Source organism: Strix aluco, chromosome Z (assembly GCF_031877795.1).
Source record: "Strix aluco isolate bStrAlu1 chromosome Z, bStrAlu1.hap1, whole genome shotgun sequence".
Taxonomy (NCBI): Eukaryota; Metazoa; Chordata; class Aves; order Strigiformes; family Strigidae; genus Strix; species Strix aluco.
The window spans coordinates 93,868,882-94,154,584 of record NC_133971.1 but is presented as its reverse complement, the minus strand read 5'-3'; the positions used below and the strand labels follow the sequence as shown (position 1 = coordinate 94,154,584).

The 285,703-nt window shown below is 45.4% G+C and overlaps 5 protein-coding genes across 6 annotated transcripts; 3 read left to right on the top strand and 2 right to left on the bottom strand.

The window, feature by feature from the left end:
* Positions 1-1,686: 1,686 nt before the first annotated feature.
* Positions 1,687-22,083, bottom strand: SKA1 (spindle and kinetochore associated complex subunit 1). The gene is made up of 7 exons (XM_074812569.1): positions 22,058-22,083; positions 21,089-21,192; positions 20,055-20,179; positions 19,264-19,355; positions 15,036-15,173; positions 8,498-8,667; positions 1,687-2,259 (listed from the first exon to the last, which is right to left on the bottom strand). Exons 2-7 carry the CDS (start codon positions 21,183-21,185, stop codon positions 2,111-2,113), a joined length of 771 nt encoding a protein of 256 aa, XP_074668670.1. The 5' UTR covers positions 21,186-21,192; positions 22,058-22,083; the 3' UTR covers positions 1,687-2,110.
* An 11,749-nt stretch (positions 22,084-33,832) lies between these two features.
* On the bottom strand, positions 33,833-61,347 carry LOC141918178 (tetraspanin-36-like). The gene is made up of 7 exons (XM_074812302.1): positions 61,247-61,347; positions 40,163-40,354; positions 38,636-38,710; positions 37,568-37,663; positions 36,873-37,025; positions 35,441-35,524; positions 33,833-33,936 (listed from the first exon to the last, which is right to left on the bottom strand). Exons 1-7 carry the CDS (start codon positions 61,304-61,306, stop codon positions 33,850-33,852), a joined length of 747 nt encoding a protein of 248 aa, XP_074668403.1. The 5' UTR covers positions 61,307-61,347; the 3' UTR covers positions 33,833-33,849.
* An 8,017-nt stretch (positions 61,348-69,364) lies between these two features.
* CFAP53 (cilia and flagella associated protein 53) lies at positions 69,365-94,861 on the top strand. 2 transcript variants are annotated; one of them, XM_074812511.1, is made up of 8 exons: positions 69,365-69,544; positions 71,487-71,713; positions 74,926-75,099; positions 82,814-83,117; positions 86,700-86,918; positions 90,848-91,064; positions 92,164-92,266; positions 94,483-94,861. In XM_074812511.1, the coding sequence occupies exons 2-8, from the start codon at positions 71,673-71,675 to the stop codon at positions 94,697-94,699; spliced, it is 1,275 nt and encodes a 424-aa protein (XP_074668612.1). In that variant the 5' UTR covers positions 69,365-69,544; positions 71,487-71,672; the 3' UTR covers positions 94,700-94,861. The 2 variants fall into 2 exon arrangements, with proteins under 2 accessions (XP_074668612.1, XP_074668611.1); XM_074812510.1 differs by lacking the exon at positions 69,365-69,544 and adding an exon at positions 69,937-70,013.
* A 7,046-nt stretch (positions 94,862-101,907) lies between these two features.
* On the top strand, positions 101,908-267,017 carry MYO5B (myosin VB). Its single transcript, XM_074812741.1, has 40 exons — positions 101,908-102,070; positions 134,710-134,820; positions 138,680-138,851; positions 141,690-141,834; positions 158,735-158,891; positions 161,829-161,972; positions 163,409-163,490; positions 167,613-167,720; positions 169,852-169,961; positions 172,557-172,822; positions 177,793-177,874; positions 179,429-179,569; positions 187,850-187,972; positions 189,266-189,349; positions 194,562-194,711; positions 195,362-195,459; positions 200,289-200,375; positions 209,581-209,692; positions 210,887-211,098; positions 213,718-213,874; positions 216,144-216,383; positions 221,159-221,398; positions 226,537-226,618; positions 228,026-228,174; positions 228,965-229,084; positions 230,222-230,359; positions 232,943-233,005; positions 239,495-239,734; positions 241,373-241,470; positions 247,778-247,855; positions 250,751-250,952; positions 251,786-251,879; positions 253,076-253,219; positions 254,317-254,468; positions 254,794-254,883; positions 257,083-257,233; positions 259,015-259,300; positions 260,422-260,596; positions 261,543-261,623; positions 262,391-267,017. Exons 1-40 carry the CDS (start codon positions 102,044-102,046, stop codon positions 262,541-262,543), a joined length of 5,544 nt encoding a protein of 1,847 aa, XP_074668842.1. The 5' UTR covers positions 101,908-102,043; the 3' UTR covers positions 262,544-267,017.
* Positions 267,018-268,219: 1,202 nt separating this feature from the next.
* Positions 268,220-285,414, top strand: ACAA2 (acetyl-CoA acyltransferase 2). The gene is made up of 10 exons (XM_074812503.1): positions 268,220-268,289; positions 272,416-272,582; positions 274,513-274,641; positions 276,326-276,442; positions 277,825-277,972; positions 279,423-279,598; positions 280,569-280,698; positions 282,965-283,035; positions 283,666-283,820; positions 284,743-285,414. The coding sequence occupies exons 1-10, from the start codon at positions 268,274-268,276 to the stop codon at positions 284,825-284,827; spliced, it is 1,194 nt and encodes a 397-aa protein (XP_074668604.1). The 5' UTR covers positions 268,220-268,273; the 3' UTR covers positions 284,828-285,414.
* Positions 285,415-285,703: the final 289 nt, after the last annotated feature.

The following is a 285,703-nucleotide window of genomic DNA, read 5'->3' as shown; positions in this document are numbered from 1 at the left end:
TCTGTCACCTCCCTCTGTGCTCTTTGGGCCTTGAAATGGTGTTTTGTAGAGTTGGAAAAAATAGGAAACATCTTCCCCAGCCACTTTCACACAGCCCAGCTTCTCCCTGCACTGCCAAAAAGCTTTGACAGGATGAAAATATCCCAACCAAAGGCAGATGAAATATTGAAACCGGTATCAAAAAACCTGCGCTACCATCGCAGCAGCGGGCTGAGCAAAGCCTTCAAAAACCTGCATTTTAATCTTGATCTGCTCCAAAAGTCAGCTCTGCAAAGCCCAGCAGCTTTGTATTCCCCACCACCCCCACACAGCGTGCTTCCACCTTGGAACAAAAGGGTGTTTTGCAGCATTTTCTGCTTTTTCTAATACTATTTTGTAGAGCATCTCTCCTACGCTCTACGTTTTCAGGTGAGCTTCCCAGGATTAATAAATAATATGGTCACGGGGCTGAAAAATAACACACAGGGGAGTAAAGCTGATGTGCAGGTGGGAGAAACATGGACACACGTGGCTTCCCATGGGGAATGGCTCCTGCACGGGATTCCTGAACAGAATCTTCAGGGGATTTGGATGTGGGGAGCCATGGAGACAGTGAAGTTTCCCATTTCTTCCCTGTTTCCGATTTCTTCCCTGCTTCTGGGCACAGACAACCACAACCAGAAGTGTCCCAACATGGAGAAAACCCCAGAATCACAGAAAATGCACATCCCCTGTGCTTAGATAAAGACCCCAATAAAAAGCTGCAAACCGTTGCTAACAGAAGGATGCTGGTGGGAGATTCAATGCTTTCAGCCTGGTGTCTGTGAGCAGGAGTTGAGGCTGTAATGTTTGGCCCTAGAATGGTGTCACCAAACCTTGTGGAGCAGAGTGGGAAAGGCAGATTCCTGGCAGTTTCTGGCAGCAGCATCGCCAGCTGAGGAGATGCCAGGACAGGGAAGGAGACTGGGATTGGCTTAAAGAGGGCAAAATGCAGGGTGAGAGCTTGGACTAAGCACATCCCAAGGCCAGGCACAAGGACAAGAGATTTTTCTCAGCCATGACTGGAATTAAGCTGGATATTAGGAGAGGTTTCTTTCTGTTAAGGGAGAAAAGATCGAGAATTCCAAAGTCAGAGGGGCGAAGATGAAGCCGAGTGGGTTTAGCACGGAGCTCAGCAAGTCAACAAGCAAAAGGCATCGCTCCTTAGAAAGGGATTTGTAAGGTGAGAGCTGGGGGGAGCGTGGAGAGGTGGTGGCCAGGAATGAAGAACTTTGCCATCTCCACCTTCAGCTCATGGAAGTAAGTTAAGGCCCTAAGGACTCATTTTCCTTCTGTACAATAGGGATAATAATACTAATCCATGCTTAGGAACCACGCCAGACGTTAAGATTAAGGCATAATTACAACCAAAGCCCTCCTGGTTCACATCACAGCACAAAATGTTAATAACTTCAAGGCATTTATGACAATTTGCTAGTGGGAAACATTGAGAATCTCATATAAGTGATTGACAAAGAGAGCTCAGCTCAGGCCAAAGCAGGAAGAAGCCCCATGAGCACATCACTGCGGGTGATGGAGCAGCCAAAGTATCTCAAAACCTTTAAAACCCCTCCAGGAGGGAGGGATGAGCAGCCCAGGGGCCAGGCAGGGATGGAGGAGCCCTAGAGCCAGCCCAGCCCCAGGCACCCTCCACCACAGAGACATCCCTTCGCTGCTTTTATACTTTATTAATAAACCACAGGTCCCAGGCCTGGGCCTGGGCTCGCTCTCCGCAGCGCAGGCTGTTTAAATTTTAATTTATTCATTCATACCCAACCAGCTCCTGCCAGAGATGTTGCCATGGCACCTCCCAGCCCCAAAGCACCCGGCATTCGGCTGCCAGATTATTTGCTCTCAGCCCCATGGAGCGAGAGCAGGGTGGGTCCACCAGGGCAATGCACCAGGGCGAGGAAAAACTAAGCTGTTTTTTTACATTCATGGAGCTTTAAAGAATGGGTGGAATCACCACCGTTTTGCCTAATTACCCACTTCATTATCAGCGGGGGAAAGCAACGCTGCAAGTCCAGCAATTTCCAAATTTCCCAGTTGCTGGGAGAAGCGAGGAGCTGGGTGAGGCTCGGTGGAAACCTCATTAGCAGATGACATAACGGACACGGCCCACGCCCCGAATTTCTCTCACTCTGTGGCAGTGACGTAGGACAGTGAGGATGGCGTGGAAGCGCTTGTCCACTTTCAGTTGGGTGAACTCACCAATATCAGCTTCCACAACAAAAAAAGTACCTGGAAAACAAATAGAGAAGCAGCAAAGTTGCAGGATACAATTAACATCTCACAAGTAACAACACAACTTCTTCACCATTCCACACACTGAGGAAAAAACACAATCAGCAGTAGGACGGCCTCATACTACCTCAGGAATTTTGTTTTATTTTTCAAATTTGTCACCTGAAAGAAGAATTACCAGCTTCCCCATGAAGTTCAACTGCCCTGCATTGTCCTCAGGCCCCATTCAACGAGCTCCGTCCGTTCTCAGCGCTATCTACTAACATCTCTCACCCCGCCCCCCATGCTCCTCTATCACTATAGAAAGTCTGTAGCAGTCCCAAAACCATCCAGGGCCAGACATGAGACATTCCACAGGCGTGCCAGAAGATGTGGCTAGTAGAAAAATCACCTCACAGCACACCTTGACAAGTCTTGGTGCCTAACAGTCAACTTCCCTTTGAGGAAGAACGTTCTTCCTCCCACAAAATGTCCTTCCATGTGTCCTTCCACCCATAGGTGTTCTGCTCTTAGCAACACTGACCTGAGCAAAACCAGAGAGATGCTCAGGGTCTGCTTAAAGATGGTAGCACAGCTTTATGGAGGAAAGGCATCATGCTTCAGTGGTTCAATCACAGAACACAGCTGAGTAGCAGCATAATTTGAATCCTAAGTAATTGTTTTGCAGTGCCTGAAATAAGCTGTTGGACTGGCAGCAGGCACTCGAGTTCTGGAATTGGCCTTTTGCAAACAAAAGGATGGAGCCTTGCATACCCCAGAGCTATGCAGCCCACCATTCCCTTGACTTCCATCAGATATAGAAAAGAATAATTCTTCACTAATTAAGAAAATGCAAGAAAAAGATTAACCACTTGGAACAGCATCCTCCCCGTGTCTCTCAGAAAACGACGTAGGAAGGTCCTGCGTTGGAGCTGGCAGCCCATCCCTTCTTGCAGTTGATTAACTACTTCTAAAAGGAAATTCTCATTATCAAGTGTTTCTAAGAAACCAAGGCCTTCACTGGAGTCGAAAGTATTTCAAATACCTGTGACAAAATGCCAAGAGAAAGTCACCACAAGCCAATAGTATCACAGAATCATCTCAGTTGGAAGAGACCTTGAAGCTCCTCCAGTCCAACCATGAACCTCACACTGACCGTTCCCAACTCCACCAGATCCCTCAGCCCTGGGTCAACCCGACTCTTCAACCCCTCCAGGGATGGGGACTCCCCCCCTGCCCCGGGCAGCCCATTCCAACGCCCAACAACCCCTTCTGCAAAGAAATCCTTCCTAAGAGCCAGTCTGACCCTGCCCTGGCGCAGCTTGAGGCCATTCCCTCTTGGCCTGGCGCTGGTTCCTTGGCTCAAGAGACTCATCCCCCCTCTCTGCACCCTCCTTTCAGGGAGTTGCAGAGGGCCATGAGGTCTCCCCTCAGCCTCCTCTTCTCCACACTAAACCCCCCCAGTTCCCTCAGCCGCTCCCCATCACACCTGTGCTCCAGACCCTGCACCAGCTCCGTTGCCCTTCTCTGGACACGCTCGAGTCATTCAATGGCCTTTTTGGAGTGAGGGGCCCAAAACTGAACCCACTCATCGAGGGGCGGCCTCACCAGTGCCGAGCCCAGGGGTAAGATCCCTTCCCTATCCCTGCTGGCCACACTATTGCTGATACAAGCCGGTAGCAGACACGAGGAAGGAAGGAGTTATTTTAAGTGCTCCGTAGCTGTATTCCTGAGCTGTGATTTCATATTCAGTCTCTATAGACTGCTCAGATAGGAGATAATTATAGATCTAGTAGAATGACTGTACATTTAATACTTCCTGTAACATGGCATAAGGTTTTAACCACGCATCTTCACAGAGCTGTAAGAAAGAAAAGCGATCTGAAACCAGGAACATGTTAATTAAGGTATAAGAAAGAAATGTCCAATTACCTTTAAGGAGAGGAAGTAGAAATAATATTCTTCTGGAGTGTCATGCTCCCACGTCTTATGAGAAAGAAGTCGCAAGGCTAGGGATGTTCTAGCTTGGAAAAAGAGGACAGAATTCTCCCTCCTCCTTTTACCCTTAGAGTAAGGCAGAGGCAGCGTCATCTTTGACAAGATGGAGCTTCTCTTCTTTCTATTAAATTCTTGGATAGTCCTTCTAGTTTAAGTGAGAAAGCAGCTGATGCTAGCTGGAAAGCCAAAGCTGCCAGAAAAGCTTTTATTTACTTGTTAAATAAGTACAACTGTAGTTTTACACAGGCAAATCTGTGTTGTTCTGTAAAAATCTTCAAATTTTATCTTCAGTGTGATCTAACAGGACACACGCTCCACTCCAGGGGAGCATCCAAGGATGTGATGGCCATTAGAAACAAGGTCCCAGAGTGCTGTTTATAAGCATACTGTTCCCCAAAATAGTGCTTAGCCAGGGCTGAAGAATAACAGATTATGTTTTCTCACAGACTGGGCTATTTTGAGAGTTGGTGACACCGATGTCTAATAAGCAGTAGAATCTTCCAGGGACAGTAACTGTCAAAAGCTGGAGGTCTTTCCCCACCTGGGAACTACTCTGGAATCTCAGAGCTCGCAACGCTGCTGAATTCGCATACAGACAAGAAGTGGAAAATTTATTTACTAGAAAAAGACAAAAACCTGTCTGACTGCTTAAAATATAACTACAGTTGGAGAGAGACCATTCGCAGTTTCCAGTAATAGGGCAGAAATAGGGTTTTGCAGTCTGTTATATCTGGGAGAGCATCAGAAAGTCCTAAATCTGTGCAGAACAAGATTTCTTCCTCTATTTATCCAGAATTCAGGGCAGCAACATTCAGATCTTTTTTGTTAAGAAACCAGAACTGGATAAAGGGTGGTTGGTTTGGTTGGAAACAGATCCATGCACTAAATAACTTGCTAAACTAAAAGTTACCTCACTGGCTGGAAGGTTACCCTGATAAACCAGGCAGCATCTTTTTCTCATCTTGAAATCAGAGGAAGAGGTCAGCTGGCAATCAGCCCAGGCTGAGAAACTGTGGGAATTCTAAGCAGAGACACACTCACAGTAGAAATTTAAGCAAACAAATCAATGAATGCACAACCTTACCCTAAAAAATGCAATGGATAAAGACATTTAATCATTTTGTGCTGGCCAGACAAGAACTGTCTGACAGCCTGCCAGACCTTTTCTCCAGACTTTCTAGATGATTAGTCACAACAAACAAAAACAAAACAAATCTACCACATACACACACGCTCTCATACGCTGAATGTCCTAGTTTCCTAACTGCACTTTCCAACACAAAAAAGAAAATAAAAGACTCACAGGTACCTGAAGAAATTAAAAGCCTCCATTTTTCAGACTTCGAAAACCAACTTTCTGGGACAAAATTATCTCTGAGTAGCTGTAGATTTCTCAAGTTGCTAGAATGGCTCCTTCACTGCAGCAGAGGCTGCCATGATCAGGGCCCTTCTAGCGTTTAATGCCTCTTCTATAGCCATGGGCTCAAACTCTTGACTATCATCCTGAGGACGTGGTTTGAGCCCAGAGGGTAGCTGAGAGCCATGAGCAGTTCACTCCTCCCTTCCCCCTCAGCACTGGGAAGGAGAAAAATGAATCCAAAGGCTCAGGAATGGACATAAGGATGGGGGGTGTGTGTGTGTGTGACTCACCCATTATGGTCATGGGCAAAAGACAAACTCATTAGGGGAAGAAAGAGAACATCACTAATTCAAAACACTAACGATAACGACACTTCACAGACAGAATGAGACAGTGAGAAGCATTACAACAGCTTAAAACCACCTCCCCCCACCCCTCCCTTCTTCTGGGACTCAGTTTTGTCCCCAATATCTCTACCTCCTACCCCAGGGGAGGGGGGTGCAGTCAGTGCTGCTGTTCCTTCCCCCAAGGCTGGGGGGAAGCACTCTTCTGCATTCCTCCCCCTGCTCCACGTCACGTCCCTCTCACAGCAGACAGTCCCCCACAAACTCTTTCCACCGTGAGTCCTCCCCACGGGATGATTCTTCCCGAGATGCTGCGCCATGGGTCACCCCCACGTGTTGCACCTCCCAGCGCTGAACTACAACAGCGGGGGCTGCTTCTCCCCACAGAGTCCCAGGGGTCCCCCACAGGCGAATCTCTGCTCCTCCAATGACCCCCATGGGTGATGGGGTGGGCCCTGCCCTCTCACCACAGGGTACAGGGGGGCTCCATGCTCTGGTGCATCTCCCCCTCTTCCTCCTCCTTCCTCACACTGACCTCGGTGTTCACAGAGGCGTCCTTCTCCTAACTCCTCCTCAAAGTCCTCCCAACCTCTCTCAGGTTTCCCTTCTTAAATACATTATCGCAGAGGCTCACCACCATCACTGATTGGCCTTGGCCAGAGGTGGGTCTGCCTTGGAGCTGGGGGAGCTTCAAGCTGCTTCTCACAGGGGCCACCACTGTAGCCCCCTCCCCTGCTACCAAAACCCCACTACATAAACCCAGCACACAGTTAAATCAAAAAACCCCCTGCGAATTAAAAGTGATGAAGCAGGTATTTTAAGAAATCCCAGATTAAAATGAGTCGTTGTTAGACTGAAGCAGAAGTTCCAGGTTGACCCAGCGCTGAGAGATCTGGTGGAGTTGAGAACGGTCAGCGTGAGGTTAACGGTTGGACTGGAGGATCTTCAAGGTCTTTTCCAACCGAGATGATTCTGTGAACTTGTCTAGAAAAAAACAAAACTATCCGAGCCCAAATCAGAAGTTAGTCCCGTGAAGCAGTCTAGCTGTACACCTTTTCATTAAAGTCCTTTACAACTTGTTTATCCTATAGGTCTCCAAATAAAGTGCCAGGCATGTCCATCATATCAGAATTCCTTCCCTACAGAAGAGGGCATTTAGCATCTAGAAGTTAGTGACATTGTCACCACACCTTAAATATTGAGAGAGCCTTGATCAGTGACAAATCCAAAGGAAGGAAGAAAAAGTTGTAGTTTGTCATAAGGTGAACTCCTGAGTACCCAGGGAATGTGCTTAAGGCAGAATATTCTTACATTCTGTCCAGGGCAAAAAAAATTAAAGAGGCAGGTGCCAAGGTGTTGTCAGAAAAAAGAGCTCGCTCTGAGACAGGAGAGAGTTTGCTCCACGCTTTATGCCTCAACTTGGAAATATGAGGACATTCCAAGGACATCACCAAGCCTGATACGTGCAGTACACCCCTCCAGGAATAATTACATACTTGTTCTCCAAAGGAATGTCAAAAAGGAGATTTTAATATTAGAGATTTACTGTGCCACATATCTTTGGGAAAACTAATCTGTAAGTAAAACTTGCTTTTAAATTGGGACACGGACATTTTGGTGCATTTTCACTCCCCCTATGCTTTTAGGAGGAGAAAACTTATGGTTATCAGACAGCCCTGTCTCTGCAGTGGCTGATTAGTCAGATTTCCCAACTTTAGAACAAGTTTTTAAATAGCTCATGTCCATTCTAACTTTAAAACTGAAAACACAGTTTATACAGTTTGGTTATCAAACTAGGAGCTTCCAGAACTTGTAGTGATTTCAAATTAAATCTTTGTGCCCTCAAATTTTTTGCTAAAACACGCCATGAAAGTCACGTTTTCAGTGAATAACATATAAAAAGTAACCAAATCAGTTATGGGAAAAACTCTTCAGTCACAACAATAACCCTTGTTGCTACTTTCTATGACTTTATCCAGAAGAGGTGATGGGGTTTTATACTGACTACCCAGTTCTGTGTAGTAATAAGATATTTATTTTCCTTATGGCCTAGAATTTGATCTGAAGATGAATCTCATTTCTGTTCTCCTTCCCTTAGATCAAGGGAGAACCAGACCTTTCATCGCTCCAGACTGCTAAAGCACTGTTCGTCCCCCGTAGCAGGAATTTTTCAGGTCCAAATCTGATTTAGACTGTGGCACCCCATGCTGGAAAGGGAGGGAAAGCCCTGCTAAGTCTACTGATCTTTTTTTTTTTTTTTTTTTTTTTTTTTCCTTTCTCCCCCTCCTCTCTGTCTGAGAATAAGCAATAGCAGGTTTTCTAAAATTTTTCAGGACTGATGGTTTTAAAGACTCCCACAGGTTAGACCATTCCACCAACTACCAGAGTGCCTCAACGGACTATTTTCTGAGAATAAAAGGCTGTAAGTTACACTATAACACGAAAAGCACATGCTGTCATTAGTCATTCAATATTTTGTCCAGTATTTTTATACTTGTGCTGCCATATCCAAGTGCTACGAGTTTAGTACTAACAAAGGAAAAAAATAAAATACCTTTTGTTTCCGCAGTTTCTTCCTCCAGGAACCTGTGGTAGAGTTTCCTCGCTGCTGGTTTCATAGATTTCAAAGGCTGATGCAGGATCTTGTACTTGTCTGCCACAGCCTTGTTTATACCTTTAACCACTGCATTAATCTGATCACATGTTAAACGACCTTTCATATACCTACAAATAAAAATAAAAATCAGTAACCAGAAAGTCACAAAGTTCCGTGTTTATTCTTCTCTTTCAGCCTTAATTGAACACGCTATTCCTAGTTAGAAGCTGTTTCTTCTGCTTTGTGTTAATAAATAAAGGTGTAGTTAATTTTGTTCATTTCCTTGGTGGTTTAATCATCTTGAAGGTGAAGAAGCCATGATAAAACCTAAACCAGAAAGACAAAAAACATTAGAAAGCTAAATTAAGAAGTAAAAAAGAATCCAGTGCTTAAAACTGTAAAGAGCCTTCCAAAATGGAATAGAAGTTGCTTTTATTGCATACCACAAACTACAAATGCAGAAAAACCTAGCAGCTTTGCAGAAAACAGAGCACGAGCCAAAACTGAAATGAAATGTTTCTGCCTAAAAGAGTGCAATTTAGTTCTTATTATAATCATAAATAACCTGTGCTTGATCTTACAGCCATTCCTTTGGTTCTTTTGAAGAAAAACCAGTTTTGTGTTGTTTCTTATATTTTATTGTGCAGCCTACTGAGCTCTACAGACACAGCTCTGCACTACCAACATCTGCTACTGAACTTTCAGAGGATTTCATAAAGCTAGTACTAAAATAATAAGATCTGTTGATAACAGCCTGGAGGTACAGGAAGCACAGAAGATAAAAACAAAGTGATGCGGAAATATTAGAACACTGGAATACTTGCAAGTAAGGCTACCCAGTATTTATAGATGTAAAGGCATGCATTCAAAGAAAAGGAAATGTGCTACAAATTGAGAAGCTGTTACACAAAAAAGAAATCCAAAACTTGTATGACAAGCAGTAAGCTAAAACCAAAACAAAAGCTCAGAAAACACTGCAGTAAAAGCCAGGGCAACCTTCCAACTGGAATTATCCTGAATTATCACTGAAGGGTGATCACAGGTTAAACCTGGCGGGTTGTGTTTGGTTGCAGCTGTGTGGAATTGAGAAAAAATTGTTACATTTTTAGGAATGAAGGGGGTTCTTGAGGTTAGTACAGCTAAAAGCTGTAGGACAATAAGCTTGAAAATATCAATGAACAGGAAATTCTTCCCTCATTTTAATCCAAAGAGAAAAACTCAATCTTTGGAAAAAGTACAAAAAATTTAAAGTGCAATCGATTACAAATTCAATATTCCAAACCAGAATGTGGGCAGGCATTCTACAGCTGCCAAATAAAAATAAGTGCTTGCTGTAGATTTTAAGAATAGGCAAGCTCTGCTGGGGGACCTGTCTGCACAGGGTGTGTCAAAACCTCCAGAATTCAAAGCAATCGCTCTAATTTCAGATAAAATTGCCACCAAGTTATTTGCAGCCAGTTTTCAACTTCATTGATACTTTGCTTAATCCAGATTCAAAGGCGGAGGTGCAGCCATTTTTATAAAAACCACTCTGCTTTGCACACATCACATCTTTTCAAATAAAAGCAGCATGACCACCCCTTGAAATGCAGTCACGGTCAGTGTAAACAAGTAACACAGGCTACAAGTGCAGAAGGGCTTTGCCTGTGTCACAGAATCATTTGGGTTGGAAAAGCCCTTGAGGATCCTCCAGTCCAGCCATGAACCTCACACTGACCGTTCCCAACTCCACCACATCCCTCAGCGCTGGGTCAACCCGACTCTTCAACCCCTCCAGGGATGGGGACTCCCCCCCTGCCCTGGGCAGCCCATTCCAACGCCCAACAACCCCTTCTGCAAAGAAATCCTTCCTAAGAGCCAGTCTGACCCTGCCCTGGCACAGCTTGAGGCCATTCCCTCTTGTCCTGGCGCTTGTTCCTTGGCTCAAGAGACTCATCTCCCCTCTCTGCACCCTCCTTTCAGGGAGTTGGAAAGGGCCATGAGGTCTCCCCTCAGCCTCCTCTTCTCCACACTAAACCCCCCCAGTTCCCTCAGCCGCTCCCCATCACACCTGTGCTCCAGACCCTGCACCAGCTCCGTTGCCCTTCTCTGGACACGCTCGAGTCATTCAATGGCCTTTTTGGAGTGAGGGGCCCAAAACTGAACCCACTCATCGAGGGGCGGCCTCACCAGTGCCGAGTCCAGGGGTAAGATCCCTTCCCTGTCCCTGCTGGCCATGCTAGTGCTGATACAAGCCAGGATGCCATTGGCCTTCTTGGCCACCTGGGCACACTGCTGACTCCTGTTCAGTCAACTGGCAATCAACCCCCCCAGGTCCCTCTCTGACTGGCAGCTCTCCAGCCACTCCTCCCCCAGCCCATAGCGCTGCTGGGGGTTGTTGTGGCCCAAGGGCAGAACGCATTAACTGCTATTTATTGCTCTATCTGCCTCCTTTACCTGACTTAAAGTCAGGGGGAATGTGCAGAGCAATGAAGACTAAGTCCAGAGGTATCAAATAGCCATGTTTGAGTTTCTATGCTCCCGTTACCAGCTGACATACAGTGAAGACACTTAATAAAGCCAAGAGAACGAAGCAGAAACAGAAAAACAGGATGCATTTGCATAAACCAAAGTACAAGTGGTCTCCGAGAGGCCCTCAGGCATCCAAGATGCTCACAAGGAGCTAGCAGATATGCTGGCATTTACAGAAAATTCAGTAACTAAAGACCTGCCAGTACTCGCTGAGGCATCTGCAATGGCACCAGACAGCTCTGCGCAGGCAACTGAAACACGCCACGAGCAGCGAGGCACCAGGGATGTTTTCTGGTTTCGCCAATGCAAAGAACTGAAGGAGTTCATGCCTCAAACATTCATTGACACAGAAAACCTCAAGGACAAGTTGTGCCCTTTGTGGTCAGTCTAAGGGATGAATTATCTGCCCAGGGAAGCGCAGGGTGTATCGAAGGGTGCACGGCTCCGCTCCCCTGCAGTTGTACAACCAAATTCCTTAGACAAGCCTTGAAGGAAGGAGACGTAGACCGAGTAAAGCCAAGTGTTCAGCTTAAGGCCTACACTTTAATTTACAACTATATCCTTGAAGAAGAGATTGATAAGAGAGATTGATAAGAGAGATAAACAACCAACACCGGATGGAGCTATAATGGCCCAAGGAACAAAACCTGAGGAAAAAGGTAAAGGTGGTGGGGGGAGATTGTGACCACCAACTCAGTTGATCAAAAGGGTTAATGCACCCCATTCCCCCTCAACTCATGCACAGAACCCCTGCTCCACCTTTTCCTCATCTCTCATGCAAATGAGTTGGTGGAATCCCTGCCCCTCCTCGTCTAGTATGCAAATCAGCTCATAAGATGAACTTAAAAGGCAACAGAAACTTTGCTGGGTGTGCACCCACCACCCAAGATTATCGGACCTGAGACAACGCTGGATCCAGGGGTGGTGATCCAGATTCTTTGACTCTCTTCCTCTCCTTTATTTTTCTTTCCTTTCCTTTCTTTCTTACAGATTTATAAGAGACCCCATTGCCTATTATCCTTTTCCAAGTTTAAATTATTTTCACTGCAAGCAAAACATTTTAACCTGTCGTTTGGTGTCGTTTCACCTTAATTTAACCCGAGGGGATCACAGAACCGTTACGAGTCCCTGGGCTCCCAGTCCGGGTCGTGCCAGCCGACTGCGCTAACCAGGTGTTCAGCAACAAGAGCGGGAGTGGGGGCACACGGTGAGCGTGGAGACACCCGTGTCACAGACACTGAAACGTAGACGCCTTAATCTGAAACTAAATTCTGTCAAAACTAACCACAATTTTTCTTCAGTGCATAACCGTAAGGATCATAAAACCTTCAGCTGTTCCACAGTCTTCTCATGTTTCTACCCAGCCATGGCCAGCAAACCCATAAATGCTGACATTTATTCCACTCCATACATACACTAATATAAAAATACAAATTTGAGAAGTTCCAAAGTAATCCATTTAATTTAGATTTAAAATAACTTTAAAATCTGCTTCACTACACCAAAAGCAAAAACATTCAGAACTATTTTTTTTAAATAAATGAGTGACCCAATTTCTTTTTTTAATCCACAGAAGCCCTTTCCAAAATTTTTTTCCATAGGTGTGAAAACCAAAGCACAGTGCTGTGTTCTTCAGAGAAAACATCAATTTATCTCTTTTCCAGTGGTCTATACGTGATAAATCTCCTAAAGGCCAACCCTGCTCCCTCAAAAACCTTTAGGATAAAAGAAACATCTATTCCCCTCCGAGTTACCATCTTCTGAGACTTTAGAGTTATAATGAACGTGCAGATTCTAAAAATATCTTAAGTGGCAAGAATTCTAGAGACAGGATAAAGCAAGCATTTTCTTTTGCTTTGAATTCAAAGTTAACCAAGACATCTACTGTGCAATTTCTTCCTTCTTCCTCCAAAAAATGGTCTTTTCGCAATGGATTTGAAGACTAAGATAATTTGCAAGTTTAACTGCACAAGAGCGTTCTATTTGATCAAGGTGCTCCGTATCTGCACCTTAACACAGCACGTACCTTTGTTAAAAACCTGCTGCAGAGTTCTAAAAAAAAAAAAAAAAAAAATAGGAAGACTATATATCCCTTTTTGTGCCCCAACGGTGTTAGGGACAGATTCTCCTCCACGCCCAGCACAAAGCAGGTGAAACCACCTAAATTTTTCAGTTACAGGCTGCCACAGCTGCAGTAGGAAGGGAGAGAGGAGTGAGACTCTCAGATGCAAAACCCACCGTACCCAGCTGGTGTGGGATTTAGACACATACGCGATGCGTATGCGCAGTTGTGCTTTATTAAGTCCCTCAGACAAGCTTAGGATAGGCACAGTCCTGTATTAGCAGAGCCAGGCAGCTCCAGGAGCAGAGCTGCATCCAAACACAGTCCTTTCCCTCGTTACTATTGCCAGCAGGTATAAAGGGATCCCACATCAGAACCAGCGTGGACCTAGAGAACTGGGACATGAACCTAATTCTCATTCTTCTAAGAGAATACGTTAAGCCTGAGAAAATCTGGGTCACAAACATTTGCTGCTTTGACTCGGTTCAATAGCATGTGAAATCACAAGCTTTGCAGCCTCCGCCAATCTTGTATTACAACACTGCCAGGCAACAGGAAAAAAAAAAAACCTGGAAGATTGATAGAGCTATTTAAATTTGTGTAAGTCTTCCTCCACGGAACAAACATGCTTTTCTCATCTCAATAAAAATATTTCTATAGCCCCACAAGCACAGTCTAAGACACAACCTTTTTATAAACCAGCAATGAATATAAGAGAATCCAGCCAGCCATGAACAGCAGTGGAAAAACCTTCCACTCTCAAGGATAATGCAACACTTTAAGGGGCTATTGGGGAAGATGAGAGCTTTAACTGGAGGTTAAAACAGGCAGCTGGAATGGTCTAGGTTTACTTCTCTTGTCTTAGCAGAGATAAAGACCAAAAACTCGCATGCTCCAGCTTTAACTTTCCAAAATTTTAACAGGAGAAGTACTGAAGGCAGTAAATCCACCAAATGCTAGTGATCTGCAGAATAAAAATATCAGGTGCACACACTTTTAAGAAGTAACTAAAAGAGTCATTAGCTCGACAATCAGGCTCCTTGAGCAATTTGGGAGAAGAAAACGAATGTTGTTCACCTGAAAATTTTGAAAGCTATAGGAAAGATGAATGTGTTTTACTTGAGGCTTTCAAATAATAATAAAAAAAAAATCTCAGTGAAACAAGCGTTGTCAGGGAACACACTGAATCTAGAGTTCAGATAACAATTCAGCACTAGGCATCAAGAACATTTTCTCCTCTTTACAGAAATATTTGTCCTTGTCCCCAAAATGTCATTCCTACATGACAGGCTTCAGACAAGGATATCTATTAATCAGGTCCTGATGGCAGGGGACAAAACCCCACAGCTTTCTATTCCAGAAATTTGGGATATTTCAGTGGGCGGTGGTGTTTTTTTTTTTTGCTTTTAACAAGTCTGATTTCTTTTCCTGTCTCAAAACAGATAAGTCAAGACTTGAAGTTTTCAGAAACCAATAGTTGGGTGAAATAAAACCAGCATTTAGAATTAGTTTTCCTTTTAAGTGTAACCATAGCTTTTATCTTATGAGATGATGGGGTTTTTTTTTTTAAATGCCAGTTCTCAAAACAAGAAGAGAACCCATCTAATTAGCCAATATATTTCTGTTCATACAATTAAAGTGACTTTTGAGATAAGAGGTCTGGGGTTTAACTGATTAGTTCTGATCTTCCCAACAGATACATAAAAAAGAACCCGATTAGCTCTATTCAGTTCATTTTCAGGTTTGCCAGTAGCAGATATAAACTATTTGGAGCTATCATCTCATGATGTTTCACCCTGTGGAACATTTAAAATTTCAAAACATCGCTGTCAGTCTCAGTTCTGCAAGAGCTTCCTTTCCCAAACCTACATTTTCCCCCCAACCTGGCACAACAGGGGCTCGGAAAAGCCATTATTTACTTACGCAGGAAGACTTTCAAATTCTTCTGCAGTTATTAAGGATGCTTCTTTAATAAGTCTTGACTCTTTTGTAGGTTTCTTCGCAGGTTTGGGTTCTACAACTTCTGTTTGTTCTTCACATTTCACAGTTAGCCCAGCAACGCTGTAAAATGAATGAATATTAAATTTATAAGTAGCAGATAAGTAGTAAGGAGAACACCATTACATTATTGAGCCTGCTTACTCACAGACTTACGTTCCAACCCGTCTGTTAGGCTGGATCAACACAATTCACCATCTTTCAGGATAGATAAATAAATAAAGAAGGCCAATTCCATTTCAAATTGCCTACTGTAGCTGACTTCATTACAGCTCCTTATTTCTCTGCTAAGAGAGGCTGCTAGCAGGTGAATTGGAAGCAGTCCAAACGCAGCACCGAGCCGTTAAGAATTCAACGTACCGTTACATCTCGCGGAACACGAGGCCTCGCTTTTTATCTGATGAACCACAGCCCAGAGCTGCAGCCTAACAGGCAGATTTGAAATACTTCACAGCTCTTTGAAAAAAGTTCAAATCTTGGGAAGCTTGACTCATCCATTAATCTTTTGAAGCAGAAGAAATTCAACATCAACCAGCAGGCTGGGATTTTTTTTTTTTCCTTTTTAGGCAAGATCCCAAAACCTGAGGAATTTCCTGCTTTGAGTGATTATTAGTGTTATTTTTATAACTTCACCCTTCCTCCAAACACTCAGCTATAGAGCCTCAAGCCCTGAGTTATCTGCCAGCCACCCACCTAGCTGCTCTCCTACTCAGCAGTAGGAGGACAGCAAAGAGGATGCACTTGGCCAAATTCACCAGCATCTGACTACAAGGACATTATCGGGCTGAGATGTGCAACAGAAATAACTAAAGCGGTACGGAGCTGACCTGTCACAAAGAACCCACCCTCTGCTTTGATCTAACCTCCCCACAAGAAGAGATTGTTGCTTGGTGCGGGGCCCTACATCAGTGGGTGGCCTGAGGGCTGGGATCTGATGCGTCACTTGATGTGTCACCCCCAAAGCCAGTGGCTCATTTTTCAGGGAAGGTGGCTGCAGCCTCCCCAACTGTCTTGGTCTGTGATGCAGCGACAGGGGAAGCTCTGCTCCCTGCCACGCCACAATGCAGAGCCCTTCTGAAATCCAGGACACCAACAGTGAAGCTAATCCAGGTGGAAACATCTAAAAAACTAATGTGAGGCCCAGCACAAAACTAATCCCAGCACCAAATGTCAGCAAGGAAGAGGGAAAGGGAAGGGTGTGGATTTTTGATGGTGTTGGAGGTGGGTTTGGAATAGAAGGATAAACACAAGGATTGAGAGCGGTGAGTTTGCATTTTAAACTTCACTCCTCCCGTACACTCCAGTCCTGCCATCCTCCTCTTCCTCACTACAACAAACCTCTTATCTCTCTAGATGCTTCCCCACCCCAGGTACTTCTGATTTGAGCTCCTGCCCACTGCCTTGCTGCGGTGATTGCTGCTGGCCTGGACCATGAAAAGAAAAGAACCAAAGCTTCAAAATCTGGCTTTGACGTAGTGAGAAATGGCTCAGTAAACCCCAGGAATACAAAGGGCTTAAGATACATTGAGCCCACTTTTTATTTCAGTGATAATCCTCCAGTAAATAAGAACATCAAGACCAAGAACCCAGGAGAGAAACATTAGCTTAAAGCCACGAATTGTTCAATTCTTCTGTGTGGGCGTTTTCACAGAATCACAAAATCATCTTGGTTGGAAAAGCCCTTGAAGCTCCTCCAGCCCAACCATGAACCTCACACTGACCGTTCCCAACTCCACCAGATCCCTCAGCGCTGGGTCAACCCGACTCTTCAACCCCTCCAGGGATGGGGACTCCCCCCCTGCCCTGGGCAGCCCATTCCAACGCCCAACAACCCCTTCTGCAAAGAAATCCTTCCTAAGAGCCAGTCTGACCCTGCCCTGGCGCAGCTTGAGGCCATTCCCTCTTGGCCTGGCGCTGGTTCCTTGGCTCAAGAGACTCATCCCCCCTCTCTGCACCCTCCTTTCAGGGAGTTGCAGAGGGCCATGAGGTCTCCCCTCAGCCTCCTCTTCTCCACACTAAACCCCCCCAGTTCCCTCAGCCGCTCCCCATCACACCTGTGCTCCAGACCCTGCACCAGCTCCGTTGCCCTTCTCTGGACACGCTCGAGTCATTCAATGGCCTTTTTGGAGTGAGGGGCCCTAAACTGAACCCACTCATCGAGGGGCGGCCTCACCAGTGCCGAGCCCAGGGGTAAGATCCCTTCCCTGTCCCTGCTGGCCACGCTAGTGCTGAGATGTGAAGTCCTGTCGCACCAGCGTTCATGTGCACACTCTGCTTTCTGCAGTACTTATCTCATGACAGTCACTCAACAGACAACTAGCACTCAGCTTCCCAAGCATTTTGGGATGTAGAGGAACAAAAGTGGAGAAGGCTAACAGAGGAGGGTTTAGGGAAGAGGACTGAAGACCTGTTTCCAGTGACACAGATGGATTCTGACTAATTATGGTCCGTCTTGCACTTTGATCCTCTGCTGCACAACACAGTGGACACCAGGAAGTTCCAACATGGGGACAAAAGAAGAAAGTGTGCTTCAACAGACAGTATTAACATATAATGTGTTATTCCTCTGGAAAAACCAACACCACAAACTGACACTGACAAGACAGCAGCTGTGGGCTGGCAGAGCACAATCTGTAGAAAATTATTAGAAAAACACCTAGTTTTACATGTGTGGCTCTCTCTAGAAAGGGAAGGACTGGCTAAAGCCGTATCACAATTAACTTCTTGATCAAAAGCAGGACAAGATTGGAAGGGAAACCAACATCCCAAAGAACCTGTTTGATATCAGAGGTGATACAATCATTAAACAGGCCTCATTTGCATCTAAACAATTTCCAGGAGCTAACAAACTTAAGACAAAGGGTTTTCCTAAATTAAGAAAGTTATGACAGGAAGGCAGAGCCACTGTGATAATTTCTAAAGAACTTCCATTCTTTCATACGCACACACAAAAAAAGCAACGTCTAGCTTGAAAAGGAAATTGAAAAGGAAGACATGGCAACATATTTTAGGAGGCTGTTTCCTAAACTGAGGGTTTGTGTCTAAAGGGTCGCATCCAGAAAAAAAAGCTTCTACACAAGTCATCATTCTGCACAACTTATCAGCTAAGACTAGCCCAAGTTGCAATACAAGCAGTACCTACACAGATGAGAATATTGCTACACACTTATCTAAAATTACAGTTCATTTTTCTCTTCTGCAACCTTATTTCCACATCCCTAACCTTTTACTTTGCTGGAATATGCCTGTAATGTTTTCAGCCTGAGGCTTGTCTGTCATTAAGAGCAAGACCAGGTAAAGCTGATAGATTCAGGGCACATATTGGAAATACTGAATTCAAAGAGACTGATATGTTGCCTTCTGACAAGCTACAAAGGTGGAAACACGTCCTGGGATCTCTAGATGTTAGACTGTAGAAGAGATCCCCTTCTGGCATACACTAACATCACTCAAAATTAAAAAGTAATTCCAACAAGCCAGAGAAAGAGCTGGCCACTCTGAGAAACCTCATCAGAATTATAATGTCTTCAAAGCCTTCTGAGTAATAGCCCGTTGTTTCACATACTTGTTCCTACTACTTTATTCTGAACAGCTTCTCAGCCCTCAAAGGCAGGTGGATGTCACTGCTAGCTAAATTAAATGCCAGGCTGCTACAGGGAAATGAGAATAAAAATATCACAACCATAAGTCAAATCGCCACAGAAAGATGATTGAGTTAGAGGATTTTTTTTTTTTTTTTCAAAGAACAATGATATTTGGAAGGGCAGTGTTTAACTTCAGTCCTAGTGAGCCAGCATTTGGCTCACTAACCCACCCTTCGATCCTTAAGCACCGCAGCTATCAAATCGGTGTGTTTGCAATTCTAAAGGAACACTCAGATTTATCAAAGACCTGGCTTTCTGCAATAATGTCACACCTGCCACTGGAAGCTTCCATCTGAACAACATGGTATTTTATAGGTTTTACCTGCAGGGTTTGTTAGGGTGCTCACAGAAGCGAGCAGTCGAAAGCAAACTCCAGAATTAATACATGTAACAACCTCAGCTCACAGAAATTCAGAGTTAATATACAGTAAAAGGAGTGGAGCTGTGCAGGGCTGCAGCTGGACGCTGCTGGGAGCAGGGTGGTGTCTCTGTGCCCATGTACCACATACCAGCTCTGTGTTGGTTTAGGCAGATGGGGAGGAATGTTTTCACTGAGGTGCCGTGCTTCGCTTTCATCTCTCTCAGCAGACTTCTGGAGCTCCTGAAATTAATGTTAGACTTCATCAGAAATCTGAAACTATTAACGTCAAGCAAGTAAAAATTAGCTTACCAGTAGGGCGATGCTAAAATAATTTTTAGCTTTATTAAGAGGTGTTCTTTGCTCTCTCCCTTTCCCAAGAGCAAATAATAAAGCTCACAAAAACAAAATATGAGCAAGAAAACATGAGCCTCTCTGTGTCAGGGCATCAAAGAAATCTGAGTGGGCAAGTAGCAAATCTTTAACGATATACTCTAGCAGGTTTGGGCAGGGGGAAGGTGATGGTGGTGACGGCATACTGCAGGAAACTCCTCCCCAGACCCCAAAGAGCCCTTTCGCAAAAGACTTGACACGTGAAGGCACTGCAAACACACACCGAAACAACAGATAAATATTCTAATTAAATCACTTTCATAGCTATTACAAGGATGTAAAAATAGAACTGTTCTTTAGATCACAGTATCTATTGTGATAAAGCCATGCTTGCAATGTATAAAAATGTTATTTTTCAAGGCTTAATGCTCACTATGCTGGAGAGCTGCTTAATAAACTATCAGTAAGCCTGTTCCAAGTCCCAGTTCCGCTTGTAAGCGGCCTCATGCATCCAAACATATCGCTTAGGATCTAGAAAAGAACAACTACGCACTTATCAGTGATTTCTTTGAATCTTTCAGTATTTTATGAACAGGAAAAAAAGATTACTTTTAGCAAATCCTTCAGTTCTTTGTGATGCTTAACTTCCATTTCCATTTTATTCAGGAGATCATTCACAAGAAGTACCTCGTGCTTTATTTCACAGAGCACGGATTTGAGGGATGGTTCTTCACCTGTCAAAGGGAGAACGTTAAGCCAAAAAAAACCTCCAACACAAAACCAAAATCCCATTTCCCTCCTCTCCACAAGCAGTGATTTTCAGCTAATTATGCTCCTCAACCACCACATCTTCCCAGGAGAAGCAGCAATATTCGCTAGTCAAACTGCCAACCTCCTACTCCATACAGCCAACAGAATTCAGAGCTGCTGCAGGATTAGAGGCCTCCCTCCAGCGTGAGAAAGCTTAGCTGGAAAGCACTAAACTGTACCCACTAAGGTCGCAGACACAGGTCTTAAACACAGCCTGGTTTTTGCACCCGCTTGGCTGCGGCAGCGCCCTGTTCTCCTTCACGATCTCCCTCTGTTTAGGGTTATAGTTCCTCATCAAACAGGAGGTTAGCCTAGATGACCCTCCCAACCATCCTGTGTAACCTCTATTTGTGCCTAGGAAAGGAGAAGAGAGGAATCTAAAACATTCAGAGCGATTTCAGGACGTCGGTTTAAATAAGTTTGTTACCCCACGGCCTGTTTTGCATCGCAGACAGGCACTCCTGGGATGCAAGGACAAGACACCTGTGTAAACCTCCATCTACACCTTTGCACATTTTTGTAATTAGGCTTAACATACTTACCAAAATGTTTTTTCTTCTATTTGGAGCTTTCCTCACCAAGTATATAGAATATAGGGTACATTAACCACCAGCCTTCAAGTCCCTCAGGGGAACATATTTTCACTTCACCCATATTCTCTGCTTGGCACCTAATTCCCTGATAAGGCTCCCATTTTGCCATCCTTGCTCACTTTGTTGTAGTTCTCTATATTTTACTTGTTTTCCATCTCATGTTACACTCCTTGCCTCATTACAGCATCCCCATTTTCTGCAAGGAGGTGCAAACCAAACCCCACTCGTGATTTCTTTTACCTGCATTTCTTAACTGAAGAGTCCTTTTAACATTTGAAATCTTCATGTTGATGTGAAAAGCTAAATCTTGCAGGTCTGAGGACACCATTTCTGCCATTATCGTACTGGAGGGAAATAAAAAAGAATGTGGTGATTTAAGAAAGACCTAAGTTGCAAACACTGGGCACACGAGTAGAATTTTAAGAAGGACCCTGATCTGTCAAAGAAGCAAAGAGAACTTAAAGGAAGCAACAAATTTAAGAACTACCTTTTATTTTACTAGACTGAAAGCAGAAGAGGCAGCACAAAATGACTGAAATTAGACAAAACAAAGCAATTTCCCTGAACTCTCGAGATAAACACAATGTAATCAGTGCAACAATTCCTCATGAAACTGGTTGTCTTTATTATATTAAAGTGTTCACTACTAAAGGAGTTGTTAATTTACTACAATAAACAAGAAATACCTGGTTTATATAAAGTAGTTCTGTAAGGCGCTCTCAGGGAGATCCCACGAGATGATCAATATTTAAAGAGTTGAGTTTTTTTTTTTAAAAAAAGAGCAGTAATTAAAAGAAAATGTGCATTTGCTTTCTAGCAGACTGTGGAGGCACAAAAAGTAGTATTATATATCGGTAACCCTTATGTAAGTATACTGATTAACACTCTTACAGAAAATAATTGCTAAGAAAACGTTGCTGCAACGCATCTTCCCCAATCGCCCTGGAACAAACCTCCATTTAACGCTCCTGCCCGGCGGGCCCTTGTGTTTACAGCGCTCGCACGGCTCCCTCTGATGGTTACTTCACACCCGACAGCGAAGCTCTTTGCTTTAAAATACTACGAGCTACCCCGCTTGCTGAAACAGCTGCTAGAGATTTACCGATTTCCACAGAGAAACAGTTACAACCCGCAGCGGCGCGCGCCTACCCGCCCGCCCTTTTACCTCACGCCCTGAGACAGTATTTCCTCCCCCCGCCCCGCTCTCACCGCAGCGATGACCGGAGGCAGTTCGCTGGGAGTGGTGAGGTGGGAAGTAGCGGCTCCCGGTGATCCGTAGCGGCTCCCGGTGATCCCCGCCAGCCCCTCAGCGGTGCCGCCGATTCAAACCCGCCGCGCCCGGGCGGCCCTTGAAGAGCGCAGGCGGCTGCGCAGCGCATGCGCGGGAGGCGCCAGCGAGGCCGCTGCCGGGAAAGGCGGGAAGAGGCGGTGCTGAGGGGAAGTTGCTCCCCCCCCCCCCCCCCCCCAATTGGGCTGTCACCAACTAAATAAACCCCCTCACAGCGTTTATTAATTAGTTCTAGAAATTCAGTTTATTTCAGCATTCAGCAGAAAACAAAGCCCTCAATGAAGTAACTTTTCAGCATATACATACCGGTGTGTCTCTGTGGGAGCACAACGGAAGGTTGGTGTGGAGGATTGTGAACGCGCTCAAGGGATTTGCAGCTGAGGTGGCGAAAAACACATATATCTCACTAATTGTTGTTTAGTTTTGGGTGGTTGATGGGTAGAATATCTGTGTTTAGGTAACACAGGCCTGGGAGAGGCTCAGGGGCACCTCATTGAGCATCTGATCCCACAGACTTAATAGAGTTAGTATATAAATGACATATGTATGTTTATATATATAACTTTATATGCATATTTATGTATATTTATAACTTTGTATAAACTTTGTACAGTCAAGATAAGTGAGGCTGCGTGCCAATCCAAACCGGGAGTTACCGTACGTGGGCAACCTGAGCGAAGGTCTGTACCTCAAAACGACCTCCAGAGACCCTTCCCCGGTTTCAGTACGCTTGCACAATGTATTAATGTGCATTTAATTTCCGGGAAATAGGTGACTACTTCTTGGAAATGTATATAATGAGTGTGCTTTTGTCACCTGGTGTGCATGTGAGGAGGAGAAATCCCCCATGCACCCAGCGCTGCGGTAAACCCATGTCGGCTTTCTAAACTGTCACTTGGTTTGGAGAGTTTTCTTGGTTATGATTTTTGGTAACAGGATTTGGTGACGCAGGTGGGATCAACTCTCTGGAGTCTTGACAGACCAGAGGAATTGTGAGGACTCCAGCACGCACCGGAGTATTTTCGTGGAAGCCTTCCGATTCCTTAGTCGGGTGTTTCCGTGACAGCTATCTGGGAGATTAATGACACTGGTCGTAAGTATTGGCTGCTTACAACTAAGTTGCATCTGAATTAAGTACACATTGTTGTATTGGTATTGGAACTCATAGTGCAGAATTGTGTAATCCGTACGCTACTATGGGGATGCCCAGAGTCTGGATTTTGTTTGGGTATTAGTGGTAATTTTGAACTTTGTAAAATGGGAGCTGGACAGGCTACTGAAGGGGGAATCCTTAAGTGCTCTCCCTTGGCTTGTGTATTAAAACATTAGAGCAAGTTTGGGGGTGACCCCCTCACTTGGAAAAAGTTGGTAGAATATTGTAATCAGTGTATATTTTAGATGATCGGGAGAAATGGCCTAAGAACGGAAGTATAAACTATACTACAGTGCTGCAATTAATGTTATTTTGTAGACACGAAGGAAAATGGGATGAGATGCCGTATGTGAATTTGTTCTTTGCATTACGGGACAATTACGATATGTGTAAGGAATGTGATTTGATTGCAAGTGGAAGTGGTGTATTAGCACTAGAGGCAGAAAATAAGGAATCGCCTAAGTGGTGTTGTTCAGCATGTAGGATCGGCAGGTGATACAACAAATATAAAGGAAATTGGAAGAAGAAGAAGAGGACGTTGCGATGTTGGTTGGACCAAGAAGGGGCAATGGGGCAAGGGGAAATGAGCAGGAAATAGCAGGGCAGGGCGAAAGAGGGGCGAACGGAAGGCAGGAACAAAGGGATAGTGACTGGGATAGTTCTGACGAGGAGGGAGGTTTCAGTCCGGTGGCAGGTAGGACTTGGCAGGGAAATGCTCAGAACATACAAGCTCCTCTTGGGTAGGAATGGATGGACCAGTTTGGGTAAAGATGCCATTTTTGGTATGAGATTTAAGGGCTTGGAAGGAGATGGCAGGCATATATAGGGAGGACCCTGAACAGGTAGCAGGGGTTATGGAAACTATAGTTCAGAATCAGGATCCAGATTGCAAAGATCTGCAAGTTATCTTAAACAACTTAGTAAAGAAAAATTATTATGGCCAAGGCTAAAGAGGAGGAGGAACGGGTGGATGTTAAAGCCACACATGCAGGATGGATAGAGGATCATTTTCTTCCCAACAACCCTAACTGGGATCCCAACGTCCCTGCTCAAAGGTTAATCTTAACCGAATACCAGTGACTGATTTTGTATGGTATTCAGAATGCTATTCCAAAGTCAAAGAATTGGTCTAAATTGTATCAGGTCATCCAAGGCAAGAATGAGGATCCCTCTTCTTTCTTTGAAGGACTAATGGAGACTGCAAGAAACTAGCCCAGGAAACTGGTAGGGTCAGAGGGTGGGACTATTGGGGCCCGAGGGGAAGAAGGTTTCCTGGTGGAGCACAAAGGGCCAGAATACCATTAGAGAAGGATCAGTGTGCCTTCTGCAAGCAGAAAGGACACTGGAAAAGGGAGTGTCCACAACTAAGCCGGCAGGGCCTTGAGGAAATGCTGAGGCAGGCTGTTAACATGATGACGTTAGGTTCAGACTGAGGAGGTCTGGGGGAAGAATCAAAACCCTTCCCAGCAGGACCTCTGGTTTGGGGAATGAGAAAGTAAAATTTTTAATAGATACAGGGACTACTTATTCAGTATTAAATACATGTAAGGGTAATTCGAGTAATCAAAGTACGTCAATTATTGGTACTACAGGGCATAAAGAAAATCAGCTGTTTTTCCAGCCTTTGAAGTTTGGAATTGGGAAAAGGGTGTTAACCCATTGATTTCTCTATATACCAGTTTGCCCTATGCTGCTATTAGGATGGGATATATTAAGTAAATTGAATGCACAGATCACTTTTGAAAAAGGAAAAATTCATATTCCTGAAAATGAAGCTTTGGATGCCCGAGTCTTTATGCTACAGAAGGAAGCTGAGTTACAGGAGATGCCAGAAGAAGTTGAAAATGCTGTGTGGGAATACAACGGAAGGTTGGCAAGGAGGATTGTAAACACGCTCAAGTGACTTGCAGTTGGGGTGTCAAAAACCACATATATTATACTAATTGTTTAGTTTTGTGTGCTTGATGGGTAGAATGTCTGCGTTTAGGTAACACAGGCCTGGGAGAGGCTCAGGGGCACCTTATCGAGCATCCTTGAGATTCCTGCTCTGCTGTGGGAAAGATCAAAGCACAGTGGAAGAGTACGTGTGTGAAAATCCCTGATATCTACAGGCAAAAGCAGCAGGTTCAAGATCTTTTTCTTTCTTCTCCGTTTCCTGGCTGGCAAGGACCGAGCTCTGCGGTGCCGCCGTCCCCGCTTGCATCCCTCTGCCCAGGCGCTGCTGCGGAGATCCACCAGGTCACGAGGTAACGAGGATAAATTTACTCTTTGCATTTCATCCGTGGTTTTGGGGTTGTTCCTGTCTCCTGCCTGTGCTGGCTCACACATGCTGTTACACCTCTTGTATGGGCTTGAGGATCACCAGGACAACCCCGAGCAGCAGAACCAGTAATCATCCAGTTGAAACTGGACGCCAGACCAGTAAGATGAAAGCAGTACCCAGTTAAACTAGAGGCAAGAAAAGGATCAGAACCATTAATAGAACAATTCATAAATTTTGAGTTATTAAGAGAATGCCAATCAAACTACAATACCTTGATATTGCCAATTAAAAACCTGCATTCTGAAGAATATAGATTGGTTCAGGACTTAAGGGCTATAAATCAAATCGCGCAGGATGTCCACCCGGTAGTGGCACACCTGTACGCTCTCTTGACCACCCTCAAGGAAACAGATAAATGGTTTATGGTGTTGGATCTGAAAGGTGCATTCTTTTGCCTCCTGCTAGCAGATGAGAGTCAAGAACTGTTTGCTTTCGAACAGGAAAGCCCTAAGACCAGTAGAAAAACTCAATTGTGCTGGACAAGGATTTAAGAATAGTCCTACAATTTTTGGAAATCAGCCAAAGAATTAGAAGACTGGCAAAAGACGCATGAAAATATCACCTTGCTGCAGTACGTAGATGGCATACTGCTGGCAGCAAGTAAAAAGGAGGATTCCATACAAAGGACAATAGACCTCCTAATCTTTTTGGGGTTGGTGGGGTACAAGGTGTCCCGGACAAAGGCACAGATCACCCTTCAGGAAGTAACATATTTGGGGTTCGTAATTTCCCAGGGCCAGCGTGGTCTTGGAACTGAAAGGAAAGAGGCTCTTTGTCAAATTCCAGAACCCAAATCGAAACAAGAGCTTCGAGCATTTCTCGGAATGGCCAGATGGTGTCGTCTATGGATAATGAAACCCCTGTATGAAGCTGTAGAAGGGGAAGGAAACCTCCTGGTTTGGACTGAGAAGTGCAGAGATGCGTTTACAAAATTGAAACAGGCCTTAATGAGTGCTCTGACTCTAGGCCTCCCGAATTTAGAAAAACTCTTTGAACTATTCGTACATGAGAGACTGCACATTGCCTCAGGAGTGTTGGCCCAGAGGCTGGGATCATGGAAAAGACCCGTGGGGTACTTCTCAAAACAACTAGACATCAGCAAAGGATGGCCAGCATGTCTCTGAGCAGTGGCACCTACAGTACCGCTGATCCAAGAGGCCTGAAAACTGATGCTCGGGCAAAAGCTGAGTGTATTTGTGCCCCGTGCAGTTCTGGAACAAAAAGGACACTGGCTGTCACCAAGCTGGATGCTGAAATATCAAGCTGTTCTTTTGCAACAAGACAATGTGGAGCTGAAAGTAACTCCGATCCGGAATCCAGTGACCTTTCTAGCCACTGATCTTGGTGGAGAAGAATTAACTCAGGACTGTTTGCAAACGATGGAGCAGATATACTCCAACAGAACAGGCTTGAAAGACATGCCAGTGGAAAAGTGCGGACTGGGACCTGTTTATAGACGGTAGCAGCTTTTTGTGGGATGGAACATGGAAAGCAGGATACACAGGGATAATTACTAAGGAAGTAATTGAGGCCAAAGCTCTGTCATCTAACCCTTCGGCCCAGAAAGCAGAGCTTGTAGCCTTACTAAGAGCATTAGAGCTGTCAAAGGACAAAGCTGTTAATATATGGACACATTCAAAGTTTGCCTTTGGGGTAGTCCATGCTCATGGGGTCATTTGGAAAGAAAGGAGACTCAACATCTCAAGGATCCCCAGTCAAATACAGGCCAACGATCCAACAATTATTACAAGCAATTAATGTGTGTAGACTAGTGGCAATCATGCGCTGTAAGGCGCATCAATTCGGACGTAGTACGGCAGATAAAGCTGCAAAAGAAGCAGCTGAAAGTCAAATATTGCTAGTTTTGCCAGAAAAGGTCCAGAGGTTGGGACCTAAGAGTCTGCAGTAAACACCAGAAGACAACCAATTGGCTAATCGATAGAAGGCAAATAAAAATCAAGAAGGGTGGTGGGTGACTCCTTCACATCAAGTACTAGTTACACAGGAAATTATGCGTGAATTGGCTAATAGGCAACACCACAAAACTCACTGGGGAATTGAGACAATGGTAGAGGCATTGAAAACACAAGTACTAAGTGAACAAATGACTGGAAAAACCAAAAGCATAGTGAAGAAATGCGAATTATGCTTGAAGAACAATCCTCACTTACCCCGAACACCTTTACCAGGGGTGACAAAGAGAGGAAACAGTCCAGGAGACAACTGGCAAATAGATTTTTCCAAATTACCATGGCAAAATGGATACCGGTATCTTTTGGTAATGATTGACACTTTTTCAGGCTGGCTAGAAGCTTTCCCTTGTCACACCAACAAGGCAAAAGAGTAGCAAAAGTGTTACTTAAGGAAGTAATACTGAGATTTGGGGTACCTATAGGACTATCTTCGGATAGAGGTCTGCACTTCACAGGAGAAGCCGGTCGAAGTTTAGCAAAAGCATTAAAATGGGATCTCCACACCCCATGGAGACCTCAGTCAAGTGGGAAAGTTGAACGAATGAATCAAAGCCTAAAAAGACAGGTAAGTAAAATTTGCCAAGAGGCTCAGATAAAATGGCTGGATGCTCTACTCTTAGCTTTGCTATGAACACGCGTCCAGCCTAGAACTAAAGAAAAGGTTAGTCCTTTTGAAATCATATACGGTAAACCTTATCAGGTGACAGAAACAGGAGTTAGTCCTGAAATCATAGGGAAACATTACCTGAAAGAGTATGTGTAAGGAACTGAAGGAGTTCATGCCTCAAACATTCATTGACACAGAAAACCTCAAGGACAAGTTGTGGCCTTTGGTCAGTCTAAGGGATGAATTATCTGCCCAGGGAAGCGCAGGGTGTATCGAAGGGTGCACGGCTCCGCTCCCCTGCAGTTGTACAACCAAATTCCTTAGATAAGCCTTGAAGGAAGGAGACGTAGACTGAGTAAAACCAAGTGTTCGGGTTAAGGCCTACACCTTCATTTATGACTATAGCCTTGAAGAAGAGCTAAAAGATTGGTAAGAGAGATAAACAACCAACACCGGATGGAGCTATAATGGCCCAAGGAACAAAACCTGAGGAAAAGGTAAAGGTGGTGGGGGGGAGATTGTGACCACCAACTCAGTTGGACAAAAGGGTTAACGCACCCCATTCCCCCTCAACTCACACACAGAACCCCTGCTCCACCTTTAGCCCGTCTCTCATGGAAATGAGTTCATGGAATACCTGCCTCTCTTTATCTAGTATGCTGATCAGCTCATAAGATGAATTTAAAAAGGCGACAGAAGACTTTGCTGGGTGTGCACCCGCCACCCAAGATTATCGGACCTGAGACAACGCTGGATCCAGGGGTGGTGATCCAGATTCTTTGACTCTCTTTCTCTCCTTTATTTTTCTTTTCTTTCCTTTCTTTTCTTTCTTACAGATTTATAAGAGACCCCATTGCCTATTATCCTTTTCCAAGTTTAAATTATTTTCTACTGCAAGCAAAACATTTTAACCTGTCGTTTGTTGTCGTTTCACCTTAATTTAACCCGAGGGGATCACAGAACTGTTGCGACTCTCTGGGCTTCCAGTCCAGGTCGTGCCAGTACGTTCTCTTTCTAGAAAAGGTTCTGTCCTCTCTCCACAGGTGTGTCACTGTGAGCACAGCGCTATCCCTGGACGTGCCTGTGCATCCAGACCAACCCGGAGACTGGGTGTATCTGAGGACATGGTCAGAAGAAGCGTTGAAGGAGAAGTGGAAAGGACATTTCCAGATTTTACTCACCACCTCCACAACTGTCAAGCTTAAAGGAGTCACTCCGTGGATATATCACAGCAGGATCAAGCCAGCCACATCATCAGGATGGACTGTCACATAAGAAGGACCATTACGCTTAAAATTAACCCAGGAATCATGAAGTTCTGGGTTATATCTCTTGAGGTGATGTCAGGAAGTGCAGAAGTTGATACAGACAGAGGGGTCAAAGCAGGCTTAAATGAAAACTTAATTCTAACTTTAATACAAGGAACATGTAGTTTTATCAGCATTACAGCACGTATCCCAATTCCTCACTCGGCTAGTCACGGGGTGTTATACCAATGAATTAATCGTTATTAGAGGAACGTGATAACATCAGAGAAGCCTTTAAACAGCTAATGTTTCCTATTATTTAGATAAAGAGAATAAGTGTAGACAAAGAGGTAGTGATTTACGCAACGCTACTCCTTGGAGATCAGGAGATAATAGGACAGTATGCAGGAGGATTCAGTGGAACAATGTCCCGAAGATCACAACCCTTAAACACCCAGTTTTTGCAAATAGCATCATCAGCCTCCGGCAGACAGGCTGCAGGATTATTGAGACTATTGAGGCAGTACCTAATGTGACCACCGCTCCGGAATGTACTAACCTTAGGAAAAAAACCCTCAAAAGTTGGACCAGACCTTTGGAAGGGTATTGGAAGTATATAGGAAAGGTAGATTGGTGCTTTAATTGGGGCACAAAGCCTATTTATAACATCAGCAGAGCCAACTGGAGGTACCCCAGTGTCTTAAATCATAGTAAAATATCGATCCGAAATTCTACTTTGATGATGATGGAATATTGCAAGAAACAAAATTTCTCAAATGCAGATTGTAGACAAGAAATTCCATCTCCAGATTACACGACATGGGTCACGTCGGATGGATATTGGACTACCTGACTACAGCTGAGTACAGTAACTAGAAAAGTCACTTTAGGATTATTGACCCTATGTCCTACACGGAAAAAGAGTCCAACTGAAGCCCGATATTGGGGATGAATTAAAAAGGATATTGAAACAGAAAGAGACCCTGATACTTGGACAGGGCCTTCCGCAGCAGTACAACTTGCTTGGGGACTCCATAGTTTCCTATTGCCAGGACTAATGGCTTTAGAAAATCGAGTATTGATACAAAATTTGACTTGGCAAGTTGAAACTTTGTCAAGAGCCACTCAAAAAGGATTCCAAATTCTTAATAAACAGGTCCAAGCTAATACTAAAATGACTTTACAAAATAGTCTAGCCTTAGACTTGCTGTTATTTAAAGAAGAAGGGGTCTGTGAATATCTCAAATTAGACAAGGATCACTGCTGTATCCACATCCCAAACATCACCGATGACCTGCAAGAACAACTGGACAGAAAGAGAAAAGTAGCAGAAGACAGCAGAGCGATCAGGGATGCAGCGGAAAATAATTAGCTCAACAAAATCCTCCAAGGATTAGGGGGATGGTCTCCAAAAGGATGGTTAGCCACGTTGTTGAAGGAATAATTTTATGTAGTGATAATTATAGTTGTTACTGGAATCTGCATAGGTTGTGCTAAGAGAACCATTGAGAAAAATATGTGGAAGTAGTAAGAAAATCTAACTACTTCCAAAGGGGGGATTGATACCAAAGACTTCAACAATTTAGTTAGTATAACGATAGAGTTAGTAGATAAATGACATATGTATGTTTATATATATGTTTATGTATATTTTTATATATATTTATGTATATTTATAACTTTGTATAAACTTTGTACAGTCAAGATAAGTGAGGCTGCGTGCCAATCCAAACCGGGAGTTACCGTACGTGGGCAACCTGAGCGAAGGTCTGTACCTCAAAACGACCTCCAGAGACCCTTGCCCGGTTTCAGTACGCTTGCACAATGTATTAATGTGCATTTAATTTCCTGGAAATAGGTGACTACTTCTTGGAAATGTATATAATGAGTGTGCTTTTGTCACCTGGTGTGCATGTGAGGAGGAGAAATCCCCCATGCACCCAGCGCTGCGGTAAACCCATGTCGGCTTTCTAAACTGTCACTTGGTTTGGAGAGTTTTCTTGGTTATGATTTTTGGTAACACATCCTTGAGATTCCTGCCCTGCTGTGGGAAAGATCAAAGCACAGTGGAAAAGTACGTGTGTGAAAATCCCTGATATCTACAGGCGAAAGCAGCAGGTTTGAGATCTTTTTTGTTCTTCTCTGTTTTCTGGCTGGCAAGGACCGAGCTCTGCGGTCCCGCCGTCCCCGCTTGCGTCCCTCTGCCCGGGCGCTGCTGCGCAGATCCCCCGGGTCCCAAGGTAACGAGGATAAATTTACTCTTTGCATTTCATCTGTGGTTTTGGGGTTGTTCCTGTGTCCTGCCTGTGCCGGCTCACACAGTCTCCTATAGAACATCGTCATCACCCATTGCTTTTTCCTTGGGGTGGGGGGAGATAAATAAACAGTTTACACTTACCCCAAACACCTTTTTTCTAATTAGCTATGAATACAAAGGTTTATTGCTAAGGATAGACTGCTTATCTCGACAAAGAAAAAATAAGCAAAAACTCTTGTTGCTTTTCCACTATCCCCTAATAAAGAATAGCTCATAGTTCTCTCCTTCCCCAACTCCAAAACCAACCCAAAAACCCCTAAATAACCGCGAAAGAGATTAACGTGCAAAGGAGTTAAAGAAGGACCATTTTTAAAGCAGTGATGCAATCCAAGAAGTGACTGCATTCAACAGACCTTTAAGGAGAAAGGAAAACTACCAAAGAAGGGGTCGCATGACACCACCAGACAACAGATTATTGAAATTGCTCAGTACAAAACTGCATCATCTTAACTTTTTTAGCAGTGAAAAGTGGTCACCCTTCCAGCAGGGCTGGCTACACAACCACACTCCTGTGACTCCCATCTTCCAGCCTGTTTTCATCTCAGTAACTCTTGCAGCTTCTACGTTAAATGGAAAGACACAGTCTGTCTTTTAGACAAACCACAAAAGCATCAGTAAAAGGAGAAAAAGAAGTTTTCAAAAGCCCTGCTTCATAAGCAACTTTTAATGTCACAGAATCACAGAATCATTCAGGTTGGAAAAGACCCTTGGGATCATCGAGTCCAACCCTCAGCCCGACTCTACAAAGTTCTCCCCTACACCACATCCCCCAACAGCTCATCCAAACGACCCTTAAACACACCCAGGGATGGGGACTCCACCCCCTCCCTGGGCAGCCTATTCCACTCTCTGACCACTCTTTCTGGGAAACATTTTTCCCTCATGTCCAGTCTGAACCTCCCCTGTTGCAGTTTAAAGCCGTTCCCTCTTGTTCTGTCACTAATCCCCTGTGAGAAGAGACCAGCACCAACCTCTCTACAACGTCCTTTCAGGGAGCTGTAGAGAGTGATGAGGTCTCCCCTCACCTTCTCCTCCTCACACTAAACAGTCCCAGCTCCTTCAATGGCTCCTCACAGGATTTGTTCTCCAGGCCCTTCCCCAGCCTCGTTGCCCTCCTCTGCACTCGCTCAGCCCCTCGAGATCTCTCTCGTATTGAGGTGCCCAAAACTGGACACAACACTCCAGGTGTGGCCTCACCCGTGCAGAGCACAGGGGGACTATCACCTCCCTGCTTCTGCTGGTCACACTATTTCTAATCCAAGCCAGGATGCCGTTGGCTTTCTTGGCCACCTGGGCACACTGCTGGCTAAATAATATATGTCAAATAATAATAATTTTAAAAAAAGACAAAACAAGCCAAAGAAAGGTGTCCTGAGCACAAAAACTCAAATCACACATCCCCTCCTAACCTGGGATTGTTCACATTTACTAGCTGCTCAAAAAAACCAACTCAAAAGTCTGCTGTAGGCTTTAAATACGGGGTTGTCTTGCGCTAAGAAACTCTGCAGTAAACTGAATTACAACATACGACCACAAGAAGGAGAAGAAAAAAATAAATATAAACACCACTGGATATGAAGAAAACGTATTCTAACTCCCCGTGCTTATGAAGAATACTTGAACCTGGCATTCAAAAGTTTCTTTTGCTGTTTAACCACGCCATGGGAAGCATGTGATATTTGTGCAGAGAGCTGAAACCCCTCCTGTGGTCTCGATCAGTTTAGTGATTACAAATAACGTTTCTTCTGCATGTTTTAAGGGTAGAGGAAAGAACTGCAGTAGAAAGATTCTTTCTGCGAGTCTATGACACCATCTGGTGCTATCAAAAGTCACAAATCCAAATCTACAATAAGCTGACAGAAAGCTGTGGTGTGCAAGATCAGGGCACGTGATTGTAGGGCGCTGAATATTGAAACTGCCATTTGACGTCACCCGTGAGAAACTTTCCCAAGCGAATACACAATGTTCTTTCTGTTCCACGTACATAAAATAAAATATTTAGCAGGAAGGTCATGAATTGTCCTTTAGCGTTCACCTTTACAAGTCTATTTTATCATTGGGAAGCTAAAAAAAAGGTGATCTTTGCGTTTTTATTAAGCAAACACCCCTGAGTAAAGAGGCTGATATCCGCTGTCTTCTCTCTTGCAAGTAAGCACGCAGACGCTCAGCATGCCAAAGAACTGAAAAAGAGAGAGAGTGCACAAGAGATTTAGTTTTGCTGCATTTTGTTTCAGTCATCAGACTCAACACCTATATGTTAATTAGACTCCCTCATCATAGAATTAATTTCACATTAAAAAACACCTAGAAAATACATCTACAGGAAGTGATTTTTTTTTTTTTTTTTGCATCTCAACTTCCAATAATAGTTGTAGCTCAGCTTTTTCCTCCCTGATTTCTCCCATTAATTTACAGATCCACATTAATTCCTTGTTATCTTGCTGTGGGAAAAAGTCCAGTGAAAGCATGGGATTATTCTGGACTTAAAACGAGTTTTGTAAAATATTTAAGCTATAAAATATGCAAATAAAGATAGTGCAGAATACGCTAAGGCAATCTTTAGAGATGATCACAGGAGAGAGATCCCGATGGGGGGATTCATCACAAATATTAATGGGACGTGTAATGGGAGTGTAGAACTCATCACTTTTATAGAGGGAAAGGAAATGGTGGAAACGACGTCGCGGAGCAACTTAAGCTCATGAGATCAAATGCTGTAAACAATCCTCTCCCTGCTAGGCCCAAAATGAAGAAAGTTTAACTAAGTCAAGCCCTAGTCCTGAGATGACATCTGGACAGACTTTTGCTTCTGCATTGAGTCCAGGAGTCGGGTATTAAACCGTAAGTGTTCTGCACTGGCTCAACTTACAGCCACTCTTTTGTAGACAGCAGATAGTCGAAGAAAAAACACTTTGTTGTTATTAAATAGTTCAAATCTTTGTCAATAAGGCAAAGGTTACTAATCTTGGAGAACAGGTACAGGGAACAATGACAGACCACCAGGGTAAAATCTATGGGTCAAATCTTCACAAAGCTGCGTAGGCATTTCTTGGATGCGCCAATTGCAAGGAGTTTTCCACCAGGGTTTTCAAATCTAGTTTTCACCCAACAAGACGATCTGTTTTCACATTTAATTTAATTCAATCTTTGAAGTCTATAAATAGCCCCACTGGTTTCATTCCTAGTCATATTTCTAGTCCATTTTGATTCCAGGTCTCCAAGCACAGGACTATTCACAGAATCACAGAATCATCTAGGTTGGAAAAGACCTTGAAGATCATCAAGTCCAACCATTAAAATTATTCATCAGATTATATCTAAAACCAAAGTTTGATGAGGGATTTTGAAAACCCCAGTTAAATATAGAAAAGCTGGTTGTTTTAATAAAGAATTCTAAAGGCCTTTTAGCACACCGAGCTTTTTGTACTTCCTACCAAATGACCAAGATGGATTCTCCATTGACTTGCCACCCCAAATCCCCTCCTCGCTTTTGGGATCCCTCCCCTTATCGGCAGGCAGACAAAATGGACACAGTTGGAAGAAAACAAGTGAGGAACACAGGACTGGGTCTACTTCAGAGCCAGAAAAAGGCTGTAGGCTAATAGGACATGGTAGAAAAAAAAGCCCCAGGATCCAAGGGCAAACAGTATTATTTTCTATGAGGGAAGAGATAGAAACATTCACCTTTACAATGGCAAACCCCAGGATTACAAGCATGGCGTAGCTGATAACGCTCTGCAGCCCAGACTCCAGCTCCTCTGCACAGCCCTGCCATGAAAGAGAGGTGAAAACAAGTTAAAAGACATTAATTCAGCTGGACTCTTTAACTTTTTTCTCCCCAACCCTTCAAAGGAAGCAGGACCTTGTCAAGCCTGTCTAACCAACAACTGCAGACCTGAAGGCTTCCGTTCTTGTCTTCCAGACCTGATGGCTTGTCATTCTCCTCCTTCTTGAGGAGAGGCACTGACAAACTGCAATTCACTGACATTTGCTGCTTCTCAATCTCCTCTAGCTCAGGTCACTTAGAGAAGTGCATAAACCTCCAAGCCAGGAAGACCAGCAATGGTATCTTTAAAAGTCAATTTATGGGCTTGTGCCTCATGCCTCAATGTATACAGTTCTCCAGGTTCAGCATGGTCAGTCCTAAAAGAATCTCCTCCCCTTCTCCAGACCAGTTTGAACAACTATGAGCCCATAGCTACGTTCAGGCTTTCACATGTTGCTTCTGTAGCAACACAAAATGGAGGAGTTCCCAGCAGACAGACAAGACCAAACATCCAGATTGGTGCCCCTCCTTCGTCAGGTGGCCAGGTGTCCAAGAAGGCCAATGGCATCCTGGCTTGTATCAGCAATAGTGTGGCCAGCAGGGACAGGGAAGGGATCTTACCCCTGGACTCCGCACTGGTGAGGCCGCCCCTCGATGAGTGGGTTCAGTTTTGGGCCCCTCACTCCAAAAAGGCCATTGAATGACTCGAGCGTGTCCAGAGAAGGGCAACGGAGCTGGTGCAGGGTCTGGAGCACAGGTCTGATGGGGAGCGGCTGAGGGAACTGGGGGGGTTTAGTGTGGAGAAGAGGAGGCTGAGGGGAGACCTCATGGCCCTCTGCAACTCCCTGAAAGGAGGGTGCAGAGAGGGGAGATGAGTCTCTTGAGCCAAGGAACAAGCACCAGGACAAGAGGGAATGGCCTCAAGCTGCACCAGGGCAGGGTCAGACTGGCTCTTAGGAAGGATTTCTTTGCAGAAGGGGCTGTTGGGCGTTGGAATGGGCTGCCCAGGGCAGGGGGGGAGTCCCCATCCCTGGAGGGGTTGAAGAGTCGGGTTGACCCAGCGCTGAGGGATCTGGTGGAGTTGAGAACGGTCAGTGTGAGGTTAATGGCTGGACTGGAGGATCTTCAAGGGCTTTTCCAACCTCGATGATTCTGTGATTCTGTCATTTAGGAGCTTTTATAGAATGATACGAGAAGGAAGTTAGCTAGAGGAAAACCATGGGGAGAAAAAGGCTTGGGGGACAAATTGCTGAAAAGAATTGGACAAAGTTATCCTTAAACCCTGCCTGAAGTGCTTTCTGGCTGAGAATGGTCATGGGACAGCTGTGAAACTGTGCTCTTTAACCTCACCTGCGTATTGAGCTCCTGTGGCTGATCCAGCCACCCCGTGCAGTTCTTCACATCTTGCCTGCAGCAGCTCAGAGGGACGCTGTTGTTACCGGTGGAGTTAAACCACTGTGTGGTTGTCCAGTCACTGTAGTTCTTTACCCCACAACAATGAAGCTGCCAAACACAGGACAGTCACAGGGATATATGAATATATATGAATGTGAACGCTAATGTCGAGTTAAACCTCTCTTAGGCCGACTGGGCAAGAGCTGCCCACAGTACAGCTTTACAAGTAGCAGTATTTCAGGAAAACAGCAGTAGATCAACCTCCCTTCATTCATTATTTCCTCCTTATTGGTTTATTCTTTGTGAAAGCTCTGATATTCAAGTGGCAGGTTGCAGGATAGGGTCTTCTGTCATCTTTCTATTTTATGGTACAGGATCCTCAGCAGCAGTTACTCATACATACTCATTTGGTCTGACCTAAAGGCCACTCGTGTCAACAAGGTCATTCATTTACATGAACTTCACACCAGGAGCCTGAAAAGGCCAACTCTGCGCCCTCATTGCCTTGGAGAATCAGATGCTAAACACTGCTGCAGACCTGAGTTGCAGGGTACGACCATACTGACCCTCTCCCCCCCCCCAAATTCTTTGGTTAGGACCCAACTGTTCCTTTCTAAATAATTCTCAGAGCAATTTAAATATTTTCTTACCTGTTCTTGCAAGTAATCCACAACACTAGACTCTGGATTTTTCCCATCATATTTCTCAAAGACTGAGTGCATTGTGCCTTGCACGTCAGTTTTTACCTATTCAGAGGGGAAAAAAATCAGTATTGTTTCAACAAGAAAGCTCAGAATTTTATCTAGTGGAAACTGCAAAAGATCTGTATCCCAACAAAGTAATGAAAAAAAAAAAACCCTAACAAAAATCAAACAACAAAAAGCCCAAGCAATGTTTTAGATAAAATGCAGGTAGCACTTCACGAGAATCACATTCCTGGATAGAAACTTCCCTCCCCTAACAGAAGAGCCTTCCTTTGTGACCATCAACTGCTGTTTAATCCAACTCAAGAGACTGGTGCAATTTCTGCCAGGTACTTTATGTATGCACCATGTTCCTAAAAAAGACTGACCCACATACCAGATGGTGGCATCCCCAATCACACCTGCCCTGCACACTGCAGGATATGGGATGAAGTGCAAAAAGCTGAATATGTTGGAATGCTCTAACAGTGCAAGATCTATTCTTTACAGAATCACAGAATCGTCTGGGTTGGAAAAGTCCTTGAAGCTCCTCCAGTCCAACCATGAACCTCACACTGACCGTTCCCAACTCCACCAGATCCCTCAGCGCTGGGTCAACCCGACTCTTCAACCCCTCCAGGGATGGGGACTCCCCCCCTGCCCTGGGCAGCCCATTCCAACGCCCAACAACCCCTTCTGCAAAGAAATCCTTCCTAAGAGCCAGTCTGACCCTGCCCTGGCGCAGCTTGAGGCCATTCCCTCTTGGCCTGGCGCTGGTTCCTTGGCTCAAGAGACTCATCCCCCCTCTCTGCACCCTCCTTTCAGGGAGTTGCAGAGGGCCATGAGGTCTCCCCTCAGCCTCCTCTTCTCCACACTAAACCCCCCCAGTTCCCTCAGCCGCTCCCCATCACACCTGTGCTCCAGACCCTGCACCAGCTCCGTTGCCCTTCTCTGGACACGCTCGAGTCATTCAATGGCCTTTTTGGAGTGAGGGAACTTTTCGGTTAGTACAAGAGATGCTAATTCTTTGCTTACCTTTTCCCTGTAAACAAATCCCAGGACAAAAGCGGATACTTCTGCAATAAAGATAACCAGGATAATGGCCAAGAACTGAAATTAAAAAAGAGAGACTGTAAGGAAGAATTCCACAGCATTTGAATTCAACTGCACATTACCCATCACGTTTATTTATAGTGGTAAGTTATTGTTACCTGTTGTTGCCTCTCAATCAAAATAATTTCCCCAAAATAATTTAGAATAGGAGATTACTGTGCGTAATGTGTACTGTGGCTGGGACTACAACTGTGGCTGCACAGGATCTGTGCCCAATGCAGGCAGTCTCCTGAACACCACCACGACACGATCCATGTGAAGAGCCTATGAAACACTGTAAATCTGTGTAAAGAGCCTTTAACGGTCAGGGTGAGGTTCATGGTTGGACTGGAGGATCTTCAAGGTCTTTTCCAACCGAGATGATTCTGTGATTTTGGTGAAACACTTCACAAGGCAGCTGTTGAACAGGAGACTGCCCAGATAAATGAGCAGCTGTGTTAGGTACGCTGGGCACTGCTTGGTGAGCTCACATCACCTTCAAGGAATGAGTTGGGGGCCCAAAGTTACTCAACACAAACCTTTCTGGCTTTTTAAAAATTCATTCTAGAAGTTGAGGCATACTTTCAGGATTCAGAGCATTAAAGTCAGCAGAAAAAACAGATATCTGTTGGAAATTCACAGAATCATCTAGATTGGAAAAGACCTTGAAGATTTATCCAGTCCAACCATGAACCTCACACTGACAGTTCTCAACTCCACCAGATCCCTCAGTGCTGGGTCAACCCAACTCTTCAACCCCTCCAGGGATGGGGACTCCCCCCCTGCCCTGGGCAGCCCATTCCAACGCCCAACAACCCCTTCTGCAAAGAAATCCTTCCTAAGAGCCAGTCTGACCCTGCCCTGGCGCAGCTTGAGGCCATTCCCTCTTGTCCTGGCGCTTGTTCCTTGGGTCAAGAGACTCATCCCCCCTCTCTGCACCCTCCTTTCAGGGAGTTGTAGAGGCCATGAGGTCTCCCCTCAGCCTCCTCTTCTCCACACTAAACCCCCCCAGTTCCCTCAGCCGCTCCCCATCACACCTGTGCTCCAGACCCTGCACCAGCTCCATTGCCCTTCTCTGGACACGCTCGAGTCATTCAATGGCCTTTTTATAGTGAGGGGCAAAAGATCTGTATCCCAACATCACATCTCCTTCTGCTCGCTCACCACCACCATGCTTCTCAAAGCTTGCTACTCTCCACACTCATTTCCAGCAAGCTGCGGCAGAGCCACGAAACTGTGGACATTTGTCTGTACAAGGCAGCACGACTAATAATTTAGCCTGCACCTCACTCGCCACCACTCAGTGCGTCACAGCGTAGATAACTCCTACAAAGGAGCAGTGCTTCAGCCATATATTTCAGAATAATCTTTGACTTTCTGTTCTGTGCATCCCAAGAAGGTCCTGCCTAGCACCTCCCATACCACGCAACAGGATGAAGAAGAGGACATACAAGAATGTGCAACACTCACCAGCCCTAGACCAACTCGAGACTCCCGGCAGGTGGCACAGCAGCCGATCAACCCAATGATGAACATCACCACAGCAATGCACATAATGATTACGGCTGGCAACAGAGCGTACTTGTCCTGCAGAAAGTTGTCGTAGCTCTTGTAGGTGTTAATGACATAGGCCCCGACATAGCTGAGACCTGCTGCTGCTGCCTGAAATGCAATAAAGCAGTTATTTATGAAGCATCTACCCAGGAAAGTTGACATGGACCTTTTTGTAACAGTGCAATTTCAACTTTAGAAGTAATGACTACAGTATGCAAAGATCTAAAAGAAGAAAATGCTGCATCTGATCCTAGCTACCCATTTAACCTTTAACACAGAGAATAGAGAATTAAATTCCTGTGAATCTCTCTGTTTTGCTGATTAAGGATAGCAATTAAACTTGGACAGCAGAGTGACGAGAGTAGGTGTATTTTACTGGTGATAACAACAGAGTAATACAGGAAACATGCAGTAAGAAAAGACAGAATAATGCACTTAAACAAGTAGGGAAATACAGGGTAATGCATCAACTCATTACTACATGAGAGAGAGAACAGCAATTAAGAAGGATCCATCACCCCTTGCATACGTTACCAACATCCAGACCCGCAGGCGCTGGGCAGCCCCGGCTGCAGCCAGCGAGGATTTGTTGAGCCTTTCCCAGCAAGTGGGAAATCCTACGCGGTGCGTCCACCCGTAGGTGAGGCACCCAAAGTCGCTGTGAGCGGGTCCAGCTTTATGTACCAAAAATCAGGAAATCAGAATAACTGGCACCTTTGATTTGAGCAGAAAATTTCTGGTTTCATCCTCCTGTTGGATTCCACCCAAAGCCTGGCCAGGGCTCGTGGCGGGGGGAGAACCAAGGGAGTGTCTAACAAGGCCAACACTTGGGTTCTCAGCCTTGAACAAGGCTGAACAAGGGAGGTTGGATACATTCTCTCAGCATTTCATCCTCACTGCTGATTATATTCTGTCCAAGCTGCATCTTTCACTAGCGAGCGTACACACTTCATTAATGATCACATACTAAGTTAGCAGCTGCAGCTCGGGGCCTGTTGTTCAGGCTTCAACACTTCAACACTTCAGCACTTTTTACATCAGCATAGGTGGTTTGTTATAACCCAGCACAATGCCTACTAGCACAGTGGTTATCAGTTATAAAATATACAGGATTAATCTATAGGTCAGCTCTGGCTTGGGCCTGTTGTCCAAGCCCTAGCACTTCACTCTCCTCTACAAACGAAGCACCACTTCAGCCGAGCTGAAACACTGAAGCCTATTGACGTGCATCAACCAGTCTCTCTGCAGGAGGTCAAGCTCACACTTCCCACCCAAGATCACCTACATCCCACCCAACACTGCGTTTGGAAGAATCGACTTTTAAGATGATCACCAGAGAGGTGGGTTGTTGGGTTTGGGTTGTTTTTTTTTTTTTTTTTTGAGAAAAAACTCACCCTTTCCACTCTTACAAGAGCATTAAGCACTAAGACAGGCACAGATGTTCTTAAACTGAGCAAAACACAGTCCCTCCTTTTCCTGGAGGAAACAGATTTCCTCTAAAATAAGACTTTCCTCCAAAAGGATATTTTGCTGATGGAGCAGTGACAGCTGCCCAACTAGCAGCCCTAGAGACCGAAGGCTTTCATCCGCAGAACTGCGTAGAGCCCTGAAAACAACATCAGAAGACTCAGCCTTGGCATAATACTTCATGCATGGCATAAAAAAAATTCTCTCAAGGATTACAACAGTTCATCCACCCTCTATAATCCTGCATCACTGTCCGTACTCACGTTCTGGAAACTTGAGGGAAACCAGCGTGTTTGTTTTCAATAGGCCACAGCTGAATTTCATCATGCAGCTTACGAGCAGTTCATTACTTCCCTCGGTGCTGTAGGTTTTAATTAAATCAAACCCTCCTCGTACTGAAGCTAGGACTTACTAATTCCTTTAAGTTGTTCAGCTCCTTCCCCTCCAGCCAGGTCTGGTGCCTGCCCTTCAATTACCTCCAAGTGCAGGGCACATCCTTCATTTCAGACAGCTCTCATCCCACGCATTCCTGGACGCTGCCTCTACCTCAAAATTACCGGGATCAGATGCTCCAAGTAATGAAACCAGAATCAAACTAACCCTTAGAGACATCCTTTGCCCAGGGAGGTGGTGGAGTCCCCATCCCTGGGTGTGTTTAAGGGTCGTTTGGATGAGCTGTTGGGGGTTGTGGTGTAGGGGAGAACTTTGTAGAGTAGGGCTGAGGGTTGGACTCGATGATCCCAAGGGTCTTTTCCAACCTGAATGATTCTGTGATTTAGCACATGTCATGCAAGATCTTGCTGTGTTGGGGCTCAGATACACAGCGAGATGTCAGGAAAAGGAATATCATCAGCAGTTCTCAAGAGATTTTATTTCCTCTCCACATGCATTGGGTTTTCAGGTGGTGCTAATGATTAAAGCAGTTCCTAAAACTTCCTTTAACTTCTCCTCTCATTGAGGAAAAAATCTCTTTCCCAATTCTCTGTCTGCAGGCGTACAGCGACTAGGTTTTCTTCCTCCCACCCCTTTTTAGGGATGCAGGGAAAGGATGAGCCCACATCAGCTCAAAGGGCACCACTGCCTTCTCATTTCATCACCGTGAGCAACCTCACCTCTTCCTCCTCCAACACTATGTTCTTGTACTGAAAGTGGGACAGAAAAAGTCCCTGGAGTGGCAGCAGCACTAAAGGTGGGGCTGGGGACACTGCACCTCCATCCTGCCTTGCCTTCAATTGCATAAAAAAAGTGAGGTGTATGACTCAAAAAGCGCATCCCATAATTCTGACCGGGAGAGCTGGATGCACGTGCAACTGTCCACCTATTTCTTCCTTCTGGAGCAGCATCATCTGGGCAAGGGCAGACACGGAGAAGGCAACAACACTCCTGGGCTAACTCCATCATCGTGGAGAAAAGGCCATGATGGGATTTGCCCAATATATCCTTTATTTCAAATATTTTCTAGGACTATCAAGGCCCCAAACCCAGTGAAAACAACGCAGATTCAAGACGGGATGCAGGGACTTTTATTAACCCCAGAAATGCTCTGCTCAGCTGGGCCAGCCCCAGCTCAGAAACCAGCTCATAGAGTTCCCAAAAGGGTTCAGTTTGGCCCCTGCTCCCTTGGTGGAAAACAACCAAGTGACCAGAGCAGGAAAAGTGTGATGCTCTGGGTTGACTTAAAAACTTCTCCCTACATTTGCATGACAAAAACTACATAAATAATGCCACAGTTACGGTCACAGTCATCCCATCCTGGCTGTAACCCCTGACTGCATTTGTTGCTGGATTTCAAAGCCTTGGTAAACATGGGTATGGCTGGAAAGTAACAGTATTCTGGTTTCTCAGGTTTTTGGGGAAATTTCAGGCAGGTGACCATGTACCAAGTGATAAACCTCCACCCTGAATACAGACACAACACGGTGGTGCTCCCAGCTATCACGCTTGTACCCCAAAAATCATCTCATCCTTGGTCTCTCTGCTGCCGCCACCACCACAAACCTAACGCAGAGCTGAGTTATGGCTTTAAAAATTCCAGGCTAGAGAAAGCACTGCCAGGTAGTCACCTCAAACCAAAGGCAGAGCTGGCTACCAGCAGCACGAAACCTCCTGCACACACTCGCATCTGGGCGCAGCCACTAAAGAGAATGTTTTTCCTGAGTCCATCAGCCTTTGGTTACAACTCAGCACCCAGGTTGGGATGTCCCACCACAGTTGTCATCCACCGCCGAGGGCCCACAGCCTCAGGAGAAAACCAGAAGGACTGCGAGACCCTCAGAAAGGTTCATGATAAGAGGAATAACCGGAGTACAAAAAGCCATAAACCATGGTTTTGGCATGTAAATCAGTCATCCGTATTCAGCAGCAATGTCATGTCAAAACATGCACAACAGAACAGCCTGGTGACTTCGTTAATGTGTAAAAGTTAATGCGCAAAGTGCAAAATTAATCATTTGCCATCTTCAGAGAACGTAAAGCCCTGCTCTTTTGTGTAACTCTAGTCCCAACACTTGCAAGTAGTTCTGTACTTCTAAAGACAGTCTAAAGGCAGTCTGCTTCATAATTTAATCTTCCTACATCATGTTTTACACAAAAGAATCCTCCAATATTTCTATTATACTTCTGCAAGCAATTAAGACAACAGACACGTTCTTCATAGTCCCCCTGTGCTCTGCACTGGTGAGGCCACACCTGGAGTGTTGTGTCCAGTTTTGGGCACCTCAATACGAGAGAGATCTCGAGGGGCTGGAGCGAGTGCAGAGGAGGGCAACGAAGCTGGGGAAGGGCCTGGAGAATAAATCCTGTGAGGAGCGATTGAAGGAGCTGGGACTGTTTAGTGTGAGGAGGAGAAGGCTGAGGGGAGACCTCATCACTCTCTACAGCTCCCTGAAAGGACATTGTAGAGAGGTTGGTGCTGGTCTCTTCTCACAGGTGATTAGTGACAGAACAAGAGGGAACGGCTTTAAACTGCAACAGGGGAGGTTCAGACTGGACATGAGGAAAAAATGTTTCCCAGAAAGAGTGGTCAGAGAGTGGAATAGGCTGCCCAGGGAGGGGGTGGAGTCCCCATCCCTGGATGTGTTTAAGGGTCGTTTGGATGAGCTGTTGGGGGATGTGGTGTAGGGGAGAACTTTGTAGAATAGGGCTGAGGGTTGGACTCGATGATCCCAAGGGTCTTTTCCAACCTGAAGGATTCTGTGATTCATCCCTCCTCTCTGCGCCTGGTTTTTTACCTGTTTTCAGCATGCTCAATGCACAACGCAAGGGAAGAACACACAGAAAACGCTAAAGATGAACCAGCTGCGGAGAACTAAGAAAAACCTTGTTGCTAGGAAAGGGTTACCACAAATACGAAACCACATTGTGAAGCCAATTCACAGAAGTCCTATAAAGCCAGGACTAGCAAAACTCCATGACAATAAGCCAACATTGGAGGGTCCAGTGTTTACTTCAAGGAGATTCTTGCCCAAACTTTATGCAAATACAGACCGGCACTTTCACAGTAGATTTTATTGTGATATTCAGGATTGTCCTAGTTCTGGTCAGAGATAGACCTCTTGCTGGCTGTGTTCTATTATAATTTCCGAACTTCTGCTTTCAAGCAGAAAAAGGAAGTGTAATGAGGTAAAAATAAAAGAGTTTGGGTTAAGAACTGGCTTAAAGAAATTTCACATTTCTCCCCACAAACTGAGATACAGCCACAGCTTCCCCCATGGTTTTTAATTCAAAGTGAAGATTTTGAAGCCTGAAGAGCAGGGCCATTCAGGAGTGGAAGGCATTTCAGTTAACGATCTGTTCCCCATCTTATTTTTGCAGATGAGTCCCAGAGCCAAACTTCAAAAGCAAAGATGAAAAATATTTCTCAACATCAATCTGAGCTCTCCCCTGAAGCCTTCCCAGTGCTGAACGCAAGTTCAAAATCTGGTGGAGGGGTTTTCCCCCTGACATTGCAAAACCTTCAGCCCATTCCTAGATCTATGATGAAACTTCCGTAGAGGAGAAGTACAAGGACTGTCCTTTGCGCTGCTGAAGATAGACCTTAAGTCAAAAGTGTAAAGTAACCTGATTAAACAGGTTTCTGGTGGGTCGCAAAAAAAAGCATCCTTTCACAAATACAAAGGCTAGTTTAAGCAATTAATTTTGGGGAGGAAGAGATCAAGTAATTCCTTCTTCATGATTAGTCAAACACCTTTTCAAAACATACCTAATAGTATATACAAGGTTGCCAAGATTATTCCAAGAAATTCACCCTAGAAATTGTTATTGTTCTTCACAATTTTTTTATTCTCCTGCTTGGAAGTTTTCTTTCAGAAAAATTCAATGCAGAATAGGATCACGCGATGCATGGAGAAGCTTGGCCCAATGCAGCTGGCAGCCAAGGAGTGATGCAAGGCCGCTCCGGGAGAACCAGTTCCCCCAGTCCCTGGGGCTGCATGGCTGCCTGCACGTTGTTGTGTTCTGCCAGCAAGCGCTGCACCTCCAGCAAGCAGAACATCCTAACCTTACCCCTTCCTCCCCAAACATCCCCGGCTGACTCACCGGGGCTCCAGGAAACACTGCTGGTAATTCTTTACACCGCCGACGATTCCCATAAGACAAGCTGAAGAGATGAGGCAAATGGAAATTTTGCCAAAAAAGCCCCTTTCTGAAGCTGAGTGACAAAGCTGTGACCGTCTCTGCTGTCTCACCCACAACAACTTGCATCATTCAAGGACCTAAGCATTGCCCCTGACAGACAGCAGCGATCTTAAATTGTTTGAGTGTGAACAATAAACAAATTGTTGGGGTTGTGTCCTGTTGCGGGGGGATATCGGACTTGCACAACTCTATGGGAGTTACAACAAGCAAAGCCCTTTATTTTTCCAATAGTACATACTTACGCTCTCACCAAAGCTCTTACTTCATAATTAGCAAGTCAGCAATTAAACAGCTATCTACCTTTTCTCCTACCAGCATCAGACCACTCTAACACGCGCTGTGCAGACCAATCACCTTCTCGTTCACGCAGTGGTAACTTCTCACAGTTCAGTACTTTCCCACAGCTCAGTGTTGCAGCTGGCCGTTATTTTTCCCTGCCACCTTGGCACAACTCAGCAGTTTCTTATCTTTCTCCCAAGGCCTGTTTCTCATCAAAGCCTGGCTGTTGATTCAGAGGCCGTGCAGGCTGATGCCTCCCACATCTCCCCCTTCTTTGTTTTACAGCTGCACCTGCAAAGCTTTATCAATCAAGGCTTAGACAAACTTCAAAAAACACAGTATCATAGACAAAATTCAGAAAACACAATATACATAAAATAATTACAACATAAAGAAGATAACTCCTTGAGGGGCTCATCACTCCAGTCCTTGCAGTCTCTGCTGGTTACACACTTTATTGACATCTGTACATTGTCCACTTCTGCACTTAAATTTGCCAGGTCCAGAGCACTGAATAGCACTATTAGAAGTTGCTTCATCAGAGCCATCCAGACAGTCTCTCACAGCATTACACTGCCTACTCCCATGGATGCAGTTCCCATCTGAACTGGTCTGGTCTGCAAATCCGAGAAGGGCAGTTGACTTCATCACTTCCATCCTTGCAGTCAGGATGTCCATCACAGCACCACTTTCTGTGGATGCATTCACCTGAGCTGCATTGCATCTCCATCACACTGCCATCTGTTAGGCACACTCTCATCACTGCCATCACGCTGACCACTGATGCACGCAAAATCAAGATTCAGCAGACGTCTTCAGCACACAAGCAGTCTCATCACTGCCATCGTCTCCACCCCACGTACTGCCACGGTGATGATCTCTGTACCTTTTCAGGTGCTGTTTGTAACTCCATTTGAGATACTGAGTCTTTGGTTAAAGCAAGAGCCTTTTCCATCATCTCCTGTGTCTCTGCTGCTATAAGGCTGTCATCCATATAATGATATATAACAGCCTGGGGAACCTGCGTTCTAACAGGGCTCAAAGCCTTTGCAACAAACCACTGACACATTGTGGGAGTATTGTTTATGCCTTATGGTAAAACAACCCACTGGTACCGTCTTGCAGGTTCACTAACATTAATACTGGGAACAGAAAAGGCAAATTTAGGTGCATCATCCGGATGCAAGGGTATGGAAAAAAACCCAATCCTTTAGATCAATTATTACAAGATGCCAGTTTGGGGGAATCATTGTTGGGGAGGGCATTCCTGGCTGTAACGTACCCATACCCTCCATGGCATCATTAATGTGTCGGAGATCATGTAAAATTCACCGTTTCCCACTTTTCCTTAAAATAACAAACACCGGGGAGTTCCAAGGACTGGTGGTAGGTACGATACGTCCTGCACTTAATTGTTCCTGAACTAAATCATTAAGGTGGTGCAACTGTTCCATTGGCAAGGGCCACTGACCCACCCACACAGGTGATTCTGTTTTCCAGGTTAGTTTCAGGGTGGCTTTAGGGGTGGGTTGTGCTAAGGTGGCAATTAAGACAAATTTGATCCAATTTGAGTTCCCCATCCAGCCGTACAGTCACGACCCCATGATGTAAGAGGGGTTTCCAATATAAATGGACAAATATTTGCTACCCGGTTTTCTGGGCCCCTTGCATGAATGAGATCTTTGCTTTGAAACGTTACAGCATGACCACCAACCCCGAAAAGCACTCGAGTTACCCGAGCTAACGGCCAATCTGCTCACAGATATGACGGTCACACCCGCACCAGTATCTAAAATGCCCGTCAGTGCAACAGATTCCTCTGCTTTAGTCAGGGTACATGTTACCAGAGGTCGACCTTGTGTCACTGTCTGAGCCCAGAATATTTGAGGAGAACCTGCTGATCCAAATCCTGAGTCACCCCGGCTTCTCAGCATACTATTAGGGGGAGCCGCAGTAAAATAAACAAGCTGAGCAATTTGTGACCCTTTTGTTACTGAACACGGGGGTCCAGGGGTCCAGGCCATAATTCTGATTTCCCCTTCATAATTGGCATTATGACCTCTAGTAAAACGAACAACCCCTGTAAGGTTGTAGATGATCTTCCCAGTAATAATACACTTTTTTCCATTTCCCAACGGTCCATATACTCCTGTTGGTATCAAGGATACCCTGGTATCTAATGATGTTACTGACTCAGAGGCTGCCAGGTCCACACCTGATCAGTATCGACTAAATTATTATAACCCCCCACTGATTGCAATATTTGATTAGTGTCTTTTTATTCACACTTGCACCTGGAGGTCCCCCTATCTTCTTCCAGCGTTTTAAAATACAGCCTAGGGCACTCTTGTCTATTCCCCCACTCTGGCCACGGGAGGAGATGGCAACTGTCAGACTCCTGCTGCGTATACTCTCTAAGAGAGGGATAACTTATACTCTAAGAGAGGGATAACTTACAACGAAACTTCTGTACGAAGGTTACTTAAATGGTGCAGAAACCACGGCTATCCTGCCGATACCCTCACAGCCTTTGAACCAGCAAAATGGGCTGAAATAGGTGAGCAGTTGTAGGATGCTATTTCCAAGGGGGATCAGCATGCCAGTGAGCTCCCGACCACTTGGAAGTTGGTTTCGGACACTCTTAAAGCACGGAGTTGGCGGTGGTGGCCCTGGGCCTCCCTGAGACCCCCTGCAATCGTCCATCTGCTTCCCCCGAACACCAAAAGCGGCAGTTTTTACAGAAGGTGCTGACACTGTGATGCAGAGTCCCTTGTCCATTCTAAAAGGACTAACTTTAAACCTTTCTGATGGTCAGGACACTAAAGGCCTTGATTTAAAAACAGAGAAGGGGGAATTTTCTGGGCACACCACATAAGCAATGGCTTTATATATTCTTAACGGTGTTTTGATGTTTGTAGTATTTGTCATTTGATGTTGTGTAAGCAATAAGTGTAAGGGCCCCTTTCTGTGGGTGTGTGACTGTTCTGTGGGTGTGAGGCGCAGCCCAGCTGCAGCTGCGGAGTGCGGAGTTCTCTGACCCGCAGTTCCGTTATCCCGCGAGGGAAGCGGCCGCAGAGGAATGAAGCGCAGGGCAGACTCTGTACCAGTGGGGGGGTAGTGCAGGACGAGGGAACATTCCTTAGGACAGAGCGCCCTAGTGCCCGCCCGCTGGGTCATCGGTGCTGCCTGTTTGTTCAGGCTCAGTGATATAAGTGGTGAAATATCTCCTCTAGCAGGAGGCAGTAATTCTGTGTTAATTGTTGTCTTGAATTGAGAAATTAGTTTGGAGAAGAGGAGGCTGAGGGGAGACCTCATGGCCCTCTACAACTCCCTGAAAGGAGGGTGCAGAGAGGGGGGATGAGTCTCTTGAGCCAAGGAACAAGCACCAGGACAAGAGGGAATGGCCTCAAGCTGTGCCAGGGCAGGGTCAGACTGGCTCTTAGGAAGGATTTCTTTGCAGAAGGGGTTGTCGGGCGTTGGAATGGGCTGCCCAGGGCAGGGGGGGAGTCCCCATCCCTGGAGGGGTTGAAGAGTCGGGTTGACCCAGCGCTGAGGGATGTGGTGGAGTTGGGAACGGTCAGGGTGAGGTTCATGGTTGGACTGGAGGAGATTCAAGGTCCTTTCCAACCAAGATGATTCTGTGTGAATTTAGGTGCATACTCTGTGGGGAGTGGGGTACAAGCACCGTTGTACCATCTGCCTGAGGGGGATATTGTCAGCTGCATCGGGTAGTGTTTTAAGGTAAAGTAGACGAGATGAGAAGCGGCTGGGTGTTGGCAGGGGAAACGCGTCTCTCATTTGCTGTAGCCACGTCAGGATCAGCCCCCGAGGAGCCTCAGAGCTTGCAGGCACAAGGTGGAACACGGGACAGAATCTCTCAGCAAAGACGCAACTGCGTAAGGAGAGACAGAAGGCGCAGAATCCGCTTTTATTGCAACGAGCTGAATCTTCTGGTTCCATTCTGTTCTGCTGATACTGGTATGGCAACAACTTTAGAACGGAAACTGAATTCCTGAAGTACATCCAGGAACGGCATGGTGATTCTCTGAAACAGAGTTGTGCAGGTCCGATATCCTCCAGCAACAGTGTCCTGCTTTCGTCTGGGATAAAGTTAATTTTTTGTGGTAGCTTGAATAGTGCTGTGTTTTGGATTCAGTGTGGGATTTGGGATGAGAAGAAGCTGATAACTCGCTGATGTTTACGGTTGGTGCTGAGAGATCAAGGTCTCTCCAACTCCCCCTGTCCTGCCCGTGTGCGGGTGCACAAGAAGCTGGGAGGGGGCACAGCCAGAACCCCGGGCCCAAATTAACCAATAAAATATTCCATATTGTGTAACGTCATGTTCAGGTTAGAGAGGAGGGGTGCTCAGGAAGGGGGGGTTCTCTCTCGCTTCCAGAATTGTGGTATTGAGATCTTGGTCTTTCGGGATTGCTGGCCGGGAAGGGGCTGAGTATCAGTCAGCGGGTGGTGAGCAATCGCATCGTGCATTACCCCTCGGTACTTTCTATTATTGTTATTATGACAATTATTAAACTGGTTTTATCTCAACCTACGAGTCTCCCTTTACCCCTCTGAATCATCCCCCAGGCAGGGGAGGGTGAGTGAGCGGCTGCATGGGGTTTGGCTGCCAGCCGGGTTTAAATCATGACAGGTTGAGTGAAAAGAAAGCAAAGCCATAACAACCAGGTTTTCCTAAGCTGATATTTGGGCAGGACCCGGGCAGGGTTCCTTACCAAGTTGACTTCACCCACCTCTTCCACACGTAGCCCAGCTGGCTGAGGCAGGGAGGCAGGTACACAGTGATGCTCCGCTGCAGGAAAGTTCGTAACGAGCTGGAGCTCACTCTAGCCACATAACACACACACGGCACCGTCAATATTCAGTCTTGCCCATGAAGCAAGAGGGGACAGGACTGGATGGCTCTAAGGAGTTAGAATACGTTTTCTTCATATCCAATGGTGTTTATATTTATTTTTTTCTTCTCCTTCTTGTGGTCGTATGTTGTAATTCAGTTTACTGCAGAGTTTCTTAGCGCAAGACAACCCCGTATTTAAAGCCTACAGCAGACTTCTGAGTTGGTTTTTTTGAGCAGCTAGTAAATGTGAACAATCCCAGGTTAGGAGGGGATGTGTGATTTGAGTTTTTGTGCTCAGGACACCTTTCTTTGGCTTGTTTTGTCTTTTTTTAAAATTATTATTATTTGACATATATTATTTAGCCAGCAGTGTGCCCAGGTGGCCAAGAAAGCCAACGGCATCCTGGCTTGGATTAGAAATAGTGTGACCAGCAGAAGCAGGGAGGTGATAGTCCCCCTGTGCTCTGCACTGGTGAGGCCACACCTGGAGGGTTGTGTCCAGTTTTGGGCACCTCAATACGAGAGAGATCTCGAGGGGCTGGAGCGAGTGCAGAGGAGGGCAACGAGGCTGGGGAAGGGCCTGGAGAATAAAACCTGTGAGGAGCCATTGAAGGAGCTGGGACTGTTTAGTGTGAGGAGGAGAAGGCTGAGGGGAGACCTCATCACTCTCTACAGCTCCCTGAAAGGACATTGTAGAGAGGTTGGTGCTGGTCTCTTCTCACAGGTGATTAGTGACAGAACAAGAGGGAACGGCTTTAAACTGCAACAGGGGAGGTTCAGACTGGGCATGAGGAAAAAATGTTTCCCAGAAAGAGTGGTCAGAGAGTGGAATAGGCTGCCCAGGGAGGGGGTGGAGTCCCCATCCCTGGATGTGTTTAAGGGTCGTTTGGATGAGCTGTTGGGGGATGTGGTGTAGGGGAGAACTTTGTAGAATAGGGCTGAGGGTTGGACTCGATGATCCCAAGGGTCTTTTCCAACCTGAATGATTCTGTGATTCTATGTTGTAAGGAAAAGCTGTAAGAACAGGGTAAATTGAAAATTCCCCCAGCAAGTGTCTTCAGCAGGATGCATCCTCTATACAGACAAGACCTGAGGTAATGAGACCTAAAAAAGGCATTTCTCCCATGTCAGTTTTCAGACAGGACTTTCCCAGGGCCAGCACTAATATCTACTTGGGTAGAAGCAGATAATATCTATTATCTACTTGGGTAGCCCTAAAACTTGGGACTGATTTGGCTTTTTCCCCAAAGTGTTAACTTTTTATGAGCAAATAAAAATACGGTAAATAATACTGTTTAAAGAGTAATAGAAGTTGTCTTCTGCAGCAAACGACTACAAATACATACTGGATGAGCTATCAACAACACTTTCTGAAACATTCTCTTCCAGTTCTTCATTAGTCAGTCAGCTCACGGAGGTGTTTTGGTTAATTTTAAGGCTTGAAAACCACTTTTTTCACCAGCACCTTTGCACAGCAGTGATTCAATTCGGAGCACCTCACCCAGTATAATACCCAAAGCTGACGTTTTGCCTTCACATCCGACAGCTACATTCGGGGGGTGTTATCACCTTTTCAGCAATTTTAATTGTCCAGAGGACAGATTAGGCTATCATCTTCAATTATTAGTTTGCCAAATGTTTGCCTCTACTATGCTGTCCCCATGGCCCCTGTATCTAGAATCAAGCCCCAGTAACACTGGTCTCAACCACAGCTGCACACCCCTTCCTTAATGCAGAAGACACTCCTTGTCTTTGAAGTTTTTTTGGACAAAAAGTGGTTTTTGATTTACCTTGATAGGTAAATCCTCTGCTCAAAAGGGTTTGCACAACATTTCCTCTATAAATAATTTATTTTAATACCCAAAAGCCAGCATGCATAGCAAGGGGAATTTCTCTTTCTGGCTCCCTCAGTGCTTTATCATACTACAAATTTTATTCTTTCCATTCACCACCAGATTGTCAAGTCCTCCCTAGCTGCTGTATTACTCCATTTTCACAAAATAAACAGTTTTTCTAGTGACTTCAGGGGAAAACGAAGGCACTGAGCACTTCTGAGAAAGCCTTCTTCATTTTATTCTTGCTTTAACGACTTTACAATTCCTGTTTAAAACTCCTCTTAGCCCATACGCAGCTCTCCAGACCTGCCAGTCTCCCCTGGCCTGAGGCAGAGCTGGTTTTTCCCCAGCAATTAGGGCAACCCTAGCTCAGTAATTCCCATCCCACTTGCACAGACTCCTCTCCCTGTCTCCTGTTTAAAACTCTGCCAGCTGGGAGGGACCTCCTGGCTTTGGCTACTGCTTCCTACTAAGGGTATTCCTTTCTCTCAACGATAAATCAATTATTGCTGCATTGTGTGATCTGGCCTCATCCAGGACAGCATCTGACCCTCCACCTGTGGCACAGAGGAGCAGGCAGGCTCCAGCAAGCCTGTCAGATGACCACATAGGCAACAACAGCTATGGAGGGGAAGTACCAACCATCTGCTGCAGCTCCTGGCCACGCATAGCTCACGGCCACTGCCAGACAAGCTGGTCACACACCGGTGCAGTATCAGGTCACAGAAGCACAGAAGGGGTTGGGGTGGGAATGGACCTTCAGAGATCGTCTGGTCCAACCCCTTGCTAAAGCAGGGTCACCTAGAGCTGGTTGCCCAGGACCATGTCCAGATGGCTTTTGAATATCTCCAAGAATCACAGAGTCACAGAATCATCAAGGTTGGAAAACCCCTTGAAGATCCTCCAGTCCAACCATGAACCTCACCCTGACCGTTCCCAACTCCACCAGATCCCCCAGCGCTGGGTCAACCCGACTCTTCAACCCCTCCAGGGATGGGGACTCCCCCCCTGCCCTGGGCAGCCCATTCCAACGCCCAACAACCCCTTCTGCAAAGAAATCCTTCCTAAGAGCCAGTCTGACCCTGCCCTGGCGCAGCTTGAGGCCATTCCCTCTTGGCCTGGCGCTGGTTCCTTGGCTCAAGAGACTCATCCCCCCTCTCTGCACCCTCCTTTCAGGCAGTTGTAGAGGGCCATGAGGTCTCCCCTCAGCCTCCTCTTCTCCACACTAAACCCCCCCAGTTCCCTCAGCCGCTCCCCATCACACCTGTGCTCCAGACCCTGCACCAGCTCCGTTGCCCTTCTCTGGACACGCTCGAGTCATTCAATGGCCTTTTTGGAGTGAGGGGCCCAAAACTGAACCCACTCATCGAGGGACAGCCTCACCAGTGCCAAGTGCAGGGTTAAGCTTGGTGCCTACGAGGAGTCCTAAAGCCTTTTCTGCCAAGCTGCTTTCCAGGACATGCACGGCTCTGTTCTGCTCCCAGCTGTCCTACAGTTCCTTTAGTTTCTGAGGCCTTGAAAACCCATAGAAAGTCTTTCCCCCATTTATTCTACTGGAAAAAAAGCAATTTAAAAACCTAGTACACATGCTTTGTGTGGTCCCTCAGACTCTGTGAAAACCCTGATTTGCAAAATAATTAAAAATCCTGAACAAGTTGGCTTTGGATTGGAGCAAAAAGCACCAAAGCTCTGAGCCCCTACCAAGGTGTCCTCAATGGCCAGCAGCATCAACAGGCCCAGGAGAGACTTACCACTGATCTCGTGTCAGTCATCAGCCACAATTTCAAAAGCTTTAAACCACGTGTGAAGTACAGAGGTGGGACATAACCGACAAAACTGTACTGAGCCTCCAAAGCCATGGGACACTCTTCAAAAAATATTTTATCTGAATATTCAGCTGCGATGTACAACTAGGGGCCATGTTTCAGCTTGTCTTCAAAACACACTGCAGAGCTGCTCGGCAGGTACGGTGGGAAGTGTTTGCTTTTTCCTTTTCCTCCTCAAATGAAAACAATGAGCAGCAGCCAAAAGGCTCTGAAAATGTGTGGCACTATTTCAGGGGAAAAATAACCCCCAACCTAAACCAACATCTACTTGCAGTTTTTACATGCTGCAAACTCACACACTCAAGAGGGGATTCTGGTTTTAGTGGGTTTGTTTTTGAGTTATCTTAAATCAGTTTTCTCCTTAGAGTTGTCCAAGCATGTCTTTTTCTGTTCCCTGAGCCTAACTCCGGTGTTATCTTCCCATCCTGAAAAGCCAGCACGTATCCCACGAAGCGTAAGGGGTGGGATGTCCTTGTGGAGACACCACACGCCAGTGCAAAGCAAGAAATCCTGCCCCAAATTCTCTGATTTCTAATGCTTAAACCTCTGCCTTGGGGCCAGTGTGCTGCTGCTGGTCAAAATCACAGAGCATCACGCACCTCTGAGGACAACAGGACCACTGTTAGGAGAAAGCAGCACCACCCTTTTCACTCTTATTCTCCCCAAAAACAGAGAGCCTGCAGGGCAAGAGCTTGCTGCAATTATAACTTCAGCTGAGCATGGATGGATTTATCAGCCACTGCCAAGCTGGTCTGGATCTGAATGGCCAGCTCAGACACAAACCACCCTCTAGTTCAATATTTGCCTTCAGAACCACCCTAGTTTCTTAATAAGCTGTTCCTGGCTCAGCTACCAGATCCTGCGACTTTCACCTCACGAGCTATGAACCAAATAGCAAAGGACACCTAAACCATGGTAGAGTTAATCCTAAAGCCTGGGGAGAATTCTCAGAGCTGGTGACAAGGCAGATGCCTTTAATCTGCCCTGAAATATTGCTTGGGACATGGGCAGCGGGGCCACGTGGCTGTTGTGTGTCTCCTCCTGTAAGGAAAAGCGGAGGTTGGGATTCTCCCGACGCAAAAGGATCCTGTCAGCTCCATGGTAAAGCAAACACACCTTGGCAGTATAACACTGCTGGGGAAAATGAAGGAAATTCCCAGTTCACACATCAACTACAGGAAAGAGCCACTTTCTATTCCCCCTGGATAAAGTGTCCTTCAGCTCTCAACATCTTGCAAAGGGGTAACAAAGTGGGACCTCTCGAGCTGTGACTGTCAGAAGCACTTTGACACCACCAGACCTCTGGTTTCAGAGACCTGAAAACCGTGAGACTTGTGAAGAGACCAAAGTGTGTTCAGGGCCAGATCCATAACCCGGCCATCCAACGCGTCTTCTCACAGCCTCAGGGACCGCTTAGCCAGACTAAGGTTGTTCCCCAGAAGGGCACAGGAAAGGGTAAAGTTTCTCTCACCATAGCTGCATCACCATCTGAACACTTCCCCTTTCCTGACCACACAGCACCAACATCTTAGTTTTAAATTTTGTCCGTGAGGCCCCTACGCATACAGCAAAGTTCATTTTCCTGAAAGTCAGTTAAGTTCTGCTTCCTGATTTTGGGCAGAGTAGTTTAAAATAAGGGGAACTTTGCCCCTTTGAGGCAAAGTGGATCACGCCGAAGTGCCCAGGTTTGATACCAACCCATGGCACCAGCCCCATCCGATGACCACTCCGACTCACATGGCTGTTTTCCCCCCACGGTTCATCAAGGAGTTCACAGCAGAGCTAGAAACAAATCCACCACTTTTCCCACCCAACACTCCTCACGCTGGGTGAAGAAGTCCCCCAGCCCTCCCCAACCCATTGTCAGTCTCAGGGAACCCCAGCCAATACCATGGCTCCATCAGAGGGGCAGAAAGAAGGAGCCCAGGGAGGGGGAAGCCTATCCTGAGGCTCGAGCATGTCCAAAGAAGGGCAACGAAGCTGGTGCAGGGTCTGGAGCACAGGTCTGATGGGGAGCGGCTGAGGGAACTGGGGGGGTTTAGTGTGGAGAAGAGGAGGCTGAGGGGAGACCTCATGGCCCTCTACAACTCCCTGAAAGGAGGGTGCAGAGAGGGGGGATGAGTCTCTTGAATCAAGCAGTAAGCAATAGGACAAGAGGTGATGGCCTCAAATTGTGCCAGGGAAGGTTTAGACTAGATATTAGGAAGTATTTCTTTGCAGAAGGGGTTGTTGGGCGTTGGAATGGGCTGCCCACGGAGGTGGTGGAGTCCCCATCCCTGGATGTGTTTAAGAGTAGGGTCGACATAGTGCTGAGGGATCTGGTGGAGTTGGGATCTGTCAATGTTAGGTTAATGGTTGGACTGGATGATCTTCAAGGTCTTTTCCAACCTAGATGATTCTGTGATTCTGTGATAACTCCTGCAACCATCTGGAGTTAAATCCCAACCCAGAAACTGTAGTTCACACCTCTCCTTAGCAACAAGGCAGAACCCAGCTGGGTTTTCTGAAGCGTCAGTAAAGCTCCTGACTGACCTCAAACACACCCCAAGAGTGTGCGGGTGCAGAGAGAGCCAGGGGTCAGCTGGGGAAATCCTGGTCTGGCTTCATCTCTGGCAGGTAGAGCAAACCCTGCCATGGATCAGGCTCCTGGGCTTCTCCTCCTTGGACAGTCCCGTTGACCTGTCAACAGATCAAATTCTGCTCTCTCCAATACACCAGTCCTGCTAAAACCACCTGGGAAATAACTTTATCCTCCTCTCTACAGTTGGGCAAGTGAAGCAAGGCTGGGGATGTGCCGACCTCTGATAAAAAGTGAATGGGAAAAGAGGGCAAATAGGGTTTTCACTGCAGCAGCACTTAAGGTAACCTTTTGGTGATGAAGTCCCCAGGACTTCTGGTGGATGCCAAACCCTCTCTGGAAGCAGAGGTCTGTTTAGTGACAACGAAGCTGAAGGAGAAGGTCAGCAGATCATATGAACATCCCCATGTGAGGACAGGCTGAGAGAGTTGGGGGGGTTCAGCTGGAGAAGAGAAGGCTCCGGGGAGACCTTAGAGCGGCCTCCCAGGACTGAAAGGGGCTACAGGAAAGGGGGGAGGGACTCTTGATCAGGGGGGTAGGGATAGGACGAGGGGTGACGTTTTTAAACTGACAGAGGGGAGATTTAGATGAGATCTAAGGAAGAAATTCTTCCCTGTGAGGGTGGTGAGGCCCTGGCACAGGTTGCCCAGAGAAGCTGTGGCTGCCCCCTCCCTGGAAGGGTTCAAGGCCAGGTTGGATGGGGCTTTGGGCAACCTGGACTAGTGGAAGATGTCCCTGCCTGGGGCCGGGGGGTGGCACTGGGTGATCTTTAAGGTCCCTTCCAACCCAAACCAGTCTGTGATTCTGTGATAAGGTGCTAATGGCTGAATTCAGCAGCACAACTTTGGGATTAAAGAAGGGTTAGAAGAAAAGCAACCTGGGAGGGTGTTCACATCACATTATACAGAAATATCAGAGCATGACACTTAGATCTAGTTTTAAGATTTCAGTTTCTTCCCTTGGACCAGCAGGTGAATCCCAGCATATCACGTCTCTCCTTCAAGGAGCATCATCACATCCCACTCAGCCAAGTCCCCTCACAAGACACTGCCAAGAACATCGGCATCTCATCTGCCCCTTCCTCTTCCTCTTTTAGGTGACCTGAGTTAAACCAGCATCCCCAGTCTTCACCTAGGAGAGGCCAACACCCATTTACCAAAACAACCACACACTTGGACCTAATTAGTAGGTGGTAAAAAGCAAATTGGAGGTGGGCAGATGTCCCACAGCTTGAAGCACCACCCTTGGGAACTGTGTAGTTAAAACAGCTTCAATCAATGCCTTGTTTGTGGGGGTTATGCACATCTACAGCCCCCCCAATCCACCCCCTGTAGCAGAACAACCTGCAGATACGATGCTGAGCCTGGTGGGTAAGAGTGAAGTTGCTTTTTCACCTTATTTAGGAAGCTGCTATTTGTTATTCTGCAAAATCTGTCTTTCTTCACTTCTGCACTCTGATCAAATGACCAGAGATCCAAAAGAAGATTTATTGCCTTTTTAGGACATTTCTAAGCAATAACCTTTGTCGAAGCACTGTAACTGCACTGGTTGCTGAATACACAGGTGGTGAATTATTTCCTATAATCATTTCTAAGTCAGGCAAGATTTGCAGTGTGCAATGCCTGAGCATGAATTACTCCTTAGAGAAGGACTCTTATGCTCTTTGCAGATCTTACGTTTTGATAAAGATCTGGAGCCTTGTGCTTGGAGAGCCCCAACTTTTAGAAATGTTCTGAAAGACCAGAAAGGAGTCAGGTTCCTCTTTCCCCACCCTCTTAAAACCTGAATTCCAGGTTCTGCAGTTCTGCTGCAGGAATGCTGTTACCACACGTAATGGTGGCGGCAGCATCTAAACACCACAAGCTTTGGGGCTGCTCTTCCTAGTGTAAAAAAAAAACCAAAGGGCTGATCTAGGTCACCCCAAATTCAGAGGCTATAGGCAGGGAGAAGGATAATTACTGATTGTCCATGGATCCAGATGACATAATAGCTTCAATCACGATTAGAGAGTTTCCCTACAGCAGAAGAAAAGGTACCAAAGACATTTCTAGGAGGAAATAAAACTGTTGCTTGATTTTTAAAAAGCCAAGCAATGATGCTAATCTGAGGTACGCCGGAGCTGAAGCTCGGGGGATTTCCACACACAAATAGTGGGATGGTCCGATGTTTCTCTGCGGGTATTTTGAAAAATCACCACAAAACAAACGTACGCGGTGAGATGACGTTACTTGCGGCGCAGCAAGTAGCTTCCGTTCAAGCTAACGATACAAGAGTTACCTGGAACACACGCAGCACCGAGCCCCCATAAAGAAGGTGAAGAACTGGGAGGGGAGAAGCTCCTCCCTACAACCCTGTATTTACAAAGCAGGGCACAACACCCCACAAGAGCTCAGGGTTTAATTCAAGCAGTATTTCTATTTTTTATTTCTTTTTCCCATGTAGCTTCTCTCTTTGGGAAGAGTTCTTTCCTTTAATTCTTCCCTGCTTCAGAAAAGTCCTTCTGCCTTTCCCATTCCCCAGCCCTGCTCGGCTGGGTGATGGGGGAAGAGCAGAGCAGGGGGGTGCCACTGTGCTGAGCCCTAACCCGAGCTGTGCACCCCCCAGCCCTCGCTCTCAGGCTGCCACCGGCACTTCGAAAGCCTCCTTTGCAAAACACCCTTTTGAAAATACTCAAGTGCTACAAAGCAGATGTGAATGCCCAAACCACGATCCAGTTTTAACTGGGCCCCTTCTCCCACAGCAGCACCTAAGACCTCGGATGAAGATGGGGGCGGGTTAAACAAACTTCCCCGTGCAGGGGAAAAGCCCGAGACTGGTTACCAGAATAATCACCTCCTCTTCTGAGCAGCCACCTACCCCAGGCCCTGCTGTCACTGTCACAAGGCTGCCGTGCCACGAGCCTCTGACACCGAGCCCCCCAACTCAACAGGGGTTAGGCTAAAAAATACATGACCCCTCACTTTTTCTCTGTAAGTAATTATTGAGGAAGCCATTTGGAAAGGCATAATTGTAGCAAAATATAGTTGGAAGAAAGTTCTTGGCCACTTTTCTCCCCCAGACACTCCACACCCCAAACTGGGAGGGCAGCCCCTGCGCAATACCCTCACCCCACTGCAGCCAAGCAGCTCCCTTTGTTTCCAACCACAAAATAAGCTTGTAGACACGCCTTTAAAAAAATTACTAAAAACCTTACTACATTAAAAACACCCCACACAAATCCCCCGAACTCCAACAGCATTTTTTCCTTCAGAAAGTTAAAAATCCAAATCATTTTGTATTTTAAAATATGTATATAGGGTTTTTTCTATAGAAATGAATTAAGTCACCTGCACATCGGTAAACTAAATGCCCGCTTAACTCTGGAAACCTCGCTTAACCAGAACACGGTCATGTCCCACAGCACCAGATCCTTCTGCCAGAGCCCTTCATCGCACCCAACACCCGGGACTGCGACCCCCACGTAAACCACGGGGGTCCAGGTCCGCATCCCCCCACCCCGGGGGTCCCCGCACCCCACGGCCGTACCCAGAAAGCCAGGCTCAGCAGCAGCAGCACGGTCTTGGAGGTGATCACGCCGCAGTCCATGTCGTGGGGCTGAGAGAGCAGGGCTGGGACTAACGAGCAGGGACAGGCTTTGGGTCCCGCGTGGGGCCGCCCCTGGGCCCGCCCCATCTCTTCCCCCCACCCAGGGAGGGGCCGGTCAGTGGTTCCTTATGGCCAACAAGGCACTTTCTCAAGCAGGGGGTTGGGGAGCACCGAGAACAAATGTCAAAGCAAATTATTGTTGGCTTCGACGTGCGCTTTTTTTTTTTTTTTTTTAAACTTTTGCAACATTCATTCTTAGTTAAACCGAGCTTTTGTGAAAAGCTCTCACTTGCGGCTAAAAGGTTTCCATCAACTCTGCCTTCCCGGATTGCTAACCCACAGCTGTGTATCTCCATTTCTCAGCCTTTCGGGTCTGGCACCATCTCACGCCCGTCTTTTCAATCGTATGCGCCTCGAAAAGCAGGAATACAGCTACAACTTGGGTTTGGATACTCAGCAGTCTGTCCTAACCGCTGAAATGTGAGGCTGAGCAGCCACAGGGAGAGGGATTTCAATCTGGTGGCTGCAGAGGGCATGAAAACATTGCTTTCTTTTCATCAGCCAAACCTCGTGCTTTTAAAAACAAGCCAAAGGTGTAGGGCTGGCAGCCAGGGGTTTGTTTTGGAAAGAAGACCTGAACTGAGCTGAACTCAACTCTCCACTGGGCTGCAGGATGCAGTGATAACAAGTTTCCAGTCTTTCTCACAAAAATAGATGTGAGCTTTCCTTCGGGGGATATGGATTTTGGAGAGGTTGTGCTGAAGTAGCTCTCCAGCAGGAAATTGGAGAGATTACAGACAGTCTCTGCCCACAGCCCATGAATTTAAGCCACAGGAGGGCCTGTGCCCGCTGCCAAAATCACAGAAATCCTCACGCTGAAAGTGGGGTGAAGCCGATTTGCAAAACTAAATTCCTTTAAGGGTAAAGATCAGCGCAGTCAGACCTTGATGACTGCTGACAGAGCCCCTCCTGCCAGCAAGCCTGTTTTTGTTGTGATAGTGTCTATTGTAGCAATAAATATTAACAGTGTATAATTGTGGAGTATTTCTTCATTTAAAAAAAAGCCCAGCATTTTCACTTTTCCTTGCAGCATGGCAGGCTGAGGTGTTAATAAAGAACGGAAATCACGTGGAAACCATTTATCTTCATAATTTTGTGCGAATGAGTGGTAATCTGGGGGAAATACTTTGAAGGAGAATGAAAGGGCAAATTCTGAAGTTTCATTTGAAATTAAATGTAAAGGAATAAAAAAAAACCAAAAACAAACCAACAAGGAAACCACCTTGCCAACCAAACCATCTTTAATATCAAAATATTGTTTCCATTTTGGTTGCTTGTTAGTTCTCTATTTTATTTAAAAATAAAATAAAGGTAGTTTCAGAATGAGAATGAAACAGCATTCTTAATCAAAATGTTACCAGCTGTATGCTGTTTCTTTCAAAACAAAACGTTATTAAAATCAACAACAGCTGATTTTGTATTAAATTGGCCTCAAAAGTAACTTGCCAGAACAAGGATGTGCCTGTGGAGACATATCCCAACCATCGCAGACAGCCCCGGTTATGATATTCTGCATCATTCTCAACCAAATTAGTCTTAAAATCAGGAATTTCCTGTTGAACATGTGATTTTTAAAAAGCAGTAAGCTGGAAATGTCACAGTCAGCTTTGGAAAGGAGTGGGGAAAAAGGGAAATTCAAAGTATCTAACACAATAACAGCACGACAAACTAAAAGGAGGCTCAGTTTCCAGACCTGCTCTTTGCCTTGGGACCTTTTGCCCTGGATGAATTGGGTGGGTTTGTTTGGTTTAAGTCTGAATATGTTAAGAAAACAAGATGTTTCCCACTGATTTATTTATTGCCTGTTTTGCAACATGGAAGCTCAACGGTTTGCACTGGAAGCTGGTAGGAAAAGGATTTTTTCTCCCTTATCCACCAGGCATCAATGATGTAAAGACAAAAATTCCCTTCTGCACATCAGGCCATATATTTGAAAATATCACTTTTTAATTTTCTTCCTGCTAGACTAAACAACTTGTCAGCTCTGGTATTTTCCAGAACTGATTCTCTCCCATTAAGCCCCATTTTTCTTGAAGTGCCTAAAAATGGGGAGCATGTTCCCTGAGGGTTTAGCTGTGCCGAAGAGGACGCCGGACCCGCTGGCTTCTCCTGCAGCACCGTGGCATCGCTGACTCACTTCCACCTTGTGATCATCTGTTACTCCAGATCTATTTCTGTCAAAGGAACCGCTTCCGAGTCAGCTGCCCTTGTCCCTTCTGCACCACATCTGATTTTTCAGCCCTTTCCTCCAAATCCTCAAGACCATTTGGAAACTCCATCCCTACCCCAGTCCTAGCCCTCGCCAACTCCACGTGCTCTCCAGACTTAATTTCTCTATTCTCTCCTCCAGGTTATTACTGAAATTAAAACACAGGAGCCCAGGTGACAGCAAACCACGAGTGACTCTCACTGGGCTGAAGATCGCTCCCAACGGGCAGTGGGAATGAAGCTGCCGTGGGGTGCGGGGAGGTGTTAAAAGCCTTATCATATGATATTTATTGTTTCTTTCCCCACAAGGCCTGTTACCCATCACAGAAGGAAATGAGATTAAAGTGAAACCATTTGTCCTTGACAAATCTACGTTGACTGGTATTCAGCTCCATATTTTCTTCTTAGCTGCTCACGAATGATTTCCCAATTATTTATTCCACTGTCTCTTTGATGTTGTTTTTCAGGAACTGAAGTTAATTGGCCTGTAATTTCCAAGCCTTTCCCTTTTTTTTCTTTTTTAAAAATGAAGCCTATATTCCCCCTTTCTCAGCCTACCAGCACCTCACCTCCCTCCCAAAACCCCCACTGCCAACAGCTCTGAGATGACTGGAAACACTTTTAAAGTTATCTAGGATAAAGCCACAAAGCTCCTTCGAAAACCATCAATTTATCAAACCTCAGCGTAACCTGTCCTTTCCTCATTCTCCCATTGATTCTAACCTTTATCCCTGCTTTCTGCTGTTCCAGCTGCCAACTGTGCTGGAATTTTTGGTGACCAGTGGTGCAATGGGGACAGAAAATCAGTCTCCTATGGTTGGCATGTGAGGATGACGCAGAGAACCTTTCATAAGGCATGATCTTATTTCTCAGAATGGTTTGGATCGCTTGAAAAGTCTCATGTAAAAATAACAGGAAGGAAATTTACGGTCAGGAGAGATAGCTTTTTAGCTAAAACCACTGAAATAATCTTTTATGGAAATCACAAAATTAGCAAAAAGTGAAGTTTGAAAAACTCAAAACCGAAATACTTTCAGTTCCTCTTTAAATACTCTGGGAGGGTTACACACTCAGTTCTTGTCCCAGTCATGAAAGAAATGTGTTTCCCAGCAACAAATATTCACCTTTTCTCATTTTTACAGTAGGGAAATTGTTCCTGCGTGGAGTTTAATTAGGAAGGCAAGGACTCTACATGGCTCTCCATCCCACGCCAGCAGAGAGCCCGCCACGGCAGCTGAAGCATTTACGTGTCACGGTTTGAAGTTCAGACCTTGCCATAGTGCTCGACGTAGAATTTGGATTTCCACCACACCTCAGTACTCTGCTGAGCAGGTACTAGAGATAACACTACACCGACCCCAAAGCTGCGCCTGCAGAGATTTCAAGCCTCACACTCCGCTTTGCTCCATCGACCCTGATTTGCCGGGAGAGGTATTTTGACCACTCCACTGCTCTTACCCCACTTGCTGACCGAGGACAACCAGGTAGGACATAGGTGATGAAACCCTGACAGATGCCTGGTTGGCTCTTCTGTGATATTTCATTGTAGTTACGAGCTAAAGCAACTCAAAGTGGGGTCTCTGGATCCCAGTGGCTGTGGTGAAAGCTTGGCACCTAAAACCAGATGAGACTCTGGGGCTGTGTCCAGCACAGCACTTAAACCAGTAGGTCTGGAGGGGCAGGAATACTGGCAGCACTGGGTACCAGCAGAAGGACAGAGTCTTCCCAGTGAAACCTGGAGTGTGGAAGGAGGAGAAGTGTGCTAAAGAGAGCATTGGCGGGTCAGGTCTTGGGACAGGGAGGTAGGGAAGGACCACAGGAAGCTTTTCAGAAATAAGTGCAGTTTTAATGGCTGGATCCACCAAACTGTGTAAATCTGCTGGTGGGGCAGCCCTAAGATACAGGGTCTATGTTCATGACGATCTCATGCTGGGATTATTCACCCTTCCTCCACGCCGTGTTCCCTTTTTGTGGTTACTCTTTGCTCTTTCAAGGTTGAGAGAAAGAAAGGAGAATTAACATCTTCTCTACTCGCCTTTGGGCGTGGAGAGGAGAGCAGCTGATCTTCTCCCCCACTCCCTTCCGCTGTGCGGGTTGGGGTAAAAACCAGCATTTGTCTGATGGCGCCTGGCTCAGATGTGGTCGGGGAAGGACTCTCTGATCTTTGCATTTCTACATTTGAACCACAAGGACCAAGCATGACCCGTGCACGCAGCTGACAGCACCAGCCAAGGCCAAACGTAGACCCGTCCCATCTGCCACCTCCTTTCTTCACTCAGAAAGTTCTCAGATCTCATTTCAGCTGCTAATATTTGAAAGCTGACCAGCTACTCATGGGCTCCAACTCAAAATTTCTCAGCCCTCCCGTGAAGTTCGGGGTTGATTAAACATTAAGAATTACTCTCCTCCAACTGGTGTGCCCACACTAGAAGGGATTCCACAGGGAGATACACGGCCGCCACAGAAACACGCGTTTTGTTACAGATAACCCCAAAGAACGCTGATAGTCAACGCTGCTTCCAGCTGCACGATGAAACATCTGCAGGACTCTTAGGCTGCAGTACTTAGTACCAGCACGAATTCCAATTAATCCCGAAGGTGAGAGATGAGAGCTGAGATGTGAGGCTGCCTTCTCGGGGGAAATGGCACATTCCTGCTGCAGCTGGGGCTCTGCACCAAGACACGAGGTGCCGGCTGGCAGGTACCAGCCGTGACACATGGCTGAAGGAAAGGCTTTATTTTTAACTTGTATTTTTAAGGTACGTTAGTAAAAGTTCTGAGCTCTGCTGCTCATGCGAAGCATGTCACTGGAGGCATGTTTGTGTGACTCTCCTATCCCTGTTCCTGACTCAGCCAGTCATGTGGATCCGAGCAAACAGGAAATCCTTCCAAACAAATGAATTAAAAGTACCCAAAAGACATATAAAATGGGAGTCATGATTTTCCTAAGCAAGTATTTTGCAGATTGCTTTTCATTTTTTCATGCCCCTCCAATTAGAAGGGGGCATGACTGGACAAACCTGAGACAGTCTGGAGTGTGACTGGTGAGGAAACCCTGGGGAAGCTGAGAACCAGAGAGGAACTGGGAACTTCTCAGAGCCCCCCCCGGGAAGCGTCTGTGGAGGAAGAAGGACTTTTCATCCTGTAGAAGGATGGGACCTGGTGTGCCCAAGTCCTGGCTCATGCAGCCACCACAATCCCACACAAAAGGAATAGGCAGCCACTGTGGGAAAAGTTTTGTCTTTTATGAGGGGTGGCGATGACTTTGGTTCCCTTAAACTGAGTTAATTTTTCTTCTAGGGGAAGAAGTAAAAGGTTTCTTTTGTACAAAGGGGGAATTGTTCATCAGTTGATATCAACTTCTCATACTTCCTCGACGAGCAGAAAGGCCCTACTGTCCTTGCTGGATTTTCCCACCACAGATTTTTCTCTTGAAAAACAGCTCCAGTTTGCCAAGTTGCTTTAACTCATGACGTGGTGCTATCCTACCCCCCACTCCTCCCCAGCCCTTCCCTCACGCTGATGTTAGCGTTCCTGCAGGAGGGCCAAGGCAGATCAAGCTCCAGGAGCCAGGTCATCCCGTCATCAGGCTTTAGCGAAGCGAGCTGTATCTTTGTGCTGATCTGTCTGAACGGCGAGAGAAAGGAGAGGTGACCCCATCCCCTTCTGTGACTGGCAGCACTCCCTTGAAAACAGTTTGAAACCTTGGCCCACATCTAAAGCTCTGACTTTTGTGCAGTTGTTGACACCTGAATATCAAATGGGGCTTTTTACTGGAAAGTTACAGAATCACAGAATCATCAAGGTTGGAAAAGCCCTTGAAGCTCCTCCAGTCCAACCATGAACCTCACACTGACCGTTCCCAACTCCACCAGATCCCTCAGCGCTGGGTCAACCCGACTCTTCAACCCCTCCAGGGATGGGGACTCCCCCCCTGCCCTGGGCAGCCCATTCCAACGCCCAACAACCCCTTCTGCAAAGAAATCCTTCCTAAGAGCCAGTCTGACCCTGCCCTGGCGCAGCTTGAGGCCATTCCCTCTTGTCCTGGTGCTTGTTCCTTGGCTCAAGAGACTCATCCCCCCTCTCTGCACCCTCCTTTCAGGTAGCTGTAGAGGGCCATGAGGTCTCCCCTCAGCCTCCTCTTCTCCACACTAAACCCCCCCAGTTCCCTCAGCCGCTCCCCATCACACCTGTGCTCCAGACCCTGCACCAGCTCCGTTGCCCTTCTCTGGACACGCTCGAGTCATTCAATGGCCTTTTTGGAGTGAGGGGCCCAAAACTGAACCCACTCATCAAGGGGCGGCCTCACCAGTGCCGAGTCCAGGGGTAAGATCCCTTCCCTGTCCCTGCTGGCCACGCTAGTGCTGATACAAAGTTCCGTGGCTGTTCCTTAGAGAGAGGTTTCAGGAAGGCCAAGACAGCAATCCCAGGACAGACCACATGGCATAGTGAGGAAACCCTGGAGAACAACGCAGAGACCAGAACCCCCTTTGGCATGTAAGTTAAGGAGAATCTGTTTCTTCATCTAAAGTTAATGTAAAATAAACTCAAAGTCGCAAGCCATCCATCATGCGTTTGGACTAAAATTAGCTTTTTCAGGAGGAAATCTTTTCAAAGCTGGTGGAGGGACTTCACAAAAAACATTAAAAGGGGGATGAGAGGAGCCACATCCCCCCTATTGTTTTTTAGATCTCCAACAGATGGAAGCACTGCACGTTTGTATACTGTCTGTATTTTTTTATTACACATAAAATTGATCCGTGTTTTTGTGTAAATGTTAGGACTAAGGCAACACTTCTCATTAAACACCCCATAAAATATTAGGCAAAACTATACTATAGCAAGAAATTCAGCACTCCCAACACTCAAAATATGAGTGTTTTCAGGGGGAAAAGACACAGTTCCCTGCTGTGAAGTTGTTTCCCTCTCCCAAACATCTCACAAGAGGGTAATAGCATAAGACTCTGCTGGAATAAACTCAAGAGATTCCAGTTCAAGCACTACTGCAGTGGCATAACACAGCCTCCAGTGCATAAATGCATATCATACAGCTTTGTTTGATCATGCAAGGATCCCATCACTCATACGTGAAGAAATTGCACTGCAGGTTTCAGCTGGATGAGAACAAGCTTCACAGTCAGCTTTAAACATTGACCTTTCTCCCTTTGGATCATTTTTTTCAACTTGTTATCAGCCAAGTCCTGATTATCTGCAAGCAAGCAAAATTCTTGGCAGTATCTGTGTTCCAGGGCTTCAAATCTTCAGCAATAGCTTTTCCCTGTGACTTCTTTTTGGGCGATGAACTTGAAGCAATCGCTGATCCACAGCCAATCTTTTCTTTCCCGTTTTCCTGTGCCCTGGGCAGCTCCAGAGCCCGTCCATTGGCAGGACACGTTTCACAAGAGGCCTGTGGGGTTCACACAGCCACAATCAATGCACTGAACCCATTCTTGCCCTTCAACTTGGATCTTCTGATGCCTGTAGCTGATGCCTGCAAGCAGTTGGTGCTAATTGCTGTAAGGGGCCTCAGACAAGAACGCACCCAAGGACATAATTTTTGCAACTGTGATGGGTCCATCCCGGGGAGGGCAGAGAAACCAACAGGACACCTGTGGGAGCCACAGATAAGAAAGCTGAGAAACTTTATAGACAATGAGCCAAGACGAGGCCTTATATGGCAAAAACCTCAGAGTTCATGGAGAGGACACTAAAATACCTCTTCAACAACCACTAGGGACCACCACAGACCACGACGCAATGTATGTATTAGATCCTCTGGAAATAGGTGTGTACTTTTCGGAAATTACATGAATATTCATTTCTTTTATTGTATCTAATAAGTGTGCTTTTGTCTTTCGGCATGCACGTTAGGTGGAGTGATCCCCCGTGCGTCCAGCGCTGCAATAAAGAATGCCTGCCTCTAAAACGTCAAACTAAGTCTTAGAGAGTTCTTCTGAGACCGAATTTACGGTAACACTTCTTTTTTCTTTACTTATTAACTCAAAGCTTTTTCACTGTTCCGCCCCTTTGTGCCAGCCTCTGTTTCCACTGGATGCACTTCACGGCGCGGGGACGAAGGGCACCAGGAGCTGGGCTCTGTGGGACTGATGCGCGACAGGGACCTGCGCTCCCTCACGGCTGCCGGGCGGTGGCTGCGGGCCGGTAGCGCCAGCACAGCCGGTGCTGGAGGCGGCGAGGCGGGGGGGAGACCGAGGCCCACCTCACGGCGCCATGACACTCCGCCGCCTCCCTCAGCCTTCCCGCCGGGCTGCGCATGCGCCGAGGGGCGTTCCCGCGCGCGGGCGCGTCTGTCCCCGTACGTCGTGACGTTACGTCCGCCGCCGGGCTTCGCCATAGCAACGGACGCGCGGCCCCAGTGATGGAGGTGCCGCGGCGGTGCCGGGAGGTGACCGGTCCTTTCCCGCGCTCCGTTGCGTTGGTGAGGGGCCGTGCTCGGGCGGGTGGAGTCCGCTCCGCTCCCGAGGGGTGCGGGGTCCTTGGGGCGGGGCCTTCTGAGGGGAGCCGGGAGCGCTGTGGGGCGGGGAGCCCCGTGCTGTGCGGGCTGAGGGACTTGGGAGGACCCGCTGCCATCTGCTGTGAGTCTGTGGGGGAGCTGGTCCAAGTGGGCACTTGCAGAGCGGAAGGGACCTTAAAGATGGTCCAGTCCAACCTGCTGCCATGGGCAGGGACCCCTTCCACTAGCCCAGGTTGCCCAAAGCCCCGTCCAACCTGGCCTTGAACCCTTCCAGGGAGGGGGCAGCCACAGCTTCTCTGGGCAACCTGTGCCAGGGCCTCACCACCCTCACAGGGAAGAATTTCTTCCTTAGATCTCATCTAAATCTCCCCTCTTTCAGGTTAAAACCCTTACCCCTCGTCTTATCCCTACCCCCCTGATCAAGAGTCCCTCCCCCCTTTCCTGTAGCCCCTTTCAGTCCTGGGAGGCCGCTCTAAGGTCTCCCCAGAGTCTTCTCTTCTCCAGCTGAACCCCCCCAACTCTCTCAGCCTGTCCTCACAGGGGAGCTGCTCCAGCCCCCCGAGCATCTTCGTGGCCTCCTCTGGCCCCACTGGAGCAGGTCTGTGTCCTTCTGCTGTTGGTGCCCCCAGAGCTGGACCCAGCACTGCAGGGGGGTCTCACCAGAGTGGAGCAGAGGCGGAGAATCCCCCCCCTCGCCCTGCTGTCCACACTGCTCTGGATGCAGCCCAGCACACGGGTGGCTTTCTGGGCTGCCAGCGCACATTGCTGGCTCACAGTCAATTTTCCATCCCCCCAACCCCCCCAAGTCCTTCTCCTTGGGGCTGCTCTCCAGCCACTCCTCGCCCAGCCTGGATTTGTGCTGGGGATCGCCCCGACCCATGGGCAGGACCTTGCCCTTGGCCTTGTTGAACTCCAGGAGGTTTGCCCGTCTCCCCTCTCCAGCCTGTCCATGTCTCTCGGGATGGATCCCTTCCCACACAGCTTGGTGTTAGTGGGAACTTGCTGAGGGTGCCTCAATCCCGCTGTCCATGTTGCTTTGAGGGTACATGGGCCCCATGTGTGTGTGGTGGGGTGCAGCAGTGAGTGAGGAGGTGCTCAGAGCCCTGGGGAGCTGTGCCAGAGCAGGAGGTGGCTGGAGGTTACCTGTGCTGAGAACATTTGTTCGGTGTTTGTAAAGCAGACTGTAGACACCTGGGATATATAGAGTAAGGTATAAGCTGTAGCCTGGGCAACAGGCAAGTACTGGGCCCTGAAGCTATTTCATGCTCTTGTAGTGGTGATGTGGTCTTCAAGGCAAGGCTTGTTGGTATTTACCTCTAATTACCCCGAATTCTCATCATTTGGTGTTATGTACTTATTTGGTCATGAATTCAACTAAAAAAAAAAAGCAGAATTACTGATTTTATTTTCACCACTGACATATGCTTTCTCTTACAGAGAGCCAAACCTCCTAAAGGACAAAGAAGTGATTTTCTCTTGGCCCGCAGACAGAAAGAAGAGGAACTCCTCGAAGATGCTCGTTTGTTAAAGCTGTACAACCAGCATCGCAAGGTCTATGAGTGGCATCAACGCAACGAACTAAAATGGCTGCACAGTGCTGTGCAGAGAAAAGTGGATGCGACAATGCAGGAGTATCTGGCAGCGACTGAGGAGAGGCGAGAGAGGTATCAAACAAGTAGCAAATAATAATATCTGCCCTACAGTTTTCAACTTAACTGTATGCTTAGAGGAATGATTAGGGGAAAAACACTCCGTTGAGCTCAGCTCTGTACGTCACACAATCCATTGTGGCATGGTATTTGTTATTCATCGTAACAGGAAGCATAGGGGGGCTTAATTAGTGGTCAGGCAGCTTTTGGGCTCCTGTTGTTAGTCACTGAGCCAGTCCCTAGAGATACATATTCACAGTAACTAGTACAGTTTAGGTGGCATTTAGAGCATTGTCTGCCAAATGCAAGATAAAAGTAGTATTACAGCACTTTTGTTGCTTGATTTTTAAAGAGAGTGAAGAGTACTTGATCAAAGTGTCAGAAGCTCTTATTGTTGGCTGTAACTGAGGGTTTTGTTGCAATGTCAACAAGTTAATGTTTAGGTCCTGCAAGTAACACTTTGCAGCACAGGGATTTGAAAAAAATAAAAAATTTATAAATCTTTCAAAAATAATAAGGGTAAGGCATATTACTGTCTTGTAAAGAACAGAATTGTGCTGATCTTAGAAAAAAAATCATGATTTAATTTTTCAGTTACTCTTTTGTGTTAAGTGACTTTGGAGTTGTGAAGTGCATCAGTTTGGTATGGTTCAATGTATCTTCATGGGACAGGAATTGTACACCAACAATTGTACACTGAGGTTGGAAGGAACCTCCTGGGATAATCTAGTCCAACTCCTGCTCAAGCAGTCGCCTAGAGCAGGTTGCCCAGAACTGCATCCATTTGAGTTTCGCTTATCTCCACACACAGAAACTCCATCACCCCTGTGGGCAACCTGTTCCAGTATCTGAGCACCATCACAGTAAAAAAAAGTGTTTTCTTGTGTTGAGGTGGAATTTCACATGTTTTAGTTTGTGCCTGTTGCCTCTTGTTGTCACTGGGCACTACTGAGAAGAAGCTGTCTCCCTTTTCTGCATTCCCTCCCTTCAGGTGTTTGTATACATTGATAAGATCCCCCTGAACCTTCTCTCCAGGCTCACCAGTCCCAGATCTCACAGGAGAGAGAGAGCTTTAGGAGACATTCTCCTTTTAGGAGAGCTGCTCCAGTCCCTTAATCATTTTAGTGGCTGTTCACTGAGCTTGCTCCACTGAGTCGGTATCTGTCCTGTACTGGGGAGCCCAGAACTGGGCCCAGCATGCCGGGTGAGGTCTCATCAGTGCTGAGAGGAAGTGGTGTCCCCCAGGGCTTGGTTTTGGGGCCACTCCTGTTTAACATCTTTATTGATGATCTAGACGAGGGGATCGAGTGCACCCTCAGTCAGTTTGCAGATGACACCAAGTTGGGTGGGAGTGTTGATCTGCTCGAGGGTAGGGAGGCTCTGCAGAGAGACCTGGACAGGCTGGAGCGATGGGCTGAGGCTGACTAGGGGGGTTTCAGTAAGGCCAAATGCCGGGTGCTGCACTTGGGCCACAACAACCCCCAGCAGCGCTACAGGCTTGGGGAGGAGTGGCTGGAGAGCTGCCAGTCAGAGAGGGACCTGGGGGGGGTGATTGATAATGAGCCAGCAGTGTGCCCAGGTGGCCAAGAAGGCCAATGGCATCCTGGCTTGTATCAGCACTAGTGTGGCCAGCAGGGACAGGGAAGGGATCTTACCCCTGGACTCGGCACTGGTGAGGCCGCCCCTCGATGAGTGGGTTCAGTTTAGGGCCCCTCACTACAAAAAGGCCATTGAATGACTCGAGCGTGTCCAGAGAAGGGCAACGGAGCTGGTGCAGGGTCTGGAGCACAGGTGTGATGGGGAGCGGCTGAGGGAACTGGGGGGGTTTAGTGTGGAGAAGAGGAGGCTGAGGGGAGACCTCATGGCCCTCTCCAACTCCCTGAAAGGAGGGTGCAGAGAGGGGGGATGAGTCTCTTGAGCCAAGGAACCAGCACCAGGCCAAGAGGGAATGGCCTCAAGCTGCGCCAGGGCAGGGTCAGACTGGCTCTTAGGAAGGATTTCTTTGCAGAAGGGGTTGTTGGGCGTTGGAATGGGCTGCCCAGGGCAGGGGGGGAGTCCCCATCCCTGGAGGGGTTGAAGAGTCGGGTTGACCCAGCGCTGAGGGATGTGGTGGAGTTGGGAACGGTCAGTGTGAGGTTCATAGCTGGACTGGAGGATCTTCAAGGTCTCTACCAACCGAGACATGATTCTGTGAAGGATCACCTCCCTCAGTGCTGGCAGTGCTTTTCCTCTTGCAGGCCAAGATGCTGTTGGCCTTCTTTGCCTCAAGGGTGCAGTGCTGCCTTACGTGCGGCTTCTGTGCCAGGACCCCCGAGTCCCTTTCTGCAGAGCCACTTTCCAGCCAGCCAGCTGCTAGCGTGAGGTTATTCCTCCCCAGGTGCAGGATTTTTGTTGAACTTCGTGGGGTTTGTTTTTATTTAGCTGATTAAGATCGCCGTGCTGTTTTTGCAGGGAGGCTTGCCTCAGTACCTGGTGAGGAGAGTGCAGTTCAGTTTGCAGCATTAGCAGGTCTCTGGCTTTGCTGCTGTGAGTCCCACCAGCAGTGCCAGCGTAGGTCCACGCAGTAGCAGGGGCATCCCTTTGCATAGAAGGGAGAGTCATTTCCCAGAGGCTGCTGTGGCATTTGGCGTGGAATTAGTGAGTTTCTGGATTTCTTAGGCCCAGGTTTCTTACTGCTAGGATTAATAGAGAGTTAAATGGTGATGTGTTTAAAAATTGCCAATTCGACATGATTTTCTCATCAGAGATCTTTCAGGATGAAATGGTTTATGGAGTGATGCTAAAATAAAAAGTAGCTTAAGAGAAGATACAATTATAGATGCATAGAGGAGGGTGGTAAATACCAGGGAGGGATTACGCTGAAGGATAACAATAGTACAAGATCAAACTGATATCAACTAGTGACAAATGTAGCCTGGAAATTAGAAGAATCTGTTTAACTGGGGACTGAAGTTGTAAAGCAGCATTGGAAATGGGTTTGTAAGGTAAGGAGCTTAAATTCTGTCAGGACAGAATCACTCCTGTTGTGCTGTAAGATCCCCTCCGTGGGCACAACAGGAATGATCCCGGAATTAAAATTTGATGTTCCCTTGGATGTTTTCTTTGGCATTTGTAAGAAGTGTTGAAAGGAGCCCGGTACCCGTTTTGTGCTCATAACAAATAATCTAGACCTTTTATCATTCAACAGAAGGATTGTTTTAGCTTTTATTTAAACGTTTCCATCGCAGGCTTCGTGAGCTCCTGGAGGCAGAGGAAAGCAGGTACTTCGCTGAAATGGAGTCACTTGAAGAAACAGTACAGGAGAAACAAGAGAAAATGAGGGAGCGAGCAAAATTGCTGAGAGAGAAGAGAGAAAAAGAAAGACAGCAACTGGTGGCTGAAAAACGAGAACAGCAATTCAGGTATCGCTGTAAAAATAACTTATAAAAGAGAATTTGCCTGAAGTAAATATGAAGAGGCAATTTAACAAGAAGGTGATAATAATAAACTGAGGAAGGAAAGTTGAATGTGGTTGAAATGATAAAAAAAATTAAGGTGAGCATCCCTGCATTTTCACCTGCCAAGTCAGCTGTTTTGTAATTCCTTGTTCTGGCGTGTAGTTCCATTTCAGCTTTATACTACTGGAGTGAAAAAGGTTCATGGAAGGTTAATTTGGCCTCAATCATGCTTATTAAGCTAATACATTGAAGATTCTTGAAAAGTTAAGTGTGTCCAAAAAGACAGTGGTTTTATTTATTGTATACTTTTAAAGAGTACCAGCCGAAGCTAAGGTTTTAATGCAACCTGAAGTTCTGTGCCAAACCTTCCTGAATTTGGCAACATCTTTTGAAGTCATTAAGATTTGCAGGTGCTTATCAGGCCCTGAGGCCTTGGCATGAAGTCTGACTTGTTCAGTTCTTGGAAATCTTGTTTTCTGAGGATGGGAGAAAAATAATATTAATGTAATTTAATTGTAACCATTTGAAGTGTCTCTTCCCGGTCTCCTACAGTGCTCTGGAAATCCACAACACCGGCTTCTCAGTGTGCAGAGGCTAGGGATAAAAATCAACACTTGCTTTCACTTGTGTATAAACTCTAATTAACTAATTTCACAGATAAATGTTGGTTTCTTAAATGTGGCGTTTATTGACCGAGACAGCTGTTAAGGCAGGTTAATGCTGGTTTTAAAATATGGGCCCTCACAATTTACAATTCCTAGTTTGTTCTCTACCCATCACACAAAGTGGTTGAAATTCACTTTTAAAATTGTTTAGAGGAGATGCTGCTGGAGCACCTTTTCTTTTGTACTTGTAGCTTGTCTTACGTGCCAAGGAGAAGGGATTCAGCGTGCGATTTAGACACCTAAAGGTAGGTGTCTGTGTGTTGGTGTCTTTATATTCACCGGGAATCTGAAACTGTGTTCTACTCAGTAGATCTTCATTGAGATCAGGACAGTTAAAGGAACCTAATGTCATCCTAAAGCTGGCATGTAACAGTCTGCTGGGTGAACTGCACCCAGCTTCCACTGACTGCATTGATCAGGTTCCTATTGATCAGAAGGGGAACTTAGTTCACATGTAGACTCCCGTTTTAGATGCCTAATTTCAGATATTTTAATTGCAAAATGAACCTCACCAGCGAATCTCATCATCTGGTGATACATACATGGACTTTCATGCTGCAGTTGCCTGTCTTAATGTTTCAAATCCTCTTTCTTCCCAGTACAACCTACTGATATATGGTTCACACAGTCTCATGGGATCATTCCCATCATCCTGCTACCTTTCCCAGTCTGCTTTTGGGTCTAGGCAGTATTCATGCCACATAGTTTCCCATCAAAAAGTGTTGCTGGAGCTTTACTAGGTGGCGTTCTGTTGGCTGCAGTATTTCAGAGTATTTAGAGGCAGCAAAATAATTTTTCTTCACAGCTGTTGTGAGTGGCAGTCTTTGGGTATCTTTGCAGATGAATCTTCATCCGACAGTGCACAGAGTCCTTCTCTTTGACTGTCCTGATGTAATGGAAATATATTTCCATACTCAGTTCCTCCCTCCATTCCTCTACTTTTAAATGAAAGGCCCTATAGAAACCCAAAACTTTAATAGCACCAGCTGACAACAGTTCACCTTGTCTGTTGGTCTCTCCTTTGAAAGGCAGATATATCTTTCTTCATGTATATGCTTAGTAATATTTTAAAGTTTTTTCTTCTCTGTCCTTTTCCAGTGAGGAAGGAAGTCTCTACTGTGGTGATCAATAACTTCTAATATCTGAATCTGCATGTATTTGTCTTCTTTTGAGTGCAAAATCTGTTTTCCCCCACTGTTAGCTGTTACTCTTCCTCCTAAACCATCTTGGGCCATGCAGAGATCTGGGAGCAGGCTTTGCTGCTCGGGAGACCAAACACTTATTGAAGATCCACAACCAGAAATCTGTAGTTGCATCATAACCTGTCCTATAGGGCAGTGGTCTCCAAACCTCTTTGATTTCTCTCCCCTATAAGTAAAAATAATTCTTAGTACTCACCCCCGGTATGTTTAATGATTTATAAATTATATACTTCTACTATTGTACTAGTACATTATGTACATTATAAAACATATGCAAAAAAAAATTAAAAAGAGGGTGAGGTTAGGATTAAATAAACAGTATTTATATTTTTAATGTTACTTATTAATGGTACAAAACATATTTTCTCCCCGCACCCCAGCAGATTGTCTTGCACACCCCCACTTTGGAGACCGTTGCTCCAGGGCACACCCAGAGGAGCCCTGGGAGGCCATATTAGTACAAGGTGGATATACCCATGATTTCCTGGTTCTCTTTGCCTATGAATTTACAGCTATTTTGATTGCCTTTCTGAAACCTAAGACATACTTTGTATTTCTTTTAACTTTAAGCAAGGCGCTTCACTTTTTTGCACTATAGATCCTCAAACCTGAGGTATAGGAGCACCTATAGTGTACAGCAACAGGCAGCTCTTTTATCAGCGGTGTGGGCTGGGTTTGGAGCTGTAGCCTGAGGGTATAGATTTAACAGCTTCTCAGTAGTGTTATTAGCCAGGAAGGAAGAATCCTTTGTCCCAAGGTGACAAGGCAGAGTCCTTTGACCACTGGAGTCCTGCTGGAATTCATTTTCATGAAGAGCTACAACTTGTATGAAAAGATATTCAGCCAGTTTTAGCCCGAGAGCATGTTCATCGCTGGTATCTTTAAAGAAATTTGCAATCTCTTAAAATGTGCATAAAACACGTATTATATCCTTTTTCTTGTGATAACATCAGAAGCATCCATACAGAGAATGTTGTTATCACAGCAGCTTTGTACTGCAGCCATAAAATGAATAAATAACCTGGGGGGGGGGGGAATAAATGGAGTTTCTGTCTTTGGGAAGTTGCTACATACAGGCACAATTTTAATGTTAAGAAGCTTAGGATAGCAAAGTGAGGAAGAAAAACAGCCATCTGGGGGAGCAGATGTTTATAGGTTGCTGTAAAAGCTGCTTTGAAGGAATTATTTTGATGAAATCAAGCAATTACAGGGTTATTTTATATTAAAATTCTAACCATGCTGAACTTTTATTTAACTTCTCTTCCCCTCTGAGAATTCAATTAAATTCAGATTAGTTTATAATCATGAAAAAGGATAACTAATTCTTTATTCTCTCACTGCTGAGAGAACTTTGAACCCATTGTGTTAAGGTAACACAGTTATTTCTAATGGTGTAAGATTTCAAATCTTAATAATGGCATGTTTCCCTCAGAACATTTGAGAAATATGTTTTTCATGAATACTAATTAGTACTGTGGTCTTTAATCACCGCTAACTCCTGCCCAGGAGTAGAAAGGTAGATCCCAGTGTTAAAATGGAAGAAACCTGGTAGTGATGGAGTATGTTTGTTGACCTGCTTGGAGGCAGGGGCACCTCTTGGAGCGCGCACATCACTGTGCTGCTCTCTGCTTTCCTGGAGGTTCCCATCTCATACAGGAGGTGAACTGGCAGCTCATGGCTTGGATGGGCACACGCTTTGCTGGGTAAAACACTGGCTGGATGGCCGGGCCCAAAGAGTTGTGGTGAATGGAGTTAAATCCAGTTGGCGGCCGGTCATGAGTGGTGTCCCCCAGGGCTCGGTTTTGGGGCTGCTTCTGTTTTTATTGATGATGTAGATGAGGGGATCGAGTGCACCCTCAGTCAGTTTGCAGATGACACCAAGTTGGGTGGGAGTGTTGATCTGCTCGAGGGTAGGGAGGCTCTGCAGAGAGACCTGGCCAGGCTGGAGCGATGGGCTGAGGCCAAGTGGGGGAGTTTCACTAAGGCCAAATGCCGGGTGCTGCACTTGGGCCACAACAACCCCCAGCAGTGCTACAGGCTTGGGGAGGAGTGGCTGGAGAGCTGCCAGTCAGAGAGGGACCTGGGGGTGTTGATTGACAGCCGGCTGAACATGAGCCAGCAGTGTGCCCAGGTGGCCAAGAAGGCCAATGGCATCCTGGCCTGTATCAGCACTAGCGTGGCCAGCAGGGACAGGGAAGGGATCTTACCCCTGGACTCGGCACTGGGGAGGCCGCCCCTCGATGAGTGGGTTCAGTTTTGGGCCCCTCACTCCAAAAAGGCCATTGAATGACTCGAGCGTGTCCAGAGAAGGGCAACGGAGCTGGTGCAGGGTCTGGAGCACAGGTGTGATGGGGAGCGGCTGAGGGAACTGGGGGGGTTTAGTGTGGAGAAGAGGAGGCTGAGGGGAGACCTCATGGCCCTCTACAACTCCCTGAAAAGAGGGTGCAGAGAGGGGGGATGAGTCTCTTTAACCAAGTAACAAGTGATAGGACAAGAGGGAATGGCCTCAAGTTGCGCCAGGGAAGGTTTAGACTAGATGTCAGGAAGTATTTCTTTACAGGACGGGTTATTAGGCAGTGGAATGGATTGCCCAGGGAGGTGGTGGAGTCCCCATCCCTGGAGGTGTTTAAGAGTAGGGTCGACATAGCGCTGAGAGATATGGTGTAGATGGGAACTGGCAGTGCTAGGTTAATGGTTGGACTAGATGATCTTCAAGGTCCTTTCCAACCTAGTTGATTCTGTGATTCTGAAATTAGATAAGCAGGGAAACTCCCTTGGCTTCCTCCTTGAGCCCTGGGCAGGCTCTGGGGGAATCTGACTGAGGAGTGAAACCAGATATTTTCTGCTCAAAACAAAGGTGCCAGTTATTCTGATTACCTGATTTTTGGTACATAAAGCTGGACCCGCTCACAGCGACTTTGGGTGCCTCACCTACGGGTGGACGCACCGCGTAGGATTTCCCACTTGCTGGGAAAGGCTCAACAAATCCTCGCTGGCTGCAGCCGGGGCTGCCCAGCGCCTGCGGGTCTGGATGTTGGTAACGTATGCAAGGGGTGATGGATCTTTATTAATTGCTATTCCCTCTCTCATGTAGTAATGAGTTGATGCATTACCCTGTATTTCCCTACTTGTTTCAGTGCACTATTCTGTCTTTTCTTACTGCATGTTTCCTGTATTACTCTGTTACGTTATTTAGTTATCCCCAGTAAAACACGCCTGCTCTTTTCACTCTGCTGTCCGAGTGGTATCCTTAATCAGCAAAACAGGTTCCTCGTTCCAGGGACAGTTCCTCCTTTAGAGGATACAAGCCCAACCCCCAGAGAATGCAAAGTTTGATTAGAGAATGTGGCCTGTCCTAGGATTGGGGGAGAAAAGTGCCAAGTGTGAGAGGTTTTATCTAATGGAAACTTGATGTTGATGAAAGGGCAGACTTGGCAGATGACTTGTTTCTTCCCAGTCAGGAACAGTTAAGAGGTTAGAAATGCCTTCTGGATATCAAGTAAAATGAGATTTTTGTTTTTATGGCATCGCTTTCCCTTTTGTCATTTGTGTATAGTGCTTAGCACCTTTCACCACTGCCTCTGTGGCATGAGGTGCTTTACAAATAGAGGATGAAGAGAGAGATGCCCTTGGCCTCAGAAGATACAGCTGAAATGTGAGGCAGCAACCAGTGAATGCTGACAGGAAGAAAATATGGCGAGACCTCTGCTTCTACATGAAATTACAGCTCAAGCGCTGTGTTCTTTGGCTGTATCTCGCTCCTGCAGCACCAAGGGAGAGCGAGGTGTAGCAATCCCCTCTGCAGTCCCAGCTCTGGTTTTGCACGGCTCCGCTGTCAGTTGGATTGGTTGGATGGCTGTCACTGTGGCACTGAGAACAGGGTCAGGCTGGCTTTCGGCACTGTCACTTTTTCTGGCTGTCAGCAGCTTGTTCAGCCAGTTCTGAACCGGAGGAGGGTTATTCAGGGAAATGCTCTTTGTAGTTTGTAAGCCCTAAGTAATTTTTATTAGGCTGGCTTAGCATGGAGTTTTATTGGTAAAGCTTTGGAAGATCTTGTAAGCCAACACATAATTATTACACACTGGTAGTTGCCTCAGCCACATATTAATGACACCAGGAGCTGTGCTTGTTAGCTTGTTAGCAGGAGGTGACGAAGGAGCAGGATCAAGTAAAGAAACCATTGTTCTAGAGCATAATCTTACTAGTTTTGGGGCAGAAATGAGTTATAAACCACCAGTCACATCCTGTGTTGCTAAACTCTTTCCCTGTTTGCCTTATTGCCAGTGTAGATGTAGCAGGTGACCTGAGGGAGAGGCCAAATTTGTATTGTTTCTGTAGCTTCTGTGGAAGTGTGAATGCTTCTATTAATTCTATACCCAAAACCCAGGTCAGGGAATATAGATGTGGGTTTAGATGGAGACAGCAGCTATACTGGACTTAGGAATCATTTAGAAAAGTGAAGATTTTGCAAAGACAGATCCTTAGCAGAACCACAGAACATGTAAAAGCACCAAATATCTACTTTTAGTGCTGGCAAACATAATTTTGCTTTTAAGTGGGGAAGAAAAAAATCTTAGGCAATGGAATTGATTCAGATTTTGTTTCATTGCTGTAGTTATGAAAATGAAATAACTATCCTGATGTGGAGACTGATAGTACTATGAGAGAGTTACTTGATGAATATTTAATATTTTTGCTACACAGGATTGTCAGCTAAACATTGTATAAAGTAGTAGTATTTCACGTTATACAGGCACCTGCTGCTGTCATGTGGTGGCTCAAAATTCAGTCAGTGATATCTTATGATGTCTGCTATGAATTCCTAAATAGCATTGCAATGATCTGTAGGAGATGGTTTCATTCAGCGTGGAATTGTGAGGTATCTTTTTACTTCACAGCATTCATGTGTGTCTATCACACATCCTTAGAGCTTGTAGATCCTTAACACTTGTAGATCTTCACCACTGTCTGCTAGTTCCACATTTTGATTTTATGAAAATCTATATCCTGGTTGTAGAACAGAATTAAAATGCTTGTATATTGTTCAAATTAAATATTGTTTGATAGCATATGTTGATCTCAGTAGTGCTCCGTTTGCAAAAATAAAAGCAGAATCTGTAAATAGCTGTTTGTTCTTCAACCAAAGATAAATATCTGCTTACATGCAACTCAGTTGTGGTAAGTAAGTGAAAACTGAAAGCTGCATTACTTGTTTGACCTTCTAGCTTCTCCAGACTTTTATTGCAACTTTTCTGAATTATCTCACAAAACTTCATTAAAAAAATTTTCTAATAGTTGCTATTCAACTGTGTAACCTAAATTTCTGTGCTCAAAGTATTTTCTGAATGTGAATGAGCTTTCAAGTGACTAATAAACCTATTCTAAATCTTCGTTTGAGTAAAGAGCAACCTACATGTTTGAACAAGTGTAGTGTGCATGGTAAAAAAAAGTATATAGATATATACAAACCCAACACAGTGCATGTTCCGACTACATATATACATTTTATATAAAATACACATTGTATATATGATATGTATATATTGTGAATGTATATATAGAATTTTTTTTACAACTGCAAATATAGGATTTGCTCTTCAACTCGTTAGTGTCAAAATCTCCATCAAATCAGGCTCTTTGTGATTTCTTAAGCCTCACAAGGAGTCAGCGTCGAACCAGGTGTAGAATTGGCATCCTGAGCTGTAGTTCTTCGAGTAGTTGTGACCTGGGAGCCTCCATCCATCACACACCTCCAGACTTGCTTATTACTTTGAGACTTTTTTTTTTTTAAACTTTTATGTTGCCTTTTAGAGAACAATGCGAGGAGCTTCGTGTACAGTGGATGAAGAAGCATCAGAAGGAATTGTGTGAAGACCGGCTGGCCCAACTAGCTCTGAAGGAGGAATTGAAAAAGCAACAGAAGAAGGAGGAGCAGATGTTTGCAGAGCTTTGGGAAGAGGATAGGTTGGCTAAGGAAAAGCGAGAGGCAATGGAGAGGCAGAAATCAGCAGAACAGAATCGGGAAATCTTGGATGTGCTCAGTGCCCAGGTAGCGATGCTCAGTGCTCACAAAGAGGAGGCAAAGCAGCTGAAGGAAGAAGAGGCTCGACTGCTGGTAATTTCCATACCATTCTCAATTCAGCGTTGTTATAAGGCCCTCCTAATGATAGGCTTACTAGACATTTAGATTAATCCTTACCTTATTTGTATCTTCACTGATTCCATTAGTATCTGAGACTGTCCTATTATGCTAAGCCTCTTTTCCAGAGCTGTGGCAAATTCAGTCCTGTTTACAGAGGGAAATAGAGCTTTGGAAACTTAGCATTGTAAAGGCTTTTGGCATTCAAATCCTCTCAGAGCCTTTTGCCAGACATCTTTGCAATTTTCTGACTTCCAGTTTCTTGCGGGATAGCTAGAGAGTCTTGTGTCCCCGCTGTAATGTGTGACACCAGATCTCAGAGCATGATATATATGTTTACTCATCACGATAAGTGCACTGGAAGGAAGCAGCGAGAGTGTGCTGCTCCCAGAAGGGAAGGAGAGCCTGGAGCTGAGGGTGACAGCAGGGCAGGCGAGTACGCTGTCCTCCCCGACAAGCATCCCTCTGTACTCAAAGGAAGGGAGCAGAGCAGAATCACAGAATCCTTCAGGTTGGAAAAGACCCTTGGGATCATCGAGTCCAACCCTCAGCCCTACTCCACAAAGTTCTCCCCTACACCACATCCCCCAATAGCTCATCCAAACGACCCTTAAACACACCCAGGGATGGGGACTCCACCCCCTCCCTGGGCAGCCTATTCCACTCTCTGACCACTCTTTCTGGGAAACATTTTTTCCTAATGTCCAGTCTGAACCTCCCCTGTTGCAGTTTAAAGCCGTTCCCTCTTGTCTGCTGGTGGTAACCGGGGTCGTCAGACATCCCAAACTGCTCAGCAGGTCTGGAGTGAGGAACTTGAAGGTGAAGCCAGGAATTCAAGTCAGCAGGTCTGGGTCAGGATCGACCTCAGGCACAGGCGTACCTGCAGCATAGCTCACGTAGGCACCAAGGGTGAAAGACTGAGCCTAACTGCAGCTCAGCCTAACTGCTGCTCCCAAGCGACTCCTCCCAGCCCTTTCTCACCCTTTTCCCAGCTCTCTGATCCAAGGCTCACAGGTTGCAGAGCCTGTTGGTGCACTCAGGACCCTGACACATACATGAGGAGACACATTTATATGAAAAATCCCAACTGCTGACTGAATTTCAGAATCTACATCCATTTATATATATTTTTTTTAAAACAAATTAGCAAGCAGTGCCTAAGCTCTCTCACCTATTAGTGCTGGCTGCTGTTGGGCGTCACACCGTGGGAGGCATTTGGCTCCCTTGGCCCAACTGTTTGGCCACAAACCTCTTTTTTCCTCATCTCTCCCCAGTGTAGACTTGCTGTAGTTGTGCTGGCTTTAGTTCACAGTATTCTGTGTTGACTTTGTGAGTTGTGGGAGACTATTTAGTTCAGACTCAGTCTTTGTCTTGGAGCTATTTACATGTAGCGATTGAATGAGCACTCAGGGTACTCTCAGGCACTGGAAGCTGATGTTGGCAAGAAACTCCACTACTTCTTAAAAATAATGACAATATTGAATCTAAAGCTCTGAAAATCCTGGCTGTAAAACAGTAAAGTCCTTATTCCAAGCTAGACTGTAACGTTTCACTTATTTAAAAACATGCAAAATAAAATTATTTGCTTGTAAACTTTTAAGGCACTGCCAAACCTTCCAGGCAAAGAACAATTCTACTTAACTGGCCTTTTCAGAAAAACACTCTTAGAATAGAAGACTTTGTAGCTTCCCCTGAAGACAGCTGCCTTGGGCTCTGTCAAGGAGATACATTTCTGGTGAAGTGGTTTAGTCTCTGAAAAAAGGCTTTCTTCAGAGGGTCCCTAAAGGAGAGGTTCTGTATTGAAGATGGGATGTCATCCTTTCTCAGCAGAAGAGGGATGTGACAGATGGCCTCATTACAAGTTTCTCAGTGTGGAGTTGGTAGCCTGTAATGATCAAGGGTTTCATCTGCATGAAGGACACGCTGTGGACAGCTGAGTGTCTGTATAATGGTTTCTTCTGGTTGTTGCAATGGAAATATATAATTTAGTGAAGCAAAATTTGCACTTTTGCTACAATAGACCATATATGTGTATCCAGATCTCTCGGGCTGGACGACAAAACAGAGACAGCAACTTTTGCGTTAGCTACATTACCTACATTAGCTGCCTTCCTCCTGCTCTGTCTTTTCTCTCTGTTATAGAATTGGGACTTCTTGAGAAGGGGATTGAAATCATGTTTTTCTGGCTGTAGCCTCACAAGTGCTAGACAAGTTTCTGCCATAGCACTTTGGTCCTGGCTTGCAGATGGATGGTTGGTAACAATTTCTTTGTACATTTGCAATGTTGCGTTGCCCCATCGTATAAACTTTTATAGAATAAGCACCATAAATCTCATCCTTGGCTACTCTTATACAGCTTCACTTATGTCAGAATTCAGCCTAAAACATGTGCCAGCTTGCCTAGTAGACTGCTAACTGTTTCCACCTTCCTTCCTTCTTTACTGTTTAAAGTTTTTATGGATTGCTTAGTGGTTCAAATAATAGATAGTGAGTTTCAAAGCTGTTTTACCAGCTTCTGAAAGTGAATCTGGCCATTCAGGAAGACAGCAACCTCAGCTTTGGCTTTGAAACACTGGAAGAGTCAGTGGGTGCTTTATGTCCAGCATAACGAGTTACGTTCCTTTGGAGGTGCAGTTTGTGCTTCAGTATGGGGAAGATTAGACACGTTGTTTGTGGCAAACTTGCTGATGCATGTTAGAATATTTATTGACGTTACAAAAGAGACATTGAATTTAAAAACAGATTAACAAAAAAACTCTCTACCTTCCAGACAGCTGAGGCATTGTTTCTGAGTCCTGTAGATAGACTAATGGTGGCCACAAACTGTTTTACAACTATGAGTGCTTGTAAACTTACTCAAATGCAGGATGTTCAGGAATTGCGTGAAGTTATTTTATTGATGCTGCTTTGGGATTTTGTTTTTCTTTTCGCTGAATAATCTGGAATATACATATACCTGTTTGATCTTGAATATACATTTGCTAGTTTTCATTGTTTCTTTCTTAAGAACTCAACTTTACATCCATTTTCCTGTTCTTTCCAATATAAAGTGGAATGGTTTGAAGACATGGAAATTCATTAATTGCCAGTCAGAATATAAGGATACAATTAGTTTGTGCAACCTTATGTCTGCACAGACACAGGACAGATAATATATGCAGAAACAGGAGGAACACGTGGCTCTGTTACCAGTTAGTGGTTATGGCTGCGTGTGAAGACTTGGATATAGATCATACGTGCTGTAATGATATTGATTTCTTTAAAGAGAAGACTCTGTCTCTCCACTTGAAATCCTTGGAGTGCATCTGGCATTCCAGTGTTTCAGTACTGAAGTGCATGTGATAGTTAAAGAGAAAAAATCCTGAATTCTAATGAATGGTATACTAAAATGTTCATGCTTTAACAGGTCTAATGGATGCCACTATTTCTCTAATGTCAGCAAGAAAGGCTTTAAAAATTTATCTTTGCTCTTCAATGTTCCAATCAAGCTAATTCTAGCTATCACTTAGTTTGAAGTTATGTGATGATTTTACAAGCTGGCTATTTTTACTGTTGTAGGAAGAACAACAGCAACTGCTTCAGCTAGAAAGTAAACAACTTCAGATGGCAAAACTACGGAAACAGAAGGAATGCAGGGATATGTTGCTCAGCACAGCACAGGACAAGAAGAATCGTCTTCATGAAGAAAAACAAGGTGAACTTGCCCTAGAGATGAAGATCTTAGAAAAATCTCTTCAGGAACACCATGAGGACGCAGAGGAGAAAACAAAAAGAAAAGTAAGGGCCAGAGGTGTTCGTTGTGAAGTTGTGGGGTGTCGCGGATGGAGTGATGCATTTCACTCGTCAGAGGGAAGTAGCAATATGTGTATTGATATAAAACAACGATTTAACAAAGCTTGATAGTAAATGTGGCAGCGGTTTAACAAGATTCGATGGCAAGGCTCGCTTGATATTTACTGCACAGAGGGCAAGGGCAGACAAAACTGTCAGGGACACCCTCCCGTTGAGTCACGAGGTTCAGAGTGGACCCCTTTGCTTTCTAAACTTCTCAGAGAGGAGTCTAGGTGCAGCTAGATCCACCCCTAGCCCCAGACTCAGTCGGTGGTTTATGTCTAAAGCATTATATGTGCGCAATCAATCCTTTCTATCCCTTAGCTAAGATTTCAAAGTTTTATCATGCTATTAATCACTTACCCTGAGAATCTGTTGCAGCAAAGACTCTCTAGACCTCGAGGAGTAACCTTGTGAGGTGTCCCTACTCAAGGGGAGATCTTGGCGTGCAGCCTGCTGCCATGCAGGAGAGCTCAACCGGCCCTGGGCTGTCCGCTATTTATGGAGTAAGATAATTGACTCATATTTGCATACTGACTACAGAAGTTAGTTTCTTCCAAATTTAGCCTGAGTCGGGCATTGCCAGCACTGTGGTTACAGAATCACAGAATCACAGAATCATCTCAGCTAGGAAAGACTTTGAAGATCCTCCAGTCCAACCATGAACCTCACACTGACTGTTCTCAACTCCACCAGATCCCTCAGCGCTGGGTCAACCCGACTCTTCAACCCCTCCAGGGATGGGGACTCCCCCCCTGCCCTGGGCAGCCCATTCCAACGCCCAACAACCCCTTCTGCAAAGAAATCCTTCCTAAGAGCCAGTCTGACCCTGCCCTGGCGCAGCTTGAGGCCATTCCCTCTTGGCCTGGCGCTGGTTCCTTGGTTCAAGAGACTCATCCCCCCTCTCTGCACCCTCCTTTCAGGTAGCTGTAGAGGGCCATGAGTTCTCCCCTCAGCCTCCTCTTCTCCACACTAAACCCCCCCAGTTCCCTCAGCCGCTCCCCATCACACCTGTGCTCCAGACCCTGCACCAGCTCCGTTGCCCTTCTCTGGACACGCTCGAGTCATTCAATGGCCTTTCTGGAGTGAGGGGCCCAAAACTGAACCCACTCATCGAGGGGCGGCCTCCCCAGTGCCGAGTCCAGGGGTAAGATCCCTTCCCTGTCCCTGCTGGCCACGCTAGTGCTGATGCAAGCCAGGATGCCATTGGCCTTCTTGGCCACCTGGGCACACTGCTGGCTCCTGTTCAGCCGGCTGGCAATCAACACCTCCAGGTCCCTCTCTGACTGGCAGCTCTCCAGCCACTCCTCCCCAAGCCTGTAGCGCTGCTGGGCGTTGTTGTGGCCCAAGTGCAGCACCCGGCATTTGGCCTTAGTGAAACTCCTCCAGTTGGCCTCAGCCCATCGCTCCAGCCTGGCCAGGTCTCTCTGCAGAGCCTCCCTACCCTCGAGCAGATCAACACTCCCACCCAACTTGGTGTCATCTGCAAACTGACTGAGGGTGCACTCAATCCCCTCATCTAGATAATAAAAACAGAAGCGGCCCCAAAACCGAGCCCTGGGGGACACCACTCGTGACCGGCCGCCAACTGGATTTAACTCCATTCACCACAACTCTTTGGGCCCGGCCATCCAGCCAGTTTTTTACCCAGCACAACGTGTGCCCCTCCAAGCCACAAGCAGCCAGTTTCGTTAGGTGGGTGCATTGTTCAAATTATCCCTTGGGTACTCTATTGTTATCTGGCTCCCCAAATCCCCTTTGAGTCAGATGCAGCCATCACACCCAGAAACAGCCATTACCACCACCACTGGTTGCTTATCACTTGAACGGCGTTACGGGAAATACAAGTCAGCTTGGGAGGGGGCAATACCTCATCTAGACTGATTCTGTGACCCTTAGTCAACTGCACAGTATAAATGAGATCAGCCACAAGCCTTTTTCTCTGAACAAGTTGATTCTTTTGTTGCATAGCCTGTTGCCTCTCTTCCTGCCAGTGCTCTGCTTCTCTGAAGAAGCCCATTATTTGTTAAAACCCCAGCGAGGACTTTAAAGCATGGTTTGCAATCAGCAAGGCTACCAGGCTAGACAAAAGAAGGGAACTCTCAGGAAATCCTGGAATCTTGTCCCTCTGTTCTTATTTAATCTGTATACATCATCCTTATACCGCATGGACACAATGGAGGTTAGAAAAATATTTTTGTTTCGTGGACCTGATTTATTAAATATTTGGAACTGCAGAGGAAAGTAAATACTTAACATTCTAATTCATTAATACTAAGATACGGTTTTAAGTCCTTAATAGCTGGATATATAGATGCAAAACATGTTAAATATCTTGGAGATGCCGTGAAACGATGGATGTGTCTTTCACGTCCTAAATTTAAAACAAGGAGATTGTCCAACTTCAGAGTGAAAATGGGTCTCATGGTAACTTTAAGACAGAGCAGGGAACTGCATTTATTACTCTGCTCAAGGTATTTAGAAGCTCTTGTAGGCTAGGGAAGTTATATAACTCACTGTTAGACCTTGGCACAAAATTAGAGGAGGTGATATTTATTATTATTATTATATTAAAATTATTATAATATTTATTGGATCCCAAGGCTTCTAATGCAGGTGATGGTGAAATAGTGTGGTCAGCTGTGGAAAGTTTGTAAAATGTCTGTGTGGTAGCATTGTGGTTTGAGCCCAGAGGGCAGCTGAGCACCACGCATCTGTTCACTTACCCCTTACCCCCAGTGCTGGGAAGGAAAAAATGAATCCAAAGGCTCAGGAATGGACATAAGGATGGGCGGGGGGGGTGGGGGGGTGGGTGTGTGTGTCACTCACCCATTATGGTCATGGGCAAAAGGCATGTTTGTTAGGGGAAGAAAAAGGACATCCCTTTAATTCAAACACTAACAACAACGACCTTAACAGACAAAATGGGACAGTGAGAAGTGTTACCATATCTTAAAACCACCTCCCCCCACCCCTCCCTTCTTCCCAGGCTCCCCAATATCTCTACCTTCTCCCCCAGCAGCACAGGGGATGGGGGGTGCAGTCAGTGCTGCTGTTCCTTCCCCCAAGGCTGGGGGGAAGCACTCTTCTGCATTCCTCCCCCTGCTCCATGTCACGTCCCTCTCACAGCAGACAGTCCCCCACAAACTCTCTCTGCCATGAGTTCTCCCCACGGGATGATTCTTCCCGAGATGCTCCGCCGTGGGTCACCCCCACGTGTTGCACCTCCCAGCACTGAACTACAACAGTGGGGGCTGCTTCTCCCCACAGAGTCCTGGGGGTCCCCCACAGGCCGCAGGTGAATCTCTGCTCCTCCAGTGACCCCCATGGGTGATGGGGGGAGCCCTGCCCTCTCACCACAGGGTACAGGGGGGCTCCATGCTCTGGTGCATCTCCCCCTCTTCCTCCTCCTTCCTCCCACTGACCTCGGTGTTCACAGAGGCGTCCTTCTCCTAAATCCTCCTCACAACTCCTCCCAAATTCCCCTTCTAAAATACATTATCGCAGAGGCTCACCACCATCACTGATTGGCCTTGGCCAGAGGTGGGTTCAACTTGGAGCTGGGGGAGCTTCAAGCAGCTTCTCACAGGGGTCACGGCTGTAGCCCCCTCCCCTGCTACCAAAAACCCACCACACAAACCCAGCACATGTAGGCAGCTGAGCTGCTGTGGGGGAAGTGATCACTCTGTATTTGTTCTGCTCTTACGCTGTTGTCCAGGCACTGTCGTCTGGCCAGGAAGAAGAGTGTGCACAGCTCTTTCCCATGGCAGGGTTTGGAATGGAGCTCTAGGCCGCAACACATTTTCAAACTTCACATTTTGAAAGGCTTTTTGGAACTCATTTACTCAAATCTGCAAATGTCTGTGTGTTTGCAGCAAGAGCTGTTGAAGGAGCAACAGACTTACCTGGCACACCTGGCTCAACAGCTGGAGGAGGAGAAACAGCAAGAAAAAGAAGAGGACAAGCTGCTCAAAGAAGAGATGGCGAAGGTTTGGGCCAAGAAGGCTGAGCAAATGCGATTAGAAAAGGAGGCTAGAAAGCAGCTACTGAAAGATGTCCTGAATACAAGACAACTGCAGATTGAGGAGAAGTGTAAGTAATGGTATATCCTGGCTTGTATCAGCAACAGCGTGGCCAGCAGGGACTGGGAAGGGATCTTACCCCTGTACTCGGCACTGGTGAGGCCGCCCCTTGATGAGTGGGTTCAGTTTTGGGCCCCTCACCCCAAAAAGGCCATTGAATGACTCGAGCGTGTCCAGAGAAGGGCAACGGAGCTGGTGCAGGGTCTGGAGCACAGGTGTGATGGGGAGCGGCTGAGGGAACTGGGGGGGTTTAGTGTGGAGAAGAGGAGGCTGAGGGGAGACCTCATGGCCCTCTGCAACTCCCTGAAAGGAGGGTGCAGAGAGGGGGGATGAGTCTCTTGAGCCAAGGAACAAGCGCCAGGACAAGAGGGAATGGCCTCAAGCTGTGCCAGGGCAGGGTCAGACTGGCTCTTAGGAAGGATTTCTTTGCAGAAGGGGTTGTTGGGCGTTGGAATGGGCTGCCCAGGGCAGGGGGGGAGTCCCCATCCCTGGAGGGGTTGAAGAGTCGGGTTGACCCAGCGCTGAGGGATCTGGTGGAGTTGGGAACGGTCAGTGTGAGGTTCATGGTTGGACTGGAGGAGCTTCAAGGGCTTTTCCAAACAAGATGATTCTGTGATTCTGTAATAACAACTCACTGTCTGTGCACCAAACCTATGGCCTGAATGCCAGCCTCGGCAAAGCCAAAGGGAGTACAACACACTGATTTTGGGAACACCAGCTGGCCCAACGTGTGCGGGCTGTGTGGTTGAGGGACAACAATGCTGCTGTTCCTGAATCTGCTTCTGAAACTTTACTCCTACAGGCATTCCTCACACTAATTTCCCATTGCTGTCAACAGAGCAAAGCCTAGCAAAGTAAGGATTGCATGGGCAAGCAGTCATTATTATTAATTATCTTCTTATTATCATGATGATGAAGTTCTGAATGTGAAATCTTTTCTAAGTGGGTGAAAAACAAATAAGCTGGGAATACACTTGCTATTGTTTTTGTGCCTCTTCAGAAACAACATCGCTCAGGCTTGCTATGAATGCTGCTTGGCTTCAATACAATCTCGCTGTCCCTTGAAGCTTAGTATTATCTTCTAAAAGTTTGTTGTGTTTTTTTTACAGTGCAGAGAAATGCAAAGGAGCAGGAAGAACTTGCTCAAGAGAGGAAGTTATTATCTGAAGCAATCACAGAACTCAAGCATGTAGAAGACGAAAAACACGCAAGGTATTTTTCTTTTATGCCATTGGTTCATTTCTTTGCAGATCAAACTTGGGAATAGGTTAATTCTCATTTTCAGATGACTTTAAGAGCACTGGGTGGGCTTTTTTCTGGTCAGAGAGGCTCTGCCACCATGTAGCCTATCAGCTCCAAATGCCTCAATCGCAGCCCTGTTGTATTGCGATTGGTATTAAATCACTAATTCTGCTCTCATCATACAAATAATGGTGTTTCATTACATATGCTTGTTTTGGTCTTTTTGAACCATCATGTGACTTACATCGATGATGTTTATTAAATACATCCCCTCATACTCTGAGCTGTCATTAGGAGTGGCAGAGGTTGGGGAGGAGGGTTAATGAAAGGTTAGTTCATTACTTACCTAGGAGAACTAGGTAACTCAGCAAGGCTTGTTGCTAAACTCCACCCACCCGCATCCCTTAAATAGTCATAGAATCAGCCACCAAAATACCAGACTACTGCACGTGCTTCTCCTGACCTGAACAGTTCCTCAGGGTGAGAACACAGTTACTCGCAGTAGCTGAAATGTTCCTCTGGGTGTCATGCAAAGCCTAGGGCAAAGGGCCTTATTTCACTTCATTTCCCTTTTGTCATCCAGCCCTTTCTGCCTGCTTGTCTTTGGGACTTATCGAGTAGCTCCTTCCAGAGCCAGTGTCTGTTGTGTTCTCAGATGGCTTTATGGGCAACAATCCCCCGGCTGGGGCACAAATCAACCCCCAGCAGCGCCACAGACTTGGGGAGGAGTGGCTGGAGAGCTGCCAGTCAGAGAGGGACCTGGAGGTGTTGATTGCCAGCCGGCTGAACAGGAGCCAGCAGTGTGCCCAGGTGGCCAAGAAGGCCAATGGCATCCTGGCTTGTATCAGCACTAGCGTGGCCAGCAGGGACAGGGAAGGGATCTTACCCCTGGACTCGGCACTGGTGAGGCCGCCCCTCGATGAGTGGGTTCAGTTTTGGGCCCCTCACTCCAAAAAGGCCATTGAATGACTCGAGCGTGTCCAGAGAAGGGCAACGGAGCTGGTGCAGGGTCTGGAGCACAGGTGTGATGGGGAGCGGCTGAGGGAACTGGGGGGGTTTAGTGTGGAGAAGAGGAGGCTGAGGGGAGACCTCATGGCCCTCTACAACTCCCTGAAAGGAGGGTGCAGAGAGGGGGGATGAGTCTCTTGAGCCAAGGAACAAGCACCAGGACAAGAGGGAATGGCCTCAAGCTGCTCCAGGGCAGGGTCAGACTGGCTCTTAGGAAGGATTTCTTTGCAGAAGGGGCTGTTGGGCGTTGGAATGGGCTGCCCAGGGCAGGGGGGGAGTCCCCATCCCTGGAGGGGTTGAAGAGTCGGGTTGACCCAGCACTGAGGGATCTGGTGGAGTTGGGAACGGTCAGTGTGAGGTTCATGGTTGGACTGGACGATCCAAGGGCTTTTCCAACCGAGATGATTCTGTGATTCTCTGAAATCTCACCCTTCTGAAGGAAACATGCTGAGCTTCATTTTGGATATGCTTCACTTAAGCCAAGATGGCATTCAGCGGCGTCAGGGAGTGTTGGTGGTTCAAGTGCGTTGCGTTAGTGCGCAAGTCTCAACTAGACTGTTGGCATTTTAAGTGTCTGTGAGTCTGTGTGGCTCCTGCTCCAGAAGTGCCTGAACACGCCAGTAGACTTCCACTGCTTCTCCAGAGGGTAGTGAAAAGAATCTGTGAGTCTCGAGGTAGACTGGAAGAACGTTTTCTTCTGACAGCCATTTCCTAGCATCTCTGTACAATGCAGCAGCAGGAGCCTGCACCCTGCCTTCCCCCCTGGCAGTAACTTATCTTCAGAGTGAGGGAGTGGAGTCGGGCTCTAAGGCTGCTGCAGCAACGAGCCTGAGCTAGGAAAGGACTGAGATCTGATACTCTCATTCTCTGTCCTCTCACTGCCACTCTGAGGGGCAGGGAAGGTACGTGGATTACAAGGTGTTCCTCTTTTTTTTTTTTTTTGTTAAGCACTGATTTTTGCAATCTGTTTTATGAGATACGAGAGAATGCAATTCGTTCTCCGAAGGTCAGCATGTGGCATTTGGTTAACGGAGGGGTAGTTATTCTTAACACCTAAAAGGAGTTTTGCATGGTTCTTTAGTCAAAGGTTGATTGCTAACAGATTTAATAATAATAATAATAAAAAAGTTATTTTTTTAACCCGCACTTCATAAATAATCTATTCGTGCCATTTCCAGAAAAAGAAAGGAAGCAAAAGATTACCAAGAGCAACTCAAAGCTCAGATTGCCGATCGACAACAGGCCCGTGATGCTGAGCAAGAAGAGAAGCAGCGAGAATATGAATCGGATCTAGCAGCAGAGAGAGCTTACCAAGAAAGAGTACAGGACATTCTATCAAGGCCTTTTGAGAAACTAGCAAAAACCCACCCTTTGAGAAGAAAACTAATGTCTTAAATATCAAGAAAATAATTTATGATTTTTCAGCTCACTTGGTTGCCTTTAAAAAAACGTTTTCTAAGGGTGTTTATAACTGACTCGAGTTAGCAGACCCCTCTCCATTGTGATGATCAAAATATTTAACTGGAAAATACAATAAACTTACTATTTTAAAGGTTATTTTTTCCCTGTGGATTTTTTTTTGACAAAATGACCACTCCAAGTCAAAGTTTTTGACGTTTTAATACGAGAATACTTGTCTGCAATGTAACAGTGTATTATGACATGAATGATATGCAGACATTCTTTAAAATCTGCACAAAGAAAATTTGTAGAAGAGTTTCAGCAAACTTTTATTAAAATGCCTTTCAAACTGCAAATATTTGCAGAATCTTTTTTTGTATTTAGACAAAAAAGTACTTGGTGACTCATCTTCATTTTCCTTGTTAAATATAAAACTATGAATCTATTTCACTATGGGCTGGGCAGTGAAGAGCTGATAGTGCTTTGCATATATTGATAGGTGTAGGATGATCTGTGGAATATTGGAGTCCCAAAGCTGGTCTGTGAGACCTCAGCCTGGACAGATTTATTTGTACAGGACTGAAGTCATCCTTTCCTTGCAGAAAGGGTTATGATTTCTCATTCTGATGGCAACTCTGCCTCTTTGGACTGCCTTGGATTTCCACCAGTGCCATAGTCTGAACACACTGAATGAGGGGGCCAGAGCACCAAGAATATTTTAAGACAGAGCAACACAAAAAGTGGGCAGATGTCAGCAGGAAGGGCTCATGAGGGTTTTTGGCCATGGGGAGAAGGGACACCTCCTCACTGCTCTCTCAGCCCCCGACGTTAATGGCCAGATTGTCCTTTATGCAGGAGGAGCTGTGGGTGACACAAGGAGGACAAGCAGGAGCAATCCACCTTCTTCTCCCCATGGCTTTGCCCTCGACCAGCTCCCTGGGGTGTATTTTATTAGTTTTCCCTCTGTGCTTTTCAGAGGAGGGAAGTGAAGAATCCATTTACAGCCTCACACCCTTTCTTGCTCATAGACTTTGTGGCACTGGGAAATGTTTTATCTTCTCTCTTGCCTTTTTTCCAATGGAGTCTTTGCTGCTGCTAATCTGCAGATGTTTCTCTCTCCTCCTTCAGCTTTGAAGCTTCTACCATCTTTCCTCCAGCCCCTGTTTGTCCACCCTTTTCTTCTCCAACTTCCACCCCTCACTAAGCACTTCCTCTACCTCCTTCCTCCTCCCTGCCTTCCCCTTTCAGTGTTTGGCTCCCTGTCAGTGAGTAACCAGGACCCTTGTGTTTTTGTTGTATGAGAGCGTGAGCAGATGCACAGAGAAGCTGCTAAATGCCAGCTCCCAGGCCTCTAGGAATGAATTGGGAATAAACTACCTGCACAGCCACCTCATCTCCTTGGTTTAAAGCAGACACCAAGCTGACGAACGCTTTTTGTCTGTGGATTTGCCATCTGCAAAGCCATACAGAGGACTTCAGAGCCACTCCGCCTATTTTGCAGATGGGAAAGGCCATCCCAGATAATGGAAATAGTTTCATCAGTCCAGAGAGCTCTGGTAGTCGTAGGTCTCTGCTCTCACCTCTGGGTCAAATTGGCAGAATGATTAAGAGATTAATTTCCTGGTCTGCCACAGACTCCTGGTGTGGCCCTGTGCAAGCAATGTAGATTTTTCTTTACTACTGTGACCCTTCTTTGAAAAATGAACATAATAGCACATTCACAGTTCCAGGATTAATTAAAGTGTGTTATTAAAGGCTGTGACACTGTCATTGGGTACACCTAACATAAGAGACAAAAAGTACCACGTTGGTGAGCTTGGTGAATTTGAGCCATCCAGAACCATAATAAAGCTTTTTTTAATAAAATAATAACTCAGGAGAGGTGGTCAGAGCTATCAAGCATTTATAAAGTGTCTGAGCTCCCGCTCCCAGAGGCAAAATTCCTCTGCAATGAACGTGAAGTCTGCACCCAAACAAAAAGGTCAGGCTGGGAGAGGTTCAGAAAAGAATTCCCATGGGACAACAGTCAACCAGATTCTCCTGAGAGAAATCTGGAGGTCGGTGAACATGGGGCTGGGGCTGACCCCTTTGCCGCCGAGTGCTTTGTAGGCTTCAGGTGGGTCTAGAAGAATGGCCAAGGCTCGTAGCAGGCTGCTGAGCGGCTGGGTGGGTCAGCAGACTCCTTTAGAAACGTCCTCTCCCTGCCCCTAGAAGTCGGATGGGCTCCTAATAGTCGTAAGAACGTGTCAAGACTGAAGAGTTTCCTTAATCCGATCGATTTCCATCCTCTTCCAGTTCCTTTGACGCCCTCGCAGTGAACTGGGCGAGTAGGGCGCCGAGTAACATGTGCTTCAAAGTGTGGCCGTGCCTTTGCCTCCCTCCCGCCAACGCTCATGTGAGATTTGTGACTTACAGCACCAGCAAAATGCACCTGGAATGGTGGCTTACAAGTCCCGAGAACCTCAGGAGCGTTGGCTACTACTCGTGTGCGTGGTATTTTCCCCGGAGTGAGCAATCCTGGAGCCAAACCATCTATTAAACGAAGAGTGCAGGGACGCTGGTCCATGGCTGGGTGACCTCTCCCTGCACCAGGGCTGTGAGCAACCCAGAGACAAAACCACTGGCATGAAAAAACCAGGCAGTTACAGCCTCATCCTTCATACAGGCACTAAAGCTTTGCCAAATACGCTTTCCTGTATTTTTTTATTACATTTTTCATGTTGACAGAGAGAGACCAGAGGTGTGGAGCGTGTGGGTGATTTCCCTGTGGCAGAGCTGGGAACACCATTCCTCGATCGCATCCTCCCAGCCCTACTCCAAGATTTGAACCCCTGGCGCTTGACAAGGCTTTAAGACTTTTCTGCACCCACCCGTTTGCTCATAAGGGCTTTTATATTGACCCCAGGACTTCGGCCATGTGTGAAGCGTTGAGCTGGGGAGCAGATCCTGGTGCCCTGTGGCATGGTGCTGGCTTGGTCCCTGCTCCCCCGGGGCTGTGGGAGCCTTGGGGGCTGGAGGCTTGGACAGAATCCATTTTATTTGCAGAAAAATCCTGCTTTCTTAATTATTCATTGCTTTAACATCTTGATTAATTATTCATTACTTCAACACAGGTAGGAACAGTCTTTGCAGAAACATGCCCAGGGTACGGTGGCACTGCAGCCCCAGCCAGGCCAGAGAATCGTGCCCAGACATAGCACGTGGTGACTTCTGCACGGCCCAGAGGGAGGGAAATCCAGCTTTGAGATCTTTGGGACAACTCTGCGTGCAAAAATTCAGGACCTGGGGTTGTCTTTAGCAACAGTCAGCTCTGTCCTGATGACATTCGGAGCTGTCAGAATTGATGCCCCATAGTTTTGAGGCATCCAGCGAAAGCAGAAAACTTTCCCTGCAAACCTTTACACATGCAGAGAGTTTAAAGTACTTTGAACTGTGCAGATATTGCCCCTAATTTTGAGGAATAAGGTTGACTCAACTCTCATTTTACCTCTGGCCACCTCTGCTTTCAGCAGTAGAACCTGCCCCAAAGTATGTCCGTGGGGGATTTCTGGATGGGGCTATTGGTGTTAATGTACTGCTCGTGCATCGAAATTCAACACTAACTGTAGTTTGGGGGTCAGGGGATTTCACAGAATCGTCTGGGTTGGAAAAGCCCTTGAAGCTCCTCCAGTCCAACCATGAACCTCACACTGACCGTTCCCAACTCCACCAGATCCCTCAGCGCTGGGTCAACCCGACTCTTCAACCCCTCCAGGGATGGGGACTCCCCCCCTGCCCTGGGCAGCCCATTCCAACGCCCAACAACCCCTTCTGCAAAGAAATCCTTCCTAAGAGCCAGTCTGACCCTGCCCTGGCGCAGCTTGAGGCCATTCCCTCTTGTCCTGGTGCTGGTTCCTTGGCTCAAGAGACTCCTCCCCCCTCTCTGCACCCTCCTTTCAGGGAGTTGCAGAGGGCCATGAGGTCTCCCCTCAGCCTCCTCTTCTCCAGACTAAACAACCCCAGTTCCCTCAGCCGCTCCCCATCACACCTGTGCTCCAGACCCTTCACCAGCTTCGTTGTCCTTCTCTGGACACGCTCGAGTCATTCAATGGCCTTTTTGTAGTGAGGGGCCCTAAACTGAACACAGTAATTGAGGTGCAGCCTCACCAGTGCCGAGTCCAGGGGTCAGATCCCTTCCCTGTCCCTGTTGGCCACGCTATTGCTGATACAAGCCAGGATGCCATTGGCCTTCTTGGCCACCTGGGCACACTGCTGGCTCATGTTCAGCCGGCTGTCAATCAACACCCCCAGGTCCCTCTCTGACTGGCAGCTCTCCAGCCACTCCTCCCCAAGCCTGTAGCGCTGCTGGGGGTTGTTGTGGCCCAAGTGCAGCACCCGGCATTTGGCCTTAGTGAAACTCCCCCAGTTGGCCTCAGCCCATCGCTCCAGCCTGTCCAGGTCTCTCTGCAGAGCCTCCCTACCCTCGAGCAGATCAACACTCCCACCCAACTTGGTGTCATCTGCAAACTGACTGAGGGTGCACTCGATCCCCTCGTCTAGATCATCAATAAAGATGTTAAACAGGAGTGGCCCCAAAACCCAGCCCTGGGGACACCACTCGTGACCGGCCTCCATCTGGATTTAACTCCATTCACCCCAACTCTTTGGGCCCGGCCATCAGCCAGTTTTTTACCCAGCAAAGCGTGTGCCCGTCCAAGCCTCGAGCAGCTCGTTTTGCCAGGAGAATGCTGTGGGAAACGGTGTCAGCGGTTTCACTGCAGAAATGCTGGTTTCCCCTACTTGTCTGATTTCAGTGGCGACCTCGTCTTTGCTCCTCTATCTAAATAAACCCCCAAAGCTGATGTGGAGTGTTGGGGTGCCTGTTGTAGAGCAGATAACTACACTCCAGTGCCGGCCCCAGCATCTTGCCCTCCTCGCCAAGCCCTCCAGAGCCCCTCACTGCTCCGTGCCATCATCCATCCATCCATCCATCCATCTGTCTGTCCCTGGGATCTCCATGTGTCATTGCAACACGGGGACAAGGCTGGGACCTGGGAGTATCTGCGGGAGCACACACATCTCCAATACTCATACTGTACTTGCAAGGAAGCCACTGGCTCTGCTTAGAGAAGAAAAAACCTGATATTTGGTTCATTTTCACCTCTAAGTGCCTTCAACATGAATGTAAGAAGAGGTGGTACCATAAAATGCTATTTAAGAGCCAGTGCTCGTTAAATATTATGCTCAACACAAGTTTTGATTCCCAAATGGAAAGAAGCTTCTGTCTCCCGAAGGAGACAATTTCCAGCAACCCAGCACTTAGGACACACTTCAGGGATTTTGTATTTATTTGGCTTTTTTAGTTCTAACTTTCATTAAAGTTTTAGATTAATGGAAAATCATGCACGGCACCAGCTCGTATTCCATGGGATGGGCTGTGCTTTGCCTCTGGGCTATCACTGCCACCCAGGCTTCACTGAAACCGTTGCTCCTGACTGCAACGGTAATTCATATTTTGCTTCTAGAGTTGATTTAATAAAAGGAGAGGAGCAAGTTTTGTTTGCCAGACAAAGCTATCTTGGAGGCTTTGCAGAAAATATGCTGCCATAGGTGTTAGACAGGGTGCAGGTTTCCCCCCCCCCCCCCCTTCTTTGCTCCTTCCCAAACTTCCCCCAGAGCCACCTGCAATTTATTTGGATTCACCAAGAACATCAGAGCTGGAAAAGAGAGATAATGGCGATGCTGGTTGTCCTCCCACCAAATCAGTGCTGCTTCCTGCCAGGCTTGGAGGAGGCTGAGAGGAAAAATGCTGAAGTTTCCCCCCGTAAGGGATGAGGAGCAGAGAGTGAGATGGCACCAGCGATGGCTTTAACGGAAAACTGTGGGTGCCCTGTGAATGGCACAGCCCGAAACCATGGGAGGAGGGATCCCCGCTTCAGAGTAAACAACTGTGGCAGAGAATAAGCCCCGCTGAGGATGTTTTCTGCCTGCTTAGTTAATATGCAAAATACCTGGAATGATAATGAATAGCAATAGTGATTCATTAGGAATATTTTGCATTTGCATCATCTTTCTCAAGCTCAAAAAGTGCCTTATAAGCACGAATGGAAGCACAAGATGCTCCCCGGGGATGGAGGGAGGCAGCCTGGCCACAGGCTGACAGGCTGGGGACAATTTTTGGCTGTTTCTGCCCAAGAAACAATTCCTGACGGGGGTGTAGGATGGGGAGGCACGCAAGCAGGACCTGGCATGCTGGTGGTGGGAACCCAAAGATGGAGAAAACTCCATCCCTGGTGCTTTCCTTGCCTGCGTTTTCAGTGGGCTCATGGCTTCAGTGGGCACAGGCTTGTCCTGGCCAAGGACACCCCGTTTATGCTGTTCCTTGCACCCCGATATATGGGTGAACCCCAACAGCTCAGTGGCTGGTGGGGATGGCAGAGCCCCAAACCACCGAGGGGCACCTGCTTGGGGCTTAACTACTCTTCTTCCCTGGGAAAGGAAGAATAGAAGAATAAAAGAGGTTCAGACTGGACATTAGGAAAAAATGTTTCCCAGAAAGAGTGGTCAGAGAGTGGAATAGGCTGCCCAGGGAGGGGGTGGAGTCCCCATCCCTGGGTGTGTTTAAGGGTCGTTTGGATGAGCTGTTGGGGGATGTGGTGTAGGGGAGAACTTTGTAGAGTCGGGCTGAGGGTTGGACTCGATGATCCCAAGGGTCTTTTCCAACCTGAAGGATTCTGTGAAAAGGACAAAAAAAAATCAACCAAAAAAAAAAAAAACCCCACCCAAACCTAAGAATAAATACGGTGTGTTTCAGCGCCTCAAGTGAAGGGAAGGAGGCTGGGGACAGGAGCCTGGCGGGCTCCTGGGGACCCCCGGGGGGGGGGACTGGGACCGGGAAGGAAAAATATGTATAAAAAAGGGTGGGGTTTTTTTGTTTTGTTTTGTTTTTTTTTTTTTTTTAAAAGAAGAAGAAGAAGAAGAAAAGCCGACGCAGGCAGTGAGGTAAAACGCGGCTCTCCCCATCCGAGCCCGGCGGGGAGAGGGGCTGGGATAGTCGAGCCGAGGCGAGCCCAGCCTAGCAGCGCCGAGCCCAGCCTAGCAGCGCCGAGCCCAGCCTAGCAGCGCCGAGCCGCCCCATACCTGAGCGGGGCGCGGCGGAGGCGGAGCGGACCTGCCTCCTCCTCCTCCTCCTCCTCCTCCTCCTGCCCCCCCCCCGCCCGCCACCGCGCCGTTCTCTTCCCTTCCCCGCGCCCCGGCCGGCGGCGGGTGTAAAGGTCGGTCGGTCGGTCTGTCCGTCCGTCGGTCCGGGGGTCGGTCCAGCGCCCCCATGCCCCCCGCTTAAAGCCCTTCGCTCCGACCATGTCCGCCGCGCAGCTCTACACTAAGGTGAGCGGGGGGGGGGATATCAATGTGTGTTTTGGGGGGGGTCTCCCTTGGATTTGGGGGCGGGGGGGGGGGTTGCAGTCGTGGAGGGGACCCACAACTTTCCCCGCACCCCCCGGGACGGTGCATGGGGACCGGAGGGACACACACACACACACACACACACACCCCAGATTTCACCCCCCCACGGGTGAACGCTGTGTCTGGTTTGGGGGGAACTTGGGCCGTGGGTGGAGGTTGTGGCAGCGTTGGCCTCGTCCTCCGTGGGGTCTGTCACCGGAAAGGCACAGCTCAAACGCACTCACCTTCCCCAAATCCTCATAAAATAATTATTTTTCTCCCTCATCATCCTAAAACAATCAGGGTGGAGGGAGAGGAAAAAAAAAAACCACAACCAACCCAGTCCTTCCAACTGCAGTAACTAACCGAAACGCTCCTGAGGTGCCCAATTCCCAGAGTCTTTTTTTTTTTTTTTTAAATACAATCCCTTAATAAATACAATCCCTCGGCAGGGGATGGCTCGAACTCACCCTCTTCCTCACGCAGGCGGGGAAGGGAACATGGCTGATGGCCTGGCAGGGTGCGACGCATCCCTCGGGGTGCCGCTGGGGTGGCCACCAACCGCCCTCCCCGCGGCTTCCCAGAGAGAAACCCAGATTGCCTCCTAAAAAGTCGTGAGAACAGGGAAGCTCGGGTGCCGGTTTCAAAGCAGAGCCTGCGATCTAGACAAGATACTGGTTTGTTGGGGTTTTTTTTAATTATTATTTTGTGGCCGCGGGATAGTTGGGGAGGGCGCAGGGTATCCCTGCTCCTTTGCCTGGGGTTGCGCCCCGCCACAGTTTGGGGCTTTCTGCCCCCCTCCCAGCGAGAGGTTTTGTCCGGATAGATCTGTGCCGATCGACTTGATGAAATTGCTCCTGGCGTGCCGCGGGAGATCCGCTCCGTACGGAACGATAACTGATAGGGAGAGAGCCCCTCTCCCTGTGCTCCCCATCTTCCCGAGGCTACCCGGGAGCGCTGCCGGAATCCAGGCGATGGGCTTAGTAAAAGCCATCAATAACTCCAGGCAGGGGCTCATCAAGAAAAGTGCTTGGCTTCGGGATGGTTTTTGCTGAAGGACTGTGAAGTTCCAGCATCATCTACTGTAATAATGAGAATTTTAGTGTTTTAAATTCTTCCTGTGACCATGGTTGGCGTGGAGGTGCTGCCAGATTGGCACCAGCCCTCTCAAGGAGCCACTTTTTGTCTCCGTGCCAGTCTCCCGGGCTTAACTTTGCTGCAGATTTCTGCTTCTGTAACTCATTTTGCGGACAGCTCTTATGTAATATTGGGGGTTGCCACTTATTTTTTTGGCCGTTGATATCAAACGGATGCCGGATGAATTGCGAATCTGGCGGCTCCGCCTTTGAACCTGTAGGAATTTAAGAAGCCCTGCTGGATGGAGCAGGGCTGGCTGTGAGCGGGCTGCTCTCCGTCCCTTCGAGAGAGAGTTTCAAAAGCAAAGTCTCTGGTTTGGAAAACCTTTTTTCCGTGCAAAAATGGAAGGGGAGGACAAGGAAAGGTGTGGCTAAACTGCTCCAACGTGCTGACCACAGCACCTCATCGGATGCGATGGCAAGCATCCCTGGGGAGGAGAGAGGCTGGCAGCAAGCGCTGTGTTATCCCTCTCTCTGGGCTGGTTATAACAACCAGGTTAATTGATTCTTAACTCGCTGATCAAGTCATTAACCTGTGTCATGTTTTTATGCTAATTCAGGTTTCAATTCCTGTTCATCTGTTGAATGGGTGTAAGATGCCTGTTGGGGCGTCGCTTGTGATCCTGTTGCTGTATGGGGACTTTTTGATGAGGCACTTGGGAAGCGATGGGGGATTGGGTGGCAAGCTGTGCGTGTGTCGTTGATTTTTAATTCCTTTTTTAGTAACAGCAAAGATTCTTGGTGAGAGCTGGTGTTTCAGCACTGGCCCTTCTGTTTTGCTGGGGGGTGTTTTAGGGACAGGGCTGGTGTGGTCGGTGGTGGGGGCCATGGATGGTGCCTTGAACCCAGATGGGTCATCTGTGGGGCTGAGCACCGGCATTGTGGTCACATTTAGGACTGTCCTACTGGGTCATCTTCTGTGTGGGGCCTCTGTGCCAGCTCTGGGCTTTGAAGCAGCAGGAAGATGTTTCCTATGACTTTGAGTATATAAGAAAAAGAGCAGAGGTGGCTTTAAAAAACCCACCAGCCTTAAGGTGCTGATGGAGATGCCCCTGATGAAGCAGATTTGTTGTTCTCTAGTCTGCTCTTGGAAAGTGTTAAGGAAGGTCCTGGCGCTCACTTGCACATTGCCGCTGCACGGATGCAGGCGTTCAGCCCCGTGGCCTGTAGGTCTGCTGGACATTTATAGCTCATGTAGGGTAGAGGCCTCTGAGAGTGTGGTGGGGAGAAGACAACCTGCTGCAGAGGGCTGTCCTGCCCCGAGCAGTTGGGGGTTGATGCACCCTCTGCGCACGGCCGCCAGAAGATGCTCTTCAGGGTAATTGGGCGCGGGGGTGAACAGAGGAAAGGAGGAGGGAAGAGTTGGGGGAGCTTTGGTGGGGTGTTACAGATCAGGAGATGACTTTCCAAGCGTAGAGGTGGGGCCTCCTGGATTGCCTTGTCAGCAGGATGGGGATAAGGATTTTTGAGGGGAGGCGGGCGATCCGGCTCGCTGGAATCAATACATCTGTCTTGCTAAAAGCCTATCGATCCGAGGCGCGGTGTTGCATTAGCACAGCCACAGCGGTACCTCCCTCAGAGTCCTTCCTCCTCCTGCTTGAACCAGGATGAGAGAAACTGCTGGGGAGCTGCTTTGGAGTGGCTGAGGGGGACTTCTCAGGTCCTCCCACCTCTCCTTCCCGCTGGGCTACAACGGGAGCTGCTGGTGTTGTTGTGTAGAGAGCCCTTAACTTCCACTTGATGCTTGCAGAAGATCTCCTGGGACTCTGTGGGACATGTAGTATTTTCTTGGTGTTTAAGTTGGTGCTTGTTAAGCCATGCTGATGAATTTGTTGTGTTAGACTCAGCGCTGCCCTGAGGAGCACTTAAAGTGGAGAGGAACCCATCCTGGAAACACCAGCAGCTGTGAGTTGCTGTTGGAGGCCGTCTCCATGTGACATCTCACCTGTGCCCCTTGAAAAGCAGGGATGACCGGTGCTTAATAGCCCCTATCAAACAAGATAATTAACAGCTCTGCCTAATTATGAGCATGAGAGTAGTTCCAAAACTGCATCAACCTTTAAGCACGTAGGACTCCACCTGGGTAAACAGTTACAGGGAGACCATTATAATACTCTCCTCACTTCTGATGTGGTACCTGGGGACTTTGGGATTATCTGGCTGTGGGTTTTATTTTGTTGTGGAAGAAAACAGGAATTTAGTGTGACTTGTGTCCCAGAGGAAGAGGAGCTGTATGGTAAAGGGTGCAGCCCGGGTCTTGGAGCTGTTGGCACTGGTGTGTGGAAGAGGATTAGGGGAGGTAGTGGCATCGAGGACTCCCACTTGCAAAAACCAGTTCCAGAGGGAGAACTGGTAGAGCTTTGCCTAACCTGTGTATTGCCCAGTGTCCTTCTAAGGCTGCCTGAAGCTGGTCCTGCTCCTGCTGTGTCCCTGGGGTTGCTGCTGGAACAGAGTGATGGGACCTGCCCGGCCAAACTGGTTGCAGCTGCAAAGGGGAGTTTCTCAAACCTTATTTCACTGAAGCAGGAGGCAAAGGCTGTGGGAAAAAAAGAAAAACCAGACTGCATGCAGTGCTCTTTACTTCCTCTCCAGCCAGAGCCCTCCAAAGAAACCTGTTGCTGATGCAGCTAAACTCCGGCCAAGGTAACCGCAGTCCAATCCCCGTAAGCCTGTGCAGATGCCAGCATTACTCTGTAAGGAGATAACGGGGACATTCTGCTCCTCTGAGCTGGGTGCTGGGCAGGATGGAGGGAGGACACGGCCCCTGGAAGATGCCATCTCCAGCAACGGTTTCATTTGCAGCATTAAACTGGAGATTAGACTCGTTTGCGTGGCTAGCCTTTGTTATTGTAAGGTGAAGCTCTTCCTATTACTAAAACAAATATAATTGCTTTTGCTTCTGGATGTTCTGGTCTCTTAAAGGTATTTCTTAAAATATGTTAATTTAAGTGTAGCCTCTGAACCTCATGCAAAATAGTTTTTCTGCCAGGCGAGGGAATAAGCTGTGCCTTCCTGCTCCTGGAGTGTTGTGGAGCTCGAGATACACTCTTCAGAAGGATTGCGAGCTCTGGAGGAGTAAGAAACCAGGGTATTTCTTTCTTTTTTAATTTTTTTTTTTTCCTCCCCTTGTGCAAAGTGACTGTTACTTGCCAAGTAATTTTTTTTTGGTAGACGATAGAACTTAATGCATTAAAAAAATCCTCTTCTAATGGCTAGAGTTGGGTATAGAAATCTCTCTGGTTTTCACTTCAAGTTGTTGTATTAAATAAAGTAGCTGGAATGAATTGGTGGTTTCTGACCCTGGGGAGAAACTCTTCAAAAGTGAATAAATATTGCCAGTGTGATCACACACTGAGTGAATGAATTGGCATAAACCTTCTGGCATAAAACACTCTGGCATTTCTGAAAGTGATTTATTCTTCAAGGCTCAGGGAGGATTCATCCTTAGTGGGTGCCTGTGTGCTGGTTTGGGGTTGAGGAGTAGCTGGGAAGGAGAGAGAAGATTTTCTGTCTGTTGTGTAGAAAAAGTTTCTGTGAATAAAAGTGAGGGACAGGGAGAACTTGGGGTTCAGTCCCAGGACATCCATGGGACCTCTGCTGCAGAGCTCCTGAACCTTGTCTCTGCCATTTGCAGCTGCTTTTAGGAAAAGCAGGTTATACTCAAAGGTTTTTTTTGTTGTTTTTTTTTTTTTTTTTTCTAGTTTATTTTAGATGAGTCTGGGTTATGTCACAAAGGGCAGGGACAGCTTGGAGGCCACACTGGGATTTTTCTTTAAAGATGGGGCTGTCTTGCTGAAGGAGCCGGATCCGCTGGCATCCCTGGTCTCCTCCTGATCCCGCCTTGTCATTAGCTGTCATTGTGGAGAAAAAAAACCCACTGAAATGTAAAATATAATTGCCTCAGCTGGGGACCGTGCTGAGGGTATGGCCACCTCCCCAGCAGCTCAGGGACCTCCTCTGCTTCCCGGGATGGCACCGAGGAGAGAAAAGCAAAGCCAAACTTGGGGGGTTTAAATACTGCAAAGTCTACTGGTTATACGGCCTTGAGTAGGTGCAAGGAAGGTGAGAGATGGGTACTGGTGGCTTCGTGGGCATTTCCTTCCATCAACGGGCAGGAGATGGCTGGAGTTTGCCCTGTGCTCTCCTGGCGCTGTGCAGATGCTTATCCTGCTGGGGTCTTTGTGATGCAAAAATAGCGGTGTTTTCTTTTCTGTTGGTGCAAATGTTCATCTCAATTGTGTATTTAATAGCACCTGTGTTGGTGTTAGACCAGAGCCACTGAGCTAAGGAACATGGAGCTCAGTGCAGGTGCTTAATGACTCCAGCAGGGCTTAATTAGCTGGGTTCCTGCTTTATGTCCTCTTGCTGGTTGGGATGAGTCAACTTGCCTTTTATAAAAATTAAGAATTCCTGCCTTGATACTGCTTTAAGGGTGTGAAATTGCAGGGGGACAACCCCAATGCACACCAGTGGCAGCGATTTGCTGAGTGAACTCGAGGGTGAAGGATGGAAACCTGGGGACAGCAGAGGGTCCAGAGCCCAAGGCAGCGTGTGGCTTGTGCTGGTTCTTGTGGGATGGGATGGGATGAATTGGTCCTACCCTTTTTACCCTAAGGAAGGAGTTTAACCGAGGGTATTTGTCACAGGCAGCCTGGCTGCTGTTGAGGGGTGTGTTTACAGGGGAGGATTTTTGCTTTGTTAGTCTTCTCTGCTGTCAGGAACCCAATGTAGAAAATAATAACCCTGAATGTGAATGCATGTGTCCCTTCTAATGACCAAGAAAGAAGGCTCTGTATGTTTTTATCTGTGTTTTTCTCTCTCTCTATATATGTTTGAAGGTGATCTTAGTTACCACAATACAATGCAGTTCTAGGCACGTTGGACTTCTAAATTTACACGCCGGTTAGTTTGTAGCTCTCGCCAAAAAAAAGGAATAGTGTACCCTTACTGCGATAGGTTTCTCCTGTGGTTTCCTTCCCGGACAACTAACTTGAGTGTGAAGGTGGACTTTGGACCTTGTGAGTTAGTCAGCGGTGTAATAAACAGCAGGTAGTGTAGGTGAAGCCCTGAGTTGGTTTTTTTTGTGGTGTTACTGTCTGCTCTTTGACCCGTTCTGCAAACAGAAGCATTTCACGGCAGTTAAAGGAATATCAGCATGAACTACAATTCAGGTCAGGAAAAGGACTGCTTTTATTGCAGTAAAACCTTAAGCTTTGGCAGACACCTGAACTGTTTGCAAAACATTTTAGCGAAGAATCTGCTATTTAGCAAAACTGAAGAAATTCCCTGTGAGCTTCCTGGGTCTTGAGTTGGTTGTGCAAAGCAATCGCCCTTGTTTGCCTCCGGCCCACTGTAAGACACATCTTTTGGGGTTGGGTTGGGTTTTGACTTAGCCTGATCCTCCAGAAATGAGCAGAGACCTGTCCAGAGATGGTGGCATGGCTGGGGAGGACTAGGGGTGGGTGGGTGGTGGGCTTTCTCGTTTGAACGCTCTTTAACGTGATGCCCAGGTCACAGTAAACTCAGCGGTTTTACTAATGAGGCTATTAAGACTTTGGTATTTCTGCTCTTTGCCTTTCCTGCGGTATCCAGAAGGTTTGGAGAGGAACACCCCTCCAGGGAAGAGCCTGCAGCCTGGAAATGTGACCTTTTCTCCAGCAGTGCTCTCCTTTTGTCCTTGATTTGTCCATGTTCAAAGTGTTCTCCAGCCAACTGAAACCTGCGAGTCATGGAAATGGGTTAAACATGTCAAAGGCTGGACTATAGGAGTAGCAACATAGGTCTATAAACCCTTGCTATAAGGAATGCAAGCCCTTAATTTGCAGGGTATGGCCCCAAACCTGTGGGTCGGTGCAGGGTGGTGGGATGGTGGTGCAGCTCCTTTGGGATCACGTGGTCCCAACCCACCGTGCCACCATCTTTCACCACTTCTAACCAAATCATGTTTGATTTTTTTTTTTTAAAACAATATTTATTTATTTATTTTCTCCTCCACAAGCAGTGGGGTTTTTTTTCAGTACTGGCTTTTATTTCCCCGCGCTTGTCCCTGTGAAGCTGGTGGTGCTGTTAGGACTTTCAGACCCCGCTCTGGCAATTAGCAGATCACCAACAATACCCTGTAACATGTCTTTCTGCCCTCCCCAACTCTATTTATGGTGCAGGGCAGGTTGTAGGATACCTTGGCTATGTCCTCCTTAATGCATGGCCATCTCCTCCTTCTTCAGTCTGTGTTTCATGTTCCCTGTGGGCATTGGTGGTGGTACCAGTGGGGTGGTTTTGTGTCTTCTGGGTGCTTGGTGTTGGTGTGCTTTGTGGTAATGTGGCTTGGCTCCTCAATAGGAGATGTGTGCTGTGTCCACCTTTTGGATGTTCCAGCTTAGCTCTTCCTTGAGAACGTTTTCTTCATGCTTGAGGTTAACCAACCCTTCCAGCTGATGACTGCTTCCCATCCTGCTGAACCACGGGCAGCCCTGTGGGGCTGGTGCGCTCCATGAAGGGATATGTTTCACTTGGTGACTCCATCAAGGTGTGGAGCCAATGCTTAAACCCAGCTAATCCATACCTTCACTCTTCCCTTGAGTCATCACCCAAGCTCCTTTGTGATAGTCCCGCCAAGGTGTGAGGTGCTGGTAGGATGTGCTAACCACCATTTACAGGGCTGTTGGGAGCAGGATGTGTTGTGGATGAATCATGGCCACTACTTATCGAAATGACACGTTACATCTCAGGGACGTGTCCTGGCGAGTCACTGTTCTTCAAAGAATAAAGACCCTTAGTATATTTAAAGATGGCTTTTAAAAATCACGGGGGATGGTGGTGGGTATGTCCGGTTTCTTCTGAAAGCCCTGCAGGGATGATTTCAGGTGGCTCAGGCAAACCTCCAGCTGCCAAATCCCCGAGCAGGCTGGACATCAGCAGGCAGCTGGGGCTACTGACATATGTCTTAGCAAATGAGTATTGAAAACTGTTTAAAAAAGAAAAAAAAAAAAGTTAAAAATCCCCTGGTCCCTGTGCCTGCTGTGAAGCTGGTCCTTGGTGCTACGCCCCCAGCGAGCAGAAAGTTGGTGTAAGCATATCTCAAGGCAGCGAGTGGATGCAGAGATACAGAGATGATGGAAGCTATAATTTTCAATCTAATTAAGCTGAGTAACTCCCTTGTGGATTTATGCTTCTTAATTACTTTGAGCCCTGCTAACATGGGTGCTGTGGGTATTGCTGTTTTTTGGGCAGCGAGTGTGATGTCCAGCTGTGGCAGAGGATCGGTACCCACTGGGTGCTTTGGGGATGGCATGGGTCTCGGTCAAGGAGACTTAATCTCCTGGTGGGGTGGGGATGGAGAGCTGAAGGTGGCTTTCATGTGGCAGTACTGGACTACTGTGGTCTTGGATAGATCCCACATCTCTTGGTAAAACCATGTGTCCTGATTTAGAGGCAAGGTGGAGGTGCAGGAGAAGGTCCTGCTCTGGACCCACACGGACCTCAGTGTGAGGTAGATGTGTGTTGCCTATTGGTGTTGCTCTCACCAGCCTTTCCCCTGCTTGTGGAGTGCCTGTTTCTCGCCTACCTCATGCTTGCTTTCACCACCATGTTCAGTGGGAATAAATAAAATAATGAAGGAAATGAAAGACCAAGTGCCACTCATCCAGCATTTGCACGGTGTCTCATGTCACCGTGCTGTCCCCTGGCTTTCCTGTCTCCATCTGGGCTTGTAAGAAATCGCTTCTCTGCTGGGATAGACCTGCACTACCAACAAGGCATGTTTTGACTGAAGCAAGGCCTTTGACACCACTGAAAAGCTCTTCTGGAAGCCCTGGCTGCACGCACGGGGTGTGAACATCTCGCAGAATCACAGAATCATCTGGGTTGGAAAAGCACTTGAAGCTCCTCCAGTCCAACCATGAACCTCACACTGACCGTTCCCAACTCCACCAGATCCCTCAGCGCTGGGTCAACCCGACTCTTCAACCCCTCCAGGGATGGGGACTCCCCCCCTGCCCTGGGCAGCCCATTCCAACGCCCAACAGCCCCTTCTGCAAAGAAATCCTTCCTAAGAGCCAGTCTGACCCTGCCCTGGCGCAGCTTGAGGCCATTCCCTCTTGTCCTGGCGCTGGTTCCTTGGCTCAAGAGACTCATCCCCCCTCTCTGCACCCTCCTTTCAGGGAGTTGTAGAGGGCCATGAGGTCTCCCCTCAGCCTCCTCTTCTCCAGACTAAACCCCCCCAGTTCCCTCAGCCGCTCCCCATCACACCTGTGCTCCAGACCCTGCACCAGCTCCGTTGCCCTTCTCTGGACACGCTCGAGTCATTCAATGGCCTTTTTGGAGTGAGGGGCCCAAAACTGAACCCACTCATCGAGGTGTGGCCTCCCCAGTGCCGAGTCCAGGGGTAAGATCCCTTCCCTGTCCCTGCTGGCCATGCTAGTGCTGATCTCACTTGGGGGATGGTGTCTGCAGGAGCTTCCCTACTCTGAATACTGGGGTTTTCTCCCCCAATCCCTGGTGTTACAGAGATGCAATTTGCTTTTCCTCTCCCGCTTGGCTGTGGCAGCTGAAGTGCAGCTGGGGACGAGTTGTTTGTGGCTGGATGGCTCTCGGGGGACTGAGGTCCCTGGGTGAGGGACTCTGTTTTGAGCTGGACCTGCCCTTGGCTCTCCCGCAGCGTGTGTTTTATGGCCCTGGGTGTTATAAAGACCCTGGTCAGAGAGATAGGAAGGTCATGGCTCGCTTCTGTAGAGCCTAGAAATACCAGGTTTGAAATTGCTTGCTCTGTTTTCTTTCTACTTGTTTTCTTTTCTCTTTTCCTTTCTAAAGCCTTTGTTTTTGTTTGGACCCTGGCCCAGCGAGGTGATAACTCATTCCTATGCCCTGCCGTGGAGCTCTTAAATAAAATACTTCCCTCTTAAGGGAAAAAAAAAAAAAAAGAGGAGGGGGGAAAAAAATAATAATCTGAATTCCACAAAATATTGATGCTCACAGTTAAAGGGCTGGTATTTTGGTGTGGCTGGAGGCAGGAACAACTGTGGGTTTCAGCCTTGCAACGCTGCTGCTGCCCTGGGGGTGATTTTGGCTGCCCGGCCCCTCGCCTGCTCGCCAGGAGCTTCTTTGAAGCCTCGTGCGCTCTTGTCATGCCAAAATAAACTTGGAGTTGAGGCTGTCGGAGCTAATCTTCATCCTTTCACGCTTTGCCCTGCGCACTGCTGGTTTGGCGAGCGATGGCTGTGCTTGCACCCACCCACTTATGTTAAGGGAAATCCCTCCCCGGTGTGGGAGCGGGGGGACCATCCCTGTGATGCCAGATGGACACAAGTGGTGCTGCCCAGCTTTGAGAAACCAGAAATATCCATTTGCTCAACCCTCAAGGTGGGTTCAAATCATCTTGAGGAGCAAAACTTCCTTCAGTTGGCCTTTCAGCACCCAGCACTCCATGCTGGAGAAGACGGTGTGACTGAGGCTGCTTTGGGCTGTGCAACTTCTTGCAGTCCCCAAAGACCAAGCTGCGAGCAGGCTTTTCCTCCCCAGGTGCTGCTGCACCACCATTTCCATCACAAAGTCCAGCATCAGGCAGAAAAAACACTGATCTTGCCCAAATGCAGCTTCCCTGGAGCCCCTCTTTTTGTCCAAGGAACGGTGCGGTGCAGAATGAAATTGTTTGTTTTTTTTTTTAAATCTATTCTCAGAATATTCTGTTTGGCAATGCCAATAAGTCTGCAGACTCTCTGAGATGTCACTGTTTGTATTTATATTATTTTAATTTATTTTTTATTTCTAACTGCAAGAGGTGCTGTCTCCTGGCAGTCTTTGCTCTGGTACAAAGTTTCAGCGCTTGAAGGTCACGTGAAGTAAATCAGCAGAATGTAAACACTGCTGTTGCTTGCTGAACTTTGCCTGGATCTCATCTAATCACCAATCTGATTAATACTTAGGAGCTCCAAGTCTTTTTTTTTCTCCTGCGAGGAGGGAGCTCAGCCCCAGCTCCAGTCCCTGGGGCAGCGCTTGTCCCAGCTGAGGATCTTCCAGGGGTCTCAACATCCTTCTGCTCCAAAGGATGATATTTTTGAATGCTTTGGATAGAAATTGTGCCTGAGCAATCACTTGCTGTTATATCCCAATTTTAAATGGTATTTTCTTTTTTGAATAGCAGGTTTACTGTTTTTTTCTCCTTTTTCTTTTTAGTCTCAGATGGCTCTGCTTTAATCTTCAATCCCCAAATTTAGGCTCTCGCTAATCTCCAGCACGATGGTTTTGGGTGTCCATGTGCAAAGAGCAGACTGGATGTTGTGGCTAATAGAAAATCCCCAGGACTTTAGCACATAGAAATGTTTTTAACTCTCGGACCACGCAGTTCATAAGTTAGGTTTCCTCCTTTTAGCAACTCTGAAGACAGTTTCTTGTCTCTCCGCATTCAGTACTAAAAGCTGGACGCTTCTAAAAGAAAAATCTTCCAACAAACCAATTTAATTTCCCTCCGTCATATTTTGGGGACAATCTGTTGGTGACTATTTTATCCAGCGTGCCATCTCTTGGCTTATAACGCTCTTTGATGTGGCTCATTCAGGGGAAAAATGGCATTACACACTACCTCAATCACTCAGATGTCGGAGAGGATATCGTGTTTGACTAATCAGGGGAAATTTGGGAAGATTTAGTAATGCTAGGAGACATGACCCACTTTCAGATAAACGCTTTTCAGACAGTAGAGGTTGTGCTACGTGGTGGGGGAGGGAGCAACACTGACAGGGTAGAAATAATTAATAATTATTTATAATTTTTAAATTTTATTGTGCTGACCCTTTCCCAGGTTCAGGGTGGGTTTGATTTATTTTTCTGTTTGTTGGGTTTTTTTTTTTGTGGTGGTTGGTTTGTTGGTTTTTTTTTCTTAGAAAAAGAAAATGCTGGCACTAACTGATTTTCAACAAATCTGTGTTATCTGGAGATAACTATCTCTGGGCTGTGGATGCCCATCACCTTTGGGATGCTCCCTTGGGCACAGGGGGTGGCTGATGGGTGTTGTGATGGAGGGTGTTGGGAGCTGTGGTCTGGCACCATGTGGCTCTGGTGACCAGTGTTGGCTGGGGATGGGGAACCTGGTGTGGGAGTTTGCCTTGAGCATCCCAGCTCAGGAAGGTGTCCACCTGATGAAGTGCATCTTAAATATATGAAGACAGAAGAATATTAATCTTTAAAGCCAGGCTTCTGTGTTTTCTTCATACCACAAACTTTACATGGTTCATCCCTATTCCTGTGTTATTGGAGGCTTCTGGCCAAAAGAGCAACAGAAATTGCAGAGGTGTAGCACTATGATGTTGTAAAACTGCGAGAAAGCCAAACCTGATGCTTAAATTTGTAGTATATAAACTTTTTCTTCAAAGACAACAAAAAAAGACCATTCTTTGAGCAGTAACTGCATAATTCTCAGCGCTGCAAGTTCCGTCAAGCAACTTGTTGTGGCTGTTTCTTTGCGTAAGTTTTTATCTTTGTAGCCATATGAGCTGAGCAAAACCAACTTAGTCTGCTTAAAACTTGTTATAACCCCTTATTAAAAATCGCTTTGTAATCCTTCCAGAGTACAGCAACAACACTACTGTCTTAATTTCATGTTGTAGCTAAACTCTGGCAGTATCTCGCAATTCACCGTGCTGGTGTGAATGTCCAACGTGATGGAGCCCACCTGAAAATGGGAAGGTGAGCTGTGCTGCATGGGCAGCGTTTTGGGGGAAAATCTCCACCCTAGGGGTGTGCTGGAACTGCTGCTGGTTTCTGGAAGGGGGTCTAAGTTTTTAACGTTTTATTGTAATTTTTGAAAACAACTTTTTGAATGATCATTCAGCTGTAGGGTGTTTTTTAATGATTTATTTTTGCCTGAAGCCATGGACTCCATTCTTCCTCTTCACAGGAAAAAAAAAAAAACCCGCTCTTGTTTCTGAGTAGTTTCCCAAATTCTGTTAAGAGCCACGTTATAATAAGCTTCAAGCATATTTACCAAGTGAGTTAGCACCTTCCTCAGGTTCAAATCTTGCTTCTTCTGCCTTTAAGCTTTGAAGCCAGTAGACTGACAGTTTTTTGGGTTCATCTCTGGTAAATGCTGCTTTTACATGCTGTTACCATGATAGCTGGAACATACGTAGCCCTGGTGCTCGTCTAGATAAATCCGTTTCCTTCACACATATGTCTGGGTGTTTGGTGAATTGGTCACTGGAGTATTCATGGGGGTTCTGAACTCCAAATTATCATTGTGTCCCATGTAATAGTCAAGTGGAATTTCTGAAGTGTTGTCAACGGATGTTGAAGCCCTGATTAAAGTCATGTGTGATGCCAAGAGCTCCTGTGATTTTTTGGATGACTCAGGAGCGATGGTACCTGGTTGGGCAGGAAGGTGATGCTGATGCCCGCTTGGGAAGCAGCTGGAAAGTTGGAAAGAGCTAAAATATATCTGGGATCTGGACAAACCTGTCCTGCAGTCAGGCTAAACTTCAATATAGTTAATTTGTCTGGGAGGGAAGAAGCTGTTTTGGAAGGACTTGACTCCACTCTTCCTACTCACGCAAAACATATGTAATTTAGCAAGCCAGGGCAGAGCAAAATGCAGTGACCAAGGCCTGAAAGAACCAGCCCAGCAGCTGGACGTGCTGGAGACGAATGCAGATCTGGACCATGGCTCATAATTTGGAAGTTGAATAGCTTTTGAAACATCCCAAGAGATGGAAGAGGCCCTGGCTGTATCTGCCTTATCTGCTTTAACCCTGTAAACAGCACTGACCTTGTCTCTTAAAGGTTTTGTACATGATTTATGTCTGCTTTAAAAGTTGGCTTCTCTGTTAACACAGTTGTCTAGCGCCCATGATTCAGGCTTGGAGGAGCTACTTGGGAGTCATAGTGCCTATCCAAGGGATTCATGTTAGATGGTTGAATTGAGTTGTATTAAGGATGTTCAAGTTGTTTTATGGAAGCAGGCCAGTTAAAAATGGAGGCTTGGCTTTTTTCACCCTTTATTTCCAGGCAGAGCTTAAGAAAAGCTGAAGCCACAAGAGAAGCACAGGTAGATCTTGTGCTCCGGTAATAAACCTGCAGTGTGGGGGTGGACAGGGCCTCCTTCATCCCATGAACACTTGATTGCACTGAACGTGGACAGCCAAGGCAGATGTGAAAATACAGTAGTGGCCATTAGCCATTAAACCAGCCTTGAGTATTTGTGGGGCTGAAGAGACATGTGAAATCTTGATGTGTCTCTTCAGGATTCAAGTGTCCTTTCAATAATTGGGTGCTGCTAGTGATGTCCTGCAGCCTCATGCTGGAGCAGCATCCTTCCCACCACCGTGAGCCTTGCTGAGGGCTTCTCCCTTCCAGGAGGATGCTGTGAGCCTCCCGAATTAGAGCCCTGAGCTCCCCTGTACGGGGTTAGTGGTTGCTGACCTCTCTACTTCTGTTGCACATCACTTCCACGTGCTCAGAAAACTTCCCACTTTGGGGGATTTTAACAGTTGCTGGGAATGTCTCTTGCATTTGATTTCTGCAGATGGAGCATATGATGCTGTGGATAAATTTACTGTAGTGATAAAGTACACATTCACAGAATCATCTGCGTTGGAAAAGCCCCTGAAGCTCCTCCAGTCCAACCATGAACCTCACCCTGACCGTTCTCAACTCCACCAGATCCCTTAGTGCTGGGTCAACCCGACTCTTCAACCCCTCCAGGGATGGGGACTCCCCCCCTGCCCTGGGCAGCCCATTCCAACGCCCAACAACCCCTTCTGCAAAGAAATCCTTCCTAAGAGCCAGTCTGACCCTGCCCTGGCGCAGCTTGAGGCCATTCCCTCTTGGCCTGGTGCTTGTTCCTTGGCTCAAGAGACTCATCCCCCCTCTCTGCACCCTCCTTTCAGGGAGTTGGAGAGGGCCATGAGGTCTCCCCTCAGCCTCCTCTTCTCCACACTAAACCCCCCCAGTTCCCTCAGCCGCTCCCCATCACACCTGTGCTCCAGACCCTGCACCAGCTCCGTTGCCCTTCTCTGGACATGCTCGAGTCATTCAATGGCCTTTTTGGAGTGAGGGGCCCAAAACTGAACCCACTCATCGAGGGGCGGCCTCACCAGTGCCGAGTCCAGGTGTAAGATCACTTCCCTGTCCCTGCTGGCCACGCTATTGCTGATATAAGCCAGGATGCCGTTGGCCTTCTTGGCCACCTGGGCACACTGCTGGCTCCTGTTCAGCCGGCTGTCAATCAGCCCCCCCAGGTCCCTCTCTGCCTGGCAGCTCTCCAGCCACTCCTCCCCAAGCCTGTAGCACTGCTGGGGGTTGTTGTGGCCCAAGTGCAGCACCCGGCATTTGGCCTTAGTGAAACTCCTCCAGTTGGCCTCAGTCCATCGCTCCAGCCTGGCCAGATCTCTCTGCAGAGCCTCCCTACCCTCGAGCAGATCAACACTCCCACCCAACTTGGTGTCATCTGCAAACTGACTGAGGGTGCACTCGATCCCCTCATCCAGATCATCAATAAAGATGTTAAACAGGAGTGGCCCCAAAACCGAGCCCTGGGGGACACCACTCATGCCTGGCCGCCAACTGGATTTAACTCCATTCACCACAACTCTTTGGGCCCGGCCATCCAGCCAGATTTTTACCCAGCAAAGCGTGTGCCCATGGACTGATTAGGACTGATAATAAAATTTAACTGTGATAGCCTGTCTAGGTACTGGAGCAGCCCCTCTCCTTTTCCTTCCTGACGGGGAGACATTTGTGACTTGTTTTCCCCAGTGTCAGTGCAAACTGAGATGAGGGCTTTTTCCCATGCATGCAAATCCTGAAGGGAGTTGAGGAGTGTTGGAGGAGCAGGGAAATCCCAGCTTGTGAGCGTTCCCAGCTGGCATTTCTGGCTAGAAGCAGGCAGTGTGGATGCTGAGGTTTGCTTATCACAGAAAGCTTTGGAAGGGACATTAAAGGCCGTCTAGTCCAACCCCCTGCCATGAGCAGGGACATCTTCCACTAGACCAGGTTGCTCAGAGACCTGTCCAACCTGGCCTGGAATGTTTCCAGGGAGGGGGCATTGACCACCTCTCTGGGCAACCTGTGCTAGTGCTTCATCACACTCATCATAAACAATTTCTTCTTTCTATCTAATTTGGTTGTTTCCATTCAGACAAAGCCCAGCCTTTTGACAGTGCTTTGCTAGTAGCCAGCGGAGGGGAAACCTCTGAGAACAGGCTCAAATACTCTTTAAACAGGTTAAGCTGCTTTTGTATGAAAAGAGCTGTTGGGAAAACCAGTCCCTTGGGGTTTCTCACTAGCACGTCAGTGCTGGCAGCCAAAATGAGCTCTGTTTGTGGCTCTACTGTGCCCGTTGGTGACAGCGGCATTGTCCCCTGATCGTGCATTGCTGTGGCCATCAGTGCTGTCTTTGCAGACCTTGCAAAGACTTGGTCAGTGCTGGGTTTTCACTGAGATGGATTCTCCGAAATGCATTAGGCTGGAGCTCAGATCCACATTCCTGTGGCTGGAAATGCCAGCAATGGAAGGAGAGTGGAAATACGGGGACTTCTGCACAACCTCTGTAGGGGAATGACTGAAAGCATCAAGGAAAAACAGGAGGAGGTGACCAGCAGGTCCCTTGGGCATTGGGCCGGGCTGGTTTTGCTCTGCAGGGTTGCTTGGCATGCGACTTTCCAAGTGTGGTGCTGTTAATGCTGGGCATATCCTTTAGCTTTGCATCTGGAAGTGACCCCATTTCGCAAATACAACACAGGGAGGACAGGGGAGAGGAAGGGAAAGCAAATATTTGCATTTCTGCTGTTGAATCCATCTCACTGATGCTCTGATAAGACCCGTTCCTCTCTCTTTTGAGTCTCTGTTCTTACTAAAGTATTTCTGAATGTACCATTTGTTTACTGAAAGTGGGTCTTATCTCCACCGTAGCTGGGAATAGGGAGACTGCGCTTTGGCAGTAGCTTTAATAATGGTCTGATCTGGCTCGCCGCCGTCCTTGTAGGAGAGCTGGCTTATCAGGGAGTGGCAGGGTGAGAGGTGCCACGAGGAGGAGGAGAACTGAAATGGTGGCAAAGATGAGTTGGTGTTTGGTAGTCTGCTTGGCTGGTGGGTGGAGGAGGTGAAGAGGGTCAGCACGGTCTTAAATTTGGAAAACACCTATGCACTGCTCATCTCCCAGGGTTTTGAGGAAAAGAGGCAAGGGTATGACTTTTTTTTGAGCAAAATTGAATCTTGGTGACTATTGTATTTATGAAGTCTTTGGTTTGAGGTTATTTTATTTCTTAAACATCCCATACCCAAGTTGGCTATGCTTTATTGTCATAAATTATGTTGCAGTAATTATGGTGAGTCGAGACTTGCATCTGATATTCTGAAATTTCTGGGGAAATAGGTATTGGAGATACCTTTGTGGTTTTAGGAGAAGAGAGAGTTGGCCCAAGTGGAGAAGCTTGGGATGTGATGGAAACCCTTTTCATCTGTTCAGCTGAGCTTTGGATAACTCTGCAGTTTTCCCACATGCTTTGGACTCCTGGTGCTGCCTCAGTGAGGCCACCGTCCCCTGTGATTGTCCCCAAGCTCTGCCTGCCCTCCTGAGGTGTCCTGAAAAGCTGAAAGCTTGAATTATAGCTTTTCTGACATGGTGAGCTGATTAAAAATTCCCTCCAAATTCTAATTCCTACTCTTGTGGCTTCATTTTATTAAAACCCCAACAGCACCCCCACCCCCCCGCCTTTTTCTCAGAGTTTTAATTTAAGGACTGTCCTGAATTTAGCTGAAATTCTATGTTAAATACCTGTTGAGTAAAGGCTTGTAATTGTGCTCAAAGCGCAATTATACTTGGGTTATTTCTGATGTCACCAAGGAAAACATGGTTTTATGTGATGCAAGTGATAGAAAAGAAGTGACTCTTGTCCCCAGCCACACCCAGCTGGGGTGGGGGAACCCTTTTCTGTTCCTCTGGGTGGTTTTGACATGTATGGAGAATAACTGAAATTCAGATCATGAATTTCAGTTTAATGCCATGGTCATGATTGATGCTTGTTAGTAATGAACAGAAATTTGCTTCTCAGTGTGTTGGGTGATGAGATCGTGGCACGGGATGCTTCTACAGGCAAGAGGTGCCCGTGGTTCTGTGTCTGAAAAACTGGCTTTATTTGGAGCAATAAGTTAGAAAGTGCCTTTAACTGCCTAATTTGAAGGTTAAAATACCTTGAACCTTTGTAGTCGTGGTGTGAAGCAGAGCTGAGAGAGTTGCTCTGGGAGTCTTCACTCTGCAGTTCTTAAGCTCTGGGAATTCAGTTCTGTGGGTCACATTTGGCTTGGGGATAAAGCATCATCATCTCTTTAATCTAAGTTATTAATTGTAATTGTCCAAGAATGGAGGAGTTGTTAATACTTGGCATATATGGAAGAGCACTGTCTGCTGGTCTCTCTGAAATGGGCTTGTATTTAATTTTTTTATGGGCACCAAAAATATGTCACGCCTTGATGGGATGTCTCCTGAGCACCTTCCCAGTGGTAGCCATGCTGCTGATGCCAAGGAGCTGTGGTCCCTCATCTGGTGCCACCGTGTGCCTCTGCCCTTGGCTTTCAAGTGATACCAAGTCCTCTGCAAAGGGGAGGTGTCCTACAAGGCCATCTCCTGCGCTGGCATTTGCTTAATGCTCCAGAGCTTGTGCAGCATTTAGCACCAGGTACATGGGGAACAGAGCTTCAAAGCACAAGTTTTAGACAGTTGAAGAAAACTCCTACTAAGAATAAATGCAAAAGATTTCATAGACTGGGGAAAGAAATGTTACAGCTTGCTGAATCCTGTTGCATGCCCTGAACGTTGCTTGAGGTTTTATTTAGGTTGGTATGACCCCTTCTGACTCAACTGTTGAACATCCACATTTATGCTCAGAACTTTATGGGACGAGGAGCCTTCATCCAGTAAATTGTTTCATTTCTGTCCAAATTTCGGATGTGGCGTGCGCTTGAAGATGCAGGTGGGCACCTCACCATCAATGACTTAACAAGAAACACTTGTGAACAACATAACGTAGAGTGATTTCTCTAAATTTAATTTGTGGTCAAGGAGGAGGTGGATGAGCATGATCTCTTTTCTTGCAACCCCTTGAGCTGACGGCTGTTTGGCTTGCAGCAGCCTGTTTTCCCACCAGCTGCTGGGAAGGGGCTGGTGTGGATGCACCACACTGCGAAAGGCAATAGGATTTCAAAGACTAATTGCTGTGGAATTTAAAATGTGTCTTATGAAGTGGCTATTGCCAAGGCGGGGAAGCTAAAGACTTTGGAAACAGTTCCTAAAACACAAATTTGGGCTTATTGTATGACAACTGTTAGGCAGAGAAGTCTCTGCTGATCTGCATGTGAGGTTTGAGAAGGCTGGAAAGGTTTGAGTGCCATGGCGATGGGGAGGATGGTGCCTGGCGCCCCGTGACCGCCTGACTTCCCACCACGTTTGGGGCAACCCCAACACACTGTGCAATTTGTCATTTCCCAGGACTGACACAATGATATGTGCTTCACAGTTTGGGTGGCTAGAAATGATGACCAGACGTGGTGATCCAAGCAGGGATTTGTTTCTTTTTTTTTTTTTTTTCCAGAAGAAAGCACCTAAAAATACTTTTTTGAAAGTTTGCAGCAGACTGCAATTTCTCCATGAGGTGGGACAGGGGAAAAGACCTTCTGGTCCAAGGGGAAGATGAAAGGGCAGGCAGCTGGAAGAAAGAGCAGCGATGAAGGGACATGTTGCTTAAGTATCTCCCTGCTTTTTGTAGATCCTATCTCCTTCTGAGCAGGGTCCTAAATCACCACTGCATGCATGGATGTGCTCAACCATTAGTTACCTCTTCTGATGCCTTTGGAGGTCCTGTGGGACAAACCCCTAATGTGAGTGATGCTGTGGGTTACCTGGGGCTCCATGTCTGCCAGTTTGCCCATGGTGGTGGCTGAAGGTAGGAGCACAAGTTCAGGTGTCCCCATGTGGCCACCGGCCCGTGGGGTTTGAAGGAACTTGGGTCTTGGGACTGAATATTTTGTCAGAAAGGGCAGAAACTTTTGGGCTTGTATGTTAGGAGCTGGGAGCTAGCAGCACAATTTGCAAAAGCTTTGCTTTCACAGCAAAATAAACTGAGATAACATAACGTTTCTTAAATTTATTTTTTTCCCCTTGTTTTATTTATCTACCTAGAGAAGCATGAAGTCTCTTCCTAGAGGAGAGAAAAAAGTTGCAAAAAAGTTTGGTGGAGAGATGGATTTGAGTTACGGCTTTGCCCTAACTCGAGGGAGCCACTCTCCATCTCTCAGGAGTTGTCTTCGTGCACTCTTAAACCACTGTAACTTTGGGGTACATTTTCATTTGTTTTGCTGCTTTTCTACCTAATAATCCTTTTTTCCCCACCTTGGGTGGTAGGAGTGGGTTTAATTAGTTTTGCTTGAAATGGATTGTAGTCCTCAAGCTGTGGTGGTGGGAGCTGGTGGCTTCAAGGCAAGTGTCACCGGCCAAAGTTTGACCATAAATGTGTCCTTCTCGAAGGGAAACACATGCCTCAGATGGGAACTGGGGTTTTCTGGTCTTGGAGCCAACCCCCTTGGGTCTGAGCTGGGGGATGTGTAGTGGGATGGCAATCCTATGGTTGGGGTGTCCCTGGAATGATGTGATGCTGGTGGTGATGATGGGAAGAGCTGGGGCTAAGCCTTGCCTGCATTGAAACCCTGCACCCGCTGCCTGTGCCCAGGGGTAGCGTGGAACCGCTTGTGAGGAATAAAGAAACGCTCCTGTAACATGGAGAGGAATGTTTAAATGAGTAAATACATCTCCTGTTGGGATACGAATGTTGTCCTGTGCATTGATGCAAGAGGCACACAACAGAGTGGCTTTGTTGTGGGGATTAGTGTGACCAGCAGAAGCAGGGAGGTGATAGTCCCCCTGTGCTCTGCACTGGTGAGGCCACACCTGGAGTGTTGTGTCCAGTTTTGGGCACCTCAATACGAGAGAGATCTCGAGGGGCTGGAGCGAGTGCAGAGGAGGGCAACGAGGCTGGGGAAGGGCCTGGAGAATAAATCCTGTGAGGAGCCATTGAAGGAGCTGGGACTGTTTAGTGTGAGGAGGAGAAGGCTGAGGGGAGACCTCATCACTCTCTACAGCTCCCTGAAAGGACATTGTAGAGAGGTTGGTGCTGGTCTCTTCTCACAGGGGATTAGTGACAGAACAAGAGGGAACGGCTTTAAACTGCAACAGGGGAGGTTCAGACTGGACGTGAGGAAAAAATGTTTCCCAGAAAGAGTGGTCAGAGAGTGGAATAGGCTGCCCAGGGAGGGGGTGGAGTCCCCATCCCTGGATGTGTTTAAGGGTGGTTTGGATGAGCTGTTGGGGGATGTGGTGTAGGGGAGAACTTTGTAGAGTCGGGCTGAGGGTTGGACTCGATGATCCCAAGGGTCTTTTCCAACGTGGTGGCTGCAACAGCTTTTTTTTAAAATTTATTTTTATTTTCTCATTCCGTTTGGGATGTTTTGCTGTGTGGACACTTTGATGGTTCATGAGAGCCACGTCTGATGTACGTCGGAGTGTGTGTGTGCTGCTGGGACATCTGCCCTCTTAAGGGGAAGAGATAACCTTGGATTTGCCTAATGCATGGGGGACATTGCCAAGTCAGGGTAGAAATTCAAACCAGAAGGTGAAAGCTGGAAAAGATGCATTTGGTCATGTGGGGGTTTTTTTGTTTGTTTGTTTGTTTGTTTGTTTTTAATTTTAAGTGAGTGCAGTTTCTCTTCTTGCAATCCTTCCTCCACTTGGGCAGTCTTCTGCATTTTGATCTCCTTCACTGAGCCCTTCCTGCAGAACACAAACACAGTTTTTCTACCAGCATCGCCTCCCAAATCCTCCTGTGATTCAAAATTCAGGGGTTGATGAAGATGTTTTTTTCCTGCATCCTTCCTTATTTTAAGCTTTCGTCTCCCCTACATTTATTAGAGGAAGTTGTATATGGGATGTAGGGGGTGGTTTTCCAGGGAGCTGCTGTGTGGTATAAATACAAGGCTGCAGGATATCAGAGCTGGAAGATCTGGAAAGCCAAAATCTCAATATTTTAGCTGGACAGCTGAAGTTAAAAGGAAACAAGGAGGAAAATATAACTCCCAGCCTACCTGTGTTGTACTGTCCATTTTATATATTAAAAAGGAAACCATCCTCAGTTTGTGTTTCCTTAGAGACATGTTTTGAACTGATTTCCGCTTAGTGATTGCAAAATCTTACTTATTGTCTTTGTCTCACTGGGGAGAAGAGACAAAGTATATACATTAATAGAGAGTAACTCATCATACGAGCGCGTGTCTGAGGTTTGGCATGTGGACATCCAGGGAGAAGCGGAGCTGGGTACAAATCACCTTCCCAAAGACTTGGAAATTACTGCAATGAAGTGAAAACCAAGAGCGGTCCTTCCCTCCAGGAGATCCTTTCTCTGCCCTCATCCTAAGCAAATGGGGGTATATGAATATTTGTTCACCTTTTCAATTATTTTAATTAAAGGTAGTTATTCCAGCTTTGCTCTTGATTGCTGGTGCCATTCTCCAGGCATTGAATATCTCCTTGCTAACAAACCTTATTGCTGGAATTTTTAAATTTTTTAATTCTACCTAAAAGGTAGGTTGCTTAAATCCTCAGTCATCAATTTGTTTTCCTTCAGTTGCTCAGCAATGAAAAGGATGTAGAGGTGACCCAGGGGCTTTTCCAGCACACCCCTCCGGTTAGAAAATGCTGAGGAAATGCCCCATAAATACCACTATAGGTCAAAACCCTTTGGAATTAAGCATGCGTGGAGTGATGCTCCAAGAGGGTTTTCTACGCGTGAGTTCTGGGAGGTGAGGGATAACTCTACAGGTTGATTAATCCAATTACCACTTTTTAATAAGGTTGAAAATCCATGCTGGTGGAAAGGTTTCTCTGCAATTAAAGGTAGATTTTGGTAGTGCTGTTTGGGCATGGCAGTGCCCGGTGGGGAGGACAACTGAGCGCTCAAGTGGGGGGTGAGATGTCATGTACCCTGAATTTTTGAAGATGCTTGTGACACTGAATGGCCCATGTGGGACTGCAATTACAGCTGCTGTTTTTAACGTTTCCAGCTGAAATTTCTGGTGTCCTCTGACTGTATCATGTGGCTGGGACAGCCCTGCACTGCAGAGCCGGGCTTCTCCCAGGATAATTTTAGTATAAAATCATTTAATGGAGAGTAGTCACTGGAGAAGGAACATGTTTATGAGTTTTCTTAAAGCATTACAAGGCTACATTATAGATAGAGGACTGCGAAAGGCCATTTTTAATTAATTAAAGCCCAAAGGCCATTTGTTAACTACTTTATTAATAATCAAATATATATGGTGTATATTGAGCATGTTTTGTATCCAGCCTGTGTTCATCAAGGTGCTTATATGGAGTTCAAATGGAAAACAGGACTGTGAAGACAAGATTATACCACAGCACTGCTCAAGGTTTTGCTTAATTGAGAATTAGGTGAGAGAAGGGTAATTAATGCCAATCAACAGGGATTTGCAGACAGTAACCTGGAAGGATTTAACTTTTGCAATGTGACAGGCTGTTTGGTGAAAGTCATGCAATGGAGACACTTGACCACTGCATGCGGTTTTTAATTAAAAAAGCAAAAAAACAAGTCTGAAACCCCAGTAAGTTTTACTGGAATAAAAAAAACTGTCTGCATGGCTAAGTTAGGACCATGAATCTCATCCTGATTCTCCTTAGACACTGGGTGAAGGATTTTTTTTCTTGATTCTGTGCAACGTGGCAATCTTTTAATCCATGACTTGGTAGAAGACGTAACAAGCACCGGAGGAGTGGGTTGGGTGGGTGGTGCTGGGGTGTGGCTGTGAGCATCCCATGGGTGCTGGATCCAGGGGGGATGCTCCAAACTGCTGCTGCCCTGGTGCCTGCAGCTCATAGAGCAGATGGTGAGCATCCTGAAGAGCTGAGCCAGGCCTGATAGAAGAGAAATTCAGTGCTTGCTGTGGCTCATTGGGATGGTGATCCCCTGCCCCTGGTGCTTGGTGGGGCAGGACTTGGAGAAAGGTCTCCCACCTAGCAGACATCTGGCGTCTCTTGGTGCAGCTCTTTCATGCTGGTGAATGTTAAGTTTGGGAGGGGCTTTGCCAGAGTTTGTAGCAAATCATCCAGTGGATCCACGTGCTTTAAATCCAGGCTTAGACATCTAGAGGGGCAACACTGCCTTGTACCCTGTGATTTCATCAGGCTCCTGGATGCACCCTCGCAGCAGGCAGCAGCTTGCCTGTCCCGCTGCTGGCTCTCAGCCTTCACTGGTGCCGCTTCAGAGCAACCAAAGCCTCCTGTGCTCAACCTGATGAAAGGCTGGAAAGGCACCACTGAAGAAGGAGATGAGCAGCGAGACCCCAAGTGCTGCAAGCTCCAATTTAACAGGCACAACTCTCCTTATAACGTCTTGGGCCACTGTGAGATGGTTCATTAGCACCAATGCAGGCGATAACAGAATTACAGAATCATCTTGGTTGGAAAAGCCCTTGAAGCTCCTCCAGTCCAACCATGAACCTCACACTGACCATTCTCAACTCCACCAGATCCCTCAGCGCTGGGTCAACCCAACTCTTCAACCCCTCCAGGGATGGGGACTCCCCCCCTGCCCTGGGCAGCCCATTCCAACGCCCAACAACCCCTTCTGCAAAGAAATCCTTCCTAAGAGCCAGTCTGACCCTGCCCTGGCGCAGCTTGAGGCCATTCCCTCTTGTCCTGGCGCTGGTTCCTTGGCTCAAGAGACTCATCCCCCCTCTCTGCACCCTCCTTTCAGGGAGTTGTAGAGGGCCATGAGGTCTCCCCTCAGCCTCCTCTTCTCCACACTAAACCCCCCCAGTTCCCTCAGCCGCTCCCCATCACACCTGTGCTCCAGACCCTGCACCAGCTCCGTTGCCCTTCTCTGGACACACTCGAGTCATTCAGTGGCCTTTTTGGAGTGATGCTATTGCTGATACAAGCCAGGATGCCATTGGCCTTCTTGGTCACCTGGGCACACTGCTGGCTCCTGTTCAGCCGGCTGTCAATCAACCCCCCCAGGTCCCTCTCTGCCTGGCAGCTCTCCAGCCACTCCTCCCCAAGCCTGTAGCGCTGCTGGGGGTTGTTGTGGCCCAAGTGCAGCACCCGGCACTTGGCCTTATTGAAACTCCTCCAGTTGGCCTCAGCCCATTGCTCCAGCCTGTCCAGGTCTCTCTGCAGAGCCTCCCTACCCTCAAGCAGATCAACACTCCCACCCAACTTGGTGTCATCTGCAAACTGACTGAGGGTGCACTCGATCCCCTTGTCTAGATCATCAATAACTCACATCCCCAATGGGTGAAGTCTTGTTGACCCTGGCAGAGAGGTTTGGTTTTGGTGTTTCTTGAAGAGTAGAGGAGCGAAGTGAGAATACAAGAGTTGTTGCACTGCCCAGAGCAAATCCTGGTCTTACAGCCTACAAGAGGAGTGCTCCCCAGCCCAGGAGGGACTGCTTTTCCCTCAGAATTAAGACAGAATGGTTTATTTCCACCGTCCCAAAGCACTTGGGGCTCTGCCTGGTTTTGCAGCATCTAATGACTTCTCAGAAGAGGGATTTTGCACCTCAAGCCCGTTGCTGCAGTGAGAGCAGGGCTGCATGACTGCCCAAGACCTTGGTGCTGAACCCATCAGTCTTAATTAAACCTGCAGTAAGGAGTGCCGCTGAGATGTTGAGGAAGAAATGGTAGGGGAGAGAATGGGAAGACACCAGTTGGCTGTTAGTTACATGTGAGACTATTGATTAGTCCTGGAAATCATCCTGGAAATCATGTTTAATTAAAGTAAAGCCTTCAAGCATACCCCCTGTATTTCTGTCCCGGTGTCGGGGCTTGCCTGCAGCCCTGCTCTGCTCAGTGCCAGATTTACCTCTGCTGTTGGTGAGATGAAGATGGAGCAATGATGAACTGAAGCCTTTTAAACCCCTCTTCATTGGAAATGCTGCTAATGAGCCAGTGGATAAACGTTGCAGATGCTGCTTGTCTGAGCAGCTGAATACTGCTCAGCTGCTGTGGCACTTTATGCAAATCACCATCTGAGTTAATTTGGGCAGGGGAATAAAATTCAGCGAAGAGAAATAGAGCAAATTTAGTGCTGGTGGGAGACATGGAGCCATCCATCAGCATGACAGCTCTTCGGGGGAAAGGAAAATATCCCCGTACCTAGGAGGCACCAGCAAAGCACGTGCTTTGCTAGCTCAATTCCAGCAACGCCTGGGAGGAGCAGAGATACTCCCCAAAATCTAGGAGCCTTGCCTTGATGGGGGCATGGTCTGGGTGTGCATTTGTGAGCTTTCCCTGGGTCTGTCTCCACGCTGATAGCACGAGGAGGATGGGCAATAGGAGACACACTGTGGGTTGTGCTCATCTGCCCTGGATGTTTGGGTTTGTGCGTTTCTGTCAGCCCTGGGAAACACAGAAATCGCTCATTTTCATGTTGAGGAATTGGAGTGCTTCTGCAGCATCCTGCTGTCTTTCCCTTTGTATTTAACACTCTCAGCAAGTTAACATTTGCATTCAGTAGCTCAAAACAATGTTTTCTGTGGTTTTTTTGCTCTACCCCTTGAGCACGATACTGGGGTGGTGTGTGTCCCTTCCTGTGTGCTGAAATGTCGATGTGCCAATCACGATCTCCCCTTTCAGCCTTTTTGGGTTTTTATGGTGAGGAAGAAGTGGGTCTTTTCCCATTAGAGGTCCTTGCTGTGGGTGGATGCTCTCTGGCTGACCTGGGGGTGCTGGGCTTGGACTGGGCATTCTGGGCTCGTGTGTGGTGTCCCAGTATCGGGTACTGGTGCTGCAGAAATAAGGCAGTGGAGGGGTGTGCAGCATCCCAGCCTGGTCTGTACCAAGCAGTGAAACTCTCTGCCATCCTCTCCTGACCCTTTTGAGGGTTTGCCAGCCAGTGGTACCCAGCAGCAAATGGAGAAGCCAGCCTGGGGTGAGATGCAGGGGTCAGTGGGTCCCAGAGTCATGGCCCAGCTTGGGGAGCTCTGACCTAAATATGGGCTTTGCTCGTCTGTCAGGCAGGGGAGAAATCGCTCGGATGAAAATCTCATTCAGAGGATGGGAAGGGGAGGATTATGGTTAGCCATCTGCCCTGATGTTCAATATTGTAAATAATAATAAATAAGTTAATGATGAACAAGTTGCTTAATGGAGAGGTTTTTGCTCTGCTGCCAAAGCACCTCTCCTGTGCCTCACTGCCTCATGGGCAAAGCAGATTTTTCTCCTGAGTCACTGCCAAGTGGGGTGGAAGGGATTTTTAAGGCTGCAGGAGCCCAGGAATGTCCTGGAGCTGGTGCCTTCCCGTGCCCTCCTGCTGACAGACCCATGGAGCGGCTCTTCCCAGCACCGACGAGGGCAGTGGTTTGCACAAGCACATTTAGCACAGCTAAATAACTCCGTAAATAACCACCTGTTAATTATGGGGACGTGGGATCCTGCTGTGGTAGGCATAATGCCAGTGGGTGGGCAAAAATACAGCCATGACCCTAGTTCAGCCCAGGGCTGCAGGCCCAGTGCAAATAAATGAAGAAAAGTTCATTTGCTTTAGTGCGGAGCTGGAAGGGTTGAGGTTAGTATCCATGCACAGTGGCTGCAAAGGAGAGTCCTCTGTTTTTTTTCTGCAAGAGCCTCTTTAAATTATCTCTGTGGTGTTATCCTTAATAATGTTTTTTTAAAAAAAAACAATAGGGAGAAGAAGAATTACATCCAAACCCTGAATTGTGCTGTCTGGTATGACCACTGTTAATTTAAGGTAGAGTTTATATTTTGCTCTTTTTGCTTGGGAAAACTTTAACTTTAGTAATAGCTTGTGAGAGCTGAGGCGTAGTTATTGGACTGTTTCAAAGTAAGCTTCTTAACCATTCACATGCTGTATATGTAAATGTAAATGTTCTTGGGGAAGCCAAGACTGAAGCTCGTGCTGTTTCCTCTTTTATATGTGTTTTTGTTCTCTTCAAGAGCATCCAGTAATACTGGATCACGTTATTTCTTTGACCAACACAGAATGAGGTTGGCACTAAGCCCACTGCAAAGAGGGAAAAGTAGAAGTGTGCTTGGTTTACGAACTAAAAAAATACACGTATTTGTCCCAACCTCCACCTCGTTCTTAGTTGATGTGTGTTCACCTTTGATTTTCTAAGGCGTACGTCTCTGTCTCTGGTTTCTACTAAAGTCCTTTCATAAGTTTTTCTCAACCTGCGTGGAGGAACTTTGTTGTGAGATACTATATCTTAATCTTCATTACTGAATTCCTAATTGGTAGGCAGTCAGTGCTATTGTATTGTGGGTTTTCTGCCGTGCCCTCCCTCCGGCTGCGGTCGCGTTGGAAGGATGCCCCTGGAAAAGTGCCCTTGACTGAGGAGCAATGAAAACTTCCTGGGGTCAGCTGTGAGTATTGCCATTCCTGAAATAACTCAGGGGATTAAAACCCAATAATAATAAAGATGGATTTGCTGACTTCCAGCTTGCCACGAAGACCGGTGCAGCCACCAAACAGCCCAGACTAAACCGAGATAGCTAATTTTTAAGCATTTTTTTTTTCTTAATTTAATGGAAAATTATACTCTTTTCTTAATTCAGTGGAACACTGTTGGTGTAGCTCAGACCAGCATCCTTTCTCGCTGTGCTGGAGCATCCGCCAAGCACATTGGCCAGAGTTTGCTGGGAGTGCCTTTGACTGGCACCAAGGGCTTTCAAACAGCAAAACAAAACCTGCCTCTTCTAATTTAATGTTGGTTTTAATCTGCATCTGCAGCAGCAGCCACCTGTTAAAATCTAAATCAAATCAGGAGGTGGGGATTGAATTTATTAAGCTTCTGCTTAAGCTGGGTGGAATAATGCAAGAGGCTTCGAGAGCACTGAATCACTTTGGTTTTACTGAGAATCTGGTTTAAAAAAACAAACAGAAAACCCAAAGCAAAACAGATTTTTTTAAAATTCTGTTTTTTTCTCGAGAGGCTGAGCTTGCAGACCTATTTCTGATTAATGCAAACACATCATTCAAAGGCATCCTCGAGGATTGAAGAAGTGCTTTTCTTTCTGTCCTCCTGGATGGAGACACTGGAGTGTCAGGAGGTTAAGTGATCTGCCCAGGGTTGTGTCTTCTGAGCCTGAATTCAGTCTTATCCTCCGATCCCAGTGCTTTGAGATAGACTCCCCCTGCCCTTTCCCTTTATGACAAGCTTCTGCAAAAGATCAAGAGGTTGTTAAAGCTAACGAAGCCAGGACGCAGCATGTAAAGTGGAATAATCATGCTAGAGGTGAGATTATGGAAGTAGAGGTTCACAGAGATGCTCTCCTCCTGCCCAGGGTGGGTACCTGCCTGGGGGCATGGTTTTGGTGACCTGGTGGCTCTCATCTATATGAATTTAATTGGCAAACGCACGGCATGTGAATCTGCTTTGGAGGAAGCGGGTCGCAGAAGTTGAAGGCGAGGCAGGCAGGCAATGTGAGTGTGGTGCTCCAGCGTGCCCCCGCCATGGGCTGCCTCCAAGCCTTGGCGGGTTTTAATTAAAGCTCGCCTTGTAAAGATCTAAGAATGACAAAGTGCTTTTATTTCAGCGCTGTATGGTTTGACATACTTGGGATTTATGGGTGAAAGGGAAGGGTTGGATGCAGGTTTGTGTAGCAGCCTGGAGGGTTTGCTTCTCTGCTGGAGCACAGCAAGGAGGGGAGGATGGTGAAAGTGCACAACAAAAAAAAAAACCCCAAAACGATGGTCCCCTTTTTGGATGTGTGTATGTGCATGCACGCACGAGAGCACAGCATTATAGATGCTTGGGGAAATACATTCATAACAGCCTATTCTCCCTAACAGCCCACAGCTGTTTAGCAGGATGGGAAGCGCTCGGTGTGGGGAGTGCTCGTGCTGGAGCAGCATGAGCAGCGTTCGGGATCTCCCAGCCGGGGAATGAGTCACCCCGAAGACTCCTGAGACCTTGCAAACACCTGTGTCTTATGGCCTTCTGTACTGCGTGATCCCTTGCATGTGCGTGTAGACACAGAGTCTTGGAAAATCAGTGCTGTTATTAAAATTCTGTAGTTTTGTGGTCAGGGTGGCTGATGGGATGGGAAGTTCACCACCACCAGGTTGTAAGTCCATCCCTGGGGGGTAGATGCTGGGAGCTGATACCCTCCGATAGCGATTCAGCTGCGGAGCCTCGCATCTTGCGTGGGGGTTGGATGGCTCCTGGCCATGGCTGATGATGAACTGTCAAGAGAGGCCAACATGACCTTGTACTGCTGCTGGAAGTAAACCCAAATTTCATCCACCAAGCGTGCACAAGCACCCCATGGTTTTTGGGTTGATTTGGGGTCAACGTGCCCCTCTCTGTATCCGGCTGTCCAGGCAGGTCCATAGCTCGGCCAAGCCCTGTGTGCAGGTAGAGAATTTGCAGCCAAGACCAGCAACATCTTGTTTTTGAGGCTGCCTTGAGCTGGGTACATCCTGATCCCCAGCTATTTTGGGCATTTCTAGAGCGTGTTTGATCTTTCTCCTGCCAGGAGAGAGCTGGCACTGGATGAAACCATGGTGGTGGGGATGCAAAGGCAGGCAGAGTACTTTGCAGGAGGGGTGACAGCAACAGCAATGGACTGTAAAGCCCTTCCCATGGTGTTGGAGCCTGGAGAAACTGGGGTGAGCTGCGGGGAGGGGGGGAAAGATGTGTGATGCATCACCATCTCGCCAGCTGCACCTACTCCTTTCATGGTCCAGCCACAGATGGGGTTCCTGGCCATGCTGCAGTGCTGCTTGCTGGAGGGGACAGGGGAGATTGGGCTGGGGGTCCTTGTACCAGCCACTTCTCCATGGCAGCTTCCCTTCCTCATGGCAGGAGACACACTGAAGGCTCACGGTGTGCTGAGAAAAGTGTATTTATTTTATTTTTTTCCCCTCCCTGATAAAACTGCTGTTCTGGCAATACATTTGTGTAGCTCCATTAACATCTAAAGGTTCCTGCTGCTGTAGCTGTTGAGGAGCTCTAAAAATAATTGCACACGATATGTATAAAAATCTATTGCTCTTCAGCTGCAGAACAGGCTGTTAGGCATCTGCTGCATTAACTCTTGGGTTGTGTATTGGGTTTGTGTCACTACAAGCATTATTTGGCCATCATGTGCTGAGGGTTTGATTTTAAGATGAAGGCCAAAATCATCTTTGGTGCTATGGTGCTGGTGTTGCTTGGGTTTGCTGGGATGTCCCCCAACACCTTTTGTTTTGTCTAAGTTTATATAGCTCTTATTTCAATCAACAGGAAGAGTTGGGTGGAGACATGCCCCCGAATATTCCTATAAATAAGTGATTGTTGAAGGGTTCCTGCTGACTCTGTGTTGTCTGGCTGAGACCAGCATAAGACTGGCTTTATGTGTCCATGTCTGGCCACAAAGCCTGACTCAAGGTGGCTTCCTGCAGAGATGAAGCAATTTTGGGTTCCTTGTTCTCAGAACCTTGCCCTGGCAGCCCCATGAGCAGGGAAAATGGTACCTGCAAAAAGAAAGATGGATATAGAGGGTGAGGGAAACCTGTGCATGGAAGTTGCAGCATTACTGCTGGGTCTGCAATGTGTTTATCCCAACTCCTGAGAGAAAATGCTGGAGGTCTCAGCACAGCACCAGTTTCTTGGTTGGTAGAGGGAGATGCTTTCGCACAGCCTGGGCAAAGTATTTATCTCTGCATCATAAAAGCAAATTAAATCTCATTAGCAGGAGGTGTTGTGGCTCCGAGTAACACCATAATCTCGTTACACGTGAGCGGTGCTGCTCGCTCGTGGATTTTGTCCCTTTGTGGACACTTTGGTTGGGCTGTCTGGGTCCATCTTTGGGATTTCGTCCTGGAGGCATAAGGGTACTCCAAACTTTGGAGAAGCTAAAAGCTTAAATGTTGCATCTGAGCATTTTTCTGGAGCCTTGAAGTGTGTTTGCAGGTTTGCCTCCAACCGAAGAAGTTGGCTTTGGTGTCTTCTATTGACTGCTTTAGCACCATGGTGGTGGGTTTGTGTTAGGGCTTGGTCTGGGGGGAGCAACCTATCGTTTTGTGCAAAAGAAACATGCTTTGGTATATGGCCTGCTGGGGGGGATTGCATTGTTTCATAAAAGCTTCCAGAAGGCTGTTTGTTTTTTTCCAGGGAAATTAAATTTCACATTTACTTTGCATCTGTACCCCGTTTTGCTGGGTTGCCTGTGTACACCTTGTCCAGGAGAAGTCTGATTGAAAATCAGACTTCTCATCTAGAATTTATCCCAAAACCTAAAATTAGATTTTTTTTTTTTTTGACTGAAATAAATGGTTTATCTGCGCTGACTTTACAATGAGTGTGGGATTGTATCCACAATGAATTAATTTATTGATGTTTTAATTTCTGAGGTTTCCTTGACTTTAAGCTTTTTCTTTCTTTCCCCCCCGTCCAGTGCACTAAGGTTTGGATTCCTGACCCTGATGAAGTTTGGAGATCAGCAGAAATTATCAAGGATTACAAAGAGGGAGATGAAAGCCTCCATCTGAAACTTGAAGATGAAACTGTAAGCTTTTGAACGTCGTTATTTTCAGTAATTTAAAGCTTTGAATTAATGTGTGAAGAAGCCTGAGCATTTCATATTTTTTAGGAAGTATTTTTAAATGTGTTTTATTGCCTTAGCACTTTCAGCTTTTCCCTGCCCGCTCCCTCCCCAGACACTTGTGGTAAAGTAGGTTGTGAGAAAAGCCCTTGACCTCTCTCATCTCTTTTCATCCCCTGCCAAAGTTGTAATAGTCTGTGATATCAGAATGATTTTTGTTTTAATTATTATTATAGTGGCAGTGTGTTAGAAATATCAGTTTATGCTTTTTGCTGCTGAACAAATTGGAAAAAGTGCAGCTGGTGGCATCTACTCAAGCTTGGGTACAGATGGAAAAATCACGTAGAGCACAGAAGTGACTGCTGTACAACAGCTTTCTCCATGCCTTAGTTTTTCTCTTTAAGTGTAATCTTATGTAAAACCCTTTTTCTCCTTTTTAAAAAAAAAAAATTAAAAAGCTCTAAAAGGCAGAAATGAGAAACTCATTTAAATGTAGATGTTTTTTAGCAAGTGCTGCTTTCGAATGCATGAACAGCCCAGGCTCACGGCATGTGTGCAGCCGGTGATAAATCATTCCCAAAGCAGGACGGAGAGCAGCTGCCTTCTATCCTGCAGAAAAAGCTCATGGGGTGAGATGTTGGGTAACAGCGAGGGAATTGCAGATGAAGTTAACCATGGCATTTGCATTAGCTGCAAAATTTGTGTGGTTTATGGGAAGGGAGCAGTCATGCTACATACCCACCATGAGGTGCGTTTCCCATGTGTGGTGCCTGGTGTGGCAGGAAGAATAAGTATATTTTTCATGAGGAATTCCACCTAAACCATCTTTCTTCACTGAGCAGGTAGAGTTTTCTTAATTGTCTAGAGGGTGATCTGCTCTGTTGCTTAAAAAAGTTAATAGAGGCCACTTTCTGCAAATTGAAAATGCTCCGAGCAGGGTGAGTAATTCACGTCCCCTGCCAGGCAAACATTTCCATACTGCAGGGAATATTTTCACCATATTACTTAATGGGAAGATGGAGAACAGGAATGAGACACGCTTGATTAGGCTGTTCATCAAAACAATTCTTTTGGAGCAGCACAAGCACGGGCTGTTTGCTGTACGTGAATGTGCCAGGCTTGCAAAGAAAGTCATTTGCGTTGAAATCTGCGTCCAGCGCGCTTTGGTTTGTACATGGAGCTGCTGGTTCTACTGGGATCAGCCCCGGCTGCATTTGTCCTCCCCAATTAGCTCTTTCACCATAGGGCAGCTTTCTGAGGAGGGTGAAGGATGGATGATACTTCTCTTGGAGATGCTTTTTTCCCCTCCATGGTTATAAATCTAGATGAGGAGATGCACAGATGCCACCTCACTGTCTGTGGGAAGCACCAGGCATGTTCTTGTAGGACCATGAGTCACTTCCCCTTGCTTCTTGGTGGGCTCCCTGCCCAGTAGCCCTGCAGTTGGACCTCCTGGATTCACCATCCTGTGTCTCAGGAGGCTGAGGGGAGACCTCATCACCCTCTACAACTCCCTGAAAGGAGGGTGCAGAGAGGGGGGATGAGTCTCTTGAGCCAAGGAACCAGCGCCAGGACAAGAGGGAATGGCCTCAAGCTGCGCCAGGGCAGGGTCAGACTGGCTCTTAGGAAGGATTTATTTGCAGAAGGGGTTGTTGGGCGTTGGAATGGGCTGCCCAGGGCAGGGGGGGAGTCCCCATCCCTGGAGGGGTTGAAGAGTCGGGTTGACCCAGCACTGAGGGATGTGGTGGAGTTGAGAACGGTCAGTGTGAGGTTCATGGTTGGACTGGAGGATCTTCAAGGTCTCTTCCAACCCAGATGATTCTGTGATTCTGTCTATCAGTCCCTCTTCCAGGTCTCTTCTTTGTCTCTAATGACGTGATGTGTTGTGCTCATGATGCTCATGACAGGTGTGTTTCCACTGTTCCAGTCATTCCACGCAGCAGCTTGTCCCTGCCTCCCAGTGGCATCAGATGCCACAGGGGTGACCCCAGTGCAGATTTTATAGGTGCTTTTTCTCTTGCTCCTGAAGCAAGAAGATAGAAACCTGACAGAAACCAAGCAGCAATGCTCAAGCCTGTGCAAGAAAATGGTGACGGGTGTGAAAAGCACTACAGCCTTCAACTTCGGGACAAGTTTCATGAGCAGCATTAATGGGTGCCCAGCAGAGATGGGTGCCTGAGTGCAGGTGGGCGCCCATCTCATCCACAGCAACTCCCTCCATCCTTCTTTCTGGTTGAGATCTTCAGCTGTTTTAATACATGGGGATGAGGGGGAGTTTTTGTTGTTGTTGTTTTTTTTTTTTCCTCTTAAATCTGGCTATTTCCCTGGAAACCAAAGGGCCTAGGAAGTCCTACAAGGTCTAGCCTTTTTGTACAGCTCAGTTTTCGGTCAGCAGCATTAAAGTACAAGGAGATTAAAGGATTACTAGGTGTTGTAGATGGTAGCTTGATAAGCACATCACTGTCACGGTGAAACACAGGAACATCTCGTTTTGGGGTTGTGTGAGAGACTGCTGCTTACTGTGGGTCCTCCCAGAGACCCCTGTTTGATGCTTTTCTGTGTGAAACCTTGCCTGGACCCAAGTCACGTTGGGCTGAAAAGCTTTAGTGAAGGGGAACAGCGCACGAGTGCATCAGATAGAGATACCGAGCATACATGTCTTTGGGGGATTTGAAGCTGTTGAAAGCCTTTTGTTCCTGACAGCCAACATGCATTACCCAACTGTTTAGTACTTCTCTTTTGTCCTTGTGCTTTAAGTGAGTTTTCATGATTTTGTGGCTTCTGACTGTATTCTGTATGCAAGAGTAATCCTTCTGAATGAAGAGCTGATTTTTAAGTATCACAAGGGATCCCTGGTGTGTTTGCCATTAAGATGTGAGACGGAGTGCAAACTCCTGAAAATTGGCATTGGCAGCGTGGAATTGGAGTATAAAACAAGCCTGAGGTTGTCTGACGTGCTGTGTGAGCCTTGTCCTTGTGCACTTGGGTCAGCTTTTCGTGTGCTGTTTATACAGGCAGCGGATTCAGTGCTAATGCAATGGTAGTGGTGCCCTTTTGCTTGCAAACTGGGATTCCTCCCTTCTACTGGGAGCTGAGCCTCAGGACCCCTTCCTGAGACACCCCTAGGAAGCAACATCACAGGCAACTTTTTTTCCCTCCACTGTAAAGGAAAAAAATGACACTTTTTTTCAGTTGGTGGCTCTGCTGTTCATTTGGGGATGAGTCAAAAATAGTTAGCATATGGGCAGCCGTATGCTTCTAGGCATAACCTGGCTCTTCAGATATTGAAGCAGCAGGGACTCCGTGCTTCCCCATGTCCTCCTCTGCCTGAGGGGGTGTAAGGTTTTGAGTATAAAAGTAACTTGAATTAAAAATGAGTTGAGAAATCACTCCGATGGGAAGAATATAGTCTAGTTTGAAATGAGGCTGCTTTTCACAGAGCATGAAGGAGGCTTAGATCAGATGAAGCTGTCGTTTTCTGTATGGTACCTGTTACAGCTCAGAGCTAGCTAAAGGCTATTTGCCCCAAGGCTGGCCTGAAAACAACTCAGGTATGCTCAGGTTGGTGCTTGTGGACCATCAGTGTCCACCAGGACCATCTGTTGGCCAGCTCAAAGCTGTTTACCAAGGGGATGACCTGTCACCTGGTAGTGTGCCATCCAGGTCCCTATAGAATTTAGCATAAAGGGGCTTTCATTTCATTTAGAGCAGGATGTGTAAGTATTTTATAGTATCAGGATGGAGTTATGCTTGGAAAAGTTATAAGACATTAAAGGAGCGGTTGGTTTTTGTGTTCTCATGTTTCTCGTGTGTGTCACTTCAGCTCTACGAATATCCTGTTGACCTCCAAGGAAATGAGCTGCCTTTGCTGCGCAATCCAGATATCCTGGTTGGAGAGAATGACCTGACGGCCCTGAGCTACCTGCATGAGCCTGCAGTCCTCCACAATCTCAAAGTCAGGTTCCTTGAGTCCAACCACATCTACACGTACTGTGGTGAGTGTCCAGACCCACACGTTCATCTCCTGGAGAGCAGTGGGTTAGAGCATGTCCACACAGAAACCCCTTGAGACCACAAGCCAGAGGTTGTGGCATGAGGAGGGTCTGGGGGCTGTGAAGTTGGAGTGGGTGGGAGACACAAGTGTGCGCCAACAAGCTTTGGGTTGCAAAACCACCGGTGGTTTTGAGGGGTTGGTGCACTGTGAACTTCCTGACCTTGTGGTTCATCTTGGTGGGGATGTCTTGTCAGATTAGTTTGAGGCCAACTTTGCATGTGCTTGGCAGTCTGTGGGGAAAAATGTAGGACTCAGCAAACCACTGGAGAACAGCAGTGTGCCAGAAGGATGCAATCCCACTGAGAAATGTCCATAGCAGATTTTTCTCCTGAAAGACTGCAAAAACCCCTTGCTGCACTGTTACTTCCTTGCTTTTCTTGATGACTTTGGGGTCATTGAACTCTTAAATTCAAAGCAGGAGGGTAGGTGTGAACTTGGGTTTGTCATTCCCGGGGAGGGTGACCTGCCAAAACCATTCAAGACAGCAGTTACCTGTGAACGGGTGATAACAAACTGCAACCTAAAAACAAAGGAAAAAGGCAATTCAGCCATTTTTCTTCAGTTACGTTGTAGAATATTGAATGTTGAACCCTCTTGCTGGCACTCAAGATGACCTTGCTAGCAGTGATGCAGGCTAACAATTCTCTAAGTGATGAGTTGCAAGATTTTGGTGAAACGCATGGGACTATTCGTGTGGCAGGGTTAAGGCTGGTATGTACAGCTATGATTAGGCCTTATGATTAGGCCAATGGCATCCTGGCTTGTATCAGCAATAGTGTGGCCAGCAGGGACAGGGAAGGGATCTTACCCCTGGACTCGGCACTGGTGAGGCCGCCCCTCGATGAGTGGGTTCAGTTTTGGGCCCCTCACTCCAAAAAGGCCATTGAATGACTCGAGTGTGTCCAGAGAAGGGCAACGGAGCTGGTGCAGGGTCTGGAGCACAGGTGTGATGGGGAGCGGCTGAGGGAACTGGGGGGGTTTAGTGTGGAGAAGAGGAGGCTGAGGGGGGACCTCATGGCCCTCTCCAACTCCCTGAAAGGAGGGTGCAGAGAGGGGGGATGAGTCTCTTGAGCCAAGGAACCAGCGGCAGGACAAGAGGGAATGGCCTCAAGCTGCGCCAGGGCAGGGTCAGACTGGCTCTTAGGAAGGATTTCTTTGCAGAAGGGGTTGTTGGGCGTTGGAATGGGCTGCCCAGGGCAGGGGGGGAGTCCCCATCCCTGGAGGGGTTGAAGAGTCGGGTTGACCCAGTGGTGAGGGATCTGGTGTAGTTGAGAACGGTCAATGTTAGGCTAATGGTTGGACTAGATGATCTTCAAGGTCTTTTCCAATCTAGACGATTCTGTGATTCTGTGATTAAGTGCTGTAACTTTTGTTGAGGGAATGCTTGGCAGGAGGAGACTCTTCTTTAGAGTAATGCCCTTGAAATACATGGCCTTATCTGCTGGTAATAGTGGTGACTTTCCTTTAAATTCATAATGATGTGTAGTGTTAGACTACTGGCATAGCTTGCAGCCTTTTGCAGCTGCATGTGTGCTCCCAGTCAGCTGCAAGTCATCCAAAATCAGTGAGGCTTCATTAGGTTTATGATTATCTTGAGCACAGCATTGTGCTAATGAAGATATGTGGGTTTAGGCTTAGCCTTTTGGGCTTCGCAAGTGGAGATTTAGCTACAAGAGCTCTGCGTGGGTGCAGCGTACCTCGTGGTTTGGTTAGAAGGTAGTTGAGAAAGGGAGAAAAGTGCTTCTCAGGCGGTTGGTGCTGAGGCAACTACGGCCCTTCAGCTTGGTTTGCCCCGTGGCTGCAGGTGTTTTTGGTGACTGAGGGCAAGGCCCTGGGGCAAACAGGTAGGAGCAGGGCACGGTGAGGTGAAGCTGTTGGGTTGATATCCTGTGGAGGCAGGTAACGTGACTTAGCTGACCTTTGCCTTTCATTGCGGGTTAAGTCACGTATCCTGGTGTTGGCTGAGAGTTCCTGTGCTTTGCTGTAATTTGAGCATGCCCAAGCCCTGAACCGGCCGGGCTGGGAGCACAGCACCCACTCCCACCAGCCACGTGCTTTCTGGAGCTCCTTACAATAACAATTTAAACCTGTAAAACCTGAAGGTACTTTGAAGGTGGAACTTGTCAGTGCTTCAGTTTTGCAGGGTGCAGACCAGCTCCCTGCAGCGTACAGGTAGCACCATGTGTGGCTTTGCTTCTCATTAATTCCTGGGCTCACTGCTTCCTCCGGGCAGGCACGGCTTTCCTCCACAGCTCTAGAAACGAGACATTAAAGGTTTAATGCAGGCTCTGGTATTCCTTTCCTGTGATTTATGCATTTCATTTTGATTTGAGTACATTCTTTGTTATGAGTTTTTCTTGGAATTTAAGCCAGGGGAAAATCCGGGATATTTGTTTGGGTCTAGCAGAGCTTTGGTTGCATAGGAATTGCTTTTCTGAAGTGATGGCTCAGGCACTGTTTAGCCTTTCTTCTCACTCTTCCTGCAAAGTCTGGCTTCGCACAATGAAGATTATTATATATTTGCTCTTCTCACCAGTTTCATATGCCTCCTCTGTAGCTGTACTGGAGCTTATAGCCTTGCTGTCAAAGCATAGCGCTTTGAAGGAGATGCTGAGAGAATAAGAATTAGGAGTCTTTCCCCATTCCCTTCTCATCTTTTTTTCTTTCTCCAAGCATCATATTATAAAAATTGATTGAAACAACTAACACAAGCCCTGAAAAGCTGGAATTATTAACTCTGCTTGGTTTGTAATGTATCTGTCTATTTATCTGTTCTAAGGTATTGTACTCGTTGCCATCAATCCATACGAGCAGCTGCCAATCTATGAAGAAGATGTCATCTACGCGTACAGTGGCCAAAACATGGGGGATATGGATCCTCACATCTTTGCAGTGGCAGAGGAAGCCTATAAGCAGATGGCCAGGTGAGCGGGCGCTCAGCCAACGGGGTCGGATTGAACCGTCGGATCAAAAAAGTGGGCAAATATGCAATGAAATATTGCAAATATGCCATTAAAGTGAAGTTGCAGAGAAAAGTGTGAGAATTCCAGATTTTCATCTCTGCTGAGAATATGGGGTCTTCTATCATGCTTTTATATTCCTGAGTAGGTATGGTATTTCCTTATCATGGTGGCCGTCTTCACCCGCGGTGCAGAACTGCTTCCCACTGAAATCTCTTTGAGGTCAGGCATTTCTAATTAATTCCGCTTACTGACTTGACCCTGTTATTGTCTGCCAAGAGTGTCAGACAGGTTGGGCTGATGGGGATCTCTGTGGTCCTCAAGAACTCACGGGTTCAGTGCAACCATGACTCAAATGGGGATCCTTCTCCTGTTGCTGTTTAGATGAGTTTCCTGGAAGAAATTCAAAACCACTCTGCAAATGTCATGTTTAATAGCTTGGAGGAAACCACATTTCAGATAATTTGGTGAGATAATCAGGCTAAACCCAGAAGCTAATGTTAGTCGTCTTTATGGAGACACTGATTTCAAGTTAGGAAGTGACTGGGTCGTATTTATTATTCCATATTTATGGGTCCTTCAAAGCAGTGTCTTCACCAGATGAACACGGAGTTTCCTTTTTTATTTCTGTGTTTGTTGTGTTGCTGAGGACAGATGCAGGATTTTGTTCTTACCAGATAAGCCGTGATCTAAAAGGGAATTTGAGAGGAAGCTGAAAGTTGTTGCACCGGGGATCATTTTATTATAGTTGTCTGGACTCGCACAGTGTGTTTAGGTTTGCTCACGGATTAGCTGTGATTTTTATACAGCCCTGGCTTTTAATATCAAGAAGAAGCACTGAACCATTTACCAAGGGTTTCAGGCTGTTTTCTGCCATGTCGTGGCTTTAAGTGGTGAGTTAGGATGCATTTCTAATCAGAGATGAGACAGAGTTCAATCCAGGAATGCATCTGGGGTGAGTGGAGATCAGATGGATTGCACCCCAACTGACTTCAGCCTGCAGTTCAGATCTCCTGCAAGAGCTTGTGCTTTGGGCAAAACCACTTTGAGAAGAGTTTAGGAATTTGGGGAGCTTTCTACAGAAAGAGGAGGGCTTAGGACTGTGCCCTTGTTATGTGAATCCAGGCTGAGCAGCAAGCTGCATGGTTCTTTGTAGATGATGTCAGGGTTTTGCTGGCCAAGGTGGACAGGACCCATGGGTTTTCCTGGGCACACATCTGAAATATAAAGCAACTGCTTGCTCTTCTGATGAAATCTGTGCTGGAGAAGATTTGGTGCTTTCCCACATCCCTGTGTGTTTTTTGCAGGCAGCGGGCTAGCCGACAGCTCTAGCCAGAGATGCTCATCTCTGTTCTCCTCCTTATCAGATTAAATCAACTTTTGACAGCCACCCATCTAATTCATAAGTGCTGGCTGTGGATGGCTAGGAGCATTTGCAAGGGGAAATGGAAATAGCCACCTTCAAAGCTCTTAAACAAGATGTTTGCTGTTCAGCACTGCTCTGGTGCTTTCTGTCTTGGGCTGGTATTATGGTAATTGCAGGCTTGGGTACGAAAGAGGGATTCAAATGGGGCTGAGAGAAGACTGGAATGTGGATTATAGGAATCTCCCTGGTAATTTGAAATGTGCCTTAGAATGAAGCACACTATATTTTAACTCTGAAAGCTTCTGGGTGGACGTTGTGTTCTCCGCAGTTTGATCTGAGCTTTTCCCTCCGCAGTGCTGCAGGGAGAGTGGTGGAGCTGCTCGAGCAGGGCATGTAGATGGTGCGTCTCGTGTGATGGATGGTAGTGCCTTGGACAGGACATCTTTTTGCCTTTCTTTAAGCTGAATTACTGACTCTGCGGGACGCTTTGTACCTGTAGCTCTGCTTTAGGCAATGGGGGTGCACGTGAGCGTGGTGGGACGCTTGGGCAGCTCAGCCATCAGGGTGGAGGTCTGTGAGCATCTTAAACCTAAACTGGTGTAAAACCAACACTCGTTTTGCAGTGTCTTAGCTTTTAAACAATTGCGTTATGTCTGCTGCATCCTGTCGACCAGGAATAAAACCCAAACCCGCAATCTCAAAAGGTCAAACTTGCCATGTGACTGAGAGCAGGAAAGCAGTCTCTGGCTAGCCTTCTGGGCTTCTTTCTTTATTTATCTATATAAGTGTGTGCTTGTGTATGTATATGTATATATAGGCTTATCTAGTTAAAGAAAAATGGAATTTTCATTCTAAAAACAAATTAAATGCAAATCACATCATAGAAAAGTGAGAATGATGCAGACGTGCATTTTGTGTGAATTTCTCTGGTTTTCTTTCAGCAAGAGTGTCTCCAGTGTAAGTAAGAAAATAAAATGGGTAAAATCAGCTTTCTCATGGAAGATTGCTTGGAAACAGCTGATGTTATTTGCAACATCACTGAGCAAAAAGGTGCTGAGTAAATAACTTGCTGGAACTACTGAGTTGTTGCTGTGTGAGCTTGTCCGGTGTTTGGTGGAGGTGTCACCTCCAAGTTTTGCAGTGAGAAGCTTCTTCATTTTCATGCTTTTGTACACATCCGTGGGATAATATTTGTGCAGTTTGTGGGGCAGAGCAGAACTTCATTAGCTGACCCTCAGTAAACTGCTTCCTTGAGATCAGACTGCACGGGGGTCATAAACCCTTCAAAAAAACCATTGCTGAAATGGTGATTGAGACTTTTTTGGGGCCACAGGCAAATAGTGCAAACTTTGAGCGCGTGTGTGAGCAGGCAGGTGGTGCCACCTTCTCCCTTGTTGTGGGGTTTCAAGTTGCAGCGGTCCTCCGAGGGCAAAACCTTTTGTCCTTTTCATGAAAACCTGGATAAGGAAGGCTGCAAGGTGTGTCATGTTTTTATAGGATGAACTGAGCAAGGACGTAATCAGGAACTATGAAGTCACCTTGAATAGCTCTTCTCCAGTGCAGAAGGCAAGGTCATATATATATAAAATTAACAAATACACACACATATATATTATATAAAATATAATATATGTATGTAATGAATATATATATATGTATATTTTAGCTTTATTAGTGGTCTAGAGCACACTGGGAAGATGCAGCAGAGGTGACTGAATGGGATTGAGTAGATGGCAAGGAAAAAGGGTACAAAATCCAAGGTTCTCTGTTAAATGAGAAAAGCTGGAGGCAAATAGATTTTTAATTCTCTGGGCTTCTAGTATACCATTGCCAGGGCAGAAGTTAAGGTGTTTGCTGGTGTACAAGTGTTAGTAAAATTGTCCTGTGCTTTCTCACCTGCCCCAAGCTGATAGTGTCCATGAGATAGGACTGGCAGCATCTTCACAGGTGGCTGTAAAGCTCTGCTGTATCCTCTGTTTGGTGTTGTCCTGTCATCAGGAAATTCTAATTTAAAAGAAAAAAGGAAAAGGAAAAAAAGCTGTGGGTTGGCTGCGCAAGGGGCTGCAGGGGGTGTATAACAACATCGGGTCCTTTTTTGGGGACAAAATGGTTCACAAAACATTCGAACACCTACTATGATTTGGGCATGCATTAAAATTCCCCTTTAAATGAAAGCTTTTCCCAAAGAGGATGCTTTGCAGAGAGTTACTTTGCAGCACTTGCATGTAAAACAGCTTAAAGAAAAAGGCAAGTGATTAAAATTCATATGTCACAGCCTCTAATTTTTACAGTGACCAGCTCTTTAGAAACTCCCTGCATACCCAGTGTGTGACTAAGCACACTCGGTTCATCGAAACAATATTGTTTTAGGCAAAATACACAGCATGGAGTTAATTTGCTCCAAGTGCTGCTACCGGAGGCGGTGGAGTCAAACGGGGTGGTGGAAGGATGGGTTATTTAGTGATTGGTAATAGTTGAGGCTGTGGGGTTTGAACCAATTAGGGCTTTGGGACACATTATCTGCAGGGCAACGCAACCATCTCCTCCTCTGGTCTTTGTCTTCATCCTCCTGATACTACCTGGCGAGGTGCAATGGGTGTTGATGCCTTTTACACCTTGGGGTGCTGCAGAAGGCATTTACGCTCCTGAAAGCAGACTAAAAGCTTTGGGGGTAACATCCAGGATCGTCCAGAGTGCCAGTACAGCCGCCGGTGCCCTGGCTGATTGCTTCTTGCTTTTCTTCTCTCTCTTCTTACAGAGGAACAAAAGATCCCTTGTGTGCCCAAATCCCAGCGGTGGCTCTAATTTCTTTCTGTGTCATCGCTCTGGGCAGAAGCCTGGAGTCGAGCAAAAATTCCCCTTGAAACTTTATTTCTGCTGAAGTCAGCCCGACCAGCAGCTTTCCACACACGGGATTATTTCTCACTTCTCGCCCTGACCCACATTTCTCTCGATGAATATGTCCCATCAGTTGTTGCCAGCTCCATGGAGGTGACCGAAGTTTGCACGGTGACAATGCAACACCAGTTTCCCACTCCCAGCCTTTTGGGGGCTTTAGTTAAAGGTTAGATGTTCCCTTTCATGTCTGCAGCCCTGGTTTTCTTCTCCCCATCTACCCTTGGCCAGCTCGGCTTGTCGGTGTTGTCACTGTGCTGTCTCCTGACGCTGAGCTGAGTCGATAAGGAAAATCACTGCAGTGTGCTACAGTAGTGAATATAGTTTGTGTGGCTCTTCTCTCTTTGGCCTCTCTTCCTTTTGTAGTGGTCGGCTTCACTCTGGGCACAGGCCAGGACTTGCTAGACAAAGTAAGGTTTCCTAACGTCTTTTTTTTTTTTTTTTTAAATCATGCATTATACTTAATAAAATGCAAAATTGAACAGCGCTAGGTGAGAGAGGTACGTGGTGTGAATAACATTTCTGTGGGTGATGGAGCAGGAGAATGGGCCCTCTAAAGGCTGTCAAACATCTTTCAAAATGGGGATCAGGGAGTGAGATGGTCTTTGCTCGAATCCTAAATCAAACGGTGAAAGCATTGTAAACCCCTTGCTGTATATTTTGTGTGTTTTACAGTTAGCACATCTGGGTCTTGCCGTGGTAGCAATGTTATGTCACATACATGGACCTCTTAACTGGCATGACATGTCAGCAGTCCATGTCAGCTAATAAACACAAAGTGCAATGTTCAACTCTTACAGTGAAAAAGATCTCAGGTAATAAAGGACCTCATTGCCCTCTGTAACTCCCTGAAAGGAGGGTGCAGAGAGGGGGGATGAGTCTCTTGGCCCAAGGAACAAGCGCCAGGACAAGAGGGAATGGCCTCAAGCTGCGCCAGGGCAGGGTCAGACTGGCTCTTAGGAAGGATTTCTTTGCAGAAGGGGTTGTTGGGCGTTGGAATGGGCTGCCCAGGGCAGGGGGGGAGTCCCCATCCCTGGAGGGGTTGAAGAGTCGGGTTGACCCAGCGCTGAGGGATGTGGTGGAGTTGGGAACGGTCAGTGTGAGGTTCATGGTTGGACTGGAGGAGCTTCAAGGGCTTTTCCAACCCAGATGATTCTGGGATTCTGTGACTTGCAAAAGCCTCCTAAGAACTGTGTGGACTGGGTGAAGCACCGTGCTCTTTATTCATTTGTGCATCCATCAGACTGATTCTTTTACACAATCGGCAAAGCTGTTCCATGTGGTCAGATGAAAATATCTTGATCTGATCCACGTATAACTCTGCTAAATAGGAAATGCAGAACGTTTTAGCATTCTACCAGGAGCATGAAAGGGCTCTGTGGACCTTAACTGACCCTTGCAAAGTGGGTGGGAAAGCAAATGTTCTGGTGACCTGTTGGTTAGACTGGAGTTTCCTCTTCCCCAGTGGGAGGATCTCCTCTCAGTGTTGTTGGTAGTTCTTGCAGAAGATATAAAATAAGAAATGCAAGAATGATTTGGTGGATGAGTTCAGCTTCTGCATATCTGGGCTGCTGGTCTCACCTGCAGCTTGGTGGGTACTGCATAACCCCCGGTGTCTGCCATTCAAACCAGGGTCAGCAACTACTGTGTGATTCCAAAATTATAAGTTACATGGAGATAATGGGTCCTCCCTTTTCTGTCTGTAAATGTTCAAACATTTGGACTGCAGACGAGTAACCCTATTTAGTAGTGGCTTTCCATTTTTGTTGGAAGTTAACACACCTAACTCTTGCATTGCAGTTTCAAAAGCATATGTCCAAGTGTAAAAATCACTGCTTGCCTACAGCAGGAAACACAGGTTGTCTGTGTCTTGCAGATGCCGGTGGGGCTGTGCGTGGCCACAACTGCTCTCTTTTCTGCTGTGGGGTGCAACGTTGGAGCTGGAAAAGAGCAGAAATTGCAGCATCGACCCTACCAATAACCTAACAGAAGTGGGGAGGGGTATGGGCACGGTGGGGGCCGTCCTTTGAAAGCACATCAAATCTCAAGCTTTACAAGAGGATTTAAAACCATACAATGAGAGAGCTGGTAGGAGTTAAAAGAGAGATTAACCCCTGTCAGACATACAAGAGGAATCAGACTGGCACAATAAATAAGGCTGAATGCTGTGTTCTGTTAAAGGCAGGGAAGGGTTTAGGTCTCCTGGTGGATGAGGCTGGGTCGGGGGGTTGCAGCAAGCTGTGGGGACAATCTGTGCTGCTGCTCAGCAGGGCTCTGCAGCAGGTACTAGCTCAAAACTAAAGCTCTGGCCTAAAAACAGGGTCAGAAGAAAAAGCACTCAATAGCCTTGAATTTGGGAAGGAGAGAAATGGAAGGGGATTTCTTTTGTTTAGAGTTAAAGGTGGGACGGGGAGGAGGTTTGGATGAGCTATGCCATAAACATGCCAGTGCTGGTGTTAGACCTCAGAGTTTGCAAAAGCAACTGGAAGCAACTTCTCCAGAGATGATATAAAGAGAAACATGGGAGAGACTCCAGGTATTGTTCCCAAGGACTGAAGGAGAGACACCCCCCTTCCAGTCTTACTTGCCCAGCTATGGGAGGGGGCTGAGATGCTCTGAGGATAAGTGGCCAACTAAATGATCTTTTTTTTTTTTCCTATTCTTTTTTTTTTTCTTTTTCTTTTGGCAATTTAGAAAGAGAATGATGCTATTTGCTAGCAGCTTTAATAATAAATGAGATATCCCTTATAGAAAAATCATAAATACTCATAATGGGACAGCACTGGCATGGGAGAGCTTAAGGTACAGAAAGGTCAGTGCCTGACTAAGAGTAATGACTGTGTGTGTGAAATATCACCGGTTTGGAAGGAGTCGTAATGGGCTACATCAGACACGTAATTACTGCTGCGGTGCAGGAGAACTGTTTGAGCTCTGAGGTGTGAAAGCTGTAACACCAAATATCATGAAACGTTCCAAATGGTGTTTACGAGCGTCATAAAGACATCAGAGCACAAAGACTTATGGTCGCCCTTGCCCACCTCCCAGTCACTGCTTGCCGTCCCAGGTCCTCAGTGAAGTTCTGGAGACCTCAGGGTGGAGAACCCAGAGCGTGCACTCAAAAGTCCACGGTCCCATTTGTTTCTGAAAATCTCTTTCTGGGGTTTTCCTAATGAATATCAACTGTAATTAATTAGGTGGTAGCGTAGGAGTTTTACGAGCATCGGTGGCTGATGACGGTCAAGGTCAAAGGACCTTCTTTCTGGGACTGCTATGGGGTGGAAGAACAACTGACTTGTCCTCCTGGTGCCTGTAGAGCTGAACTGCTGGGAGTAGCATCACGCAAGCTTGGGGAGCAGAAAGCTGGCGTGATTCTTGCCCCCGTGTGATCCTTTTTGGGAGGAGGCAATGTGAAGCCTCCTCCATCTGCAGGGCTGCAGTGCTCCACAGGGGCCAGCTGCTGCTTTTGGGTGGCTTGGGTTGGAGCCAGGAATGCTCTGTGGTGCGATCCCAGCGTAGAAAAGAGCATCAGGGTGCCAGAGAGCTGATAAAAATTGGCCGGGTACGTGTTTTTCTCTTGTTAGAAACAGCACACAAAAGAATTGCTGACCTCATTTTAGTGTGGCCGAGGAGTTCTTCTCCAACGGGGTATGCAAAGCATAAATCCTGGGAGAAGGTCATCCATCCTTCCTGCGTGCCCTCAGGAATTGGTGGAAGGACTGGCGACAGCTCAGCATTTTGCAGAAACTTTGAGTAGGCAGGATTTCCTTTGCTATTGAAGGGGTGTTTCCAACCAGCTGCACAAAGCAGTCTGGGGAGAAAGTGCCTTAATGAGCCAGGACCAGTGGGACTCCCACCGCTCTCGCAGGAGGAGTGACTGGTTTGCTGGAGCATCACATAAAAGCGCTGTGACCTCTGCAAAGACATCTTAATTTGCACCGTGGTATTTGATCTCAGTGTTAGAAACATCAGATTGATACGTGTGTTAAATAGTGTTGTATGGAGAGGAAAGGTAACGCTTTGTGCTGCTGGTGACCACCTCTGAAGATAAGGTTAATTTGCACGTTACCCGTTATTTGAGCATCACGCTGCGTGCTCATCCTTTCCCATTCAGAGCCAAACTGGTACTTTTAGGCTTTTTCCCAACAACCGAGAGATTCAAGCCCAACCTTTCTCTCTGGCTTCTTGCTAAAACCTGGGTGTGTGTGAGCAAACTGGCTCTGAAGCTGCACAGGATGAACCCCAGCAGGTACATCATCCCTGATGCATCTTCTTGAGTAAGACCCTGGGTGGGCTCTGCATGATCCAACATCCTCCCGGGGACACCCGCATCAGCTGACTGATGTTACACCAGGCTTTGGCATTGCTGAAATGGGATATTGCTCTTTTCTTTCTCCAGTCTGTTGCATTAAGGCACAATGTTATCTTTACAGTTGCGATGGTACCAGGATGGGGAAGGGCTACAGAGCAGCTCTGGGGTGGTTCTGGCCAAAATGTATTTTGGAGCTGTGATATGACCCATGTGGGTGTAGGTTGTTGTTGAAAAAATTCATTCTTCTCCCCCATCAGTATAAGCCACTGTATAAAAAGTTATCTATCTCCAAAAAAAAAAAAAAAAAAAAAAGGAAAAAAGAAGTTATATAGGGTAATCCATGATATTTATGAAAGATACAGTGTAAAAAAGACCCCAGATGGCTTCAGCAGCTGCAGCATAAAACAGGCATTTGCAGCAGATGTTTGATAATGCAGATGTATGTCCTTAAACACTCTTGTCTGACCGGACGCTGAATAATATCTTCTTGGGTTTCTCTAAGGGAAAAAGTCTGACTACCCCAAAGTTGTGTTTTAATATTTGTGTTGACCGGCGATGCCAGGCGTGGTATTCTAAGAACCCAAATTAAAGCCAATGAGTAAACCAAGCTGCTGCCGCTCTCGGTAGCAACGCTGCTCCAAATTCCAGGTATGCCACTGCAACAGGAAGGATTCCTGGTTTCAGAGGCTGTTTTGGAGTGGCTTTTCTCATCGTTACAGCACTGCAACGCTCTGATTTTTATCTTCGTGGTGTGCAACTTCTGTTTATTCATTTGAAGGTGGTGTTAGACCGTCTCAGCTTTTCATTGCTGTCATTAGCACTTGGAGGGATGCAATCCAATGGTAATTAAATTATTGCATTTTTAGATACCGCTAACAGCGCAATATTGCTAACGATGCAATGCAATAGCTACACTCGTTTTTAGCCAGCACAACCTTGTCAATACAGAAGTGTATTAGAACCTGTGGTGCATCAGGGATTTATGGGTGTTCTCCTTGTGGTCAGGCTAAAATCAAACTACAGTACTTAAAGCATTTTTAATCTTCAGATTGCTTTATGAACACTAATCCTCCAAGCATCCTGAAAGAAGTAGGTTAAATATGATTTCCACGGTGGGGAGACTCATTGACTTGTTCCACGACACGGGGAATTAGTGTTGGATCCGGGATTAGAGCTGGAGTGACCCCTGATAATTACTCACAGGGTCTGGCTCTGCCTTTGTTTGCTTCAGATGCTTTTCCCCTCTCAGAGGAGCTGTGTTTTTAGTGCAATTGGTTTCGCTCTGACTGCTGAGATCAAGATGAGGTTGTGCAGTGGTTTGCTTAAGCTGCTGGTGCCAGTGATGGTTTTCTGAAGAGGTGACTATGAAAACAAGTTCTATAAGTTCTAGGTCCCTTCTCATGGCTTTAAAGCAGTAATCTGAAGAAAGATGACTGAGAAATTTCTGACTATGAGGTCTGAAGAATATTTGGGGCATATTTGTCCTCAAATACTCCTGCTTTCCGGCAGTGTTGGTGAAGGCTAAGGATCTTGGATGTATACATGTACACTGGCATGTCCCCTATCTCTTCTTGACAGACAGAGGAGTGCTGGGAACCATCACTGTCCCTGGCTTCAACCACTTTCCTATTGTCATGGCTTGACCATCCCCTTCCAGGGACGTTCAGCCCTGACTTAACCAAGTAAATTGATGGGAAATCATATCTTACCAAGACTAATGACATTCCCAGGCTGAGAACTGCGTACGGAACACTGAGCAGTGTCTCACCTCAGGTTGCTCTGATGCAACCAAAACGGGTGCAGTTGGAGAGCTGTGTCTGGCTGGGCGGACTTGAAGTTTGGACATTTCTACACACCTTTCCCAGACTGTTTGGAGGCACCTCTGAGGGTAGCGGTATTCTCTGCATTGCTGCAGGTGAAGGACTACTGCTTAAACAAGCAGGGAAATCTGTTTCCTCGATGTGCAGGCTGGTAATTAGCAGCTAGTCCTAGTCATTGCAGGTATATGTTTGAAGTGCCCTTTCTCTTTGTAGACAGCTGACTTTTTTTTGGCCTTGGGCAGCACCTTTAGATGTTGCCTTAATAAAAAACCCGATATCTACTAGACTTTTGTACTAGAGATAAGAAAGAAATGTTTTACACTGAAAGTGGTGAGGCCCTGGCACAGGTTGCCCAGAGAGGTGGTCGATGCCCCATCCCTGGAAACATTCCAGGCCAGGTTGGACGGGGCTCTGAGCAACCTGATCTAGTGGAAGATGTCCCTGCCTATGGCAGGGGGTTGGACTAGATGGCCTTTAAAGGTCCCTTCAAGCCCAAACTATTCTATTATTCTATGATATTTTTCCTATATTGTGAAAACTCCAGCAACTGCCTTATTCATTTCACTGGGCTGGATGCCTCACCCATTTCTTGCTCTGTGTGTGGCCAAGGGTGAAAGTCTTGATGGGTATTGCTCATAACAAGACAAATGTCTGCAAAAAAAAAAGGATGTGTTACTCACCTGCGTAGCAACTTATGTCTGCAAAAAAAAAAAGGATGTGTTACTCACCTGCATAGCAACTTGTGAACAGGTATTACTGCTGGAAGAGGGCGCACTGAAATAGCAAAGTGAAGGAAAACATTTCGATTGCACAGGCAGACAGCGGTCCGTAGGCTGTATCAGATGCCATTGACACTTGCAGCCCACAACTTTGGAGGTGCTGTTGCCCCTCGCGTTGAACAAATAATCCTGGACTTTGTTCTGGTTGGACTTCTGTGCCCTTATGGTTTTGTTAGTGTTTCTGAAGGATGGAGGCTGTAGCTCAGATCACGGTATTAGTTTTCCAGGCTGTGGGTCGCAGAATCCCAGAATCATCTGGGTTGGAAAAGACCTTGAAGATCCTCCAGTCCAACCATGAACCTCACACTGACCATTCCCAACTCCACCAGATCCCTCAGCGTTGGGTCAACCCGACTCTTCAACCCCTCCAGGGATGCGGACTCCCCCCCTGCCCTGGGCAGCCCATTCCAACGCCCAACAACCCCTTCTGCAAAGAAATCCTTCCTAAGAGCCAGTCTGACCCTGCCCTGGCGCAGCTTGAGGCCATTCCCTCTTGTCCTGGTGCTTGTTCCTTGGCTCAAGAGACTCATCCCCCCTCTCTGCACCCTCCTTTCAGGGAGTTGGAGAGGGCCATGAGATCTCCCCTCAGCCTCCTCTTCTCCACACTAAACCCCCCCAGTTCCCTCAGCCGCTCCCCATCACACCTGTGCTCCAGACCCTGCACCAGCTCCGTTGCCCTTCTCTGGACACGCTCGAGTCATTCAATGGCCTTTTTGGAGTGAGGGGACCAAAACTGAACCCACTCATCGCGGGGCGGCCTCACCAGTGCCGAGTCCAGGGGTAAGATCCCTTCCCTGTCCCTGCTGGCCACGCTAGTGCTGATACAAGCCAGGATGCCATTGGCCTTCTTGGCCACCTGGGCACACTGCTGGCTCCTGTTCAGCCGGCTGTCAATCAACACCCCCAGGTCCCTCTCTGACTGGCAGCTCTCCAGCCACTCCTCCCCAAGCCTGTAGCGCTGCTGGGGGTTGTTGTGGCCCAAGTGCAGCACCCGGCATTTGGCCTTAGTGAAACTCCCCCACTTGGCCTCAGCCCATCGCTCCAGCCTGTCCAGGTCTCTCTGTAGAGCCTCCCTACCCTCGAGCAGATCAACACTCCCACCCAACTTGGTGTCATCTGCAAACTGACTGAGGGTGCACTTGATCCCCTCGTCTAGATCATCAATAAAGATGTTAAACAGGAGTGGCCCCAAAACCAAGCCCTGGGGGACACCACTCGTGACCGGCCGCCAACTGGATTTAACTCCGTTCACCACAACTCTTTGGGCCCGGCCATCCAGACAGTTTTTTACCCTTGGAAAGCTGCTTTAAGTGAAGAAACAAAAGTACTGCTGACCCATGGGAGTGGAGGTTGGGGAGTTGCATCTTTAAGTGCCTCATACCTAGTTTTGAGCTGTAACAGTGGCATGTCGTAAGAACAGCATCTTTGGCCATCGTTGAAGCCTAATCCCCACTGCACATCCTGCGTTGCTGGACAAGCGTGAGCATCTTGTGTGCTGGCGTGTGTGCACCACGTGAGCTCTCTGCCATGGGCAGAAGAGCACTGATGCATATTGTAGCAGCATAACGAGCCATGGTGGCAGCTCCAAGGTGCACAGGAACCACACAAATCCCAGGAGGAAATGTGACAGCATTGCCATGCTGCAGCAGAGCCGGTATTCACACACAACATTTCATTTTATCCAGGCTCTATTTCCATAATAATTTTCTTCTGTGCTGATGCTGCCAGAATTGACTGTATTTCAAGCAGCCGTGTTGCATACTGCACCTGCACAGTGGCCAAACATTTCAGTATTTTTTATTCCACACTGAATACAAACAAATCCTGCCTGGTTTTAACCATTTCTGCTCACTGCGGAGCCTGTTTGTTACTCGGTGCTCCATGGGGTTCATCTGTCTTTCCCTGCTGGCACCAGCAGTTGGTTAACTTGTACACTAAAGAAGGGAAAGTCTCCGTAGCCTTTATTCCAGAAGGCTTTTATTCCTCAGGTTGGAAAAGAAATGTCTGAACATGCACTCTCCACCAAAGAAAGCAACAGAAGAGACATGTTACTGCAAATGCAGGAGCTTGATTGGACTTACTGTCTTGCTTGCAAGCCAGCAGCTTTCTTTTTGTTTTGTTTTATTAATATAATACAACTCTAGAAGTTTTCTTGTGCCATGGAGAACCCACCTGGCCCATTTCTTGTAGGCACGCATCAGTCATTAGGACAAATTCTTGAGAAAACCTGATGTGGAAGTGCAGCTGCAATAGCAGTAAGTGGTGTTGGCCGTGGCTTTTATCCTTAGATTCAGTGTCTTTTGGAGAATGATGCTACTTTTAAAAGGAGACAAGCCAGAGGGAGAAATAAACCTCTCGGGATGCTACATAAAGTGCAGTTTGTGATGGGACCTGAAGCCTGTGGGACTGTGGGTCTGGAGAGCAACTTGGTGGGTTGGTCTCTGCCTCCTCCAGCCAGGCACACCCCAATAACTGACATGGAGAAGTTATTAAGGAGGTCAAAATTGGTAACGAGAGGTCTTAATTATGAATCATAGATAGAAAAAACCCAGATTGCAAAACATTGCATTGTGGCAGTGCTGACCGGATGCCAAGGAATGCATGATTCTTCTTTGCTGAGCTTTATTGGCTTCATTCAACTGAAGAGTCTCTCCCAGAGTGGTGTAGTTTTCATCTTTTGGCTTCAAGAAAAAAGTGGTAGGGAAGTGTTTTCTGAAATGTGTCACTCAGGCAGTATGTGTTATGCTGAGAAGATCAAGAAGCAATAATTTTCAAGTAACTTTTAGGCAAGCATAGCTCTAAGCCAAGCCACCTTTGCATTTGCAGAGCTGCTTTTGCAGGCCCAGCGCTTGCTGGTGGAGATCTTGGTTGCTGCCTCTTTCTTCTGTTTCTCCCTCACCTCCGATGAAGGATAGTCCATTCATCCACGCTTGCAGCCCATGCCAAAGCCTTTCTCTGCTTCTTCCCTTGTAGCTGACATGAGTTTTATATGTTCTGTCCCACCGATGGCCAACGTGGGGCGTTCACTGCTGGAGCTCAGAAAGTGATTGTCCATGAAGATGATCAAAGCAGATGTGAAACTTCCTTCTTACTTTAACCAGAGATAAACCATGATAAATCACTGCCATTGCCTGTCCCAGGAACCGCTGCTATGGGTTTATCCAGCATACTTCTGGTTTTGGTGCTTAGTCTTCCTTCCTCACTTTGGACCTGGCACTGGTTTTTCTCCGTTGGGTTTGTGTCTCTGATGGCTTGTGCTACAAGAAGAGCTTTATCACACACCCGTGGAAGTCTGAAGGTGTGAGACCGGCGCCTTGGCAGCCCTGTGCCTGGATCATGCCAGCTGGCTGCCTATGGGAGAGTCATGGTCATGGTGGCTTCGCCCAGACGTGCGGAGAGCACGCAGCTGTGACTTAGCGAGTCTTGGGTGAGGTGTGCAGGCTGTCCCCACCCAGGATGAGTCACCGGGAACACCAGCTCTGGGTTGTGGCTGCCTGGGTGAGGTTGTGCTGTGTTCACAGCCAGTATTTCTGCGTTAACTACCTGTTAGCTGGAGTGGTTGGAAGTTCCTTGTGCCTTCCTGCTGATGGATGTCCAGGAGAGTGGTGGAGCTGGCCAGGGGATGGATTAAGATATACTTTATGAATTGATCCCTGAAAAATGTAAACACAGCTCAAAATTAGCTCATTGGTCCTCTCCTCCTGGAAGTGTCAGAAAATTGTGGTTTGCACCAAAATGTCACATGTTTGACTTGACTGAGGTTTTCTCCAAACCAGTTATCTTGAGCCTAGAAGGAAGATGTGCATGTCTGACGGTGGAGAAGAGTAATGGTGTGGTGTTGCAGCACGTCTGTGTGTTTGTTGAAAGTGTGAGTGGTATATGGCAATCATTTAGTCTCTGTTCTGATCTCTCGCTCGTATAAACTTGGATTGAGTATCTAAATTGAAATGCATTTTTATGGTGTTTCCTGGTGTCAAGAGAACTGCAATGTGTAAATTCATTGTGCTCGTATATAGGATTTTGTGTGCCTGCATTCGGCTGTGATTCATGAAAGCCAGGCAGAGTCTGAGAAGTTTAATTTGGTCTTATTTAAAAACACTCAACTGCATACTTACAGCTTACCCCAACAGCTCTGGTATTTTTGGAGCTTCTATCAAATCCTGCAGTGAAAAACTCCCTCCTTCCCAAAGTTCGTGGTCAAATTGCACAGTTGCTGTATTTGCCATGTGCCAATTAATTAATTATTGGGATGTATCTAGTGGCTACCATGTGCACCTGTGGTGGGAAGGACTGGGTATTTTAATATAACCATGATGACTTGTGCAAGTTCTTTTGTGTGTGTGATTAATTTTGCAAGTAGAGAAAGGCATTTGGATGAGTCTTGTGCTCTGTGCAAGGCTCAAAAGCGACACGTGGTGATGCACCCTCAACTTCCTCACGCAAAGCCCTGTGCCCCGTAGGTATCTGGTGGTCTGTGCTAGTTCTGATGGCATTAGAGCCACTGCTGAGACCCGGCACCAGCCTGGGCACGGGGCAGCAGTGGCTGCTCCCATCACGGCTGGAGAAGGGTTTGGATCAGCCCCTTGCTGCCAGAGTAACACTTCCCACTCCTCCCACATTTTCATATGTGCAGATAAAAAGGTCCGGTGTTTATTTGCTTGAATTTTGTTATCCTGGTACTGGTACACCTGTATCCTTTTGTAAGCAAATTTGGTGTTCACTTGGAGCGTGTAAGGCTGCCTGATCATTCTGTTAATGAGCGAGCCCTTCTTAAAAACTAGTTTGTTTTGCAAAGCTTCAGGAGCTCAACAAACTTCACTTAGTGATGTCTACCAGGAATTGCTTTTAAACTCTTTATCCTCTTTTTCTTACCCCTTGGTCCCAGAAGTAACTCCACGCTTTGAAGCAGTGACTTGTGATTTGGCAGGATTTGGGGATGAATGGATGGTGTGAGTCTAATGTCAGAGACATGCTTTGTATTATTGTTCTCAAAGTTTTAACCAGATCTTGGCATATGTATGAAAATACTGATGTTCATATAACTGCATAGGGAATCATGACTTTTGCTATTTCCTAATTTCAGGGTGCTTGATTTCACAAGTTCAGTATTTTTAATATATTTTGAGCATAGAGGAACTTTTCTGGGTATCTGTGTTTTAATAGCTCAGCAATAGGCTACTCGACCAAGTTTCACAACTAATTGCCCGTGTTTTGTTCGGCAAAAACTCAAATGCTCGAGTGAAGGCGTTGGAGGGAAAAACTGAATATGTAATATTAGAAGATGATATTTAGCCAATACCTGTTAATAGTTCTCCAGACAAATGTCGAGCAGCAGAGGTTTGTTGTTGTGGTGTGTAAGGAATGGGCTTCCCAGCGCTGGGCTACCTGCTCCAGGGCTGAAGAAAGCAGCAGTGCTTCACACAGGGGTTCATCTCCCGTTGTCCCTGCAAGCTCACAGAGATGTTCTGGAGATGTTCAGAGGGTCCTTTACATTTCAGCTGAGATGTATCACAATTGTGCATTATTCACCCTTACTTTGGTAGAGTGCAGAATAAATTGAGCATCCATAATGTAGGTGGTAATAAGGCGAGGGAGATGGAGACATGTGAAGATGGAAGATTATTACATGTTGTGAATGAACTGTTAACAAGAAAATGGATTAACTTGCAAAAGCTTTTCTTCTCTGCCGCAACAGGGATGAGAAGAACCAGTCCATCATCGTGAGTGGGGAGTCAGGTGCTGGAAAGACAATCTCTGCCAAATACGCCATGCGCTTCCTTGCAACTGTTGGTGGTTCTCTCAGCGAGACCAACATTGAAGCCAAAGTCCTTGCATCGAGCCCAATTATGGAGGTAAAAGCTGCATAATTTCCTTCGTCCTCCTTGCAGTGATTATGTGTCTCTCCAGAAGTCACAAAAACAGTGAGAGTCGTAGGGGCTTGTGAGCCAGACATGATTTGCAGCCTCACAGCAGCCCTGGGCTGGACTGAAAACGCAGAAATACGCTGACGGCCTCCATTTAGCCCACTCCAATTGCTCCTCTATTTGATGGTCTTGAAGCTGAGCCCATGTGTCCTCAGCACAGCTCTGGGAGCTGGGCTCTGACCAGGGCTCTGGAGTGGAGAGCCCGAGATGCGCTGCTGGCACCATTGGTATTTTATCTTCATCTTCCTCTTCCTCTTGCCACTGCGTGGTTCCTCCTAATCTTCTTTAATTGTATAGACATGAAATAGAAGAGAAAAGGATTACTTAATCTATTGGAGTTATTTCAATGCAGTTTTATTTTTGTTAATTTTCTGTTGCTGTCAATCATACAGGGGAATAACAAGTCCCATTATAGGGAAATCCCTGCTGTAACGGAAAAAATTTCCTTTTACAAACACAAGAGAAACAGAAAGCGGCTTTGTTTCATTGCACTATGACCAGATAGTGAAAATAAATGTCTGAGCACCTCAATCCCATTTTCCAAACAGATTTTGGAGTCAGAGTGCCTTCATTTACAAAATATCCAAGTCAGCATGAAGACAAATTTGGGCTTTTCTGAAGTCAATTAAGCACTTCAGACTTGTGTGACTTTCTTTTAAAGGCAGGAGCTAGCAATGCTGCTGTAGTGGAGCACAGGGTTGTCCTGTGCTTAACCTGTCCTTCATTTAATCTTAGGCTTGGTTTAACCTTCAGGGAGGCTTCCCATGACAGGTGCCTCCTGGCCAAATTGTCTAATAGACACGGAGGTGGTGGCTGATCCAGGATGAAAACCAAGCCCACCCCAACCCGAGAGGCAGTACACACGGTGTAGCCTCATGCTGCCTGATGTGGGGTGCAAACTGGAACAGCAAAACAAGTGGTGGTGCAGATGAGCAGTAAGAAAAGCCATGAGGGTGTACAGCTGGCAGAGGACACTCAGGTGATCTGCCACAGCATGGGCTTCACGCTGTTTTACTCCTTTCCTCACCCATCTCCTGTGCCTCTGTGAAATGTAGCTGCAATACCTGGGAACACTTAAAAGCATCCAAGGAGAAATTCATAGCGCACACTATTCTTCTCTATGACCCCATAATTCTATCGCTCTAATTCTCTTGCCTGTGTTCAGTTCTGGATGTAATTTCTAAGCACTGGGGCGGGGGAACCTGTCTGTCTTTATTGGAAATTGATGAGAACATTGCCCACGCAAAAACCGTAAAAGAGAAATGCCTGGTTTGCAAAAAACCCAAAGTTAAAGCGCGATGATGGAGTAGAGGAACGTGTGTGTCATGAAATAGTCCGTAGCACTGAGGTGCCCTGTGTTTGATTTGTGGGGTGTATGTCCCTGCTGGGAGATGGGGCAGGTATCTCTCTGCTTTGTAGACGAGGAATCAAAGCACATGAGATAAGGTGATGATGGTGTTCTGGATGCTCAATTCAGCATGCAAAATGTCTAGTTGTAGTGTTTGTTGTAGCAGCTTGAACTCCTTGTTCTGGGGGTTGGGCACTGGGTTCTGGGCAGAAATGTAGTGTGTGTGTTCTGCTTCTGCCCTGCTGCTTTTATATATGGTCTGGGATGCGTGCTGGAGAAGGGAAGTGGGGGCTGTGGGCCCTAAGTCGTGGGGATGGGTGAGCTGCAGTAAAGGGGTAAATAAATGGAGTTTGGGGGAAGGAGGTGCATTAACTATCAGAGGAGTTGGATCAGTGGTGGGTGGATATAGGTCAGGGAGCAGGCAGGGCTTGCTCTGGGTGTGACGCTGGGGCCAGAGGGCCAAGGAGCCCTCAACCCTTGATGGAGAGAGGGAGAAGCCGAGGTGGCAGTCAGCAAGCAGCAACTCTGCATGTGCAACAGCCTCTCTGGGGTAAGCAGCACCGTACTGCAGAGTAGTTCCCTGTGGAGTCCGCTACGTGCAACTGGAGGCGTCAGGTCCTACGATCGAAAGGTTTGGATGATGTCAGTGTGATGCTGTAGGTCATACTGTGATTCTTGCCAAGCGTGTGTGCTTGGCGTGTTCCCCGAGAGCTGCGCTGTAGGTAGAGGTGGTCTGCAAGGAGAGCCTGGGAATGGCAGCCAGCCTTTGAGAGGTGCCTGAGGGCTCTTTCCTGTACACATCCCTTCCCTCCCGTCACTTCTCCTGTGCTTGCTTGAGGCTCATCATCTCAGCACAGGGGAATGGTGGTAGAAAATAAGGCTGGTGTAGCCATGAAGGGGAATATTGTCTTTCTCTGGCTCTCTTGCATCACCATGAGTTGCTCCTTTGGCTGCTTGATAGATAGCCATGTTTGTAGTGCTGCACCCCTGATGTTGCATGTGGGCTGGATTCTCTCCTATCCCTTCTGCCACTGCATGTGACAGCATGAGGTGCTGGAGAGGCATGGAGGGGCTCTGGCCATGTCACCAAATCCATGGACCAAAGCCTGAACATCTGGAGATGGATTGCAGCTGGCTTCCTCCCTCTTGCAGGGCTTCATCGCCCATGTTCCTTCCAGGAAAGCTGCCAGCGTTGGCTGTTTGTGAACAAAGGTGACAAAGCAGTCACCTATAAGGCAAAACAGGAGTGCCGTAGCTGTTGGGATGTAGGTGATCTAACTACTGTACACATACTCATTGCTGTTTATATGCATTTTTCTTCCATAAAAATTCTGGAGACACCACATTTTTGGTGAAGAGTCCTCCCCAAGGTCACACTGTTGCTCTGCCTTCTGCATCTGGGAAGGTGTTTTCCTCAAAACCTCCCATGGCTGTTATGTAACACTGATTACAAATTTAAATGTTTAAAAATTTTAAAAATTAAATTAAAAATTAATGTTTAATCTTGTTTTATGCAGGCAATTGGAAATGCTAAAACAACAAGGAATGACAACAGCAGTCGCTTTGGGAAATACATTCAGATCGGCTTTGATAAAAGATACCACATCATTGGTGCCAACCTGAGGACGTATCTTTTGGAAAAATCACGGGTTGTATTCCAGGTGAGGAGTTGTGCTTTTTTCCTTCTTTTCTTTCTTTTGGGAGCTGTACTTCAGTAATTTAATAGTCTGGGTCTTTTCTGTGAATTAAAAAAATAGCTTTAAAAGTAGCTTTCCTGGTGGACACAGCTTCCAGATGTGTCTTTCAGGCTCAGTCTTTTGCAGTTGTTCTTGATGATCCCAAGCTGATGACCTCATTCTGGAGGAATATGTATCTGGGAGACTCTTTAGTTGGCCACTGGTTGTTCCCTCCATCTGTCTGAGGCTGGAGACCCGAGGAGGGACCACTGCTCCTGCGCTGGCTGCTGGGCACGGGTGAAGAGAGCCCTTCTTTGGGCAGCTGCTGAAATTTTTACTCAACCTTATAAAAAGCCAGGAAGAATAAATCTCAGGCAACAGTCGTCGATTTTGAAGATGGAAGAGAGGCAAGAGAAGGGCTGAGGAGGCTGATGTATCTGCCGCAGCACATCCCGTCGGTTTCTTGTGCAGGGCTCAGGACAAGCTTTCTTGGTTTGTGTGTGACATCTAGCTCAGAAGCACCTGCAAAACTTTTGTCCTTACATACACACACACAAAAAAAAAAAACCCAACTATAAAAATCCTAAAACCAAACAACATTGGGAAGTGTAGGCCACCTCTTTTTAACTTACCGGCTGTTTGCAATGCAGTGCCTGCTGGCTAACTTAGCCCATTTATCCCAGAGAGGGATAAGGTGTGGAAGGTAATATAAAGTTAATTATTTTCACAGGGAAACATTCAGGTTGGAAAAGACCTTTGGGATCATCGAGTCCAACCCTCAGCCCTACTCTACAAAGTTCTCCCCTACACCACATCCCCCAACAGCTCATCCAAACGACCCTTAAACACACCCAGGGATGGGGACTCCACCCCCTCCCTGGGCAGCCTATTCCACTCTCTGACCACTCTTTCTGGGAAACATTTTTTCCTCATGTCCAGTCTGAACCTCCCCTGTTGCAGTTTAAAGCCGTTCCCTCTTGTTCTGTCACTAATCCCCTGTGAGAAGAGACCAGCACCAACCTCTCTACAATGTCCTTTCAGGGAGCTGTAGAGAGTGATGAGGTCTCCCCTCAGCCTTCTCCTCCTCACACTAAACAGTCCCAGCTCCTTCAATGGCTCCTCACAGGATTTATTCTCCAGGTCCTTCCCCAGCCTCGTTGCCCTCCTCTGCACTCGCTCCAGCACCTCAATATCTCTCTCTTTTCTTTGCAAGATGGGCAGTGTACATTGGTCAGGTCAAGGCTTGGCACTCCTTTCTCCAGTTGGCAAAAGTCCCCATCTTGGTGACACTGAGGAGGTCTTGATGGTGGGAAGCAGAGGATGGGGTCAGGGTGGCTCTGGGCTCAGCGAGCACCAGGCTGAGGGTGGGAGCACTGCTGTAACCTCTTTGTGCCTCTGGTAACTTGATGTTATCCCCACAGGCAGAGGATGAGCGCAACTACCGCATCTTCTATCAGCTTTGTGCCTCGGCGAATCTTCCAGAGTTCAAAGACCTTGCACTAAGTAAGTACTTCTGTGCACTGACAGCTCCTGCCTGGGTGTGATGGCACCAGGAAAGCGTGATAGGGTTAGAAATGCAGGTCACTGATGAGGTCATCTGTGCCTGTTTAGTGGGAGGAGGTACAGGGAGATGAGCTTGAAGGACAGCTTCTCCCCAGCGGTGCACAGGTTTGCTCATGCCCATCTCCAGGGATGTGGCACCTTGGATGAGACACCAGCCCTCGTCGCCTTCGCTGTGCAAGTCCTGCTGGTGGGTCGGAGCTGTTGCTGGTGGTTAGCCATGGTGGAAGAAGCCTGTGTATGTTGTAGAAACTGCATGCAGAACCACAGTGAACCACGTGCCATGGCAGCTGCCAGCTGATGCAGGGAGATCGTGTGTTAATATTGTACGAAACTTGCATAAAGAACTGTCTTTTCAATGAAGTGTGAGTATGGGTTGATCTGGCCAGAGTCTTGGCAGGAGCAGTTGTGTCCTTGGAATCCATTATAGTTCTTCAGTGGTTAACTCCTCGGATATATCCCAAGTTGTTGGGTGTTTTTTTTTCCCAGGTTTTGCAGCAAAATCTCTGTGAGACACCTGAATAAGAAGCTTTTCACTTGCAGCAGGGGGTGCAGAGGTGTGGTGTAATTAACTTTTGATCTCAAATATTTGCTGTTGCTTAAAAAGGCAAGTGAGGCTTAAAACTTGTTTTTAAGTATTTAAAATGGTGAGCAAGGCAGTTTGTGATCCCAGTGCAGAGCATCTTGCTGCTGCAGAGTCTCACAGAGGTTTCCATCGTGGCTACAGAGAAGTGGTAGATTGAGAGAGGGGCTTTTGGTTTCTGGGTAATTCTGGGCTTGTCTTAACGCCTTTTTGGGTCGCTGTAGGCGTGTTGGCTGCACTTACCAACTGCTGGTGCTGAAATGGAAGCGCTCCTGTTCTTGTCCTGTTGCCACCAGTAAGTCTTGGTGAATTACCCAACTGTAGTCCATACTCTGCCCAGTGACACCAAACCACACAACCACATCCATGAGTTTGCTTAAGGCGTAAGATACACTCTTGAGGCTGTCTAGGCGTAACCTTAATGTCTGTCCCAGGACACCTGGGTGGGAGGTGAAGGTTTTGTGTGATTCACAGTGCACCAGCCGTAGGTCAGGGCTTGGGATGGACCTGGGGCTCCTTTTAGTCTATAAGGCTCCCAGAACGATGTTTTTCTGACAGTGGCTTCTCAGGTGCTGTCAACGAGCCCGTGTTTGGTCCTGTTGCATGCTCACACAACCCCATAGCACATCCCTTTGAGGAGTTTCTGCCATGGGGTTATGTGCTTCATTTTTGCAAAGATACCCTGAGTCATGATGTTGTCTGCTGGCATCTTAAAATTCAGACACAAATTATTTCAGCCCAGGCTGGGAGATAAGTTGATGCAGGAGAGCTCCAGCTGTGCAACCACCTTTCTCTTCTTGGGAACACGTGGATCAGAGGAAATACAAGTCTTGTTCAGCATGGCTGTCTAAAAGCATCGTCTGTATTTGTGGTGACTGGCAATAGTGAAGGCTGAGAGCTCTCTGCACTCCTCGTGCATCATCCAGGACACCTTTATGCTGTTGTAACCGTGGCTCTCGACTTTGGCGTCTCAAGGGAGAATGGCAACAGCTGGTGGCATAGGAGGTGGTGGGTACCAGGGCTGTTAGCCCACGAGGAAGCCTTCCTGGTCATTTTTAATCTAAATTTGATTACAGGTCAGTGGGTATCAGTCTCCAGCTGCACTTTTCCATGGTGCTTGTGCATTCAATGTATCACCACGTGAGCAGGTATCTGTGCAGCCTGCTGCTTGTGCAGTCAGGTAAAATACCACAACAGAAAAAGAAGTGATTCTCTCCAAAATTCCTGCACTGTCACCTTGCAATAGCTTAAAAATACCTCCCAAAAAGTTCTCCTAGCTGACAGATGCGGTGCTGCTCTGCCGCTCGGCAGGGAGGGCTCCTGGGGGATGGGGATGTGGGCACCGTGAGCTGATTTCTTTGGGGTGAACCAACCTCTGTCCTGACTTGCTGAATGACTAGTGCTGGGCAGTTTCCTATGAGTGTAGATGTGCACAATTCACTTATTTTTATTTCTTTCGAGGGGTTTTTTTCATTACCAACTTTGCATTAGATTTACTACCCTGTATCTCAAGATGAGTAGTCAAAACTCAAATTTATTTCTTCATGTGAGCAGTACCTTAGCTGTCATCCTTGTCTTCCCAAGGCTTATACAAAACAAGGGGTATCTTGATGTGAAACTCCACCTTTTATTAGAGAGCAGCATGTATATTTTTCCATATCAAAAGTAGGAGCTGTTGTTTCTCCTCTGAGTCTTGCACGTGCAAAGAATTTGTACTGTCTTTTATATTGCAAAATGCTGGAAAACAAAGAGTCTCTCAACTTATGTGAGCCCAGCAAAGCAAAGCAGTAAGTGTTGGCTCTTCAGGTAGAGCAATCCTAAAAGTTTGATTTTTAAACTAGAAAGTAAATATGTGACTTGAAATGTGGGATGCAACACCCTTTTATAAGTGCGGTGTCTAACTGAATGATGCCCGGGCAGTGGTGCAAAGCAAGGATGTGCTTTATTTGTTTGCAATGAATCAAAAGCTTTCTGTGGTTGTAAAAATCATTGCATGCATGTTGAAAAATTATTGGAGTGGGTTGTAAGAGATGACTTGAGGCCGAAGCAGATCCCAGTGCGGATAGTCAAAATTGGAGACTGATGGGGATTGGGGGCGTTTCTCCTTTGAGGTGCGTTCCTGGCATGAGGGGGTAGGGGTATGGTGCTGTGCCCATAGTTGGGGGTTTTCCCAGTAAAGTGGGGCAGTCTGGCTGGAAACGGTGTAGCTGAGCGGTGCCGTAATCCTCTTTCTGCACGGTGCAGTGCCTGCCAAACTTCCCAGTCCCATCAACTACCGCCAGCCCTGGATCCATCTTGCAGGGCAACATGCAGCAACATCAAGATGTGCTCCACCACGGGGTGGGTGAGCTCCTGTTGTGCTGGGAGGACCAGGATGGACATCATCTCTCTGACCCCAATCAGCATTTTCTGCCCCTTTCCCTGATGCTCTGGCAATGAGCAGAGTTACTGAAACCTCCGGGTCCCAGGGCTTTGTATGCCAAAAAGAATTAAATGTTTTTCTTGCAGCGTGAAAGTACAGCTAATGTAGAAACCTGCGGGAGGGCTGGGAAGGCTTGGGGACCTTCTGTGGCAACGTGAGTCAAAAAAAGTGCAGATTGCAGTGATTTTAATGGTTACCAGCAGGCTGATGCGGAACACGCAGTAGGCTGTTTTTCCTCATTATTTCCATGATAGCTGGGAAATATATTTGTGAGTGTTAACGATCTTTCTGAGCTTTTCTTGGCAAGTCACCCCTACCCGGTTTGAAACAAGCTGAAGCTGAGAACTGATTCTGGGTGGGATGGGGAGGCTGTCCATCTCCTGGGCTCCCCCAGCCCTCCCTGGGGCCAAGCCTGCTCTGGCTCTGCCAGGACTCAGCCTAGTATATCTTAATGGTTTTGGCCTCAAATATGCCCTTGTTTTAAGGAGGAATGATTGCACGTGAAACTTTTTAAAGTGGATATAAATCTGGTGATCTCTTCTTGTTGTGTCTGCGTTTGAAATGCCTCTCAGTCTCCATAGGATTTTAGCTTTGCGTTGTCCTGAAATAACTTTGCTAAAGCACAGATGCTTAAATGGTGTAATGCTGGCACTGCGAGCGATTCTCCATTCACTTTGCTCCCCAGGTTTAAGGTGGGAAAGGTGTTAAAGTATCTGAATCGGTCATGGGTATGTAAAACAGGTAAAAAAGAAATTGAAAGTCGTAACCTCGGTATTTGAAATAGTCTGCGTCTGTGCAATGGAGCAGTTATTTGAATCCCAAATATACCACAGCTCTGCCTTGGTTGAACTTTCTTTGCATGGGGAAGGGGTTTCATCACTGCAAGAAGCAGTTACAGTCACTTATCAGGGTTATACTTCACCCATTTTGAAGTAAACCATCGTTTAAAGGAGATGGGTGCCCTTCGGGGATGGGCAGGATGGGGGACTGGGAGCATCCCAGTGCACGCTCCGGAAAGCCACTGCTTGCTGATGCATTTCTTCTGTTTCTTCTCTCCTAGCGTGTGCTGAAGACTTTTTCTACACTTCTCAGGGGGGTGACACATCTATCAGTGGTGTGGACGATGCTGATGACTTTGAGAAAACCAGGCATGCCTTCACCTTGCTTGGTAAGGGGTTGCTCTGCTTGGAGCTTTCCCAGCAGAAGTCTCTTGCAAATGTTTTCAGTATTTTATCTGAATTATATGGCTCTCCTGTAACACTAAGAGGTGTAAATCCATGTTGCTATCAACCTAGTTGGCTTTACCTTGTTCTTTAGTATGAGCTGCAGCAGTGTTTCTTCACAGCTCTCTGCGAAGGAGCAGTGAAGTGGAGGAGGATGCTGAATTTAAGAGAAACCTAAAAAAAATAATCTGAAGCTGTTCTGCAGCTTTGACTTGCTACTTTTTTACCCTATTTACAAGCAGGAAAAGAGCTATTATTCTGTGGTTCAATCTGTATTTGGGTTGAGGGTGATGTCACTTCATGGACCATCACAGTATTGTACGGAGTAGCTGATTCCTGGGAATAATGAGCTGTGCAGAGTCCATGTTTGCATGACCACTGCAAAATCTACTGCCGCAACAACCACCTGTGCGTGCTGCAGTTGAGCAGTGACATAGCTGGCCTGCAGCGATTATTTAAAGGGAAAAACAAGTTTTGCAGGGGAAAAAGCTTTCCCAGTTCATTAATATTTATCTGAAACCAAGTTTTTAAATCGTGGTAAGTCTCGGTGCCTCTGTTGGGAGAGGAGCTCGTGATGTTCAGAGCCAGCTGTGAAATCCCCCCAAGCAGCTGGATCGCTGTGCCGGCAGCGAGCGTGGGGACTCATTTCAAGTGTTATAACTGCAAGTGTTTCCCCCAGATTTGTCCTCTTTGTGTTTTAGATGGGCTCGATCTCTGTTTCTTTGGGGTGTCAGCGGGGTCTTGTCTTTACCCTCCTCTTCTCTGGCTTCTGTGACTTCTAACTGTTAACTACTCAAAAAAATAGGACTCCAGCGGTTGCTCCAAACTTGCCCATGGGACTGTAATCCCTGGGGAACTCCATCCCCATCCCCTTGCCATGTGTAGTCTCTCTTTGGTCTCCTTCTCTGCCTCCCCAAGCAGACCCCCTGTCTCCTTGCTGGTCCCTATGAAGCACAGTGTGAGCATCTTCCTCTGATGCCAATTTGATGATGTTTTCCTGCTCTTCACGTGCTTCCTCTGGCTCTGCCTTTCTTAATTTTCCTTCAGCGTTTCCCAGCTCTGTCTGCTTCTGTTCAGGGCCTGGTGAACAGTCTTGCCTTTTTATGTGTAACAAGGAGAGGTCAGATTTATCTGCAAAACCCCACCCTAGCTAGGCTTAACTCCAATTAAGAGTGCCAAGAAACAGCAGAGAATTGCTCCTTTTAGTAACCTTGAAACATTTCTCACAGTGCTGATAACAGAAAAGTCATGAGAGAGAGAAAGGGAAGTTCTTGATAATTCAAAACCCAGCAGGTGAGGTCTCAGACCTTGGGTGTATAATTAGGACACCAGCACTGAACACAAAACGGGCACAGAAACCCAGTTGGGATGTAAAAATGCAAGATATGGCAAGAAAACAGTGTGCAGGCTGCTGCTGAGCAAAGCTCCTGCTGGGAATGTTGGAAAAAGCCTGCCAGAAAAATATATAAAGCAATAACATCTTACACCCCCAATGAAGACCCACAACGTGTGGCTCCTGTTGAGATGCTGGGGATGGTCAGACAGAGCGTCACATCACCTCCCTGGTGACTTGCTGTAACACCAGTCTGGAGGAGTTGTGCCCTGTGTGCACGGCTTTAATTTTCTCTTCCGTTTGTGGGACGTTGGCAATAAGTTGTAATTTCTGTTTTTCAGTTGTCAGCGAGATCTTGCCGTTGGGCTACGATTGCAGAAAAGCAACTCCTTGTTTTATAAAAGCCACAGAGCCCCTATAGCTCTGATCCTGTTTGATCATTATGGGGTAGCATCCTTGTTTTTGTGCGTGTTCACAAAAGTATTAAGCCCATCTGTGATAAAATTGCTTTGATGCAATCATTAGGGGTAAAGAAATCCCACGAGGAGCTCCTCTCTCAGTCTCCGCTGTCATTTTTGAGCGATGACTTTACTGAGAGTTTATGGTGAGTTTATTGGGAGAGGTCTGATAACTCTGAAAACCAACAGCCTGGGAAGGAAATCAAACACCGCAAGTGTTTTCAAACAAATTGAAAATTGACGTTGATTTCTGTTGTGACAATCAGTTATCAATTGTTCCCACAGGAGTGAAGGAGTCTCATCAGATGACCATTTTTAGGATAATTGCTGCCATTCTGCACCTAGGGAACTTGGAATTCCAAGCGGAACAAGGCGGCGAGGCCTGTAGCATATTGGTAGGTCGCCAGCAAGAGTGGGGTGCGTGGGGGGCTTTGTATGCTCATAAATTGGGCCACATTGGATGTGTTGAGCTTCACAGCAGCATCCATTGGTAGAAAGCCCTTTTCCTCCTGGTTTTCTTTGCTTTTTTTTAAAAAACATCATGAGTTTCGGTCCCAGAGAGTGGTGGTCAATGGAGTTAAATCCAGCTGGCGGCCGGTCACAAGTGGTGTTCCTCCGGGCTCAGTGTTGGGACCATTTCTGTTTAACATCTTTATTGATGATCTTGATAAGGACATAGAGTGTATCATCAGTAAATTTGCAGATGACACCAAGTTAAGCGGGAGTGACGATGTGCATGAGGATAGGGAGGCTCTACAGAGAGACTTGGATAGATTGGATCAGTGGCCAACGTCAATGGGATGAGCTTCAACAAGGCCAAGTGCCAGGTCCTGCACTTGGGCCACAACAACCCCCTGCATGGCTACAGGCTCGGGGAGGGGTGGCTGGAGCTGTCTGGAAGAGAAGGATCTGGGGGTTCTAACTGACAAGCAGCTGAACACGAGCCAGCAGTGTGCCCAGGGGGCCAAGAAAGCCAACGGCATCCTGGCTTGGATTAGAAATAGTGTGACCAGCAGAAGCAGGGAGGTGATAGTCCCCCTGTGCTCTGCACTGGTGAGGCCACACCTGGAGTGTTGTGTCCAGTTTTGGGCACCTCAATACGAGAGAGATCTCGAGGGGCTGGAGCGAGTGCAGAGGAGGGCAACGAGGCTGGGGAAGGGCCTGGAGAATAAATCCTGTGAGGAGCCATTGAAGGAGCTGGGACTGTTTAGTGTGAGGAGGAGAAGGCTGAGGGGAGACCTCATCACTCTCTACAGCTCCCTGAAAGGACGTTGTAGAGAGGTTGGTGCTGGTCTCTTCCCACAGGGGATTAGTGACAGAACAAGAGGGAACGGCTTTAAACTGCAACAGGGGAGGTTCAGACTGGACAGTAGGAAAAAATGTTTCCCAGCAAGAGTGGTCAGAGAGTGGAATAGGCTGCCCAGGGAGGGGGTGGAGTCCCCATCCCTGGATGTGTTTAAGGGTCGTTTGGATGAGCTGTTGGGGGATGTGGTGTAGGGGAGAACTTTGTAGAGTAAGGCTGAGGGTTGGACTCGATGATCCCAAGGGTCTTTTCCAATGTGAATGATTCTGTGATTTCCTGGTTGCTTTGTTTTTCCTGGTAGATAGTGCATTATTTCTCCTCTCTAGCCAGCCCATCAGCAAGGTGATTCAAAGATTGCTTACTACCTTATGTCCCAACCCATCTTTAACTCTTCCTGCTTTCTTAAAAGACTTGGTGCACAGAGTATTGGGGGGACGGTGACTCCCACCAGCAGAAGGTGTGATGCTGTACAACTACTTCGCTACAGGCAAAGCCATGAGGCTCCTGCTTGTAACGTGGCCATCTAGTATTTAAAGGAGTACCGCACAGTTAATTAGCAAGAATAAATAAGACTAGAGATGCCTTAGTGGTGTTTCTTCTGTTTCCGTGTTTGTTCGAGCAGGGGAAGAAAAGTGATTATATGGAAAATACTTTCCTGTCAATTATCATTGCATCCCAGACTGTGTTGTTTGTTTGTAATTAAAGTGTTAAAATGGGTTCTGCATGCACTTTTAGTGGTACCCTTGAGATAATGTGTTAGACACTGGGGATAATTTGCTTGAGATTTGGCAACATGGGTATGTGAAAATGGTCTGCTCCAACAGTGTTGAGTTCTGTAATGGAGTTCATATTGTTTAATTACCTTCAAAAGTAATTGCATGGTATGAAATGAACCCTGTTAGGACTTTGAATCCATGGTCAGAAAGGTATCATAGGAATAAAGCATCCCAGAGGTCTTTCAAGATGCATTTTTCCATCCCCAAACCCATCCAGCTCCTGTACATGCACGTATCTAACTGGAAACAATTTACTTCCTTTAGTTACGTATTATTACACTGAGGAAAGGGAAATTGATTCCTCATTGTCCAAAAGGCAGTGCCTGCTATTTTAGCATAATAGCGACTCAGAACTGCCTCACCCTTGTTTGAGGCTGGGAAAAATATAATGCACTAGAGAAATTGAAGTTCACATTTCATTTTATTGATTATGCAAAAGACAAGCCGTTCTGGTAATGCACATTTTGCAGCTTTATTATTCAAAATGGTCTTAGTTTGTAAAAGGCATGGTGTAATGGCATACCTTAAGCTTTAATTTAGGCTTAATCAAGGTTCTGCTGAAGGAGCATGTAGTTGCAGCTCAAGGAGGAGTAAAGTGGAGAGTGCTCTCTCCTGTTGGCAGTCACTGTGGAAATCTGCTCTTCGTGAAAATCGAGACCTTAAACAAAGCCATAGCGTGCACCACAGTTCTGAACTCTGTGTGAGCCATTTTGTCCGTGTCCATGAAGACTAGCGCAACTAGATGAGTGCTCATTGCTCTTCTGTTTCCTATCAACCACACAGAAACACAGTATTTCCCTAGATCATTATGAAATGCTGCTAATTTCTTGCACTGGTCTGGGAGCTCAGTATTAAAACTCTAGTTTTGGAGTGTCACCAACCTGCTGACTTTGCTTCTCGTTACCCCCCAGAGCGAGGACGAGCACTTGAACAACTTCTGTAGCCTGCTGGGCGTGGAGCACAGCCAGATGCAGCACTGGCTTTGCCATCGCAAGCTCGTCACCACGGCCGAGACCTACGTGAAGACCATGTCCCCGCAGCTAGTGGTGAATGCCAGGAACGCCCTGGCCAAGCACATCTACGCCCAGCTCTTCAAATGGATTGTGCAGCACATCAACAAGGCCCTGCACACCACCGTCAAGCAGCACTCCTTCATCGGCGTGCTCGATATCTACGGGTAGGCACTCTTTCTGCTTTTAAAGCTGTTTAATTAGTCCTTTCTGATTTGTCTCAGCCTTCTGGCGGTGCACACTTGACCTTGGCTTGTGGCAGGTGGTGGGAATAGTAGAAAGGGATGCAAAAAAACGCAGTTGTGTGTGATTTGCAGGTTTGATTCTCCTTTAGATTGTGCAACCCTGACCCTGAAACGGTGCATGCAGATCTGTTTGAGTGGTGGCTTTTGGGATTTACCTCCCATGCTGTTCCATTCGGGATTTCTGCCCCCCGTACGGTTTAAAGCATCAAATTTAAACCTGAGCTAGGGGTAAAGGTACTGATGAGGAGACCAAAGACTGTGCTTGGCTCTGCCTGGGGTTGCTGTGAGGTTTGAGGAAACTGCTTTGGTTCTTCAGCTGTGAGACTGCTGCTGCAGTGACAGCTTTTGGAGGACTTTGGGAACCTGCGGCAGTGGTAAGGTTCAAAAAAGCTCTGCCATAATGAAGGGCAAGGCTTGCAGCCTGCAACCTCAGGGGAAATCTGCTGCTCTAAATTTGGACTGGGTACTAGTTACTGTCCAGTGTGTCATCCTGGCACTTGAGCACTGGTAGAAGAGGGATGTGAGAGTTGTCTGTGAAGAGTTCATTTTAGCTGAAGTGCTGCAAAGAAGCAGAAGATGGAGGAGGAAGGAGGGGATTCTGTCAGTTGTGGGGTGGAAGAGGAAAGAGGTCTTCTGGGTTTGGGTTTTCTCCTCCCCTCTTTCAACACCTTCCCTTTTCTGTCTCTCTGGGGAGCAAGGACAAGGGAGAGGTCACAGATTGCCCAGAGAGGTGGTTGATGCCCCATCCCTGGCAACATTCAAAGTCAGGTTGGATGGAGCTCTGAGCAACCTGATCTAGTGGAAGATGTCCCTGCTCATGGCAGGGGGTTGGACTAGATGGCCTTTAAAGGTCCCTTCCAACCAAAACCATGCTATGATTCTGTGGTTCTAACTGGACAGCAGTGACCTCCTGTGCTCCCTTAGTGTATTAAAATGCTTGGTTTCTCCTGTTTCAGAGGAGAAGGTGGGATGGATGAGTTGTAGCTGCTCCAGGAAGCAGTCCCTGTGCTTGCTTAATCCCAGCTTGTGTAATGGCAGACTCCTCGTAAGGTCTGTCAGATCTAGGTGAACCTGAACTTCAGAATGAAATCCTGCCAAAGAGGTTCTGGGTCAGCTGCAGAAAGCTTTTTGGCTTAAATACCTACACAATTACTGGAATTGGATCTTACATATAAAACCTCCCATGGGGTTTCTACAGCTGCTGGTATTTGGGATGTTGATTTCAACGTGGACAGCCATGGCAGCAGAAAGGATGTGAGAAGTCAGTGCTGGAGCATTGGCGTAGCCCACCGCCTGCTCATCTCCATCAGCGACTGCTGCAACACGGCAAAGTTTACAGGAACACTTGTATCAAGTATCATGAGAACATAGTCCTCTTTGGTTTGGGATTTCAGTGGGGTATGGCTTGAGATGGTGGGAGAGGTTTGCAAGTGTCTGTCCTAGGTAGACAGCACAGGGCCTGGAAGATCTTAAATCATCAGCTGGCATTGGCACAGTCTGGTTTAAAGACTGTATGAGATGGAAAAGCTGTTTCCCATCAATGTCCCTGCAAATAGAGATTTCTGCAGGCCGGGATATGATAAATGAAGTGTTGAGATGGAGCCATGTGGACAATAGTGGATCAGTGCAGAAAATTGGATGTCTGAGTTAGAAAATCAGATGCAGTCTTTCAGAAATCTGAATAAAAGGACGCTTGAGGATAACGCTCATGAAAGATTAAGCTGGGCTTGAAAACCTGTTAGTGTGGAAGAAAAACCTCCCTTAGTTGCAGGTCTCCTGTGCGTCACATCCAGCGCGTGGGCTCACAGATGCTTTTACAGCACTGGTGTCATCGCAGGATACAGCAGGTTTTTTTCCCACGGGGACCTGCAGGTCCTATTGAAAGAGGCAGGTTTGCAGGGGAGGAATGTCCATGCACCGGACGGTAATGCTCGTGTGTGAGTACACTCTCCAAAAGAGACCATAAATCCCTTTCAGAAGGGGGTATCACTGTCTAAATGTTAAGTAATTAACAATGCAGGGACTTTGGATGCTGACAACCTGACTCTCTGCCGTGCTTGGGAGTGGTTTTGTTCCCAAAACTCAGGTTATTTGGGAGTTTTAATGCATTCTGCCAAATATTGGAATTTTTTTTTTTTTCCTAAATGTCTACTGTTTTTTACTTTTTCTCTGGGAGAGGAATTAAGCTGGAAAGGCAGCAAGCCTTCAAGCAACCTTCATCGCATGTCCCTGACATCCAGAAAACACCTCTGTCCTGGCACTCCTAGGGGGAGGACTGTCCTGGCACTCCTAGGGGGAGGACTGTCCTGGCACTCCTGGGGGGAGGACTGTCCCCAGGGGTGGGATTTCTAGGGACAGGGTCCAAACCGAGGGTGCAGAAGCTGTGGGATTTGTCTCCTAATTCTCGGCTCTGCATCCTTAATTCTCTGTTAACACTGAAGTGAGAGGGTGCAGCATTAAAAGCTTTTATGTATATACTGAAAGTGTGTCATTTGGTATAGTAGCAATACTGCAGTACATCTGAAGAGTGGATTCATGTGGCATTCCTGGACTTGGTGGGGACGGCTTGTTTGTCCTCTGTTTGCCATGTGAAGGGAAGTGTGAACACCCAGGTGGCCAGCTGTATGCTGGACGTATTTATGAACTTTAAATATTTTAGGATAAACCCTGGTGCTGCAGTGGCTTTAGGAGATATCGGTCGCACAGCAGAATAGGGAACAGGAGAAGAGCCAAAATGCAGCATTTTCCCTCTGACATCTGCTCATGAGAACTGTCCCCAAGCTGGGTTGTGCCTTCCCAGGAGCCACGGTGATGGGTTGGAGTGGTGAATGTGGTTATGTTTTGCACCAAGATATAGTGCCCTAAAATGAACAGAAACCAAACGGCCATTGGTTTGCTTTTCCCATTAGGATGTCATCTTAGCGCAGTCACTTTGTGTGGGTAGGACCTCCTGGCAAGGGCATGCACGGAGCTGGGGACCAAACTGCTCTGTCAATTAGCAGATTGAACTGGCAGGGTCCCCTTAATTAGCAACTTCGTGAAATCTTGCTTGGAGTTAATGTTGTACAGCTGCTCTGCCCCTGGCCAGCACTCACTGAGAGGGTTCATAAATCACATCTGGTGTCTCTGAAGTGGAAAAAGAGTTTCCACTCTGATATCTTTTCCTCTTGTACCACTGCTCTCATGGCATTTTTCCACCTAACTTGCCATGCCTCTCCATCTCTGTTTTAATTAAATCTTTTCTTACCCTGTTGCTCTGATCATGAACTTGCAAGAGTTGGTATTTTCAGGGAGTCCTGGGAAAGTCACGTCCCTTTAGTTGCAAGAGCTGAAGGCGCCAATCGCTTGGCACGACGGCTGTGCAACCAAGATATCAAGCACAGGGACATGTTCATCACTGAGGCCCTGGCCATGTGTTTAATATAAACACGTATTGGTCCCAAACACCAGATTTTGTTTAATTAAAGATTGTAAAGCTCGGTTCCTGGGATGGGAGATGGATTGAGTATCCTCTGCTCAGCACGGGCTGCACCAGCTCTGGGGGAAATGCCAGCCCTGGGGCAGGTGGAGGGGGAGCAGTCCTGTGTTTCCTCGAGGGCTGTGGGGCTGATGAAAGCACAAAAGTGTCTCTTTTCTCCCAATCCCCCTTTTCCTTTAGCAGTTTCGCATTGCCTTTCCCTGAGAGCTCAGGTATTTTGTGTTATGAGGGCATTTACCACCTGGCAGTACCTGGGGAGAAGCTGCATTGTGTAGATAACAGCCAGGTAGTTCTCAGAAAGTACCAGAAATACTGATTTGGGGGGTGTGTGTGTGTGTTAATTTATTTAGTGCTTTAAGACAGTTCTGCCAGCTCCTACAGCATCTATTACCAGAGCAATTATTTTGCCACGTGTTTATCATTACAGCAGCTTATTTGTTAAGCACAGGGGGCCTTGCCACTTCTTTCCTTGGTTTAATCCTTACAGTCATGTGTCAGAGACTTTTTTTCCTCCCCCTTCCAACTGTGCCTTAAAAATAGAAATATAAATAACATAATTCCCTGTGATAGCTAAAAAATGTCTTTTTTTTTTTTTTAAGTGCAAGCCCAGCTGCCTATCCCTGTCCCTGGGTGTCATGTGCTTCCGCCCCTACTGCCCCAGGGGCTCCACTGCCTCTTAACCTGCTTGCCTGTAGTTTGTGTTACTAAAACTGCGTATTTTTTCTTTTCTAATTGTGACTAGGAAGCCAATTTTGAGCTCAGTTTGGAGTTGGCTGGTAGCTCGTGGAGGGGTAGGATAATGTTTCAGCGAGGGGAGCTATGGAAGCACTGGTGATCACCAAGACCAACACCAAACTCCCTCTAAGAAATGTTGGAATTGGAGCTGAAAGCACCATTTCTCCTTCTGCCTTCCAGAAGTCGCTTACATGTATCTAATTTTTGTGGTATCAGGGATGCAATACAGAGTCTATAATTATGAATTTAATACCTTCTTTTTCAGCTCTGTTGAATTGCATTAAAAATACCGTGTTGGGTCATTTAAGACAGCAGCTACTGTTTCTCCATCACCTTTGCCGTAAATATATTTGGGCTTAATATTTCATAATATTTTTCCAAGAGAGGCTGTTACATGTCTCGTCTCCGACAGCACTACTGCCTGATGGGCAGGAAACTATGGTCGTTCTGAATATCTCATTCATGCGTGGCAGAAGAGACCTCTTGAATCCCTTGAGTTGTGACAACGAAAGATAGACGTTTCGGGGAATGAGGAATAAAGTGTAGATCTGGGGTAGGAGGAATGCAAAGAGACAGTTGAATAACTGGTGTTCCCCATCACGCAGATGACATCGTTGCAGAGAAAAGTAGATTTTGAGATGAAGCAATGCTTAATGCTGATTTATTCATTGCTTTGCAGATTTGAAACTTTTGAAGTGAATAGCTTTGAACAGTTTTGTATCAACTATGCGAATGAGAAGCTTCAGCAGCAGTTCAACTTGGTAAGGTCAGCTTGGAAACGTTCCATAAAACTTAGCAGAAAATGTATCAAGGTGGGATTATTGTGTGTCTGGCTTCTGCTTAATGGCATTTACTTGCAGCCTGGCCAGATTGCATGGCCAGCATGAATGTAGTCCTTGGGATACTGTCTCTCCTGGGCAACGACTATGCATTGCAATTGCACTAAATAGTCATATCAAGTTGAAAATGTTGCTTGGTTCATTTATAAGCTTGATACTGGAACCAGGTTTGCAAATGGTTTATGCAAAGGTCCATTGATGGTTTTGAATAAGTAGATAGTTTGCCAAATTTTTTTTTTTTTTGCGTGGTTTCAGATGTAACTGAAACCTGGATGGTCTTATGCCGCGTCCTGATTTCCAGTGTGAGACAAAGCATGGGTAGAAACCTGCCCAGTAAGTGTGGCTTAAACCTCTGCAATGAAAATTCTGTATTAAATAGCAGGATTGGGCACACTCCTCATTTTTCACTTGGCCATGCCTCACAAAAACCTGAGATTCTTCTATTTTATTAGATACAAGCGCTTACCTGCCCTGGAAATGAGACCAGTAAGGGGTTGTCTTCTGCTTTTGTTGTAAGCAGGGAAAAAAAATTACTATTAGTTTCAGGATACAAGGGAAAACTTGTTAAATTTGAGCAGCTAAGTAATGCGGAGTAGTTTGGCACTTTGAAACCGTATCATATGCATGGACGTGAACTTTTGCAGTATATCTAATGCATCAGATCACTGCTGCTAAACATGAAAAGTAAATTATGGGTTGAATTTGCACTATTGATATCTTAGTATGTCCAAATATCACTTCTGAAGCTTATAAATTCAAACTCTGAGATGACATGTTTGAAGAGATTTTAAAAAGCTATCTTTGAAGAAAAAAGTGCATTTGAAAAATCCTTTTTTAATATGCTTAGAGTATCGCAGAAATAGCCAGAGACAATTTATCTGCTTGGGCAGAGGTCTGAGATATATAAGCCATGCAAAGATATTTTTTTTTTTTAATTATGTTTAAAAAAAATTAAGAATCTGCAATAGAAGTGTTCCTGAGTCAGTTAGGACTGCTGCTGACCTCCCTCCTAGGACGATGGGTGCTCTTTGGGAAGCTCTGGTCACAGATGGGGTCACACGCCCTCAGCCCAGTGCTGCAGGTCCCTAGTTTAATCAGCAGAGCACTAAAGGAGAGAGGGATTTTTCTCAGCCCAAGAGATATACATGTCATTGCCATTTCAGTGTATGGCTTCCACTTAGATGTAGTGACAGTTTCAGTCATTTTCTAGGGAAAATCATTGAAAGCCTTTTCCTTTTTTATTCCTGCTCCATGGTTTCCTAGTGTAAAGCTTTTATTTTTCTCACCAGAAGCTAGATTGTGTAAATGGCAGAGCTTGTATGAAGCTGTACGTGAGGGCACCTAAAGCTTCTGCAGCTTCTGGATGTGCTGAGGGAACACTCTGCTCCAGCGGGGACAAGTGGGTGAAAGGGGAAGGGGCTGACGCTGTGATGGCTGAGGTCACGCTCCGTAACTCTGCTGTTTTTCCACTCTCAGCACGTGTTTAAGCTGGAACAAGAAGAGTACATGAAGGAGGGAATCCCTTGGACTCTCATAGACTTCTACGATAACCAGCCCTGCATAGACCTTATAGAAGCAAAACTTGGTGTCTTGGACCTACTGGATGAAGAGTGCAAGGTAAAGAGGACCATCCACCTTTTCACTGACATTTTTATTTTTATAGAAGATTAAAGAATGGGCTTTAACCTGCGGTATCTTGCAAGAGGGTGAACATCTCCTTTCACGTGCATTGCTGGGGTGCTCATGGCTAGGGTAGGCTGTTGGCATTTGCTTTGCTTTAGGACCATTCAGAGACTCCTTAGCAGATGTTTGCTACCAGCCTGGGTGCCTGATCTCACTGTGTGTCGCCAGAGCTCAGGTTTCTGGCCTGACTGTACTTAGGAATAGCCATTGCTTGCGACTTTTTGATTTCTTCAGTGTTATTCAGGATCTGGAGTTCCTCCCTGTGTGAGAGACGACTTGTAAAAACAGGTCCTGAAAGAAACAGGCCTGTGAGAAACAAAGACTGAGAAAAACAGCCTGAGAAAGAGATAAAGGATAGTGGGGGGAGTGGAGGCCCTCCGAGCTAAGGAATGTCTCAAACACTCACAGGTAACGAAACTATAGTCATGGAGTGGGTAGTGTGGAGGTTGAAGCTGATAAGGCTGCCCGAATAACACAGGATGCAGCTGGAGGGGGGAGCCCTGTGGAGACAGGACAGCTCTGCTCTGGGGCACCTGGATGAGTTTCAGGGCCCATCTGTCCAGTGAATGACTTTTGCTTCATTATCCACGAAATGCATATTAAAGATGACACCCCTGAATATGCTAATGAAGATTGACAAGATCATGCTAATTGCATCATCCCATGAACCACCTTACCCCTCCCCATATGTGGGATACGTAGGCATGTGGGTTGACCCAGGGGATGGACCCACGGAAAGTGTGTATAAATGGAGGGGGGGCAAGGAGGGGGGCAGTTCGAGAGTGAAGGGAAGCGAAGGAGACGGATGCCTCCTGGAACCCTTGCTGATGGGATTGACGCAGGAACCCAGACCAGTGATCTCTATTCCTCTATTCTTTCTATCTCCCTCCTTTCCTTTTTCCCCTATTCCTTCACTACCATTAAGCAATGCAAGGCATGCTGTATTGCCTGCCACAAGCGTTACATACTTAGCCAGTTATTGTGTACCCAGTTGGTGCATTGTGGGAAGTTAATAAATGTCTGGACTTTGAGACTTGTCTCACCGTTGTCCACTCCATTGAGGATTTACGAATCTGAGTCACTTGTCTCCCTCATCTGAGCGGGACGTAACACGCCGTCTCAAACCTTATTTTGTCTTGAGGGAAACCTGAGCCCTCTTGAGATAACTATTTGGGGTAAAGTCAATTACATTTAGTGTACAGACTTCAGATGCTTGCAATGTCAGGAGAGTTTGCCCTTTTACCCTCTCTCTCTCATACCAGCCTAAATTAAATCCTGCTTAAAAGTTGAGAAGAAAGGCCAGAAATGCAAACTTTAATGAGAATCCATAAGAAAGGTTGGACTCCTTGTTCACTCCTTGTTCAGTCATGAATTATCAAATTCCTGTAGGAACAAGAAATGTAAGAAGGGAGATTTTCTTGAGAAGTTGGATGCCTGTTTTGAAGGTCTTTGGCATGAAGAGTAGGTGGAGAGTCCAGAGTCTTTAGGTGTGGTAATGTCAACAGGAGAGCTGATGTAGTGATGAAAAGGGCTCCTACACTGGGTCAAGCAGCTCCTATCCCTTCCAGTTCTCGTGTCTGCACAGCAATGATGAGGAGAAAATACTGGAAAGACTGTTATCAGATCAGGTTATCATCGTGTTACTGAAGATAAAGCAACTTGAGCGCTGCACATGAGTGGTTGTAAGTGATAGTCAGTGGGTTGGTTTTCAGACCCTTTGACACAAAAAAAACCCCCGAGTATACAATAGCTAGAAGTTGAAGTTAAACAGATTCAACTGTGAAATAAGCCTTTTTAATGCTGAGAACAGCCTGGAGGAAGGGGATGGTGACTGCCTTCCTGTTGGATGTGGCTGCCTTGTGGAGCCTCAGGCTGGTTTTGCTATGTTGTGATCAACAAGTTGTCTTGGGAAGAGTTTGCATTGCAACTTGGATGTATGGTGTGCCAGGAAACGTCTTACTGATTGTAGAAGGACTTGGAGGGTTTCTGAACGAGGGCAGGGAAGGGTGAGGCAAGGGGTGGTGGGAGAGCTGAAGCAGGGAGTAGGCCCCTCACCAGGATAGCCAGTGTGATAAGAGAGACACAATGATTTCTTGTTGGCTCTGTGGGATCCATGGATCAGACCCAGCGGCTCCAGGGCAGGAGTGACAACATTGCATCAGAGGGAACGGTTTTGGGTCTGTTATTTAGACTAGCATCCCTGTTGGGATTTCAGGAGATGTATGACCTGTCCTTGTCTGGGAGAGAGGTGACCTGTCAAGTGGCTGCACTCCTCCAAGCGACAGGGCTGCCTTCCCAGGCACAACAGGGCTGTCCCAACCTGCGCGTCCCACGAGCTCAGCCCTCATCTGAGGTACAAGCAATCCAGCTATCTCTTTGTGATGAGCCGGAGTTGGGGCTTTGCCCTTTTCAAATCCAGTCTTGGAAAGACTCCTTTAAAAATGAGAACAAATTAGACCTGATTTGATGCCCTTAAAAATAGCATCTTAGCCAGTGTTGGCTCAGAAGGAGGTCAGATTATTTGCTTGATATTCAGCACCATTTCATCTGGTCTCTGCACTAAGTCTGTTAAATTCTTCAGACTCGAACTGGCTCCTGGGTGTTGTGAGGACCATAAGGGAAGTTTCCCTCATGCCATATTGGCTCATAACGCCCCTTGCTCCTCTCTGAAGCACCCATCCCCAGTTGCTGCTGGTGACATTTCATTAGATGGAGCAAATCCTATGCGACATCAGTAATATGGGCAATTTTGCTGTAGATCTGCCTGAGACTACTTTTTCCATCTGTGATTTTTTTGACCAGAAAACTAAAACACAAGATCTCTTCCCCCTCCACATCAAATGCCAGTTATCTGGCTATTTACCTGTCAGTGGGGAATGCTGTCATTAGTCACAGGCCCTTATTATGGGCCCTGTAATTGTCTCTTTTATAATAACCTGCAAGCGTTCTTCCAGCTTTATGAAAATTTCATCAAAGCCTGTCAAATGAAAGCACCAGTTTATGGATGAAAACCCTCACCCCTGCAGCAGTGTTTCATGTCTCAGGGAGAGCTGGCCATGGCGGGCATGGGACCACAATAGGGTAATTGCAAGTCATCTTGTTAGTACATACAATGGTGGATAAATATACTCTGGGACTTGAAAAGGCACCGAGGGGTTCCTGGTAACGTAATGAAACATTAACACAAATGCGGAGGCTTTGTCGCTAATGTTCTCGCTTCACAGTATGGATTTTTTTTTAAATCTTTAACGTAAGATTGGGGAGGGGGTGGTTGGGTACCTGCTGAAGCAGTTCAGTGAACAAAGGTCATAGACCTTCAGTGCATAATGAGAGTCTTGTCACCATTTAGAGGAGGAGGGGACAGGTTGAAACGGGAGCTGGCAATGAAAGAGAGGGCTCTTGAATTGAGATTGAAATTTTAAGGACTAAACTTGTCTCACAAAAGCAAACGATAGAACCCTTAGCTTTGAAAAAAGAGGCCTTTAGGATGTGTTCAGGTTTGGGGGTTTTTAGACAGAGATATGAGTTGGAAGGTGTTGTAGAACTTACTGAGGTTGGAGGGGGCTTCTGGAGGTCATTTGGTCCAACGTCTAGTTATGTCCCTGTTCTGCCCAGGAAGCCTTATAATCTCCATGGGACTATGACCTTACATCCTCTAAGTGACCTTGGAGTCCTCAAAGAGCCTCTTCTGCATTTCCTGAACTGGAGGGTCACCTGCCTGGATCTGAAGCTTTTAGGATCTCTTGGTTTTGTTTTGACATAAAAAGTGGGAGTTCGTGTCCCATGCACAGAAGTGTCATTGGCCAGAAACCAAGGCCACCATGACTGGCACAACATTGAAGTGCTGTAGCACAAACTGATGAGACTGAAGAGGAGGGAAAGGGGAGAAGGGCATCTGGGAGAACCTCCGTGCTACTAAGCTGTGAAATGTGGAGGGAGTCACCATAGGGCCAGAGATGGTGGTGGGAAATAACCTGGGATAAGAGCAAAATCCTTGAGGATAGCAAGGAGACCAATGTAGAGCCTATTAGAAGAGACAGGCATTAAGGAGGGAGGCTGTCTTATGAAAATCCAGTCGTGGGAAGTTGGGAGGGCATGTGGAAGACTTGCTTGGATGTCTGGAGTGGCTTTAGGGTATGGTTGGCCTTGTTGTAGAGGGAATGACTTTTGCAGAGGGGACAGCAGACTTTGAAGGCTTTGTGGCTGGAGGGAACATGTGGAGAGCGACTTCAGTGCTCTGGAGAGGAGGAGTCAGTTGGGGTTGATCTTTCAAGGGATTAAATTATCCTCAGAGGAAACTGAAAATTCTCTAAGAAATGCAGTCAGGTCTCTGTATCAAAGCTGGATGAGGTGTCCTGCTTTTCCGGCTGAAACTGCTTGCTCCGAGGGAGTGCTGAGTGTCTTCCATATACTTCCTAAGTGTCATTTGGGAGTACTGTCAAAAATTGCTGTGGATGTATGGATTTCTCCATGAGGTGTTCAGCTGCCTGACTGCTCTCTTGATTTGCCTATGCTGTTGGGATGGGAGTAGGAATGGAAAAATTAGTGAAAAAATGTTTCTGTTAGCATGAACATGCATGTAAAAGGGTTTGATCAAGAGCAGGCTGGTTGGTGGGGTTGATGTGTCACTCACGACATCTTTGTCCAGGTATTTATTATGGATCTTAGTCAAATTCTACTGAGGAGCGATGTGACCCTGAGGCTGCCAAAGGCGGATGTGTCTAACCTACAAGCTCTCTCATGTTCTCAAACTCTGTCGTGGAGCCGTTTTGTGTTTTATGGCACGTTGCCATCGTGTTACGCTGTTAACATGCCAAATGCATTTTCTAACACTGTTCAAAAGACGCTTTTTAACCTTTCCTGTGTCCTTCTGTCAAGTGCCAGAAACACTGAAGTCTGCTTCTAGAAGACTGTTTTCCAATCCTGCTTGTCTCTGTGCATCGTTGTGAACTTGGGTGTCTGAGCAAATGTGTTTTCCTTGTCTGGACTTGTTAGTTTTTTGAACATCAGAAATCAGCACGTTGCCTTCCTGTGCCGCCCAGTCCTGTCTGGGGGGGATTTCTCCTCCATGAGCAGGTACACAGAGGTTGTATCTCCGGGCTTTCCTTTTGGGTGGATCACATAAACTGATGGCAGAGTAACCTCGCCTACGTCATGCTGTCAGCTTTTATGACTTCAAAGTCAGGCACATCACTTGCAGTGGAACGTGTCTGCGAAGCGCAGAGAAAGCCCAGGCTCTTCAGGCTTTAACATATATTGGAGGGAGTGATAAGGAGAAAGAAAATAAAATGTAAATAGCTCCTACTGTGTTTTCAGAGGGCTGACTTTTAGATCATTTGAATGGACCTTTGTGGCTTTTATCCAGTTAATTTTTCTTCTGTTGGAAGTGATGGTGGAGGGAATCTCACCCTTTAGTCCAAGCAGCTCCAAGTACCTCCCCAGCTGTCTTGTGGTTGTGGTGCGTTCTTGACCCTGGGATGTTTCTGATACAAAATTGGTGGACTCGAGCCTGGGGGCTCATCCTGGCCGCACTGGATAGGTTTGATTTTGGTTGCAGTAGCTCCTAGCAGCTCAGAGGACAGTGTATGGAGATGGGGAGGTGATGCTGGCTGGGATAACGCTGCCTGACAGATTTTACGCAGAGTGATGGGCTGAGGGACGGTGAGGACAGACGAGCAGTGACCTTGTGAAATTACTGGTCTAAGGTTTTTCCTGTTTAGGGATTTCCATACAATACATGCAAGGCAGTCGGTTTTCCTCTTCCTCGTCTCCTAAAAAGTCTTGCACTGATGGGATAGTCTCTAAATAACTTTCTCAGTGGCTCTAGAAGCCTTCAACTGCCAAGGCAATGCCAAAAGCTGTTGTTATAGTACAGATAATTGCCCTAGTAGTTTTTATCTCTGGGACTTGGTCCCTATCAGGTGCTTCTCAGGCAGCTAAAAATACCCAGGAGTGAGCAGGGAGTGGTGCGGGTATGGCGAAACCCTCTTTCTGGGAGGCAGAAGGGATGCCTTTGAAGTTCAACTCTGAGATAAGCAGGTTTTTCAGCAAAGTCGATGGCCTAAAAAAGAGCTGGTTCAGGATAAATCTGCTCTCTGCAGCATCTGGCAGCCTAGATGGCTGCAGTGCTCCTGCAGTGCTCCTGCTCTGCACCTGCAGCTTGGTCCTGAACAGGAGAGACCTAATGGTAGCTCCAGAAAGGATGTTTTTTATGTATAGATATGAAATATAACTGATGAAAAGAAACCCATCTGCATTTAGGTAACTCCATAGTTTCAACATGCATGTCTATCTTGCATAAATAAAATGTATATAATTGTATAAATAAGTGCCTTTTAATATTTATATATAGTCTATGTTATTTCTGTCTGTATCCATAATTGGCTACACTTAAAACTGTAAAATCTAAATACATCTGGAACAGCACATTAGTGGCTCCTGCATTTAATGCAGCCACTTTTTCCAGTTAAGGGAGGTGGGCAGGAGATGCTTGTCCCTGTGTCCAGAACCCTTCTGGCGTGTTTTGGCTTGGTTTTATGAAATCAAAGGCTGTTTCAGAGCAGCATAAAGAAATATTCCTCATCTGTCTCAGTTTTCCTCCTTACTGTTTGCTGCTCCTATTTCCTCTGTCACTTTTCACATAAAGGTCTGTGTAAAGACCTGATGGATGATCCAGATCTTCCCTTGACGTTGCATAGTTGTTCTGTGGTTTCTAGACTTTGTCCCATCTAATTTTAAATATTTCCTAACACTTTTATTCTGACTCCTCTCTTTTTCTAACCTAAATAATCCAGTCATCCATTTTTTGTTAAAAATTATATATGTGTGGTGTTATTGCTGTGCTGCCGTAGGAAGCAGGGATGGAGGGTCCACCAGCCTGTGCCTTTCCCATCCCTGTCGGACAGGCAGGAGAGAGGGGGATGAACCCCATCTGCTGTGGTCCTCAGTCCTCAAATATAACAACTTCACTTTTTGTTTCCTTTGGTTTTCAAGAATTTTGCTTTGTGGCAAACTTGTTGTGCTGGAAAAGTACAAAATAGATGATATTTACAGCCATGGTGCTTTCCTCAAATGCCCTGATGTTTTTTTAAAAGCTTTGGGGATTCTGGCTGTTAGCAGAGAGGGACCTAAACATACCATGAAAAAAAAGAGTCTTTATGGCAATTGTAATCATGAGAGTATCAGAAGTTACGTTATATTGTCATATGCTGCTATGCAGCTATATGTACTTACAAAATAATAAAACAAAACCAAATTATTTTTTCTTTTTCCTGATCTTGGCAATATATCAGTAAAAACTGCAGGCGCTGGGTAGGAAGCTAAGCTCAAACCCTCCTTGTAAGTGCTGATTTGTCAAAAGTAGCCGATTTCCTTACTGCACAGGTAGCGCTGTGAGGGGTTTTTTTTAGTCATTGCAGTTGTTTTAGGATTTTTCCATTCTCTGCCCGATCCTGCCAAAGCAATGTCTTGGGCAACACCTGATATCTTGATGTACCATGGCCAAATCCTTTCAAGGGCAGGTTCATGTAGGACTTGCACCTTGATTTCGGAGTAAATAGGATGCACAAGGAGCATCATCCATGAGATTAGTGGCACAGGAGGTTGGATGCATGGAAGGGGGCACACGGAATCCTTTGGCTGTAGTAGGACAGATATGTGGGTCTGAAGTCCCAACCCTGTGTGCCACTGGGGTTAATGCATCCTGTGTTTGGGATCCAAGTGACCCCACCCCAAGCCTGCTGAGAGGCAGAAGTTTCTTAAGAATTATTTTATTATTATTTTAATATTTTAAAATTATAACTTTATTATCATGATTATGTTAAATGAAATGAAACAGAACCTCTTGCTTGTTGTCTCAGGTGGCAGTTTGTAAAACTATTTGGTCACCAGAAATTGCATTTAAAAGGTAACGCTGGTGCCTGAGCAATTAATGTAACTTAAATGCAAAAATACTTGTTAACCTTTTTCCCTGTAAGAGCTCTTCTGGCTGTTGGAGCAGAATCAGCATTTGGGTGTTTTTCACTGAGAACAAAATTTTAGCATGAAAATAAAATAGCACATGCTCCCAGAACTGGTGGGTGGACTTTGTTTCTCAAATATTCCTGTAGCTCATGTGGACTAGAGGAAGCCCTCAAGGAAGGTTCCTCCAAAACCTCCCTGCACCTCCTTTGCATGCCTGCCCATGACTTTTTGGTCCGTTTTCTCCCCGTCCAGGTTCCCAAAGGCACTGACCAGAACTGGGCGCAGAAGCTGTACGACCGGCACGCCGGCAGCCAGCACTTCCAGAAGCCCCGCATGTCCAACACCTCCTTCGTCATCCTGCACTTCGCCGATAAGGTCTCTGGCCGCGTGTTGCGTGTGCTGAGATTTGAATGCAGAAGTGGGAAATGCGTGGAGGGTGGGGAAAAAAAAAAAAAAAAAAGAGCCTCCAGAAGGAAAATTAGTTTGTAGCACCAGTGAGGTGCTTTTTGGTGATAGGCATGCCTGGTTGGCAGTAATCTCGGTTTGCTGCTCGAATCTAGATCAGCTTGGAGGACTTCAGCATCCAAACTATTGCGCTAAGCTTTAAATAGTTGAGCTTTCTAGATGGGAGAAAAATCCTCTTTCTCAAAGCGGCAGCAAAATGAATTTCTGTAGGGCCAGCTTGACTGAAAATGTATTGGAAAAGGGAATTATTTTTGAAGAGCATGAGCTGCGAGCATCAGCAAGGCACGGTGGGGAGATGTGCTGGGAAGTGACCCGGGGCTGATCCCACCCTTCTGAGGGAGAAGATACCAGCTGAGGGACTCTAAATCTCAGTGTCTGGTGCTGAAGGGTCTTGTCCATGGGCTCCAGCCTCACCGAAACCCTGATGTGACAGGCACCGCTCACAGCAAATAAGAATCTTAAAAGCTTGCAGTTACCCAAAACACATGTTTGTTTAGAAATGAAAATGTGAGACCAACCTGGCGGCGTGTCGGAGGAGCCAGATGACACACAGGTGTTGTGATCCTGTACAGGTGCTTCTCTTAACCAGGTCTGGCCTGGATGCGAGTGGCACTTTTCAGGGCAAAGGTTGATACTCGCTGTTCCCAAGACATGTGATTTTGCAGATGTATCCTTCACAATATCTCTTTGCAAGTTTTTCCCTCCTTTTTTTTTTTTTTTATTGTTATTTTGTTTTTTTGTCAGTTATTTCAGCCAAATTCAAATGTAAAAAATAAAATTTTCTTCTGTCCTCTCTACATTCTTCCTTTGCATCACAACCCTCAGCAATTTCAAAAACAAGAGACCTACAAGAGCCGTAGCCACGGCATCTTGTGGGGTTTATTGATTAGCTCACAAGGAGTTCAGGAGTGAACAAAAGAGCATGTAGATGTACTGATGGTCTCTGCATTTTTACCCCTGGTTTCCATGGAAGTGCGGCTGGGTCCCATACAGAGCAGTTTAATGACTAAGAAACAGTTTGTGTTTGCAGTAGTGATTTTGCTTTCATTCAGATTCACTTTCTTTGATTAAGAAGTGACCTTTAAACTCCAGTTGCTCCCCCCCTTCTCTCTCTCAGGTTTTTCAGGCAGTAGGGGAGTGGTGGGACACAGCATCTTGTCCCTGTGTGGTTGGACTTTACCTTCTTCCTTTGTCTCCTGCTAGGTGGAATACCAGAGCGAGGGATTTCTGGAGAAGAACAGGGACACCGTGTATGAGGAACAGATCAACATCCTGAAAGCCAGCAAGGTAAAAGCAGCGAGTCGGGAGATAATCAGCACTGCTGCTTTCCAAAATGTGAGCTTCATGCTTGTGTTCCTGTGCTGTGCTGTGCTGCAGCAGGTCGTGTATGCGAAAGTGGTTGGAGGCAGCTATGTGAACAGCAGCAAGATAGGCAAATAAATAGGGTGAGGAGGAGGGAATTAAGGGGGGAGAGGAGGGATGAGGCTGCTGGGTGGTGTGGTTGCATCCAGGTGTGGATGTGCATAGTCCTCTGCTCTCCTCTCCCCTGGTGTCGGCGTCCTGTTGAGGCGCATCAGAAAAATCTCTTCTTTTTTGGTCACTGAGAGCAGAAGTCAGGAAGTCCCCAGTTATGGGACAGCATAAATCCAACTTAATTCTTGCTTGGAACTCCCCACACAGCACCTGGCACCAAATATGTTCTCAAAAGTGTGTAGAGTCACAGGTGATCCTGGGATTAAGAGCCACTGCCAGCAGTGTGGTTTGTAGAGTGTGGGTAGTGTTGCTGACCCTACCACCCTTCTGTCTGAAAATGGCTGTTCCCCATAGCTGTAGTCCATCATACTTGGCCCCGTGACTTTTAATTAATAATTAGTATGCAAAAAATAGGGTTAATATACAATGCTGGAAATCTAACGTGAACTCTGAGACATTCCAGCTGCTGTAGAGCTATTTTACACTGCTACCAATACGTAACTTTAATAAATTAACACACATAGATGACCACGCTTGCTGTCACTCCTGTATTACAAGATTTTGTGCCATGTACCTTTCCTCTCACGAGTCTTGTACAAACAACTTGTTGACGCCTCACTGCATCAAGTGCCAACAGAGACGTATTGACTGACCTCGAATACCAAGTCTCCTGGTAAAGAGCTTTTTGGCACCTAGAGTTTAAAGTCTCTGTTAGTCCTGAGGGCTGGGAACTTGGTGGGCAGAAAAGCAGTAGCTGTGAGGCTCTGCAGGCTTTGGTGTGGGTCGTGCCTGCAGTAAATGGAACGCTTGGCAAGTGGGCTTCAAGTTGGAGAATTTACAGTTGCGTGTCTGAACTGAGCAGCTTTTACACTGATTTCCAGTACTGCACTTCCCTTCTCCATGAGTGCTTGGGTGCACCGTCTACACTTGGGTGGGTTGGGTTAAAAGTGTCAATAACAGACACATCTAAGGAATGACAAGTCCCCGTTGTTTAAACCCAGACCAAGAGTTCCTCCCTGCAACCTTGAGTCTTTCATTGTCAGTTAATGAGTTGAGACTTTAAACGACCTTAACCCTTCTGGAGAAGCTCTCTTACAAAGAAGTTAGTATGAAAATCCAGCCCTGCAAAGTCCAACACACCATGCAGCAGCCAAAAATTGAAACTGCATGACTCTGGGCCAGCATTGTTTCCACCAGACTTTGTGTGCAGTGTAGGGAAGGAATATATCTGCTTTTCTCCAAACCATTTCAAAGCCTCCCCCAGCATGGACCAGCTTGTTAACTTGCATTTATTTTTTTTCCATTACAAATTTTGAATCACACCTACATGTTGCAAGCAGATGTGTTTGGTATCCAGATTTCTCCTCTTTGTGCCACATTCCCTTGGGTTTATGGTTTGGTGTGACCTTCCAAATGCCACCCTACATAAGGAATGTGATGAGGGGAGAGGGAGGAAGTATTCTTTTTAGGAGCATATCAAGCAGTAGTTTGCTCCTGGCAAAGTTAAGAGAGATGAGAATGGGAAATTAATTGAGCGTTGTCAGTGGCTTGCTCTGTGTCTCAGCAATGAATCCATATGAAGATGGCAAGATGTGAAATTTTCTCAATTCATGGGGGTAGTTGCAAGTCTAATAACTGTGAAGCTGGGCTTTAATAACACCCAGATCAAGAGCTCTGTGTGTTTGGGAAGCTCATAGCCTTCCCAGAGTAAAAACTGGGCATAATTAGAGCTTATTAGAAACATCAGGTAACCTGCAGGAATAATTGATGCTGTAAGATGAATTATTTAGCCAGTGCTGAAGCTGCTGTTGAGGTAGTGCTGCAGAACTGGCTGTGTCTGATAGGGATTTCTGTTATACTTCTCCCCATAGGTGCAGAGGAGGAATGTAACTCACTGGAGTAGTGTGTTGTAGAGTGGTGGAGATGATGCCACCTGCAACTCATTTGAAAAAAGGCTGAAATGGGTTTATTAACAGCATCTCCTCTTCTTCTCTTTCTCCTAGATAGGGACTACAATATAGTATCAGAGCAGGCTGAGCTTTGATTTAATACAAAAAAACCCCACCAAACCCTGCTCCTTGCAACTGGTTTGCTTGACCTAAAAAGCCATTAATGTGTATGCCTCAGAACCAAAGATCTGGATTTAGCTGGCCTGCAAATTAATGCTCCTTGGGATCAGAGGTTAGGACCTTGTGAATTCACCATGGTGGCTCTGTAGGTGACACCAAAATCTGCATTTGTGATCCAGCTTAAAACACTCTCAAATGCACTTGGCTCTGAGATTCTTTGGGTGACAGTTTGATGAACTTCAGCATTTGAGCCACTTCCTTAATGACGTGGAAGTGGTGGCTGTCATCAGCCCGTGCCAATGCCGTGCTGTCCTGGGAGGAAGAGCAGTGCTTCCCTCAGCAGGAGCGTCCTCACTCTCCTCCTGCAAAGCCTCCAAACATGATGTTCTGCTCTTGCTTTCCCTAAGTCTGTTGGCCAGCAGATGCAGTTATTGTGATTTTTTTTTTTTTTTTTTTTTTTAATCTTGCCTGCCCTGTGCCCTCCAGGGATATAAACAAATAATATTTTTTTTCTTTTGCTATAAAAAGCAACCTGGTTTCTCTGAACCAAAAAGAGCAGCAGTGGCAGTGCTGAGCCTGCTGCTCAGATGTGCTAATTTGACTAAAATGCAAATTTGTGCTGCAAAAGGCTGGGCCGGGAGGGCTTTGTCCTGTACTCAGGATCAGGCCTGCATACAGTATTCACCACATTCTTCTTCATATTCCCACTAAAGGGATACACAGGGCAAGGGGGAACACTCAGTTTAACATGGCAAGGACTTAAACACCTCTCTGTCAGCAAGTGCATTGCTGATGAAGCGCTCCCACCAAGGCAGAGCTGCGTTCTGCTAATTAGAATGCAATTACTGCCATCAACAAGAGGGTGAAAGAGACTTTATAAGGCAGTTAATTAGTTTTGTTAGCACTGGTCAGCTAAAACAGTCGAAAGTTGATGTTCTTTGGATTAAGGAAACAGATTTGAATACTGATTGAAAACGTGGGGGGATGCTGTTAAGATATCATATTCCAGTCCTCTATAATTACGAGTAGTGCCCCAGCAGTTTCAACTCTGCCAGCTGGGAAGGAGGGATTTGTCCTTCTCACTTATCCCCCCCACATCCATGGAATAGGTCCTGGGCTGCTATAGATGGTCCCAGTCACAGCAGTTTTGCTTTAAGCAAGCTGAAAGCTCGCCTCAGAGATTCTTGTTGAGCGTTTGTGCAGGAGCAAGCACTCTCGTTATTAATAGCAAGCGGACGGAGGGGTTGGTGACTTTCCCAGCTATGCATTGAGAAGATGTTTTGAAACCTGAAATTACAGCTGTGGGTTTTACCGCATTGTCAAGCGCGAGATAGCAAAGTGGAGCCTGTGTTGGATGTCTTCCAGCTTCAAGCACGTGCCACCAAAACATCCCATGTTTTCAGGAGTCAAAGCAGCCAAGACAGTGACGTGTCATCGAAGCACAACAGCTGTCAGGGTGTCTTTTTGGGGGGGATAGAGGGTTAGGCAAAGAAGGTGTGAGCCTTTTTTCTGGTGGGAGTTGAGTGAGCTGCAGAGATAAAGATAAAAGCTGTGAGTATGAAGCAGATCCTTAGCAGGTGCTGTCCTGGAGCCTGCAAGCAATCTGCTAATGTAATGCAAACAGTTTCCCTCCCACAGCGGTATTTAGGCTGCCGTGCTAGCAAGCTGTGTGAACAGCCTGTGGGACCAGGGCTGGAAACATTCCTGTCTTAGTCCGGGGATGTGACAGAGAGCCAGGCAGCCCTTTACGGCACGGGGCTGTCCATTAATGTCTATAAACTGGTAAACCCCTGCACTCTTCTTGGGGTTTTAAAGGAAATACAACCAAGTTTGGCTTTCAGAGGAGCCTGGTATGGAGGCGGGAGCTTTGTGCAGTGCGCTGCTGCCTTGTGTCTGTTTTTGCGTGGATGTGTCGGGCACGGTGTGCCGCAGACAAGGGAATCGTGGTGCTGGAGCCCCCTCCCAAGGATGCTCCAAAGTGGGTGTTGCTGGTGGTCTGTGTGCTGCTGGGGTGGCATCATGGTGCTTTGGCAGTGTCACTGGGCTGGAGCCCACCTCAGCTGCGGACAAGTGAAATGCCACCTGTGACAGTGGGTTTTCTTACATTTAAGAATTTACTATTTGAATGTAAGTGCAGCTGTAGAGGGAATTTGGGTAGGTGTATAGCTGGAGTCAAGCTGTGAAAATCCCCGCTAAACAGACCACATTTATTGTGACTTACTTAGTATTCAAGTTCCTCAGCCTAATGCAAATTTGAAGATCCTGCCCCGTAAAAAAACCCAAACATTAACTCCATTTGCCAGCTCGCCTGTTCTCCCATTTATGAAGTGGAAACGTTGCTGCTGGCTTGCCAGAAATCCCAGACTTCAGGGATCTGAGGAGCTAAATGTGGTGCTTTCAGGGCTGCAGAATAGCGGTCCTGCTGTCACCTTGCTCATTCACACTGAAATGCAGGTAATCAGTGAGGAAGTGCTGGTGTCTCTTAATTGTTCAGAAAAGCAAGGGTGCATCTGGGGCTGTGGTGGGAATGGACTGCTGCCTGTCCTCGTGTGGAGACCCTGTTCCTGGGGCATGCGCTGTGCCGGCAGCATCCTTGCTGTGGTCAGGACTGGATGAGTACCTTGAAACTAAGCCTGGGAGCAAGAGTCACCTCACGTTCAGGAGGTTTTCTGCCTTGGACAACACTTCAGCAATCCTTGCAGCTAGCCATTCTCTTTTTTTCTTTGCTTGTTTGATTTGATGTGCATGTTTCAAGTTTGATGAACTACAAAATGGAATGGCCAGTGGTCCTGCTCTGACGTGGTTTATGTGGGCAGCATTTCTTGCTTTCACTTTAACGCTCTTTTTTTCCCTCCTGGTTTAAGATGGGTTAAAAATGACCAGGGCAATGTGTCTTGGGTGGGTTCATTTGGCAAAGAGCAGGGCCAGAGGTGCTCAGGTGTTGTTTTTTGTTTTAGTATCAAATGGTAGCAAGCTTATTCCAAGATGAGAAGGATGCTGCACCCACCACTTCCATGACAAAGGGAACATCCAAAATCAGCGTCCGTTCTGCCAGACCAGTAATCAAAGCTGCTAGTAAGGAGCACAAGAAAACAGTGGGGCACCAGGTAACGTATGATATGAGTGAGTTGGCTGGGGAGACGTTTTTACAGTTAAGATCTTAGTTCTTCAGTTTGAAGCAGAGATAAATAAAAAGTGGTTGCAGGGGGAAAAGTGAGGAGACTATTCTGTGACCCATGTTGTAGGATGGGAATGGCTTGGCTGTTGCATTTTGGACACCTTCTAGCAGTGTCTCTGGAAGAGCAGGCTCAAGTAGTCTTGACTGGAAGCAGTTGAGACATGGCCTAAGGAAGGGTGGAGACCACTCTGGGATTCACTGGACTGTATCCCAATTTTCTATGGTGCTCATAAATTGAAACAACTTGAGAAAAAAAGCTTTTTTCCCCCTGTGTAGACAGTCAAGCAGCACAACACAGGCCCTGAGAGGTTGTGCTATCTCCCCCCCTGGAGATTTTTCAAGACCCAACTGGGTAAAGTCCTGACCAAATACCTGTTGCTCTTGTACCTCATTGAGCTGGAGGGCTTCCAGCTCAATGTCAAAGACACCCACCAGTGTCTTCTCTGAATTGCTCCTGCATGTGCGGGGCTCATGGGGAGGTTCAGGCTGGCACCACAGGTGGCTTGCAGTGCCTGCCAACTTGGGTTGCATGGTACAGCACCTTCAGCCCTCCTCAAAACAAGTGGTTTTGTCTTTCAGTTCCGCAACTCGCTGCGTTTGCTCATGGAGACTCTGAACGCCACCACCCCGCACTACGTGCGCTGCATCAAGCCGAATGACGAGAAGCTCCCTTTTAAGTAAGTGGGCTTTCATATGAGCAAATGTGTTCAGCATTATAGCTGCAGGGTGTGCTTTGGACTTTTCTTCTTGCTGAAGAGATTGCCCCTCTTGTGATGCTGTTCCTGTAACTGGAAGGTCTCCGTAGTTTGCTGGAGTCACTTCTCTTGGGTTTCATTATGTGGTTTTTGTGCCCATGAAATCACAGAATCACAGAATCATTCAAGTTGTAAAAGACCCTTGGGATCATCGATTCCAACCCTCAGCCCGACTCTACAAAGTTCTCCCCTACACCACATCCCCCAACAGCTCATCCAAACGACCCTTAAACACACCCAGGGATGGGGACTCCACCCCCTCCCTGGGCAGCCTATTCCACTCTCTGACCACTCTTTCTGGGAAACATTTTTTCCTCATGTCCAGTCTGAACCTCCCCTGTTGCAGTTTAAAGCCGTTCCCTCTTGTTCTGTCACTAATCCCCTGTGAGAAGAGACCAGCACCAACCTCTCTACAATGTCCTTTCAGGGAGCTGTAGAGAGTGATGAGGTCTCTCCTCAGCCTTTTCTTCTTCAAACTAATGAAGACTAATGCAGGTTCTAATAATTCATAGATATCCCTTGCTAATACTGAGGATCCTTGCTTTGCAATAGTAGAGTCGTCGTACAATTTAATCTTAAAATCACTTTGGTTTAAACAGCTATAGTACTAAACAGTGAAAAGTAGCAGAGAAATAAATGAAAAAGTGGAGATAAGTAGTGTGCTTGCAAAATGGCTTGTGAAATGAACAAAAATGTCTTGCTGCTTCCAAAATAAGTGGGGAAAAAATAAAGACGTGACTTGTATCAACTTTAGGCAGGTTTCCAAGTGAGTGAACAGCTGAAGCAAAAAGCCAGTCTTGATCTTCCTCTGTAGTTCAGAGATGTATCTCAAGCTGCGAACATTGCGGGCAAATAGCTGTTAGCCTTGTTTGACCTCTTGATAATGTATTTGTACCCAATTTTGTTCCCTGTAACTCCAAAAAAGCTTCACCATTAGTATGCAGGGACCTCACAGATCTCATTGTGATGTCTTCTAAAGGCCCTGGCGTAAACTTGAGGTGGTGACATTTAAGAAAGTGAGGTTGTAATTGTAACCCATAAGCAGGGAGGCATTGCCCTCCAGCTGATCCAGCGCAGTCCCGGTGAGCATGGTGCCACCTCGGAGTGCAGAGATGGCTCCAACAGTGTCCTGCAAAGGACAGAGCATCCGCAAACAGGCTCACCCTTGGTTGTGATATGCTGGTGGATATGTATCCACCAGGAAGCTTCCCTGGCTTGACTCTTCCCCCCTTGCGAACAGCAAAGTGAAGGGTATTAATGGTTAGAAGACAGTCAGGAACTGGCTTATATTTAACTGATTCATTAGATGATTAGTTAACAGCTCTGGAGAAGGCTGTGCTAGCTGTCTGTGCTGGGAGGGCAGTTTCTGTGGTCTGCTGTATCTATTTTGTGTACCATTTTGTAGGTCCTGGAGATGCTTAGGGCCTCAATCTCTTGTTGCCTATTGCAGAGGTTGTCCATTTAAATGAAATTCAGGATTGCACTTTTTGTTTGATTGATTTCTTTAGATAAAGCACAAAAGTATTTTCTACCTTTCTGTAGTGGAAGCGTGGTAGATGCTCTGCGTGGTGAAATGGCTTCACCTTTCCAAAGAGTGTGTCCAAGACTCCATGTCCCTACTTGGCTCTACGTTCAGCCCATCCATCTTCACTTCTTTGCCTTTAACTTTGCAATTCAGTTTTTCACGTGATGCTTAGGATACAGTTAATATCATTGTATAAATGTGCAAGCTCCTGGTTGTGAAGGTGCAGTAATTATCTAAATGAACTCAGTTATACTTCTAAGATGTTACGGGTAGCAAATGCCAGGAGGATAATTCTGCTTGTGTCTGCTTGCAGTCTGAGTGATGACTCGGTCTGATGTGATGCTTCCCATCTGGCAAACGTCAGAGTTGTCAAAGCTTGGGATTTTGGGAACAAAGGAGAAACAAAAAATAGACACATGGATGGTTCTGAAGGAGCAGCGTGCAGGTGTCTGTCTGCAGCCAGCAACATTGCAGGAGTCACCATGGGCTGGAAATGACAGGAGGGTGCTTTGGGTTGGGGTGGTGGTGTTGCATCCCCATCTACAAGCCAGAAGGCACTGGTTGAGGTGTCTTATACTGGGGGTTCTTCTCTGCAAGAGATTATCTTCCTCCTCACCCATCACAGATTGCTTCATTGAAATTGTGATCTGAGAGTCTCGGTCAGTGTTGATCTTGCTGCCACCAGCTTGAGGCATTTGTGTCCTGAGCATGGCTCAAATAAAGTCTGCTTCTGTGTAAAACTCAGGTCTGGAGAATACGGGGATGGCTGTAAAGGAGTCTGCATTTCAGAGGCACTTGTGCTGAAAAATGCACAGTGCCAGGAGGCATTAGTGAAATAAAACATCAGTGTCACTGCTCTGGGTTAGTGTTGAAGTGGTATCTTGTAGCATGCAGAACACTCGGTGTTATGTTTGTTGTTCAGTGAAAAAACATGGACCTTTTTCAACATTTTTCAGCTCACAAAAACACTCAATTTTTGCTAAAATGAGATGTTTAGCCTGGTGAAAAGAAGGGACCTAATAGCATCTTTCCAGTACTTACAGGAGCTACCAAGAGGACGAAGCCATGCTCTTCACAGCAGTGTGTGGTGGAAGGACAGGAGTCAATGGCCACAAGTTGACATGAGAGGTTCAGACTGGAGATAAGGAAACATTTTATTATTTTTCTCCATGAGGACAGTCTATCAGTGGAGCAGGCTGCCCAGAGAGGTAGTGCAACCTCCATCTTCAGAGGTTTTCAGCCCTTGGCTGGATAAAGCCCTGAGCTATGGGTCCGCCATCGTAGCTGTCCCAACTTTTGAACGTATGAGTTTGGACTACAGACCTCCTGAGGTCTCCTGCAACCTGTGTTACTCTCATTCCTACTTTACAACTTGGTGCAAATGTAAGTTTTGTTTCTTAGGGAGGTGAGGGGTGTCAGACGTCCAGCCTGGAGGAAGCATTGGCACCATGCAGTGATATTTGCTGCATCTGACTGGAGGCTGTGTCTGAGGTTGATCCCTCATGGAGAAGACTTCAAAGGGAGAGGTGCAAGGGGAATGTCTGACTTCAGCTTGTAGCTTTGACAATTTTCCTTCCAAACTCCATTTCAGGCAATGTTTGTGATCTCTTACTTGGGTTTCCAGGCCAAAAGCAACCTGCCAACTGATTCTGTTTGCCACACGCAAGGAAAAGGAGTTCATAATAATGTGTATTGTCCCACTTTTAAGCTCTATTTCAGCCTCAGCCCGTAGTTGGAGTGATTGCTAGAGAGGGTCCTGGCTTTCCACGTGGATAAATGATGGCAGCCGCTCTGGTTATGCATTTCACCCCCACTGATCAGGGCTTGGCAGCGTTGCAGAAAGTTCCCCTCATGTACAATGTAGATTGCCCTGGGATCTTCCAGGGCTGAAGCCTCCCCATCCATCTACCAGTCCTGTTTATTATTTATTGTTATGGAAATTTTACGCTTGTGGATTCTTCCTCAAAGCAAGTGACAGCCGAGACTGATTTTCTGCCATGCATCCTGTTTACAGTATTGTAGTGAATAACTTGATGTAGATTTGACAGATCCAGGGAATTGAAAAATGCACAGAGTAGCAGGGAACTCTTTCTTATGCTGCTTTTGCACAGCAGAGGCCAAGCAGAATTATTCATGCAGGTGTAAATACTTCAGGCTTTCAGAAAGGGACAAGCAGGTACCTGAGAAGCTTTTGTTCCTCACCCTTGTTCTGGAAACCTAACACAGCTATGGACATCTACATCTCACGAGTCCAAGCTTGATCCAGCAATCTCTTCCAGAGTCCAGCATCTTGAGCTGGAGAGCTGGGACCTCTTTGTCAGCGTGGAAGGAGGGAGGAGTGATGGGGGATGCTGGTACTTGGACTCACTCTATGCAAAGATAGCCTGATCTGAAAATGGGTTCATGCCAGGAACCAGAGAGATCACAGCCCAAATACTCAGCTGGAAGTTGGCATTAAGTTTTTCAGCACAAATTGCTGATGGATATGAGATGCCAGTGTAAGGAGTAATGCCAGCTGAAAAGAGGAGGGCAGACAGCTGAGAGCAGATACACCTTGAATTTTCACATGGTGCCTACCAAAGCCCTTAGTCTGGAACATAAGCACCACTGTTCTTGGTAAACATAACGTTCTGCAAACCTCTGGGACCTGTTAATTACTTGGTTTTGGTATGGAATTTAATATCTCAGATTTATTTTGCTGTTGAATTTGATTTTTTCCTGGAAATATATTGTTGCCCTTATAGCTGCAAAAGTAATACTCTCTGGTTCATTAGGCAGCTTGTGGTGGGGCAGCCTCTTCCCTTCTTTATGGTAATTGTGTTGCTTCACATAGCTGGGTAGATTATGGCTGTAGAGACTAATTGCAACAGATTGTCATTTTGTCCCAGGAGTACCACTTGGCATTGATAGTAGGGCAATAGCAAGGTCTGTTGCACTTGAAAAGCACAATGTCTTGTGACATGGAGAGAAAACGTGTGACATCTGTGCAGCCTGTTCCCAAAGCGAGGCATGGGGGTTTTGGTTATAGTGAGGTTTGTGAGGGAATGGCTGTGGACAAAAGCTATCCACGGATGTATGGTTTTCTTCATTCTCACTAATGACGAGAGCAGAGCTTTTTTCTACAAATCAGAAGCTAATTCCTGTCCCCAAAAGAGTCACTATCAGGTGGGTTGAAGATGTGGGTTTCTTCTCACTGTGTTAATCTCTATCCTAAATATAATTGCAGATTTGATCCGAAGAGAGTGGTGCAGCAGCTGAGAGCTTGTGGAGTGCTGGAGACCATCCGCATCAGTGCTGCTGGCTTCCCGTCCAGGTACCGAGCTGGGAATTCAGTGTGGAGTTGTGCTGCTGTTGTGCTTTACTCAGCAAGTTCATTATCTGGGGCAAGGAAGAGAGAAGAAAACGTTAGTGTTTTCAGGACAAATGGGGTTTCTTTAGGTTGGTTTATATGCAGGATAGATCTTCCCCTTTTTATAATTTTTTTCATTTTCCAAAAACCTCATTAGGTCCTGGGTTCCTCAAATCTGAGAGATTTGTTATCAAGCAATGAGCTGCAAAGTGATGCTGCCAGAGGGTGTGTTGAGTTGTGTCCAGCGTTTCAGCTGGTGCTTTCAGTTTGGTCCTGAGAGTTTGATGTGATGAAATCTCTGAAGATGCTGGTGCGTGGCAGGTAAAGGAATCCAGCTTTGATCCCATACAGAGGTGGACAGCAAGTAGCAAAATAACAGCTCTAAATCCTCTACACCCATCTTGCCTGGAAGCCAGCATTGCCCTAGAGGACTTCTTCCCTGCTTGCCTGAAGGTCCCCATGCAAAACCTCCTTGCACTATACAGTTTACTTTCCTTTCTTTTTTTTTTTTTTTTTCCCCCTGGCTTCAGACACCTCCTGCAATAGTAATTTCAGACAAAAATGTTTTGATTATACTTGCAGAGGAAGAAAATAAAGGTTGTAAATTATTATTGCAGACTTTCACACCATACATGCAAAGAATACTAAGCTTCAAACTCTACCATCTTAAAAAAGAAAGGTTATGGGTGGTGTGGCTCTTGCTGATTGTGATACAAAAATCAGAAGAGGTTTTTAGGGCCTAGTAAATCAGAAAACAAACTATAAATAAGACTTGAAGATGACAAGGGCAAATAATTCTAAATATGCATCAATTGCATGGTAGTGCCAAGCAGCTTTGTGATAATGTGAGCATAGCCATCAGCCTTTTTACATGGAACAAAGAAGTTATAAATACACTCAGTAAAGAGTCAGCTAAGCGTGACGCTGAGCGCCATGAGAAACTCCCTGTCCTGGTTTTTGGGGTGGAGTGTGCTGCCTTACCAGTGACTCTTTTATCTCCTGCAAACTGACAATTGATGGCAGCTTCTGCATGTTGACATGAGGTGGCTCTGCGCACTTAGCCCACTTAAAGCCTCTGTTGGCCAGTGACCTCCATGGGCTGGCAAAAACTGGTGATCGGGATCTCCCTGGCTGTCTGATCTCAGCTCCTTAAAAAGAAAGAAAAGGAAAAGGAAAAAAAAAAGAAAAGTTTCACGGTAACCAGTTTGTCTCTTTCCTCTGCCAGTGCGGGAAGGGTGGCAGAGAGCTGAATGGAGATTTGGGTGGTCCTCTGCGGGGGTCTGGCCTTGTTAGAAGACCCAGCACCACCTTTGGCTTCCATCTCTGAAGTCTTCAAGGCAGTTGTGGAAGTAACTAATGAAAAGTTGCTCCTAAATTACATGATCTCTAAGGCGTGGAGGGAAATTGAACACCAACAACTTCTTTGTTAAAGCAGCTGCAGGGTCAGATCTGTCCATCCTCTGGAAGTGAAAGTCCTGAAGCAGTGAAACAGCTGGGGTTCCATTTGGAAAAGGCCATGGAAAGGCAGTTTTATGCTTCTTAAGCAAGTGGTCATGTTCCCCAGGGCAGGGGAGGCTCCTAGCTCTGCAGTTGTGGGTCCCATGGGAGGCTTGGGAGCTCTGTCAGTGGGTTTTGCCACTGGTCTTAACATAGCTGCAGGGATACCCTGTTTCTCTCCACTCATAGTTTTCCTGCACACTTGTAGCATTTTTCCATCTCTGCTCACTTAACTCTGCAGTTTAGACCCTATGGCACTAAAATTAGCATATAATTAGTAACTGGGGAGGGGGAGCAAAGGGGAGAAACCACTGCAGCACCTGGAGACCAGCCAAGATCTATTTATGGCAAATAATTGACTGGTGCAAAGACCTATTCTGAAAAACTCTGCTTGCATGCTTTTGGTTATGAGGACTTTTTCCCAGGATGCTAAGAATACAGAACTCTTCCATCACTGCAACTTGTCAGCTTTTGTTCTTTCTCCAGGGGAAAAAAGGGGTGCAAATAGCTATTTCAGCCTTTCACAGTGATCATCTCCAGTTCAGTGTTTAGAATGCTTCAAGGACAGATTTTTGTTTATTTTAATGTTTCAAGAAGATAATTACATACAGGAACAATTCTGTGCAAAATAAAATACTCAGTTTGGGTTCTTGTAGTTCTTTACTCTCCTTGGTCAGAAAATTGCAGTCTTGAAAATCCAGACCCAGGAATTGGGCAACATCATTGAAAGACTGTGAATAACCTGTATATTTGAATTGGCTTTATAAACCAGCTTGGCAAAAGCTGCTTCCACGGTTCTGATTTTGTGGGAATTGTAATAGACGTTTTAGTTCTTTCTGCATTTTTACATCCATGCGATCTGTCTCAGTTTTCATCACAGTGAGCATTGATTATTCCTCTATAGTTCCTTATATTTTGAGACAAGTCTGATTATAATGGTTGATAAAGGATAAAACCAAAAAGGAGGGTCATTGTTTTAAATTTAAACCCTGTTCAAAGGCTATAAATTTAAACTACTTAATAATGGAAAACTTGATCTTTTTGAGTTTTGCTTCACTTGGGTGTAAGAAATTTACCTTTAGAGCAACAGGGAATATTCAAAATGTTTTATCTCGAGAAGTTTTATTATAGAAAGAGAAGAAAATATTTATTTTCATCCTGTAGTATTTACATCTGAATATTTTCCAGCATACTGCCACAAGAGTACTGTTACCACCTGGACTGGGAGCACAGGGAGTTGTAAAGGTTCTGAGATCCCCTCAGGTTAAATTAAGGTGAAATGACACCAAATGACTGGTTAAAATGTTTTACTTGTGGTAGAAACAACTTAAACTTGGAAAAGGATAATAAGCAATGCGGTCTCTTGTAAATCTATAAGAAAGAAAAGGAAGGAAAGGAAAGAAAAAGGAGAGAAAAATAGTCAGACAAATCTGTATCACCACCCCTGGATCCAGCGTTGTCTCAGGTCCATTAATCTTGGGTGGTGGGTGCACACCCAGCAAAGTTTCTGTCATCTTTTAAGTTCATCTTATCAGCTGATTTGCATACTAGATGAGGAGAGGCAGGTATTCCACCAAGTCACTTCCATGAGAGATGAGGAAAAAAGAGGAGCAGGGGTTCTGTGCATGTGTGGAGTGGGAATGGGGTGCACCAACCCCCTTGTCCAATTGAGTCAGTGGTTATGCTCGCCCTGCCACCTTTGTTTTTTCCTAATTTCCCACAGATTTTTGCTGACTTCCTGCTTCTTGAACAATCATCTGGCTTCGGGGGCAGAAATGTTCACCTCTTATCAGGCCTTATCACCTCTTCAATGGCGACGTGGCGAAGTCATTAGCAAGGCCTGCATGGTGTCTGGCTTACAAAATAGAGCCACAAAGTATCGGGCTTACACAATGGAGCCAGTGATTTGCAGTCCTTATGCTTGATGAGAAACATTTGATTTCACTCAGTCCACATTTTCCCCCTTTGAGGTTTAATTAAGCAGTTTGTCAATACAACCACAAGGAAGTGGGGGCGTCCATCCTTCGGTACCCTCCCGCTTCCTTGGGTGACCGACCTTAGACTGATCACAAAGGCCACAGCCTGTCCTTGAGGTTTTCTGTGTCAATGCATGTTGAGGCATTAATTCCTTCAGTTCCTTACAAGTACCTTCTGAGAGTGATGTGACTTTGGGTCAGAGATGTCTGGATGAAGCCACCTTCTGCCATTATTTCACACTTCTCCATCACGGTTACTTTATGGGTTGAAGAATTTAATGTTTTCAGACTTTGATAATTTTTTTTTATCTGGTTCCTTTAAGAAATAAAGAAGTTTTAATATCATTTTTAGTGTTCTTTAACCCATGTAAGTCATGATATATTCCCACTGAAAGATGAAGCCTCGCACTCCCCGCTTTGGGTACCCCTGGCTTTATTTTATCATTTCCATGGTACTCTGCACTCTGCCGCTATCTCGAGTAAATTGAAAATGTATCATTTGGTTTGAAATGTTACACAGAAGTTAAGAAATGTATTTGTTAGTGTGTGCATAAATGACCGTGATGAATGAACTGTCTTAAATGTGTAGATAGTAAATCTATCATCAACTTCCGTGTGTAAAGCATGGAAGATGTCTCTGTACTATAAAACTATTAATCTTTTTTATAGAAACTGACTACATAAAGATTAGTCTATAGAGAATTAATTGGTGCAGATCTCCATTAATTACAAAATACTCTTTCAAACAAGTTTTTAACTTGCTTTTTGTCAAAACTCTATATTTTGCTTCTTGCTGCTTCTGGTGGTTTCCAGTCAGTGGTCACCCACTGTGCCATCACTCTGAATAACGTTGTCATGACAGTCTCTCTGAAATACTCTCACTGTAGTTGTTATGTATGAAATTTATTGCTTAAGTATTCTTGGCATTTAGCTGCTTCCTCTGGTTGCTGGAGCTCACTGTCAGATGCAGCATCTTTGTATCAATTCAGTATGAAATCACAGCTGCTAAACTCTATAAACATTAAACATTCATAATTGAAAAGTATCATGGGCATCCTTGGATATATATATATATATTTTTTTTTTTTTTTTTATAATATGCCTTTAGCTGTCTTGCAGTCATTTCAGGGAAACAAAACCTATAAATGACTTTGGCTACCAGCAGTTCTGTTTGCCCACTCCCAACACAGGTGTCATATGTAAATAGAGGGGGGATTTTCCTTCATTCTGCTCTTTGAAGATATTCCAGATAATTTCAAGCCATGCCAGCCTGCATGTTTTAGAGCTAACTGAAAGGCAAATCTGTTCTGCTTCCAGTAAACAAGGCAAGAGAAATTTCCTCCCTGGACCACAGTTTCTAAAATAATTCCATGTCAAATCTTGGCTCAGATATTCAACCTGCCTGTCCCCAGATGGGCTTTGGCTCCTATAGAAAGATCAATATAGTCCAGCTCCTTAGTGCTTAAAAAATTGATCCCTTCAGAGGACGGTACCACATGGTGCTGGCAGGATTTCTTACACGAAGCCAGTTTTGCTCAGCACATGGTGCTGGCATGGTCTTGGGTGATAGAGGGCAATTAATTTATTTACCCTTAATGGAAAGATTTTGCATTCAGTAATTTTAGGCCACCAAAATAAACCATATGATGGTTAAGTCACAACAGCTTCAAGCTCTTATCACAATACTTTCAGCTCTTCATTCAGTACTGCTGAAACAACATTGCTGTAATCACCCTAAAACAATAGGTTGGAGATATTTTGGGCAGTTGCTGACTGCTTGGAGAGATGCTTTACAGAGGCTTCCTTAGGAATCAGAATTTCACCCCCAGTTTCTTACCCAAAACCTCCCTTTAATTGGGAGGTTGCAGTAAATCCAGCTGGCTCTGAAGCACGAGGGCTGCTCTTGGGTTTGTATCCTCGTGATTTCGGGCAGGAGCAGCCCCTTTGCTTTGCACCCGGTTGTAGTTTTGTGTAAAGCATCCAAATCTTGTTCTTTAAACCACAGATCCAAGGCTTAATTTGTGGCATGTGTTATGGCTTATTCCCTCTAATTCCTGTAGATGACAAAGAAATTGTTGGGTTGACCAAGTCTCCATCTCGTGGATGAGACCTCGAGCGTCCTTGCTGCTCAAGCCCGAGGAGTGTTTTTTTCACAGGCATAAGTTATTTTCCTGTGTCCTTCCATTCCTTTTATTGCCCCTTTCCTTTAGTGACTGTGCTGACTTCAAAGCAAGATTTTGGTGTTCGAGGTCAGTTGTGCTTGATCTCAACCCTGAGATTTTTTTTTTTTTTCCCCTGGGGAAGTTTGAGTAGTATCTATCCAGTTCTTCATGCCTCCTTCCTTTATCTCAGTTGTGCAGGTACCAAAATCCTCCTGGTAACAGCTCTTTGCCTACACCACTTGTCTGGATCTTACAATTTGATAATTATAAGGAACTGTATTTATTTAGTGGCCCTTGGAAGTTTCCAGCTCCTAGCAGTGAGGCGTGCCCATGCTGTGTGTTTGGTGGCAGCATCCTGAAAACCCAAGATCTGCTTTTAATTTAATACCTGTCAATGAGTTGAACTGAGATATAACCTTCCCATAATCTCTCCTGACCTGCTAGATTGTGGGGTAACACAGCTCATCTTTTGTCTTGTGCTAGGAATTCCTTTGTGGTCTAGCAGGAGAGAAATAATTTTTCTCGCTTTTCCTTTTCTATGCTGAAGATGCAGCTGTTGAACCTAAAAAAAAAAGATATATGTGTGCAGAAGAATAAAAAAAAGTGTGTGTGCAGCAGAGCATTGCGCTTCAGTATTTCTGCACCTGAGAGATCTCCCTTGTAGGGTTGGGAGATCATGTTTGTTTCTCTCGAACCACATAGTTGTAAGGTAATTTTATACTGCTTTGAACCTGAAGTGGTTTAACCAGGCGTGTTACATTAAACCCAAGGGCTTTAATTGTTCCCTTCTCTGGGGGGGGATCCTGTAACAGCACCTATGAACCCCTGCAGCTTTCTTTTGCTTGTGAACTGGGAGTGCAAATATTCTGGTGAAACTTGCGATGGACTAGCTGAGCCCCGGCATGGCAGAGCTTTTGTCTTCATATTCTGTGGACAATAATGCAAGCAGTGTAATCTCAGGACTGTCATCTCCTGATAAATCAGCAAGGATGGTGAGAGCGGCCTCGCTGCAGCAAGGGTGAAGTGGTGTTGTGCCGTGGAGGTGCGGCGTTTGGCTGTGAACCTCTGAGAGATGTGGGTAGGGGACTACAGATTCTACCAGCCCAGCAAAACACCCCGACAGCAATCAGTGAGCGTATTCCCTGCCGCTTTCAATGTCTCATGTGAGACTTACTCCTAAAAAGTGGGTTATGTTATTTATATTAAAGATTGACTCAAATGGAAACAAGTGGACAACGAGTTTTTACCACCTTGTGAAATGAGAACACCAGCCTCTGAAGAGAGACCCTCTATGTAGTGACTTATGATCTATTTTTAAGGAACTTCTGCAGGTATCTGACTCTTGTTTGAAAGCAGCTGTGGGATCTGCACCTCTGTCTCAGTGCAGGAAGATGATGGATATTGGTGCTTTCTGCCCAGCTTGGACCCGTGCCCTCAGTTACGCATGTTGCCTCTTCACCATCTGCTCTTTGCTGGAGGAGCCTGGGTGGCACCTGCAGGGTGATTTCTTCCTCCAAATAGCAGCAGTTAATAATATCAGCCCCTAAACTGACTCTGGCAGGTTAATGGGAATACTCCCTCCTCTTTTCTCCCTGGCTTGAGTAATACCTGAGTTAGGCAGGAGGTCTCCAGCATCGCGCGCTTGGCTGCGTGCCTCGGGCACTCCGTGCTCTGCTTCTCTGATCGGGTTTGATTTGGAGCTGCGTAAAACCTCAGGGGTGCTTACAATGAAAACGGGTTTTATTTGCACAAAGCAGAAGGATTAAGGTGCGGGTACGGAATGGGAAATGTGGTTATAAAATAAAGACATTTAGCAAGCAAGGAGTAAGCAAGTTTATGCTTCAGCCCTGTGTGACACGAGTCCAGAGTCTTGCCTAATCTTTGTGTTCAGTTTTGCAGTACCTCACAGCAGAGAGAGCTCCCCATAGCAGATATCGCATTCTTTTTTAGTGATGATCCAATACTTTTGGTCATTTGAGGGTGGGTAGCCTTGACTGTCTAGCCCCAGGGCTATCCCATGCAGACAGGAATGAAATCATCACTAAATCTGGCTGATCCAGAACTACTTGGAGCCATCTGAGCATGGGATCTCATCACAATTTTCTTCTTGCTTCTGTCTCCAGGAGCCTCCAATCTTACCTTTTTGCTTCAGGTGCAATGCCTTTCCCATTTTTGCCAAAAACTTTACAAAAACTTTACAAAAAGTGTCCTGGATGAAATGTGTCCTTGTAGGAATTGCGTGGCACTTCCCAATCCTTAGCAGTCATTTTTTTCTTTTGCTTTTTCTTCCTCCATTCTCATTGTAAATATTTTCATCTACTATGCTCTTTTAGAGTATTGCTTTTAATCAAACTGGCTTTCCTCCACTGTTGCATTTTCTGGATTGATATGAAACTGTTGGTCACGTATTTTGAAATATGTACTATATTTCTGATATGCTTATCTTACCAAATATCCCAGCCTTCAAGAAGTTTTATTAGAGATGAAGTATTTCGTAGAGACAGCAGTCTTGAACATGGGAAGTGCTCCTGGAGGTGGTGTGACGTCTCACCCAGCCCCACCACTGCAAACGGGCCGGGTGTAAGGCCCCGTCACAAGCATCGCTCTGGCCCTTTGCAATTTATTCTGCCTTTTCCCCGCCTCCTCTCTTAATCTCTGGAAGTGGAAAAATAGGAAGAATTGGGTGTAATAACACAAAAATAAAGGCATGCGTGGGGCTGCTGGGCGGAGAAGAAGATGTTTCTGCATGGCTGCTCTTCATACAGTGTATGGTCATCTTGTCTGACAGAACACCCATGTGAGTGGGTATCAGGCTCACAGATGGTTTTGTTGAGTGAGGGCAGAAATCAAAATCTCTGCAGTTCTCTCCCATCTTCCTTTGACGTTTGTTATGCATATTTTTTTTTAAATAATGATGGCTGTACTTAACATTGTTGGAAATGCCTAGTATTTCAATTAAAAACTCAGGTTTTGAGGGGTCCATAACTCACTGTGTTAATTTGGAGAAGGCTGAAACTCGGCAGATGCTGAACCAATTTCAGGATCCAGCCTTCAGTCCCTACATCTAACAGCTGTGGCAGGAGATGATATTTCCTAGCAGGAAGATACAGTGCTCTAATTCCTTCAATTAGTGTTGCGTGTTTGGAAACTTCACTGCTAGTGACAGTGAGGCATATTCCAGGTGGCTGCTTTGTCTTCTCAGAGTCCAAAGATTTGTGTTTGTCCTTGGAACCCCTCCTCACAACTCCCACAACTCCTCCCAGGTTCCCCTTTTTACATACGTTACGCAGAGGCTTACCACCATCACTAATTGGCCTTGGCCAGAGGTGGGTCTGCCTTGGAGCTGGGGGAGCTTCCAGAAGCTTCTCACAGGGGCCACTGCTGTAGCCCCCTCCCTTGCTACCAAAACACCCACCATTCACTCAAACAAGGACATCTCCTAGTATACAGGTTTCATATTTTGACTTGTCTGTAACACTTTATTTTAAGGAAATAATGCCCAGCAGGCTAATCCTGTGTATGCTTTGTTTTCAGATGGTCCTACCACGACTTTTTCAATAGGTATCGTGTTCTTATGAAAAAGAGAGACCTCTCTAAGAACGACAAGAAGCAGATCTGTCAGACCCTGTTGGAAGACCTCATTAAGGTGAGCTGGGATCAGATCTTTGGCATTGATTTTTTACAGCATGGAAGCTTGTGGCTTTGATATAACCTGAATTGATTTTCCTGCTCCTACTTCACCTGCTGCTTGTGCAGGTGCTTCTGCAGCCTAGGCAGCCTGGGGCTTCTTCCAGAATGAGATAGGCTCACAAGGAGATAGCGAGAGCAAACGTGACATGGGATCTCTTGATTGCAGTCAAGCTGGACATACCATTTCAGTGCTGGCAAAGTCCAGAGTTTGCTATCACCGGCTGTACATGAACAACTGGCCACCTTTAGAAAATTTGTCCCCCTAATCCCTCCTTCTGGTTTCAGCTAGCCATAGCTGGAGCATATTTTAGAGGTCCAGCTTTGGACAACATCATGAACCGTAGCCAATCATTAAAAGCCTCTTTGCACAAATGAGTAAGAGAAAAGTGCAATAAATGCCCTATCTTGTGTGTGGGTGACTTTTAATAGCCACCAATATGTAGCAGAAGCATCCTGTAGATTGGGACTTTTTTCCCTTAAGCAAATAAGAAGTCTTTGCCACCTCTCCTCACCAAAACCTTAGTACTCGTGTATTATTTTTAAATCACAAGAGCGCACACAAAGGTTTCTCCCTGTTGCTTTGCTGTTGAGCAGCCCAGAATGTCCACAGCACCTTAGGCACGTTTTAATTTTTGATCTCTGGTTTTGTCATGGAATTTTGAGGAATTTACTTAATCGGGTTCCTCTCTGCAGAAGCTGTTCTCCTTGTGCACCAAGTGTTTCCATTAGCTACAGGGCCATTTTCAGTGCATGTATGACTTTGCAGATGTAAACCTTAATCCTTTTGAGAAAGAAGTCTTTTCTTTAAGTCCTCTGGCATTGCATTGCTCTATTTAACATTAAAAAAAAAAAAAAAAACAAAAACCACAAAAAACCCCTCACAAAACTCAAAAAACATTAAAAATTTAGGTAAATGTATAGAACTTAAGACTGAATCCTAGTGCTGCATTCTTCAATGGGTATAGAGAAGCCCAAGTACTTTGGGGTGAGTAATATCTTTATCACCCAGTTAAGAAGAGATGCGAGTTGAGCTGATAAATTTGATTCAAAGTGGGGTTTTTTAATCTGTATTTACTGTGCAACATAGACTGAAACAAAATTAAATTGTTTGCCTTTAATTAAATTTAGTTTCCTTTATGCTTTTGAAAAGGATCCAGACAAGTTCCAGGTTGGACGTACCAAGATCTTTTTCCGTTCAGGCCAGGTGGCATATCTGGAGAAAGTGCGAGCAGCTAAGTTGAGAGCTGCCACGATCATGATTCAGAAGACGGTGCGGGGCTGGCTACAGAGGGTCAAGTACAAAAGGCTGAGACAAGCTGCAATCATCATCCAGCGCTACACGCGTGGGTACCTGGCGCGGAGGTGGGTGCTAGGAAGCCCTCCGAGGAAGGGCTAGCTGGGAGGTCAAGTGGAAAACCACTTCTGGACACTTGTATTCTCAATCTGTTCCATCTTGCAGACCTTAAACTTGGGAGTTTTGTATGAGAAACATTGAAAATGCTCTACATGGTGTGTTGTTTTCACAGGGCTGAAAGGCAAGACCCATATTGTGCACGTAGGTACCAATATGGTGAAAGTTTCTGTGCTAAAGTCAGGACTCATTCCTGGCCCCACTCTCCAGCTTTATTCAGGGTCAAGAGAACAAAACTCTTTGTCTCAATTTGATTTCATACCTATATTGATTTAATTTCTGGTCTATAGCATAGGCAGCTAGGCTGTAATCAGATGACTAAAGTACTCAGAGATATTTAGGTGAAAGTGTTTCACAGAACTAATATTTTTCTGGGACTACCTCTGGCAAAGGGCATTTGGATCAGCTAGTGACAACTTTGCTAGTTGGTATGCGCTCCTCTTCTGCAGGAACCAGGTTTGTGCCTCCTTGATATCCAAAGGGAGCTCTCAGAATTGATTTGCTGTGTCCTTTGTAATGAGAAAAGTCACTCCAAATCACAAGCACTGGGGCTATTGACAGTACAGAATAATAGAGCTCAGTGTTTAACTCTCTGTGTGCAGGAACCTCAAGCTTCCTCGTGTCAGTGGCTTGCTGGTGTTTTGGTAGATAATGCTGCACTGGAGAGCAGTCTGCTGGTAGGAGATGTGGGGTGGGTGTGAAGGAGCAGTAAATCAGTGTTATAGCATCCCAACACACAAGTCATCTTTCATCATGTGCTCCTTATTCACGTCAAGCGCTGCCTTTCTCCTGCATCTAGCCCAGCTGGCTTCAGGCACTTCGCAGGTAGAAACAAGGAGTAGATTGGGTCCTTTCAGCTTTGTTTCCCTTCTTGTTTTCTGCTTAGAGAAGCTGTGGTGTGTTAGCTATGTTGTTTGGTTTCCAGCAGCAATGTTTTCCCTGGCTGTGAGTTAGCTTCTGCCCATCAGAAGTGCTGCAACATAATCTGCAGCCCAATTAACTCCGCTTGCACTTGGGCAACGTGAGATGCCGCCTGCGTGCTGCGAGGCTCCTGCACAGTCCTTTCTTCACTCCTGATTGCTGGATGAGCGTCAATTTCTATCAATTATTGAAGCAACTAAAGGTGAAGAACTTCCACGTTCCTTCCAGGGATTTCCTCTAAATCATACTGTATTTTGGAAGAACACTGGAGGTGCTAACTGAACTTGTGGTATTTGTGCTTGTGAAAGGGATTGGCATCATGGAGAAACCAGGGATGAGAAGGTCTCAAATAAGCAAAGCTGGGCAGTTTGGTGACTTTTATTTAAAACTGAGCAGAGATTTTTCTTGTCCTCAGAAGTGTACTTCTCTAGGCTTGTGGCTGCAGATCCCTCTCAGTGGTCTTACAGCTCACTTGAAGATGAGGCAAATGAGACCTAAGCAATAAGAGGAAGGTTAAGAAAAACAGAGAGTCAGTCATTACCTTGAGCCTCTCTGGTGGGCTCTCTGTGCCCACCTACAGACTTGGACTCTATATTTGACTTTGCATCAGCTGGCCATCCCTCTAAGGAGGGGAGGAGGAGTCCCTGGTGATGTCAAAGTGAAGGGGGTATGAGCTAAATAGGAGGCTGGAAGGAAGCAGGTGCTCTGAAACCACCTGCTGCAGTGTTTCTTCAACATGACTTTTCAGTTCATCTCTTTGTGCTGGTTTCATAGGGATGGAGGTTATCTGAATAATTGCTTTATCTTTTGGAAACAGGCTATCCCTTGTCCTCTTTAGTAAGCTCTGGTTCAGTGGGTCCTAATAAGAAACCATCGTCCTTGATGAAGAGAATATGTAAGCCAATCCGATACGGCTCTTTTAGTTTTGATATGCTTTTCACAAAATGAAGAAGAGAATCGAATATCTATATAATTCTTCATGCTGAGAGCAATAAATGAATCATAAATTCATCAAAACAAGCTAATTATCAAATTAAATTGAGGTTTTATGGGCATTTTTTAACCTGTGTAACAGCAAATTGAACGTGAATTCAGTTGGCGAATGGGAGCAACATGGCACAGAATTGACCACGTCCCTCATTATTTACTCTCTGTGAATTGCTTGGGGCTCTGCTCATGAGTGTTGCCAAACCAGTGCACACTGGCTTGAATGTCAAATCAATTTGCCACCGTTTTCACTGAGCCGGTAGATAACCCATGCAACACTTTCTTTTTGTAGTTAGGGAAGTGATGGAGCCAACCTGGACGTTGATTAGCTTGAGTACGTACAGCAGAGTGTTCAAACCAAGGGAAAAGCTGGGAAATACTTGTTTTTAATGCTGTTTACGAAAGATGAGGTGTGTTGATGTCTGGTTCCAGTGCTCCTGGGTGCCATGGATGCTGTCTGAGAGCATGTGTGTTCCCATTATTCTAATGGAGACATGCTATCTGCTGTTCTTATCTCAGCCCTACTGCTGGGATTGTCTTTCTTGAATACTGTCAAGCTACTTTTGGACAAAAGGTTATTCTCTCTGTCCAGTTTAAAACTTACTACAACAGAAAGAAGGGGAGTTTAGTTTTACTGCTAATCTTTTCCCTGTGCTTTGCAGGCTTGCTGAGCACCTGAGGAGGACGAGAGCTGCCATCATCTTCCAGAAGCAGTACCGAATGCTGCGGATCCTCCGAGCTTTCCAGAGGGTCCGCAACGCAACCATCACCATTCAGGCTTTTGCTCGGGGCATGTTTGTCAGGAGGATTTATCGCAAGGTATGACTCCACAGACTTCCTTTGCATTAGAAAAAAAGTAGGAAGAGCCTTTATGTTTACCTCCGCTGGCATAGCACGGTGATGTATTTGTTGTGGCCGTTTTGATGTTTTACAAAGCTGACAGCCTCTGGCGTTTCTGGAGAGCACACGGTGATGGTGAGCATTGCCATTTAAAGCTGTGCAAGCAAAAATGATTTTGGCAGCAGCACCTCAGCAGAGCAGCTAAATGAAGTTAATCATTCAGATGCCGGAAGGCATTGAGGAAATCTGGAAATGTCATTTGATCTAACTCACACTCTGCAAAAAACTCCCTGGCAAACTGAATTTGTGTCTGAGCTGTGCTGCAGGTACTGTTTCTAGTGTGGTAGGAAGACCAGTAGGGTCTGTCATGGAAGGCATCAAGTCGTGTACTGATATAAATCCCTCTTTAATTAGTTCTCTCCATTAGCTTTCTGTGTTAAACCAGGAGTTGAAAGCAAGGAAGTAAAGGTTTGATGACAGCAAGTGATACAGTGTCAGGAAACCGAGAACAGCTTTGGGGAATCTTCTATCCACTCCTCAGACCCAGCCTTACTTTGGTAGCCACCTAAATTTACACCTAATTGTGGTCACGGGGATGCTTGAAGAAGTCAGAGGCACGATGAGTCAGGAGAGGAGAGGCTGCTCCTGCTGATGACAGAGGTTACCTGGACACCTGGTGACCCACCAGAGAGATTAGGGATGTCCTCCAAAACAGAGCAGCTGGATGCTGGTGATCAGAAATTTTGCTGCCACTTGTTTTTCATCATCTATTTTTTAAATCAGAAGCCTCTACAGGGGAGGCAGCTGGTCCAGCATTCAAACTCTCTGAGATTCAAGGTGACCCAAAATCTTAACAATGTGTAGAAGTTGGCTGAAGGTCAGGCCTCTCAAATCTGAACATCCTTAATCTCTGGAGCACCTGGATATAGGTGTTGGATATAAATGTCTGTTCAAGTGCATTCTCAGCAACAGATGCAGGGCTGCAGGTGATGCTCCATGGGGTCAGGGCATGCCCAGTGCCCACCAAGACTTTGCTGTAAGGCTGCAATAGGTCTCCAAGGCAATGCAGTAGGGTTTCTTCTAGCTCTTTGGGCACCCCCAGCTTTCTCCATCTGTAAGAGTGCCAAGGCTGGAGGCATACAAAGCTCATTTCAGAGTAACTCCTGCTGCATCCTAAGTTCACACAGTCCCTTTATTCTGAATTAAAATTTGCAAGTGCAAAGAAAGCCTTAGGGTCAAACAGGTTTGTAAGAGAAGCTGATATGGTACCTTTTCTGAATCAACTTACCCCAAACTAAGAACAGCAAAGTGTCTTGTAATCTTTAAATCCTCCTGCTATTTATTTCCTCAAAATACTGCAGCATAGATCAACATAAGAAGTTTATTAACAACATACTGGTTGTATCGCTAATATGTCAGCCTTCAGTTTTAGAGGAAGGAATGAACTGCCACCTATGGAAAAGATTGCTGTACAGTTTTCGCAAGAAATTCAATGCAAAAGTGCCAGAAGTTTCACAAAACTAGATGTAAGTTTCTAGAAATCGAATCATGCAAGAGAACTGGCTGCAGACTGTGGTGAAAGAACTCCAGGGTTTTATTTGAAGGTTATCCACATGACGAGAAATCCCACCTGGACAACATTTATCTACAGTATAACTTATCATAATGCAAGGGTGAAACACAGGAAAAAATCTACAAATCTGTTCCGGTGTGAGTTATATCTGATGCTGAAGGGACCGTAAGTTTATTGCTAAGTGTTGGTGTGTCTGCTGATGGCTATTTATTCTGCTATCTGTGGATCTTGTGGCTCTAAGTACTATTCTGAGGTGATCCATGAAGTCTCACTTGAGTCCAGATGTCCCGTGTCCCCATCGAGTCCTCTACTCGCTAGCCAGGATCATATCCCCTCATTTCACTGGCCAAGCAGGTCTTGACTGTTTTTAAAGAGAAGTGTGGCTCCTAAGAGAGGACTGGAAGTGTTCTGCCTGCATCAGTTGAGTGCAGTGACTGGAAAAACGCCCCAGGAGCAGGGATTGAAGTACCCCTTCCTGTCTATGAAAGAGGATGCAGCCTCTATCTCCAGCCATCGCCCCCTGCTCCTAGCAGGACACTCCTGCTTGGAGGAGAAGCCCTTTTGAAGGCAGAGTAGAAAGTGTGGAGTGCCATGTTGCAGGCAAACCAGGACTGCTGCTACCTTTACAGGTGACTTTTCTCCCTTGATTGTCCCATTTCTGCCCATGTTTTGTAGATCCTCGTGGAGCACAAAGCCACCATCCTCCAGAAGTACGCCCGTGGCTGGCTGGCCCGCACTCACTTCCGCCGGATCAGGGGTGCCACCATCGTCCTGCAGTGCTACTACCGGCGCATGAAGGCCAGGCAGGAACTGAAGGCACTGAAGATCGAGGCCCGCTCAGCTCAGCACCTGAAGAAGCTCAACATTGGCATGGAGAACAAGGTGGTCCAGCTTCAAAGGAAGATTGATGAGCAGGTACGTCCTGAGCTGTGCTGGGACAAGTGTGGTCCTGGTTCTGGTTTGCCTTTCTTCTGTTGTCCTTCCTAGGAAGGATTTTATCTTCCTGTGACGTTTGGGAAGGATATCATGGTGGTGGCAGCCTTCTGGTACTGCTGGCCAGACTCTTGTAGGGGTGGGACACCGCCACAGACTTGCAGATGCACTTGGGTCTTGGGTCTCCACCTTGTTGTCTGAAGAGCTTGCTCAGTAAGCTGCAAGAACTGCATTGTAATTGTTGTGAGAACTGCCCAGAAGGACTTAGAGGAGGAAGATAAAATGGCAGTTTTGAAAGCTGTTGCTTGAAAACCCAAACTATCTCCATGTGAGATCCCTGTGTCAAACAGGCTTTGGGCTGGATTGTTCCATTACACTTTCTGCTTTGCAAGCACTGAGGATGCAGTGTCTGCCACAGTTTGTTGTACTGAACTGTATGTGTTTTCACTTCACCTGGAAGGTAAACGCTAAATTGGGTAAATATTCACGTTGCCAAGTAGTTTGAGCATGATTATGTTACTGGATATAACAACTCTTCAGAAGCAAGAGCCATGATGATGGGTGAGATGCTGCAGTCTAAGTGATGGATACCTGTGTGGATGGCTTGAAGGTCTCACTGTGACAACCTGATCACAGAGAGGTTTTCATCAAATGACTCTTGTCATTAATGAGCTGCAGAATAGTTGTTTGATTACACATGCGGGAGGAGGGTTTTCCCACCTACCAACATGAGTGTGCAAGTTACACTGATAAATACCATCTGTGTTGCTTCCCAGTGCTGTACAAGGCCTTCAGGGAGGAGTATAAGAATTGCTGAGTAGGTCCCAGTTCTATCCACCAACATTAATGGAGAAATTAATATCCACCGATATCCTTAAAATGCCCTTTTACAGGCAGCAGAAACCTTGTCTGTAAGTCAGGATACCTCCTTATTTGTAGTATCAGGAATTTCAGTTTATCATTGTGTTTCAGATGTTGTCAGGAATGCTAATACATCCCAGGCGGTTTCCTCGCTGCCTTAAATCTCTCCCACCTCTGTATGACACGAGAGGTCCTTGCCATGAGGAAGATGAGAAATGTCTCTGCGTTGGCTCCAATACTGCAGACTCAGGGCACCCAGGGATTTGCCTTACTGCTGGCTGCTCCCCTTGCTGTATTAACTGGCTGCAAAGCACACACCGCAGTAGAGCCTGACTTTTAAACCACCGTGTCTGGTTTTAAAATGCCTGCTTTTGCATACTTAGATTTTGCAGGCAAACCATAGCTTAGGAACGGAAAATCTTAGGCGTAAGGTTTTCTATATATTTATATATCAGAAACCTGTTTGAGATGACCCTTCATCTGGGGGGTATTTGGTGGAATTAATTAGTAAGAATCACTTCAGGTCTATGTATTTGGGCTTAACTCCTGTAGGTCTGCTGAGCTGCTGGACTTGGTGGTGGAGCAGTGGTATTATTTTTTTTCTTCCTCCCAATTCCTTGCCATTTACTGCTAGAAAAAGTACGGGGGTGGAACAATAAAGCAAAAACAATCTTTGGTTAATGTGGGCTTTCCTGTCGTGGGTTATGAAAGCAGCAGAAATGTCTGCTTTAGGGAAGGAGCCATGGAGAGCTTTTAAGTAGGCAGAAATAATGAACTGGAGCTTGTCTTGATCTCCCCTGGTCTCTGGGCAGACGGTTTTGAAGGAGTTACTGTGATGGTTTCTGTGTAACTTTGGCAGGAAGGAATTGCTGCTCTGTATTACTGGTGGTAATCTGTCCAGTGATCTAATTTTGACCATTGTTTCAGGACTGACAGGTTTCTCTGGGATGCTAATGAGCACCATTCCAGTGGACTTTCTTTTCAGTGTGCTGGATTTTTTTCTGGCAGCAGTCAGTTTGTTGCATCATAGCTTCCCTGAAGTATCTTGATTTCAATCCTTGCTAATCTATAAACATGACCTTTCAAAATGCCAATTAACTTTTAAGAAAGAAAAAATAAATTGCAGGCAACCTGGAGAGCTGCAGTTGTATCATTTTCTGACTGTGGAAGAAAATGTTTCTATTTCTGCCACTTTAGCTCATGCATGAATAGAGAGATGCAGTTCTCCATGTGCCCCTGAGGAAGAGATGATCTTTCTTTGAAAACTTTAAAACCTATTATTGTATGTCAGCCTCAGCTCACATCCGTAACTGGGCCTATTTAATTCAGTTTCTAAGTCAGGTGAGGGATTTTTTGCACACACAAGAAAGGTTTAAATCTGTTTTGCTGCGAAATATCTGCACTGGACCACTTTTATCTATCCACATTGGACCACTTTCTTTTTTTAATTTTATTTTTCTTTCCAGTTAAGCGAGTTTCTTTAAACGTGTATGTTGTAGCTGCCTGAGACATTTTTAAGGCTGTTACCTAATTTGGTGTTATGTGTTCATGCAGCCAGTATTTAGAATCACAGTAAGCTCTCTACGCTGTCTCTGCAAGCGACAGTATCTCTGTGAGCATTTATTGTAAATAAAAGTAGTTTGGGTAACAGTAGTGATGAAGTTGTTGTCTCTGCCACTGGTAGCAAAATAAACTCTAGATTGGTTCGTAGAACCAGAGTGGAAAGCAGGATTGTCACAGCTCTGCTGGGCTGGATAATGATTTAAAATAAATCACGTTCAAGTTTAACGTGGTCTGGTGAACGACTGCAGTGGGGACCAGCCATTTTGGTACAACACAGTAAATGTTCTCTCATGTCTAGCAGCTAATAACAAGAAAAATAATTCCTGTGCATTTATCTTGTGTCTGAATTGAAATCTCAGTTGGCTATTATGTAAAATCATATACATAAACCTTGGGACACAAAGCCGTGAAATGTGTGTTGCAGAACAAGCAGAGACTGAAGGAAGCATCAGAAATTTGTGAACCGGAGTGATTATTGCCGTTCTCTGCGAAGCTTTTCTCTCTGAATGGATCTCTTTGGATATGGCTTGGGTCATGCAGAAATGTTAATTCCTTAATACCACACACTGAATTTTGATATTCACTAATAATTCATTACAAGGGAGCAAAAGAAAATATGTTAATCTCTCTCATTTACTTGTTTTTCATTTTGAAATGTGTCCTAATCTGGCTTCAGAGTGCTGAGACTGCAGCGAGAGAGGAATGCTTTGGGAGGTCCCCTGGAGGGGGCCCAAAAGGATGATCAGAGCACTAGTAGAAGAAACGATCCTGTGATCCACGTTGGGAATCTAAAAGAGACTAATCCGAAGTGTGGGTGGGGATTTCAGTATCCACCAGTTCACCACTGTACAGGGGCCTGTCTGGTCTGGAGGAACCTGTGTAGACCTGGATGATAAAATTCTCTACTTTCATGGGTGTTTTTTGCTTTTCCAGGCTATAAAGTTCTTTGAAAACTAACTCTTGTTGTACAGGAGCTAATGGGAACCTTGGACCCTATTACAGAGAAAGATCATACTTTTTGCATTGAAATTTTTTCCTTGCTTGCTTGACTCTTGGTGAACATCTTAGAGGAAGAAGTTGCATCTCAGGATCTGTGACTTTGCAACTTTACAGCTTATCCTGACCAGTCAAAAACTGTGTATCAGGTCCCTAGTCCATTGACCTTTTAAAATGATACATTTGTGTCTTTTAAGACTTTCGTTTTTTGGCTTCTTCATCTCAAGCTTTTTTTAGCCTTCACAACAACCAAAAACTTCTGGCTGGAAGGAGCAGTTTCTCATGAGCTGCTATAACACTGCTGGTGACTAAAGCTCTGAGAAACAGCAAAAGGCTAAATTGCAGATTACCAGTTCATGTTGTCTGGATAACAATGTCTTGCCAAATGTTTTTTCAGCTAGATCAGGAAAGGCCAAACCTAATATTTCTGATACATCAGTGAAATATCCACCAAAGTCCCATTTAAGAAAGGAAAGCCTTTTGGATCGGTTGTACAGTGAGGCCAGATCTTTAAAGCTGTATTGAAAGCTTTCAAAAAGGAAACTTTAAAAACCAGACTACACTTCAAATTTCAGAACAGTTATTTTGCTCTTGTAATTATCTACCTAATGTTAGCAAAACTACATGGTAGGCTCTTTACTGAAGCTCTTGGTCTGTTGTGAATTCATTGTTGTTTCTGGAGCTGGCAGATAATGATGATGCTTTATTAGTCACAGTGTAGTTCCCATTGACTTTGATTTGAACCACAAGAATCAAATGAGGCTGCTGAATTTTTAGGTCTCAAAACTTGGGAGCAAATCATTGCTAAGTGCTTTAAAAGAGAAAATCTGAGCAAATAAAAAGATGATTGAGTTGGCATATGACTTAAGGCTGGGGTTTAGGGAGCTCTTTGGGCTCGAGGCTGCAATTATGCTGCGGTGCATTGTCACCCCAGGTTTCTGTGGGCACAAGAGTCAGGAATAAAAGGAAAAACTGCAAACCCAATATTACAGACCAAAAAAAAAATTGCAAACCAATTGCATTAAGCAACGTTGTTTGGAAGCTGTAATAAAAGTGTATTTTTTTGTTTGGATGCCAGTGTTACCAAGCGTTGTTTACCTTTGCTTCACGTGTAACATCAATTTAACAAATGCTTGTATGATCATTACCAAAATATTATTGAGCTTTTGTCACAGTTTTGAAATTTTTTTTAGCTTTGTGAGCTTTATTAGCATATGCATGGAAGTTTATTACTCACCATGCTCAAGGATTCTTAACAGTTACTTTTGTAGTGCATCAGTGCATGCAATGATCTCATTTATGAACTTATTTTCTTCTTTTTGGGATGTTGGCTGCAGAACAAGGAATACAAGCTTCTGAACGAGCAGCTCTCTGCGCTCACATCTGCCCACTCCTCCGAGGTGGAAAAGCTGAAGAAGGAACTGGTGCAATATCAACAGAACCACCAGGGTGATGGCAGCCAGCTTGTCAGCTTTCAAGAAGAGTTGGAGCACCTCCGGCTGGAGCTTGAAAAAGCTCATGGTGAGAGGAAGGTTGTGGAAGACAGCTACATTAAGGAGAAAGACCTACTGAGAAAGGTACGTCTGTTTGTCACGTCTCACGTTGTGCAGGTCGTACTGACGAAAGCTCACTCTTCTTAAGTCTGAAGGGTAAAGAATTTCTATTCTTTAAATAAGATTTTTTTTCTTTTTGTCACTGAATGCCCCTAGAATTTGCCTTTTAACCAGGTCATGGGGCAGCAAGGGCAGGTGGACATCCCTGCAGGAGCAGCAACTGCCTCATGTCAGGAGGATATCCCATCTGGATGCCTTTTGCACTGCCACCCACGAAGAAACTCCCCAAGCCCAGGCCTGTCTGGAAACAAGGGCGCTTAATAACCACGGATATGTCAGAGCTTTGTGTATATACAGTGATTCTTCCTGGCATGTAATGCAAAATATTGGAGAAGACTGTCAATGCCATAAATACGAGGAGGATGTCCTTCCTCAGCCCAGCCTGGTGTGGATCATGAGGGCTCTGTTTTTGCCATGCAGCCCATGGCCATTGCAGCTGGTTGTAGTGGCTGGTGTTGTAGGTATATGCAGAGTGTGACCTGTGTGGGGACCAACTTGTGCCTCCCGAGCAGAGGAGCTGCTCCAACACCAGCAAGGCTGGTTGTTATGAGCCATGATAGGATTTGGAGCTGTGATGAACACTAAACATTTTTATTTTATTTTTTTTTAACTCCTCCTTCATGCAAACTCCTATGCATTCTGGATCTCCTGAGGTGGAGGTCATCCAATGCTGGACCACTGTACAAGAAAGTGTTCTAGTGGGAGGAAGAGACTTCAGAGTGTAGAGGTTTTTTGCAAGTAGTAAAAATTGACCTTTTACCCCGAATTTCTTTGCTAGTCAAGTTCATTCTGAATAACCTTCATACCCATCCTTATAATCTAAGGCATTAAGGTATGGGATTAGTTCCTGCTGCGAATGCTTGTGACTGCTCAGGTTAAATCTGTGATCTTTCTTCTGCACTGACAATTGAAGTGGTTTCTTCGATTGGAAAGAGCTTAGGACTTTCCTAGCCAATACTTGCATAGAAAAAAAGCTGTTTTGCAGCTCTTACTCTAGAATAGCACTTTCTGTGTGACAACCTGAAGATGGGTTGCTTTTGGAGATTAAAAAAAAAGAAAGAACTGGGGTTAGCTGCGTTTTTATTATGGTGGGAGAGTGCCCAGATGGGGCCCTTCTGGAGCACTTCACTCAGCAGCACCTGCCCTGGCCAACCTCCCCTTGGGCATAAGCCCTCGGATGGTGGGTTTGGTGAGTAGATCTGGGGTCTATGTGGTCAGGATAACTTCATCTGAACAACTAGCACAGCTGAAATGCATTTTTGGGTGTGCTTCTCGAAAGGGCATTCAGCCTGTGCACGTCTTGTCTCTCGGCTGGACCAAGAGCTGTCAGAAAAGCGGTTACTCTGCTCTTTGCACATGTATTGCACCCGTACAGGGACGTACGGAATCAGTGATTTTCTTTTGTCCAGCACCAAATTAGAAGATCTTTTTTGGCAGAGGGCTCAGTTCATTAGCTGACTGCAGCACAGGCTTTTAGAGACTGAAAGGATGCTTTATTTTGAAGGTGATGCAGCTGGGGAAAAACTGCTTCTCTTTGTTCTTGATTGCAAATCCCCTTCGAGCAGTCAGAAAAAAGGTTGATTTAATGACCAAAGAAACTCTTTCAAAAAGCAAGGAAACAAAGCAAAAGCTTTCCCTTGTTGTGGAAGTGCCTACAGCAGAGTTAATACTGTGGACTTTACCGTAGCAATAGATGGTTTAATTATAAAACAAAGCATTTCTACTGAGCAGTGCAGTCTCCCATTTCTGACATTAGCTTTCAATTGCTCCCTTCAGTTCCTTGTCAGTGGGAGGACAGAGAAAACCTGTTTCCTTCCTGGAAACATTCGTTTAGCCAAAACACTTTCTGAGAAAAATTCAAATAGAGATTTTTGGGTAGTTCTAATAACTACTGAAAGTGTGGGAAGGGTCATAAACTGAATTCAGGCAAGAAGCACTTTTTACCTTCAATATCAAGATTACACCATGGCCATGGTTGTGGTGGGATGCATTTGCTCTGGAGGTGATACCTAAAGTCATCAGATACTTCTGAGTGAGACTGAGACAACAGCCTTCATTTTATCAATTGGAGCTGGAGCTGCAGCTTCTGCAAATCCATACTGATTATGATTTTGTTGCTGAAAAAAAGTCCTTTAATCTCTTCCTTATAGCTTTTCTCTCTAACTCCTTAATTTTAGAATAGCTCTTCTTATTCTATTTTGTGATAAAGTTTAAAATATCAGATCTGGGTGAGTACCAACAGCTCTTCCAATGGCTTTTGGTAGCACCCAATCTTCTCACTATGAACTAGGATGTTTCAAAGCCTGACCAGGGATTTTATTAGGAAAATCCTAAATGCCATCATCCATTCCTTACAAGATTAGGTGAGGACTGGAGCCAGATCTCATGAGCAGGTGGTTCCAGTGTAACACTTAAATAAGGGCTGAAGCCCTCATGAGTGCTCACTGCTCAACATCTTCCATAGAAATCCTTCAAAGCAGGTACTGTTGCATTTGAAGCACCTTCAAAGGTCTGTTTTCTATAAAAAGATGAGAAAGGGGTACAAAAGGTACCGGTGTAGGTACCAGAGATGGAATTTGTGCTGCTTGGCCATTGTGTAACCTGCCCCACTTGCCTCTACCTGTGTTTAATGGACTGTTTTCATTCTCATTGGGTTTGAATTACAGCTTGTGCTCTTTCATGTGGAAACAGGGATGTGATAAACTAGTTCAATCACTTAAGATCACATCTTAAAAATATCTATACCCAATCTGGGTTAGAAATTTTTAAACCTGGGATTCTACCAAGTCTTTTGGTTCTAAAATATCCCCCAGCAGGATTGAAAATACTCCAAATATTTGTCTTGTTTTGTTTCCCTACCGTTATAACTTTGTCCTCTGGGCAGAAGAGTTCATTATCAGCACCCATTGAAGAGCACTAGTAAAGTAATACTGTTTCCTTTAATCTTTTCCCTGATGGGATAAACAAGTGAAGTTCCTCGCTGTCCTATTGCAGCACAGGCTTTCCTTCATTTCCATCACTCTTGTAGCTCTTCTCCAATTTTTAAAGAATTCTTCTGAACTTGAAGGCACTAGTGCTGATCTAATGGCTGCATGTCTGCTGTGATGTTTGTTTGAAGTGATGTACGAATGAAGGAATGTAGTTGATCTTGGTACAGAACATTAAAATCATGGCTCAGTTCAGAGCATTTAAAACACCGGTAGCTCTGCATATCTTAAGTTTGTGTTTTCTTCACTTCCTAACTGTATCTCCAGACTCCAACTTTCCTATTGCATATGGAGAGATGCAGGAGATTATAGTCTCATGCAGACAGCTGGAGCAAATGAACGGATTGGAGAGCAAGGGGTAGTGGGGTCTTCCAGTTTCTGTGCTCGGGATATGACTGCTTCAGTTGTGACTTACAGTAAAATATTCATTGTGCTTTTATCCTCACCATTAATGTGTATCTGGCTGTGTGAGCCAGCACAGGCAGTGCGCAGGAAGAGCCACAAAACCACAGATGAAACGCAAAGAAGACCCAGGGGATCTCCTGGTCCTCCAGCAGCACCCAGGCAGAGGCACGCAAGCGGGGACGCAGGCAGTGCAGAGCTCAGTCCTTACCAGCCAGAAAAAGAAAGAAAAGATCTCGAGCCTGCTGCTTTCGCCTGTAGATATCAGGGATTTTCACACACGTACTCTTCCACTGTGCTTTGATCTTTCCCACAGCAGGGCAGGAATCTCAAGGATGCTCGATAAGGTGCCCCTGAGCCTCTCCCAGGCCTGTGTTATCTAAACGCAGACATTCTACCCATCAAGCACACAAAACTAAACAATAATAGTATGATATGTGTGGTTTTTGACATCCCAGCCACAAGTCACTTACACGTGTTTACACTCCTCCTCGCCAATCTTCTGTTGTATTCCCATGCTGGCATATGCAGTATTTAATAAAATACCTTGACTTGATCGTGCTTGTGTGGAAGACTGAAGTCTGTGCTAGGAATGCATGCCAGCTGGGCTGCCTATAATTTTTTTCTAGTGGTGGCAGAAAAATTATTATTCTTGGGCACTGAAAACTTCTATTATGGTGTGTACAGTGGTGTTTATCTTTGACATCTTGAGATTCTTCTGCTGTGTGTAGCTCTTTCCTAAGCCGTGGCTAGAGGATGCGATGGAGCAGGCACAGGGAATGACATTACACAAGGGTGATGTGTCAGTCTGTTGTCCTACCTGACAGCAGCAGAATCACCCTGCTTAACCATAGCAGCATATTTCACTTTGTAATGTGGTGTTTTTGTGTTTAGAGATAACGCTGTTGAATGCATCAAAATTCCAGCATAGGTTGCTGTCAGCATCAGTCCAGCCTTATTGTTGTGACAAGTGGCCTTGCTTCCCTTCATTTTTAATAAAGAGGTAGTTTAAAAAAATATAAAATAGTATTTTGCAGGATTTAATTTCTGTTTTGATTAATTTTTGCTAGGCAATCATTGGTGTTAATTGCTGCATATGCTTCTGTTATATTACCAAAGGCCCTGGTACACACCATGCCATGCTTCACTGTGCTAGAGGTTCTGCAGCATTTAAGTGGCTGTAATTGTATGAAATGATTTAATACACAAGAAATTTAAAAAGCCTGAACTATCTAGTATTAGTGTTCACATTCCCTGTGCCCATCTTAAGTGCCACATTGCTTGAAACAGTCAGAGTTGTTTTTTTTTCCCCAACAGCAGACAGTGCTATGACTTGAAGGCAGCAATGAAGCCTCTCAAGATGTGGAAATAAACTGCTGATTTGATGTCCTGATCACTTGTAGGAGTTTCACTCCTGCAGATCATGGTTGCCAAGTCCAGCTTCTTAGTATTCTGTAAGATTCTGCTGAAAACATTAATTTCAGGGAGGAATTCACTCAGGAAAAGCAAAGTTAGTCTCTGTTGTTGCAGTGCAGTTCTGCTACGCTTCAGCTCCTGATGTACAAAGGATAACTGCCAAAGCACAAGGGGATAGATCTTTTAAACGGCAAAGAAAGCCCAAACAAAGCTCCCTGTCTCCAGCCAGGTGAAATGTAACCCCTCTGCAGAGGCTCTGACCTGCAGCAAGCAGTAATTCTTTGCCTTGTTTCGTAGCGTATATCTGACTTGGAAGAAGAAAATGCTCTCCTGAAGCAGGAAAGAGAGGAGCTTAGCACGATCCTGTATCAATGTGAAGGTGAGAAAAAATGCTTATAGCATCATAATGCCTCCTCTAAACAAGGAGCTTAACTGTTCTCCCCTGAAAGTTGTTTATCCTGTGTGCTTTTCTTACCTTGAAAAGTGCTGATCTTCCCACACCCCTTTCCTGGTGGTTTTTGTCATTGTTTTGTTGTGCAGGTAGTTCTGTTCGTGCTGTCCTGCTGGTGGTTGGTAAGACAGAGGCTGATTTAATTGGTGAAATATGGAATAAAGTACCTAACAGGGCTTTTTAGTTCAGTTATGTTGCAGCATTTACTGCTAGTGATGCAGGAGGCAGTGAGGCTGCTGGGGGTGGAGAGTAACAACGTCCCAGGACTGATGAACAAAGGATCCAGGGAACAGCACTGTTAACAATATTGAGCTGTGACAAAGGATTTCTGTAATGTGACAGGAGTCTGTGAGTGTTTTTTAAAGCAGAGACTTAGATGGTGAGACATACATAGAAGAAAGCAATCTGGGAAAATCCTAAGCCACGAAAGAAACTCTCATGCATGTATTGAGCTTTTTTATTTTTTATCATCCTTTTCAGCTTTGATTTTGTTGCAGGATTTACAGAGAGCATCATGCATCATTCTGTGGCTGTATCTATCACTGCTCTGTGGTACTCATGAAGTACCCTTTGTTCTGGGTTTAACCCTATGATTTAACACTATGTTAAAAAGAAACTTGCTGCAAATATTTCTTCTTCTGTTATGGGATGGTTTGGGAGCATTGAAGCTCCGGGAAACCAGGTGGAGGGGCTTTGTTTGGTGTTCACCCTTTTAAAAGAACACATGGACTATACTTGTATGGTTTCTCAAAAAACGGAGGAACCGGATTTGCTTCCAAAGTCAGTTTTTAACAACAAAAAATAATGTATTTAGATATAAAATACTTTTGACCCCCCCAATCTTACCATGGTAAATGGTTGATGATGACATGAGAAAGATGCTGCTGTTGATTTGCTTCTATGCCAAATCTGGTGGTGGGAAGCAGGCAGAAAAGTCTTTAAATGCAGTGAGTACCAAAGTCACTTAAACATTAATGTATTTCTGTACTGCGCTGGTCTGGTCTTAAGTGGGTTTATGGCTGGCCCATGGGAGCTGGAGCTGGCACAGTTAAGTTAAGCATGATTGATCTCATGGTTTGTAGGTGCTGGCAATTTTTCTTTAACTCAAAGGGAAGAGGACTGTGCTCTCCGAGCAGAAGAGCTGAAGCTGTTCCAAATGGCAAGGAGACAGATCTAGATTATAATAGTCTCTAAATATTAGAGAATGCTTATATGTATTTTAAAGGTTCTCAGCTGAGAGCATTTTTATTAATTAGTCATTGTTATTTCAGATATTTACAGGAAGTTCATTTCAGAGATGAAGATCATAATTTTTTTTTTTTTCTTATTTTAAAGATGAACTTTCACAAAGCATGATTGAGGAAAATAACCAGATGAAGAAAGAGCTGGAAGAAGAGAGGTCTCGTTATCAGAGCCTGGTAAAAGAGTATTCGAGGCTGGAGCAGGCATATGACAACGTGCAGGAGGAAATGACTATTATAAAGGTAACAAAGCTGAAATGATTCCTTTTTCTCTTGTGACCTGAACCTGACATTGGTGGCTGGATAACATGGCTCACTCATCCCCAAGACACTCAATAGAACTGACATTAATGTGAGGTGAACTTATAATGAACTTCTACACTGAAGCCAAACCATATGTCTGCCTTCAGAAAGGAGCTTGATCTTTCACGCTTCTCTGTTAACTACAAAGATATCTGTGAATCTGAGCAAAAGCTGGTTCATGCTTCTTGGTTTGCTTTTTGTTTCGGTGATGTTCCTGCGTAGGTGTTGGGTTACAAAAGCAAAACAAAAAAAATCCAATAACATGACTTCAGAATTTCAAAAGGCAAAGTTTTCAGGTTCAGCGATGCTGAAGTGTTGGAAGAACTGTTGGAAAATTGGATAGTAATTAGAGTGATGCTGGATTAGGTGCAAGGTTGAGCGTTTAAAGGGAGCCATAAAGGATGCTGTAAACAGTATAATCTTGAGCTCAGATTTGCATGTTCACACTTCACAGGAATCTGGTGTTACAAAAAGCCTTTAATTTGTGCAGAATTTTTAAACTGAGCTTCCGTATCACTTCACATTTTATTTTAAACTATTTCCCTGTGTTAAGAGGAATGTTATAGTAGGGCATATGAACTAGAAAACGGAATTCACTATAAGGTGACAGTCAAGGCTTTTGTAAAGGTAAGCTTAATACATAGACACATTTGCTCTAAGAAACAATGCTTCGTGAGGAATCCTCCCTCAAACACTGAGTGTATTATATATCTGCATCACTCCTTGGCAGCAAACACCAGGGCACAGAAGAAGCCCATCCAACCAAAGCAGTTTGGAGTCCGATTCCAATTATCCATCCATATCGACCTCTGAGATAGGAGACACCGAGGATGTAATACAGCAAGCGGAGGTACAGTAAATCGGGCAGGCTCGAGGGGAGGAGAGCCCTGCTCCGTGGGGATGATTGATGTGGGTCTTGGAGCACGTAGGAGGAATGCAGGTGGGACTATAAAGTGTGAGGGATTAAACTGATTTCCTGCTACAGAAATACCTTGTTGGTTGTGCGAGAGGGATTGCAGGGTGGCGATGCTGTGGCAAATGCTTACTCGTTTGTGGGGTCAGACTTAAATAGGGCTCTAAATATAATTAAGTGTTGGGTTTTGGCCCTACCAGCTTAAAGACTGATGAAAATTCATCGAAACAGTCAGCACTGTTACATGTAGTTATTCCTAGCACCGATGGCAGTGACTGTTTAGCAATTCTTTTCCGCAAGGATACCAGAGTTCATTACCCTCTTGCCCTGAGTGTTTTCATTCCAGTGCATCTTTACAGATGTTTTGCTGGCCAGCACAGCCCCTGTAATCAACAGTCTCTTAATGCAGGAAAGAGCAGCATAAATTATTCCCTGGCTATTAAGAATCACGTGGAAAAGGGAAATGTGGTTTTTGCTTACATTTGCTAGAATAGGCTGCTTCTTAAACTCCACTTTCATGACTCGAGAGCATGCATGGATGATGGGTGTTCCTAGAATCTGCCACCCCACTGGCAGGTCTGTATTCTGTGTCCCACATACTATGCCTGCAGAAACCCCCACTTCCCTTTGCTGACTGCTTTGTTATGTTGCTTTAGTATTTCTGAACTGCTCTGAGAGCATTTGCTGAAGTCAAAGTAATCAGTATTGGCCATGATCTAATATAAAATATTCCAGGTGAAGCAAATTAAAAAACAACTAATAAATACTTGGCTAGGAGGGATTGGTAGGGCATTTTTAATGTTCTTAGCTGTGGCCCCAGTCAGCCCACTTATCTATTGGGCTGTTAAACGTTCAGTGATTTAATGAGTCAGCTGTTTACTGACATTAAAAATAAGTGCTTAAAATGGGGAGTTTGAAAGGGGGTCTTTGAAAGTACATGCCTTTCTTAGCCCCTGTTACTGGCTGTGGCTGGGGTTGGTGCTGATGTACTGTCAGGGTGTATCTGGCACTGTGTATGGTTATAAAACTTAACTGAGGTCTTCTCTTTTTTGCCAATCTCCTGTTCTGCTCCAGGAGGTTGGGGTGGAGAAAGCCGCTATGGACATGACCGTCTTCCTAAAGCTACAGAAGCGAGTGAGGGAGCTTGAGCAGGAGAGGAAAAAGCTGCAAACCCAGCTGGAGAAGAAGGAGCAAGAGAGCAAGAAATCCCAGGTAGGAGATGTCTTTTCATTGATACTAATATTTCACGTTGGTAACTGGCTTTCCTTGGTTGCCTAAGGACACGTGATGTAGGAATTGTGGTTTGAGAGTGACAGGTTCAAGTTAAGAGGCAGCAAATCCATCTGGAAAATATAGAGAAACTTTTCTGGCAGCTAAGGACAATCGGACAGGAGAACAGATTTTTTTTTTTTTTTTTTTTTTTCATAAACTGGTTATAACAGATTTAAGTCAGTATCATAAGTATCTTGAAAACAATAAAATGTAGAATCAATTTTTGCGCATTTTACTCTGCCTGCACTGATCCCATTTCCTTCTCTTTTGAGAAATTTGAAGTGTGGTTTGAGTTTTGTTAGCAAAGGTCAGAATGAGGAAGGGGAACATGAGGGTAGAAGGGCTCTACATGGGGATCTGGACAGGCTGGACTGATGAGCCAAGGCCAGCTGTGTGAAGTTCAACAAGGCCAAATGCCAGGTGCTGCACTTGGGCCACAACAACCCCCAGCAGCGCTACAGGCTTGGGGAGGAGTGGCTGGAGAGCTGCCAGTCAGAGAGGGACCTGGGGGGGGTGATTGCCAGCCGGCTGAACAGGAGCCAGCAGTGTGCCCAGGTGGGAAAGCAGGCCAATGGCATCCTGGCTTGTATCAGCACTAGTGTGGCCAGCAGGGACAGGGAAGGGATCTTACCCCTGGACTCGGCACTGGGGAGGCCGCCCCTCGATGAGTGGGTTCAGTTTTGGGCCCCTCACTCCAAAAAGGCCATTGAATGACTCGAGCGTGTCCAGAGAAGGGCAACGGAGCTGGTGCAGGGTCTGGAGCACAGGTGTGATGGGGAGCGGCTGAGGGAACTGGGGGGGTTTAGTGTGGAGAAGAGGAGGCTGAGGGGAGACCTCATGGCCCTCTGCAACTCCCTGAAAGGAGGGTGCAGAGAGGGGGGATGAGTCTCTTGGGCCAAGGAACCAGCGCCAGGACAAGAGGGAATGGCCTCAAGCTGTGCCAGGGCAGGGTCAGACTGGCTCTTAGGAAGGATTTCTTTGCAGAAGGGGTTGTTGGGCGTTGGAATGGGCTGCCCAGGGCAGGGGGGGAGTCCCCATCCCTGTAGGTGTTTAAAAGATGTGTAGATGAGGCACTTAGGGACATGGTTTAGTGGTGAACTTGGCAGTGTTTGGTTAATGGTTGGACTCGATGTTCTTAAAGGTCTTTTCCAACCTAAATGATTCCATGATTCTATTTGGAGGATTGCAGATGGATGTGATGCTGCAGCCTTACAGACACAGAGACCACCTTTTGGCTGCATCAGACCTAGAGGCATGTCAGTGCTCAGGAGCCATGAAGAGAAGGTTCTTGCTACCCTCCATCTCCACATGCCTTTCAGTTCACTTGGGTTATTCAAGCACTTTGCAGTCCTGGCTTTCCCCATCCAGCAGAGTGTGGCATGAGCTGATAAGCACGTCACAGATGTGTCACTCAGGCTTGTGTCCTCAGTTTGGTGTTGTTATAACCTGTGTGTGGTTTGTTGTTTGTTTCTTCCCACAGTAATGATTATATAGGAATGTAGTTTGAAAAATGCTGTAGTAAATTGGAAATAGCAAGATAGCTGTTAGACTAATGGGTTCTTCCATTCTATTGCAGGGCAGAGATACTACTTTCATGTATTCTTTCCTCCTACAGTTTGGGTTGTTTATTTGGAAGCAATTTTAAAAAAAATAAAATAAAAAAAGATTTAAAAAATCAAGATTTCTGACAGCTGGGTTGTAACCTAAGAGACAGGAGTACATCAAGGCTTGCAATTGGAGTCTGAAAATACAGCTCTCTAGCTGCCAGTGAGCTGATATTTGGCATGAGGTGCTTTTTAACAGCAGATCTCTTATATACTTGTTACCCTGCCATCTGTAACTGAGGCTTTATGGATTGTTCAGAGGCCAGAGTGTGGGAGACGATGCGATGCCTGCCATGAAACAGCAGTGCTGTGTGCATGGTGTCGTGAAGCAGTAAAAGATGCTCTTATATGAAATGCTGAGCAAATGTCATCACTCTTGGTTTCATAATTTAAATTTCTGGGGCTGCTGTTGCTTTGTTTGGGAATTGCTTTATTAGTCTCCAGTATGAGATCTATGTGTCTGTTGACAAATGCAATAAAAAAACCAAAATCATCAACAGTAATTGTCTACTTGCTTCACCAGATATTCTTACTGATCACCTCTAGCAATTTGCAGGAAAAGCATGAAATAGGAAACTTCCCCAGCCTCCTGTCCTTGCTACAGAGGCAGATTAAAAGCTTGCTTCCCAACCGCTATGTTGAAGATTGTTCCCCTAATGACTGTCGTTTTTTGAAAGCTGCAGTGAGCCACAGCTGTCAAGATCATTAAGGAGAGATTAAACCATTTTCTTCTGAAGCAGCCCCGCTATGTGTTGCTGGGATTCCGTCTAATGCCAGTTAATAACGTTATTATGGTTGAGCTGGCCGGCAGTGTTGCAGCAGGGATGGCTGTTGATGGAGATATGCATAGCCATCCTGTGCCATGTGCCAGCTCCTCTGGCTGCTTTTAAATATAAGTTTATCTCTTTAATCCACTCAGGTAATTGAAATGAAGAGTGAAGTGACTTCGGACCATGAGGATTTTGCATACAACAGTCTGAAGGTGAGTGAGGAGCTCCTACTTAGTGCTGTAACCTATTGCATGGCTCCAACAGCCCAGACACATTGTCTGAATGTGGTAATAACCCAAAAGCTCCTGTAATCATCTCTGACTAGTGGAGATGACACTCGGAAAGCTGTAGCTCTCCATCAGCTCCTGGGCCTGGGGCGGGCTCATAGATCTTTCTCTCTGGGGCAACATCTGTTCTGTGCTGGTCTACCTGTTTCTGAGTCATCCATAGCAGTAACAAGCCCACTTACGGTGAAGGGTGCTTTTTCCACTGCACATATTCTGACTGGGACTTTCTTGAGTTTCCTTGATGTGACACTGCCAGTCTTGGCAGTTTGCTCTGCAGTAGGTGTGAATTCTTGCAGCCGAAGCCCAACGTGTTTCTTGTTCCAGGCTCCAACTCTGCTTCTTGTCTGCTTTCCTTGCATTCCCAAGGTGCCACTCAGGTCAAAACCAAATAAATCTGCTTCATGGATTGCAGTAATAGCCTCCATCTCCCAGTGGCAGTGCTGGTTGACCTGTCCTACCCTACAATTCATCTTGTCCTTAAGCTCTAAATCCTTACAGTTCTGCCTCCATCATTTTCTCCCTATGATATAGAGAGCAACTGAAAACTGCTAGGCTCCTATTGCACCTTGTGTGAGTTCTGTCCTCCTGCTTTAACTGTACCCAAGTACTTCTGGTCTTTACTGTTAGGCCACTTTTTATGTCCTGCTCATCCTTGGAAAACCAGTTTCTGGCATAGGCTTTGTAAGGAGATTTTTATTTGTTTTGTTTTTTGGTAGTGCAGACCTACATTTCAGATTCTCCTTCTCTCCCTGTCACCTTAACAAATATTGCAATACAGCTGAGAAATCCAGTTATATGCATGTTAGCCAGTATAACATCACACTAAACCATCTGACAGTAGTAACACCTACTTTTTGCTATCATAGATTATATTGAGTTGGAAGGGACCCATAAGGATCATCATCATCTCAGAAGGATGCAAAAAAGCAGCAATTAGAGACAGAAGGGATGTATGTTCAACCGTCACAAAGAGCACACCTCTAGCAGTAGCTTTTGTTGGCACTTAGTCCATCCAGTTTTTAGTCTCTAAGCATGATATCTGTGTTACACTTGCTAGACATGCTGTTTGTGATTGAGGGAGACCCTGCCAAGTTTCGCTACTACCTCTGCTGGAGTAGACATGTGGCAGGAGCTTTAAGATCATTGACAAGTTGATAAATGTAGCTGTGGATGTTTTAAGTTTCTTGACCTTGTAAAGGAAGTGAAGTTGTAGTTTGGAAGGGGAAGACCCAGCAGATGAGAACTACCACCTTCTTAAATGGCTTTTGGAGTTCTGGCTTCTGTGTGAGTTCACAGATTGTGTTTTCTTCAACTTTTAACTCAGGTAGTTCAGAACGGAAATATTAATTTTGGATTTCCCTACTTTCTACATTCCAAACATACTGACATACGTAGTCCTACATACCTAACAAGCCTTATAACTCTCTATTAATACCATTTCATAAGAAAGGGTAGCACGTGTTACAAAAAAAGCAGGGTTCTTTAACCTTTAGCCTCAAACAGGTGGAAAATGAACTTGCAAGAAAACACACCTCAGAGTTAGTTTTCAGTGGCGTTGCACTGCAGTTTCTCCAGCACAAGGTTCTTGCTGGAGTTGCACGAAAATGAGCTGAAGGTTGCAACAAGGAGCAACCAGGTCTAAGAGCTTGCTTTAACGCAGCGCAGACCTGCACAGACCAGCTGTAGCACATGATACTTTGGGTACTGGAGTGTTGGGTGACTGTCAGTCTAGGAAGAGCTGAGGTCCCTGTGAAAAGCAAGGAGCAATTGCTTCAAATGCCATTCTTAGCCCTAAAGAAATTGCCTTCAAATGGTAATCCTTAGCCCTAAAGGAAAGGATTTTGCATTCCCTGTAGGTGTGTTGGCCAGAGAGGAACCACTGAAAAAGAGAGACAAATACAGCTCACTGGTGTTTTCCCAACTTGTAATATAGGACGCTGCCTGAAGTCTCCATCTGCAATGAAAGAGTGACTTACTGCTGATTTTAAGTGCTGCTTTTCCCTCCTTCCCCATGACAGCTGCTTCTGCGACTACAACAAAGCTCTTCCTCTCTTCTATTTCTCCTGCTGATTTGTATCTCAAATATTTATACTGTCTCTGGCTCCTTCAAGAGTCTTGTATAATTAGATTTATTTTTCCTCTTTGACAGCTTAAAAAGCCTTTATCTTGGGGAACTAGGCTGAGGTGTCTAAAAGCTTACAGCAAACTCTTCCTGTGGATGCTCTTGAATGGTCCATGAGATACCAGCTTACAGAGGAGGAAGGGATGTTGGCTTTGCACTGCTGATGCACTGTCTTTTGGAAACTGAGACTCCTCAGCCAGTTTGGAAAGGTTTCAGGAGGTTTTAGAAAGGTGACTGCAGTGTCTTTTCAGAAACCAGTATAATTCCCTGAAATGAATATGAATTTTGACCTAGGTGAGGTGTGAAGACTTACTGATGCAGCTGAACAGCTCATCGTGGTGTCTTGCACTGGATGGGGGAGAGATGCTTGGATATGGTCGTGAACGACCCAGGGTTTGGTTTGGATAAATATGAGTAAAATATATAAATACAATTAAAATGTAAATATATTTATGACTGTATGCATTATTTTAAAATAAGGCATACAAATATTAGTTTGGGTAAATGTAATAAACACAGGTATTGCTGAAGAGTGGGCTTTGTTGGGGGTTAAGGATGTTTCTGGGTCTTGTTCAGTACTTTGTGACCTGAGTCTTCACTGACTTCTGTTCACTTCTGGGTCCTATTCAAGATATATTTGACATATACGGCCTCTCGAGTGGGACAGTGCGAGGTACGGGTGTTAGTGGATGGCTGTGTGGGCTTGGTTTTTGCAACTAGCACATGGTCTGCTACTTCGTACGTGTCTTCTGTCATCCAACTTTGTGTCCTGTACCATCACAACACCCACGATGGCCGGGATTTGCCTTTGGTATTAGCTTTTGTTGGGGAGCCTGTTCCTGGTGCAGATTTTGATGCACAGTCCTTCCTTAGAGAGGCTCATTTGGATAAGGGTTGATTGTTTCTTTTTGTAACGCTGTGAAGAAATGTCAGAAATTCGGGCAAGCACTGATATATTTACAGCAGGCATGAATTATGTGTCCTTAGTAATGGATAAAGAGAGTTTTCAGTAGATGCTGTCCCAAAATATGCCCAGGTATATGTTTGGTTAGCCATGATGCAGGGCTAGAGGGATGTGAAACATCTCCCTCATGGGAGATATGTCCCTGAGTCATGCCTGTACAACAAAAAGTTCCCCAGTGAAAAATATATTTTCCAGCTTGTTTTTTCAGGCTGGGAAAGTGTGGTAGGAATGAAGGCACGAAGGAGTCCTTGCCCTGACTTTGTGTTCCTAGCAGGAGCACAATGCGTAATTTAATTTCTCACTCTTCACATAGCTGGGATGTTTGTTTCATCCCTCAGACTTGGAAGCTCATCATAAAATGAGCTTCTAGAGAATTTTATTTTCTTTTCCTGTTGAGTGCCAGAAATAGAAGAGAGGGTAAATTCCTGGCATGGTAGTTCTAACCTCTGATTTACACAGGCTCATACTTCACCCAGCACTGCTATATAAGCCCCTTCTTAAAAAATGAGGCGATTTCCGTCACTGTTAGTGCTTGGGTACCCCTTTCACACCTCGGTAACGCTGTACATGTTGGGTGAGTTCAAGTTCAGGATGTTCTGACTGTGTAACTTGTTAAATAAATCAGCGCTATTGGGCAATGCTGAAGAAAGAGCATTTCTCACAGCACAAGTAGAAATCTCCCTTTCCACATTCAAAGAATTTTATTTTGGTTTCTGCACTGCCATCACTGATACTGGTGCAAAAAGGGTGTACAGGCAGGGGACAACAGATGTCTCACCCATGTCTATAGATATTTTAACATTGGTCCATGAAAACCACCCAGAAAGGAGTAGGGAATTAATTTAAATGTAAACTCGGAGGGAATCCAGGGCATGGGCTCTTGGAGCAGGGTTGTTTGGTATCGCTTTTACAGAATCCCAGAATCATCTCGGTTGGAAAAGACCTTGAAGATCCTCCAGTCCAACCATGAACCTCACACTGACCGTTCTCAACTCCACCAGATCCCTCAGCGCTGGGTCAACCCGACTCTTCAACACCTCCAGGGATGGGGACTCCCCCCCTGCCCTGGGCAGCCCATTCCAACGCCCAACAACCCCTTCTGCAAAGAAATCCTTCCTAAGAGCCAGTCTGACCCTGCCCTGGCGCAGCTTGAGGCCATTCCCTCTTGGCCTGGCGCTGGTTCCTTGGCTCAAGAGACTCATCCCCCCTCTCTGCACCCTCCTTTCAGGGAGTTGGAGAGGGCCATGAGGTCTCCCCTCAGCCTCCTCTTCTCCAGACTAAAGAACCCCTGTCATCCTGACTTTGTTTCTAACCAGAGCACACTTGATATGAGCAGTCCCTGGACTGAGCAGTGTGGCTGACCCATCTCAAAAAAGGGAAAGAGGAAGAGGAAGGGAAAGAGAAAGAATAGCAGGGGTCTTATACAGCAAATAGCAAAAATCAAAGAAGAGCTATTTGTGTAGAAAAGCACTTAATCACTTTCTTCTTACCCTCCACCTGTCTCTGAGAATGATAACAAAAGAGTGGAAAGCAAGTTGATGCTTTAGCCACATGGCAAGAGGAGTTAAACCCGCGTTGGCATTGATGCCCTACTGCACACACACGTCTCCAAACTCATTTTAAAAAACAGTTACAGAAAAGCCAGTGTCTCACATGCTCCCTCTGCTGAGCTATTGTTAATGTGGATGTGGAGGAATTTCTGGATCTAATGCATTTCTTATCCCCCCCCCCCCTTTTTTTTTTTTAAATTACAGATGGTATAAAGTACCTGAATATGCTCTGTTACTGATGGTGTTTGTTCAGCTAGGAGTATGCCGGCTGTCCAGATGCCAGCTCTGCTATTCTGTTCACACCTCTGCTGTGATAAGGCATGCTATTTATAATTTGTAAGGATTTATAATTACAACACCCGTTTCCTATGGAAACGAGTTTTACACAGCTGTGCTAGCTACACACTGTATGAATTGTATAAACAGCCTCCACCACCACCACCCCCCAGCCATTTTTGGATTCATTAACTCGCATCAGCCAAAGCTGATAATGAAGCAGATATTCCATAGATAAGAGGGATCGTGGAAAAAAAAAAAAAAAAAAAAAAGCTGTGGAAAGGGTCAAAAGGCAGCAGGAAGAGGAAATTACCTAGATCTCAGTGGGGAAAGAGCTAGTGCTATTGTAGACACTAGAGAATCCACATGGATGGGGTCAGTCCCTGGGAGAGGCCTGACCCCAAGTCACTGGGACATCAGACTTTGTCAGATCGCTTGTAGGCATATCTGGTTTTGCCCTGTGGCAGCTGGGTGATGTTTCTGTTGGGTTTTGGTGTTCTCTGAGAGGCCTGGGTGCATGGGGACAGGAGGAAACAGTTCTGGGTGCCAGCATGCAGCAGCTGCTGATGGAGGATCTGGTGGGCTGTTGGGATTTGGGCCATGAGCAGGACCCTGGGGGTCAGGCTCTGCCCCCCAGCTGCGACCCATAGCAAGGACTGCCCCATCTGAAGAAGCAAAGCAGCTCTTGACCCAGCTGGATGCCCCAGGTGGGTTTTGAGTGCTGGCAAAGAGCTGCCAAAGGTGGTGTTACCATCTGTTTCCTGGTGAAATACTGAAATAAAGGCTGCTTAGCTGCCAGAGTTTTATTCTGTCTTCCACTGTCATGCAAAAGCAAATAAGCCCTTCAGTTGTCTCAGTGAACACAGCGATGCTCATGTATCATTATTCAGGAGAAGTGGTTGACATCAAACTTGTACTAATATTGCTTTTGCCTGTCAAATGCCAGCAGCTGACAAGACATCAGGGTGAGAAAATCCTCCAACGGCAAACGTTGCACCAGGGTGGGGGAATTACAAAATGTATGAGGAAAGGAGCTGCATTGGGAATTCACACAGCCATAGCTCACCTAATGGGATGTCTGCCATGACGAAGGGTCACGTAAATGGGCATCTTCCAGCTTATCTAATGAATATGAAAGATGAGCTAAACATTGTGGGGTTTGTGGTGATTTCTTGATTGAGAAGGAAAAGGGCTAGAGAAGAAACAAACATGTTTGACTTCTCTAACGGCTTGATTTTATGTTTAAAAATAGTATCAACAAATAAAAAATCTCCCCTCTGTCACCCTGCAGCGTTGTTATTAAGTATTAACAGGCTACTGATTACAGGAAAAATCTTTTCTGAACTACGCATGGCTGGACTGACAGCAAAATCCAGATCCTGGCATGAATCGATCGTCGGCTATGATCATCAGTAATTGAGTTACCTTAGAGGTGTCTCAGAAAAGGATGAGGCATTGCAAGGCAGTTTATCTAAACTGGTTAATGGCTTGGTATTTTCCAGAGGCAAGAGCTGGAGTCGGAGAACAAGAAGCTGAAAAATGAACTTAATGAGCTGAGGAAGGCCATTGCAGATGGAGCAACCCAGAATAACTCATCCAGCGATGTTCAGGACAGTTATAACCTCTTACTGAACCAGCTGAAATCTGCCAACGAGGAGTTGGAAGTGCGGAAGGAAGAGGTGCTCATCCTGAGGACGCAGATTATGAAGGCAGCCCAGCAAAAAGGGACGGGGAAGATCACGGTAATTGAGAGGGTTATGGATTTTCTTTTCCCATTCTGTTGCTGGAAGTTCGCTGACTGCCTGAGTGATGCCATTTCTGCTTTGGTAGGCTCTGGGTGGCAGGATGGCACGGGGAGGTTATAGGAGGTTCTGCCTATGGATAAGATGTTGACCATGACATCATTTCAGACAGCCCAGGGCTACATGTCAATCTGCATGAGGATAGGGAGGCTCTACAGAGAGACTTGGATAGATTGGATCGGTGGGCCAACGTCAATGGGATGAGCTTCAACAAGGCCAAGTGCCAGGTCCTGCACTTGGGCCACAACAACCCCCTGCATGGCTACAGGCTCGGGGAGGGGTGGCTGGAGCTGTCTGGAAGAGAAGGATCTGGGGGTTCTAACTGACAAGCAGCTGAACACGAGCCAGCAGTGTGCCCAGGTGGCCAAGAAAGCCAACGGCATCCTGGCTTGGATTAGAAATAGTGTGACCAGCAGAAGCAGGGAGGTGATAGTCCCCCTGTGCTCTGCACTGGTGAGGCCACACCTGGAGTGTTGTGTCCAGTTTTGGGCACCTCAATACGAGAGAGATCTCGAGGGGCTGGAGCGAGTGCAGGATCCTGTGAGGAGCCATTGAAGGAGCTGGGACTGTTTAGTGTGAGGAGGAGAAGGCTGAGGGGAGACCTCATCACTCTCTACAGCTCCCTGAAAGGACATTGTAGAGAGGTTGGTGCCGGTCTCTTCTCACAGGGAATTAGTGACAGAACAAGAGGGAACGGCTTTAAACTGCAACAGGGGAGGTTCAGACTGGACATGAGGAAAAAATGTTTCCCAGAAGGAGTGGTCAGAGAGTGGAATAGACTGCCCAGGGAGGGGATGGAGTCCCCATCCCTGGGTGTGTTTAAGGGTCGTTTGGATGAGCTGTTGGGGGATGTGGTGTAGGGGAGAACTTTGTAGTGTAGGGCTGATGGTTGGACTCGATGATCCCAAGGGTCTTTTCCAACCTGAATGATTCTGTGATTCTATACATGTCTCATGGTGGTCTGTACTGCTGTAAGGTGCTTTGACCCCACACCTGATGAGGTCTAGCCAGCCCACACCAAGGAACAGCTTCTCCAGCCCTGCACCAAGCTGTGGTGGTCTGAGAGGTTCCCGGTGATGGTTTGTGACAACTGGGTTATTCTGCAAGGAAACAGGATGGGGAAAAAGAGCTTCTGGACCAGATTCTTCTCACTTGATGCTGGTGCAGCTGTAATGTGTTTCTACTGATGTGTAGGCAAGAAGAGAGCCTGTCCCATCACAGTCATTTGAGGGCTTTTTGTTTAGAGCCTGTTCTGATGGAAGAGTATATTTTCTGAAAACTCTCACTTGGGCTTTTTAATTCACCGCCTTATCATTCCTTGAGGTTTTCATATGTTTTCTATTTCAGATCACACACACCCCTTATCTCTGTCCCAGGTTCCTTGCATCCCCCTTCCATCTCCTAATCTCTGCTGCTGTCTGTTTACATCCATATGAATTCATAGAAGCTCTCTAGTCTTGTTCTTCCCTGAGAAAGCTCTGTTAAGGGTGGTTGGGAGTTGTTCAGTATCAGGAACTTTGAAAGACAGGAGGGGATGTGCAGGATGTCATGCTGCTGTGTTTTGCGTGTTGAATTTAGGAGAGCATCACCACCAATGCCAGCTGGCCGAACAGTGACAAGCACATTGGTCAGGAGGACGCGATTGAAGCCTACCAGGGGATGTGCGAGACAAACCGGTAAGTGTGGCCCAAATTTTTCCAGTAGCAGGAGGAGCTGACCAAAGTGTGAGAGATGAGATCCCGAGCAAAATTAACAGCATGTTTTAGAGAGTTACCAGCTTTTGGATTGTGTTCTGGACCTTGGGTCAAGGGTAGGTCATAAAGATGGGACCGAAGATACGTCTTGTCGTGGGTGAGGAGCCCTCGTCATTGGGGAATTGTGACCCCAAGGGAGGGGAGATACTGGGCAGGTAGAAAAGCCAACGTGAAAGTGAGCAAAACTGGATTTTGGCTTTGCTTCCAGTAAACAAATAGTAGCAAGATTAGGATTTGGGATATATTTAAGAGGTCCTCATGCTATGCTGGGAGAACAGCACGGTTCCCCTCTTGTTTTCTCAGAGGCAAAAGCCCGTGATGGTGAACTGAGCTAACAAACATATGCTGTGTTCTCTGGCAGTGCCCACATTATTGGTTTTCTTGTGTCTAAACTGAGAGGAATATTCATTTGATTACAGGTTTCCCATAGGAAGGGTTAATATTGTGAACATGTGTCCGTCCTTATAGTAACAATGGGCTTATATTGAGAGGCATTAAATCAATCCTCGTAGCTATCTAGGAGGATATCAAGTAAAAGTAGTGTCTTGCAAGAAGACAATATAACATGGATTAAACAGCAAGATAATATGTAAAATAAATATTTATTTTATTGCAAGGAAATTGAATGTTCATCTGCTTTTCTCTTGACAAATAGAGATGTTTGAGGCTTTTTTCCTAAATAATTGTGTTCAGCAAGATAGTCAGAAGACCTAACCATTGTGGATTAATGTTTTTTTATAACACAATAGACTTTGCCACTTTGTGAACTGGTGGCAGAAGGTTGTTAGCAGACCAGGCTGGAAAATACCATGACTTAATTCAGATTTTATTCATACCTGTATGAATAAGAGCAAAGGCACACCATCTTTGAAGGCAATATGAAAAATTGTGAAGAGTTGCTCAACACTCTCAGAACTGTGTGACCAGAAAGGTGCAGTGGGAAATCCACATGCCCAGATTGATGTGCCTAAATTCAATGTATATATGTAGCCATGGGGTCAACTTTGGTCATTGTGACTATGCTGTACATCCCCTGAATTTCTGCCATAGTATGGGCAGGACTTTCTGACTTTGTGTCTGTTTGACTTGTTGAGGAGAATTTGTGGAGATCTCTCCAGTTACGCTGTGTGAGTCCAGAGATGTGCTGGCTGGAAGGGCTGGGTTCCACATGCATTGCATTTAAATATAGCTTAAAACCCTGATGGGTGGCCCAAGGCTCTGCCCACATTAGTGCTGCCAGTTTTCACTTTGGCCCAAGGACCTGGAGGAGTGGGGATTGTTGGGGACCAGGACTCTCGTGACACTGGTTTCTCCCCTGGGCATCTTGTCTGGCTGGATCAAGGAACAGGCTTTGGTTGTTTTCAATTTGTTGCCAGTGAATATTTGCTTTCCCAAAGTGAACTTGCTGATGAAATTTCTGCCTGTCCTGCAGTGAGGGTGATGAGATTGATTTAAACATCACCTTTTTATCAGTAAATCAATGGGGCTCAGTGTGCTTCCTCCTGCAAGCTGTGGTTTTTGGCCACTTAATGAATTCTGTGGATTTTCTCTTATTTCCTTCCAACTTTGTCCCGGAGCTGTGAGCACTGGTATGGATGTGAAATCCCATTGTCAGGCACAGCTTTATTTCCTCCCTCAACCGCATTTTCCAGTGTACATGTGTAGGGATGGTTAGTTAGTGTTCAGGTGTTGGTGAAGGAGCTGGACTCAAGATAAGAGTTGCTGCATTCACAGGGCACATGTCTGACCAGGTTGTGCCCCTGGTCCCGAGTAGTAACAGCTATTTGGCCATCCTGGAGTACATGTCCACTCTCACTCAGCCTGCCGGGAGACTCCAGTCCTTCTTCAGCCGTTCTGGCTTCCAGACTTCTGCAGGGAGGATTGAATCAAACAGAGACATCATCAGAAATGCCACAAAGATCTAATTTTCCACAAGAGTACAAATCTCTTTCCTTGCCATTGCACAGGTGAGCTGCAATTGGAGAAGTTACATGTGATGGGGCCTTGGTGTGTTTTGGTCTCTTGAGACTGGGGAGGGGAAATCTGCAGTCTCCTTGCTCAGCTTCCTATTACCTCTCTCATCTACTCTCAGCTTGGCTCTTCTACTACAGTAGCAGTAGCTCTACTGTACTATCACCTTGATTTTCTGCGGCGATTTATCCAATGGCTCGTTAATCACCACCAGCTTCCCCATTATATGGTTCCCTGTGCATTTGTTTGTATATCGGGTTGGTTTATAAACTGTAGGCTGGAGTTGATGGCATTAAAACAGATGAAAACAAGCACTCGGGGAGCATGCGTTATTGTATTTGTCGATATAAATTAACGTTCTCTCCCCCCAGCAAAAATTTGCACGTGTACTGACGTAGCTCTATACCCAGGCATGTCAGCATGTGAAATACAACTGCTTTCTCTTTCTAGTCTTGATCAAAACATATTTTAATGGAAAGCTTTTATGGTGGGATTGCAATTCTGAAGTGGGATTAATAAACAAGAGCCACTTTTTCTCCCACCTGCGCTGCAAGAAGCACTCCCATTCCTTTTTATCCTGATTCCTCTCATTTTGTCGGCTGTTTCTAAGCGAGCTGGATTCTCTTCCACTGGCTCAGTCTGACCGATGTGGTAAAGCTATGGTCCACCCATGGGTCACTCCTAGCTTGAAGTCATCACCTCTTAGCTGCTTAGGCTGGGGATAGAGCATGGCTTTATTTTGGTGGGAGATAGACCTTTTATTTGCTCTGCGTCTGTAATCCAGAACTTTTAAATACAGCAGGAGGAAAACAAGAAAAACTGCCAGGTGGCTCTAACCCTGCCCACACAGTGATTCTCTTTCTCCACACCACTCTTGGCAGAAAGCCCTTTGATGCCAGGTCAAGGGAAAATTTGAGTTAAAAGCAAGCCCTTATAAATGCAGTGAACTTGGTTTTTTTTTTGTTTTTTTTTTTTTTTTTAACTCTTGCTGACTTTCAAGTGCTAAAGGGAAAAGCATCAAGTTAGTTTCCAGCTAATTTTCTGCTTCAGTAACTGAATGTAAAGCTAGGTAGGGTCTTTGTTCCCTGTTTCAGTTCTGGCGATCTTTCTTTCAAGCCTGTTTGATCTTGGTGGAAATGTAGAGCCAACAAAAGACCAGGTGATGATGTTAGAGATGATAACCTGGCAGCTCAAAGCAGATCAGGTGTAATCTTTGAAATTAACTTCTGTGATTAACTTCCAAGTGGTTTCTGTAGAGTACATGGCTTTTTTTTTTGCTTTTTTTTTCTGCTGGGTGAGCCCCACCTACAGTTGCAGTGCAAAGTGAAGGGCTGACACTGGCTTCACATGGAGGATGCTTTTGCAGCTGGAAGAGGCCATCACAAGGAAAGGGTTCATATCTCTCCTTACCACTCTCCAATGTGTCTCTTCTTATCACTGCTTCCCACTGTCATGTACCTAATCTGCGGTGTGCATTAGTTTTCCATTTAATTAAAAAAAAAAAGCATATCTGTGTTTGAAAATGAAATGTCCCTTCTTCTTTATTAAGAGATGATAATTATCTGAGATGCTAAAATTAACATCTCTGGGGTTTGGTGTACGTGCAGCTCCGTTAAGCTACTTGGATCAGGCTACATGGAGAAGGGGAGGTGGGTATTTGGGCAGGAATTTCTTTCTTTTTCATGAAGACAGGTCACCAGCTGCTCCCCCAAACCTGTACCTCCAAGATTAGGATAAAGGAGAAATGAGGCTTTATGAATCATGTCCTTTCAACTCCTTTCAGCCGTATTTGAGAGAAGGATATACCCAGCATTTTACAAAATTATTTTGGCACATACTAATTAATCTAATTAGCTAAAAGGACCTGAACTGACTTTTAATGTCTTGGTCAGTATGAACTCTGGGAGGAGGGAAGCTCAGTGATTTCTGAGTCAGTGCCATGTTGATGGACATAGGCTGAATGATTATTTCCCAGGGAAGTTTTGTCTCGGTATAATGGCACTCCCTTGAGCTGCTTTCCTCATTTACAATGCACGTGATTAAAAAAGGAAGGAAAGCTATTTTTCAAAGGAGGTTATCCAGGGAAAAGTATCTCTTGAAAATGTTGCTCATTGTATGAAATTTCCCAGGTTACTAACATGTAATAAATAGTGAGGATCCTTCCTGTTTTTTTTCTTGGTTTTCAGTGCCTAACTACATGTTCTGTTATCTGAACCAAAAAAAAAAAAGACCTTACTGACAAATTGATCCAAATCGGACCAATAAACCTCCCTCTGTCAGCCTACAGACCCCTTTGGAAACCTGCTATGTATGGGATAAAACAAAAGCTTTAATTTAAATTCATACATACGGCTTTAACAGATGAATTTTCCAAATGTTAATGCCTGAAATATTTGCTACTTTTGAGAAATGCCATGCTCGTACACAAGGATGGAAGGGATGTACAAGCTGTCTGCAGCAGCGAGACACCTCTTGAGTCCTTTCGTGGTAGTGCTGCAACACCACATTTCTTCTCACTGCTTTCCTTGTGTGAAAATTTGCTGTAGAAAGTTTGCATGTTGAGCTTTTCCACTTATATATGCAGAGCTTTCCTTGACAGGGAATGGCATCTGCTGTGCCTCTTTTCAAAATAGGAAGTGTATATTGGCTCAATTCTTTTTTTTTTGTCTGAAAGTTTAATGACACATTAAGTGATTTTTTGTTGTTGTTTGTATTTTATTATTATTTTGAAAAACTGTTTTCTAACTGACATCAAAGCCAAGTAAAATCTCTCTGTAGCAAGTGTTCCTGATCAGGCTGACCAGCTTACATGGCTCATTTGTAATGTGTTCAACACCTCATTAAAGAAGATAAGTGAGTTCCCTGCCTTTTATAACTTTAAAAAAACCCCCAACCTGTTAAAAAGAAACTTTTGATACTAAAGTGAGATGAGACTTTTCAGGGTGTTTTACTGCCTGAATGGATACAGAGGAGATTTGGTCTCATATGGATATAAGGACACGAACATCCAAGGGGTGTTTGGACTGAAAGTTGCTCTGAGGAAAGGTGGATGTGTTTGACTTGATGATTGAGGAGACCTTCAACTGAAGTAGAAGGAAGAGAATTTATTTTAGACCAGTGGAAGTTGCTGCAGAAGGAAGGAAATGGAGAAACTTGCCTTAATGAGCTGATTAAGGATACTGTAGAGAGGAAATGTTAAAATAAACTTTTGTATAAAGTAATCTAAAGTGGTCACATCTAGAGGGATTAGAGTAAAACCAGACAATAACAGGAGGAATAACAGGGATGATTCATTTGTTTTTCAAAGCAATGTAGGAACCCAAGTTCATAGAAGGAGCATGTTTTTCTGAGGGTGGCTCATGATTAATCCAAACCTACATGAAGAAATAAAATGAAAATTAACTAGTTAATATTTATTTCATGGTGGGCCTGTATTTTCCAAGCCTATTAGTGAGATGTGCCAGAGCACAGAAAGTCTGGAAGAGGAATGAGCTGTTCCAAGCTATGAGTATGCAATAAAATACGGGGTTGGGTTATGTGTGCACTGTGAGTTGGAAGTGTATGTGGGCTGTTCCAGCTCAAAAATAGTTAATTTTTGGGGGAAGGAAGCAAGGAAGCCTGCTGGGAGCTGCTAAGGATCACTCTATGCTTTTCATTTTACCCTCACTGTGTTTGGACACCTTCCTTACCCCTCATGCTGACTTCTGCTCTCTCATTTATCCCTCATGGTCCTTGTTCCTCCTTGTTGGTTTGTAAGCATAAGGTTTTAATGAGGATTTGAGCTAGCTGGTGTGGCGTGGGCTTGCCAGTTTTTCCTTGCAATCATACGGGAAACAGTTTATCCATACAGAAACAAAAACTCAGGCTCTGACTTCCAGGAGTTGGGCTTTTTGGTAAAACCAGTAGCATCTCAGGAATGATGATAACTTACCAAGAGGTTGGACTGGGTGATCTGTGGTGATCCCTTCGGACCTGAATGATTTTGGGTTGCCATGTTGGCTGTGGTGGGTCGGGGAGGAAAAGGCTGCATGAAGACACATTTCACACCTGGGGAGGGAGGAGGAGCTCCACTAGCCAGGGGTGTCCTTTGGGGCATGACCAGGGCATGGTTCTCCTTCACCGTCATAGAAAAGGAAATACAATGTAATGAAAGTGTGCTTTAAAAAATAAAATAAGGGTTCTGCACCTTTTCCCCTTCTATTGCAATTGACCTTTTGTCTTTGTCCTCTTGTTTCCTTTTTCTGTCCTTTATTTCTAGCAAGACTGAGGACTGGGGGTATCTCAATGAAGATGGAGAGCTCGGCTTGGCTTATCAAGGCTTAAAGCAAGTTGCCAGGTCAAACACTTTGGTTTTTTCCCACTGCTTCTTCTCCCCTCTCTCCATTTCACTTGCCCTTTTGTTTCTTTCTCTTCCTCTGGTGTTGTCCTCTGTCGGACCTGTTGTCCTCTCTGGGAGCAGCCGGAGGTAGGATATCCAATTTTGGAGGAATTGAGACCCTGCTCTAATTTTCAGAGGAGTCGTTGCAATTCTGATTGGGCATTGCTGATGGTGACTGTTGTCACTAATGCCTGAGCTGTGATTCAGTAAGAATTACGTTACGTTAATAAGAAATTGTGTAATAAAGTTGTTGGGAAGCTGTAATCTCCAGGAATCCCAAAAAAACCATTGTAGATGTTTTTCCCAAATTGTGCTAAAATATAGCACTTCCCTAAAGCATTTTCTCCCAATCCTTGACATCTCAGAAGCGGAGTCCCTGTGTTTGTATTGTGATGCTGTCTGCTTTGCATGCTCCCAGGGATTCTGTGCTCCCATCAATGCATTTTCTATAGATATAAGGAGGAAGGTGCATGGTGGACACAGTGTCATCCTTCCCCATGTCCTGGTCTGGTGGGAAATATCCCAGCAGGACACACCAGGGTCGTACCTGCAACCTCCGTATCTCCTGGGGATGCCAGTGATTCTGTAATGATCTCTCACCTCCAAGCTAACGAACCTTTAGAAAGACAAGTGGAGATTAAAGCAAGGCAGAAGGACTCCTGGATTATTCTTCTGGTTCAACCTGGTGCTTGGAACAGCTGATAATTAAATGTTAATTTGTTAAAATGTGTTTAAATGCGCTCTACTGCTCTCCTGCAGGGTGGTTATAAGGCTCCAATACATGTGATTTTTATAAAAGATATGAAATGAGCTGGTTAAGGATACTGTAGAGAGGAAATGTTAAAATAAACTTTTGTATAAAGTAATCTAAAGTGGTCACATCTAGAGGGATTAGAGTAAAACCAGACAATAACAGGAGGAATAACAGGGATGATTCATTTGTTTTTCAAAGCAATGTAGGAACCCAAGTTCATAGAAGGAGCATGTTTTTCTGAGGGTGGCTCATGATTAATCCAAACCTACATGAAGAAATAAAATGAAAATTAACTAGTTAATATTTATTTCATGGTGGGCCTGTATTTTCCAAGCCTATTAAGAATGTAACTCCTGACATGATTATGAGGCTGGCTGCATTATTGCCCATGTTTCTATAGATGGAAAACATGCTTTTCTGTCTTTTGCTGCAAAATGGTAGTAGAGATTGGGTTGTTTAGATCTTTTAAAAACAACAACAACAACAAAAACCAAACTGGAGAGTGATTAATTCTTTTCATCCAGAAATCTTCCATAGAAATCATGTGTTCTTTTATACAATCCTTAAAAAAAAAACCCCATGCTTAATTGTTCCTGCAGGGAAACAGTTCACAGGTGTGAATCTCCATGAATTTCCCAGTGGACTGAACAGGGTTGTAGCTTTTTCCCTGCTGGCAGAGCTCCATGTCTGTGCATGTCCTGGGTAATTCTAAGCTATCAACACCAGAGTCTTCCTAACCTTTGAGGATTGCTGTTTGCATCTGATGCCAGAGGAGCCGAAGCCCCTGAGCTGGGTGTGTGACTGTCTGTAGCTCTGCCCAGGAGAGCACATCCATGAGCTACAGCAAGGACATGGGCTTGGTCATCCCCCAGGGTTGCTCCTCCTCTTTGCCACCATTGCCCTGTGTAATCTGGGACTAATACTTTGCAGTTTCTGTCTTATTGCCCCTTCCTCAGAGTCCTCATCCCTTCCGGAGTCACTTATTTCAGGCTTCATGAGAGAGCTGGTGGACTAACCAGGATATTTCCATTTAGCAGAGGGTAGAGGATACCCTTAAAAAATCAATTATTGTGCCACTTGCCAGTTTTTCAGCACCCGCATGGGTGCGTACAGGAGGGTAGTTAACATCTCAGTGATGAATCGTTCTTTCACCGGGTTAACAAAGGCATTCTGGTTTAGCAAACGGCTGGATAATGCACTGAATAAATGCCTTATTAATATATGCCTTTCCTCCCACTGATGTTGTCCTTGTGCACAGGCCTGGAAGGAGACCTGATGTAGGGAAAGAGGGGTCAGAGAGGGTGGCAGGACAAATTGTTAGAGAAAAAGTTGGGTACCCACCTAAAAGTGAGACAAGGGCTGGTTTTGGTGACTTCTGTCAGCTAGGTATCATGGTGTTAGTGTTTGTATGTCATGGAGTACAAGCAAATGAGTCTTTTTCCCCCTTCTGAAGAGTCCTGGTGAAGTCAGCAGCGATGATGAAAGCTGAGAGCAGGAACTGATCATAGTGACAGAGAATTGCCTTCTGCGTAGTTTTCTTCAGGTGCTTTACGAATGAAAATTGAGATATATGTGAATATACCTTTTTTTAAAAGCAAAGATAAAATAGCAGCTCTACAAACAACTAGAAGGAATGAAAGGTTTCAGCTTCTGCCTTTCTTGAAACTCCCAGCAGTAGCAAACGAAGCCCCTGGCAGTCCAACTGAACAGAGCCATTTGCAAGATACACAGTTCAGTTTTCAAGAGTAAGAACTGATGTATTTACATTTGCTTCTTGCTAATGGGAAGAGTAAAGGACTCCAAATCTGTGATACGGTTTCAGGAAAAAAAGGGAGATCTTGGATTTTATTTTTTTCTTCCCCCTATTATTTAAAAAAAAACCTCACAGACTTTTGATTTCATGTCTCCAATTTCAAAAGTATTTAATCTGCAGTATATGTGGCAATAATAGCTGTAGCACCCCTGTGTGTGTCAAGTTTTATAGGGAGGTTGACCAGGAACGTCTCCCAGGTTGGCTGACTTTGAAGGATCTAAACTCAAATGGCGTTTACTACCACGATGCTGAAATCACAGGCCGATTGGTGTGGTCCTTTTCTCAGGTTGCTGGAAGCACAACTCCAGGATCAGAGAAGAGAGCATGAGGAGGAGGTAGAAGCTCTGAAAAACCAGGTGGATGCAATTAAAGAAGAGATGGAGAAACAGCAGCAGGCTCTCCTGCAGACCACCCTGCAGCTGTCTCCAGAGGTCCAGGTGGAATTTGGAATTCAGCAAGAAATTACACGTCTCACCAATGAAAATCTGGTAAGAGACTGTACTGAGACTGAGACTGTAAGAGACATAGCTTAAGAAAGAGGGGAAAAAAGAAACAGGTTGAGAGAAAGGAGACAGGAAATGTGAAGGGGAGGAGAAGGCACTGGGGTCTCTTTCACCCCTCCTAAACTCTCTGTGGAATCCTTCAGCATCTCCCACTGGGCATTTGGGAGCGTTGGTACTTGGCTTTGAACTGTTGTTCAGTGGCTATATGACTCTTGTGACTCCCTAGCTACTTTATTTTTTCTGCTTTTTAAGCCTGTCTACTTTGTGGCACTGCCTATTAAGTGAGATCACTGAGGACACCTATACTCTGTAATTACGCACAAAGACAACACAATCCTTTCTGCTTACTTTTATTGGGGTGGGGGGGGAGGCAGTTGCCACTCCAAAAAGTTGTCCTGGCTGATGATAAATTTTCCGTTTCTCACCTCCTGTATCTCTGTGCAAGGTCTGGAATGAACATTGGCCCCTCCTGAGCAGGCGAGGGCTTCTTGCCTTTCTCCACAATGCTAGTATCCAGTGTTGAAACTGTTTAAATATGATTAACAGCCAGGAGTAAAATGCTTTGGGTGGTGAGCTGTGAGTATTGCCTGCTGTGGGCTACCTCTAGAAAAAGCAGACACACAACACCCATGGTCTCTGTGGTTGTATAGACTTTGTGGGTGTCTCCGAGCCATCCAGAAATAACACGGCTGTTTTTCTACCAAGATGCTCACGTGCTGCATAGACCAGGCTGCTGAGTGACTCCAGCCTCAAACTCACCCCAGATGAGTTGTTCTTGAGGTGGTTTTTTTTAACCCAATGCATCTTCTGTTTTTCAGGATCTTAAAGAAATGCTAGAGAACTTGGAAAGCAATGAAAAGAAACTAAAGAAGCAGCTGAAGATTTACATGAAGAAGGTCAAAGATTTTGAAGGTGACTCGGCTGTTGGTAGACTTTGGGGTGGGGGAGCAGCACTCTGGTTTTACTTCTTTGGCCAGCCTTGGAGAGCTGCAGCTTTTTCTGTTGAAGTAAGATTTTGCTCATTCTGGCACTGAACTAGCAGCGAGCACTGAGCTCATCATCAGCGTGACAGCAGAGCATGGAAAGTCCAAATGAAGCTCCTGGGTCAGGCTTAGGCTGCCTTTGAGCGAGCGCAGCTTCGCTGGTGTAGCTATAGCTTGTTGACGTGGCTGAACGTGGTGAACTTGGAGGAGGGTCCACGAAGTGATGGAGGGCGAGTGGTTGCTGGAGGTATTGATCTGATGCTTGGTGTACCAGGGTTTGGAAGGTATTTACAGAAGCCTTTTTGCTTTCATTGCTGACAGTGCTGGGACCCAAGCAGAAGTATAGAGAGGAGACCAGTGGCTAGCAGGCAGCTGCTCTGATCCAGCAATTTTGAGAGGGAATTAAAACCATTTAGGATCAAAATACATTGTATATTCTGCTTGATCAGAAAACACCCCAAATGTGACATCTGTGTTGTATAGAAGGAGCTTCCCATTCTCTGGAGACGCTGTGATTAATCACATAACCTTGTTCTCATGAGCTAATTTCTGAAAACTAGGCATTAAGTGAAATTAAGCTGAATAACTGGAGGGTTTCCATGGCTAGCACAGCTGGTGTCTGTCAGTGTAATTTGCATGCAGCAGGCTGCTGTTTACTGCAGCACTTGCATGCTGATCTCTCCTGTTTTACTGAACTTTTATGGAAGCACAACGCTCAATGGTGTGCCACCACAGTTCTTCAGCTTTACAGCCAACCAGAAGACATCATGCTTAAGTATTTTTTCATTGCCTGGCTAATTTTTTTCCCCTCTGTGAAAATGACACACTAAAACGATTCCCGTAGGGTTACTCACTTCTAGCCTGTGGTTCCTTGGAAAATAAAAAATGACTTCATCTTTTCCTCCTTAGGTCCAACTTTTGCACTCTTTCTTTCATTCAGAACCAGAACTACTGCTGACTGGTAATTCAAAACCTGGTTCTTTATATTTTTATAAGTCTACTGAAGCTGATGACATTATTGGAAACTTAATATATAACGCTTTGACCTGGTGTCTGCTCTAAGGCCAATGGAGGACGTGAATAGTTCTCGATCAACAGGTACCACCTTTCATGCTCTTTTCACAGCATCCCAAACCACAATACCGGTGGAAAGGAGTCAGCACGAGCGTAAAATGCAAGCTGCTGTCCAGAGGAAGGAGAAAGATTTTCAGGGCATGTTGGAATATTATAAAGAAGACGAGCCACTCCTCATCCGAAACCTCATTACAGGTGAGGAACATACTTCGCTCCTGTGCCTGGCTCCTTCTTCTCTTGCCTGGGAGATCTCAAGATAGGCAAATAGATCTCAAATTAATCCCTTCTGGGGCTGCATGTTTATGGTGATGATAGGTAAAGAAGCGCAGCGCTAAGCAGCTAGACCAGCATGGATATAATCCTTAGGGATAGCAGAAAATGGAAGAATGCAAAAAGGAGGCTGCAGTTTTCAGAGCAGCTCGTAACTTCCTGAGCTTCGTATGATGTGGTAGTAGATGGGGAGGGGATAGCAAAGGATGGACCCCAAGGATTTTGCGCAGCAATGGAACAAAGGCGGTTTGGTTTATGAGATAATAACAGATAATAATCTTGTGAGTTCTTTTACACTGGAAGGTCTGATCAGAATTGCTGCAGCATCCCCTTATTCAATGCTGTTAGAGAAGTTCTCCTAAGTGTTAGTATTTACCATCACTCTTTAACCCCAGCAGAGTCTAGTGAGTATCTGAAAAGTGTTCAAAGAGCAGTGCTCGCCCGCTGCTGTGGTCTCTGAAGTGCCCCTCATCAGACAGGCTTTTTCTTTAGAGACTGCAAATTCCCACAGCTACCATTAGGATTCAGTATCTCGAGGGAAAGAGTGATTAACTACATCATGAATTCAGAGGGAGGGGTTTATAACCTGTGGGAAGTATTCCTGAAAGCTTTGCGGAGTTTTTCTAAGGCTATTTGTGTGCTGCTTGGGCAGGCTTTGACATGGTAAAGATGATCTAGTGCTACGTGTGCATCCCTAAGGTGTAAGGGGGTAGTGTCATAAGCCTCAGTGCAGACACTGCTACCTTCCCGAGCCCTAGTGCTGCAGCTTTTCTGCTTTGGCTGGCCTCAGCAGGTCCATCTGTCCTGCAGCTGGACCTCTGGCTCTGTGTCCATGCTGCAGAGAGGGATGCAAGTTGCAGAGCCAAAATTTAGCTTCCCCAGGGCTGGGGGGAGAGTGGTTTGCCTGGGTAGGTCACCAGCTCTAGTGTTCCCTGCTTCACCTGGCAGTTGGTGAATTTTAAGAGGATTTAAAAAAAAAAAAAACCCAAACAAAAAAAAACCCAAAACGCCAAACCTTCTAGATCTCAAGCCCCAGGCAGTGTCTGCTACTGTTCCCTGCCTTCCTGCCTACATCCTCTACATGTGCATCAGACATGCGGATTACATCAACGATGACCAGAAGGTGCACTCCTTGCTCACCTCCACCATCAACGGCATTAAGAAGGTGCTGAAGGTAAGTGTCTGTTTTCTCTTGTCCTGGGGTTGAGATGGTGTAGGATGGTAATAACCATGCCAAACTGTGTGATATTCAGCTCTCATAGTGGTTTTCAAATCACTCTTATAGCTTCCCTTTTTAGAAGAACAAGGAAAATTATGATCTTAGCAAACAAAATTGTTTGCCTTTCCAGATTTAAAAAAAGTTTGCAGGGAACAAATGGCTAATACTGCCCATCTGCAGAGAGACCCTTCTGATTCTAGCTGGGGAAATACTTTGTCTTGCTATGCCAGTGTCCCCCACTGAAGGGGACATCTCACATGTTCTAATTTTGCTCCTCCAGAAACACAACGAGGATTTTGAGATGACATCATTTTGGCTGGCAAATACTTGTCGCCTCCTGCACTGTTTAAAGCAGTACAGCGGAGATGCGGTAAGAAACTCATGGCTGATCTTGAGTATGTTGGCATCCCTCCATGAACGGTCTTCAGGTCTCCTGGGTCTAGTGGCTTCCCTCTGGCTACCACATGGGGTCACCTCTGACTTTCCTCCTTTATTAATATGGATATAACATGAGGCAGCTCCTAGAATGATAGAATCACAGAATGGTTTGGGTGGGAAGGGACCTTTAAAGGCCATCTAGTCCAACCCCCTGCCATGGGCAGGGACATCTTCCACTAGATCAGGTTGCTCAGAGCCCCGTCCAACCTGGCCTGGAATGTTTCCAGGGGTGGGGCATCGACCACCTCTCTGGGCAACCTGTGTCAGTGTTTCACCACCCTCATCGTCAAAAATTTCCTCCTTATGTCTAGTCTGAACTAGACCAGAGGTTCATGGGACGTTGCACTGAGAAAAGACATTTGAGAGCTGAAACCAGAACCCTTACAACACAATATGCAACAGGATATTTTGAATTTCATAGCCAGACATGCACTTTGATTGGTCTGAACAGGTGATTTCCTTCTGGTAGGCTGTTTTAAAGGCCGTTCCCCTGGTTTTAGTAGGTCCCACAACTTTTCACTAACCAAGATTTTCAGACAGAAGAAAACTGTTCCAAATCTTGCAGTTTTATTCTGCCCGTTTCTACTGACTTTTTTTCCTGTTCTGTTCAGCTAGTTCAAAATGACACACTTTGACAGAGCAAAAATGCATAATCATAATATAAGATTTGGGAAGGAAAGCCTCTCATTTCTTGCCATCTCAGTAATATTTTGTAAGTTGAAATAGGTTTTATTATAGCCAACCCCTTCCAACAAAATCACATCATCACAGTCCTCTTAGTACATTACACGCTGCCATCCTCATAGCTATATGTTCTGGGTATTAAAATTTTCAGCAGAGCCAAATTATGTAATTTCTCATTTAGTCTTGACTTGTGTTAGATATGCTGAGCAGTCAAGCTTTAAGAATAAAGAAAAAAATTTTCATGGAATCAACTATTCAGATTATTCACAAGATAATGACTGGTGTGTAAAACCTCAGAGCTGGACTTTAAAGATTTAAATTAAAAAGAACAATAATTTAGATAATAGTTATGCTCCTGTTTGCCCTCTTCTGCCTGAATAACAACATTACAATTTAAAGAAAATCCTCCCCAGAAAACGAGCAGGGTAAAAAAAAACCCCAACAACTTAAATTTCACATTCTTTGCCATGATTTACTGTGTTAAATGAACCAACCAGCTATTTGCAAATTCAGTTGATAATTTGGTGCAAAAAAACAGAGGGGGAAAATCATTCTGAGCAGTTTCCAAAATACTATTATCTTTAATTTGAAATCCAACCTATTTTTAAGAAAACAGGTTTAAAAGAAAACCCCAAACTAAATGCGATCTTGCAGTGCACAACACTTTTTCATCAGTTGGGAAAATGGAGAAATTCTAAAGTCAACTCAAATTGTACACGTTGTATTTTTGCATTTTGCTAGTCAGCAAACAACATAAAAGTTGCATAGTTCTTATTTTGTCACCAAATTGGTAAGACCATATGATCAGGCAATTAAAGCATCTGTGTTAATTACAAAATTAAGTTAGATCACATTTGCTTCTGCCAGCAAAACTGGCATTAATGTCTGAGCCCAGAACTCAGGGCTACAGGATCAGAGATCAGCCACTTCTTCAGGTAAAGGCAGGGAATAAATTCAGTTACATGGAGAGATTTCTGAACTTCAGATCAGTTTAAAATATTAAAGTATATAGCATGTGGCTATACTTTTTTTTCATTTTCTAAAATCTTAATCTTAAAATATTTGGTTTCCCTTAAATGATTGTGACTCACAGGAATAAACAAATAACTAAAAAAGTTTCCCAGGAACTGAAATGTCATTTTCTAGTTCATACATATATTGCAATTAATACAAATGTTTCTCCTTGCTAAAGCTAAAATGAAAAACTTACCACTTAATGATGCTTTTCTTCAAAAAGCAGCCCTCTAGCAATAATTTATGAACAAAGGGCTGAGTAAATCAAAGGTGATTTATGAGTCTTTATTTTTACTCTATTACAGAAAAGATCTACTTTGGTGACATATCTGGATGTATTGTACTCTAAGGGTTTTTTTTTAATACAGCGACTTTACTGGACTATAAATAGGTGACATAATGAAACCAGGTGTTTTAATCTCCTTCTGTTCAGGGTTTCATGACACAAAACACACCTAAGCAGAATGAGCACTGTCTGAAGAACTTTGACCTGACCGAGTACCGCCAGGTGCTGAGCCACCTCTCCATCCAGATCTACCAGCAGCTCATCAAGATAGCAGAGGGCATACTCCAACCCATGATCGGTAAGTTCACAGCATATTAGCTTTTAGGAGGTTTTTTTTTTTTTCTGTAGTTATCTCCTCTGAGTGTTTTTCAGACCTTTGTACATGATTTGTCCCCAAAGAAAAAGCCTGCAGCTGGTAGAGAGGCATATGTTACAAAAAAAGTCCTGGTTTGGAGCAGGTCCTCTTGTTCGCAGTGACCTGGAGTTAGGGAGGCACACCTGGATGAGTTTTTATTTTCTCCCATGACAGAAGCTAATAGGGGTGAGGTTTTTTTCCCCCATGATAGAAGGTAGCTCCTTCCTTTCTGCTGGAGAGGGTGGTGACAGAGGTGAGGTGGTGCTGGTGAGTCCATAGGAACAGCATTCCTCTTCAGACCAGATTCAGGGTTAAGCTTTTTATGGGTAGAAATGTGCATTATGAGGGAGGAGAGAATTGGGAAGAGGAAAAAGAGACTGATAAAGACCTTGTTTTGCGAGGGTGAGTCAGTAACAAGTTCAATACGAGTGAACAATGCGCCGCAGTGGCAGAGAAAGCCAACAGGTTGCTGTGTTGCATGAACAAGGGCATCACCAGCAGACTCATTATTTCACTCTACTCGGTGTTTGTCAGGCCACACCTGGAATACTGTGTTCAGGTTTGGTCCCAGCTATACAAAAAAGATATGGCCAGGCTGGAGAGGGTCCAGAGAAGGGCCGCAAAGGTGATCAAGGGACTGGGCAGACATGTGAGGAAAGGCTGAGAGAGTTGGGTTTGTTCGGCCTTGACAAGAGAAGGCTGAGGGGAGAGATTATCACTGTGTTCCAGTGTTTAAAGGGTGGCCACAGAGAAGATGGAGACTCCCTTTGTACAAGGAGTCACATGGAAAAGATGAGGGGTAACAGGTACAATTTACTCCAGGGGAGATTCCGATTGGACACAAGAGGAAAATTTTTCACACTGAGGACAATCAGCCACTGGAATAATCTCCCCAGGGAAGTGGTGGATTTGCCAACACTGGACACTTCTAAGGTTCAGCTGGACAGGGTGCTGGGCCAGCTTGTCTAGACCAGGCTTTTACCAAGAAAGGTTGGACCAGGTGATCCTTGAGGTCCCTTCCAACCTGGTATTCTATGACTCTATGAGTATAAGAAGAGTTACCTCCTCAGCTAAATCCCTCCTCCTCCTCGCTAATCTAACTGAGGGGCTGTTCTCAGCGCTTTATATTTTTTAGCTGCTAGTGTTTTCCTTGAGCTCCCAGCCTGGACTCCTTTGTGTCTGGGACTTTTTCCCTTTACCCTCCAAATGTCATTGCACAAATTCCTGCTGTGTCCGACAGCATCAATGCCTACCATCACTGCATGTACCTCCTGATCCTTGCAGAAAGTTGTCCTGTTCCTCCATCAGTTAGTCAGGCTGTAAGGATTTTATTACTTTTAATCTGTCTTTGTTTCTCCCAATCCTTTGAGCCAATTAATAATTTTAACTGCAGAATTTAAGGCTCTGTGGTGGGTATAGAGAGAGAATTGATTACAACTCAGAGGAGAGCTGTTCCCTGTTTCTGCAGCATGGTAAGTGATTTCTGTGTAGTAACATCAAGGAAAAAAAAGTGTGATCGTAAAGATATTCTGTATGCTTCAACTATTTCATATTATCACAGTAACCTAGCAATTCATGGATCTGTCCTGCTTTCAGACCTCCTAGCATCCATTGTGTTGCATTCCTGAGACTGCTGCACGCCCATGGAGGGATCAGCTCTTACCTCTAGTGACTAACAGGTGGATGCAGGCTTTTTTAGCTCATATTTTTTCCCCCTTTTTCAGTATCCGCAGTGTTGGAAAATGAGAGCATCCAGGGGCTTTCTGGTGTCAAACCGATGGGCTACAGGAATCGCTCCTCCAGCATGGCAGACGGTGACAGCTCCTACAGCTTAGACGCAATCATTCGCCAGCTGAACATGTTCCACAGCATCATGTGTGACCAGGGGCTGGACCCGGAGATTGTGCAGCAGGTCTTCAAGCAGCTTTTCTACATGATCAGCGCGGTTGCCCTGAACAACCTCCTGCTGAGGAAGGATGTCTGCTCGTGGAGCACGGGCATGCAGCTAAGGTGGGACTTGGGGCGAGGATGTACCCGCTTTAAGGAAGTTTTGTTAACTTTATAAGGTGGTGGAAAATAGGAAAATAAATTGCAGTGGTGTTAAGTAACGGGAGAAACTGGATTCAGCGGGAGACTGATGCAGTGGCATTGTGTAATGGCCCATTGTGTAATGCCTGTGCAATGCAGTTTGCTGTGCTGCTTGTGAATTAAACACATGTTATGGTAATTATTCTGGGGTGGGCTTTCCCCACCCTTGCTTCACCCAGTCTGAGCGGGAAGGCTGCACAGTCCAGAGACTGCACCAGGTGATGTAGGTCATATTGAACGTTGGGATGGAGAAGTCTCCATGGTTCTCTCCCACTGCTGTGTCTGCTGGCTTTAATGTAACAAGTGTTGTAGTGTCAAAGGCTCCAATTCTGCAGGTGGATCTTCAAAACCAACCGTGTTGCTGTGTGCAGTGCCTCTGGCCTCTCATGAGCTGTGAGATGTGCAGGCAGTGGCAGCCAGACATCTGCTGGGCTGGGATGAGGGGCTCATGTGCCCCATTGCTGTCGTAGTGTAGTGTTGTAATAAGGATTGAAGTTTGAAAGGACAGCTAGTGCAAACCTGCCAGAAGGGGGTGGTGAATGTTTGTCAGCCCTGGCATAAATCTATCAACTTACTTCTCAGTGTACATGATTTAGACCTTCCTTTCGCTACCCTCTCCCCTTCCCATGGTAGATCCTTTGCATGTTCCCTTTGAGCCTGGGGGTGGGCACAGGCAAAGGCATTTTTTGTGTAGATCTTTTCAAAGAAAATACGTTTTGTTAGCATTTAAAAGCTTGTTAAAAGCTTAATTTTAATTGACTTTTGAAACTTGAACATAGCTGAACGCTGTAGAAAAGCACAATCCAAACTGTTACATGGCTCGTTTATTTCTAAGGTACATAGAGTATAAATTTTGCTTTGAGTTGCTGAGTATTATTAAGCTTTGGTCTGGTTGTCTCTTGCCATGTGTATCACAAATATGCATCACAAAAAGCCACATATACCAACACTGCAACATACCTTGAGTCTCACAGAGGATTTCTGAGATGCTACGTCTTCTTTCTCAGCTCTCAGCTCACTTCTCATCTTGGTTGCTCACCCAGGTTTAACATAAGCCAGCTGGAGGAATGGCTGCATGGGAAGAATCTGCAGCAGAGCGGAGCAGCACAAACTTTGGAGCCCTTGATTCAGGCAGCACAGCTTCTGCAGCTGAAAAAGAAAACCTCAGAAGATGCTGAGGCCATCTGCTCCTTGTGCACATCACTCACGACCCAGCAGGTAGGGAGCAGGGCAGAGATTTACACCAGAGGGCACTGATAATTAAAGGAGTGGGAAAGGGCGGTCTCCTGGTTCCAGCTCTTCACTGCCCAGACTCAGCGTGCCATTCCCACAGTGGGGACAACTTGTCCTTTTTAGGACTGATGTTAGGTATTGACCCCTGTCAGAGGTGGTCACCGCAGTGGCTCCTCTCTCACAGTGCCACTGATGGCACTGGGGCTCCAGAAATCTGCAAAGATGAAACCCAGCCCTGAGGAAGAATTCATGGTACAAGTCAGACACTTGGGATTTTAAACCCACCTGTTGTCTTTTGCCAGGGTCTAACCTGGCTAGGTCTGCAGGATGCCCACCAAGGATTCGTATTTGGGGCAGGGGGTTGAGAACTGCCCACCTAGGCTTACTAGATCTGACCTTAAGCTTTGAAACTCCTTTCCAGGAGGATATAAACTCATGGTTTTTGTTGTTGGATTGCTGGGCCTTAATTTGAACATGTCATAGGAAGGGAGAAGCAAGAGCTGTGAGCTGATCTCCAGTGCTTCTTGGAGATCCTTCCTCCTGTATCTCCATCTCCCTGTTTTGAATGCGTGTTCCTGAGAGAAGCAAGGGCTTGTAGGGGAGGAGCAGGAGTGAGGGAGCATCAGAAGTGTTGTAGAGGTGACATCAGAAGCACTGAGAAGTGGTCACCCCTGTCACCACATGCCTCCTGAGTGGAGTCCCTGTATAAATCTGTTGCTCAAGTCTATTCCCAATTTACAAACGTTGCCATGAGACGTGACTTTGACAGGTCCGTAGAGGCTTGCTGTACCTTACAGCAGGCAAAGGAACACCAGGATCATACTTGTGCTACTTCTGCTTCTCAGTAGTGTCACGAGAGACTTGCTATGGTCATATCAAGACAAGTTTGGCTTCTCATGACTGTCATGTAATCCTATTTTGTTTTCAACAGATTGTAAAAATACTTAATCTCTACACTCCTATGAATGAGTTTGAAGAGCGTGTGACGGTAGCTTTCATACGAGACATCCAGGTAAATTAAAGGGCTGTAAAGTGGAGGAGAAATTAATGATTTAGTACAGATGTCATTAGTACTAACTCAGGCATTTTGTAATAGGCATGCTGCTGCATGTTGTCCTGAATTTAGTGCTCTGCGTGTGCACACACTTACTTGTGACATACAGCTGCAGGGATAGCCAGGCTGTTAATCACAAAGAACAATGAGCACCAAAGTTCCCAGCTCAGCTAATCCAATGCTCTTTAGTAGCTACACGACTCAGAAGTAAGGTTGCAGGAGTCAGTGAAGTATCGGTGGAGCTACTTCTGAGATACAAGGCAGAAATTGGCAACTAAAGGAAAAATAACTAAATGAAAACCAAACATCTTTTAATGTTCACAAGGAGGAGGCGGGAAAAGGAAAGAGAAATCTGTTCAACTACTCCTAGAATATGTCTCCATCACTGAGCAGCTGAATCAAAAGTGTTCTGCTGGTATCATACAGTGTTGTTTTTGCTGAGAAAGAGCATCATGTTGTTTCCAAGTCCTGTGTCTTGCTTCTTGGTCACATAGAAAATGTAGCAAGGTTCTTCTGAAGCAGTGTTTCCTACAGTCTATGTAGAAGTTCTGTAAACACTTCCTTGGAGGAAGGCTGCCGCAATAGAGAACAAAATAGAACAACTGTTGCTTGCAATATTCTAAAATCGTGTACATTCTCAAACCTTTGATGATGATAAACGTGACAAATACAAAGAAAAGGCAACAATTGATACTGAATTTGTTTTCCTCTCCCACACCTCATAGACGCACTTGCAAGAGCGAAATGACCCTCCGCAGCTGCTGTTGGACTTCAAGCACATGTTCCCAGTTTTGATCCCGTTCAGCCCATCCTCCATAACCATGGATTCGATTCATCTCCCTGCTTCTCTCAACTTGGAATTTCTCAAGAAAGTCTGAAGAAAGTCTAATTAAGCCCACCTCTCCTACCCAGAGACCCCCAGCAAAGACAGAAAAATCATTAAACAGATTTAAGGAGCTCTTTAAATATGGACCAAACAGGCTTATGGAAGAACCAATACACAGTAATAAATGGATGCTAAACCATACAGTAAGAAAGAGACTGATCTATATGTGATTTTTCTGGGTAATTTGCAACTTGGCATAAGGATACTTGAAATGTAGACTTATTTTTTACTGCTTGATTTTATGTTGACATAGTTCAAAGCCCATAATCATCTCCAAAACCACTAACAAAAAAGAAGTGTGAGTGGGAGACAAGTTACTTTGATCTCATAGGTGTCAATGAAGAAATGACAGTTAAATAAAAAACAAAATCTGAGACACTTATGCTGCCTTGAAGGACATGTAATTTGTCTAATAGCTAGGTGGTTTTGTATGTATTAATAACGGGACATGCAATTCTGCCTCCTGTTCTTGCTAGTAACTGTATCACGATAGTGAGTTGAGAAAGTAAATTGCAGAAGGCACAAGTATGTATTAAGGTAATGGGCTTAGATGCTGCTTGTTTCCACTGGCATGGAATTTGTCACAAATTCTGTGTTTGAGAAATGCTGTTGCTCCTCCTAACTGCATCCAGTACATCTGCTTCATGGAAATTCAAATAAATTGGTGGTTTGGACTTTCTTCCATTACCAAATTTACATTAGTCACTTGCAAAGGTTTTGTCCTAGTGAAATAATCTCAAGGCAAGGGACTGCCTTAGGCCTTCTGCTTCTAGTATAGACAGGGATCCTCCTGATCCCTACTGTTGGCTTTCCTGTGCTTTGCAAAGCCAAAAATTTCATCCAGTGGCTATCAAGACTCTTAGACCTCTTACATGGCTTGTATCAGAATCTCATGCGTATATCAGACATGCTAAAGCAGCCCAGTTTAATCATCAGGTCTCCAGTCCTACTTCTGTTCAGTGGGTTAGTCCTAGCCATAGCAGTCCATGGAAAAATCTATTCAGTGCAGTAGCCATCCGAAATGTTACCTATTGTGATGAAGAATACTAATAAAAAAAAAAAAAAAGTTTTAAACCAAGAGGGAATGGATGAGCAATGAAATGTTTTAACACAAAAAACCTGTAAGATAGTGTGTTAGTCTGTTTCTTTAAGAGTGAACATGAACTCCTTGTCTACAACAACCTTAAACGAATAATTGCAGTCAATTCAAATTCTGTTAGGATTTTTTTTTTTACCTAACTTGCAAAATAAAACAAACCAACCCTCTGACCTCGCCAGGTAGATGCTGAAAGGGGCCAGCTACTCACAAAAGCAGTCACTGATTTTGCTTCGTACTTACCGTGCCATGTGGAATCCCCAGTTTCTGTGGAGCCATGCTTTGCCAAAGTGCAGCGAGGATGACTGGCATTAGCCAGCAAAAGCCCTGCTCATCCCAGCACTGTGAGCGTTTCTCCCTTGCCACTGCCACTCCCTTCCGTTTGGTCTTGTCCAAGCAGATCTGAACTTAACCTGCTTTTGTGGTTGCGGTTCCTGAAGTCTCAGCAATTCCGCAATCGTCAAGAGCTTTCAAAAAAACGCCTCTCTGCCCTTGACCATGTTTAGTTGGTGTAAATCATACCCAAACAGCAAATTTATGACCAGGTGACCTGTCTGCTCAGAGGATAAAACAGAATGTGAAGTCTTTTAAAGATACACTAAATTCCACCATGCTGCAGTCACTGTTTTAGACAAGGAGTACATTTTGATTTAGACATCATGTATATAATCTATGTAGATACAAGCTGTAATAGTCCTGTATGTACTATATATGTATATTACTATCCCAAAAGCACATTTTTAAAGAAAAAGTTGCGTGCTGTGAAGAATTACATTGGTCTATGCCGCTAGGTAAATACCTTGTTCCAAGTGGACTATGGTTTAGTACAGCTGTTACCAGTGAAGGACAAATTTAAGGCCGTTCCCTAGGAAGAAGTTCTTTTCTCCTAAGCATCACCCAACTAATTCTAAAAGAAAATTTACTGCTTGTAGTACCAGCACTACCTCCAAACTCCAGTCCTTGAGCACTTGCATCTACGGCATATATTCAGTAGTGCCTTCATCTCCCCTTCATGCACAACAAGGGTAACACCACCATTTTGCTGTCTGTGCCCAGCAAGCCCACACTCTTCTCTCACTTGCTCAGCTACAATATTATTTATTATACCTACCTCTTTTCACGTTTTGCAAGTGAATGTTTTTGCAGTGCTCTGAATTTAATTTTTTAATTGTATCTTGTCCCTTTTTTTCCATGCTACGGTAGTCATCACAGGTTAAAAATAAAAAAAAAAAGACAAAGCAGAATTTGGTCTTTCTGTAAGGCGGTTTTAAGATGGAGCTATTTCTCAGAATTCATCTTAGGCCAGCAGTTTCCTCTCAGGCTCTTCAGGTCTCTACCTCTCTCTGATGTAAACTATTCAGAGTACAATTCCCAGCAGATTGATTAAACCAATGCTTATCGTTCAGACTAAATGACAGGTTGCTCTGCAATGATTTCTTTGCTGATCTCAATTATAAAATGTGGTTTACGGCCTTTTAGGGGATAATGGTCCTTCACTGGCATTTTCAGGATCACAATTTACATGTACAATGAAGAGACTTTCTTAAAAACTCTAGGTATGTATAGATGGGAACTGGGGTTTAATGTATTGATCTGTGATAACGTAGTTTATCCATTAAAATCCATCTGGAAGAGGACTCTGTATGAAATATCTTTAATATATGTTACCTTTTCTGTTAGCAATTTTTAAAGTTTGTTTCTAAATGTTAATTTTGTTAAATTGCTATGCTCAAGCATGCCTTTCCTCAGATTGGCACTTACTTAAAAAGCAAATTTAACACAAAATGTGGCTTTGAGAAAGCTGGTTGTTTTCCAGTCCTGTCTTTATTTTAAAATATTGATTATTAAGTTGAGCATTTTCCCACTGTGTGCCTTTAGCTGTTACTAAGGTAACTGACTTTTCAACCGTTTTTCCTCTGAAACAAGTGTTAAAATGTGGGAATATTTTATTGTTCTGTCATAAAAATTTGTCTGTGGATTTTTAGGTCTGCTTATAAAATCTCACTCTGAGGAGGTCTGCAAAAACACTTTGAAGTTCTAGGAAAAAAACAATACTGACTCTTACTGATTTTTGTATGTATAATGTAGCTCAGAAAAGTACTATTGGGGATAAAAAGAAAAAAACAACAAACACCTAAAAAACCAAATCACACAAGACACCATCACTACAAAACCAACTCTTCAAAGGCAAGTTCACGCATCTGCCATCTGGTCTACAAGAAACATCCAGAACAATGTATGTGCTTCATTTTCACCAAAAACTTGCTTTGGTTTTTTTTTTTTCTTTTTTCTTTCATTGGCATTTTGTAGCTGAGGTTGCTTATCTTTCAGCTTGTAAAACTGTTGTAGTAGTTGACTGTAGAAAACAACGTTAGACCTCAAGACTGAATTAATACAATCTTACATCATAAGCATTTTTTGCTCATGCGATTTATTCCGTTGTATCTAAAAGTATGAGCGAAACAGTAACATGTGGGCGTGTTTCAGAGTTTAAGCATAGTGGCTGCCTTTCCTGATACTGCAACTTAAACGCTGAAATCACACCACCACCTAAAGTCTTTGCAAGGTATGACCCTCCATTTGTGTGATTTGGAAAAGATACAAGTGCAAAAGATGCACTTGAAAGAACAGGTCATTCTCCTCCATTTTCAATAGTAAATGAACAAAACTGTGCAAACCTATTCTTTCAGACCATATTTAACTGAAAATTAGCATTCTGTCATTGCATATAAATATGATTAATTAAAGTTAATTTCATGAACTGCCATGAACCTTCTTCCTCCAACTTTATTGATTCACATATGTATTACAGTTATAAATTGATTTTTTTTTTTTTTTTTTTGCCTGGAAGAAGTTCTAGCAATGTAGATGTTAAGCAAAACAATCCGGAGGACATATTCTCCAACGAGTACACAATTGATTTCAAAATGTAAATGCCAGTTAACAAAAACTTTCAAATTAAGTTGAAATTAGATGAAACACCAAATTATCAAAAAATGTGCTACTACAGTGCAACGTCTGTTTGTTTGAGGGTTTTGTGAAGTCTCATTACGTTAACAAGCAGAAGCTATGTATGCTCTCAAAGAAGCTGAATGATAGACAGGAGTGAATACTCAAGATGAAATACTACTGCTTATAAAGTATTTTTCCATTTTGAACAAATCTGTAAACTACACCTTTTTAGGAGAATGCTTGTAATAGTCACTGTAATATTCAGCTGTGGATAAAAAAATTGTGAAATAAACACTTTTGAAGAAATTGTGACTTTTGGTCAAAAATGGGGATGTTAAAAAATAAACCTTTCAATGTTTACTTCTATGTATTGGAAACATTTCTATTTTAAAATTAAAAAGGACTTTGCAAACACAAATGAACAGTCTCAAAGCTTTTACTTAAGAATTTTAAAGTTTTAGAAGTTATAACTTAATTTCAGAGGTGCTTAAATATTGTGAGCTAATTAGAAACCGCGTGGGGTACCTTACGTCCATGAAGGCGGTTGCAAATGAATGGAGAGGACGGGATGCGGTGCCAGCCCTTGTGCATGGGCTTAAATAAGATTTAGTCAGTGGCAGAGAAAGAAAATACAGTAAAACCCTCTGCTTTTTTTTAAAGACAAAGTTGCATATTGCTGTACATTCACTGATCTCTAGATTCATGAAATCATTGGAATTACATAGGGAAAGCAGTTGATTTTATTTTTTTTTAATCAAAAATGGGATTGCTCGCCGGAAAACATTTTTTTCTTCTATAAAAGTTATAAAACCTAGACTGCATCAATGAAGACATATGGCAACTTTTATCTGGACACAAAAATTTTTATTTTTTTATTACTGTCCTGATCCTCCCACCTTCTGCCAGACCGTCTGAACGGTTCCCCTAAAGTTTTTATGCACATAAATCATACTTCAACATGAATTTTCAACCACCAGAACTGTGACGGGCTCTTTCTATGCCTCCCCTACGCCCAACTGGGAGGTTGCAAGGGAGAGGCGACATGAAGAAGACCACGAGGCAAGTCCTACTCTTCATCCAAGCCCAGAAACGCCGAAACTTGGAATCGGGGGCAGCGCTGGGCCAACAAACCGCCATTAAAACCCCCGAGGCGGCGTCCGGAGCGGGTGGGGGGGTGTGGAAGGGGGGGCGTGACTTCTCGTCGTGAGGGAGGGGAGCTGCCCTCAGGCCTCCCCGGGCCGCCGCTCGCGGGTCTCAGGTGCTTTACCCGGCGCAAGGGTCCTCACCGCTCCCGCGGAACTCGGCTTGCGCAGTGGCTACTCATCATGGACCGCGGCGAGGAGGCCCCGGAGACGGGCAGAGGCCGCAGCGGGCCCGCTTGGCCCGCCGCCGCCGCCCGGGGCCTACCGCCGCCGCCCGGGGCCGCCATTGCTACGGCAACGCCGCGCCGCCCGCTCGCCGATTCGCCAAAGCCCGCGCCGCCCTTTGCAGGCGAGGGGTGGGGGGATGGCGAAGAGGGACAAATCAAATCAAGTAGAAGTGAAGTGGGAAAAAAAAAAAAAAAAAAAAATTTAAATGGATTAAAAAGCGCTGTCTGGGTGTGCCCGCCCCCTCCGCCCGCAGCGTGGCGAATGTGCGGCGGGTGAGGCGCGGCTGAGGGGGAGCGGCGCGGCCATGGCGCTCCTGCGGGGTGAGGCCTCTGTCAGCCCGCGGCGGGGCGGGCGCCGTGTGAGGGGCAGCGGGGCCCCTCCGCGGGGCGTGGTGTGCCCGCCGGTCCCTGAGGGGGAGCAGGGCGGCTCCGTGCGGGCGGGGAGGCTGGGCCGGGTCTGAGGGGAAGGTGCGCGGCCCTGCGGCCCTTGTCCCGGCTGGGAGCGCGTGATACCCGTCGGAAAATCCGCAGTGGAGCCTGTGAAGCCGTTCCTCTTTCTCCGGGGGGGTTTTTCCTCCCCGCTCTCTGGTCCGTGCCGTTGTCAGCATCCGCGCGGTAAACAGCTGAAAAAACCCGCGGCTTTTCAAAAAAAGCACTGATCTGCGTGAAGGTGCAGAGGGTGGAGAAGGGGCACGCGGTGTCGGTCGCAATCTTCTCTGTTCTGAGCACTGTTTTATGAAACAATAATAGTGTCTGTCTTCCAGCCGTGCTTATGGTGCAAACAAACCTATAGCGAAAGGTGCGTATATATGTCCAAAAACTAGCCATGGGTGTGTGCGGTGACTAGAAGTGACACTTGAAGTGTCAGTGACTGGAAGTTTGTCATATCCAGCCCCTGCCTGTGTTAGCACTAAGAGCGCAGGACAAACTCTGTGCGGTTCCTGCAAGTGTTTTATGTAAAGAAGTACTTTAGGAGGCTTAAATTTTGTGTCTCTTAAAAATGAGATCATTAGCACTTTAATACCTGATCTTGTTGAAGAACAAAACTGAAATTTGTTGAAATAGGGCTCTTTATCTATTTGACAGTGCTTTGCTACTTAACAGAGTGTACTTAAATAACATACGTGTAAGTCATGGTTTGAGGTTTCAGTGCCAGAAGCGTGTCTAGTCAGTGTTGCAGTATTTCCATATTTTTCTGCTGAGCTGGATAATGCAGAGAGCAGCTTTGCCTGTTTCAGGATCTTCTCTCATCTCTTGCCACAGTGTTTTTCATGCACTGTTCTTGCTCCTTGAATTTTTTTGAGGTTAATGATTGGTTTTTTAGGCCTTCAAAATAGGATCTGATGAACAAATATTTTCATACCAGCTGCGTTTCAGAAATGTTGGAGGGTGAGAGAATGTTTCAGACCTATAATTGCAGATCCCCAAAACCAGTTTAAAAGATGGTTTGAGTATTTGGTAAGGACTCAGAGTGACCTTCGTTTTCCAGCCCCAAAACTTTCTGGATCCCTATGCGTTTGGTAGTATTCTGCTCTTATCTGGTGTTTATCACCTTGGAAAATTGCAGAGACTCTGGAAGTCTTGCCCTGGTAGTGTAGGACGGTACTAATTAATGGAGACTTAGGAAGAGCTCTCAAAGTCTACAGAGTCCTTTCTCAGGCTTCAGACACCCCTTGTTGCCCCTCCCAGAGTTTTGTGGAGGGAGTAGCATTTGTAGATGTCTCTCCAATCTAGCAAAATTCAGTAGTCTGTGGAGTAATAACACCCTTAGGGGAGCGGCTCTGTGGTCAGTTTAATTCAGCATGACATCGCTGCTTGGAAAGGTTGTGCTTCACCTTCTTCCCTTGCTGGTTCAGTCCAGCCTTCTCTCTTAGTCTGGAATTATGTTTTATTGAGCAGCCAGAAGGTGAACTCAGTCACAGAACTGATCGAAATGAAAATTAGCCCCTCGTTTTCCACTGACTCTGGGATAGTCTCCAGCTATACCACAGCTTTGGCCCTGCAGTGCTGTTGTGAGGGAGTGGGCAGCAGTGAGCAGCCTCAGTGAAAGAACAAGAGAAACGTTATTGCGACAGGAAAGTTTAAGGGCAAAGTTCTGTCCTTGCCCCCAGACTGTTTGTTTGTAGGGCAATAGGGTGTATGTGATTCAGCAAATAATGTGGAAAGCCAACAACCTGGCCAAAAGGGAGGAGAACAAGTTCTTTTAGCTAGGTCAGGTCCGTGAGCTAGTCTGCAGCTAAGCCTTGTAATCAGCTGTTGTTGGCACAATTTTGGAGGAAACGGACGGGAATCAGGGGGCAGGAAGAGTGGTGGCAAACGAGTGTCAAGGCCTGCTTTGCTGCAGGGAACATGAGATCACCCTTAAAAGAGTGAAGGGTCTTTTTTTTTGCAGGTGTTGTTAACATTTAACGAAGACTAAAACAACATTCCATAAGTTATTGTTAATACAATACATTTTGGATAGTTAAATGAAAACTACTAGTCTAAATTGAAGTCTGTCACTTGAATACTTAGTCCAGGGACTAATTCTGCAGTGACTGTATTGAACACGCCTGGTTTTGATAAGCAGAAATCAACTAAAGCATCCTCACCGTTGTTAAAAAAACTTCTAGGGCTTCACACCTTGTGTCTGTTAGTAGTTTTCAGCTTTTTTTGAAAAAATGGATACAACCAAAGTAAAAAAGGTTCAGTCAGTGGATTAGGAATTGTTTCAGGTTAAATTGAATTACTCGCTGGTATCAACTGAAGGATGATTAAATGAAGAGTGAAAAATGATGATGGATATAGCATACACTTCATGTATACAAGGGGTCAGTTCTGAACGTTTGTTCCAAGCCTGGGTACAGGACCTTCCCCACAGCACCAGCTTTGGTACTTTTCAGACCTGAATATTCAGAGGCCTCTCGAGATATATATTTTTAATGACTGTTCCTTCTACGCTTAAAAAACCTGAAGTGTGAGCTTGCTGGATGTATAATAGTTAGCAGCTATTTATTCCTTTGAGGAAGTAAGTTTTGCTTCTCACAGTTTTTGGGTAGTTATTGTGTCAGCACTACATTTTAAGGGAGCAGCAGTAGTGTGCTTAGCAGAGGCTTCCTTCTAAGGTCTTCTGGGTAGCCCAGAAAGTAGTCCATGGGCAGCATCAGGGTGGGAGGGGGTTAGTCTGTTTCTCTATCTTCATGGTTTTGAAAGCCATGTTGTTTTTTACATTCATCATCCCTGTCCTTGAAGCTGTAATTCTTGCTTAGTCTGCTTCAGGGTATTTCCCAGGTGATCTTCTGAGCGTAGTTATTGCCTGTTTCGGATCTCAACATTGTGTTCAATTCCTTGTCAGTGGAGCAAGCTTGACCTTCACCAGTTGGGAAGGTCGTTTTCTATAAACGGTGCAGCCCGGGATGCAAATACATGAGAGAGAGAGAGGAGCACCCTCTCTCTGACAAACCAGCCGAGGAATATGGATCACACGGCCTCTAACAGAAGGCCCAAAAAGTGTTCACAGGTAGCTTAAAGAACAGGCATTTTCATTTGCCTTCATTCTTAGATCTGTATATATCCTTCCAGTGTTACCTAAAATAACTGTGGATGCCTCATGGCAGCTGTACGAAAGAGCTATGTGAGCTCTGTTGTTTAACTGGGGGAAAGTTCACAGACTGCCTCCCACTTGTTTCTGCACGGAGAGGCAGAGACGAGCACTGGATAGGTGTTCAGAGACAGCTTCTCCCAAGCTGAAATTCATATAGACTCCTTCTGGCCGATGCATTTGTACACACGCGCTTGTAAACACTTTCCTGTCAGTTGAAAACTGAATTTTCTTTCTCAGAAACTAGAAGCCTGATGCTAATGCAGTTTAGATGTCTTATATAATTCTGGAAATAATTTTGGTTAAGGAATGGTTTTCCTCTTAAGTGAAAGCTTAAAACATATAGAAAGTTTTTGGTTTTGCTTTTTTTTTTTTTATTCTTTGTGAAAACTGTTTCAGAGTGTAAGCCAAAAATCTGCTGATTTTTCTAGGATGAGGTAATGGCCTCTTTGTTTTTTTAGAAGAACTGTTCCTCATCTGACTATTTCACAGGTGTCCACTGTGGGATTTCATGGATATTATTTTCACACTTCTAGTGCGCTAGCACTAATATCTGATGTGATGTGGCAGCCTTCTCTGTCTGTCTGGTATCCTAAAAAACTGTTGGGTTTTGGTTTTTTTATTTCAAAACTCTTTGTGGAAAAGACGTATTTCTGGAATCTTTCCAGCTTTTCTCTCTGACCATTAATTCTGCATACCTTCTCTATCTAAAGTGCTTCTATATCTCATTTATCGTGTACTGCGTGAGTTCACATTGCCTGTATTTACAAACCTTGTGAGTTTAGGATGTTACGCAGTTGAGGCTGACTTGATGACTTTCTGTTTGTTTGATTCTGTACATCTGGATAATTTTTGCTTCTGTTGCAGGTGTATTCGTTGTTGCAGCAAAGCGAACTCCTTTCGGGACCTATGGAGGTTTGCTGAAGGACTTCACAGCCACCGATCTGACAGAACATGCCGCTCGAGCAGCGCTGGCTGCTGGCAAGGTCTCTCCTGAGATCATTGACAGTGTCATCGTCGGCAGTGTCATGCAGGTTGGTGGCATGGAGAATTGACTGGTCAGTGATGATTTCAGTTGTCTCCTTCAGTGTGGTCTTATAGTGAGTTACCTCTGTTTTGCAGCCAAGAATAAACGAAAGGGGTGGAAATGAAATGGGTAAGTAGTGTTTATAGTGTAGAGTTTCCTGTTCGTGTTTAAGGGACATACCCTGCATGATTTGTGATACTACTGGGGGCAAGGCTTAGCTTTCTTTTTTAAGTACCAAAAGTAGTTTAACCTAGGACAAACTGATTTTCTGAAAAGAATTGTGGATTCATTAAAGGGTTAGTTGCTAATCTCTGGTATATTTTTTCCTGTTTTAATGACTTGAGCTGTGGAACTCAATGATCGGTGAGTTTTCACTGATTGTATAAATCCCTTTCTTTCTGGAGACTGTAACTGATTTGAGCCCACTTCACTTGAGGTTTCTAGATAGAATTTTTTTGAGTGAATATGAGTTTACTTTCAGACGAAGGGATGCATGCCTCAACTGGCAGAGACATTTGGACAATCTTACCTTTTCCAGAGCTCTTGTGATGTAGGTGCTATTACATGCAGGGCACCAGCATTGCAAAACTGCAGTATCCGCATACCTAGATTAGGATCTGTTTTAGGCAAGACAGAAAAGAGCATTTCTGGTTTGGTTTTGTTTTGTATTCTGGCTTCACCTTTATTAAAGGTAGGCAGTCTTATTTTGCATTGAGTGTTTCAAGGGTGCAGAAGAAACAAATACCCAAGAACTTTCATGATAAGTGAACAAATGTGCAGTATTCCTTCTTAAGGATTTTCAACCAAAAGAGAAGCTTAAGTCTTTTCATGTTGAAATTACTTTTCTTTTCCTTTGCATCATACTTCCCCGTCCCAGTAGATTTTTTTAGTCCTGGATTCCTTTTAAATACTTAATATTATATGTGTATAATATGTATATAAGTATTATATATACATATATACTTAAGTATTATATGATTAAGTTTAAATAACTATGAATGTATGACCATTTTAAGCTCTCCTTCTTCAGCAGAATTGTCTTGATTAATATGTATTTTCTGAACTTGCATTGTCAAGTAGTGTTGTGTACAAAACTTTGTCTTTATCGTACATACTAGCTTAGGGCGTGATCCCCAAGAGCATAAGTGTTCTCTCTGTTTGGAAAAGATCCATTACAAACCTTAAGCGGTGCTGTTACGGTTTTTTATTCTGTACCTGTGCTTGCCATCATCTGCTGACTCAGTAGTTGAAATGCAGAAGCCTAATCATTTTTGTTTCATCTCATGTGGGAGCCTGGTTTATTAAAGGAGCAGGTTCTGAAGCAAACTGCTCTGTGTGCAGTACTTTGCTTTTCAAATAGAAGTCTGATATAACCATCTTTGAAAAGTTTGGAGGAATGAGATTTTATTGTTTGAAGAGGCCAGTGTCCAGCTAGAACATCGGAGTTACAAAATTTTGCAAAGTGGATAGGAAGCAGCAATGGCATCTCTGCATTTTCCACACTGTCTGGTTTTGGGGGGCCTTCCCCTGTTAGTCTGAGCAATTTTAATTTAGCTTGAAATAATTACTGCTTACCAGTCAGGATCTGGTCTTATGTCAGTCTGTTGTGTGTATGCTGCTTTGAAAATAAGAGTTAAGGGAAAAGGGAAGACTATTAAGATGCTGACTTCAGTCTTCACATCTGTAGTACCGTTTTTGGCCTGATGTCTAGCTTTTATGACACAGAGTTTCTTTAAAATGCATATTAAGACATTGGCCCTTTTTGATCATACGGGATGGTGGTTCTTTGAAGTGAATCAAAGTGCTTCTTATGACTAGTAGGGTTTCTGTTGAACATAAATTATCCTCTGTCAGTGATGCAATTACACCATTTTCAAGACTTTTACTTTCCAAAGAAATTGGAGTGTAACAAAACCTCCTGTTTGTTATGTCTGCAGAGCTCCTCAGATGCCATTTATATTGCAAGACATGTTGGTTTACGTGTGGGAGTTCCTGTTCCAGTTCCAGCCCTCACTGTCAACAGACTTTGCGGCTCTGGTTTCCAGTCTATTGCCAGTGGATGTCAGGTACAAAGCACTTTTTTTTTTTTTTTTTCCTTTCTTTCTGTATTAGCTGTAACTTTTATCAGGCTGTTAACATGAGAGAAAAGATGTGCGTAGAAACGTGTATTTCATGTTTGGGATGAGTCTTAGCATGGATTTTTAGCTACCACTGGTAGAGACTTCCTGTTGTCCTGCATGGTTATGTGCAGGAAGTCAGCCTTCACAGTGCCATATTTTGTGGCTGGTTTTAAAAATCATCGTTGTAGCTATTTTGAGTTTAATATAAGGAATGCAATGAGTGTTACCCAGTGAAATAGAGCTCAGCTGTGCAGTAGTTGCATTTTGTGATCCTGTCTGTACAAACGGTGATTACTGGGCATCAGAACCACAACAGGAGGCTTTCATCTTCTGATCATTGTTTATATTCTCACCTAGCTGGCTATGTAAGCAGCAACCTGTGCTTTTTAAGTGTGTTTTTGTTCAAAGATCCAAACCCTCTTATGGGTTAGATAATTTATAGCGTCACTTCTTTTAAAATAGAAGAAAGTCAACTTCTCTTTGAGCGGTTGGCCAAAACCACTAAGATGGTACAGTGATTTTTATTTCATTTGTTCATACAGACCAGTGGTCTAGACTTTAGAAAATTAAAGGGTATTTTATGAATATTTCAGCAACCACATAGTTGTGTTTTGTTTTTTTTTTTTAAAGAAAAAGTTGCCATTGGCTAGAGAATTATTTTAGGTCTGATCCTCTAGAGGAAAAAATGTAGAAGACAGTGTAGAGTTAAGGTTACATATTTACAGTAATATCTGTCTGGCTGTTTTTTCTGCTTTCTGCAAAGGCTACACATACGTTGGCCTACACTGAAAAAATGTGTTGGAGAATTTGACCACTCACCTCAGAAGTGTGGTTTTGAGGTCTTTTCCAAAGATGCCATTTCATCAGCTAATGTTCCTACATTTCTCTGGCACACAACAAAGCTGCAGCTTCTGTTCTGGGCTGCTTAAATGTGCACAAAGTTTTTTGTAATTATAGAAAGCATCTCAGCACATATTACTACAAATCAGTCACACTAATTATTAACTAGTCATCTCAAATGCATATCAATGTAATTTAATCTGCTTCCATTCCAGTACATAAATAACCTTAACTGTCCAACTGAGTGAATCACTTCAAGAATTTAGGAATTGGGGCTTTTAGGTTCTGTGAGCTTTGCCAATGACAAAATAGTGCATTTTGGGGGTTTCTTTTGGCAACTTACCTGACTAATGTTTTCTAAAATGATTTCCCATTTTTTTTAGAGTCGTAAGGTCTCATTTCAAGCTTTGAGGTTTAATTTGTGTTCCTGTTCAGAAGATCAGGAGCTAAAAAAAAACCAACCAAGCTCAACCATGTGTGAACCTAACCACACAAGCATGAAGATGCTTAATGGCTTTGCCCTCTGTCCTGTCATACATGTACACCCATATTCTCTTCCTCCCTCACTGATACAATCATTCCTTGCTGAAAGGAGGAAGAAGGAACACGTAATGAAAGAGACAGACCCAATCTTAATAGAAGGGTAAAGCCTTCATAAATATACACATGGCTAAGCTTGAATTCATTTTCTTTGTGTGGCTTTGTAGGTGAGGAGGTTCTAAAATGGTTGTTATTGTCTTGCAAAACCAGCAGAGTAAATACTAGATCTGTTTTGTTTTTCTGTTAACAGGAAATTTGCCTTAATGACTCAGAAGTTGTTCTGTGTGGTGGAGCTGAAAACATGAGCCAGGCTCCTTATGCAGTTCGAAACATTCGATTTGGAACCAGATTAGGAGCAGAGCTCAAGGTCTAGTACTCTTTTACTTTTTTTTTTTCCTCTGAATAAAGGCATGTTTACAGAGCAATGTAAAGTGTCAGGCCTGTAGACACAGTATCCTTGCAAATGGAATTATTGGAGATCCAGATTTAGTTGTTCGAAGCATTTATCCAGTATAAGGTTCAGGCAATTTCGTTAAGCATGCCAGTTTTCTAGCTTTTCCAAAACTGTATTTGAATTACTGTTCCCTGTTAAACATATCAATAAACTCTTAGACACAAAGCTTAGTTCACTTGGTACATCCCATCGAAGTACTGTATGTAATATAAAAACTTTTCAGAGGCTGTGAAATAGAGGCATACACAGTTCAGGTAAAGCTAGTAAGGCTAGCAATGGGTAGATAGACTGGTAAAGAACATGTATATCTCCAAGTTGTAAGCATCTCTCAGTTCTAAAACTTGAAGTTAAATCCATTGACAGATAAGTTATTTTTACATTTTCTTCTGAAGATAAATCCTTAGTGAATACTGCGGGAAATTTGCAGCAGGATCCAGTTCTGCTCTGATAATTACCATTCACTCGATCATAACCAACATCAAAATGCTAAATTAGGATATTTCAGTGTTTCAGCCCTTTGTTTTTTGTACACCATTTTCCCAGTATGAAGGTGGTGAATGTGAAGTATACTTGACTCTGTTCTGTGAATCTGTGTGGCACTGTGACTGAGCCTCAGTTCCTACAGAGAACACCTTGTATGTGGAGGTTGCTGATACACCAAGTTTCCACAGGTGCCACTGGGTTCTTCTCGTGAAGAGAATTACTCAGTTGCAGGTGAATGAGTGATTTATCTTGCAGCACTTTACTGGTGACAGAGATGACAGAACCCATCTGGACTGACTGGGCTTGCCTTTATCAGGTTAAGTGAAGCTAGTGTTGCGTATTTTCTCACCTGAGATGTTTTACCCTCAGAAAATTTTGACTGAAGTAAGGTGTTTTCACCTAACACTAGAGAACAAGCCAGAGAATCAGTATGTTGCTGTGCCTTTTCGCAGTTCCTCACCTTTCCTTCTTGGTAACCAGAAAGACAGGTGTGTTTTCTCATAGGTCTTGAGTAAATAATTCCTGCAGCAGTGAAATACGCTGAAATGCTAAGAATCATAGGCTTTTCCCAAACCTCTCAGGGCCACATGTGATTGGAAAGAACCACACTAGAGCACAGTGTAGATTAACTAAAATAACACACAAGAAATTGCATACTGGTTTGCAGTGTAATAAAGTATCTGTAGGTAACCTGAGTTAATTTTACAAGAGACACTAGTTTCCAAGAGGCTGCTGAATCATTAGAAACTGTCAATAATACATGTTAATATTGCTGTGCTCTATGATTTTTCTTTTCATAATGTTCCATGCAGTTGGAAGACACGTTGTGGGAAGGTCTAACAGATACGCATGTTAAAATACCTATGGCAGTTACAGCTGAAAATCTGGCTGCAAAATACAACATCACGCGAGAGGACTGTGACCGATACGCTTTCAAAACGCAACAGAGGTGCAAAGCTGGTTAGTAAATTTAGGAATGGACGTGTTTATATGATACTAGTTTCAAATCTAGTTAGTTTTAACATCGATTCAAAGTATTCTTAAGTTTTGTGTAGCTGGTGCATCTTGGTGTAATTTGTCTTTTGATTTGCCAATACTGTATTTCACGTTTTTTTTTCCCCTGGGATACAAGTAGCCCACTCCTAGGGGGTTTGACTTTCAATATACTGAGTCAGGTGTTATGCCTACCAGCAGCTTAAGTAACGAGCCCCTTTCCACTGGCTTGCTGTGTCTTCCTTGTGGACATTCAATAGCCGTTTGAGCAGTGAATGCTGTTGGCCTGTCACATGTCACCTCCTGCATGCCTGACTCCCTTCCTTTCTTTCCTCTCCACTGCAGAGCCGTCCTCTCCCACAGCAACCCACACCCTTCTTGCATTGCCAGCATGTGCTATAATTGATAAAAATCCATTTTATTTCTTTTGCAAATCATATGCTATTCTACAGCCCATGAGCAGTTAGAGCAGATGGAATCTGAAGAGGGGGATATTTGTTCAGGACCTGTGTTTAAACACAGTTCATCTTATTCCACACTAAAGACAGAGTCCTGTGGCTAATCACGAGAGAAGAAGGTTTTGTAGACTTTATTTGGAAAGTTCAGAGGTAGCTAAACAACAGCAGATATGGCAATTTCAGTGCCTTAGTTTTAAATCCCTTAGAGTTGCATTTGTGGAATGATTTGAAGTGGCTAGGAGTTCAGTTTTGGGAGACAGGAGTTTTGGTTTTAAATTTGTGTGTTCATATCGACATTGTGGACACAAAAGGTAGCGTTTAGTTGCCTGAATATTGACATCTGAAGTCATCTTAGGTGATGTGGCTGGATGCTCTTATGGGCATCTTCGATACCCACAATGTCTTGAATTGCCTCAGGTTGTTTAGGCAGGTGAATCTTGTTCTAAGATCATGACTGTGAGACCCGTGGAGGAACACCTTGGGCAGGATTTTAATTTATATATGGTAGCTTATGCTGGTTATCAACAGAGAAAACGTGGCTCAGAATCCTTTTCCATGTTCCTCTCTTAGTGAGATTTACAGCTTCTTGGTGCTCTGATAAGTGACAGAACTGTAGAATAAAGCAACAATGCACGGGGATGTGTACCAAAAATAATGATTAAAAAAAAGAGTTCAGTTATTTAAAGCTGAAATAACACTTTAGTATTTGAGACTTTCTTTGGAGAAGTTTGAGAATGTATTTGTAGAGTTTTTGCCCAGTTTCTGAAAAAAAAAACCCAAACAATAAAACACCAGCCAGCCTATTTAAACAAAGTAAAGCATAAATAGTACTTTCCTGGAACTCTTGGTTAAAATAGAGCAAAAGTTGTGTGCACATGAAAATAGCATTATTGGTCATGCTGTGCAATCATCTTGATATTTTTATCAGAGTCCTTTTATTTTCCTTTTTGTGGTTGCAGCTCATGATGCTGGTTACTTTAATGCTGAGATGGCACCAATTGAAGTGAAAACGAAAAAGGGGAAAGAAACTATGCAAAAGGACGAGCATCCAAAACCCCAGACCACTCTGGAACAATTGGCAAAACTCCCATCTATCTTTAAAAAGGATGGAACGGTCACTGCTGGGAATGCTTCAGTGAGTACGTCAAAGCCTTGGGTTATGAAAGTGTCACCTCTGAGGTTCTCCAAATTTATTGTCAGTGTATTTGTCTCACTGAGCCACCTTTGGCTGTCAGCCGTGTCTCCTGACGAAAGCGATTTCTAATTCTGCAGTTGAGTGCCCCTGGTTGACTGTTTCAGCCCCAAGATGGCAGGGGGATCCTTTAGCCTGCTCCTGTGTCCTAAAATTTAGTTCTGTGTCACTGTTCTTTTAGTGAGAGATTGACACTTCCTCATCAACCTTGAATTACACAGTCGATACCTGCAGTGGCTGTGTAGAATTAGCCCTTCTGCTTTTTTTGGGGGGGGCAGTGATTGCTGAACATCTGCTTTACAAATCGTGCATTATATTAGTGGGCATGCTGCTGCTGCTCATCTTTGTACCACAGTTAGTATCCTCTCTAGTCCAAACCACATTTTTCTCTTACCCAGAGAGTCTGGGTGCATAGCAGCATGTCACTACAGACTGTTCCTCTTACAGTCGTTATCTCAATCAATTGATTAATGTTCTTTGGGCCAGAAGGACCACTGTGATCATATAATCTGAATTCCTGCCTAAAATAGATCATAGCCACAGTAAGTATGGGTGTCTCTAAAGCATCTTTTATAATTAATAGTACAGTTATCCAATATTAATAGTGTTCTTGCAAGTCTACAGAATGATGTTTGCAGTGTAAGGGAGAATTTAAGTGGTAAAAAGTATTTTACTTTCCTAAAATATTGAAATTAATTAAACATCTGTATTTAACTTTCTTTCACAGTCCACAGAATAGTGAAAGACTTGTGGCTCTTTTGAATAAACACTAATACAATTGCTAAATGTTAGAAATAGTGTCTTGGACTCAAACTTTTTTTTTGAGGGGCATATTTATTTTAAAGCGTGGGGTTTTTTTTTTTTGTTTGTTTGTATCTTCTCCACTAAGAATGCTTTTCTCTCTTATTGCAAGGGGGTGTGTGATGGAGCTGGTGCAGTCATCATTGCCAGTGAATCAGCACTTAAAAAGCACAGCCTTACTCCTCTGGCAAGAGTAGTAGCCTATCACTCATCTGGCTGTGACCCTTCCATAATGGGCATTGGTAAGTTGCAGTAAAGCACTTTATTTTACAGCACCAAGCAGCATTAAAATACTCTTGTGTTGGGCGTTCTCAAGGAAAGAAAGGGAGGCTGCAGTGTGCTGAGTCTGGTCGCTCTGAAGACATTTGTGTGGCTTACTACAGGGAGACTGTCGGTTGCACTGCGTCAGCCCATCCCTCTTACACAGAGGGACTGACTTACTCCTCAGTTTGACTGAAAGGATATGTGCAGTGCCTGACCCGTAGCATTAGCACTGAACTGTAGTCTCCCAGGCACCTTTTTTTTTTTTCTTTTTTACTCTCTGTTAGTAAGTCAAGAGAACAGTCACACTCTCAGTGTTTTTTTAAAACCAGTTTTCTCCTGAAATTCACTGTAGTTTCCTGTGAGATTTAAATCCCTTTATTAAATGTGTAACTATGAGTTGACTTCCTCACCTCTTGCTGAAGAAATATTAGCTATGTGTACACCTTCAGCAGTTACTCAGTTGCTCAAGCTAAGATTGGATTCCAGGATGCACATCTGTTCAGGTATTATTTTGGCAAACCAACTACTTCTCTTTTTTTGTTAGTCCTGTATTTTATGCTTCCTAATCAAGTAGCTGTTAACACAAACAAACCCTCAAAGCAATCCAGACACCCCAGGATTTTTCCCTTCTGTTTATTTTGTAAGCAGCATTGTATCCCAGCATTGCTTTTCCTTTCTGTCACTCTGTTCAGAGAAGTCATTGTTGACTGGTTCCATGTGTCAGTAGAAATGCAAATGAAGCATTGTCAGATTTGTTTTCTTGATCAGACTATCTGACTAACACAACCTTCAAAGCAAATGTAGAGGGAGGATTTTTTTTTCGCTAGACTTCATGCTGTCATTGTGCTTTCTAAACTAGCCCATTCTTTCTAGGTCAGGCAACTCTTTTAGCTTGTTTAAAAACTTCATAAATCATATGGAGAAACAGTTAGTATCCTAACTCCTTAACACCACAGCTTGTCCCCAGCATCTCAAAAAGACCAGATGAGATTCATTGACATGACAGCAGCAGATCTGAGAACAGGAGCTCAGACTGAACAACTGCCCTTTCACATACTGATAGTGATAGGGAGTCTTGCCTCACAATGTCTAGTGAGAGAATTCATTATTTTAAAAAGAGAAGGGGGGGCAGAGGGGGCGGGAAAAGTCTGCTTGGCTGTCATTAAAGGTCTTTGTATTGTCCACATGAGACCCTCCCATTACTCTCACGCGTAACAGGCATACTAAAATCCATCCGTAATGAGATGCATTTGGAGCCTAGTATTAAGCTGCCTGAGACTTTCCAATAATCCAGCTTTGAACTGGGCCCTTTCTTCATTTAATTTTTCTGTTTCTTCAGTCATTTACATATTTTTATGGTTTTTATTCTTTGAGCTATGAGTTGTCAATGCCATTTTTTGGTAGTGAGAGAGCATTTAGGGTTGTTAACGTTTTAGGATTGGGGATTTTTTTTGTCCAACGATCAGCTGCCATCTAACATCTCAGTATCTTTGTCCTACAAGCACATCTCTAATTAACCCTTTCAGATTCTCTTTGAGTGTCTCCTTTGGTAGCTGTGCTTTGAAATCTCCACTAGTGAATTATACTAGGTCGTATATGTTAGCTTTCTTCCAGAGAACAGTTTTATTGCCAAACTCTGTAATGTTCTCAAAAAAAAAAAAAATCTTACTGGCTTCAGCTGGCTGGGACCTGGGTCCAGATGAGCATTTTTAGTGTTAGGTTTTTTTTTTACTAGAAGGTTTTCAGGTAAATTATATAAAGAACACCAGAACAATAGTACCCATAACTAAACACATGATCAGCAAACTCCAGAACAGCCTGTCTTTTTCTTTTTTGTATACCTGGAGGCTGCAAGTTTTGAGGAAAGAATAAGCTGAACCAAGAGTACTGGGAAGGAGAATGCCTCAAAACTGTTGTGAAGTTATTTTATTTGGCTGGGGACTGTCAGTTCTCTTGACTTGAAAGCTCTGCATGTGTTTACCAACATAGCTGTGCAGCACTAATGACACTCCTAATGTTCTCTGGTAGTATGCTGAGGAGACTGACAAATAGTTTTGAGATTAAGGAGTTCTTTTACCACCTAATAAAGCAGGTGAGTGGTGTATCCAGAACTCAGTGGCTGCACAGAGTCTCATGGGAGGTGATTTGATAAGGCTTTATGAAGCTACCCTATGTATAACATGTTTATAAGCCTGTATTTGTTTATTTTTTATTTAACTAACTGTGCATACGATTTCCAAATAGGCCCTGTGCCTGCGATTACTGAGGTTCTGAAGAAAGCAGGATTGGCCCTGAAGGACATGGATTTGGTAGAGGTGAGGAGTTTTAATATGAACAGTGAGGTTACTCCTGATCTTTTTAGCAGAAACATTCCACTCATACGTGTAGCCCCTCATCACAGGGTAGGTGTTTCTGTGTGTCTGGAGCCCACTGGTCTTAGCTCACTTGCCTGACCTCTGTCCGTTTAGTTTCTACCACACCATTGCACAGTCGTTACAAAAATCTCAGGCATGTGGAAATTGAAAATGGTGTGATAGCATGCTGTGGAAAAAAAATATCCTCATGTGACCTGAGGTTTCACTCTGTTGGCTGGACTGTTAATGTTTTAAATCAGTCACGCTTCTCCATTTGTGACGAGGCCATTTTTTGTCAGAGCAATAGACTCTTCATTAACACATTGCATCAAAATATATGCACCTTTTTTGTATAAAATATACTACATATTTTCTTTTTATCACATGTGCCAGAAGGATTTGAATTTACATTGGGTTGCCTGACAGTTTGTATGTTGTCTGAGTACGCGTTCGTAAATGTTTAATATTTTTCTCAATCAAAATGACCTGAAGAAGAAGCGCATCTCATTTAATCTTGTGTGAGTGCATGCTGCTGAGAGCTTGTGTGGAAAGTCAGATGTGAACAGTTGTATTGTTTCTCTGGTGTTTCAGGTGAATGAGGCATTTGCACCTCAGTATCTAGCTGTCGAAAAAGTTTTGGGCCTTGACCCTGAAAAAACCAATGTCAACGGAGGTGCCATCGCTATAGGTCATCCTCTGGGTGCTTCAGGATCGCGGATCACAGCTCATCTGGTTCATGAATTAAGGTATGTCCGTAGCTGATGGCTGCTGGTCGTGAATGCAATGCTAATGTATTTATGCCTGCAGAAGATCTTTAGCACGGATACTGCGTGACTGAAATCTTCTAGTCGACTGGCTTAAAACTCTCCTCACTAAAGTGTACTACTTTCTGAACAAATTTTTTAACCTTTGTGCTGTAGCCCCGGTCCTACAGCTTCCCTTGTATTCCATTCTGTCATCATTACAGGATTTTTTGCTTCCTCTAGATGTGATCTAAGCCCACAGCAGTCCCTGGGAAGGTTTCCTTTATTGAAATGGCCTTTGAGCAGAGTCTGTTCTTTCTTAACAGGGTGCATTTAAAAGGCTTTATCATCAACTTCTCTCTTCTTTAGTCCATTTTCATAAATTTTGACTCTTTTGGCTTGCTTGATATGCTTAGCACCATTTCAATCTGAATCTTCCTTTTTCCCCCCTCAGGGCAGAGATCGCTGTATCTTTTTGCTTGTACTTGCAGCACTCTATTAGCGTTCAACCATAAAGTTAATTTGCACCTTGCAGAAAACTGTTTCTCAAAGCGTGGCTGTAGAAAACTTAGCCTTTAAAAACTACCTTGACAATAAAATTATGTTTTACTTACGCCGTTTTTATTATGTGTTGAAACCACAAGTATCCTGTAATGTCATTCCTTGCCATTTTGTGTTCCTAAGAACAGTATAACATACCATCTTTTAGATGTCAAAAGACTCAGACTTACAACTCCTTGTTATTCTACAGAAATATTTCAATATCAATTGAGGCTTCACGATATTCTTCTAGAAGAAGAACATACACATTCTAAAGCATCCATCTTGAGTAGTACCTAGCTGATAGCTAGTTTCCTTTCATAAAATCAGGACAACAGCTACTATGGTTTCATAAATGTAAATTGTTTTTACTTTTTCTGTACAGGCGTCGTGGCGGGAAATATGCGGTTGGGTCGGCTTGCATTGGCGGTGGACAAGGTATTGCTGTTATCATTGAGAACACAGCCTGAGGGATTCTGGAGACTGCAGTGTCACCCAAATTACTGATTCGGTGTAAAGATGAGAAACTTCTGCCTTTTCTGACAATAATGCATCACTGTCTGCCTTCGTTTTGTGCCATTCCTGCAAGGTAAAGGAATAGCTGAGAAGTCTGAATTCTGAACAAAAAGATTCATTAATGCCTTTCTAAGTAAAGGAAGGGTAACATCAATATAATTTCACACTGATGAAGTATTTTCTAAAAGCCTCTTTTCAATCAAAGTTAATGTATTTCTGTAGGCAAAATTCTTTTAATTTCCTGAGGGAATTGCCTGTCAAACTTTCACCAAACCTGCCTTAAAATAGCAGTCAGTGCAGCTTTTTAAGCAAGTATTGCTTAAACTGTTCTTATTTCAGCTACACTGCTGTCTGGCAGATATGCCTCTTTTATCATCAGGAAATGTGAAAATGGAATTGGAGACCTTCTGAAGTACATACTGATTGTAGAATGATGGCTATAATCTGTACCCTGCTGTTTTGTGAGGGAAAAGAAAATTGAGCGAAAGCTGAAATTTCCATTGTGCCTCCCAAAAGAACAATAAATATGACAGAAAAAAGGGCTTGGTGTTCATTTGTTTGTTTTAAAAGTAAATCACTTTGAGAATTGTTACTTTTGGTAAGTCAGTGTTTGTTTTTGGAGAGACCAAGTTTTTCCTGGCCCAGGAATAACTGGTGTTTATTAGGTAGTTTCTGGAGAGTTCTAGCAAATCTGCCAGCCTTCCAAGAAGGGGGGGGTTGTCGCATCTAACTGCGTTGCTGCATGGTAACTGCATACATACAGCAACTCATTTCTTAATTTCCTCCTGTAGTATCATCCGTATCTCTTGGGTCACTTAACGCAAGGCTGT

Excerpts from the sequence above, each read along its gene's own strand:
- SKA1 (XM_074812569.1), bottom strand. The coding sequence starts at position 21,185 with ATGGCAGAAATGGTGTCCTCAGACCTGCAAGATTTAGCTTTTCACATC. Across the intron at positions 20,180-21,088 it reads TCTTCAGTTAAGAAATGCAG|GTGAAGAACCATCCCTCAAA; the intron begins GTAAAAGAAATC and ends TCCCTTTGACAG. Across the intron at positions 15,174-19,263 it reads CCTAAACCAACACAGAGCTG|CGTTGCTGGGCTAACTGTGA; the intron begins GTATGTGGTACA and ends TTCATTTTACAG.
- LOC141918178 (XM_074812302.1), bottom strand. The coding sequence starts at position 61,306 with ATGGACTGCGGCGTGATCACCTCCAAGACCGTGCTGCTGCTGCTGAGC. Across the intron at positions 37,664-38,635 it reads GATTTGTTTACAGGGAAAAG|GTAAAAACTGACGTGCAAGG; the intron begins GTAAGCAAAGAA and ends CCCTCTGAATAG. Across the intron at positions 33,937-35,440 it reads TGGGGTTTGCCATTGTAAAG|TTCTTTGGCATGCTGAGCGT; the intron begins GTGAATGTTTCT and ends TCTCTTTTTCAG.
- CFAP53 (XM_074812510.1), top strand. The coding sequence starts at position 69,954 with ATGGAGGTGCCGCGGCGGTGCCGGGAGGTGACCGGTCCTTTCCCGCGC. Across the intron at positions 83,118-86,699 it reads AAGAAGAGGCTCGACTGCTG|GAAGAACAACAGCAACTGCT; the intron begins GTAATTTCCATA and ends TTACTGTTGTAG. Across the intron at positions 91,065-92,163 it reads ACTGCAGATTGAGGAGAAGT|TGCAGAGAAATGCAAAGGAG; the intron begins GTAAGTAATGGT and ends TTTTTTTTACAG.
- MYO5B (XM_074812741.1), top strand. The coding sequence starts at position 102,044 with ATGTCCGCCGCGCAGCTCTACACTAAG. Across the intron at positions 187,973-189,265 it reads TCCTGCACTTCGCCGATAAG|GTGGAATACCAGAGCGAGGG; the intron begins GTCTCTGGCCGC and ends GTCTCCTGCTAG. Across the intron at positions 200,376-209,580 it reads GCTGCTGGCTTCCCGTCCAG|ATGGTCCTACCACGACTTTT; the intron begins GTACCGAGCTGG and ends CTTTGTTTTCAG.
- ACAA2 (XM_074812503.1), top strand. Across the intron at positions 274,642-276,325 it reads CTATTGCCAGTGGATGTCAG|GAAATTTGCCTTAATGACTC; the intron begins GTACAAAGCACT and ends TTCTGTTAACAG. Across the intron at positions 283,821-284,742 it reads CATCTGGTTCATGAATTAAG|GCGTCGTGGCGGGAAATATG; the intron begins GTATGTCCGTAG and ends TTTTCTGTACAG.